This window comes from Sarcophilus harrisii, chromosome 2 (assembly GCF_902635505.1).
Source record: "Sarcophilus harrisii chromosome 2, mSarHar1.11, whole genome shotgun sequence".
Lineage (NCBI taxonomy): Eukaryota > Metazoa > Chordata > Mammalia > Dasyuromorphia > Dasyuridae > Sarcophilus > Sarcophilus harrisii.
In genome coordinates this window covers 103,903,238-104,191,595 of record NC_045427.1, presented here as the reverse complement: position 1 = coordinate 104,191,595, position 288,358 = coordinate 103,903,238, and the positions used below count along the sequence as shown (strand labels likewise).

Sequence of the window (288,358 nt, the reverse complement as noted above, 5' to 3'; positions counted from 1 at the left end):
GCTGCTAGGACACTTTAAGAACCTTTTTGATACCAAGAGATTACTAAGAGTCTTAGAGATAAGCTTTGTGAACCTTAAAAAGATTGGTTAGTTTGAGCTGCCTTGTAGAAAAACAGACTTCTTTTTGATAAATGGATTTCCATTGTGTCTATAGGAAAAAAAATAAAACACATACCCATAAAACCCACAACTAAAATGCCTAACCTTTGCTTAAGAATGCAAACAGACTTTTCCTGAGTTCACAGTAAATCCCTCAGCTGCTAGGAAATGTTGAAAGCAGTGAATATTTAAAGAAAAGATCTCTTCAGGAACTGGCTGCCAATAAAATATTCTTTAAGTCAAAGAGTAATCTTATCCCTAAGCTTCTTAATAATGAAATTCCTGATCAGGTCAGCTGAACTACTCAGATTTTAGAGTTAGGGAAAGGCCAAAGCTTACTGATCTTTTAGTGAAATGTTCTTGTTCATCCTTCTAAAAAACAGTTTTTTTTTTTTCCTTCAGAATTTATCAGGCACTTTTAATGTTTTTAAAACAAACAAACAAAAGACCCTAAAAGTTCTTTAAACCATCTCATTCCATCATATTATATATAAAAATATATTTGGTTCTTAATGAAGAGACAAATATTTCCCATATCAGTAACTATATTAAGAGAGAGAGATTATTCTTTTAAGAACAATTATGTGATGAGGCTAGGGTTGGGTAGCAAAAACAGAGGAAAGAAACATGTTTTTCATATTATTATTATAGTAACAATTTAGAAATTCTTGAGTTTCTGTCTAAATAGTCAAAAAGTAAAAGTCCATACCAGGGACAGGAGTCAATATTCATTTTGGATGTTCACTGAGTGGGAATACATCTAATTCTCTTATTGTACTATTTCAGAGTGTATAATCATTTATTAGGAAGATTGAAACTATTAAAATACTATAGGCTTTTTAAAGGCATGACATAGGGTTGTGTGCACAACTATTTTTTATTAGTAATACCACATAAAATGAAATGTATGTTCATTCTATTCCATTTGCATTTTTAGTTGACAAATTAAGAATTACTATTGGTATACTTTTAAAATTCCACAATTTTTAAATAAAAATGTTTTTATTGTTGCTTTTTGTTTTCTACAGTAGTCATTTCTTCTATACTGCCCCTATATCAGTCCCTCATTTATAACAAAGAAAAATAGCTGAACAACAGCTGTATCTTATATACATAACACATATGACATTCTGAATCCTTAACTCTCTACTAACAAAAGGGAAAGATGTTGCATTATTGATTTTTAATGCCTCCTTGAAGCCAAGTGATACTGTAAACAGAACACTGGGGTTGGAGTCAGACCTGAGTTCAAATGTGACCTCAAATAATTATTAGCTGTGTGACCCTGAGTAAGTAATCTGTCTGCCTCAGTTTCTTCATCTGTAAAATAGGGATAATAATAATAGTACTTACCTCCCAGGGTTGTAGTGAGGATAAAATGATACAATGCTTGTAAAGTGCTTAGCATAGTGCCTGGCACATAATAGTTGTTTAATAAATCCTCCCTCCCTCCATTTTTCCCTTCCTTCTTCCCCTCTTTCCCTCCCTTCCTCCCTTCCTCCCTCCCTCCCTCCTTCCCTTCCTTCCTTCCTTCCTTCCTTCCTTCCTTCCTTCCCTCCCTTCCTCCCTTCCTCCCTCCCTCCCTTTCTTCCTTCCTTCCTTCCTTCCTTCCTTCCTTCCTTCCTTCCTTCCTTCCTTCCTTCCTTCCTTCCTTCCTTCCTTCCTTCTTTCCTTCCCTCCTTCCTTCCCTCCTTCCTTCCCTCTCTCCCTCCTTCCCTCCTTCTTTTGTCTTCCAATTCATCATTACTTTAAGTTTAAGGGTACATTTGAGGGTAGTTTACTTCAGATTTGAGGAACATGTATTCAGAGTTATAGAAGTGTTCCAAGTTAACCCCTAAGGGATTTAACTTTTTTTTTAATAGACAATTTAGGTTTTCAGGTACAAAGTCTGATAATTTGGGTTCTTCATTAATTGACTTGTCAAGAGAAGGGAAATAGATGGAGGTGGTTTAGAACAATTGAAGATGTATGACTCAAGAAATTCTTTTTAAAGGTAAAAAAAAACCCAAAACATGTTTTGATGAGAAAATGAGTTTTACTGAATTAATATAACACGTTTCAATATTTGCATAAGATTCTCTTCATTGATGAAAAAAAAGGATTACTCAATGCTCCATGTCTCTATTGAAGGGCAGACTTGGTAGAGTTGATGGATTTAGCAAGAACTTAGAAGATAATCTTTCTGTTTTTAAGCTTCTAGAAGACACATATTTCTAGATTCTTTTTGAGGGGAGGCTTTTTAGAGGGAGAGAAAGATTTTGGGGGATGGTGACATGTTAAAAGTGTTGACTACATGTTAGCTTCTTCCTAAAGACTTTATCTCCAAGAGCATGGAGCTTTTACCATTAATTTTACCATTTTTATTTTACCAATTTTACCATTACTAATTCCCCATACAAATGAATTTAATGCAAATTCCCAGGATTGAACTCTGGGTTACACAAATTTAAACCGGGTAGGACTAGAGAAAAGGAAAAAGGGGCAGATTAGCATGAAAAGACAGTATATTGAGCATGGAATTAACAGACCTGAATTCAGATCTCATCTGTAACATTTACTGACCTGAGAGTACCAAATCCCTTTTTAGCTTTTTTTTTTTGACCAAATCTGTATGTGAAAGGCCAGGAAGATGCAAGAAGCAATAAACTTGCATCCCGGGCTAATTAGCACAATCACTTGTCCTGACATCATGAGGGTGCTGTCTTGACTTACTCATGGATTGGACTTAAATGAGGCAGAGTGATAAAAACTATTCTTCCAAAATAATTGAAGTCCAGCGGTAAGATTTGCAAAAATCAAGGTGACTGACAATAACCCTGGATACAATAGGTGATCTTAGCCTTTCTAAATTAAGCTCTTTCCTAGGTCTTAGTTTGTCTCTTTCCTCATGGTAAATCCTGGGGAAATAGATATTACATAGATATTAACCATAAAACAAAGGCTATGTAGACCATAAGCCAAGCTGAATTCTCTGACAGATAGCCTCACTCCTGGAGTAGGAAATTCAAAGAAAAAAACCTGAGCCTGAAGGTATTAGCTACTTACCTAGAAATACCTCTATTCTTTGTTCTGAAACTCACAATTTGGAATTATGCTTTTTAAAAAAAAGTGACCTAAGTGTTCATATTCTTTGACATAGACATCTCAATGCAAATACCAAAGTAGTCAAAGACAGAAAAAGTCCCAAATAAATCTAAATATTCATAACAGCACTATTCCAGTGGTAACTAAAGAACTAGAAACAAAGTGACCCACTGGGAAATGTTTATATAAATTGGGTACATGGATGTAGTGAAATATTATTACATTGTTAGAAACCATGAGTTCAGAGAAGTGTGGAAAAACTTACATGAATTGATACAAAGTAAGAAGAACCAGGTAAATGATATGTATAGTTATTATAACAATGTAAATGGAGAGAACAAAAAAGAATGATGATCAAACTTGTCAAATGAGAAAAGTTGAGAAAATGAATGATTTCAGTGCAAAGGCAGAAGAAGAAATGCATATATTATTCGTCATAGTTGGTATGATTGTTAATTTTGCTAAGCTGCCTTTTTTCTTTTGCTTCAAAGGATGATTTCAAGGGATGGTAGGGCAGGGGACAAGGATATTTTCAGAAAGGAGATGATCCTACTGTTTGGGGATCAAGACACTCTCCTGCTCAAGAACCTTCTATAATACCCTGTAGCCTACAAGAAAAAGTTGAAACTCCTTGGTGTAATATTCAAGACCCACTATACACTAGTGTAAAGAGGAAGGGTTCCCCCTCCCAACTCATTGTATCTCATCACTGACTAGGAGTTGTCTTAATAATGTATTAGCATTCTACGATTCCTTTATGAAATGTGAATAACTTTTTCTGATTGAACCAGGCAAGGCAACCATTGCTTAGGCTGAAAATTGGTCATGTCCCAGAGACTTTTAAATAGCTAAGCTTAGAGTTATTGAGATTCACATAAACTAAGGCAGGAAGCAACAATTTTTTTCATCTATTTGGTGGGAAAGAGGGGATCTTTCTGTACTTTTGATTGCTATAGGTAGCTCTTTTTGCTGTTGCTAGATATTCCATTTCTTGTAGCTATTTACTACCTCAAATTATGTCTCTATATCCATGTCTACCTGGAAGTGTGTCTCTGCTTCCTTCTGGGTATGGATTAAGGGCAGGAATTATACTCTTCTTTTTTCTGATGCTGGGCAGTCTAGAACTCTTGAATTAAACCTCTAACTGCTGATTAGGGTTCAAGTCTGTTTTTTCTTTCTTAATACTCTTTTAAAAAACTCTTTCCTAAAAAAGCAATTAAAAAACACAATCAAAACCTCTGTTTGTCTCAGTTTCCTTATCTGTTAAGATGGAGATAAAAATAACAACTATCTTACAAAGTGATTGCAAGGATCAAATGAGTTAATATATAAATTCTTTAAAGATCTTAAAGTGCTATTTAGAAACTACCTGTTATAATATTATGCACATTATCCTCTTTTCCCTTAAGAAAGCTTGCTATCATAGAACACATACAAACACCCTCACATATATGTATATATGTGTATGTATAATTCTTGAATTTGGATTACTCAGAGGTAACCCACAAAACTGATTCTATCCAAGGAATATTCTTTCTCTGGAGAGAAGGGTAAATTCTGTATTTATTGTGCCCTGGAAATAAAAAAGCTTATACTTTCTCTACAGAGAAAACTAGGGTCCAGAAACACTGTGAACTGTCACAGACCACAGAACAAGCCTTTGGTATGGGTTTCTCCAATAATTCTTGATAATTAATTCACTGATCTATTGTTGTTTATTGGGCCAAGAAATTTAGCTCTTTAGAACTTTCATCCAGGCCTCTATGAATTAGGATAGTTTCTTCTGCCCCAAGAAAGACTTTAATGGCTCCTTGTAGGGAAATGAATTTTTTTTCTTTCCTCTTCTCCTCATCACCCTTCCCACCCAACTCCTTGAATGCTAGAAGAAAGACACAAAGTAAAGAAGCTACACAGATTTGTTGACTCCCTTTTATGGGTCAGTAGAGAATGTGGTTCCTTCCAATAGAGTTCATTCTTCTAAGGACTAAACTAATGCCGACCCTTTATTGGAACTCACTCTCTGGGAGGCATTTAAAGGTGACCCTAAACTAACTGATTCATTTTGGAGCAGCTAAATCAGGGAGACTTAGCTCATTTACAAATAATGGGGATGGGCAGGGGAGAAGCATTTATTAATCCATGTGTTAGCCACCACTTTACAAATACTATTTGATCCTTATGAGATAGGTACTATTTTTATCCACATTTTACAATTGAGGAAACTGAGTTCGACAGAGGTTAAGTGACTTGTTCACTTGGGTCACAGGTAGTAAATTTGTGAGAGTAGAATTGAACTTAAATATTTTTGAGTTCAGCCTTAACACTGTCATCGTGTCACCTGGTTACCCATCTGAATATACAGCAGCTATGATTATGGTTCTAAGGTTATTCCAATATATGTTGTTCAATTTATTTTTCTGCCCTTATTTTCTGATAGATGTCTGGGAGTGGGAACACAGACCAAAGAATAGAATCTAATCATTACATTCCCAGATAATAAAAATTCAGAATGAAAACACCTCTTATTCCCACCCCATATCCCTATTTCTCCTATCCTGGGCATAGATCTTCAGTTTTGGACAGTTTTACTCATGAAGTATTAATATGCCCCAATCACATCTGGGCAAGTTTATCTGAGACTGGGGAGAAAGAAAAAAAGAGGAAGGTGTTTAATCAATAAGTATGTCCTCCATGTACAGATCAGAAAAGAGATAAGGATGAGGACCAAGGAAGCATTATAAATCTGAAGGAAGGGGAAATTCTGAGTTGGTTGTAGATTGAAGTCCTTTAAATTCTTTGACAACCCTGGAAATCCAAGATTTCCTTTGAATTAATGGGACTTTCAAATGAATAGTGGGAGTCAGCTGTTGTCCTGGGGTATATTTTATTCACATAACTAAGCCAGGTTCTAAGGGAACATTGCTGGATTGAAATTCCCTACCCTGGTTGTCTGTGTTACCATATCTTATACTGGACTGGTAGTAATTCCTGCATAAGGAAAATCTGGTGTTCTCTGTCTCTCTCTCCCTCTTTGTTTCTTTATCTCTCTCTCTGTCTCTCTCCCTGTCTTTCTCTTTATCTCTTTCTCCTGATGTGGCTACTTCTCCATATAGAAATACTGACCCTGTATTTCTTTCCCCCCTTATACTCCCAATCTTCTAAACTAGAAATGAAATGACTGGGATTTTAATCAATGCTCTGGTAACTCCTTTCCCCCCCCCCCCACCTTTTTTAGGTCTTTCTTTGACCTTGTACCTACCTTTCTAAGAATCATTCCCAGTTATATACTATTGAGATAGACTCAGCAGAGACTGAGCTTTAACTCCTCTCTTTGTTGAGGGTGTTAACACTTGCTGTGTACTGATCACAGCTCAGAGCATAAAAAGAATTAATCTGGACTCATGCCTTGCCCCTTAGGTTCCAGTGGTTATGTGTAAATAAGACTTTTGTGAAGATCTCACATGGGGCATGAAATCAGGACAACTGTGACATTCTGCCCTTATAAGATCAAATCAACCCCTACATGGAGCAGAATGATTTTGTGTAATTCTCTTTCAAGAGCCCTGAGAAGGTTCTGTTACAGCCCATACTTCCAAATTTCCTCTCAACACTAACTAGTGCCAGAAATTTCATTGAATGAAATATTTTAGTTTAAGGCTTTGTTTGACCTGTTAAAATACAAATACCCACTGGAAAGGCAAAGCTTAAAGGTTTCCAAGCATTTACATCTTAATATTAAGGAGTTTATTGGAGTCTTTTCTTTGAAGGTTTTGATCAAAGAGAGTCAGTATTTCTTTATCAAGAACAAGTCATACCAAATGAATTTAATTTCTTTTTTTCTTTTTTTTTTGGATATAGATACAGGGAATATTGATGATATAATTTTCCTAGATCTCAGCAAAGCATTTGAGAAAGTTTTCTTATGTCATTTTTGTGGGTGAGAAGAAGAAAAATGGATTATTCAATAGTATAGTTAGCTAGATTTGAACTGGTTGAATGGATAGAGATAAAAAATGGCCATTATTGATTTGATATCAATATGAAGGACCCAGAAATTTGTATTTTGTGTGTGTCATTTAATTTTTTTTAATGAATGATAAAAGCATTAGATGGCAAGCATATTAAATTTGTAGATCTCACAAAGCTGAGACATTTAGCCATCTTGCTCGATGACAGTGTCAGGATAAAAAAAAAAATCTCTGCAGGCTTTAATTTTGGATCAAGTCTAACAAGTTACAACAATATAGATAAGTGTAAAATCTTGCATGTAGGTTAAAAAAACTGACCTTATAAATAGAAAGTTAAAGGAGGCATAGCTTGATAGAAGTTTGTCTGAAAAAGCCCTAGAGGTTATTTTGGTTTAAGGGAATAGATCATAAAACATACTTCATGCTTTCAGTAGAGGGATGGGAAAATCTAATGGGGCAAAATCAATCGATAACTCTTTATTAAGTGCCTCCTATATGTTGGCACAATGCTAGACATGGAAGATACAAAAACAAAATGAAGCAATCCCTGATCTCAAGAAGCTTATATTCTTCCATCTGGGAAAGAGAAAATACATATATGCATATATATAATAAATACCCATATACACATAGTATATAATTATTTGTATAATAAATATATATAATAAGTATAAATAAAATTTAAAAGAAATATAAAGATATATAAAAATGTTTATATTTCTTATTTCTTTATGAGATGTGAAGAAACTTCTTGGTCAATCTTTATAGAAGGACAGTAGCCATTGATTGGATGAAAGATGAGTCAAGTTTGTGTGTTCTAGAGTTAGGGCAGAAAGAGTTCCATCATTGAGGGAGTTACTTCTCGCAGTTGTAAAAAGAGCTTCCTATGATGGAAGAATCTAGAAGGGATCACTCTTTGCCTATTTCCTTACACTTCTTCAGAGTCAAATGGTAGTGAGGAGATTGTTCTCTCTCCATCCATGGTAGCATTTATGATTGTATGAGGTACACAAGTTGGAGAAAGCAATTGAGAGAAAGTTAGCTCTGATTATAAGGAAAAGAGCAAGTCCAGGAAAATGAGAGTGAGGATACCACGAAAAGAGAAAGGACTTGGATCTTGAGACATTAGAAGCATGAGTTGTCTTGGTCATATGTGTTCCCTAATGTACTCTGTATCACTATCTTTTGTGGATTTCTGGGATACTGGACTCTTAGTTTATGGGAGGGAGGGGTGTAAATTACTATTATTTATGCTATGCCATATATTTGTCTGCTTTAAAATAAAAAATGAAGGCATAAGTGGAGTCTTATAATCTATTGTTTTAGGGATCCTCACAGTATCCTGATTCTGAGGCAGTTATTCCTTTGGGAGTGGGTAGAAGGGAGCCTTAAAAGAAGTACCTACACAAATTTAGGGAGGGAGATATTAACATTTTTGAGGGATAGAGAAAAGCTTCATGTAGATGACAGAATTTAAAACATCAATAAATCATATTTTACATATTATTTTTGAATAGTTTGATATGGCAGCCAAAAAAAGCTAATTCAATCTTAGGCTCCATTAGGAAAGACAACATCCAGGATTGGGGAGATGATACTTCTGCTCTCTTTTACCTTGGTGTAACAAGGTCTAGCACTTTGGGATCAGTTATAAATAGTTTGCTTCAGAGGTTGTACTTTACTAGTCAGTCAGCAAGTATTTTTATATATTTACCATGTGTCAAGCACTATCCTAAGGTATACAAAGAAAGGCAAAAAACATGGACTCTGCCCTAAAGGGACTTACATTCTAATGGGGGGAGAATGTACAAATTACTATATACTTAAAAGATATATGTGTGTTTATGTTCAGATATGTGTGTATATATATGTGTATGTATGTATATATGTATGTATATGTGTATGTTTAAATGAAAGGACTACAGAGGAAGAGTAAAAGTTGAATGATCTGATGTATTTACAAAGGATTTTTGTTTAGGTGCAGATTGAACTAAAACAGGGATAGGGACTATCCAGCCCAAGTACCGTAAGCCTTCAAAACCATTTGGTCCGGCTCTGCCAAGACAACCATAGGCTATGATGAGCAGAAGGCTAGACAGAACAGCCTTTCACTGCTTGAATTTTTTTTAATTAAAAATTTTTGAGGCAAAATTGAGGTTAAGTGATTTGCCCGGGGTCATACTGCTTGAATTTTTAAGTTGATAATTTTGTATGGCCCACTAATGATATTATAAATATCCAAATGCTCCTTGTCAGGAAAAAGTTCCTCATCCCTGAACTGAAAGTCCCTTCCAAATCTAAAACTTGATTCTTGGATGGTAAGAAGGAAGAATAGAAGAATACAAAAGTAGAAGAATGGAAGAAGAGAAGGAAGAAATAGGGTAAAAAAAGCTAATTGAGGAATTACGACATGGTTCTTAGTAGGTTGGATGCTCCAAAAAATACCATCTATTTCACAACTTCACCTAATTCTGGCATTATATGGTATGAAGTCATTAATGACATCAACAAATGAAATCTAATCATGATATGAAGATGAGTCAGTGATGGCAGGGTCTCAATATTCTTCTCTTAGTTCTTTTTATATATGTTCAACAGTAGTAACATGGCTGATATTCAGTTTTTTTGTGATGCAAGAGAGAAGGACCATAGCAGAAAGACTGGAACCTGGAGCTGGGACCAGAAGCACTATTAAAACCCAAACAAAAAGCCCTATGGCCTTGGTGTAGAGTTCTAAGATTTGTGTACTTCATTCAACCTGCTCCATGAAATTGCTAAAACCTCATTTGATCTAACAAGTAACCTGGGAATAGTTGAATATCAGGGCAAGAGCCCCTAAAGACTTGCCCACCACAGCAGTGAGTTGCTGAAGGCTCTTTGTGACATGATGAAGTCTGCTGATTGACTTAGCAAGTTGTCCTACCACAAGAATGCCATCAGCCAGTCTGTCTGTCAAGCACACTTATTGGGTGCCTGCGAGCTATGTGAACTGGTAGAATATCCAGACATTGAAAAAATAGTTCCAAGAGTTAAGGGATAATCAATCTTTTTATCAAATCCTGTCGAATACCTGACACCTGCAAAAAATAGGTGACACCCACCCACCAGAGTCCTTGGCAGCATGCTAATTAAAGGTTGCATTCATCCTTTAGTCCCTCACTGACCTTTGGGGTTGGGGATGTGGAGAGATCATGAACTGTTTCTGATCAAAATGACCCCAATGTTTCTAAGTCTGTTTGCAGAGCAAAAAATCTCTACCAGTAATGACCATCTATTGGAGTCTTTTTCACTAGTCTGACCTGGGTTTGGCTCCTGAACAATCTCTGAGCAGAGAGAACCTGTCCACTGACAATCTCAAACATAAAGGTTTAAATGGTCTTTCTTTCAGTGAATTGCATTTGATAGTTGTGTGGGCACAGCCCATGGCAGAAATCTACACAAATTCATAGGAGATCTGTGGGACCCTGGTGTGTCATAATGTCACTCTGTCTGGATAAGTGACAGCTAGGATGTGGGATTTGGCTATTATTTTTGGTTTAGTTTGTTTCTTGCTCAGAAGAGAGACTATATATAACACTGTGAGAAGCATAATTTCCAAATTGTCAAGGTTGGTGCTGATAGTGAATGATATACTAATATATGTTACACGGAAATGCAGGCTTGCCAGTGCAGGGCTTAAGAAGTAGATGAGCGGATAAATCTTTAGTTACATTATAAGGAAAGAAAAACTGGTCATGTAAATGCAGCCTTAACTTTTTTTCTCCAATGCTGCACAAGTAATTAGGCATTCAGTGATAACCCTCATCTAAGAAAATTTTATTTTAATGAGAGCTATGTGACTAAATATCAAGCGAGTTTCTTGGAAAATGGGGTGAGTGTGGGAGAATATTAGCTGGTAAGATGATTATTTCCTTGGTTCTCAAAAATAAAAATCCGCACTAGGAGATAAAATATATGGATAGATTCTGGAAATATACTCAGAGACTAGAAACTAGAAAATTAAATCAGCAAAAGACCAGTCATTTGGTTTTTATCTCCTTAAATCAAAGATAAAAAAGGGGGTAACACTGTAATGGACATTTTTGTTGTTGTTCAGTCATTTTCAGTTGTGGTCTACTCTCCATGGCTCCATTTTTGGGATTTTCTTGGCAGATACTGGAGTAATTTATCATTTTCTTCTCCAGTTCATTTTGCAGATAAGGAAACAGAGGCAAATAGCATTAAATGGCTTTTTTAGAGTTACACAGCTCATAATTGTCTGAGGTCAGATTTGAACTCAGGAAGATGTTCTTCTTGACTTTAGGCCTAGCATTGTATCCACTATACCATCTCCACTGGAAATCACAATTTTTATAAAATAAAATAAAATATAAAAAATAAAATAAATGAAGTCTTATGAAATAGCTCAGATGGAGTATATGGAGTTTGATTTGAATACAATAGGACCCCTCTCTGTCCTCTCTTGCTACATACCCTAAAATTCCAGAGATGTTATTAGAAATAAAAGTTTGACCTGAGAACACTTTTCTAAACTTAATATTAATAGTGTAGCTGTAGCAACATAAGAAAGTATGGCAGAAAGCATAAGCGAGGTTTGGGTTCAAATCTCGCCTCTGACACTAGTCAGTCAGCCCTTAATCAACAAGCATTTATCAAGTGTCACCTTCAGCTAGGTAGAGTGGAAAGTGCTGTTCAGACAAGGCCAGGAAAAAATGGTCTCTGATTTCAGGAGCTCACATTCTAAAGGAGGAGACAAGGGGAGAAGTTGAATCTTGAAACTAAGAGATGGAAGTGAGGAGGGAAAGTGTTCTCGGAATGGGGAGCAGCTAGTATGGAAGCACAGAGATGGGGAATGAATCTCTGTGTATGAAGATCAATAAACAGGCCAGTGTGGATGGGTCAGAGTGTTAGGGAGAGCTTAGAAAACTAAGATAGGAAGGAGCTCAGGTCTCTGTGTGATTTTCTAGAATGTATTTACTCAATTTTAGATTTTTATTACTTATACTTTTTAATTCTTTCTGTGGATACAGCAAATAAAGGAAAGGGTTAATGAACCAAGAATGAAAGAAGAGGAGTTTTGTGTCCTTCTTGAAAGCAGGAAATGTGATTTATGCTTCTTTGAATCCCTCAGCACTTAGCACATTACCTGGCACATAGAAGGCACCCAGTAAATATTTGTTGATTTACTGACGGACTGACTGAACATTTCTTCAGGGCAATCACACCTTCCAGTCCCCTTTTCTAATGTGTTGATTCAAATTTCATTTTTAATATTATTTGAATTTTGTCTTTGCTTAACTATATATAGTGTAACTAGTCAAAGTCTAGTGGTTTTAAATCCAGAGCTTCAATACTATTTCTTAGGGAAAACAATAAGTACTGGTTATTAAGTGATGAATTTTAGAATTTTTGTTCTGCAGACAATGATTCCCCCAACATTAATTTTTTTGGGTAAAAAGAGGAAAATATACCTATTGCTCCCTCTTCTGGTATTTCAGGAGAAATACTTAGAGTTGTCAAAAGGGGGCATCATTGCTTTTCCAGACACATGAAATGAAGATCTTTGGAAATAACTGGTGATTACAGTGATCCTAAAGAAATCTGGAGTAGAAACTGCAAAAGCCCACAGAGTCCTTTTTAAATGCAAAGAGAACAAGTGAATTATAAAAGAGGGAAGGCCACTTCTGAAAGTGTGAGCCCTCTGTCTCGGGTACCTTAGGTTGCTTTGTGCTAGTTTAAGGAATATGTAAAAATCTTCTAGCAGAACACATACTCTTCAATCCCTATTTGTTTCCTAAAGATACCGTCCCCTTTCTTTGTCCCCATTCTTCTTACATGTCTTTATGATACAGAAGCAGAAAAGTATGCTTTCATTAATGGGAGGTAAGAAGGAAAACCAAGGCCCATGGTAGGTTTTCACGGAAATATCTATAGGTTTGTGGCCACTGAGACCAGATCCAATAGTTTTTTCTGCACAGAATGAATTTTTTTTTGGAAGGGGACATATCTATCTATAAAAGAATGCAGATCAGAAACTAAAGCAGAAATCCTGAGATTTAGGGCTATCATGCTTAACCCATCCAAAGGCTGGAGGTTGTGGTGAGCTAGTAAAAGTAAAAGGCTTATCATGTAGACCAAAGCTTAAACTTTTTCTATTTATGACCTCATTTTGCCTGGAAAATTTTTATACAATACTGTGTATATAGGTATATAAAATAAGTATGTAAATCAAATATTTAATTATCATAAATCATAACTTTACAACTCCAAACATTCCGTTAAGTGGCTCTAGGCTTTGGTGTAGACTATCCTGGATGGGCTGGAAAAAAAAAAAGAGAATATGGAGACTGCCTGATGTCTTATATTTCATTGTCTATCTGGATCAAATACCTAAACTATAGGAAAGAATTGTTGCCTGATTTTTGAAATCACCTAAGTAAGAAACCAAGGAGAAAAGGGTGGAACTCAGGCCACGGATTTGGCAGCAATGGCTAGAGAAGGAAGGAATGAACCATTTGAAGCCTCTGGCATGTAAGGTTGGGGAGTCAGAACTTAGGAGACAGAATGTGAAGAAGAAAGCACCCTGAACCCAGAGGACCCATGGTCAAACCTTAGCTCTGCCACTTATCATGTGGTCAAGTCACTTAATCTCTATGTACCTGAGTTTTTAATCTATATATCTTTCTAGACACATGGTATGAAGATTCTTGGAAATAACTGGCAATTACAGTGATCTATAAATGAAGAGATTGAATTAAATGCCCCTTTTCCAGTTCTAAATGTGTGATGCTTACTATAGAACCTAGTGCATAGTAGATATTTAATGAATGTTTATTGATTGATTGATTGTAGAAAGTGAAATAAAAGAAGCTAAAGTATATAAAGGACTGTAAGCAAACTTTAGATACCTTATGTGCCTTAACTTTATGTCATTTGTCATTGTAAAACTGGTTTCAAAAGCCTCTTCCACAGAAACTTTGGATACTGTTCTTGTATTTTTAAAGAAGAATGGAATCTTGAGGAGTTACAATACTATGAATTCTCTGGCATAAGCACAGGAGATATCTATTCATTAGCATTTTGAATGCCTACTATGTGCCAGGAACTTTTTTAAAAAGGCTTTTATGTTTTCCTGAGGTTGCTTTAAAGTCAAAAGTGTTTTTAGCTAGTAATTTATTTAGCTTGAAAAACAGAGGAAGTCTCACTGGGATGAAAATCCCTAAACCTAACTCTAAGGTAGAAAACGAATAGAAACACTAAAAATTCTCCCCACAAAAAACCAACCACCTCTAGCCTTTCTTTGTGCTGACCTAAACTGCACATGTCCTGAATGGAAAAGCTGCTTTTTTACCCTTCATCCCTCTTCTGGCTTCTTCAGTTGGGTCTACTTGGCCTTTCATTAAAGGCTATGCATATCATATTCAAGTTCAGTTTATTCCTCTGTGAGCATTGTTCTGTGTTTTAGTCATTTTGAGAGCATAGCTCTTAATTTCAATCTGATTTTCCCCTTTCCTCCATGCAAATCGAGAGGAATCCTTAATGCCATTTTTTCTTAGATGGATAGACACTAAAAGAGAATTGAAGGGCCTCCAGCTGTTTGAGTCTCTGTCCTCACGACAATCAAAATTCTCCATCTTTTCTTGTTCTTGGCACTTTCTGATTGAAATAAGATTCCACCATTTATCTGCACCTGCAAGTTTGACAAGAAAGGAAAATTTAAAGGACAAGTGAAAGAATTCTCCGGGGGAAGTCAACAAGTCGACAGCAGTCAGATGTGTATGATTTTTTTCTTTTGCATTACTCCATCACTTAAGCTACAGTAACACATTGGAGTGCAGAGCAGACTTTGCAGAAAGGCTTTATATTATAGTGCAGTGGATAGAAATGCCAAAATTTTTGCAGAGCAGTGGCAAGAACCTCCTTTTGGAGAAAAATGACTAGAAGATGAGCTGATGATCTACTTGGCATTGAGATGAAGTGGATTTTTGAGTCAAAGAGGCCATTGTTAATTATAGATTTGAATTAAGTTAAAGGTCAAACTTACCTGGAGTGAAAAAAGTCTCTAAAGATTTCTGAACATCCTCAGAAAAGTCAGGCTACCTCAAACACATAAGCATTCCCCTCAGGGGCTCAAATCAGTCAATGTTACAGCCCCCTGCATAATTATCGGTTTTATTAGCATATGGGATACTGAAAGGGAATACAGAATCACAATCCAATGAGAACCTTCCCAATGGTTCCAAGCATATGCTCTGCCAGGATATAGCATGAGGAGATCCTAGGGAACTAGGAAGAGTCCCGAAGGAACTGTGGCTGGTGGTGTTCTTTCAGCTCTTGAGATGACAAAACTGACCAGAAAGAGGCAAAAGATTACTTGGCACATCACCCAACAATTGGGTGATGATGCTAGAAACATAACTCCCTAAGACCTAAACTTTTCCAATCACAGAGCTTGAGGAATTCTAGAGATGGAAGTGCCCTTAGAGATAATCTATGTCAAATACTTCATTTTACAGATGAAGAAATCAGGGTTTACAACTTATGCCATAAATCAGGTGTTAAATACTTAGCCTTTGGAGCACGTAGTCCACAACACTGCCTGGCCCAAATTAATATGAAATTGGGAAGTATTTAATTTAAAATTACAATAATACATAGATAATGTTGATATGTGGTTTTTGAGTACAATAGAGGGATGGCCTAATGGCCTTCTGTTTATTTTTCAGTTTAGATACCACTGGCCTAAGTGATCCAACCCCACTCTAATGCCTCATATAGCTGAAAGAATGAACTACTTTCAGCTTGCGCCCCCATCAGATGAACTTCACCTTTCCATAGAGAGAGTGGAGGGAGAGGTAGCTGTAGCCCCTAGATTACAAGTGGAAAAAATGATTTTATTATGCTTTTGGGAGATTCATATTTATAGTTTACCTTTCATGCTTTAAAGCTTATCTTGAAATTATAAAGATTTCCTAGGTAGGAGAAAGTTTGAATTCTTCACAAGAAAACATTCTAATAAATAGAGATAATTTACTCATGGTCATAACACTATTTCTAAAACAAGTAAATCAGAATGGTTTTTTATTCTATAGAATTAGTTTTCAAAGGCAATATACTTTTCAATATGACATTACAATATTATATTCAAAGAGAGAGAAATGATATGAGCAAAATATCTAGTGATCCTTACAAGAGAACTTGGGTCAGTGATAAGACTAGGGAAATCACTTAATTTCTCTGGACCTCAATTTCTTCAAAGGTAAAACAAACAGGTTAAACTAAATGAACTTGTTGCTTATTTGTTTTTTTCCATATCTCTAAACCTATGATCCTATGATCTGGGGCTTGCAAATTAGAAGTCCTAGTACTAAATCACAAACTAACTGAAACACTTGGATCAAAAGATCCCTCTGAGTATATTTTAGGGGGAATTAGGGGGAATTCTCACATTCTGATCACCTGAATGATCATGTTCTCCCACACCTAACCTTCAATCTGCCTTGGAATATCACCCAATATTATGCACTCATAAGGCTAAAAACATGGATAGGGTTCATTTAGGGGTTAATGCAAATCAATACAACTTCTATCAGATCCCAGAGAAAATAAAAATACCACCAGGAACAAATTCTAAGAGGACTATGTCATCTGAGTCATTCCTTGTATGGTTTCCAATAGACAGGAACCAAGAATTACTCCTTTATATTGGTGCTCCTCTCTGCTCATGCAGAAATGTCATTTGAAGTCCTTTTTCCATGTCTGGCTTTGTCTCTTACTTTACTTCCTTTAGCTTTTCTCAACTCCCACAAGATGGCAGTCATTCTTCTCTTCTGTTTTTCAATACTCTAGTTCTTTTGCAACTTTACTTCCAGTAGTTCTCTTCAGTCTCGCGTAGATGGCCCTCTTTCCCTTTCCAAGAGGACCAGCTCTTTAATATGGATTGTAGAAAAAAAGAACATTAATACATGACATCTCAATATAGGACATATTGAACAAAAGGGCCTGAGTGAATATTAACTTGTTCACCTTATCTCAAGATGAGAAGTCAGTAACAGATTTGGAAAAATTGAGTTAAATCAGAAATTCAGGTCATGAACACATTTTTGTTCCTATATTTTTTATGTAAGTTGATGGTTATTTGTTCAAGAGAGTTTCTTAAAAGTCTAATCAAAGCCATGAAGAGCAAAACCTTCTCTCTCTATGAAAAGAGATCCAAAGTCACCTAAGGGATGAGTTAGATCTCACTTGTCTTTTTTCTTCCTTTACTCTTGCAACCAATTAAAATGCTCAGACAATCTCAATGTGTAGATCTTCAAATAAAGAATATGGATAGCACCTTATTTCCTTACCAGTTAATATGTGAGAAACCCTTAGAAGAGAGGAAGCATTCTTTAACATGTTACAGATGGGACTCTTCTTTTTTTATTGAAGTTTTTTATTTTCAAAACATATGCAAGGATAATTTTTTCAACATTGACCTTTGAAAAACCTTGTGCTCCAATTTCCCCCCCCTTTTCCTCACCCCCTTTCCTAGATGGCATGTAATCCAATATATGTTAAACATGATAAAAATATATGTTAAATCTAATATAGGCATGTATGTTTATACAATTATCTTGCTGCACAAGAAAAATCAGATCAAAAAGTAAAAAAAAAAAATGAGAAAGTAAAATTCAAGCAAACTACAACAAAAAGAGTGAAAATGCTGTGTTGTAATTAATCTATCCTCTGTTCCCACAGTCCTTTCTCTGGATGTAGATGGCTCTCATCATCACAAGATCATTGAAACTGGCCTGAGTCATCTCATTGTTGAAAAGAACCATGGATGGGATTCTTCTTGTACCAAAACAAAAAACTGGTAAGTCATCTTTAAAGTCAATCTAATCTGGAGGAGGGGCTATATTGCCATTTTAATGTGGATCCAGATTAGGAGGACTACAATATTCTTTCTGCCTCAAAACTAGATATTAAAAAAAAATCTTTAATATATTTCATTTGGTCTTGTAAGTAAGTCTTGTGCATGAATTTTTTCCTCTCCCCATTCCCCTGAGTGATTTACCACATAATTGTCATTTGGAGGAACCTTGTCAAATATAGGAACTGAAATGGGTGAAGAATACTAATGATTTTCTCATTTTAAAATCCTAGGGTCCCTACAAAGAGACCTCACTCACACTGCTTCAGTGAGTGGCCATAATTCATTCTCCAAGTACCCAGACCATTTATCTAACGTCATTGTCTATACTTTACCCTGGGTCTAAGGACTCATGGAAATACAATATTCTCTAGTTCTTCTTCTTTTCCTCCCTTTTTCCTTCTTCTTCCCTCTATCTCTCCCTCTTCCCCTCTTCCCTTCCTCTCCCTTTCTCTCCTTTCTCTCAGTCAGTCTATACTCCTTCTTCCCCAGCAACTAGCCAGTTATTCAATTTATTAGAAGTTACTTCCTCAAATGTCTATTCTATTGAAGAGGAAAGATTTGGGCACTGTTTTTGGCTATATTTATTGTTCTTATCCTTACTATGAAACTGGGCAAACTTGGGCAAGCCACAACCTCCCCTGTGCTTACTTTAAAATCAAATGAAACAATTGATCTAGATAATCTCTATGTCCAGGGGTGCTCTGGAGCTGATTGCAATAACTTGTGAGAATATCAACATTTACAATTTGGAAATCCAACAAATACTACAAATCAGCCTTTATTGATTTTGTTTTGTTGGTGGGTTGTGAGTTTATTTTTTTGTTGATTGTCTAGTCAACAGAATAATGATAAGAATGTTAATAATGTCTATTAAGCTTAAAAGTAGATTGTGTATTCATTTTCTTTGAAGAACCATTTATTAAAACATCAGGATTCCCTTAGCTATGTTTCTTCCAGCTCAAAGATTCTTGAGTCCTACAATGACAAATAGTGATTATTATAAGTCCATCAAAATTGTGCATCTAGTCTCTGTCAAAGCCAATGCTACTCATTTTCTAGGTAACTGCTGATGCCAATAAGTGGTTCAGTTTGTTGCCATGGAGCAGTTTAATGTCAAGCAATATGAAATCATGATCATGGTCGCATTAACCTGTTCCACCCAGAGACGAGAAATAATCAATCCACAGATGCACTTAGAGAGAAGTAGAATGGGTGAGACAATCTTTGTGGAGATGAGTCACTTTTTCTTTTTCCTTTTGGTTTATCTCTGATTGGAGCGAATATAGGGATGACACAGTTCCTTGGACTCACAGGCTTAAAATTAAATTTCAGTTCAATAGATAATATTTATATTGATTATACCTATTATTATTGACATGTACTGTACATATATTTTTCCTCTAGTCAGTGCTATAGTACATTCTTCCACTCTCAAAGTATCTAATTATTATCTATTTGACTGGCTAAAAAAAAATTTATGTGACTAACCTGACAACTTTCTTGAATTCTAATTATCTACTGAACACTTTTACCAGAATGTCTTGATTGCATGACAAGTTCAACATATTTAGGAGAAATGAGCAAAGCAAGACTTCGTCCTGACTTTCCTGTTTTCATTACTGTACTCAGCATTTTCCTTGTTTGGTTGAGACCCACAACATAGAATTGTGTGTTCTTCTTGGTTCATGATTTATACCCAAACTAGGCAGGGATAAGAATATTGTGGAACTAGATATTAGCAAAATTAGCAAATTCAGTTGAGATTCATCTAAAAGTAGAGAAATTAAGTAGATGGGCTTATGTATAAGCGCAGAAGAAGCCTAATCTCTCTCACTTGCATCTCCTTGTCAAGGAGTAAACTCTGACAAGGTATGGACTTGTTTTATACTGGACAGTTTACTACCTCAGTTATATCATTATTAATGATAAAGTTCACAGTCAGTCTGTTCACTGGAACTACACTCTAAGTCTTAAAATCTTAACCTTCAAAAGGGGGCTACATGTGGATTCCAAAGATTGTAGATAAAAGTGGGATATTAGGCTATTCACAAATAAGACTAGTTTTCTTTCTTAAAGGTCCTGGACCTTTATACTTGAATGAGAAGTACTTACTAAGTCCATAAAGGCAGCATTGTGGCTTATTTCATCTTTGTATTCCCAGCACCAAGAACAAAATACATACCTATATTGAAGGGATTGTGCTAGATATTGGGGTTTCAAAGCAAAAAATGAAAATAGCTCTAAGTTTCAAGGAGCTTATGTTCTATTGGAGGAAATAAAATATTCCCATGTACCCAATAAATATGAAGTGAGTTTTGGGTCATGGGTACTTGAAAATGGGGGGAGGTAAGAGGTGATGAGGGACTCATCTAGAATGGTGTCTGCATGGGTACAAATATGAGAATAATCATAGAGGTAAAAATAACAAGATTTAACAACTACTTGGATGTGAATGAAAGTGCAGAGTTCAAGGTGATACTGAAATTATAAAATTGCATAGCTGGAAGAGAAGTGGTGCCCTCAACAGAAACAGGGAAATTTAGAAGAGTGGTGGGTTTCAGAGGAAAGATATGTGTTCTCTTTTGGACATGTGGAGTTTGAGGTACCTCTGAGAAGTTAATTCAAAATGTCTAATGGACAGTTGGAGGATAGGAGATTTGGATCGGAAGATTTGGAAATCATCTACATAGAGATAATAATTGAACTCAAAAGGTCCCAAGAGGTACCAAGAAAGAATGCAAAGAATTGAAGCCAGCCAGATACAGAGCATTGATTTGGGAATACTTAAGAGTATTTGATACAGATGATGAACAAGAAAAGAATATTAAAAAGGATGACTGGTAGGACAAAGATGACCAAGAGAGAACAGTGTCAGGAAAACCCAAAGACAGGAGATTCTTTGGAAGAGAAGGTAGTTAAGGCAACAAGAGCAATGAGCATTTATTAAGAGATTACTATTTACCAGTCATTATTCTAGTTACTAGAGATACAAATTCAGGCAAAAATTTTGACAGATCTTGCCCCTGTGTGTAGTTTACATTCTAATGGAGAAAGAACATGCAAAAAGGAGCTAAAAAAGGAGAAGTAGGGCAATGAAAGGGATAGGGTCATGATAATCAATCCAGAAAGTCAGAAAATTAGCTAGGAAGGGAATTAAGGCTTACTGGTCTGGGTCCATTCTTGAATATAGACTCTCCAAGAGGAACTGTGCAATGAGAAACAAGAGGACATCATGGAGAGGAGAGGAGATTCCAGCATAAAAAGGTCCAAGGAACAGAAGGAAGTTCCACTGTGTTACATACTGAGAAGGTTGAGAAGGAAAAGGATTGAGAAAAGGCCATTAGATTTTCTAACTTAGGAGGGAATTGTTTCAGTTGAGGGATGAGGTTAGAAGCAAAATTACAATGGGATGAAAAACAAGAGAAACAAGAGGAAAAGAGATAGTGAGTATAGATAGCTTTTTCTAGGAGCTTGGTTATTAAAATAAAGATATAGCATGATGGTTTGATGGGATGGAAGGGTCTAGTTTTTTTTTTTTTTTTTTAAGTGGGAGACTTGAACATGTTTATAGTCATCAGAGAAGGATCCAGTAGATAGGACAATATTGAAGATTAGAGAAACTGTGGAGTTGATTGGAGGGGCAATCTGCTGGAGAAGTTAATAGGGGATGGGATTAAGGGTGTATAGTAAGGTTGACCTTGGTGAGGAGAATGATCACTTCTGTAATTAAATTAAAACTCATTGATAGAAGTCATAGTTCTATAAAGCATGTAAAGCCAGACACTATTATTATTTTCCATTATCTCTTGAAAACATGTTTTGTCCCTTTCCTAATATCTCTTCTTTCAATTTCCCCTGTTTTTATAAGAAAAAGTTTTTATACTTAAAATAGTAACTCATATCTACATAGTGCTTTCTATTTCATAAAATGCCCTTCTTTGCCCAGTGAGATAGATAGAACATGTATTAATATCTTTAATCACCAGTTAAGAAACTGAGGTTGACTTGACCATAAGTCACATAGTTAGTAGTAGCAAAGTTGGAAATCAAATAAAATTCCCCTGACTCCAAGTCCAGCAGCCTATTCATAGTTACTAGAGTGGGAACCTCATGAAGAACAATTAGTAGATAAAAATATTGCAGGGAGAGAGTTTTGCAAACAATTAATAAAGCAGCTTTAGTTACAGGGAGAGGGAGAACATTTTCTCCTGATGATAGAAACTATATTTTGGGCTCCTCCATTCAAAGAAGTTCTCCATCCCCAGGACAATTTTCTCAATTGATCGTATTCTAAGTACTGCTCTGCATGAAGGAAAACATCAAACTTGATTCTGAAGTAAAATCCAGGGATCACTGAATGAAGGAACTTATGATCATCGGATTTAGAACTGAAGTGACTTGTTGAGACCTAAGAAATCAAATAGTTACAGAATTTAACAGCATTTTAGAATTTAAAATGACCTCAGCAATCTAGTCCAACCACATCCAATCCATCTAGTCCAATGCATACCCAACAAAAAATTCCCACTATAATATACCCAAGAAATGACTAAACAGCCTTTGTTAGAAAATCCCTAATGAGGGGGAATTGACTCCTCCAGGAAAGAACCACTCTACTTAGATATGCTTTAATAGTTCTTGACAACTAATCCAATCCCCTTACTTTATAGATGGCTTCAATTAGTTAGAAGCCTTGCTCAAGGTCACATGAAATGACAATATCTAAGTCTGGTGCATTATAGAAGAGTGAATTAGCCGTGGCAGGAAAGGAGGGAGAATTTAGTCAAATGTTTGTAGGGTTTAAGTTAGAGAAAGAAGATAGGCAAGGGAAAGAAACAAGAGAGATGAGGAGACTTTCTAGGAGTGGGCTTCATTAGCAGTGAACATCTATTTTCATAATGGATCATGTCTGCTTGTCATTCTTTCATTTCCACTTAACCAAATTCTATTGTCATTGACAATCTAAAATGTTATGAGGTGCAGCAGAGTGAGAAACAGTACGAAACAGAGCAGCAGTTTGATGGTAGTAAATAGAATAAGATGTTGAGAAAAACAAGGTATTTTTTTTAAAGGGAAACTATGTCAAAAGTCAAATGAAAACAAAATGAATTCTAACGAAATACTGGAATTAGAAAGACCAAGGTAGGAAAGAGAGAAAATCATTTTATTCTCTGGTCAAAATATTGACTTGCTAAGAAAGGAAAAAAAAAATAGTCTAAATGAATGAATGGTCTGAGTTAAGGAAAAGATCAAGAATTCCAAGGGAAATAATAAAAAATGCAAATGAAAGTGGCCTAGCTGTGCCAGACCTAAAACTATATTACAAAACAGTGGTCATCAAAACCATTTGGTACTGGATAAGAAATAGAGTAGTCCATCAGTGGAATAGGTTAGGTTCACAAGACAAAACAGTCAATGACTATAGTAATATAGTGTTTGATAAACCTAAAGACCCCAGCTTTTGCGATAAGAATTCACTATTTGATAAAAACTGCTGGGAAAATTGGAAATTAATATGGAAAAAAACTAGGCGTTGACCCACACTTAAGACTGTATATCAAGATAAGATCAAAATGGGTTCATGATCAAGACATAAAGAGTGATATTAAAAACAAATTAGAAGAACAAAGGATAGTTTACCTCTCAGATCTGTGGAGAAGGAAGGAACTTGTGGCCAAAGAAGAACTGGAGTACATTACTGAACACAGAATAGATAATTTTGATTATATTAAGTTAAAAAGTTTTTCTATAAACAAAACCAAAAAAAAAAAAAAAGAAAGAAAGAAAGAAAGAAAATTACCTTAACATGTATTTGGAAAAAATAAAATACAACTGAAAATTTTTTTAAAAAGAAATTACATGTTTGGATATAATTCAATAATCTACCTTTTGTACTCTTATTCATATGCTGCTGAATAGAGTTGGAGAAAATCATGAAAGCGAGGTATCTCAGTCTATGAATAAAATTGTGTTACATAATGTCAAGTGGGTTCTCACTGTAGAAAGGCAATCCTTTTACACTTCCCTAAGAAGTTTTATATTTTGCTTGTCACAGAGGCCATTCCAAATTTTTTCATCCATCATCAAGTCTTCTGTGGTATCTCCTCCTTCCACTCTGTCAAATGAAGATCTTGCCTCATATTTCACTGAAAAAATTCATTTCCTATCTCATCTCACCCTATTCATATATCTCTCCTAACTGTCTCCTTTACCATCTGTCTCACATGAAGAGGTGGTCCTTCTTCTTACCAAGACAATCATCTGGACATGGCACCTTTAATTCCATTCCCTCTTTTCACCAGCAAATTGTTCCCTTTGCCTTCTCTATTTAATGTCAGGGATCTTTTTGTGTGTGTATGTACCTTTGTCTGTGCTTAGCACAGTGACTGGAACATCGTAACCACTTAATAAAATGCTTGCTGTTTGACTAGCTATAAAGGTGGGTGAAGTGGTGTGTGTGAGTAAAAGTTTGTATTGGTAAAAAGCTCTCTGAAAATGCATGACAATCTTTTAGATTTAATCTACATTATTAACATTTTTCTCCATCACTTTCTTAAATACAGACAATAAAACCTCAAAAAATTTTAATTTTTAGCATTTGTCAATTTCTAAGGTTTAAATGCTTGCTTTGAAAATTTAATATTCTCTTATTTCAACAGGTGCTAGCACGGCCTTATACACAGTTTATCATAAATGTTAATTATTATTGTCAATAGCAGTCAATAAAAAGATGACAACAATTAGAACAAGATTTAAGAAACATAAAGGTCCACAAATTAGGTACAATTTTAGTATGCTTGACTTTTATCTATTACTGTTTAACTTAATCCTGATTTCCTTGGGCTTAATTAGAATGCTATGTTTAACTCAGCTGGAATTATCATGTTTTCAGCCCAATAATTTTCTCCATCACAATCACAAGTTTGAACCTTCAGTGGCATTACAACAAGTCAAAGCCCCTACATCTAATTTTCCATTATAGCCATAAAATAAGGGATTTGGACAAGATGATCTCTACTGTCCCTTCCATTGCTTAATTCTATGTTCCTAAGGGATGACTCAAGTTTTTTAATAGTGAATCATATGATCAGGAATCTATATATAGATCTAAGAGAGATTGAATACTTTGCCATGGTCATGTAACTAGTAAATGTTAGAAATAGGATTGGCAATCAAGCCTTTCTTGACTTTAAGTCCAATATTCCTTCATGGGATCACAGATTTCTAGCTGAAGGAAACCTTAGAGATGATCCAGTCTATTCCCTTCATTTTATAAAAGAGAAAACAAGTAAGTAAATCACTTACCTAAATTCTCCAAGTAAATAGCATATCCGTGATTTGAACCCAGGTTCTCTCTACTACAGCAATATTATTTTTCCCTTCCTTAGTGATTTGACTCAGATTTGGGCTATTCCTGATTTTATATCAAGGGTTTCCTTGTTTAACTGTTACAGACAGGATCAGATGTCTCTTCTGTCTGTTCAATTGGTAGTCTAGTTATTTCTTTAAACAAAAATTAAGGTTTTAAAATAAATATAACTTTTTTAATCCCAGGAGTACCTACTATAAATTGAATGCTAACAAAATGTATATAAATAGAGCTTTTGCTGGGCCCACTTTCATGAAGAGGTAATTAGCAACTTCATTCTGCATATACACCATCTTAAAGACAGTTTGTTCTCCTAAATAGGCTAAACAACTTACCCCTGTTCTATTAGCAGTATTGAGTTGTTTTCTCTGCATAATAACAAAAATTATAATTTGAGTTGAGTCCAAATCGAATGGTGACAAATTCTGAATGGAAAGGACACAAGTGAGAATTATGGGGCTTGGCTAGAAGGTTCTAACTCCTTTTTCTAATGAGTTGAGTGGTCTTAGGCAAACCACTTCAAACTTCAGCCTCTGTTTCCTTATTTGTAAAATAGGGGGCAGCTAAGTGCCTCAGTAAATAAAGGCCTGGAGTCAGCAAGATTCATCTTCCTGAATTTAGATCTAGCTTCAGACACTTAACTCTAGACAAGTAACCGAACCCTGTTCATCTCAGTTTCCTCATCTGTCAAATGAACTAGAAAAAAGAAAATGGCAAACAATTCTAGTATCTTGGCCAAGAAAACCTGAAATGGAGTCATAAAGAATCAGACACAAGTAAAAAATGACTGAGTAACAATGACAACAAAATGTGAATGTCCTAATGATCTCTTTTAGTTTTAAAGTCTCCATACCTCTGAATTACTGGTTTTCCTGTCTTGTTAGTTTGTGTTTGATGTCAGCCACTTTTATATTTTATCATAGATAGATATTTTATAATAGATAACTATATCATAGAATTTATTATAGATAGATATCCTTTTGTTACAACATTAATTACCATGGGCCAATTTCTACATCTAGTAAGGAACATCTCTGGTTATTGCTGTTTATTCTTTGTTCTCAGAGAGGACCATGATATCAGGGAAGTGATGTAGAATATCAACTTTCTTTTCATAGAAATAGTCAACAAGGGTTTATTTAATACTTACTATATGTTAGGTATTATGCTAAACAGTGGGGATATAAAAAAGGCAAACACCTTTTCCCCAAATCTTAAAAAGAATTCCAGCCCACAAGGACTTCACATTCTAATGGGAAAGATTACATATAAGTAGGTTCATACAAAATATGTAGAGAGTAAATAGAGGGGAAGGCACTGGCAGCCGGAGGAACTAAGAAATACTTCCTGCAGAAACTGGGACTTGAGTTAAATCTTGAAGAAACCAAGAGACTGAAATAAGGAGGGTTAACATACCAGAAAGAAGGGTAGGGCAGCAAGTGTAAAGGTATAGAAATGAGAAATTCAATGTGGGGTTGAGAAAAAGCATTCAGGCCGGTGCATCAGGACTTTAGAGTATTTGGAAGGGAGTAAAGTATAAGAAAACAGAGGAGGTAGAAAGGGACCAGGGTAGAAGGAGATTTAAATGCCAAAGAGAGGATTTTTGTACTGGAGGTAACAGGAATTGTTGTTGGTTAGTTTCATCTGACTCTTTCCTGATCCCATTTGGGGTTTTCTTGGCCATTTCCTTTTCCAGCTCATTTTACAGATGAGGAGACGGAGACAAAGAAGGTAAAATGACTTGCTCAGGGTCACACACTAAGTAAATGTCTGAAGTCAGATTTGAACTCGGGAAGATGAATCTTCTTAATTCCAGGCTAGCTATTCCATGCACTAAGGAGAGAACTACCTGGTGAGGAAACAGGTAGGTGACATTAGAATTTGGGGAGGTAAAGGGTGAGGTGGTAGTGAAATATCACTAGATCACTAGAGATCCTGATATCTCTGTTCCAAGAGTTTCTCTAAAGGCTAGAATAACTCACAACAAAAATTTAGCACCTATAGAAAAATCAAACTATTTCAAGGAATGGAACATGCATTAAAAGGATAAAAATATGCAATGCACCTGAAGAGATGAGGAAGCGGTGGGATGGTTGTACCAAAATAGGAATGGGGGTGGGGGAATGTGATATATATTTTTTCTTTTCCATTCTCATTGTTTTTGGGGTTATTGATCTTTGCATCATATAAATATTCTCCATCTTGGGCCTATTCTGCACTTTCTGTGCCAGATGGCTCTCCTCAGGGTTCACTGCTGCTGAATATAAATATAAAAATTGCCACTTTGAAGGCGGAGTCCGATGATGCCCAGGTGTGTGGTTCAAGGATAATTTTGCCCTGTGTAAATCAGTATGTCTGTGTCTTGAGACAAATGTCAATTTATTACACCTAGGTTTTATGCTTTGTCCTGACATTAACAAAATTTTGTGCCAGAAATTCTCTCCTATTTAATCTTGATGGTATTGGGACTATACATAACTCTACTATTAAAACAAGAATGTCTTGCAGATAGGGAGACCATAAATCTAAAGAGTTTTTGCAGTGTGAAATTCAAATGCTTGGTGACAGGTATGAACAGATCCCCTGAAGTCTTCTTAATCTGCCTATAAAGGGACAGATCCAAAGGTTTAATTGTTCTGTTAACACAAATAAAAAACCCAGTTACTGCTCAGCAACCTTTCTGTCTCGTATGCCCTTATCATTTATTTCAGTTAACTGTCCAAACCTGAGAGAGCTAACCTATTGCTATTTTTCCTCTGGGTTTCCTATGATAGGCCTATGATTTGGGGATATCATTTATAGAAGGAATAGCAAAAGATGTGAAAATCCATACCATCTGTTGGTAATACTCTTCCTCTCTCCTTATTCCCATCATCTCCTAATCTTTGGGGTCCTTTTCTACCTTTCTTAAAGTCACCATATTTGATTAAGGTGCTGGGTGACTTTAATATCTGTGTGGATGTCTCTGGAGTCATGGCCCTAGAGCAAAGAGTTAAGGACAACATGCTTACAGCACCTTTGGAGGTGAGGTTTGTCATAGGATTCAGGGCTGGAAGATAAAGCCTAACCTTTTCATTTTGTAGATGAGAAAAATGGAGCAATTTGTCTTAAACTTAAAGTTTTACCAGAAAGTCCATTCTTGGCTCTTAAGTCAGTAGAGTCAAACTCAAATTGAAGCAAGGGCCACTAAACTGAGTATAAGGATCTATGTAGACCGCATATTGACTTAGAAAACTACATATTAACATTGTCTGTATTCTATTGAATTTTTATTTATTTTGTTAAACATTTCCCAATTGTATTTTATTTTGATGGAGGCATTCGGCATTGACATAACTTCTTTGACACTTCTGTCCTAGGAAATTATACTGTTTTGTAGTTGCTATCTCTCCTTTAACAAAGTTCCCTAAATTGCAGCTGACCTGTGGGGAAAGATTGTAGATATAGAACTTGATGGGACCTTTATTATTATTATTATTATTCATTCATTCATTCATTTCAGTCATGTCTGACTCTTGGGTTTTCTTGGCAAAGACAGTAAAGTAGTTTGCCATTTCATCTCTAGTGCAACTCTGCATATTCCATTCCCTCATTTTACAGATCTGATCAATGAAGCCATTGGTTTACTGTTAAATGTTTAGCAACCAATGGTTCAGGGGGGAAGTGTATATAAAGCACACTTGCAGGTTTAATCTGAATTAGTAATATTTTGTTCATCATTTTATTGAGTCTAGATAATCAAGAGCATAATAAATCAAATCATGATTTGTAGTGTTTGTTGATTTTTCAGATATAAGTGCTTTTACACTGAAGATTTCTTTTTTTATTTTTAATTAAATTTTTTCACATTGAAGATTTGACCAATTGTCCTCACAGTAAGAGCTAGTTCCAGCCTCTGACCTGCAAAAAAAAAATGACAAATAGAAATATGTAGGTTCTTTCTTATCATTCCCACTCTTAGAAAATAGTATATCCCTTAAAAGCACATATATATATATATATATATATATATATATATATATATACAAAATTTGAAAGGGACTGAATGAAAATCAACAAAAGAAAAGTATAACAGAGACAGAGTGACAAATTTGTTAGTTGAGGATTAGATGAACTTTTAGGTCCCTAAACATTATATGACTCAATCATTCAGGTTCTCAATCACAGCAAGTAGATACTTTCACAATAAAAAGAAGGAGACTTGGGTATATCTATGTAACATCCAAACAATCTATTTTGTGCTTATATGATATCTATTGGTTAATTCCCATCCCTGACCACCATAGCTGTAACTAGAAATTATTTCAGGGACAACAAAAACTGCTCTAAGGGCAATGGGCATGAATGTAGCCTCAAGTCAACTTTCTCAATCAGGACATTATGGGACTGTTACTGGGGAGGCTATCATGGAATGGATGGTGAAAGAGGAAATGGTTGCTCAGAAGAAGCATCTGGTAGCTTCCTGTTTTAACAAATGCTTTTTGATCATCAAATTCTTTTGTTTTCATAATGCTGAGATACTGAAAATGTTCTCTGTACCTTCTGACTTTGGTTTCCCTAGGGCAAAGACCTGACCACTCCATCTTATTCACAATGATAACCATTCTGCTCACAGTGATAGTTCCCTACTCTGAAGTTCTATGGCACATTCTCTATATTGTTCATTTGGCACTTTCCCCAGTGCCTGGTAGTTAACTTATTATGGCTATATACTCCCTCATCTCCTGAACTAGACTATAAGCACTTTGGGAACTAAGAGCTTATGTTCTTTTACATCCCTTAGAGCACCAATGTTTCTGTACCTAATGGGCATACAGGAAAGCAAAGAAATACAGTGAAAAGAAAACTGGATTGAAAACTAGGAGACAAGTTCTAATTTTTGCTAGAACTAAACAGCTATGTGACTCTGATTTCTCTGACATTCATTTTTCATATAGATGAAATGAGGGATTTGACTAGCTGGTTTCTTTTTAGTCCAAAATTCTATCTTCCACTCTAGTGATTTGCAGTGATCTTTGCTTAGCTCCTGGCAAGGGGAAAAATAGACTGAAATGCTATTCTGAAAACCAAAATCCACGAGATTTCTACTGGACCTCATCCCCTCTCCCAATTTTAAGAGCCGAAGTTGCCAGGAAACCCTAAGAAAAGGATGCCAGGAGTCCTGCCAAAAATCTCAAACCAAACTATGTTTTTAATATTTTATATTTACATCAGAAAAATCCTTGGACTTTTCCATTGAAAGATAAGAGGCTAGAGTCTGCTTTAAACTAACAACCTAAGGGTCTCTCATCGCTAGAGTAAAGTCTTAAAAACATCTCACCAACCACAATATTATTTAGAATTCATTTTGGATACCATGGAACTATCTGGATGAGCAAAGTTGATGCTGTTTTAATTTGCTGTTAGATAATATGGGATAGCTAGATACCCAAGATCACAAGAGGGTGACAGGGGAATGTTGTTGGGAAATCTCAGAGTACAGAACATATCACTAACAAACTCCAAATTTCATCTGTGCCAGAAAGAACATTTATTGGGCTCATTTTGCCTCTTGAAAGAAAGAATGAGCTGGTACCTTTGGGGTCTCAGAAGATTTAAAGAGCATTGTTGTCTATTAGAAAGCAGGGTAAGATTGCACTTCTGTTTAGCTGTAAACATTAGGGAAGTCTATTAGAAATCCGCCAAGTAGAACTTGAATCTTTTTTTTCTTTGATTCAATCGCCCCAAGTCATTAGGCTGTATTAACACCACTTTAAACCATGCACTATAAATAATTAAAAAGTAAAAACATGTGTGGTCACATGATTTGGCCCCAAAGGGCAGTAGTATTTGACAGAATGACAATTACCATAGTGCTGGAGGTTAGTATTTTAAACATGTATCTCCAGTCTTGATGTCTCTCCTGAGCTTCAGGCCGAATTTCTGACTATCAACTGGACATTTCCTAATTGTCCTGGAGGAACTTCAAGCTGATCATATCCAAAATTGGGCTCATCCTTGTCCCTCCCAAAAAGGGAATGTGGTTTAGTGCAGTGTGTGCTCTCTATAGACGCCCATGACTTAGGATCAAATCCCAGTTCTACCACTTATTGATTTTGTGATCTATTTGTGTCCTAGTTTCCTCATCTATAATATAAAGGGATTGGACTAGAATCTTAGCTTTAAATCTATGATGCCTGTGATCTTGTGTCCCAAACTTCATTCTCTTTCTGGTGTCACAATTTCCCCTAGTCACCTAGCATGAAAAAAAATCTTCCTTGATTCATTCTTTTTCTTTGGCTCTCACATTCAATCTATCAGTAAGCAATAATTAAACACTATTATGAGCAATGCACAGTACTAGGCACTAGGGATACAAATTCATCAAGTGAAATACTCCTTACTCAGGAAGTAATTCAAGTGGGGAAGATATCCATAACATTTCTCACATCTTTCCCCTTCTTTCTATTCCTACTATCTAAGGGAATATCTGCTCACCTGTATCTCCTAGAATCCCTGGACTCATAATTTAAGGTTCAACTAACATGTTCTTTCTAGCTTAGTCTTGCTCATATCATTATATATTTATTTATTTATCTATTTACATGTTATAGTCTACTAGTAGAGCATAGATTCTTTGAACTCACAGGCTATTTTTTTGTTTTGTCTTGTATTCCCAGAGTTTAGTATAGTCTTTTGAACATAATAGGTACTTAATAAATGTTTCTGGATTAGATTGGGTTTAATTGCTCACACTAGCTCAAGACCAAATTATTTCCACCACAGACTATGATCTCACCTTTCAGATTCAATCTGAATTTCCCATCACTGTTCATTAATGGGTAAAGGAGAAAACAAACTTTATATCCAAGGCTTGATTCCCTTCCCAACAAATACCAGTTTTACGATGAATACTCATAGTGAATCGTAAAGAAACACATTTATTCAAGTCAACAACAAAACAGAAATCAGAGTAAGTATGCATAGGAGAATATTTGCCAGACAATACCGAGTGAAGGAGTTCTCTCATTGGAAGCAAGATAATTCAGTTCAAGAGATAATTCAGCTCAATCAAGACAGTCTCCCAGATCTCACCCAAGGGGAAACTCCCTGAAATTTCTAGTGTAGCAAGTTGGGGACATAATGGAGACTGCCAACTCTTCTCATGTCAGCTTCTTTCCAGAATCTTATTTTCCCCTTGACAACCTAAAGTGGGATTGGTACCATTCATCTTCTCTCTTGAAGTTGGAAGCCAGAAGTGCCCAAAACTTAAAGAGACTGAAGAGATTGACATTCTTCTTTCTCTTGCTCTCAAAAGTTCTATTCTTTCTCTCTATGAAGAGCATAGGTACCTCATGCAGGTGCAGGTCATTGATCTCCACCAGTGAGGTGAGGGTCTCATACTAATGGATTTTGGATTTGGGTTCCAGATGAATATAATCTCCTCTTCCAGATTTGACTATCTAGCTGAGAGGCCAGCAAATTTAAGAATTTTTACTTCTGGGTAGTACAAAAAGAGTAGCTTAGAATTGTACCTTAAGCCATAGTTTGTAAACACTTGATCTGGTTCCTTGAGGGTTAAGACCTATTAAAAAAGAAGTAACCTCTGTATCATCTGTAGTGCCCTAGTATAGTTCCTTGAAAATAAGAGGAATTTAATAGTTATTTATTGAATTAGAGACGTCAGTACACTACTGTGCATCTTATAGGGAATGGGGAAGAGTGTCACAGAATGATAGGATGTTGGTCTTTTGAGAAAACTTAGACATCATGCAATTAGACTCAATTTACAGATGAAGAAACTGAGTTCAAGAGAGCAGAAATGCTTTGCCCAAGATCCTGCAACTATTAAGTTATAAGATCACGACTTGAATCCATGATGCCTGACCATTCATTAAGAAGTAGTTTCTTAATATAATCAGGGTTCAAATTAGATTTTATACACTTTCCTTAGACTCTATCAAATATTTGAGTATTTTGCATTGAAAGATGAAAGGCTAAGTTCAACTTTAAGCTTAATAGCTAAGAATCTGCCTTAGCTAAGAGTGATAAGGAATTGTGTAATGTATATTGGCTTCAGAATCAGGAAGCTTGGGGATTTAAGATTTGCCCCTCATGTTTCCTGAACTAGGATTTAACTTAAACTCCTGGAGCTTTAAGTAACTAAAACTATCAGTTTTCATTGGAATTCCTGATCTTGGAAATTCCCTTCCTGTCTTCCTTCCTTCCTCTCTTTTTCTTTCCTTCTTCCCCTCTCCTCCCTTCTTTTTCCTTCCTCTTCCTTCCCTTCCCTTCCTTTCCTTTCCCTTTCCTTCCCTTTTCTTCCCTTCCCTTTTCTTTCCTCTTTTCTCCTTTCCTTTTCCTTCCTTCCTTTTCTTCATCTCTCCCTCCCTCCCTTTTCTTCTTCTCTCTCTCCTTTACTTTTCTTTCTTTCTTTTTCTTTCCTTTATCCCTTCCTTCCTTTCCTTCCTCCCTCTCTCTTGTCCTTTTCTTCTTTTTCCTCCTTCCCTCCCTACCTTTCTCTCTTTCTTCCTTCCTTCCCTCCCTACTTCCCTTCTCTCTCTCTCTCCTTTCTTTCCTTCCCTTCCTTCCCTCCTTTTCTTCCTCCCTCTCTTTCTTCCCTTTCTTTCTTCCTTCTTCCCTTCCTTCTTTCTTTCTTTCCTCTATCCCTCCCTTCCTTCCTTCCTTCTTTCTTCTTCTCTGTCTTGTCTAGGTTGGAAGTATATCAGCCACTCATAACTTAACTCCATTATTGATTAGCTAAGGATCTTTGACCTGCTCCATTTCTAACGTGGAATAGTTTAGCCCTCCTTAGGCAGCCTGGTGCTGCCCCACTGAGAGATTGCTATAATGGCTCCAGTCTTATTGGACCCAAATGGCGTAACCTTATTGCAGCTCAGAATTCCCAAGCTCATGAAATCCACCAACCTCAGTCTCCCTGGGGGCTGGGATTATAGATGCCATCATAAATGGTCCTGGCTTCTTCTTAATACTTTTATCTTTTTTTTTTCCCCTTGGGAGTATGGGAATGGGAGGGACACACAATTATCTAATCCTTAAATTCTGAAGCATATATGCTATCTTGAGGTAGTGTTACTGGTGGTTTTGTTTAAGAACAATTCTGCAATAAAATACTCAGGTGTAAAGAAATGAGTCTGTAAGCGATGGATCCTTCTGAGTTTTTTCTTGGCATGTGGGTGTGTGATAGAGACTGTGTGTGTGTGTGTGTGTGTGTGTGTGTGCATGTGTGGGAAAGTGGGGTGGGATGATAAATGGTGTGCTGCCTCTCCTTTAAGAGCCTGTCCCTTTATTCCTGACACTTAAAAAGACACTGTCAAAACGATGTTTTACTGATTTGACTTTCTGTGCAGGAGAACGTGCAACAGTTACCTAGTAAGTGGTTTTAAAGGGAGTCTCACCCACACGTTAGAATAAACTGAGCACAAAGATAACATATCTTTTGTGCTTTTACAGGGCTCGGATGATAACTGTGAAAAATTATCTAGTGAAGGTTAGCAAGCTCTACCTGTGGCCATTTTCTCATGACCTCTGTATGATAAAGTTGACTATCTTGGACCATGATGCATTGTCAAATAATAGGTTTGCTTGTCTGGCCAACAAGAAGTAATTGAGGAGTGTTACAGTTTTACAATCCACGTTTCAATGAATCTGCAGCTTTTGAGTTGTTAGACCTGAACAAAATAGGTCAACATTGAAAGAATAAAGTTTTCTCTCTCTCCTCCACCCCCACCTCTCAACCCCCTTCATTCCTATGACTTTCTTTCTGTGGATATGTTGAAAGATAGGGATGAGATGCTGGCATCAGACACCATCAGAGATATCCTTGAATTCCCAAGCTTAGAATTCTGGGTTTTAGTGAGTGTTCTAGGTTATTTACCTACTGATGGCATATTTGGTGTCCAATCCCTCAATCAATAAATCTTTTTAAAGCATCTTCTCTGTCCCAGGCACTATTCTTCTCATTCTTTAGGCAGAAGGGAAAGCATATCTAGAATTTTATTTTGTTTTTTAAAAAAGTTTAAGTTGAATTGATGTTTTTTTTTAAATCATGAAAATTTCCCACTTTCTCCCCCAACTGAACTGCCTTACTCATAAAGAAAAATAGTTAAGAAAACCAATATCAAGAAATACATCCAATAATAAATTCAATATCCCACATCTATATGGTGACAACAGAAATGTCTATTGTTCCTCATCTATTTTAAGGCCCAGAGTATATCACTAAATCCAGTGAGTTCAGTTGTCTTTTGCTATTTTTTAAATTTATATTTGTAGCATCCTTTTATATCTAGATTCCTTGCCTCTTCCAGGAAAAGTACTCCAGGTTCTAAATACTCTCTAGGTAGGTCCACATTTACCCATTCAAAAACCATGTTGTTGTTTTTAGTCTATGAATCTGACTAAATGTTGTTTAGTCATTTTGACTGACTCTGTGACCTCATTTGGGCTTCTCATGGCAAACATACCGGAGTGGTTTGCCACTTCTTTTTTTAGTTCATTTTACCAATGAAGAATTGAGGCAAATAGGGTTAATTGACTTGTAAAGGGTCATACATTTAATAAATATCTGAGACTAGATTTGAACTCAAGTGCTCCTTACTGTAGTGTCTGTACTCTTTCTACTTTGCCACCTAGCTGTCCCTATAAGTTTGTTTGTTCAGCTGTTTTTCAATCACTTTTGACACTTGATGACCCCATTTGGGGTTTTCTTGACAAAGGTACTGAAGTGGTTTTCTATTTCCTTCTACAGCTCATTTTATAGATGAGGCAAACAGGATTAAGTGACTAGCTTAGGGTCACACAACTAGTGGCTGTAGCCACTCAGATGAATCTTCCTGACTCAGACCCAGCATGCTATCCAAGCCCCAACCAGTGTTTAGTTGTCAAAACATACAATTAGTTCAAAGCAAAGGTATTAAATGAAATAGAACAAGAAGGCAGCAAGAAAACATTTGCCCCATAAACCTGGAGAATACTCTCACAAAAATACACATGCCATCAAGAGGAAGATTAGACACATTTAGGAAACGCTAGAAAGGCACATGCATAGCCAAGATTTTTGTGTAAAAGGTCAAGTTATTCCTCTGCAATCACAGGGCCATCCTTGTCTCCTAGAGACATTATTGCCATGGTTCTGTTGATCCTGTTTCAAGAAAGTGACAGCAAAATAGAACAATATTTTGGTTACATGAAGATAATTGTACTTGGTTTCTTTGCGAGTCTAGAGATTCAGTAAAGATGTCAAGAAAGTCCATAGGGGGATGGCTTTATTTGTTAAAAAAAAAAAAAAAAAAAAAAAGTTTGACCAAATCTGATCAAGGCTGGAAAAAGCCTATTTTTTTAAAAAAAGAATAACTAACATTTATTTAGTACTTTAAGGTTTTGCAAAGCTCTTTACACAGATCTTAATTTGTTCTCACTATAACCCTGTGAGGTAGGGTTAATATTATATCCTCTTTAGGGAGGAGGAAATTGAGATGGAAAGAGGTTAAATTACTTGTCCAAAGTCATGCAGCTAAGCATTTGAGGTTCGATTTGAACTCTTCCATCTTACTGACTCCTGCTTCAGCACTTGATCTGCCGTGCCACCTAACTGCTTAGAAGTACAGACTCAAGGCTTATATGGATGGGATTGAAAATAGCTTAAAATGTTTGAAAGGAAGGGTGGGGGGGAGATGATTAGGTCTCAGAATACATTAAATATCCTCATATGAAAAGAGAGGCAGTTATCAGGAAGGCTTCACTAAAAAAACACATGCTCTGTCAGGCTCTGCCAAACAGATGCCAACTCTGTTACTAAAGTTAGCTCCCTGTGAGCATAGTTGGATAGGCTGCCATCACAGATGTATTTAGAATCCATGCTTCAGACAAATGTAATTCTTACCACTGGGAAGTAAAGCCTTATATAACATCCACCACTACCAAAGTGGAGGAGCTTAGGTGCTGAGAGCAGTCACTTAACCTCTAAAAGTTTCCTCATCTGTAAGAAGGGGATTATAACAGAACCCACCTTAAAGGGTTATTGTGAGGATCATATGAGATAATGTTCCCAAAGCACTTAGCATAGTCCTGTCACTGAGGAGATACTGTATCAAAGTTTATCTCTTTCTCCTTCCCTAGTTCATTGCTGAGTGATGAAAAACCCTCTTCTAAGGGGGGTAGTTCATAGCTCGGGTATAACTATAATATGATGAGGTAGATTTTGAAATCAAATATATCAATAAGAATATATCCCTCAGAGCAATCACCATGCATTATCCCAGTGATCCTGGAAAAGATCAGTCCCCTTGCTTTATGATTAAACTCCAGTTTTGTTTGCTTATCTGTTTGTTTTAATAACTCAATCAAGCATTTGTTAAACACCAACTATTTTGTAGGCATTGTACTAATTCCTGGGAATATAGACAAAAATGAAATAATCTTTACTTTCAAGAAACTGAAATTTAAACGGGATGGACAATATACATATAAAGATATGCATTCACACACGTATAGGTATATGTACACATATATATGTGTGAATATATATATGTATATATACCTATATACAGGTATACTATATATATAGGTATGTATATAGGTATATATATATATATATATATATATATATACCTATACGTGTGTGAATGCATATCTTTATATGTACAGAAAATACATATATATAGATTGAGGAGAGGAGTTCATCAGAAGCTATTATTATTTGCAAAGGCCTTCACACCTTGAATCAATGGGTGACAATTCAGTCGGGTGCTATAGGAAGTTTCTTCCAAATGGATGAGGTCTTTGTCTCCTCCCCCACATTCCCATATCATTCCATTTCAGGTGTTTACTTGCAAGGTGCAATCACTTGAATTTTGAACTAACTTCCAGGTTTTATATAGCTTTCACAGAGTATTAAGTTCATCTTCTAATCAGAACTGACCAGTCTTCCTATCAAACCTAGTTGAACTGTCTTTGATTCAAGGTGGTGTCTAGGTCTCATAAAAAAATTAAGATTTGCTCTCATTTTATAAAGTAATAGATTTTAGCATCTGCTCACTTATTTTGAGTGATGTGGTATAATTGATCAAATACCCTTACTTCTACAAAATGAATATAAGGTAGTTTGGTAAGAGAGGGCATTAAGATGGAGAACAGATTGGATTGCGGAGAAACATATGCCAGCACCCTTATAACAAGAAGGGCCTTGATATATTTTAAATTTGTTCTTGTTTGTTTGGGGTTTTTTTTTTTTTGTCTCATATCATGCTGAGCCTCTGGAATCTTCCAATTAAATTCAGCAAATGCACTGTGATGGGCACTGACCTTGGTGCTGATGGCACAAAGAGAAAAAGTCCCTGTCTTTAAGCAATATGTCAATCTTTTGATGTCATATTTCTTGTGTAAACTGAGCACACAAAAATATGATGACATGTTGTTAGATAACTGGCTTTGGAGTTGGAAGTACAAATATTGCCCAAGTATGTCATATTCTGACTGTGACTGTAGGCTTTCATTGTCCCCAGGAAATTCTCTCAGACTGTAAGTTGGAGAGAAGGTACCCATCACCATCAATAGAAGAAGTTCTTCACAGAGGAATTCTATATATAGATGAAATCATACATTAAGTCATAAAAAAGATGAAGGCAAAAGTGAAAAGTTCTCTTCTTTCTCAATTGCTGTAGAGCTTCCTATCAATTTTTTTCTTCTTTACTTTGTCCAGTTTCTCCATACCTACCATCATATTCATCTCTGAGTGGAAAGTCCTGTGTCTAATGCAAGGAAAACAGTATTTGTTGACTTGAACTGTTGTATTTTACTTTTTACAGCTATTTATATGGGGAAAGAAAGAGGAACAGCTGTTGTGATACTATCTTGCTGTTTGTGTTGCCCACATTCTTCTATTGCTCATCATCACATTTAGTTGCCATAAAAGGTCTTTTGTACTTATTTTTAAACTTTTGTTTTATATTTTTAAATTAACAAGCACTTACTTTAAGTTCTTCCCATTTTCCTACCCCCATAAAATAAAAATTTGTTGTAGCAAATATGCACTGTCAAGTAAAACAAATACCCACATTGGGCATACCTTCAAAATGTATATCTTCTTCTGCAACTTCAGTTATATTTCCTCATCAGTCCTCTGGAATCATTTGTGATCACTGAATTGATCAGACTTGTTAGGTCTTCAAAAGCTATTTGCCTTTATGCTGCTGCTGCTGCTGCTGCTGCTGCTGTATAAATTGTTCTCCTTTCTCTATTCACTTTTCATCAGTTCATACAAATCTTCACAGGTTTCTTGGAAACTTCATTATTTCCTGGGATAGAATTACATTATATTTTTATGCCATAATTTGTTTATTTATTCCTGAATTGATGACCATTCCTTTTAGTAGTTTTCCATGACAAAAAGAGCTGCTATGAATAATTTGTAATATAGACCGTCTTCCTCTTTCTCTGATCTTTTTGTGAGTTATAAGGCTAATAGTGGTATTGCTGGCTTAGAGGTTATGCCTATTTTGGGACCATAATTTTAAATTGTTGTCTAGGATAGCTGGAGCAATTCATAGCCCCACCAACAGTAAATTAATGGGTTTATTTTCTAACATAAACCCTCCAGTATTTGTCACTTTCTTTTTTTTCAATCTTTGCTGAACTAAGGGGGTTTTTGCTAGTTTTTATAAATCAAATCCACTTTTGCCATTATGGAGGAAATACAAAATAATATGCTTCTGATTCTAAGATAATTCCTATAGAAGAGCTCCAGGAAATGTAGGCAATATTATCATCTGGATAAATATAGAGCTTCCCAGGGTGTCTTCTTTGAAGGGGACAACCTGAATTTTGATGAGTTTTTGCTTGTTAAATATTAATCTTGTTACTTAGAGTCACAACTCATATGCAACCTTCATCATTTCTTTCCCTTTTCAGCCGAAACCTGACACAACTGGGTCAAGAAGATCTTAAAACTGGAGTTTTGGGTGATTTTCTGCCCCAGAAGAGAATGTCCAGTTTGAGAATTTATTAGCATAGGCTGCCTGTCATAGTTATGACCACTAGGGGTCAGGCTACCACACTGGTTTAGTAGATTCTCAAATGCTAGAAAATCCAAATGGAAGATTGATGGAGGAATTGGCCAAAAGTCTAATTTACACTAAGAATTTCTGGAACTTAGTAAAATGATACCATTTCAGAAATAGAAACAGGCAAACAAGTAACTGACTAGCTTATCCATGTATTTTTTTTTCCATTACACAGATTATATTATTTCAAGGAGACCATTTCTATGCTATTTCCATTTGTATAAGATCTCTGTCTTAAGACAGATGAATCCATCATTGTAGACTTGAGTGAGCTATATCAACCTCACAGTGTCTGTCTGTGATGTAACAGAGTACTGGATCAGGCCATAAGAGGACTTAATTTGAATGCTGTCTTTCACACTAACTAGTTGTGCAACTTTGGGCTTCAATTTCCTCATCTGTAATAGTGATGATCACCTCTCCCTCATAATGTGAATAGATGTGAGTATAAGATTTGGGAGTGGTGATTAGCTCTAATGCTGAACATTCTAAAGGACAAAGAGATTCTGAATGTGAGAGACATTCAGATCTTTAATGCAGATGCAGTGGAGGTTTAGGAAGACAGCTGGCTCTTTGAATTCTCCAGTGCCTAGCCCAGTGTCTTAGAACAGGTGTTCATTGAATGGGATTAAGTCAAATGGAAAAAAAGGAGAAAAGAAGGCTTGAGGACCACAAATGAATGTTGATAGAGAGTAAAGGAACGAGCATGACAAAATAGTAGAGTAAAATGAGAGGTGCTGTCATAATTTTAAATTAATCTTTTGTTGTTTTATCTTCCAAGTAAAAAATGGATAGTGGAGGCTCCGGAGAATTAATCCTTGATGTTTAACATTGATTTAAATTAAATGTGCATGACCTAGAACAAAAGTTTTTCATTTATATATATTGGATTTCATTTTGGGTACTTCTCAATAATTATACTTTTTGGCTTATCCCTCCACTAGAGTGTCCTGTGAAAACATCAAAATTTGCCTTGTATCTTAGTTATCACAGCAAAAGAAAAAGAGACCTCAGTTCCCATGCAACTAGCACAGATTTTAGATAAATTCACAAGACACACACACATACACACACACACACACACACACACACACACACACACACACACTGAAAAGGACTCATAGTTGATATCATAAATTAAGATAGGTTTTCTCTCTCTAGTATAAGATTTAGAGAATTGTCCTGGGTGTGAATCAAGCAACCCATTCATCAGTAGGGTCTACTTCCCAGGAATTATATAATTTTCCAAATTTATAGATGGTAAGAGGATCTCCCCATACATATTTCTAACAAAGGGAGCAAACAAAGTCTCTAGACAGTCAATCAACTATCCCAACTGTTGAGTTTCATCTCTTCTCAGTTTCTATCTCTTTCTATCCTTCAAGCCACTAGTTTATCTAGTCTATATTTGCTAAATGCTAGGCATTGAGGATACAAACAAAAAATGAAACAATCTCTAAACTAAAATAGCTTATAGTCTATTGAATTCTCTCCAAGGGAGTAGGTAAATGTATGAATGCCCATGAATATTAATCATCACTTAATCACCGAAAGCCAGAAGAAAATCAATAAGGATTTTATACTTTGTCAAGGGAAACATTATCAATCAAAGAATCATAGAACATCAGAGTTGAAAGGGATTTCTGTGGACATAGAGTTAAATCTATACTTTAAAAAGAGTCCCTTTCATTATGTATGTGCAAAATGGTCTTACTACTTCCTAAGGCAGCCTACTTTCATCTCTCATTGGTAACAATTTTTCTTCACATCAAGCCTAATTTTATCTCTGTATTTTTCTCTCACTGTTCATAGGTCTACATTCTGTACCCAAGTAAAGCCAAAAGTCAAAATTTCTTTCATATGACAGTTCTTTCATATGACAATACTCATAGATGCTTGCCATTTCCTACCAAGTCTTTTCTTCTCTAAACTAAACATTCCAAGTTCCTTCATCCTGTCCTCACATGAAACAATCTGTGGTCCTTCATCAGCCTAGTGGTCTTATTCTGAATGCTCTCCTGTTTACCTGTGGTTTACCAGTCCATGAAAAAAGGGATCACTTTAATACAATTTTAAGGACTGAAACCAATGTCTGGTCCTTCCTGATATAGATATATAGTAATAAAAATCAAACAAAGATTTAAAGAAAAAGATGATTGGGGTTTTTAAAGTTCTACTATATTTATCAGAAAAAAAAATTCACTACATTGATTTCCTTAATTTCCCTTCCTCCTTTCACTGCTAAAGTCTTCCCTCTAAGGTTATCTTCCATTTACGCCATATGAATCCTATCTGTACAATTTTTTGCACATTGTTTTCTGAATTGAAAGGTGAACTTCTTGAAGGCAGAGACAGTTTTTGTCTTTCTTTGTATGCTCTGTGTTTAGCAAAGCACCCAGCACAGAGCAAGTTCTTAATGAAGACTTATTTGACTGACATCAATGTCATACAACCCATGGTCCATTTAGTAGTATGAGCCATTCATATAATATTTTGGGATTATTGGGTAAAATGCATTCCTAAATATTGCTTGTTGATACTCCAATGTAGAGCATAATAATAAAGTTTAGCAAAAGCCAAGGAGTAGGATTAAGCTGGCAAATATATCAAAATAAAGAAAATATAGCATAATAATAGAGGAAGAAAATAATTTATAAGTCATAGTTGGGATAGATTGACATCAAATGATGACTCTTTCAAAAAAAAATCCAAAAGATCAGAGGCTGGCAAATCCTGGCACTGATAATAAGCTTCGGTCCTTTGTGCTTCAGTGGAAGGCTGGTTAATGTTGACAATGCTAGGTGCTACAGTTGGGAGATTTTTAGAATCATGTGAACCAGGAAGCTCCTTGTTTTTGTTTTTTTTTTAATTATTGGGCTATTGCCCTTATTTTCCAATTGTATGAGCATTTGTGGCTTCCTCAGAGCTTCTCATTCAGATATGACTCTAGGAAGTCCTGTTTTATTTGAACATTTCTAAGAGAATTTAGATCCCTTGGAAGGAGAATTAGCCTTTGTCTACAACTGGAAACTGGGGAAAGGGTCTGATTTGGTCAAATTAGGAGAGCAAATTGCTACTGATGAAACTTTGATTCATATTAGGTATAGTTGATTCTTCCTTAAGAAAGTAACTCAGGGACATACCCTATAGCTTATTAAAAATTGTAACATCTGGGAGAAAAAAAGAAGAAACTTATCACCCATCTCCAAAAACCATAATAAATCTAACCTCACCTATAAAAATTTTTTGTGACATCTGCCCGCCTCCAATTGATTCTTCCTTTCTTGAACTTCTGTTAATATATTGCTTTTCCTTAATTAAATCGTCTTGTTGTATTGATCACTAATTGTTTCTCCTGTACAAGTCTTCCTTTTGCCAAAATTCTACTCTGATAGCTTATTGTGGCATGGAGGTGTCCCTAGAATCTTGAAAAATATGTCAAAGAAATACAATATCGACTAGATCTTATATGGCTGATAAGTCCCTGAAATGGTAAGCCATTTGAGGGCCAGCCCTGCTAAATTCAGAGAAACAAATAACTAGAAAAGTGGCCACTGCAATGTAAGAACTTGTCTACTAGTGCATCTAGGGACTGGGTATGTGTTGGCTAAGAGAACAATCACACAGGTAAAAAATAAAATAAAAGGGTGTCATGGGCATGTACCTCAGAAGCTGAGCTAGGGTATATACTCCCACTGGTATGTGCTTATTGTACATGAATTTTAAATGTTGAAATTCAATAAAAATTTCTTACATGTTTAGAAGTCAGTGTAGTGGAATGGAAAGAACATTCTAGCTTTATGACTTTGGCTAAGTCATTAAACTCTCCTGCAAAATGATCTGGAGAAGGAAATGGCAAACCACTTCAGTATTTTTGCTGAGAAAGTCCCAAATGTGGTCACAATGTCAGACATAATTGAAAAACAACTCAACAAGTGATGAGGGTTTTTACTAAGATAGCAGCAATGGGGAGAGAGAGAATGGAATAGATTCAAAAGATATTTTGGAAGTCAAATCCACAGGAATGGAGAATTACTTAAGCATGGGGAATAAAGGTCAGGTCAAAGTAAAACATCAAGGTTTTGTTTAAAGCTGTTTGATAAATGTATTCTAGATGAATGAAGTACTGTGGCAAAGAGGAGATTTAGGGTAATATAACCCAAATTCCTTGACCTTTCAGTGCCCCCAGGAAAAAAATTAAGAGCACAAGCTGCAGAGTACTTGTCCACCTGCACTGATAGAGGAATTTTCCTTACTGGGGATTCTCTCTACTGATAAAATCACAAGTCCAGGACAAAAAAGAAAACCTATGTGAGGAAGAGTTTCTTCTGGAAATAGGGGTGGAATGGGGGAGAAATGAGTTTTGAGTCATGCTGAGTTTTGAAGTGTCAGTGGGACAACCAAAGAGAGACACAATATAGAATCATGGACCTAGATATGGAAGGAACTGCAGAGGAAGTCCAGAACAGGTTTACATTTTTCAGGACGCTGAAACTAAGAGAAGTTATGACTCCCCTATGTCACTCAAGTATTAATTGAAAGAACTGGGATTCAAATCTGGAACCAGCATTCTTTCAACACTGTCTCCTTATCCTGCCTCTGCAACTAGACTGCAAATGCCTAGGACAGTGCCTGGGACAATGTTTTACACTCCTCCCCGTTAGAACTTGCAGAAAAGTGCATACAGGAGTCCCTCGGAGAATACTGAGGGAGTGACTGAGTGGTTGAGATTTATAATGCTAACTTTCTGGCTCTCTGCTTTTATTCTCTGCCCTACTTGCTGCAACTGACTTTCTGAGGTTTCACGCTACATCTTCAGCCCACCTGAAATGGATCATCTGAAAATTCACTATTGCTGTCACAGGCTGGGTGACATAATCCAATACAGTTAAATGACAGTTTCTCTCCTGCTGAGAAATTAACACCTTCTCCTTTGTCCTAACTTTCTGGGATCACTTCCAATAGGTCTTGGTCATGAGTTAATTAAATCTGTGTTGACACATACTCAATTTCCAGTGCCTTGCACACACAAGAAACTTGTTGAAATTTTCCCTTTGGGGTTCAGAATTAGTGATCCTTCTCGTCACCCCAGTTTCCAGTGCAGATTTCTGCTGGATGAAAATGAATTGAATTTAAAATGGGAAAATTATGGAATGATACAATGGTAAGTCATAGTCTGTTGTGCCCTCCCAGAAGGCTCCCTAAATTTCAATACTTGTCTTCCAAGAAAAGCTCTGGATTTTCAGGCCTGACATCTTCCAGCAAAATAAGCCTTTCGGAGGTCATGGGAAGCTCTTGGGGGTGGATAGATGTAAATAACAAATAAGGTCAGAATCTTCAGCTCTACAGCAGCTGTTTCAGGAACGTGGTGCTCAAAATCAGAGTCAGAAGATGTAAATCTAGGTCATATAATTGTGAATGCAAATTGGATCGTGCATATGCAAATCATGAAGAGGTTTCCGTTTTTTTTTTTTTTCTCCCTCCTAGAGTTGGGTGGGGTGAAGTGAAATAGATAAATACACAAATCTCACATTTGAGACTTCTCCAAGTCCACTTCATGATTCAAATGTAGAATCCTCTTTGCATATTTACCTGACCAATAGCTTTATATAAATATACACCCCAAAGGGCATGTAGATATAATGCAGGCATCTGAACCTCCCTCAAAGGGGCTCAGAATTTGATCTATTAATATGGTTTCTATTCCCATCAGTGAACAATTTCACAGAAATGGCCTAGCCTCTTCAGCTGGTTAAAATGCAAATGTTACCTGTGAGGAGGCAGATATCAAGCCATTATCAGTTATTAATATCCCTGCAGGAATTAGTTTATCAGATGTTAGCCTTCAGGAAGGCTCTAGGGAAATAGGTATATTTTGGGGGTGCTGAGGAGTAAGGTCTTCAGAGTGGTTCAGTGGACAGTGTTGGGGAATGTGACTTGTGTAATGATACTTTGTCTTTCTCCCCCTTTCCTTTTGCCCTCTCCCCTTGGGATAATTTCTTCCCAAATCAGAAATCAAGAGGAACTCCAGAACCAGTGGTTCAGATGCACTGTGTGAGACCAAATCTGATCGTACAGCCTTTTCATCACAGCTTGCACCCTGCTGATATGTGCTGCAAATTGGGGGCGCTAGCAGCCAGGTCACCACTATCCTCCCAAATACAGTCTCTCAACCTCCAAATGGACCCATATCAGCTCTATGGCTCCTAAATAGCCTTGTGGAATTGTAGTCACTCAGCCCCACAGTGTTCCAAACTCCTGACAGCATGAGGGGAATAAGCATGCCCCGGGAGGAGGGGAATGCTGCAGAAGAGTGTTTATAATTTTGGACAAGACAGGCTCTGCACATATGAATGGAACTCCAAGGGTTTGGTCACTATCATAGGGGTGGAATGGCAGCAGGAAAGAAATTAAATCCATGGTGATGCTGAAAGAGGGAAAGGGAAAGTGGACTTGATCTTTTCAATCTATAGGGATCTTATGAAATGTGTCTAAGTTATGTTATGTTATAATAAGGATTAATCTTCACATAGGATTTATGCAATTGAAAGCTGAGGTAATTCAGATAAATTTGTATAGCACTTAGCACAGTGGCTAGCGTATAGTAGGTGCTTAATAAAAACTTATTCCTTTCTCTCTCCCTTTAAAAATGGTTCTATTTAATTGTATCACACACTCTCTTCCGTGGGCAAAATACCAACATTGAGGGGATGGACTTCAGCTTAAACTATAGGATCATTAAATTGAACCTGGAAAAACCCTCAGAGGTCTGCTAGTCTAACTCTCTCATTTTACAAATTAGAAAATTGAGGTACAGAGTGGTTATGATTTGCCCAAAGTAGCAAGGTAATAATAATGATAATAATAAATAACAATAATAGTTTTCATTAGTCTAGTGATTTAAGGTCAGCAGAATGCTTTACAATTAGTCTGACATTTAATCCTCTCAAAAACCCTTGACGATAGATAAATTATTATCTCCATTCTACAGATAAGGAAACTGAGATGAAGTGTGGTGGTGGTAAAGTGACTTACTCAGGTTCATAAGGCTAGTAAGCATCTGGGGATGGATTTGAATGCAGGTATTCTCCGTGCCAGGTCTAACAACTATATTTGCTGCATCATCTATTCCTCAGACACTTCATCTAAGAATTGGCAGAGCTGAGATTTGAATCTAGATCTTCTTTAAATTTTAATTTTCTCTTTCCCCTACCTCATTATAACTCTATATCTTGCCTTGCCAGAAACCCACAGAAACAGGATTGGGATAATAATGGACTGTGGTGAGAGTATGAAGTAGGGTTTTTTCCTCCTTAAGACACTTCCATGCTGTCTCTTCTATGATTCTCTTTCCCCATTCCTATTCTCAAAATACACTTAACATGCCAGTTATTATGACGGATGTTAAAAGTTCAGGGTTAAACCAACTTCTCAACTTGTGAATAATTTCCATTAAAATTAATTCCTCTGCATGAAGACATCCACATAACTTGGAAGAAAGAAATGCTTTTTAATGATGAAGTTGGCTTGTATTCTTTCAGGTACCAGCTTCTCATAAAACTACATTTATTTTCTGTGATTGGGATGGGAGGCACACTGGTTACCAAATGGAACATTACAAACAGGCAGTCTCTCAACTGTTTGCATATTAAATCCTCTCCCAGGATATTTATGCCTCAAATCTTGGGGCGGGCTTTGTGGCAGAGGACATTTCCAGATGCCTTACCTTTTTTGTTTAAGTCCCCACACTGGACCTTTTGGCAGAAAACCTTTCTGTAACTTGCCCTGTGTAGTCTTTAATGTCCTGCTATATTACACCAGCCATTTCTAATCCTTCTGGCTCCCCAGGGCACAGCAGGAGGGCCCTACACAAACCCACACTCCAATTTTATCCTCTTTCCCCTTTGGGAACTTTTGGGTCCTCCTCGGCTTGGAATGAAAGCCACTTTTGGACTTGTGACCCACATGTTGGATCCCATAGGTCTAAAGTCCTTGTCCCAATATATGAGGCAGGAAGAAACCCTTGCTGCCTCCCCCCTTTTCACAAGAAAACACTAGGGGGACTTTGTACAGGTTCCCTCAGCCCCATCTCCTTGGATGAGCACGTCAGGCCAGATTCTGTAGCTAAACATAAATGAACTGTTATTAATGATGGTCATAATGTTTTCTAGCAGTTAGCTGGCTGTGATTCTAAGATTTTTTTTCCACTGTGTTTTGAAGGGTTAGGTTATTTAAACTTACCATCAAATAGAATCAAATCAAAGTGAGCTAATTTTTCTTAAACACTAATCATTTTAAGGCTATTGAACTAAATATAGAGGCAGTTCATTAAATCATTAAAACAGCCTGCAATAATACTCACAAAGTCATTACAGTACTATTCCCTAGCCAGAGAGGTAGTGTTGCCTTAAGCACAGTTTAATCAAATTAGATGGTGGGCTATGTCATGGGGTTTCTCCTATTGATATTCATTAAAAATACATGATTTATCACTAATCTCTGTAAGGTAGATCCCACTCTTCCAAATGAATTTTATAAATGTCAAGGGGAGGAAAACAGAATGGTGCATTGTTATAATAATTTAAGTGTGGTGTGATCACATTTACATTTTATATACGATGCAATTTAGGAACAGATAATAGTTTTAATAGGGCTAAACTTTTTCCCTTAGTTAAAGTTAGAACAGAAAGAAAGAACCCTGAGGATTAGCTATTATATTTTTTCCACTGATAGGGTTCCAGCATCCAAGTTTTCTTTGTGCTTTGCCAAGGCATTTAGCATTGTCAGTATATAGGCTTCTCAGTATTGCTAGTATACTATTCATCTAAAAAGCCCATGTTCTGCTCTGCTGACATGAGATACCTGTCATTCTAGCCTGTCCCCATGTTAAGTGATTAGTGATCCATGGGCTGATCCATGGGCAAGGTCCACCTTAGTCATTGTCTCCATTTCTCCATTTTCTTGGATGTTTCTGGGGTAGCAAAGAACTGGCTCTGTCACTAACCAGCACAGGACATAAGATCAGTCATTTAAACTTTCTGGACCTCAATTTCCTCAACTAAAATAAAGGTAACCTATGTATACATAAAAAGCAGTGGGGTAGAAAGTCTGGCTTTGGGCCCAAGAAGATTGGGTACAAGTCTAGCCTTTGATATACACCTAATACATATGAGCTGTGTCTCATAATTCTTAGTGTCCCAGGCAAGTTTCTAAGACTATAAAGAGCAAATCAATTGCTGTCTGTCTTATTGGAGGGAATTTTCTCACTTTCTTTAGTCAGAGCTCCCTGTGCCAATGGAATAACATTTGTTAGGACAAATAAATACATATTATGTACAAATAGATACATATACCTAGATTATATATACACGTATACATATGTATAAGATACATACATACAAATATATGTGGCTGTTATAGTGATGTGAAGATCAAATAAAATACACTATGTAAAGTACCATTAGCATAAAATACAAACTCCTTGGCCTTCCACCTTTATTTTACATTATCCCCTTTCATCCTCCTGCTAAACTACACATTACCCTAATTTTATGCTCCATTCTGCTGTCTCCCTGTGTGTTCCCTGTTATAAGAATGTGCTGTCTCCCCATTTCCCTTTACTGAAATCTTTTCTTTCCATCAAATCACAGTTCGCTTCCTTTACAAGGTACTCCCTTGAAAGTCTTCAAGCAAAGGCTGGACAACTATTTGTTAGAAATTCCTTGGGGGTATGGTTTAGGCCAGAAGGTCCATTCCAATTCTCGGCTTCTATGAAGTCTTCCCTACTATTTCCAGATGAAACTGTTCTCTCTTTTCTTGAATTTTCTTAGCACACAGTAGAAGCATATAGGAACATAGTGACCACATAATTAACTCTCTTACTTAAAGGCTTTCAATGGCTTCCTTTTGTTCTATAATAAAATATAAATGTCTCTGCCTGACATTTAAGCACTTCTGCCTTTTGCTTCCAATTTCTTTTTTGAAACTTATTTCATATTGCCAGAGTCAGAACTAATGCAGAGCAAGTATTTACCTCTCCACCCCAAGCACCAAAATTTGGAAGGATCTTTGCTTTTTTCTCCATTAGGAGTCACAGACACTTCCACAACTGGTACTAATTATAAAAACATCAGACAACAAGGGTATCCTTTTTTCCCCTCCAAACTACTGTACTGTGATTGGACTGTCTTTTGTTTATCCCTAACTTTTGCTCTGATTATCTTTAGAATTTCTTTACTCCTGTTTTTATGATTATATTTTTAAAAAATCTTATTTATATGGTTTTTGTTGTTATTGTTGTTTTGAGGGAATTCATCTCAGTCACTAAACACTTATGATCTTGGGTAAATAACTTAATCTCATTGGGCCTTGCTTGCCTCATCATATAAAAGAAGGAAATTGGACTGGACGGCCTCTGAGGTTCCTTCCAACCTATAGGAATTCCAATAAGGAATTCCAATAGACTATAGGGTCTATGGACTGAAGTTACGGCAGAGACAATCCCACATTGCAGGCAACTCCCCTAAATTTTCTGTTTCAAAGTTTAGAGCCTTCCCCACCATCCTCTTCAGCCTAATGAGGGAAGCTATGAAATCAGAGAAAATTAGTACCATTATGGAGGATTTTGCCTTCACTTATAGCAAGCCTGAGGCAAGGTTCAGCTTTCTATCTCAAAAATAATTTCTTTAAGCTATTCATCTGCCAGAGTCCAAGGCCACCTGCAGGAAAGATATCACCAAAAGTCTCCATATCAATGATCTGTTCAAGGCACCTCAACAAGAAGGGGTTTTTTACTATAGAAACCTGAAGGTGATAAAGAAAAGGATTATGAGAGAATCAACAACATAAGGAAGAAAGTGCTGCCAAATCCAAAGGCATCTATATATTATTGATTCTGTATCTACAACAAACGTCTTTCCCTCTCTCAGAATCCTTTTTCTTCAAGACTCAGCTTAGGTGCCCCTTCTGTAAAATATTCTTTAATTCCGTCCAGCTGAAAAAGTATTCTCCCTATGCAAGTTTTCTGAAATTTTGTCGAGATTTTCCTTCCCATATTCCATCTTGTCATACTCCACATTTGTGTTTATCATATTTTGCCTCCCTTGATCACCAGTAGAATGAATATACCTCTTATGGACAGAGGTGGTTGTATTTTATCTCCATACACAGAATACTTTCTTCTATAAAGCAGACATTTAATAAACATTGAATTTATTTTAACTAGATCTTATGGTTTTAGAATCTGGATCACTTTAGTTGCATCTTTCCCTTGTTCTCTTATTCTAATTTGTATGTGCATCTGTGTATACATAATATCCTTCCTATTAGAATATGAGAGCTTTGAGAAACACAGTAAGTCAGCTTTCATCTATTTCTCTACCTCCTAGAACCTTGCCTTAAATGGAACATGCTCTACGTACTTCTTGATCCAGCAGTGACAACACCGGGTCTGTATCCCAAAGAGATCATAAAAGAGGGAAAAGAATCCATAAATACAAAAATGTTTGTAGCAGCTCTTTTTGTGGTGACAAGACATTGAAAATTGATTGGATACCCATCAGTTAGGGAAAGGCTGAAAAAGTTGTGATATATGAATGTAATGGACTATTATTCTATAAGAAATATTGAGCAAACTGATTTAAGAAAATCCTAGAAATATTTATATTAACTAATGCTGAATGAAGTGAGCAGTCCCAGAACATTATACATAATAATAGCAAGATTGAGTGGTGACCAATTATGATAGACTTAGCTTCTCAGCAATCCAGTGATCTAAGATAATTCCAATAAACTTGGGTTGGAAAATGCTATCTGTTTCTAGAGAAAGAATTATGGAGACTGAATGTGAATCAAAGGATTCAATTTTTTTCTTTTGTTGTTGCTGGTTTTTTTCTCTTTTTTGTGGTTTTTCTCTTTTGTTCTGATTTTTCTTTCACAGCATGATTAATTTAGAAATATGTTTAAAATGATTGCACATGTATACCCTATATCATATTGCTTGCTATGTTGGGAATGGGGGAGGTAATAGTGGGAGAGGTAAAAAATGTGGCACTTAAAATCTTACAAAGATGAATGTTAAAAGCTATCTTTACTTGTAATTGAAGAAAAATAAAATATTAATAAGTAAAAAAAATGTAACATGCATATTATGAATGTTTTTAAATTGAATTTGGCTTTCTTTCCAGAAGCCTTTCTCCATTTTACCATTCTCCTTTTTCTCCTCAATTCTTCTCTGCCCTCCCAGTTCCCTTAAATGGATTCCCACAATCATTTAATAATTATTCCCTCTTTCCTATACCAGGACAAAATAGTTTCTCAGATCTTTACATTGCATTTGCCACCTATTCTTGCCTTCAATAGGGAAAAGGGAGGGGGTGAAAGTGATTTAAATACTGATGCAAAAGAGTAAAGGGAATACCAGAATCAAAGCTAACAAAGCTGGCAGAGGTAACCATTCAGTCCAGGGAGACAGGGAGAGTGTAATGAAACACAGAAGTGAGCAACAGGTCCAAAAACGTGTATTTTGAGAAAAGGAAATAGGTAGAACAGCATCTCTACTTGTATACTTGATCCTATCTTCTTCTATCTTCTTTGGCAAGTTGTCCCATAAATTGTTCTTCTTCTTGTCCATCTTTAGCTAAAGTGTGTTTCTTTCCCTACTACCTACAAGTAAATCCATTTAGGGTTCCTTCATCCTTAAAATATATAAATAAATCATTTGACCTGATTATGTCCTTAAATTCTCTTCCCCTTCATAGTATTTAAAAAAAATTTTAAAACCATCTACACTTATTGCTTCTATTTCATTCCTTCATATATCTTATTAGCTTCTGACCTTATCATTTAACTGAAATTGTTCTCTCCAGAGGCACCAATGAGATCTTCATTGTTGAGCCTAATGCCCCTTTCTCAGTCCTCATTCTTCTTGACTATGTTTTTTTTGGAACATCTGACATTGTTCATCATTTTCCTTTCTATATACCCTTTCTTTTTCTTTTTTTAGTTTTTGTTTCAGTGCTCTCTCCTTGTTGTTTTCCTATAGCTCTAACTACAATTCAGTCTCCTCTGCTGGATTCTGCATGTCCCATCCCCTAACTATGTGGTTCCTTTTGTTTCCCTTTATTTACATCCTTTTCAGGGACTTCATCAACTGTTATAGGTTCAATTATGATTTCAAGAAATATATATATAGCCTGAGTTTCTCTGCTGAATTTCAGTCTTATATCACCAAATATCTATTGGATGTTTCTAGTATGTTATCTCACAGGCATTTCAGAATTAACATGTACAAAACAGAATAAATTCACTTTCCCACAAAACTCATCCCTCTACTAAATCCATAAATTGTCACCATCCTTCCAGTCATCCAGATTCTTAACCTTGGTGTCATCCTTGACTCTTCCCTTTCTCTTACCTCCCATATTCAAAGTTTGCCAAGTCTTGCATTTTCTATTTCCACAACATCTCTTAATCCATCCCTATCTCCATCTGCTGTAGACATAACTTTTTGCCTGGACTCTTACAATAACTTCTTAATTAATTTCCTTACATTTAAGCTAGCCTCCATTTCCAATCTAGCCTCCATTTAGCAGCCAAATTTACATTAATGGTCTGGTTATGTTACTATCTTGTTCAAAAAACTTCAATAGCTCTTTACAAATTCCTTACTTTGGCACCTATGGCCCTACAAAACATGATTCCTTCCTACCATACCACTATATTCCTATTACACTCTGCTTCTCACCAACGACTACCACTATAAAGTCTGCATTCGTGTTATGTTGGCCTACTGGCTGTTACCCATGCTTGATATCCCAGTTTCTCCTCTACATCTTTAAACATAACTTCTGTGCCTGTCTCCCATGCCTAGAATATAATCTCTTTACCTTTGTCTTTAGAACTCTGGGGTTCAGCCCAAACATCACCTTCTATTTGTATCTGCTAGGTGTTTGCATCTCTCAAAAATTGTTTACTTTGTGTATTTTGTATTGATATATTTGTGTACGTATGATTTTCCTCCAGGTTAATATAAGTTCTTATGGCTGACTAGGAAAAAATATTTGTGACAAATTCTCAAGAGAAGGTTTGGATATTCACAATATGTAGACAAATAACAGAAACACATATGAACTATAGTTATTCACCAATAGATATATGGTTCAAGGATTTGACCAAACAATTTTCAAAAGAAAAATTATAACCTATTAACAAATCATATGAGGAAATATTCCAAATCAGACACACACACACAAACAAGAGAAAGGCAAATCAAAACAACTCTGAGGTCTCATCTCACATCTAGCAATTTGAAAAACAATTATTATAAGAATACTGTTTATATATTGCTTTAAGGTTCACAAAGTGTTTTACAGCTATTATCTCATATTATCTTTCCAACAATATTGCTATATTTTTGTTTTTACAGATGAGGAAACTGAGTCAGATTAAATGTTTTCTTAGGGTCATACAGCTAGAAGGTGTTTAAGAAAAAGTGAAAAAGATGAAAAATAGAAATTGTGTCCAGGTATGTGTGTGACAAAACAGGCACACTAATATCTTGCTGAAAGAGGTGTGCATTAGTGCAACAATTCTGGAAGGCCATTTGGAACTATTTAAATAAGGTGGCCAAAATATCTATACCCTTTGACCCGGATATGCCACTGCTAGGCATATACCTTACAAAGATTATTGACAAAATATTTATAGCATCACTTTTTGTATTAGCAAAGAACTAGAAACAACGTAGGTTTAGATCTATTGGAGGAACGTTTAAACACATGATAATATATAGATGTAATAAACTATTACTGTGCTCTAAGACAAGGCTTCTTAAACTTTTTCCACTCATGAACCCTTTTTGCCCAAGAAATTTTTACATGACCCCAGGATATAAGTATATAAAATAGGTATACAAATCAAACATTTACTGATAATTAATCATAATTTCAGGACCCCCACATTCAGTTTCATGATCCCATAAGGGGTTGCAGCCTACAATTTAAGAAGCTTTGTTTTAAGAAACATGAAAGAAGCATGGAAAGACATGATGCAAGAGAAGTGAGCAAAGCAAAGATAATATATGCAATGACTACAACAATGTAAATAGAAAGAGCAACAATCAAATAACAATAAAAATGCAAAATTATAAATAACAAAGTTGGCTCTCAAAAAGAAATATGAGAACATACCTCTCTCTACTCCTTTGCAGAGGTTGGAGAAGGGAAGGTTCATAGATGTAGAACATTGCATATAAGGTCAGATTTTTTTTTCAATGTATTAATCAGTTTTCTCAAATCTTTTCTCTTCTTTCTCCCTTAAAAAAAAGAGATAGAACCCTGGAAGGCAGCAGGCAGAGACATATAGGAATATGGAGGGGGTAGGGATGGGAAATCTAGGTAATGTAAAAACAGAGGTGGGATTTCAAATTTGAACAAATAGGGTGGTCTTTGGAAGAATATTAGGACTTTCCTGATATCTGTGTAATTATACTATATGTATGAGATCAGTCCTGGGTATAGTATAGGGAATACAATAATCCTTAAACCAACATTACCTTTTCCCCTTTCTCTGTTTTACTAATAAAATAGTTCTCTATGTTTCAGACATTCCTTTCTAGGGCTCTGGCTATGAGAAATCAACATTTTGACCTATTCTGTAAGTAATTGGGATTTTCCTCTTTTAAGCTGGAAATTAATGCTTGAAATGCAGATCTATTGTTTAGGTTAACACTCTAATTCTGCCTTTAGAACATCTCTGGAGGAAGAAAGACATTTTAAAGTCATTTTCGATATGAAAGTGTGCCTCCTCTTATAAGACACATGAGATGTCTCTGTACACTTTAGACTCCTATTAAATGCCTTTCAGAATGCAACTTGCAGCCAAACCAGTCCAAAATAGCAGACAGAGGGAGGCACATGATTTTACAAGATATGAGGCTTTCAGCATCTCGGTCACTTAACCTAATCGCAGAAGAGAAAACAGCCAAAATTAAATCCTAGTGTTTCTGTCTTTTATTTTACTTTATAATATGGCAGAATAATGGATTGCCTGACCTTTGCTGAAAAGGAGATCACTAACTTTATTTTTGGCTCAGTGGGAAACTATCAGAAGTTTTTTCAAAGCCAAGTTCAAGATACAATAGGAAGGCTGGCTATTAGCCACGGAATCTAGGGTTTTAAAGCCTATAAAATAACAGCAACCAGGACAAAGCTGTACTTAATTATTGGCAGTAACTGGCTTTGCTTTTCAAAATAATAAATGAGGGTCCCAGCAAAGTCCCCTGTTAAGTAGCTAAATGTGTAATCCACCTGGGATATTGTTTTAAAATTCATTTCATCTTCAGTGATTTGATGAGAGGATGAGCTGGGCTGGTCATTTCTCTTGTGTGATGCTGGAGCGCACCTAAGGGCAGGGAACATTTATTTTGATGATTAATACCTGCAAGTTTCATGGCCTAATGAGAAGTCGTAGATATATTTGAAATGAAATTGCCATTTCCCACTCTCCAACCCCCACCATGCCCTTCATTCATCAGGTAAACACTTTGATTACTTGCTTTCGAAGTTTGCACCCAACAGGACTGATGTTACCCAATGAGACCATGAAAACATTACTCTTGTATAGATGCAGATGGAACTGCCAAAGAGCTGCCTAGAGACTGACTTCAGATGGTCAGTGTTGTGTGTGCATTGTTTAACTTATCTACACTTCTCTAGGATGAATAATAGGAACTGGGGAAATAAAATAGATGAAGTGAGATATTCTTCCTTCTGCTCCCAGGATACCCCTTTATGCTCACAGAAAACCCTGGTGACAGATTTGTTGCCACTCGAATTAAGCCTGCCATGATTTCATCATTGTTGGCTGTTTGCAAAAGGGAATCAGAAGGACTGGATTTGGAGTTTCAGGATCTGGGGTAGAGTCCTCACTGTCACTCATAAATGAGATAAACCTCCTGAGCTTCTATTTTCTCATTTGTAAAATGGGCAAGTGTGATGTACTTAATAGACCTTGGATTGGGAAGATCTAAGTTCAAGCTCTGCCTCTACCATTCTAGACGTGATCCTAGGCAAGTCACTTGAACTCCAAGTAGCCAGGACAATTCTGTAAGTCTATAAATTGCAGAGCAGGTGTGGACCTACATAAGAAGAGGAAGCTTCCTCATTGGGCGTTTCCTATACCAATGGAAGCATAGATATGATCCAAAACGGAAGGGTTAGGGAGAATGGAAATAACAAAACTTGTTCCCTCTCACAGGGGTCTTGTGAAGATTGAATGCAATTGTGAATGTAAGGTAATTTTTGTAAGCTGCAACATGTTCTATAAAATTACTTGTCAGAAATTTGAGGGCTATCACCCTCTTCTGAATGAATCAGAAGTTATTTTCCTATTGTCTTCTATTGTCTTGCTTATAGAGTAAGAAAGTGTTCCTTAAGTCTGAATTTAATAATAATAATATTCTGGGTTTATATTTTCTTCAAAATTCATATTTACTATTCTGTTTTTAGTTCTTAACTAACAACACTGTGAATTAGGTAGAGTGTCAATTGATAGATGAGCAGAATTGAGAATGAGAGGTGGTTTTTAATTTTCCTCAAATTCCTCCTGTTGCATTTTCTTTCTTGCTCTGTCTCCAGTGGAGATGGAGAATAGTAGCTCCCCACTACCCTTCTTAGGCTCAAAGGCTATTTTTAGTCAACAAGTATTTACTAGGGACTCACTTTATGCCCAGATGGGACTAGGCACTGTTTTCAAGGGCCCTCCTAAGCTTTCTTTATACCAGGATAAATAATAACTATAGCATAACCTTAAATGACCCCACTACAAAATAAAACCTTAGGCTATCTTGGCTGAAAAAAAATAATGATAATTTGGTGATCTACAGCATTTACTGCCACCTAGGGAAGCTGTGGACATTTAAAAACTGGAAAACAATAGAAGTATCCTGACTGGCAAAGTGCCTCTGTGTGTGTGTGACTTCTAATAAAGGCACAAATTTTTACTACTCTGTTTCAGTGCTCCAGAGGAGCTGTTATGGTCAATTATGCCACTGTTAAAAAGAAGTCTATCTTTTTATTGACACAATGTAGTCTCTATCCTGTTTGAAGGAGCCATTAGCCTCCATGTGGTCATAAGTTGGTTTTCCCCAAATGTCCCTTAGATTATATGCTCACCAGGTTGTAATTAACCTTAGAATAATATGAGCTATTAAAAAAAAAGACACACATTTTAGTATCATCAAAGGTCCTAATCTGGTATTAATCCTGGACCTTTGACTGCAGTTTTCCATTAAGTTTGGGACATGCCAGGCTTCCACAGGGGGAGAGTCATAAATACATGTTATTGATAGCATCCACCAAACTGCCAAGTTCTAGTGGTAGCTTCATAATCACTCTCTGATAACTTCCCTGAGCCATCACCCATCTCTTTATCTCTTGCTAATCCTTTTTTGTTCTCCCCCCCCCTTTTTTCTTTACAGAAAGGCAGACAGAAGGGGGGACAATTTTAATAAAATAAATATTTACTGAGTATAAAGTGCTGTCCTAGGTGCTGAAAGTCAATTCCAGCCTTCAAGGAGCTTACCTAAGAAGGCAGATCATTTGAAGACACTAAATTTAAAAAATGTTGAATTTAGAGGGGGCTGACAGTAGTTGAAATCCTTCAGCAATATAGAAAGAGTAAAGTTTAGTGCCTAGTTTGCAAAAAAACCCAAAGTTAATATAGGAAGTTAGATAGATGGATGAGTTTCTCCATTTCACCCATACCATCATTTCTCCCCAATCTACTGAGGACACTATTCATGTCCTGCTTGTCCAGGGTACAAGAATTACTAATTATAAATTTGCAATTGAATAAGGAAGACAAATTAATATAAATAAGTATAACATCCAGTTGTTTAAAGTGAGTATAGAAAACTCTCAGATAATTTTTATGCCTCATCCCTATAACTAAAAAACCCAATGTTTTGTTCACAGAAGATTAAAAAAAACTTTTTTTTTATATCAAGGAAAGAGGAGGATCAAATAAAGGGCTGGTCTGCTGCTCAAGATAGATGGAATAATGATAATAGATTAGGCAAAGAAAGATGGGGCCACCACTCTTACTTTGCTTTGTTTTCTTTGCCAGGGAGAGTAATTTCTGAGAGTAAAAAAAGAATGAATAAAAATCATTAATAAAGACTTGATTCCCAAGATAAATAGGGACATAATAAGAAAATATCTGGCTGCTCTTGGTGAGCTCAAGTCAATAGGTTCAGATATTCTGCTTCTCAGTTTGTTGAAAGAAAAGATAGATATGATTTCTGAGCCATCTTTAGTCATCTTTGAAAAATCATTGAGAACAAGAGATATCATAGGGCTGAAAGAGCTCAAATGATTTTGATTTTTTAAAATGAGAAGAGAATGAAGTCTTCAAACTATCTTAAATCCAATCAGCTTGTTTTCTGTTCTGGTAAACATCTATAATATTTTATTAAATGGCTAAATAGTGAACATATAGAAAAGGAAGCAGTGGTCACAAAAAGCTAGCACAACTTCATCAAAAACAAGTTATTTGAGACAAACTTTGTTTCTTTTTTGACAGGATTATAAGGTTATTGGACTAGTAAAGAAGAGAAATCATTTATATATAGTTTACCAGAATTTTAGGAAAGCATTTGATGTGTCTCATGCTATTCTTGAAAAGGTATACAAAGATGTGAGCTACACAATAATGTACTTAGGTAGGTATATTTTGAATTGGCTAAATGGCCAGATCCAAAAATTAGTCATTACTGTTTTGATGTCAATATGGGAAAAGATATCTAATGGAATTCCTTAGGAATATGTTCTGTTTGTTCTTGCTTCAGCAGCATATATACTAAAGTTGGAATGATACAGAGAAGATTAGCATGGCCCCTGCTCAGAGATGACATGCAAATTTGTGAAGGAATATTTGCTATCTAATATTTTTTCCAAGTGACTTGGACAAAGGCATAGACATCACATTTATCAAATTTATAAATGACATTAACTTACCAAATTTTCAGATGACATTTAGTTAGGATACAGAACATTTTAATAGGCTGAAATGTTTGATGATAATAAGATAAAATTTAACAGGGGGAAATAAGGGTAAGTATACACTGTGTATATTTGTGGGAGATTGTGCCTCAAGCTTATAATAATAATAATAATAGCTGACATTTGTATAGGGTTTACTATGTGCCAGTCTTTGTAATAAGCATTTTACAATCTTTATCTCATTTGATTCTCACAATAATCCTTGGAAATGGATGCTATTATTATTTCCATTTTTACAGATAAGGAAACAGGCAAATAAAGGTTAGGTGGATTGCTCAAGGTTACACAGCTACTAAGTGTCTAAGACCAGATTTGAACTCAAGTTTTTTAGACTCCATTGCTAGCACTGGATTCACTGCACCATGTAGCTGCTTATAGGGGAAGAATAGAAAGTTTTATTGTTCTGTCCTTAAGATATTATTTTAGTAGAAGTTTTTGTTTTGAAAAAAATTAATCTACTTGGCTTCAAAGGGTCATCTACATGAGATCTGTATGGAAAAGCTACACAATACTGTTCAATTGAAAAATATCCAGAAGTTTTAATTTGTAGTAAGCTCAGGACAAATCAGCAGAGTAATAAGGGAGGGAAAAAAGTGAATGTGCTTTTTGGTTGTAATTAGAGAGATAGCAAGACTAGATGATAATAATTTCACTATAACCTGCCTTGGTTGGATCACAATTAGAGTACTGTTTTGGTTTGTGTGTATACATTGTTAAATTAATAAGGGATAAGAATATACAAATAGCTATGGTAGAGAACTGTATATACATCTCTAAAAGAGAAACAAAATATATGTAGTCTAAGGGGGAAAGTCATTATGATCCATCATCCTGACATATTCTGCCTGGAAAAGATTGCTTTTTGGGGGTTTAGACTCTTTTCATTTTGGGCTACATAGTTTAGGAAGGAAATTGACAAGTTAGGAAATATCCATAGGAAGCTGACTCTAAATGGAGAAGAATCTTGCATTCATGCCATATGAAGATCTGTTGAAAAAAAAAAACTGAAGATTTTCAGTCTGGAGGGGAAAAGGGGGATTTAGGATGGGGATACCAGGGCAACTATTGTTTATAGTTGATCAGACTCAGGTGATATATGGGGTAGTTCTACAGAACTTTGTTCCTTTCTTTTTCATTCTTATAAGAAGTGACTTGCTGAGTAGGGATGGGGGAAGGAAAATATTCAGAAATGAAAATTATATAAAACAAGCTAAATAATTTTTAAATCAAAAAATATATAATATGAAAGTATTATGGTTCAAGCAATAAATATGATTTACTAGATATCAGAGGTGAAATTAGGATTTGTCTTGGAACCAAAGGGTAGAACCAGGAGCAACAGGTAGAAGTTGAGAAGCAGATTTCATTTTAATATGGAGGGAAAGTTCCCAACCATTAAAACTATGAAGATGGGAATAGTCTGCCTTAATATGTAGGGGAGATGATAGTGGAAAGGATTTCATTAGGCTTTCCATTTTGTCTATGGTTCAAAGGCATGAGAATGGGAATGATCTTGATTATGGTGAAAAGCATGTATTGAGAAATAATACAAAATACATTGGCCAGGACTAGATTATGGAGGGTTTTAAAAGCCATGAAATAGAGCTTGGACATTATGTGGTGGATGAGATTACTCAGCTAGGTGAGTCATGTGATGCTCTGGCAATAATGGACAAATTGAGGGCACTTAGTTATGCTGAACAAATAGCTGAAAATAGGACTATCAGACCTAATGGTGAGGGGAAGCAAGGGGAGGGGAAGAGGGAGAGGGTCTGTTCTCTTTACTCCTCATAGCTTTCTAAGTCATTATGATTTTAATTTCCATCCTATTCTGTGACTTAGTGACAGCATCTTCTTTGTTGTTCCTTCGCACAACACTTCATCTTCTGACTTTGGGCTTTTTAACTGGTGATCCCTCATGCCTGGAACTCTCTCTTTTCTCTTCTTTATCTATAGATTTCCTGGCTTTTTTCAAGTCTCAGCTAAAGTTCTGGAAGAAACCTTTCTCAGTTCTTTTTAACTTTAGTGCCTTCCTCTAACATTCTCTCTGGTTTATTCCATTTATATCTTGTTTGTACATATTTATTCTCATATTATCTCTATGAGTTTCTTGAGATCAGGGACTAGAGTTTTTGTTTATTTTGCCTTTCTTTGTATCCTTGATACAACTACAGTTCCTGGCACATATTAGGGGAATACTAAATACTTGTTGACTGACTTTCTGTATCAAAGCATCAAAGAAATTCCCCTAAACAGAGGAATAGAATGTTAGACTTGCTGTATTTAAGGGGGTTATTGTGAGCTTTTGCAGAGTTAATGGCCTCCTAATAAGATCTAATAAAATACATTTCTCCATGGATTCAAACCTCTTTCAGAATTCAATCATATTTCTTGGAGATTTCCAATGTCTTTGGATAGAGAAGAAACAAGGAAGAAGAGCAACAATGAACCCACAAGGGAAGGAGTAGTTATAAAAAAAGAAATTGAAAAGGAGGAAAAGATAGATGTGACTGAAATACTGGAGGAGAGAAGAGAGCCAAGCCTGTATCTTCTGAAAAGTTATAGAAGGGACTGAAAATATAGATGATCTGACCTACAGCTATTGGTGCCAATTGTGAGTTCCCTTGGGCTGAAATGGACATGAGTGACATTCTGATCTATATCTTTCCATATCTCTAGGAATCCCTTGTAGCTTTTAAAGGGTATTCCTAGGTTTTAAACAGGGCAAAAACTACCAACAAAGAAAGTTTAGTCGGCCTTCTTCAATCTGATAAGATAGCCATGTTGGGGAAAGGGGAGGTGTTTCAATATCTGAAAAGCACACAAACACAAGGGGATCAGGGACTGTAAGGAAAGGCATCAGATAGTGGATGCTTCCAGTTCTTCTCCTAAAAAAGAGAGGTCACAGCACAGTAGCATACCTGAACTCCAAACCTTTCCAGAGAGCCTTTATAGTTCCTCACTTAACCCTTGGGGAATATGTCAGACAGAACAGAGTTGACCCTTGCCCAGGGTCATTTGGATCTGTGTCTAGGAAGGACAATGGTGTCCTGTTAGTCATAGATGATAAACACTTTGGCCAGAGAGTTTTCATGTCCACCTGACCATTTGGTATTTATAAGCCTTCTGTCTTGTCATTCATGGAGGGGAATTTCCTTTCATTACTTGCAAACTCTAACTATGGATTTAATCAGTGAAAGATTCTGGCATATTAAGAACATATTTCCATGACTTTAATTGCGAAAAGTAAAATGCCACATACATTGGTTTCTAAAATATTCATCGCTTCAATGTGGTGAAACTTTTATGTTATGTGGAATTGGAGTTACCAGGAATAAACTAATGCACTTTTATACCTATAAAACACCTTCCTGCTAATAAACGTATTTTTCTCTCACTCATCAAAATTGGGATTACAAATATCTAAATCTAATGCATAATATCACATCACCCTAAATATATTTATCTTCTAAAAATATTTTCCTTCATACAGGAAGGAATATTTCAGATAATATAATGGGCCAAGCATGTATGAATTAGATTGGTTAAAAAGTCAAGACAATAAGCAATTACTAAGTGCTAACTATGTGATAGGCAGTACAGAGGTAGCCAGGAGGTTCATTGAATAGAATGCACTCAGGAAAATATGAGTTCAAAACCAGCCCTAGACCCTTGGTATCTTTGTGATCCTGGAGAAGTCACTTAACCTATTTGCCTTAATCCATTGGAGAAGGAAATGACAAAACAACTTCAGTATCTTTGCCAAAAAAAAAAAAATAGACTGAACAGAGTCGCAAAGAATTGGACAGAACTAAATAAATGACTGTACAAATGTTCTAGACTGTGCTAAACTCTGAGCAAACACATACATTACCCTTAAGGAGCTTAGATTCTAATTGGGTAGATAATGCATAAAAGAGGAGCTTAAAGTGAGGAAGATAGGGTAGAAAGAAGTACTCTCTTAGGGGCATGGTGGTTAAGTTCAGAGGATGAGGGGTGACTGGTCTGGGTCTTTTAGGTTCTGGGAATAACTCATCAGTGGGAAAGAAGCCCAGAGAAGCAGAGTGAGAAGATAGCTAAGATATGGGATCATAGAGCAGAGACATTGGATTCTTCTAAGAATCAAATGAGGTGATGTATGTAGAGTGCTTTGCACACCTTAAAATGCTATATAAAAACCAGTTGTCATTATTGTGCATGGAATATCCTTTTTTTTTTGTCTACTGAATAACTAATCATTCTTTAATCACTGCAACCTTTCCTGATTTCTTGTACTGAAAATCTCAAAGTTGTAAGAGAACTCAGTCCAAACATGATCAAGAATAAATTCTCTAATATCCTCAATAAGTGGTCATTCAGTCTTTGCTTGAAGACGTTCAGTGAAAGAGAACCCATTATCTAACTACATAACTTATTCCACTTTTGAATAGCTCTCTCCCATAGATCAACCCAAAATTTGTCTCTTCAACCTTTGATTCTTTGTTCTGTCTTCTGAAATCAACAAGAAAAAAGTCTAATCTTTTTTTTTTGAGGGCTAGCCCTTCAAATACTTGAAAATAACTATAAATGTCTTGTCTTCATCAGGCTAAACATCCAGTTCTTTTCTTTTAAAAAATGTTTTTATTTGTATTTATTATGTGTGAATTTGACAAACATGAATATTTCCATTTACAAAGACTAGAAAAAGATGATTGTATTTGATACAGTGAATTTCTATTACATACAGTTTTAGAATTAGAATACAGTACACTCTATTTACACAGTTTTTTAAAAACATATGTTAGATTTAACATTTTTTTTCAACATAAGTCTTCTTGGCTGTAGCTCCTTCTGAATCTTCTTCTGTTCTCTTTTGAGTATTTTAAAAGAAACTATTCCATTGATTTTCTTCACCTTTCTTCTTTTAAAAGAAATATACCCAAAGCAGCTAGGTGGTGCAGTGAATAGAGTACCAGCCCTGAAGTCAGGATGATTTGAGTTCAACTCTGATCTCAGACACTTAACACTTCCTAGCTGTGTGACCCTGGGCAAGTCACTTAACCCCAATTGCCTCAGCAAACATATATATATATATCCTTAAGTAATATATATACCCTCTACATCCTGGTTATCTTCCCCTCACCAAAACCATCTCTAATAATAAGTAAACATAGTAAAGCAAAACAAATAAAAAATTGGCCATGTCTGAAAATTATGTTTTCTTCTGCCATTCTTATCCATTATCACTCAGCTAAAAGTGAGCAAGCATGAATCATCATAGTCTTCTGGAATAATGGTTGGTAATTGCATTGACCTTACTTTTGAGACAACAAATATTTTCCTTTCTCCTTAGTTCACTCGGCATTAGTACATCCAAGTCACTGTAGATTTCTCTGAATCCTTAGATTTTTTTTAAGATACAGTAAGATTCCACATCTCTGCCAATAATACAGTAAAATAAAGTGCCTGTTTTTTCCAGAACAGGACTTTTTCCAGAAGTCCTTCACAATTATAATTTTCCTTTCCTTTCATCTTTGATAATGCAAGTGTCATGAGATAGAATCTCAGTTATTTTAATTTATATTTATCTAATTTGTAGCAATTTAGAATATGTGTGGGTATGTGTGTGTGTGTTTTAATATAACAGTGTGAGCCTGCTTTGCTTCTTTAACAAAATGCTTTTTCACATCCTTTGACCACTGACATATTGGGGAATAGCTCTTGTTCTTATGTATCTAAATCATTGTTACATTCTTATAAGTTTGAATCATTGAATCACATAAAATTTAGATATCAGAACTATGTTAGAAAAATTAACAGGAATAAAAAATTATAATTGCATATTGAGCATTGAACAGCCATAGAAAATGTGGAAGGCGCAAAAGAGTCCAGAAAAGCCCTTAAGCAGACAAAGAACACCACAATAGCTTAGTTTAAAAACTTCACTCAGAAAACAGTTGAGTTTGGGATCACCAGTGCGTCAACAGCTTGACATATTATTGAATCATTAGCTGTCTCAAAGGGTCCCACATAGTCTTTTCCAGACTTAGAATATCACTCTTTACTTTGGATTTCCTTTGGCAGCTGATGCTACAGCAGATGGAATAGTGGACCTGCAAGGAGGAAGACTTGAGTTCAAATCCAACCTCAAATATGTACTTGCTGTGTGACCCAGGACAAGGCACTTAACTTCTATTTGCCTAACTTTCTTGAATTACATAATGGGGAAAACAATAGAACCTCCCTCATAGGTTGTTGTGAAGATCAAATGAGATAATTACTTAGTACACACTAGGTGCAATATAAATGCTTTTTCCATTTGTAAGATAAATACACTTTGGAACTGCTGGTTAGGTAACCCATCTCCCATCCAACCTGCACTATCCAAATTACTTCTGATAATGAGAAATAGGGAGCAAAGTCTGTCTTGTGCTTTTCCATGGTGTGCTGTTAGTCCATTTTCCCCCCAGCAGTCACAGAGACCATGTGAGTGATGCTCTTCTTTCTACATGAGCTTCAGAAACTCCCTCTTTTTCTCTAAGAGCTCAGATCCATGAACTCTTAGATTTAGGACTGCTCTCAAGATCAACCAAAGTATGACAGTATCCAAAAATGTCCCTTCTCTGATAGAAAGCTAGAATCTGATTATGCTAATTAGGAAATGTCCTCTTTCTCCTGGTAGACTCATCCATTGGCTCTCATCTGTTTAATTATCATCTCTCTATATATGACTCCTACTTCTATACATTCAGCCTCAGTCTCTCTCCTGAACTTCAATCTTATATCACCAATTGCCTATTAGACGTTTCAAATCTCTCAGAGGTACCTGAATGCTACATTCATTATCTTTTTCTCTAACAACTCCTTTCTTTCAAATTCAAGGGGAAAAAAGTAATTTATATGATAACTTTATTATATATTTAAAAGGAATAGCTGGTTGTACATTATAGATTTGCAGCTTCATGTGTAATACTCTTTTTTATTATACTATGTTATGGAAATACTTGTATTATTTCACAAATTAAAAGTAAAAAAGATCCAACTTAGTCACCATTTTTTGCGTGCTCTCCTAATTCTTCCAACTATTACTGTCCTCCTTCCTGGACTACTTTTCATTTAATCATTTTGTAGGAATTTATATTTATTAACTTTATATGAGATATATCTATGTAATATTTATTGTTTCTATCATTAGAAAATAAACTCCTTGGGAGGGGGATTATTTCATTCTTTGAAATGTATTCTCAGGATTCAGCATAGTACTAGCACAGAGTAGGTAAATATTTATTGATCAATTGATTTCCAGAAATAGTTGGTGAACTCTCCTCTTTTTAGCATGAGTGAAAATAGGGAACTCCTGTGAACTCTTTGAGTATTTTCTAAGATGCTAGACCTCTACCCCAGCTCCTTCCAATTTTTGAATTGGGAAAGTCCCTGTGCTTTCTTCTCCTTTTTTGAGATCTTGAGGATAAGATAAAAAAAAGTGCAAGAAGATCTATGAAGATTTATAAAATCATTTATATAGTGAATGTTGTGGAATATTATTGTTCTGTAAGAAATGACCAGCAGGATGAATAATACAGAGAGGCTTGGAAAGACTTATATGAACTGATGCTGAGTGAAATGAGCAGAACCAGGAGATCATTATACATTTCAGCAACAATACTGTATGAGGATGTATTGTGATGGGAGTGGATTTCTTCGACAAAGAAAAGATCTAATTCAGTTCTAATTGATCAATGATGGACAGAATCAGCTACACCCAGAGAAGGAATACTGGGAAATGAGTGTAAACTGTTTGCATTTTTGTTTTTCTTCCCGAGTTATTTTTACCTTCTGAATCCAATTCTTTCTGTGCAACAAGAGAATTATTCGGTTCTGCACACATATATTGTATCTAGGATATACTGCGACCTATTTAACATGTATAGGTGTGCTTGCCATCTGGGGGAGGGGGTGGAGGAAGGGAGGGGAAAAGCCAGAACAGAAGTGAGTGCAAGGGATAATGTTATAAAAAAATTACCCAGGCATGGGTTCTGTCAATAAAAAATTATAATTTTTAAAAATCATTTATATAGGCATTTGTGAAGGAATACTTCTTCCAAGCAGAATCATAAGGTCAAAGATTTAGAGTTAGAAAGACCCTTAGTGGCCATTGAATAATCCATATAATTTGATATATGAAGAACTGAAACTAAAAGAGGATAAATGATTTGCCCAATTAGGTCACATTGCTAGTAAGTGTCTGAGGTGGGATTTCCTGAGTCTGAAGTGAACATTTATTCACAATGTGAGGATGTTTCCTTCTTTTCCAGTATCCCAGACAATCTTTGAGGCAGTCCATTATTAAAATTTAATCAGGAATTGTCTTTTGTCCTTTTAAGGAAGTATCAAAGTCCACATTCTGCACATTCTGATCAACTCAGCTCCCTGTGTGTGTGTTTGTGTGTACATACCCCACTACTAAACTCTAAGGATCATGAGAGCAGGGAATAAATCTTAGCTAAACATTGTAACCATCCTGCCATAGTGCTCTGCAAACAGTAGGTACTCAAAAATGCTTGCTGATTTGAACTACTCTATTTTTTGATTTCCCATTTTAGCTATTAAATGCTTTTCAGGAAGATGAAATAGAAGGCTCTTGGCAGGTTGCACTGAAGGTACTGCATGTTCTGCTGCATGGTGCCAAGCAAATCATTATGCCTTTCTATGTTTATTGATGCTAAATAATCAAACTTGTTTTTTTTTTTAATTAAAACACCACCTCAAACCTTGCTTTTGTGCTCATTGTGAGGGATTGCTGGGAGCTTTTCTGTGAAACTTCCCCTGCTCACCTAACCCACCATGGTCTTTATATCCACTGAACTTTCATATTATTTAATGGAAACAATTTTAGTGTGCCACTGTCTTTCAGGAAAGATATAGGGGAAAGAGTATTTTGCTTAAGGGTGACATTACTGAACTTGTCTATATATACTACTTCAATACTCAAATGGATTTGTGATCTCAAAGATGCGGTTATTCTTGCCATTGGTGCAGATTGCATTCTAGCCTTATAATTCCATGCACCTCTTCCTACATGTTCACTTTGATGGGTCCTCTCAATGAGCTTGGGGCCTTCCTTGACTTCTCTTGACAATGTGAGGATGCTAGAGCAATGTGATGGCTGTTGATTAGTTATCCTTTGCTCTTGACATATAAACAGCACATCTCTTTTCATCATACATTTATTTGATGGCATCTTTTGCACCACTTATCCCTTGTAATTCCTTGTTTGGAATTGCTGCTGCCTGCTGATAATTACCATACACCTCTACATTGCCCTTGGAGTGAGCTTCAACTTTTGATTCTTCAGAGATAATAGTGTTCTATGGCTTTCATCCATACAATATTATCTGAAAAAAAAATTTCCCCTTCCACCTGTGTTTTCATAAGTATAAGAAAGTCCTGGTGAGGAAGCTCTTTACTAATGCATATAGGCAACTACTCTGTAATTTATAGTCTCAGAATGTTGCCTGGGGCACTGAGAGGTTAAACCACTTGTCCAAGGTCAAAGACCACCCTTACACTAAGTTCCTCCTGACTCTAGGCAATCTCTCTAGGCATTATACCATGCTTCCTCATGGGAAGGATATTCTACTAAAAATAATGACCCATGTTTCAAACTATTGTAAATTATATGGAATAATAATGAAATTTTATATTGGGAAGTACTTTTAACTTATTAAAATGCTTTCATACTTATTTCATTTTATCCACACAAAAACTTCAGAGGAAGTTGGAGCAACTATCATTATTCTCTCTGTCTCTGTCTCTTTCTCTCTTCTTTTATGTGAGCAAATCAAGGTGCAGAGATATTAAGCAGATTTATCCAAGCTAGTTGGGGCACAGCCAGGACCCATGACCAGACCCTAAATCTGCTAATTCTGTCTACTGTGATGGCTAAAGATCCCCTAAAACTCTTTCACTCTCTTCACACACACACATACACCATGAGTATTAGCAAAGGGTAATTTTATTTATCCAAGAAAGGTGGTTGACCTTTTTGGCAGTCAGACCTAATTGTATTCCCTCCTCTTTCTGGGAAGACCATTTAGCACAGTACCTGGCACAAAGTATTTTCTTAATAAATATTTGTTGACTTGGCCTTTTTAATACTAATAGTCTCAAAAGAATCAGGTGGAATAACTAATAGATGCAAAAATGCATTGCCCCTGGCAGTCTCTCTCTCTCTCTCTCTCTCTCTCTCTCTCTCTCTCTCTCTCTCTGTCTCTCTCTCTGTCTCTCTCTCTTTCTCTTTGTTTCTCTCTCTGTCTCTGTCTCTCCCTTTCTTTCTCCCCTTCCTCTGTCTCTGTCTCTCTGTGTCTCTGTTTCTGTCTGTCTGTCTGTCTCTCCCCCTCTGTCGCTCTGTTTCTCTCTCTGTCTCTGTCTCTTTCTGTCTCTCCCTTTCTCCCCTTTCTCTCTCTCTCTCTCTCTCTCTCTCTCTCTCTCTCTCTCTCCCCCAAAGGAATTCTATTTATTCTTTCATGCAATCTTATCTAGCTTGCTCACAACTGGTATATTCAAGAGGTATCTGGGATCTGCTGGTGCATTTGAAAAATGATCCAGCTGCATTCACCCTCCTGATTACAAAACAGACTTTTTCTCTATTACTCCAGTGTGTCCTGTGTCCTGTACAGAGCTAGGTTTGCCTGGACCTTCCATATATATTGCTTTATCCTTTAAGCACCAGAATAAATTGTGAATATCAGAGCACATTGGCACATGTATTCTGTGTATGCTACCTCTACATACCATTGATGATTTGTATATTTATCAATAAAACCTTGTCAAATTGGCTTTAAGAGGTATGCTGTATTTCTATTCCCCGAGAGCTGGAATTGGACTAATTTAGCTAGTAAAAGCCAAACTAGCAAAATAAAGAGAAAAGGGATTTTGGCACATCTTCCACAATTGAAGTTAAGATGGGGATAGAGGGTGAGAAGGGAGGAAGCAGGTTAAGATGCTTTTATAAGGGTTCACTGACATTCCATTCATAGTACCTGCTTTTACATAAAACAATGGCTCTGAACCAATGTTTCATTTTCTGCTTCTCACATATAAGAAATTAATTACTTTGATTTGCAGAAAGTGCAGAGACAACTAGCTCTGGATTATTAAGGCAGTCTGTGATAAATTTATTCAACACAGAAAAGAAAAACCACTTATGGTGAAATCAAAATGGATCTGTCTTAATTAAGGCCTTTCCAGAGACAACTGCACCTGGACTGAAACATTTTTTTCCAAAGGGCTCATCTCATAAGGCTGTCGGCATAAACTATAGACCCAGGAAGATGAAAGTAAAGTATTCCTGTTGGGTGATAGTATTCTAACTAATCGCCTTCTTTTGTAAATGGAAGAATTCCATTTTTCCACTTTAAAAACAAGAGTAAGAACCCGTTTTCTAGCTACCCACTCAAAGACATTGGAGCTAATCACAGAAGATAATGGTTACCTCTGACCAAAGACATAGCCCCAGGCAGTTGATGGCTTCATTCCCATGAAGTGTCGATAGAGTCCAAATCTTCAGGATGGTTGTGACATATTCTATTTATGTAACTCTCTTCAAGTACAGCATCCTATAATTTTTATCCACTTGGTGTAGTTGCTGCTGCTGGTGATTCATATCTCTGCTAGAACCATGCCGGGCAGAATTGACCCTTTGCAGGCAGTCCTTCATGACAGTGAATAGGAAAATAGAAGGGTGGAGAAAAAAGAAAGAAAGAAAAAGGGGAGGTAAGAGGTAACACTGGCGAGACAGGGAGTTGAACAGAGCCATACTCTTTTGATAATCATAACATCATACACCATACTGTGTACACAGCAACAACCCCAAAATAATTTCACCACCAACATGGAATGTTTTTTTTTTTCTTCATTGCTCTATTCGCTGGGAAATTAATACATCTAGACATCCTCATTATCATACTCATCATAACTCACATCTACAGAGTGTTTTATTTTTTAGAGCTTGATATGTATTATACCCTCTATGTAAGGGACAATGGTTGAAAAAATCAAACTTGTTTCAAAGCTCAGTAGACTGATAACCTTGCTTATAGGCAGATTCTTAATATTTGAGTAGTTTTATTAGTTGTGGGTTTAAAAAAAAACTTTCCATGCTGAGTCTTTGGTTCTAAAAGTCTCCAGTGACTGATATTTCTCTATTATATGTGAATTTATTAATTTATTAGAGGCAAATATGGTGTAATGGAATCAGAAAACCTGCCACTTTATTAGCCAGGTACCCCTGGGCCAGAGTGACCTTTGGCCTTTAACCATGATATATTCTTTGAACGTGTATTTAACTACATATATATATAGTTATACACACACACATATGTTTTTAATAGATTTAGATCTGGAAGGTATCTAAAGTGCCGTCTGGTCCAATCCTATCATTTTACAGATAAGAAAACTGAGAATCAATGAGATTAAATGGTTTGTTCAAAGTTATACAGGTAATGGCCATAAGAAGTAGCATTTTAACCCAGGTCCTCCCACTCCAGAGTTAGTGTTTTGATGGTGTTGTTTTTCCTATGATATCTTTCTGCTTTCTCTCTGAAAGTCCTTCACATGTGTATTTGCAATGGAGCTGTTGGTCTTAAATTGTAAGCAACTCACAAGTTCTCTATTCTTTCTACCATATACAGCTGGTATGATAACACTGACAACAGCAGTGAATGCTGAGACATATCTAGAAACTAGAAGAGTAAATAGGACCAAAGATGGAGTAAGAAGGGACCTGAAAAGCCATATTTTCCATCCTCTCATTCTGTAGATTAATAAATTGAGACCCAAAGAAGTTAAGATATGCTTCTAAAAGGTTTTCAGCACACTCTCCTGAGTCACCTCCTCCTTACTGAATCATTTTGTTTCCATCTTTACTGAATTTTAAATTAGATCTTTTCCAGTAATTTTGAGTGTCACCTACGTTCTCTGTCCTGTACTTTTCCTCTCCTTTCTTTATTCTATTTTGCACAATAATCTTATCAGCTTCTCTGGATGCAATTATTATCACTATGTAGATGGTTCTCAGATATATTTATCCAACTCTGACTTCTCTTTAAACCTCCAGTCTTACATATCAAATTAACTATTGCATATCTCTAACTGGATGTTCAGTAAGCATCTTAAGCTCAACATATTCAAACTGAAATCATTATTTCCCTCAAAAAAAAAACCCTCTCCTTTCTAACTTCCCTATTATTGTCTAAGGTACCACATACTCCCAATCACTCAAGCTCACAACCTAGGTATGGTCCTTGACTTCCCAATCTCTCTCACCTCCCATATTCAATTAGTTGTTAAGTCCTGTCATTTCTGCCATTGTGACATCTCTCCTATATGTCCCCTTTTTTTTTCTCTGATGCTGCTCCCAAACTGATGCAATTCCTCAACACTTCAAGCCTAGATTATTGAAATAGACTTCTGGTTGGTTTTCCTGCTTCAAGTCTCTCCACTCTAGTCTATCTTCCATTCAGCTGTCAAATTGGTCTTCCTAAATTGCAGGTCTAATCATACATCTCAATCTCTAATCACACATCTCAATCCCATTTAAAACAAACAAACAAACAAAAAATCAACTCCCATTACCTCCAGAATCAAAAATAAAATCTTCCCTTTGGCTTCCAAAGTCCTTCATGGCTTAGCTCCTTCCTATATCTTTAGTTTTCTTAACCTTATTCCCCCTCACATATATTCTGTGATTCAATGTGTCTGTTTTTCTTACAGCTCCTCCAAAGCAATACTCCATCTTCTAACTGTGGGCTTTTTCACATGTTTTCCTGTGTCTTGAGTTTTTTCTCTCTTCTGATTTTCTTTAATCTTAGTGCCTTCTGAAATTATCTCCAGTTTATCCTGTTTATATCTTCTTCATACAGTTATTTGTATGTTGCCTCCCCCATTAAACTGTAAGTTCCTTAAACTCAGAAACTATTTTTTTCCTTGTTTGTTTTTGAGGATTTCTTGGGCTTCTTTGTATCCCCAGTACTTAGCACAGTGCCTACCATGCAGGAGACACTTATTAAATGCTTGCTGATTTTGACTTGTCCTTGGGTCACATAGATAATAAGTGACTTGAATTTGAATTAAGTTCTTCTGATTCTAAGTTTAATACCCTTTGCACTGTACCATTCTGACACTAAGGCAAGAAACAAAAAGGCAGCACGATTATTTCCAACTTCTCCTAGAATGAAGAAGTCAGTCACCCAAATGGGCACAATTTTCCCTCCTATATGATCTGAAATCCTTTGTATTTGTACAGTGCTTCATGCTTCTTCAAAGAGGTTCCATGTATATCATATTTCTTCTTCATTGAAGTCTTATCAAAGTGGTTAAAACAGATGTTGTGATCTCTATATCACAGATGAAGAAACAAACATGGAGAAGATGGTGAGTAACCTAGTGGGTCAGTGACAGAACCAATACCAAAGACAGAACCAAATCTGGATCTTCTTCTCAGCCTTCTTTAATGCTCTTTCCCTCCTAATAATAATTGATATATATGGAAGCATTTTAAGATGCTTTCTCTCTCCTCATCACAGTTTCACATTTCCTTTCAAGTTTCAGGTAAAATCTCTCTTTCTACAAGTCTTACCAGTCTTCCTTAATTCTAGTATTTTCACTCTGAGATTGTTTCCAACTTACTGTGATTCTATCTTCATCATACATAGTTGTTTTCACTTTATCTCCCCCATTCCATCGGGAGTTCCCTGGAGACAGGGAATATTTTTGCCTTTCTTTGTGCCATAGCACAAATCATAATGTTTGGCACATAGTATGTGCTTAATAAATTCTTGTTGACTTGACTTAAGGTTCTTCAAACATTTAATGTGAATTGTCTCATTCGAATGAGCACAGGACTTATTAAGCACCTACAGTATGCCAGGCTCTATCCAAATTCTGGAAATTTATAGAAGCACAAAAGTGACATAGTACCTGCCCTCAAGGAGTTTATATTTTATTAAATGTTTTCAATAGATATAGTGGAGTGATGACCAAGTAAAAGTTTTTTTGGAGGAGAGTCATAGAAATCATGAATGGTGAGTAACATAGAATGGTCCCATTGTCAGTCATCATCTCCTCTCCAGAAGCAATGATAGTATTGATTTAATTTTATAGATAGAAAATGACTCTGATAGAAGCTAAGTGATGTGCTTTTGGTCACATAGCTAGTAAATGTCTGAGGTGAGATTTGAATTCAGGTCTTTTTGACTCTTGCCCTAGTGCTTCATCTACTAGAACACACTGTTTCTTACCTTGCTGTCTTTAGCTTTCCAACTCCTGATTTGCTAGCTGCTACATTGTCTCCAAATTGAAGGTTTCCTATTACTTCTAACAAAACTAATTCACTACCAAAACATGTGCAAAATTCATTTTCACAAGGTCATTTTAACTTGGTTTTCTCCCTTTCTTAAAGATCTTTTGGGCTTTGGTCCAAGATTCCATCATGTTTGCAATTCCCTTTGCATTTTGAACCAGAATTTTAAACCATCTTCATTTTTAGAACTGATTTCTTCAGTTCTTTATATCACGGTCAATAGGCCATGATGTAGAGAAGTAGAGTATTGGGGACTTGGAGGGTTGAGGAGATAAATAGTAAAAATAGCCCAGAAACTTAGTTTATCAGCAGAGTTAGCGCATTTAAAAATATTTATCTGAATAAGAACATTCTGACAATTTTTAGTAGTGCTTAGATTTAGTGCCCATAGATGACAGTAAGATTAATACTACATCATGCCTGCTAGTCACCTTTCTAAAATGAATGCCCCTCCTGTAATCTGAGTGTACTTGATCAATGATAATGGCAGTGAATAACATGCAGTGGTTATCCAGTAAATAAAAACACATCTCCAACACACTTATCCAAATTTATATTTATTTTTATCCAGAAAAACATTTTCATTTGTTTCATTTGGTAAATAACATATTTTAATATGTCTTCAGATACATTAGTAAAATTATTCATGATGGTGTTGTTGGTAGCAGTAGTGACAATGAATATGACAGCAGTGGTGGTGGTAATGGTGACGATGATAAAATTTTGGAATCTTCCATCTACTATGGAAGAGTTTGGATAAAATCTTTGTGGATAGTGTACTGGTCTTGAAGTCAGAAACCTCAGGAACCAATTACCTATAGGTAATTGGCATATCATTAACTTCTAACAGTTCCTAATCTTTTCATGTCATAAACCTCAAGCTATCTGGCAAAATCCCTTCTCAGAATAATTTTTAAAGTATGTATTTATTTATTTTCTATGTTCTTTTTTTAAAATTTTGAGTTCTGAATTCTTTCCCTCCCTCAAATCCATCCCCAGCCATTGTAAAGGCAAAAATTGCTATCATGTATAAATTTGAAATCATGAAAAACATATTTCCCTATTAGCCATGTTGCAAAAAGAGCAAGAAAAATAAACAATAATGTTTTGAAGGCATAAAATGAAATACAAGATATATGAAGGAAATTAATTTATTGAAAAACAATTATCAGAATATTTTTTAAGAAACAATTTTATTGTCTCCTGACTGAGAATCTTGTCTTTAACTTGTTTCCCCTTCTATAAAATGGGGACAATAATGTTTGGAGGATTAATTTCAAAGGGTTGCCATGAGTCTCAAATGAGATAATGAAGGGAAAAGCATTTTGAAAACCTTAGAATTGTTCTTAAGTGTCAGTTATTATGATATTATCTGGAACTAAAATTTATCATTTTTGCAAAAAAACTGTTTACTTTATGAAAACACAGGAACTTAGCTATGTCTAGTTTGTGTGTGTGTGTGTGTTCTGATCCTTGGGTCCAAGTCCTCCTTGTATCAATAAAAGTGTTTGGAGTACTGCCTTTTCCTGACCTTCCCAGAAACCTAAGAAAGGAATAAATCCCTCCTTCCAGTCTGTTTTATTCCCAGGCCAAATAAAGCAGAAAACTTGGGTTTAAGATGGGTAAATTTCTTTCACACTAGGCCAGATGAGATAATCTTAATGTAGCTCTATCAGCCTCAACTATTGGTTTCTTGGCTGCTCAACTGTTTTATATCTCACTCAAAGTAGCATGGACCCCAAATTTCCATACCAAAGAGTAATAGGCTTTTATTGGAAACTTTTATCTTTTCAACAGTGGTACTTGTCTCATATTCTGCACCAGAATGGTGAGAAAATCGGCCATATGAGGAGAAAACACCATGAAGACAGAAATTTAAAACTGACATGCTGATAACACTGAGTCAATTGGAATATTTTCCCCCTGCCTCTTTAATTACCAAATACATTGAGAAGGAAAAGTGTTTTATATAAAAAGATCATCTTCCTCCTAATAACACAGACCGAAACCCACAAAGATATAGATACACTTTAGTCAGTCTCTGAGGTATGCAGTTAGAAAAAATGGTCTTTTCCTTCCCCTTCTCTTTTTTTATTTAGTTCAAAAGAAGTGTCTCCCAAGATGGATGAAAATACTCCCCCTCCAAAATTATTTTGAGAGGTATATGTATATAAAAGAGATGAAATACATAAAAGGTTGATTTTGATCAGAAAATACATGGATTTTTGAATATTGTCAACATTTTTATGAAAAACTTAAAGGTCAAAAAATGTGTACAATCAATACTTTTTAAAACAACAACAATAAATGATAATAAATAAAGCACTGTCCTAAGCTCTTTACAAATAAAAACTTATTGGTTCCTCACAATAGCTCTGGGAGGTAAATACTCCCCATTTTACAGATAAACAATAAATTAAATGAACAATGTTTATCAAACAATAAATCATATTTACCATTCCAAACAAATTCCAAAGTTGTTATCACCTCTTTTCTCCTACTCAACCTATATTCCAAGGATCTTTCTCTGGAATTATTTATTTCATGCTTTTTGATTTTTATTTGCCCCACATGATAGTACTAGGAAGCATACATCAAGTTGTTTGAAATTGTATAATGCTAATTTATATTTTATACTGTTCTTCCTTTTGGAGGGAAGTAATGCAAATATCCTTATTCTAAGGTTTAAGACAAAGAAATAAAATCCCAGAGAGATTGTAACTTGCTCAGGATCACATAGCTAACAAGTGATGAAGTGGACTGGAGTCCAGAAAACCTAAATTCAAATCCAGCTTCAGATACTTACTATGAAACTTCCCTATCCCACCACCAGCCCTGAGGAAATAAATCATTTAACATATATATATATATCAGTTTCCCCATGTGAAATAGAGATCATAATAGCACCTACATTATAGAATTGTTATGAAGATCAAATGAGATAATATTTACAAAGTTAAGTCGTATAGTTTTAATTGTTCAGTCATTTTTCAGTTGTGACCTCATTTGGGGTTTTCTTGGCAATGAGACTGGAGTGGTTTGCCATGTCCTTCTCCAGTTCATTTTACAGACAGGAAAACTGAGTTGAAGAGGGTTAGGTGGCTTGCTTGGGATCACACTGTTACTACGAGTCTGAGGCCAGATTTGAACTCAAGAAGATATATCTTCCTGACTCTGAGACTGGCACTTTATTCACTAAGCAGCCTAGCTGCCCTAAGTAGCTTAGGGCCGGGCACATAAATGCTTCTTCCCTTTCCCCTCAACTCCTTTTAATTCTTAGTAAATTTCAGAAACAATTTTTGAGCCTGGTCTTCTAAATCTAGAGCTCCTTCTATTGAGTTCACTAAATCTCAGGAGTTAGCTGCTATCTGTGACTCTATGACTAGTCCATAATTTTTTTTCTGCTAATGTAAAAATATTTCTTAAAAATGAAATATAATTATTTGAAGGATAAAAGATTGGATCTAAAAGGTAGGACTTTTTCTAAAATAACTAGTTAACATCTAGAAGAGAAGTTAGCACAAAAAAAAATAAAAAGGAGAAAACCATACTTAGACCAAATATACACAGAGTAGATCTGTGCTGGAGGTAACACAATCATGGGATACATTGAAGGAATTATTTATAAGGGAGTTGAAGGGAGGTAAGATACCAAAAGTGTGCCAAAAATTTCAGAGCTTGATTTTAAAAGGGGGGAGAATAATGGGAGAATATCAATAATTAGCAACTTACACCTACAGGTGTTTATATTCCCATCTATATAAAATTTTAAGAGAATTATCTATACATACATATTGAACACATGCTGGTAAAAATATTTGTAGAAATTGGGCTTTGGCAAGTTGATATTCCACAGTGGTTCTAATTCTTAGTTTTACACAATTGACTGAAAAATGTAAAGAACAAAAGATTTACTATGTTTATTATTTTAAATGTATTTGATTCAGTAGAATGATACTCTATCTTAAAGATTCTCTTTTAACAAGATATCTCCCAGACACATATCAAAATTATTCAAGATTTATTGGAAGTTATAACAACAAGGATAATCTTATTTGAAGACCCTTTAATGATAAATATTAAGCAAAACATAAAAGAGGGAGATGTATATTCAACTGAAAGTATTTACTATTGTGATGGAAGGGATTTAACTTAGAGTACAAATTTAAGAGAGAATCTTTTGGATGATGAGATCCTCTAAAGAAGTACTCTTGTTTGTGGATGACCTTGTATTAATTCTATCATTCACCACTGAGTCTCCTGGAAAGATACAAAAATACTCAAATGAATATGGTCTGACTATCCATGTAAAAAAACAAGTGAATGAAAAATTTATGTTGCCTGGATTATGATATATGCTTAGAAGGACAATCTATAAAAATTGTCCATCAGTATATCTTGTGCACATGTATGTGTATGTATATATACACATAATATACATATATGTGTATCCCATATATATTTACACACATGCAATATACATACAGCATATAATAAATATGCATATACATACAAACAACATGAATGGACAATGAGTTTGGCTCAAAATTAAACAAGAACAGAATATCAAATTGAGTTTCTTTCAAGAAATCGCAAAGGTTTTTTAGTAGCTACAAACTTCTCCCAGAAACAAAGCACAATCTTTCAATATCAATATTCTACTAGTGTTGGAGTATGGGTTAAGATGTGAAACAGTATAATTAATATCACTGAGAGATCATTGGAGAAACATAGGTGGATGTGAACCACTGAAATGTAGCAAATAAGGAAATTTAACAAAGATTTAGAGGAAGGGCTATAATTAGGGAAATATATCATCAGAAAAGAAGACATGTAGTGAAAAAGAAGGATGACAAGTCATATTCTCATGACATCAGAAAAAAGTGAAGAAAGCCTCCAGGAAGGAAGGAAGGTAGAACTCTTCAGCAAATTTATTGGAGCACATGGACAAGAGTCCAAAGTAGGCAGACATAAAGGGACAGCAATCCACATCACTAATATTTAATTCAATGAGATGATAGATCCATTTGAATTAAGTATCTTTCATTGAACTAGGTGAGGGAAAAGCTATTTCTTGAATTACTGGCCGCTAAACAGTTTAGAATATTTTGAGTAAAAAAATCTCCCATGAATCCCATGATCCCAACAAATCATTTGTATCATGTAACTTCTTGGAGCTTATGGGAGAAAGGAAATAAATATCTTCCCCCTCTTCATACCATTCCTCAAAAAGTACAGAATATCCTACTGAAAGGGCAAACAGGAATTCTCTGAAGTCTTCCTCCTGTACGTTTTTGTAACCTCATTGTCTCGTCCACAAAGACTGTGCAATGGGAGCCTAAATTCTGGTATGATGAACAAGTTGGAATGATGTAACAATGGACTGTATGTCTGTCATTCAGGACCAGCAGCTAAGTTTAGAAAGGCTCATTACTGGAAGGTTCACCAGTAAGGTATGGAATTTTTTGCCTCTAGCAGCTCATTAAATTATCTGCTAAGATGAGAAGACTACAATCTGAATTGATGGAGGGAGTGTTTACTCTGATGAAATCACTTATAAAATAAAACTCAAATCCACTTTCTACAGGAGGCCTTTCCTAGTTCCTCTTTCCTGCCCCACTAACTTTCTGAGATTACCTTCCATTTACACCAAATATAACTTGTATCTAGTCTTGGCCATATCCTCTCATCTAACAAAATGTGATATACTTGAGATATGTTTTTACCTTTCTTTTCATTTTTAGTGCTCAATTCAGTATTTGGCAAATAGTATTTGCTTAATAGATGCTTCTCGACTGTCTGAGAGAGTAAAGTAATAGTTTGAAACCTAATCAGTTTAGACCCCAGTGATTTAAAGTTTGGGGTTAATGGATAAAATTTAAGCAATCATAAGCAATAATGTTACTTTTTTCTAAATTTTGGACGTAATGTTAAAATAGCATCTCTCTCTCTCTGTCTCTCTCTGTCTCTCTCTCTCTCTCTGTCTCTCTCTGTCTCTGTCTCTCTCTCTCTCTTTCACACACACACACGGTAATGGCAATCACTTGTATACAATAAGCATTTAATAAAGTTTGTTAAATGAATGAATGAAGCAATAAGCTAAACACGGATTGTAGAATATATTTCTGTTATGCGACTGTCATACTTGTCCTGCCCAATGGTTGATTGCATATTGGAGATAGAAGGAACCATGGAAACTCAAGATTTTAAAACCCCATTTATTTACACAAGATCATATACTCCAGACCTGAAAGGGAATTTAGAAATCTGCCTAGTCTCATTTTGCAGATCAGGAAACTGAGATCCAAAGAGATTGTTCAAGATCACCCAGGTAATACATGGAAGAGACAATATTTGAATTCAGGTCATCTAACTTGGTGGAGCAGTGGAAAGGACATTGGGTCTGGAGTCAGGAAAGGAAGTCCTGAATGGGAATCCTATCCCATTCATTTACTAACCATGGGACCTTGCACAAGTCAAGTCAGTTATCCCAGATTCAGAGTTGGACTTAATGACCTTTAAGGGTCTTTTCCATCTCTAACTCTCTGATCTGCAGTGCCTCCCACAGTTCATATGTTCACAATAATAAGTTTTAGGTGATCCTTAAACCTGGTTTAAATTGGCTAAGTTCAGTCTATGAGTTCATCTTTACCTTTTTAGTTGATATTTGGTGAACTGAATGGTTTGGTTAAAAATAACAATAACAAAACCCCACAATCACCATAGGTTGTTTCCTAGGAAAATGGTTGCAGTGAACATGGGTTCTCTTCAGATCATTCCCAAAAAGTGGCTGACAGTCCTGTGTTGAAACTAGACAAGATTTTTTTCTTTTACATTCTGGCACCATGAGACTACTCATTCTACATTCCTCTTTTCATCTATATATTTGTATATATGAATATATATCACACACAATACATATATAGTCATATAGACAACACTTCAGATGCTAGGAAATGAGTGACCTAGAAAGCAAAATGACAGATGAAATGAGGGATGGATCTCTAGGAACACAGCCACACGGAGCTGGATCATGTCAGAAACAATATTCAGATCTTAAAATAAAGGGCTGTTAACATGAGCTGGTTTGCTTCAATTCATCAAAGTAAAATCTACATAGATGTTTTTATTTAAAGGAAAAACAAAGATATTTCTGATTGACCAGGAAAGAGTTAGCGCAGGATAAAGGAAAGAGTTGGCACTATTTATCTTAGAAACAGGAAAAATGTGAAATACTTTGGCAGGGAATTTCCAAATGGCAAAGTCCAGGTAGAAGTGATCCCCCCCAACCCCTTTATTTCTTATCCCCTTATTCCTTCTATCCCCCACCCTTAAAAGATAGTAGAAAATCCTGAAAGGAAGGAGTTTAGGGCTATAAATTTAGATGAAATGAAAATTAATACAATGGCATTTTTTAGCTAATGAAGTTGTAGAGGCTAGTGAAGGTAGTGAATGAGTGGCTGGTTTCAAAAGTATTTGTATAACTTTATAGCCACAAAAGACATTCATAGGTATTTAAAATAAGATGATAATAGCCTACTAGTGAAAGGTTAGAGAATTAATAAGGTGTTGGATTGTTTTTTGTTTTTTTTCAGAGTCACTGATGGAGTTTTTGTCTAGATAGGCAAAGTAAAGAATGGAGATACTTCAGAATAAAAGCAAAAATATAAAATATTATCATCAGAAAAAAGTAACTCTTTCAGACCTAAATTATCGAAACAATTTTTCAATCTTCCTTCAGAGCATAATGGAAGAACGGAGAAGATTGGGGAGAATCTTTCTGTCTCTTTGTGACCCTATTCTGGGCTTTCTTGTCAAAGGTAATGGAGTGATTTACCATTTCTTTCATCATCTCATTTTTAGATGAACTGAGGAAAACAGGGTTAAATGATTTGCCTTTGATCACACAACTACTATAAATGTCTGGGGCCAGATTTGAACTCATGAATATGAGTCTTCTTGATTCTCAGTCTAGTGGTCCATCCATTACACCACATGATTATTTATTAAAGTGAATTTACTTCACTTTATTTACTTTATGAAATGAAGTAGAACAATGATTTGGTCTACAATGAAGAAATTCTCTTGTTCTCAAAGAGGGGGCTTTCTGAAGTTTTGGTAGAGTAGCAAAGTTGTTTTTAGAGCACGGAGAGCTCTGAGTCTTGAGGATCAATTTTAGAAGTTATTTGTGATTTGCTTTATTCCATAATAACTCTTCATTATTCCCAGAGGACAGGAATGCCTAAGAAGTATATTCCAAGGGATAGCTTGGAGGATATAGTGACAAGAGAAGAGAAACTTTGCATTTCTTTCTGGACTTGTTTTCTTGCCAAACTGTGCACAGAAATAGAAGAAAAGTAAATTTTTAAAAGAAGCAGCTATGGATGGATCCACTAAGTTTCATTTATAATGTCATTGCAGATTTTTGTTGCTCTGGCTGTGGAAAAGACATGGCAGAGTAATTGCTATATCTCCTTTGTGACAGATGCATTATTGTGTAATTCAAAAATAATGTAATTTCCATAACTTCACGGACAAATCCATATTAATGATCCCATAATGTGTATTTACAGTAATGCAATGCTAGGAAATTAGTTTTGGCAAAGTGTAGCATAAGCATACTCCCTGGGATCCTTATCTGGGTTCGTGTTTGCAAAATGATCCAGAATCTTCATTTTAACATGTCAGGGACTGTGTATTAGCATTATACACTCCCTTCCCACTCCTTTTCTTACTTGATTTGGGACACCTTTTGAAGTCAAAGGTAACTGTGTACAAAGAATTGGGGAAGGGGGGGTGAACATTGGAGGTAGGATTGAAAATGCATTCATTTCAATTCTACTGTAAGTAATAGTGGTATTAAATTTAATGAGTTAGTGAAAGTCTTATCATATCACTCTTTATCATTATTCAATAAACTCTAGTGACTCCCTATTGCCTCCAGGATCAAATATAAAATTCCCCGTTTGGTTTTTAAAGCCCTTCATAACCCAGCCCTTCCTACCTTTTCAGTCTTCTCTCACCTTAGTTCTTTCCAAGTACTGTAAAAGCCAATGTTCCTCGAATAAGACACTTCACTTCCCATGAATGCAAATTTCCAAGCATTTTCTTTGGCTGTTGCCCATATCTGAAATACTCTCCTTCCTTATTTCTGACTCCTGGCTTCCCTGGCTTCCTTTAAGTCTCAGCTAAAATTCCACCATTTGCAAGAAGCTTTTCCCAGTATAACATATAAAAAGTTCTAGAGTCATAGTTTCTGGGTAATTAATCAATTATAATTAATCATCTGGCATACATAATTAATAAAAAGGGTCAGTGATACTCTCTTTTTTTTTTTTTTTTTTTTTTTTAATTTAATAGCCTTTTATTTACAGGATATATACATGGGTAACTTTACAGCATTAACAATTGCCAAACCTCTTGTTCCAATTTTTCACCTCTTACCCCCCCACCCCCTCCCCTAAATGGCAGGATGACCAGTAGATGTTAAATATATTAAAATATAACTTAGATACATAATAAGTATACATGACCAAAACATTATTTTGCTGTACAAAAAGAATCAGACTCTGAATTATTGTACAATTAGCTTGTGAAGGAAATCAAAAATGCAGGTGTGCATAAATATAGGGATTGGGAATTCAATGTAATGGTTTTTAGTCATCTCCCAGAGTTCTTTTTCTGGGTATAGCTGGTTCAGTTCATTACTGCTCCATTAGAAATGATTTGGTTGATCTTGTTGCTGAGGATGGCCAGGTCCATCAGAACTGGTCATCATCTAGTATTGTTGTTGAAGTATATAATGATCTCCTGGTCCTGCTCATTAGTGACACTCTCAAATGTCAAAGATCATCCCTCATGGAACCCACTCAATACTTATAAGTCCTTGGAAGACTGGGTGTTCCCAAGAATGGTAATTGACTCTGATTGGTTAACAATTAATGAAAAAAAATGAATATTATAATAGTCACAACTATTCTAATGAAGAGCCTAGAGATGTGACTTTTATTATGTCATTTACTTCCAAATCACCCTCATCCTTGGGCAATCTAGACAAGGTCAGGAATTTTCCCCAAAATTTGTTATTTAGTATATTTCTCTCACTAGTCCTCCTTAATGTTAGTGTCAACCTTCTGAGATTACATCTCAATTACCCTGTAAATATCTTTTTTGTACATTGTTGTTTGCACATTATCTTTCCTATTAAATCATGAACTTCTTGAAGGCTGGCTGGACAAATTTTTGCTTTTCTGTGTATCTCCAGCACTTAGCAAAGCTCCTAGGACAAAGTAGGAACTTAATATATGTTTCTTCTGTTCCTGTTCTCTTTCCTTCCTGTTTGTAACTTATTTTACTGCACCATGTTGACTTTCATGATTTTCTCTAATCTGATATGATAATCATTTTATCTATATTTTGAATCTATCCTATAATAGATACTATATAAAACATACTAGAAATACAATCTCTGACTTCTTGGAGTTAAAAAATCCAAAATAAATGTAAGGAAAGACATATATTATCATAAAAGTAGGAGCATGCTAATAAATGTTTTAACTATTGAGTTTCCAGAAGAAAAAAACATGCAGAGCATACTTTGATATTCTATCACTTTTAGTCTAAAGTTACAATAAACAAAATGATAAATCAGACACTGATTTGTTGATTTCTGACATTTAAATGCAGGAAGTAGCACAAACCGTAGGTAGAGTACTGGGTCTGAAGTCAAGAAGACTCATCTTCCTGAGTTCAAATCTAGCTTCAGAACCTTACTAGCTATGTGATCCTGGGCAGGTCACTTTACCCTGTTTGCCTCAGTTTCCAAATCTGAAAATGAACTGGAGAAGGAAATGGCAAACCACTCCAGCATCTTTGCCAATAAATCCCCAAAGGGAGTCATAAAGAGTCAGACAGGACTAAAATAACTGATAAACAAATGCTTGCTTTGAAAATGAATAATCAGAGCACATTCAAGGCAACTCCAAAAGAACCTCTACTAAAAATTAAGACATTGTGTTCTTCAGCATTTTCCACCCTAGTCTTATTTTTTATTTTGTGGAAAAATGAATCTGGTTAATTTGGACCCAGAGAGATCAGTATTGCATAGTGGAAACAAACAGTGGACTGTATGTAAATCAAAAGATCCACCTTTGAGATTTTAAGCAAAGCATTTAACAATCTCTGTACCTCAGTATCCTCAAATTGAGGGAGTTGAATTATATGCTCTCTAAAGTCCTTTCTACATCAAAAATTTTATGATTCAGGGGTTCACAGGCTTACTTGGAACTTCTTTTCCTCGTCTGTGTTCATTCTCTACTTTGAAAAGAGCAGAATTTTTTTTTATTATTCATTAATCAAGGATTTATTACTTGTATAATTCAGGCTGGTCTGGGCATGTCAATTTCTTGCAAAAATTATCGACCAGAAATTATATTACTATGGATGGAACCCCCATGTGTATCACCTGAAAGACCAGGTAGGTTAGACTTCACTATTTTCTCCCAGGAAAGAGGTTTGGAGGATTTCTGCCAATGGCTACAGCATTCACCCAGTTCCATTAACTACTAATAGTAAGAATTGCTTTCACACAGAAATATTTACTTCAGGGGGTATAATTATAAATATACAAATTTGTTCCCTCCCCAATGCTAGAGGTTTAATCCCCCTCTACTTCTGTAACACCTCAGACTCTAAGGAGGGAAAAATAATTAGGCTCATAGTTTAGCTCATAGTCCCAATTCTAAGTCTAAAACTGCCTTGGGCTTGAGCTCCAGGCAAGCTGGTTTCTGCAGGCTTCCCTAATAAATTGGATTATTGCACTATTCTCTCTGTAATCTTAGCTCAGAGGTCATTATGGCTTGAACTCCCATTCCTATGGAAACCTAAAATTGAGGACAAACAACACAGAACACAAATAATCCTCCTCATGTAGGGCTCCTTTCACAGAGCTGTATAAAGAGGGGTAACTGAGGAAGGAGAGTCCTCTCCCTCTGGCTAGTTCAGTTCATAGTGTCCAGGTTAGACCCGGCAGATAAAGATTTTTGAAAAAAAATCCACAGTAGAACTAGAGCATAGCCAGACAATAAACAGAAGATTATCAGTTCAATATCATCAATTTTGAAGATAGAAGAATCAATCAAAGGAAGATACTTCTACCCATGTCATAGTGGATGAGGAGAATACCATATTATTTAAACTGGGCTTGCCCAGTCCAGCTCAAATTACATTTACCTATAGGAACGGGAGAATGCTAAAAGGCAGAGGTGAGGAGGGATTGCATCTAGGCATGCAATAATGCAAGCCATGAAGATGGGAGATGGACCATTATATATTAAGAACGCATATGAAGACAGTTTGGTTGAACTGAGTACATGAAGGGGAGCAATATATAAGCCTGGAAAGTAGTTGAGGGCTAAACTGTGAAAACTTTAAAAGACCAACAGAAGACATTATATTTGATTTTAGGGTCCACTTAGAGAGCCACTGGATGTTAATAAGTAGAGGAATGCATGATTAGACAAAATGCAATGCACCTAAGGCACATAATACAATAGGTAGTATATTATATACATAATATATAATATATATAATACTCTAATACATATTATATAATATGTACATATCATGTATATAATATAATATATAATATGTATAATAATATAATTTGAAGTATTTAATAAATTTTTTTATTAATACAATATTCTAAACTTGTAACATTATTTCAAGGAAGACTTCCAGTGATTCCTATTATTTCCAGATAAGTTGTGACTTCTTGTCTACAAGTTTTTCATATACTGACATGGTGTTGTATACATGAGATGCTTTAATATCTGTCTTACTGTTGCCCATCCTTCGTTAGGAAGAAGAATGACATCATGGGTAATGTCTTGACTTGTGCATGAATTGGACTGATGTCAGAGTTGCACAAAGTCATCAACCTCACTCTTAAGGACTTGGCAAACTCTCACTCCAGAGGTGCTGAATCCTTACATATGTGTTCCAAGGCCCAATGTCACTGAGGTTAATAAATGTAGAACCAGGAATAAAGTCAGAGAAACAATGGCAATAATCTAATTTCTAGTAGTTCTCCTTTTGGGGCCATGAGAAAGACGGCTAATTGAACAAAGAAAAGAATTTAAATGAATAATAATTCATGTTTTCCTCACAAAGAGGGAGTAATGTTAAGGGAGGTAATGGTAGTATTTATCATTCCTACTTAAGTGAGGCTCAAAGAAGGTGACTGTTGAATGGGTAATTGGAGCTTAGGTTAAGAAAGTTTTGGGCATATTATAAAATGATTGTATACTTTGGCATTAAAGTCCCTTTTTTCTTGTTACTGGAATATTCCCCCTATCTTTCAACATCCTTCTCAATTCACTCTACACAGAAGCCTTCTCCCTGATCAGCCACCTACCCTCAACTGGCTTCCAGTCACCATTTTTTTTTTCTCCACCCATAGTTTGAGCTAGAGCTCAAATTCTGGTTTCTGATTCCAGCCCAGAACTCTTTCTATTATATCACACTAAAAACAAGACAGAACATCCCCTCTTCTTCCAGCAGAACCATTATTTCTTCCCTCCGCTTGGTCCTGGGCAAATATATTCTGAAAATAGGGCACTTAAGAATATAGATGTCTATTGTGTAAAATCAGTGAAAACTCCACTAATTAGGAATTGATGATAATTGAGAACAGGGACTAGACTTGAAGTTCACCTTTGATAAGTAAAACCTTTGTTCCATAGAAAGAGTACACCCATAATATGTACTAGATGAGAAGGGGGTGTGTGGCTATGTTTAAAAGAATTAAGAAAACAAAATCTTTCTAAGTACCCTCAAGCACTTCAGAAGCACTCATTTACATACAAACAATGGATTTGCTAATTATAAATCATTCTTATCTATTCAATTGACAGGTCCCTTAAGGCAATACTTGGTTAGCTCTTTGGAGTTCTTGTATGTACTTCAAAGTAATGCAACTGTAATATAATTGTATTTTTAAAAAAATTCTGTTGCACACTTTTCACTAATTCAGACTGACCTTTCCCCTAATTAATCTGAATTAATGAGGCTTTACTCTACTACACATTTCATCTTCATTTTATACCCGTTAATCTTGTTCTGTTCCCAAGTAGAGCCTTAATTTAAATTGAATTTTGGAAAACTGAGACTAGCATAGACAATGGGATTAATAAGAAAACATTAGCTTTTTCTTTTTTAGTTCTTACATTTGAGATTTGATAAAAGCAAGAAAATATCATCCTTTTATTTTACCACAGAAATAGCACTTAAAAAGCAATCATAGGAAAGTATGTGAATATCCAGACAAAACAAGCAAGGCTTGAGAGTCACAATATATTTAAAAATAACTCTACTGGAAACTATAGAAAATCTATCCACTGGTTCATTCATTCATTAAATATTTATTGAGCATCTACTAGGTTCAGAACCCTATCATAGATATTTAGGGAGGCTTAGAAACAAGGGGAAAAAAAAAAAAAAAAAAATATATATATATATATATATATATATATATATATATATAAAACCTCTCCTTGTCCTCTAGGAGTTTATAATCTAACTAAGGAAATGAGACCTTTGACAGGAAAAAATGCTGTCCTCTGGCTGCTTTCCCAACTCCCACTAGGACAGAGAAATAAATAGGTAGTACCCATAGAGACTTGTCCCCTCAAGGTTCTACAGGTAACTGACAGGTTCGGATTTTCAATGTTGCAACTCATGAGCCCCCACCCAGTACTCCCCAATATCAATAAACCAAGTGACATAAATTAGTTTTTAGAAAGGGGAATTCATTAAGTGGACTTAGCAAGAACAATTGTTACAGAAACTTCCTCAAGTTAGGGGCATTCTCTCTCCTTTGCAACCACAAGGATCTTGGGAAGAATGGACTCAAGCTCAGAAAGAGAATAAATTCCTGGTTAGTGGAAGTCCTTTTCTCTCTTTGTGGAGTTCCCATGACCCAGTTTCCTGCACAGTTCTGGGGACTAGTACTCATGTAGAGTTCTGAAGCTGCTGGTGTGTCTAGTTTGTCCTCAGCATGTCTCTCAGTTCCCGCTGCATGCTCTACTATTAGGTATTATATCTAGGAATATTACTAATACTGCTATTGACTCCAAGAATGCCAAATCTCCATATCTTCATATATTTTAAAGTTCACAGTCTCAGGAAGTCAATGGGGAGAGAATGGGAGAGATATTCCATCTTAATTCTCTCACTGTACAAGGACAATTTCCTCTACCATCATTTGTCTCATCTCAGTTAGACTCTCATTCTGAAAATGTTACTTCTGATCTAGTTTACTGTAATATGCAGAGGCTGAGAGGTAGGACTAATTCTAATCCCAATGTTTTCTTGTTTGTAATTTGTTTACACCAAGTGTCCCAAGCATTTCACTCCTTTTCAAATTGATTAAAGAATTGTTTGTGCCTTTTTTTTTTTTTTTTTTTTATACACTTGATGCTTGATTGATTGAGTTGAAAAATCTGGGCAATTATTTGGAGTAGATATACAAAACCCCACCATTAACAATGCAAAGTCATGTTGGTTGTTTCAAAATAAATAGAATTGGTGATTTATTCTGAAGAAATTTGGAAAAGATTTAAGTGGGTAGAGATAACCAAGGACAATAAAGGGGGAAGGTGAGACCCTCACAGACCTTCTCCAGGAGAAAGGGATTTGGATTAGACAATATAAATGATTAGACAACTAAATGATTGCAAATCAAGAATGTCCCTATATGCATTAAACTCAAGATATGTTCAGCAAATGTTTACTATTGTAATGCTGGAGAAACTGAGGCAAGAGATTAGAGGTTTTTAATATTTTAATAATGGAAAATTTGGGCTCTTTTCTCAAAGCATCCAGCAATGAGCAAGTAATTCCAGAGACTTTTATAGGGCTCCAGCGATCAGGGAAACAAGGGCAAAGGGGGGGTAGAGTATCGGGTGAATGAAAATTCCAGGAAAAATCATAAATTCTGTAAATTGGGAGTTAAGAAGGTAATCAAGAAGGAGACGGAAGTCTGGGCCAGGAAAGATAGAGGGTACTATTTAGGTATTTGAGATAAACCATCTAGAGTTTTATGACTCTTTGGAATGCCAGAGTGGCCAGAGGTCCACAGCCCTAATTATCTTAGTCCTAATGGCCAGGAAGGGGGAGTTGCCACCAGGTAAACTGAGGCAGAAAAATTCAGGGAAACAGGCAGGGAAACTGAGGTATTACAATTCAGAGAAACTGACGCAGGGAAACTGAGATATAATATTATGAGCCCTGACCTGTACTACATGCTAAAGACATGCAAAATATGATGTCTCACCCTAAGGATTTTGCAGTTATGTGCAAATAACAAGGAGCACCAAGGGAAGTGGTACAGTAGACAGAATACGGAGCCTAAAATCATTAATATCTGAGTTCAAATCTGATCTCAGGCACTATCTGTATTATGCTTATCAAGTCATTTTATTTTTCTGAATTGTAAATGGGTATATATTGAAGAAGGAAATGCAAAATAACTCTAGTACTAATCTTTGCCAAGAAAACCCCATGAACAAGGTCAGGGGGTCTCATATCTATTTGCCTGAGTTCCTCATCTGTAAAATGGGTACACATTGTAAAAGGAAATACCAAATGACTCCAGTATCTTTGCCAATGGGATCCCAAAGAGTCATATCCATCTAAACATGTTGTTTTATAAACAACAGCAACAGAGAGGATAAGACAGACATACATAATGCTCTATATCACTCTTATATACTTACCATGTTGTACCTTGTGTTTTTGTTATTTAGGTGCATGTCATAACCTACCTACTAGATTTAAACTTTTCAAGGGAGGAACCATGTTTAATTTAGCTTTGTATTTTTCTCACGTCAATTATAGTACTTTGAACATAATAGGTACTTAATAAAAGTTTGTTGAATATAATTTATTGATAACAATAACAACATATTTAGACAGTAATAACTTTATGTAATGCTTTAAAATTTAAAAATCACTCTACATCCAAATATCTAATTTGAGCTTCATGGGAATCCTGTGAGGTAGGTACAATAGTTTTCCTTATTCCCATTTTACAGATGGAGAAATTTTGAGTAACATTCATGGTTACACATAGCCAGTAAGGTCAGTGCTAAAATTTGAATACTAGTTTTACTAGTTCCAAGTCCAGCACTTTAGATAGTATCCAATAAAGTATCAAATAAAGTGCTGAATTAAATATAGTGTAAAAAGGTTTGCACTAAGAATGAAGAGATTTGAATTCTTATTATTGACCTTCCATTAACTAGCTTTGTGAACTGAAGCAAATCATTTAATTTCTCTAGCCTCTATTTTGTCATCCATAAAATGAGGACATTGGAGTAAGGATCTATCTCTAGGGTCCAAAATGTATAATGCTGGCAACAAATGCTGTAAATAATCATAAAGGAGATATATCTGTATTCATTGTCATTATCAGAGAAGGTTTCATTGGAGATGAAACTTGAGGTGGGTCTTAAGAAAAGGGTAGAATTGCAAGGCAGAGAGTGGAAGGACATCTATGGTCATATACCGATCTCTCTCCATTTCCACAAACTTCTTAGACAAAACCACAAAATCCCAGAGCATTTTCCCCAGTCCACATAAGGACTTCTCAATCTTTTAAATATGCTCCAAATTAGTTTGTCTTGGCTGCACTTAGACTGAAATTCTGTTCTTTCCTTCAAAACTGTTGGCCATTGTTTTCAGACAGGTGCTGATTTGATGGCACACATCTTGGGGAAAAGTTTTCCTTTTGTTATTGATTGAGCAACAGTGTCAAAAACTGACCAAGGAGTTTAGGAGGGGGTAGTGTAGTGGGGATGATCACTTTAGTTCTTTCTCTATTGGGAACTTTCCAATTCAGTGGCTCAAATGTAGCAGGAGTAAAAGCATTTTAATTTTAGCATATTAGCTTTCATATCATTCAGAAATCTCCTAGGGTGCTTTTCAAACGGGAAGGAGCTTTACTTATAAACTGTGAAAATATAGCTAATCTCAGGGGAAGCTCATTTCTGTGCCGTAGTTGACTGGTGGGAAAGGAGAAAGAGGAAGAGGAAGAGAAAGAAAGTACTACCCTGATTAAAAATTAAACATTTGGATTCTATAAAGCAGAAGATAGAGGCATTCTTTAAATTTTGTTTGAAAATAGAGCTTCTGGAAAAATATGGGAGGCTGGGGACAGAAAGAGCTTCAAAACAAATGCAACAGGCAAACCAGGTCTATTGGGCAGGCTGCTACTAGCTTCAGAAATAGTGGTGCCATCAGTTTTACATCAGGTAGTTATTGGATCTAGAAATTGTTCCTTTTTTCTATATATGATTAATTTAACATTATCCTCCTGTCCCTATAAATATTTTATTTTCAAATCAAACAGGGCTACTTGATGTTTCTTGTATATTTCTTTAAACATTATATTGCCTATCATATCTTTTCATAGGTTGTTCCTCCAAGTTTGTAGTATTTTCTTTTCTCATCTTTGCCTCTTGTAATTTTTAGCTTTTTTTGAGATTCAGCTCAAATACAGTCTTTCCCAAGACCTTTCCTGATTCTCTAAGTTGTAAGTTCTTTCCTCTTGAAAAATGTTTTGGTAGCATAATTGTGGAGATGTGTATAGAAGAATTGCACATGTTTGACATATGTTGGATTGCTTGCTGTTGAGGAGAGGAGGTGGGGGGAAGAGGTTGGAGAAAAAAATTTAGAACACAAGGTTTTGCAAGGGTAAATGTTGAAAAACTATCTTTGCATGTATTTAAAAAAATAAAAAGCTATTATTTAAAAAAAATAAAGTTGCCCCCAAAAAGCAAAAGAAAAATGTTAGAGTAAATGAGGAGGGGAGGGAAGAGTTGGTCCCTGATAGCTGACTGATAAAATCATAGAAGGAAGAGATATTAAAATGTTAAGTGAGTGCAAAGATGTTATCCATTTATCAGGTGTGAAGGTCTCTCTATTTGAATTAGAATTTGCTAGTGGCTGCTGAAGATTAGCCTTGTTCCTCCCCATCTATTCCCTCTCCAACCCTCAAGCAAGCCAGACAAGAAACAGATACAGGGAATGAGACACCTGAATGTCAAAAGAAAAGCTTTCTATGGAAGAAGAATCACACTCCTGAGAAGGAAATCACTTAGCTTCTTTGAGTGGGAGATGTTGCTTTTTTTACCTCTGTTGCCATCAGTCATTACTATCTTGCCTTGTAGCTACTTACCCAACAATATACACTATACTTGCTGAAAAGAAAGGATCATTGGGGAGAACTCTGAGAAACAGGCCTGCTGGCAGCAGAGAAGAGAGCCAACTATAGATTCAAGAGAGAATTAACCCTGGTCATTGAAAATTGAACTTTTAAAGAACCACCCTAGAGAAGCCAACAGAGATTCTGTGCCCTTTGGAGAGTAGGTGTGAGGACATAAGAAAAGGATCTATAAGGCTGGAGGTACTAGTTACTCTGACCATATGTGTTCCCTATATATGTGCTTCACCACCATATATTCTATATATGTGGTCTATTTGTGGGAGAGTATACTTACAAGGTTTACGAGGGGAAATTTTTGCAGCCATTGTTCTGAAGAAACTAGAGGTTAGTCATGTCTTTGTACTATATTTAACATATTATTACCTTGCCTCTCAGGAACATATTCTTTTTTTTGTGTGTGATTTTGTCAGCTAGGTTTGGGGATAGTCAGGAAGTAACATCATTCCCCCTAGATACAGCTTTTTTATTTATATCTATCTATCTATCTATCTATCCATCTGTCTGTCTATCTATGTATACATTACCCTCTCAATTCTAAATATAGATATAATATATATTTCTTGAAAAGAAGGACTGCTTCCTTTTTATTGTTCTATCTCTAGTAACTACTACAAAGCTTGCCACATAGGAGGTGATTAATAAATGCTTGTTGCTTTAAATTTGCTGGCCAAATACAATATAATCCAATAAATATTTATTAAATGTTTACTATGTACAAATATACTATGCTAGGAAGTGAAGATATAATTATATCTATACCAACACACAAATTTCAATATAGGATTTGATAACTTTGATAATGAATATAGAGCACTAACACATAGGGAATTAGGAAAGGCTTCCTATAATTAGATATTACCCATGATAGAATAAGATATACACTAATGTGCTGTTAGTAGAGCTGTGAACTAGTCAGAGCATTCTGGAAAGCAATTTGGAACTATGCCCAAAAAGCTATTAAACTGTGCATACCTTCTGACCCAACTTTGCTATTACTAGGTTTATATCCCAAAGAGATCAAAGAAAGAGGAAAGGGAGTCATATGTGAAGAAATATTTATAGCACCTATTTTTGAGATGGCAAATAATTGGAAAGTGAGAGGATACTCATCAACTGGGGAATGGTTGAACAAGTTATAGTATATAAAATATGCTAGAATGCTGTTGTGCCATAAGAAATGATGAAGGGATAGCTTTAGAAAAACTTTTGAAGACTTATATGAACTAAAGCAAAGTCAAATGAACAGAACCAGAAAAACAATTTATACCTTAACAGAAATATTATAAAGATACTCAATTTTGAAAGACTAAGTGATGAAAACAGAGAACAACTATAATTGCAAAGAATTCATGATGAAACATATCTATTGCCAGATCAAATACTGATGGACTCAGAGTGCAGATTGAGGCATATTTTGGCCTCTTCCTCCCGGCCTCCCTCTCTCCCTCCCACCTCTCTCCTTCTCTTCCTCCCTCCCTTCTCTTTTTCTCTCTCTCTTTCTTTCTTCTTCCTTCCTTCCTTTCTTTTTCTTTCTTCTCCTTCTCCTTCATTCCTTTCTTTCTTCCTTTCTCCCGTCTTCCCTTCCTGTCTTCTTTCTTTCTTTTATTCATTCATTGTTTCTTTCTATCCCCATCTAATAAGGATATGTATTTTATATGACTATACATATTTCAAATGTATTTTGTTTTTCTTGACTGGGTAGGGGAAATGGAGGGGAAGGAGAGAGAATGTGGAAGTGAAAACAGAATAAAATTGAATTTTTAAAATATGAATTGAGTGCTCCAAATAATAATAATATGAAAAATGCAACAACAATAACAACCTCACATCCAACAAACTGGCAGAGATGACAAGACTATTGAGTCAATGTTGGAGAAGTTGTGTAAAGATAGGCACATTATTATATTGTGGGTGGAGCTATGATTTAATACAAGATGAAATAAAGCAATTTGGAATTGTGTAAAGACTAAAATGTACAAAAAATTTTTTTTAAGTGGCACATGGAATAATCCTTGTGAAGGATAGGACTTTTAAGAAGCAGACTCAGGATTATATAAATCTGCATACAAAAGAAAAGTATAACAGTAAAACCCTTTAGTCAATTAGTCATTATTCAAATATTTATTATATGTTTACTGTAGACCAAAAGTTGGTATTAGGGATACAGAGATAAAAATGAACAAAACAGCTACTGCCTTCAGGATGATTATATTCCACTGAAGAAAACCACAAATATGTATAGATAGATAAAAATAAAGTAAATACAAACTAATGGGGTGGATGGGAGGAAATGACACCAGGAGCTGGGGGATCAGGAAGGACCTCATGTAACATGTAGTATTTGGGCTGATCTTTGAAGGAAATGAGAGAATCTAAAAGGAGAAGGTACCTTCCAGGCATTTAGAGGGGGAAGGAGGTAGGTATGGATTTTGCCAGCTTCTTTGCAAAGAAATGAGATGGATCAAGAAATTGATAGTTTGAATTGATGAAGAAATCTCTCTTCTTTTTTAAAAGTGTTTCTTGATGTAAGTAGGCATTGGTTACTCTTAAACTACTCTTGCTCATCTTTTCCTAAACTAACAGGGTAACAGTTTTTGTTTGTTGAGGGACCACCTCAAGGATAGTGTTGAGTATAAAACTGGAATTTGACTATTGCTGGTTGATAGATGACTAGATGAGTGAATTTATAGCTTCTACTTTCTCATTAAGTTGACCAGCCTCTTACATTTTCTATTGACTAGTTGACCCACCCATGTAGTTTATCTGATAATATCATTACTTTTCAAATAGCTTTCATAAACACAAGTTATATCATCATTTGAGGTACTTTAGAGCTCACATTAACAAAAGGGACATTCTCAGTGGCCAAGAGTTCAGATTTCTTTGGTAGTTCCAAAGGGACCCTGTGGCCCAGTTGCCTCCTGGGTACTTTCTCCATGTAGTAGTGAAGAGATATCCAGGTTCCAGTGAGGTTGACAAAGTACAAAGTGGTAGGAAGAGGAAACCTAACGAATGTTTAATTTTTTCCTCACTTCATTCATCCTTCTCCATCTGACATGGCAGGTGTGCTGAGCAAGAATGGTGTGTGAATCGATTTGGAGACAATCAGTGACACGACAGCGAGCTGAGGCCGCGCACCGAGCCATCGATCGCCTCCAAATCAATTTGCACACCGCTCCCGCTCAGGTCACCTGCCATTTCAGACAGGGAAGGGAACAGTGAAGTGAGAAGGAAATTACGTGGGGGTAGACTGGGGCGCCTCTTTCAGGAACGTGGAGGTCAGTCTCCAGCCACCTTCCCGTCTCCATCCTTCAAAGAAGGACGTAGCAAGCCGACCTCAGAACCAGCTCTGTTTTGCTCACAGCTGGCAGGTACCTTGAATTGCCCTGGAGGGAAAGGAAGCTTGAGGACTGCAGTGAAATGGGGCCACTTTGAAAATCCATCAGCCTTAACTCACCTCTGGGGTTTGGGCTGTGACTGTCATATCCTAAGAGCTATTTCAGAAAACCCAAATTGCCAGCAGTAATAATGTGTTCCGCCCCGGGACTGGCTTTCATTTGTGTCTCTCAATGCACTTCACAATTAATTCTCACCAACCCCTGCCTTCCACAAGCTGGGAGGCCCTAAGGGAGGCACATGGCAAGGCCTAGAATCTTTGTCAATCCCCAGTGAGAAGGAAAGGACCTTCTCCATTGGGAAGCCAAGAAGCCAAGTCCTATGTCTTCTCCAAATAAGCCAATGATATGATTCTCTCTCTCTCTCTCTCTCTCTCTCTCTCTCTCTCTCTCTCTCTCTCTCTCTCCTTCTTTTTCTTTCTTTCTTTCTCCTCCTCCTTCCCTCTCTTCCTCCCTCCCTTCCTCCCTCTCTTCCTTCCTCCCTCCCTTCCTTCCTTCCTTCCTTCCTTCCTTCCTTCCTTCCTTCCTTCCTTTCTTCCTTCCTTCCACTCTTCCTGCACATATATGGAATAGGGAAGACGTTGAGGAGTTTGACTAATAATATCCTGGAGCTTTGGCATCCTACATTGGATTAAAAAGCAAAGTTAAGATGACACTCTACCTTCCAAAACCTTTATATAGTGATTGGTCTGACTTTCAGACTCCACATGTCTCCAATTCCCATATCTGAAGCTATTTAATTCCTTATGCAGAAGCTTAAACTAGTTCTTTATGGTGTAGGACTAATCTAACTCCTAAGGCAGAGGTCCCTTCTGATTCCTAAGCTCTTGGTACCATATGCCTTCCTCCAAGCCAGTCCCGATCCCATTATCTTGCATTTATTTTGTTTACAATTTATACATGTTTGATGTTTCTTCAATGGAATGTAATCTTCTTGAGGGCAGGTCTCATGGATACATAACTCAGAATCTACCAACTTTATTGTTGGTTCCGCTGTGACTCAAAGCTCTCAGTCTATGAATTGGGCAATTTTCTTGTTCTTGTTCTTTGTGATCAAGCCCTCACCTTGTACCTCTTCAAGTATCAACATAAAAGAGGCAGAGGCATGAGGGAGATCTAATTATGTCTCCAATGAAATATCAGAGAGAATAGAATGATGGTAGTAATAGAAAAGACTAGTTCCCCAAAAAAGGCAGATTTCATTAGATATAATCTTTTGAACAAAGACCCCTGAAAGGGTATTTTTTTGGTCTCAGATCTTCATTAGGGGATCTCTGGCTTCTTGTTTCTACCTCAGGTCCTTGGATTTTTTACTTCTTAGCCTTGGGTTTATGTTCAACTGTACCTCCCCAGGTGGAGATTTTCTTTTCCTTTTCTTTTTTTCAGGTAGAGATTTTCTTTCAGCTCTAGAGATTTCTCTATTCACCAGTGTGCAGATCAGGTATAGTAACTCAGTTCTAATAGGTGGGTCCTTCTTTGGTCATAGGACATTTAGAGTTAGAAGAGATCTTAAAGGCTATTAAATCCAACACCCTCATTTTGTGGTTGAGCAAACTAAAGCCTACTCATAAAGGTAAAGAGATTTGTCTCAGGTCACAGTAGTACTAAGTAGCAAGATTGAGATTTGAACCCAGGGCCTCTGACTTAAAATCCAGTGTCCATTTCACTATCCCGTTTCCTTTTTCAATGTGATATGTTTACCTTCACTTGTGAGCAAGCCATCTCTAAATCTTACTTTGCTTTCAACTCTTCCTAAAACCTAGAGACCTAAGTCCCATCTATATGTTAGTGTCAGAGCTTCCATTATCTGTTGCCTGATATTTATGGTGATTTAGTTGCCCTGGTGCTTAGTATCAAAGTCCTTGGCAAAGTATCACATATCAGCCTGCCAAGACAGCTCCAACAGCTTCCCATCTCTCTGACAGTGACCACTAGTCAAAATGGACTTTTGCCTCTAATCTGCAAACAAATTCCTCTGACTCTTTCCTAGCTACCCAAGCTTCCTTTTATTGCCAAAATCTGGTACCCTTCACATCCCCTGCCCTGTTTCAGCAGTTACATCTAGTGTCCTGTTCTTGACAGTTCTTGATCTATCCTGTTTTCTGTCCCCAGGGTGCTGATACTGATCTTTGATGTGCTAGATCTATAGGCACTAGACATCTGAAAGGTTGGTTATGCAATAAACATTTATTAAACACTTACTACTACTGTACTAAGGACTAGGAATACAAGCAGTCCCACTAAATACCTTTGTAAATGCTGTCCAGCTTGGAAAGGTAGAGATGATCAGACCTATTGCTATCCATGCCAGGTCACAGAGATTCAGAGATTAGATTATTCCTCCCAAATTGTTGGGTTTTGATTCTCAATATGTCAGGCTATTAGGTAAACTTAATAGAGAAGAATGGATTGTTTTTATCCTCTTTTGTTTTCAGATTAGGAAAAGTTGTATGTGTTTTTGTGTGTGTTTAATGCAGTTTTGTTGTTATTGAATTGTTTCAATTGTGTACAACACTTTGTGACTCCTTTTGAGGTTTCCTTTGTAAAGATGCTAGAGTGGTTTACCACTTCCTTTGCCAGCTTCTTTTATTCTTGGGGATACTGAGGCAAATGGAGTTAAGTGACTTGCCCTGGTAGTAAATATCTGAGTTTAGATTTGAACTCAAGAAGATGAGTCTTGCTAGTTCCAAGCCTAATCATCTGTCCACTGAAGCTATTCCCCAAACCATTAGACAAATTTGTGTGGTCCACTCCATAATTTGACTATTAAAGAGAATCCAATCAAATTCACAAAGAATAGTTGTAGGAAGAAAAAAAGAGGAAAGGCTCCAGTCAGTCCTGTGATCTGCCTCCTTCTACACACGGATACACACACACTCTCTCTCTCTCTCTCTCTCTCTCTTTCCATCTCTGTGTAAAAAGCAAAATTTTCTTCATTCAAATGGTAGAAGGCTAAATGGATGAACTTAATGGTATGTATGAGGTATTTTGCACAAAGGAGGTATTTAAGGAATATTTCATAGAATCAAGAATTTCAAGGTTGGAAAGGATTTCAGCAGCTATTTAGTCATCCTCTTATTGATCACTTGATAGGCTTCATGGAAATTTTGGGGACCATTTTTTAGAATCAGTCTACCCAAAGTTACAATATAGGGTGATGGTGGGCTTCATCTGAGCACCAAAATTTAGAGGGTGCTATTGAGCATGTGTGCTCCATCAGCAGATAAACACAACTGAACTTAGTATTCAACAATTTGTTAAGGTAGGAAACTATCAGATGTTTTGACTCTTCTAAGATATAAAATCCCAAGTGATTTGGCCCATTTCCATTCAACTTCCTTGTTTTTTGCGCTGGTCTCCCCAGTAGGATATTGTAAAGTCTATCTTTCCCTATATACCCTTTCTCCAATCAAGAGGTGGTGAGGAAAATCTGAATGAGGCCCCCTCTATTTCCAAATAAATGTATCTTAAAAAGTTGAATGTGACGTTCATACTCTTTGTTCCAGGCATATTTTTTATGCTTTTCTCTAGGATCAGAATTGCAAGTTACAAACTCTGAGCCTGTCTCATTCCATATGGAAGAAGAAAAATGTTTTAAAAAGAAGACTGGGAGAATAAAAGAAAGGATGTACCTGGGTGCCCTAACTCTGCTTTTGATTTCTAAGACAAACTAAAATAAAATTGAGCCCTTTCTCTGCTTACTCTCATAGATTAACATTTCTGAGGTGAAAATTCTCCATAAATGCCAAATTCAGAATAATAATAATAGATGGCATTTACATAGCACTTTAAGGTTTGCAAAGCGCTTTACAAATATTATCTTGAGGGTTTGGAACACAAAGTAATGAGGAACAATAAAGATTTGCTCCACTTCAAGGCTCATATTCCTAGTCACTTTTTTTAGATCCAGGTTTATATGGGTTAACATGTATGTTCAATGAAGAATGAGAGAATAGGTTGGAGAAGACTTCTTTTTACCAAAGGTGCAGATTGGAGAAGAGCAGAGAGAATCCTGAGAGTAAGAAGGAAGCAGCTGCAAGAAATCAAACTAGAACTCAGGTATCCTGAGTCAAAGCTCTTTAATAACAGTTGATGTTTACATACATTGTTTCATTTACTCCTCACAACAAACCCTGTGAGGTAGATACTACAGGTATTGTTGGTCTTATTTCACAGATAAGGAGATTGACATTCTGATACTTAACAATGTTCATATGATTGGTATGAGGCAGGATTCAAATGTCCCTCTCTGTCCCAAGCTTGTTTATTGAAAATATTCTTTTCAACAAATATTTGTTTAATAAATATTTGTATTAGACGATCCCACTCTCGTCTCCTAGTTCAACTTCACAAAAATTGTCTTTACTTATCTTATTAGAAGTGATTATATCATTTTTATATGTCCATCTTTATTGATTGTATCAAATCATTGTTACCTATTATGATATATTAATTCATTCAATATGCATTTATTAAACACCCAGAATTCTGCTAGGCATTGGGACTTAGACAAATCCAAAGATGTGACTCCTATTTGTAGGAAAATTAAAATGCTAACTTCCAAGGGGCACAAACATTTCACTAAAAACTAAAATATGTTAAAATAATAAAACAGCAAAAACAACTCAGAGATAAAGGCTCTTTTTGGTTTTGTTTTTTAAATTTCCAAGGCTGGTCAACAGGTGAGTCTTTGAGGTCGCAATGCGGCCACGGGAGGTGCAGTACCGAGTTTCAGCCTCACGATGGCGGCAGCTGCCTTCGGACGCTGGGCTGCCGCTGATGACTGCGGCCGGCCAGCCGGGAGACAAAGGCTCCCCCGGCCCCTCCCCGGCCCGCGCGGAACCCCGGGCAGCCCAGCGCGCGATGTGGAAGCGCGAGCGGAGGAGTGCACGCGGAGCCGGGCTCATGCAGACCGTGGGCAGGAAATGGGGCTCGAGGACCGTTGCCCAGCGATATCTCTTCCTTCTTCAAGGCGGGGGTGTCCCCCACAATGAGTAGAAAACAACCTTGAATCGCCGGGAAACTCGGGGAACTCCCTCTTAGTGAAGTACAAGGAAAATGGGGCACCGAAGTTTAAAAGTTTAAAACTGTCTTCCTGCATCTCACGCAATTTCTCTTAGCTCTCTCTGTGCCCCTCGGAGAAATTCAGTCAGCGCCCTGAATTTGGGGCAAAAATCTTTTTCTTTCTTAAAAAATGATACTGATTCCTCATTCTTTGCCCCCAGCCACCGAGGTACATTTATGGTGGACAATTCTTGGTTGCATGAACCCCTCCGGAACTGCAAGGAGCTATGAGGTTTTTAACGGAGACCTAGTGCTTGGCAAGCTGACCTGATTCTCCCCTAAGCCTCTCTTCCTTCCCTGTAGGGATTCTCTCTTCTCCATATCTCTAGGGAGCTACCAATCTCTTTTAATGGCCCCGGCCATCTCTTAACAGTTGAGTATGTAGCCATATTATTGTAAAACTAATGATTATTATGGCTCAGGATTCACTAAGGGCAGCATACCATAATGGAAAGCTTCACTACCAGAAGATCTGGTTTCAAGGCTTGGCTTTGCTACTTAGTATCCTTTGTCATCCTGAGTATGACACAATGTGTATTTTATGTATATTTGTGTATATGTACAAATAAACCCATGGATACATAGATACACGTGCATATACTTATATATAAATACATAGATGTGTATATCTATTCATATTTATATCTATATATCTTTTCTAGGCTCTCAGTTTGAAATCCATAAATGGAGTGGAGATTGGGATCCCAACAGCTCCAAAACTATGACACTTATGAGAATTCCCAGCCAATCTGAATAAAATTAATGCTTAACATTTGGCCGTTGTTTTTGAGGAGGTGGACACTGAACAGGGAGAGGAAGGAAAAGAATGGTATCAGCTGGTTTGTTTTTAAACAATGTTAGAAAAGATCTGCTGTCTCCATCATCTTCTCACTGGAACTGGAAGTGGGGGAGAATGTGAAATGAAGAAAAGTTATTCTCCTGCTGCTGGTCTGTGTGGCAGCAGTTTAGTGGGAGAATTTTCATCATAATGATCATTTTTTAGAGTAGGGCTTCTTAAACTTTTTCCACTTGTGACCCCTTTTTGCCAGAGAAATTTTACATGATCCCTAGGAATGTGAAATATGTATATAAATGAAATATTTACTGATAATAAATCATAATTTTTGACTCTCACATTTGGTTACAAATCTCCATATGAGGTCTGCAACCACTGTTTAAGAAGTTGAGCTTTAGAGAATGGATCTTAGTTAACTCTATTCTGCCTTTTGACAAAGTTAGGGAACTGGGTATGCATTCAGTGGCTTTGCAGGTTGATTTTTTTTTTTATGTGATCAGTTTCATCATTAAAATTTACTAAATGCTTTTGAACATAAATCTTATGTATGCTACTCTTTAAGAGTAAATTAAACATAGGACCGGAGGTTCTAAAGGAGCTAATAGAATGTTTGAAGTGATTGTGTGTGTGTGTGTGTGTGTGTGTGTGTATGACTTTCTGTTCCCAGCTGCTCATTGTAGACAGAGGACTTAGATTTGAAACCTGGATATCATAACTCTTCAGATGGTGCAACAGATAGAACATTGGGCGGCTTCTTGTGTTTGAAACCAGTGTCAGTCACTCATTAGCTGTTTGTCTCAGGGAATGTCACTTAATCCTGTTTGCCTCAGTTTCCTGTATAATGAGCTGGAGAAGAAAATAGTAAACAACTCCAGTATCTTTGCCTAGAGAACCTCAAATAGGCTTACAAAGTCATACATGATTGAAAGAACTGAACTCTTTAGCTGCCTATATAACCAATATACTTTAACATCCCAGAGCTTCTCAGTTCCCTCATCTGTAAAATGAGGAGGTTGGACTAGGTGATCTCTAAAGACCCTTCCAACTATAAATCCTATGATTCTGCATCAAGGATCATGTCCCGACTACTATGGGCATGAGGTAAATATTTAACCAAATACTAAGTCAGTTAAAAGGCGGAGATGAACAAGATGAAGACCAGGATAATGATAGGGACTAATAGGGAAATCCCCTTTTCATTTAACAGAATTCTTTGGGTGTTAGATCCAATCTTTCATTCACCATCATAACTATTGAGTTAACAACCACTTCTCTACACCAACACTAGCATGATTCTTACCCTATTTTAGGTTAGTGAGGATTACTGAACAACAACTAGCTGAAGCAGAAAAAGATAGGGATTGGGAAGAGGTTTAACCCTTCCCCAAACTTAAGACAAACTCTTTTTCCCCTTCCTTTCTTTCTTACAACTTGCTCTGTGCTACTTTGCCTTTAACGTATGATAACAATTCTGTTATATTTCTGTGCATCATGGTCAGAAAAAAGCTTTATCACCAGGAAATACCATATTCTTTTATCTTTGTTTGGAGGTAGAGGAAAGGGCCTCAGGATGAATGGGTGACTTTCAGTTTAGGGAGCTCCCACTGTGGAAACACTCTCTATCAATGAGATGCAGCTCCACAGCTTGTCTGTAATTTAAAGTCTTGGAGAATTGCTTGTAGCTGTTAGAGATTAAGTGACTAGCCCATGGTCATACAGCTACTATTAGTGTCAGAGGTGGGACCTAAACTCAGCTCTTGACTTCAAAGCATCTGCCTCTCTATATTCTAGATAATTAAAATTAAGGTAGGTCTTTTTATCTTGGGTGGAGTGGAAAAGGAAGATCCTTGAAAGCTCTTTAAAGATTGGTATACCCTTTAACCTCCTAAAGCATTTAGAAACAGAACGGTGTAGAATGAGGCCGATTGTAGAGTCCTAACACAATGCTTCCCACATAGTAGGGATTCAGTAATATTTGTTGAATGAATGAATAAATGATGAGGAAGGGATATGGGCACTTTCCCCCCATCTTTTACATGTAAACTAAGAGATGTTCTCAACCACAACAAATAAAGGAAAAGGGGAAAAATAGTTAAACACACCTAGAGCTCCATCCAAACAAAAGAAGAAAGAGACTAAACAAGCCCAAGGTTTTCTATTTCTCCCTGAGCCAAGTAATCCCTTTGATTACATCTAATACCTGCCAAAACCCAGATGGTATGCCCACCCATCTCCCAGTGTGATAATGCCACATTGCGAAATCTACCCATTAATATTAATTGTCAGCTAGAGAATCTGTCTGAACTACTAAAGCTTGAGATTGCCTTGAGAAAGCAGGGCCTGATTTAGCAGGGATTTTAAGATAATTCTCATTCTTTCATTCTGTATCTCACATATGTAGAATGTTAAATAATCGCCCTAGAATGCTTTTCTAATTTCTGCAGATGTCTGCCTCTCACAATCCCAGTCTTAAACCACTGCTTGCTTGGGGTCTACACCTGCTGACCAAAATACATTACCTTAAACTGCTATGGGCTTGACAGCTACATGTAGTCAGCCCCACCGTACAAAACAGAGAGAGAATTTTAACTCCATGGCACTACTTGAATTGGATGGGCCCCAACATGTGACCAGTGATCTCCTTTTTATTTCTGCCACTTTACAAATACCCTCTCAGGAACTGATTTGGTAATCCCTAAAACAAACAAACATTTTTTTTTCTTTTCCCAGTTATTATATATGCATGCCTTTTTCTCTGGGCTTGAAAATATAAACAGAAGGAAAAGTCTATTTAACCCAAAGTTCAAGAGATCTGTGTGAGTAGATGGAGAAATCTTTTAAGGTGCTGCAATGAGCTGATAACTTGACTGTGATAGGCTGTGATAAAATATTCATTAACCAACCAAATGACAGGATGCTCCAATTAGACTTTATACTTTCCTCTTTCATCTATTGACATAAATACTACAATCACAGAATTTGAGTTAGAAGAGTCTTCAGTGGCCATTTAGTCCAATCTAGAAGTGAAAAAAATTCCTACAATACTATATCCAACAAGTGACCATCAAGTTTCTGCTTGAAAACTTTCAAAGAGAAGAAACTCATCACCTCTTACAACAGCCCATTTCACTTTTGAACAATTCTAATTGTTAAGAATTTTAAAAATTGTTTTAGTTTTTTGATATCAAGCCTAAATGTACATCTTTGAATCTTCTACTAATTGTGCCCTCTGGGACCAAAAAAACCCCAAATTAATCTTTTCTCCTTATGACAGCTTTTCCAATACTTGAAGACAGTTATCGTGTTCTCCTAGAATCATTTTTCTCCAAACTAAATAGAGTTCCTTGAACAGATTCTTAGATGTGACGTATACAAACTCTTTTTACCATTATAGTGACTCTTTTCTAGATGTTCTCTAACTTGTCAGTGTCTTTCTTAACTGTATCCAAAACTTCTAGATGAAGTCTGATGAACAAAGAATACCGTGGGGCTATTTCCTCCTTATTCCTACAAATTCTGTCCCTCCTAATACATCCCAAGATCATATTAGCTTTTCTGGCTGCCATATCACTCTGCTGACTCATGCTGAGCTTGAAGTTCAGTAAAACTTTGTCTTTTTATTTTTAATAGAACAACTGTTAGTTAATCAAATCTCATTTGTTTTATACTTGTGAAGCTGATTATTTTTTTGCATCCAAGTACAAGATATTACATTTATTCATCTTGAATTTCATCATCTTAGATTTAACCTAAATGCTATCCTGATTCTTTTGGATCCTGAGTCTTTTATCCAATGTGTTAACCATGCTTCCCAGCTTGCCATCTGCAAATATGATAAGTATACCATCAAGTCACTGATAAAAATGTAAAACAGCATAGGGCTAAGCACAAGTCCCTGGGGGTACTCCACTGGAGATCTTATGCCATAGTGACATAATTAACAACTGCTCTTTGAATGTGGCCATCTAATAGGTTCTGAAACTATCTGATCATATTATCATCTAATCCATATCTCACTACATTCTCCAGAAGAATAGTATGGGATACAATATCAAAAACCAATTTGCTAAGACCTAAGCACACTATATCAGTAGCCCTCTTCTCATCTAATTGTTCAGTAATCATGTAAAAAAAAGAGAGAGAGAAAATAAGGCTATCCTGCCATGACCTGTTCTTGATAAAACCATCATGGCTCTTTGTAATCATTATTTCCATTTTTAAATGTTAAACAAGTATCTCTTTAGTAGTATACTCTAGAATTTTCCCAAGAATTGAAGTCAAATTGAAGTCATTGACCTATAGTTTCTATCTGTTCTCTTCTGAAAATGGAAATATTTGCCCACCTGAAATCTTGTGGTAATTTCTCCATTTTTTGTGATCTTCTTCTTCCTTCTCCTTTCTCCTACAAGGTTCTCCTCTTTCTTTTTCTTCATTATTATTATTATTGTCACTCATGGGCCTCATGCCATTGCTTACTGACATGGAGTCTTTGGCCCATTATGTATTTCTCCTGGGCCAATTTGATCCTTTTTTAGACATTCTGATAGTATCTTGTTCCTAGGAGTTCGCCATTTTGATGTCAGATTTAGATATTCCATCTGTTTCCTACTGAAGCTCAGAACACCCAAATTTAATACATCTACTAGTCTTAGTTTATCTAGATACAGTGACTACAGGGATGCTCCACCCCACCTGCTATCCATGATTATCAATGATCAGGACTCAGCATTCACATCTGCAAGTTTTTTCAGATGTAAGGATATAGCTCATCTGGGACGGGTGACTTGAATTTATAAAAGGCAAACTAGGTATTCACTCTTTTCTTACTTATCTTGGGCATTAATTTCCTCATAGTTGTTTTTCTCTCATTTCCTGTGTTGAGATTATTCTTCCTAGTAGAGAAACCAAGTTAAATAAGAATTCAGTAGTCATTCCTTCTTTGATTCAGTTATTTCCATCCCATTTACCTTAAACCAGGTATCTTATCCTTCCTTTAATTTTCTTTCTCCCACATCTAACTTTTTAAAAAGACCTTTTTGTTGCTATTGCTATTCTCATCCTGAGTTTTAGCATTTCAAATTCTGTTTTTACATGACCATAACACACACTCATATTCATCCCCAATTTCCTGCCCTTGCTTCTATCTCTTGCATGTTTCTTTTTTAAAAATTTATGCTGGTTAGTGAGTTCCCTGTGCATTGGTCTCTTAAGACAAATCCCATTTTTCCTTTCTATTGGAATTATTTGCCTCCAAAATTTCATTCTTGAGCATTTTCCATTCCTCCTGAGTTGAATTCCTTTGAAGCATTTCTATCCATGATATCCTACTTACCTTTCCTTTCAATCTTTTGAAATCTGTTTCTCCAAAATCTAGGGTATATGTCAGACTGTGTCTGTCTCTCCCTCTCCCACCGACTTTAGGATGGATTGTCCACTTCCCCAGAGTTCCCATGATTCCCACATCAGCACAGAACTCCTTCTCATTTGTGAGAATCAGATCTGGAACAGAATTTCCTGTTGTTGAGAACTCCACTTTTTAAATAATAACATTGTTATCAAGGTGGCAAAGAATTGGAATCTGGGGGGAATGCCCATCAATTGGAGAATAGCTGAACCAATTATGGTATATGGATGTGATAGAACATTATTGTGCTGTAAGAAATGATGAAGGGGATGGTTTCAGAGAAACCTGGGAAGACTTGTATAAACTAATGCAAAGTGAAGTGGTCAGAACCAGGAGAACAATGTAAACACTAATAGCGATATTTTAAAGGTAATCAACTCTGAAAGATTTGGTAACCCTGATCATTACAATGATCCACCACAGCTCCAAAGTAGTCATGACAAAAAATGCTATGTACCTCCAGATAAAGAACTGATGGACTCACAGTGCAGACTGAATAATATTTTTCCTTTGTTTAGCTTTTTGTTCTCTAACAAAAATGCCCAGAATCTTTGCCTTTGTAGGGGAACCATTCAACCAAGAAAGATTAAAAACTATGTATAACTGAATAGGAAAGTTCTGAGAGAGTTGTTTGAGGATCAAAGAGATAAAATAATTTGCCTATAGTTATGCAGCTATTAAGTGTCAGTTGATCCTGGATGCTCTTGATGCCAAGTCCAGTGCTCCATCTGCTCTACCATGCTGTCGTTCTCTTGGCTGTTGTTATTGATTGTGAAAAATAAAGTTTGGGACTTGAGGTGTAATTGATAACTGAACTAGAAATTATAGAAATTTGGTTGTCTTCTCCAGGCTGCATAACTGGTAAATCTTTTGGAAATATGGGGATTAATCTAATGACCAATGGCTTTAGCCTTCTAACTATAGAAAATTATTCCAAAAACCAGTCCATATACCTATGTTGTAGGGTTTTTTAAAACCATAAAAAGACAGTAGATTATTTGTTATGATGTTATGGGAAGCAATCTCTGTGGCAATTTACTTGTTGTTTCTGCTCTGGCAAAGAGCAAGCTCCAGGCATTGACCAAAGCTGCTGAATTGGGTGCAGAAAAGCCAATGCAAATGAAAACAGAAAACATTTTGTGCTTTTTTTGGGCACATAAATGAATGTTTACTTCAAAGTCTTGACAGTTCTTTTATTAGCAAATATTAATTTCAACAGAAAAAAAAAACAGAAGCCCTGACTAGAGCATGATGTCTAAATAGACATTCAGACAATTTTAAAAACACCTATTGGTATGTAAAGCAACATTTCTCATGAAAGGGAGTTAATGCACAAGTGGCAGAAGCCAGTTTATAAAACTAAAATATTTTGATCATTTATTTTTATTTTTATTATTATTATTTTCACAAAATATCCAAAAGAGCAATTAAATGGTAATTGGTACCAATTTCTGTCCAAAAGTTTAATTTAATTTTCTATTGAATGGAAATTTTGGAGAAAAAAGGGTAGGGAATGAAATGGATACTGGTTTTTGTATTGAGGTTTGACATGAATGTCAAATGTAGATCTCAAAAATGAATAAAGGTTTATGTTATCTAGAAAAAAAAAGCAACGCAACAAAAATCCTACCCACTGGAGATTTTTCATCATAAAATCTGCCCTTACATTTATCATCATTGGGTTCTTTGTGATAAATTCAATAGATCCAGGCTCAAATAGTTACCAAGAACTTAGGATTACAGTTCCTTGTCTCCTCCTCTTACCTGAAAAGCTGTTTTCTGCTGCCTTCTGATTGAAGGAAGATGTTGGAGAGGGTACCAGAAAAGGAAAATTAGTCTACTTAAAATGAAGGTGAAGGAAAGCAACTTCCCTTGCTAGACTTTCTGTTTATCTTGGAAGGACTAAAATTCACTTGAAAATGGCAAAGTTTTACACACAAAAAGGCGAGGAGGGAAGGCACTCTTTGAAAAAGTAGAAAATATTTAGCCAAGTTTATTTTTCCTACATGCTTATTTTCAAATGACCAAAATCCAGTTATTTGAAAGTTTGTTGAAAGAATTTTCTCCTAAGGTCATACCCTAACATTCCAAGCCTCAGCCCTAGGCAAGTTTTTATGACTGATTTATGTGGCTTTGAAAAATAGGCTCATAATGGAAACTGTGGTATAGTGCTAACTATAACAGGGAAGCATTGTGCAAACACATTCAAGCATTGATGTGATCCTATTCTTACTGTTTTTTTTTTAAACATACAACACAACAAGAATACTGCCCCTCCCAAAACCCAGTGAGTCAAAAAATGAGGTGGAAATTGATATAAACACCCTTTTATTATAGTTCATTTTTAAAAGAACAGTGCTATTTCAAAGCCTTAAGTGATACCATGAGTATAACTCTGTTTCATACGCCTTGTGATAGGTTCTCTGTTGAGATTTGGGTTTGTGTTTTTATTTAAGCTCCAGGATACTGACTAAAAAGATTTTAACCTTTTTTCCCCCTCAAAGCACATTTTCAATTACTTTTTATTCTGTATCCCTTCAAAATAAGGATCAGCTCAAGTTTTTCCAGACATTTGAAGTATTCTTTGTGAGAACCATGGATGTTAAGTTCACCAACACAAATATAAAGTGCTTTAGCTTTACATTAGTAGTTAGGGAATGAAGTGCCCCTGAGATAAGAAGACTGATTAACAAAAAGAAAAAAGAAAATTAAAAAGAGGGTAGTGCATATTAAAGCTGTATTATTTGGAGGTCTGTGAGTATAATTTGGGCTTCATAACAAGGTCAGACTTATTTAATTCTCCCAGTGGAGGTCATTCTAAGACCTGACTATGGTAATCTCTGTTCTCACCCATCTGTCTGCTCTGGGAGTTCAGTTCTTTGAATAGGTGGTTGTATGTATGGTATGGAAAAGAGAAGAGAGAAAGAAGGAAGGAAGGAAAGAAGGAAGGAAGGGAAGGAAGGAAGGAAGGAAGGAAGAAAGAAAGAAAGAAAGAAAGAAAGAAAGAAAGAAAGAAAGAAAGAAAGAAAGAAAGAAAGAAAGAAAGAGAAAGAAAGAAAGAAAGAAAGAAAGAAAGAAAGAAAGAAAAAGAAAGAAAGAAAGAAAGAAAGAAAGAAAGAAAGAGAGAAAGAAAGAAAGAGAAAGAAAGAAAGAAAGAAAGAAAGAAAGAAAGAAAAAGAAAGAAAGAAAGAAAGAAAGAAAGAAAGAAAGAAAGAAAGAAAATAGAGAGGGAGGGAAGAAGGAAGAAAGAAAGGAAGAAATGAAACAAAAGGAAGGAAGAATGGGAGGAAAGAAGAAGGAAAGAAAGAGGAAAGGAAGGAAGTAAGGAAGAGAGGGAGGGAAAAATGTCAAATAGACTTCAGGTTTTATAATCTCCTGAAATATTTGTTTATAGTCATCATTATGCAAAGAATAGAACCCACACTGCCCTTAAGCTGCCACCTTGAAGTGCTGAGGGCCTCTTTACTTATATCACTTCTGAGCAGTATGCAAAAACATAAAATAAAATTTGTATTCTTTTAACTTGAGGCATCAGGAAATGGGTTTTTTCTTTGCACAAGTCAAGTGAAAGAAAATCTTTTAAAACAACCCATTTCCCTTCCAAATGGAAAGAAAAATTAATTGACTTTATATTTGATGGCAGGGCCTTTGAATTTTCTTACCGTGTAGCGAGAATTCTTTAAAAAATAATTGATGGGGCAAAATAAATGCATAACATGATAGTCCATTAGCCACTGCCTTCTTTTATTTATCTCATACAGAACATTTTCTGGATTTCTCTTTTATTGTAAAGAGGAAATCTAGTTTATTGAGCTGAATCACAGATTATTAATGAATAAACCACTTGATGCCTGTAAAGCACTTTGAGGGTGAAAAGCCCCAATGAAATGGCAAATATTATTATTTTTATTGCAAGCTAACTGGAGAAAAGTAGGCTAATGAATGCTCATAGAGCTCAAAAGTACTCATCTTATTACAATTGCCACATACTGAACTATTAAACTTGTTTTCTGAGATGGAGATGCATTTAATTTTAAAGTTGGTACTTTTTAATTTTAGCAAAAGATGAAAACCCCAGTTTATGGCTCTGTGACTTGAACAAGGATAACTCAGTGGATTAATCGGTCTTTATGTTTAAATAGAAGTTGCCTAAAAGGTATAATAGAGTTGAAAGTATAAACTGGCAAAAAGAGCAATACTTATTTTCTGAGTTAAGTCGACCCCAATCATATAGCTATTTACAAACAATCTTTCCCTTTCACTAATATCATATCTACATTCACAGTGTATGAATTTTAAAATGGAAAAGCCATCATAAACAGATGAGATGAAGCACAGAGAATTAGATAGAAAGTCTTTCTGTATTGTAACTCCTTCCATTTAACTTTGACACTTTGGGTTATATGATATATAAGACTTTTTAAATATTTTGCTATTTATTTCAAGCTCTAACGCTAACACAATGGAATAATTTAATGAAAGATTTTCAAAATGAATGCTGATTTTCCTGGCATTTAAGTCAGACCATTAGAGTCCAATACTGATCTTTGATAATCTGTGTATATAGGTGTTCCTATGTTTCTTGCAAAATCAGTTTCTACACAGGTGTGGTATGTCAGTCAACAAGCTTTTATTAAGCATTTACTATGTGTGAGACACTGCAATACACACACACACACACACACACACACACACACACATATATACATGTAATTACATAATTGTGATCTGAAAATTAAATTAAAAATCAAATCTTTTTATAGGAAATTGTACAATAATGATAAACTTTATGAAGAAATTCTATTTTCATTTCCATAAAGTCCTTTTTTTTTTTTTTTTTGCTATTTACTGTGTGTTTTTATCTGAGTGGTTCCACTTAAGATTTTCTTTATTTTCTTCTTCACTGAAAAAAAGCTCAAGACATCCTTCAGTTCTAGGAAAGCTGAATAACTGATTTTGGATGAAGTCTAAGGTGAGTTGGAGAGAACATTTAAAGACGTTTCCTTCTTCCCTCCTCCCTCCCATTCTAGTCATTTAAAGATGATACCCTGGTGATTCATTTCCAGTACTGTAGAACAAAATCTCTCCTGTTTGACAAGATTCAGCCTGCAGTGATTTTAGCAGCCAAGATCCAAGTTTCTTAAATTAAGGCCTTCAGAATGGAATATTAGTAGACCTGTATTAAAACAATGCTGGCAGCCCCCATGATGATACAGGATAATTTTCTAATTAGCAAAAGGCTATTTGAAATATCATATGGTGTCCCATTTTTCATACTGTTATCTTCCCTGCTCTGTAGGACTATCAAAGTGAAACAAAAATCTACAAAACCATGAAAGAAATTTTGTTTTATTCTCCCAGAGGTTGGAAATTATTGTAATCATGAAGGAAGGAACCAAATTTTAAAGGATTTCTTGATTTACTTCCAAATCTACATCACTCTTCCCTCTACTTCAATAGGAGCCTCTTGCAAGGAAGCAACGAACTATCGATGTTAATTTTTGCTACCTTATTGACTATTGATCTGTTTCCTATTTAAGATAACGGCTGTATATGTCTGTTGCATATAAGCAATGATACACATAGAGAGGAGCTACAAGAGCCAGAGCTGCATTAGCACAGAGGTCATAAATGTGCTGAGCCCTTCTAAGAGAAACCCTATTCACTCCAGAACATGTCCCTTGTTAACGATGTAGTAACTTCAATCAAAAACGGCCTCAATTTCTATTTATTTTGTACTCTTCTCTCTGTAGTCCTTGTCAGTGCCTAGTAAGAATTGCACCCATATTGGATGCTCAGTGATTGTGGATTTATAATTTCCCCTGGGTTTTGTTTTGTAAATCTCAGCATGTTTGAATTAGAGATAGAGGGATTAAGCTTTTAACTAAAGATGTTTAGTCATTTTTTAGTAGTGTCCAACTTTTCATGACCCCATTTGGGGATTTCTTGGTGAAGATACTGGAGTGGCTGTATTTTTCTTTTCCAGCTCACGTGACAGATCAGGAAACGGAGGCAAACCGGGTTTAAAATGACTTATTCAAGGTCATATAACTAGTAAGTGTCTGAGGCTAGATTTGAAGTCAGGGAGACTCATTTATGTTCCTGAGTTTCTCAGGAACACGAATTTCCCTGACTCCAGACCTAGTTCTCTATGCACTGTACCACCTAGTTGCCCTTCTATGGACACATCATTTATTTATTTGACATAACATTTATATGATTTATATAAGATTTACCACCAATCAACAAACATTTATTGCCAAACCCTTTTAAATCTAATGCTTCCCCTCTATTAATTAGTTCCAATTTATTCTGGATATATTTTCACTGTGTGTTTCTCTTTGCATCTTTCCCTTATCTATGTATTATATATCCATATGCTATGTTACATGCACCATAGGTACTATTCACTATGCTCAACTATATATTTAATTATTAATATGTTGTTTTCCTTAATAAATTGTGACCTCTTCAGGATAGGTGCTCTGTTTTGTCTTTGTGTGTGTGTGTGTGTGTGTGTGTGTGTGTGTGTCACTTTGTAAAGTGTCTGGAACACAGTAGGCATTAATAAATGTTTATTGATTGATGGTGTGACTGATTAAATGGCTACTGTGTACCAGACATGATGAGAGTCACTGAGTATGCAGAGAAAAAGCAAAAAATAAAAATAAAGCAACAAAAAAGAAAAGAAATGGTCTGTATCCTGAGGGAGTTTTTAGTGAAAGATGTTAAAACCAGTTACAGAAGAAAAGTCTTATTGCATCTAGAATGTGGAGAGGAGTGATTACAAATAGATTTTGATAATATCATCATCTGTATATGTGGATAAAAATCACTGGACAGGGACTCATCTTCAAAGATGGACCTCCTCCGAACTTATGTACAAAAAATATATTAAGGTTCAAATAAATAAATTGGTCCATTTGCAAATTGGCCAGTTCCTTTGAAAATTGGCAAATAGAAATTTTGAAAGGATAAAAAAAAACTTAATTCATTTAAAAAGCCAGGTTTATTTTTTGAGCAAAAAAATGTATTTTTTCAACATAGTGCCATAGAGTTACAATAATTTAGAGTCAAAATCAAGGTCTGAAAATGCCACTCTCTGAAACTGAAAATAATATGAAACAGTGTGAAATGAATGAGCAAGTTGTAAAAATAAGCTACTATATGAGATGGTTTGTAAAATATATTTTTTGACAAGACAAGGGGTTTTCCAAATTTCATTTAAGGACTGGGAATTAGAGAATGTTTAGTGGATTAAAAACCATGCGTTAAGATAAAATAAACTTAATTCTAGAGCTACCAAATTATAGTTAATAACAATTTTGGACTCCTTTTTAAATCTAGTTTGGATTTTGAGGAGGATTAGATCTCTTATTTCAGTGTTATAGTGAACTACTATGTAGGCCAGTGCTATTTTTTGTGTTAGAGAGTAGCTTAAAGCCATTAAGATGTCCAAAATCACTGAACCAATAATATGTCAGAAAGAAGATTTGAATCCAGCTCTCTGTACCCCAAAGATCAAATTAATCCCCTCTACTCTCTTTGGAGATGCCTTACTTTCCACCTAGAACAATACTAATAACTTAAGATTTATGTAAGCATTTTTCCCCACCATGAAACAACCTTGTGAAGTTTGGTAGTGTAAGGATCAATATCCCCATCCTACAGATGGGGAAAAGTGAGGCTTCAAAAGATTAAAGGGCTTGCCCATAGTTAAAGAATGTTGTAAACAGGTAAACAGGCTCTCTTTCACAGAAATTTTTAATAAAAGTGTTATTTCTCCATATCCCATTAACTTTTAAATCATTTTCAATAAAGGGAGATTTTAATATTTAATTGTTTTAAAACTCCCATTTGGATCCAATAATAACATGTAGGTTTTTAAAAATATCAACTTCATTTTTTAAAGCCCTGAATTTAACTTCTCTTTTTCAGTTGAACAGGGCTGGTTTTCCCATTTTAGGCTAGCATATTTGCAAGTGGGCCAGTTTCTCCATATTCAAATATAATGAAATTTTATTTATATATTATACATTTATAACTTTAACATATTCAAACATAATGGACTTCTGTGGTTTAAACTATTTTCCCCCATAGGAAGATACAATCTTTTCTTCTGATACACAGCATCTTTATTGTGTTTGTGAAATTGGGGTAGCTCTAGTATGAGTTTTAAACAAATAGGGGCTGCTGATAGCAGATAGTGCTGCACAAAATGTAACAAAGATGCCCAACAATTCACAAAAATAAAGTCTATATGTAGAATCATGATAAAGAATTTCTATGCCATCTCTTTATCTTGTTCCCACCCTGGAGTCGCAGCAATTTCCATAATTCTTTACTCTATTGGGGTATCTCTCTCCTTATTAGGGTATCCTCACTTTTGGTGGGTATAGGACAAGAATGGACTGAAAACATTCCCCCTCTTTAGCCCTGGCTTTGTGGTTTCTGTTAAACTTAATGCTTTGTCTCAGTCTTAGCATGGACTTTGCAGGATAGACAAAGTGAGAGGTTTTAGACTTTAGAAAGTGGGCTACATACATACACATACAAACACACACATACATTTGGTGTGTATATTTCATATGATAGCATATAATTTCTTTTGTGCAATTAGCCTCATCTCCCTTCATAGGATGATGAAAAGTTACCCTGACTCTTCTTTGCCTCAGGGAGTACAAGCTCTTTATAAAACTGTGATTTGAAAGGTGGTCATTCTTTCATTTCTTTGGTTCTTTTCCATCACTAACTCCTGCCTAGTCATTTCTGACCCTTAGATGACAAAGCTTTGATGTGCCCCAGAAGGCATTTTATAATTTTTCCTCACAGAATGGAGAAGGGTAGAGTTCCAAATCTAGTCTGGCTGGACAGTCAGCATCTGAAATCTAGAAGGACCTAATGACAAAGTAAAACTGATCCACCCATTTTCTTTCCAAAATCATAAGGTTAAAGTATTTATTTGCTGTATAATGTATTGTTTCATTTTGACTACAGGGAACTGATTTCTATTCTCTCCCCCCTCCCCATCCAACCACAAAGTACTCTTCCTAGGGGTCTCTGATAAAATTTGACACCTGAAAGAAACTTGAGGATTTGGGGTTTTATTATATCTTGATTTCATCGGCTCAACCCAGGGCCTTGTAGTCCTAATTGCTAGAGGAACATGGACCTGTACAGTTCATGGGAAAAACACTAGTACTCACATTTTCTGATATAACATATGTAGGTAATTAAAGAAAAATAATTGCATGTTTAAGAAGGTGGACATGGTACTCACCAAGCAGTTGTTGAACTATAAAAATGCATTTAAGAACAGTTTCTTTTTTTTAATCATTCTGGAATGTTGTTTATGTTATTATGAAAAAAAACGAGGTGAGAAAATATATTCGGCAATTTTTGGTTTTCCCCCATTTGAGCAGATGGCGATTCGTAGTTCAAAATTTGTAGCTCCAGTTATTTCACATTTTTATTAATCAGTACAATATGTTTTTAAAACAACAAACTGCACTTAGGAAAATCAGTGTAAGCTCCCCACTTTGTGCCTGACTGAATCCGAGAGCAGTTTGAGAATTTGTGATTTTGTTACCATTGTGGGGAAATGGGGCATTCTAGTTCAGTACCTTAAACAATAACACATCCATTGGCTATAATTATTTTCATTCTAGTTTTCAAAATATTTCTAATTTGGGGTGGCTGGGCTGAATGTACAACAGACAGGAAAGCAATGGAGACTGGAAAGCTGGGAGAATCTGTTCACGATGTTTGCTTTCTTGGTAGAACAAAAAGCGCATTTTGTTAAAGACAAATATTTTTGTAATTTTAAAAACATTTTATGTGAAGTGTAGATTGGACTTTTAATATAAGAAAAGAAAAGAAATGCTCAGCCATTCTATTTTAGGAAGCTTTGGCTTCTTAGAATGAAAACTGTTAGAACTGCATATATTGGAATGCTCTCACAACCGTTCTGTTCCTATGCTTTACTCCAAAACCTGTTAAATTACATGAATGTAGAAATCAAGGAGCTTTTTTATTTATTATTATTATTAATTGACACTCAATTTTAGCTGGCATGTGCTGGCAGGTCCTTTCTGATAAACCTTAGACAGCACAAGACACTGCTTCCATCAGAAAGTTTGGAAAATGTTGTAAAGCTCTCTAGAATCTAAGAGAGAGTGTAATATCTAAGTGATAAACATCTTATATTCAGTGTAATTCACAGTTTCTTTCATTCCTTTACTATCTATAGATCTAAATCAAAACAAATTCCTCCAGTGGGGGGAGGGGGGAAGAGGAATTATGTTCAAGTATCCTTTCCATCAGAGAGCTATTGAATATTTTATCATATCTATTTCTATACATTTATCTATACATCTTTGGGTCCCAGCTGGAAAAATTTTAAGGTGATAGTAAGAAATGAAAGAATTCTATGTAATTCTGCATCTCCATTGGAATTCCTAGGAGGCATAAAGTTAGCCATTGTAAATGAAATAAACTTTGTTTTGGCAATTAAGGAATACACAGGGATATTAAGTCAAAGAACAATATGTGTGAACTATTACATTTTGCTGGAGGTTATTAAAAATGTATTTCAAATTACTGGAGTGGCAGGAAAAATAACAAATAATAACTTAAAAACGGTTATATTTTCTTTGCTCAATAGAAGACATATTGAGTTCCACGCAATATGATTTCCAAATAGAATACTGGTGTTTTGAAACATCAAAATATTCACTTTATTTCGGGTCAGAGGTTTAACCACCCTGCATTTTTTTTTTAATTCTTCTCTGAGGAGAGCTCAGTGAGAACCATTTGACATTGTATTTTTAAAAACCTAATTGTTATGGATTTCAAATCTCAGTCATTAGTAAATGACGAATTTTTGGGTTTGCTACTCAGCTCAGGTTTGCACCCTGAGTTGAAGCATCGGGATTTAGACATCAGCTCCCTATAATTCCCGTCCGGGGCCCGCTTCCCCATCCCCAAAGTCCAAAGCCCCAAACTCACCTCCTCCCCCCAGACTCTGCCAAAGGTGGAATGAGTCAGGGAGTGTAGACTTTTGGCTTGAGAAGGGGAATCGCTAGTGTCTGAATAACGTCTCGCGACCCATAGGGTTAATTCCCTAAGGCTGTCATATTGCATAAACAGATCCTCCTTTAATAAAATTAATTAGGTTCTGAGCTTTATAGGGTGATGACCACTGACCCTTTACATGCCTATTGTTCGCAAAGCCAGGCGGAGGAAAAATAGAGGCTGTCCTGTCTATAGGGAGAAGAGACAAAACCCCAAAAGCTCAGCGGGATGATGGAGTGGATGAAGGAGAAGCGAGGTTTTGTTGGCTTTAAGCATAGAACTTTAAAAAAATGCCACTTGGGCTTTTGCTCTTGTTGTTATTATTATTTTCATTATGCGTGCCACGAAATGTAGGCAGTGCCCAAGTGGATGGAATGGCAGGAACGAACGAGGATCAGCGTCAGCCTGCGAAACGCTGGCGAGCTCGGGAGAAGAGGGGCAGCGGTAGAAGCGGGGAGGGGGCACGCAGCAAGATCCGAAGGAAACCCCCCCCCAAAAAAATATCCCTCCCAGACCCTCTTCAAAACACACACAACCTCCCCCGTCCTCCTCGTCCTCTCAGTCCTCCCCGTCCTCCCCGCCCCCCTTCCCAAAGACCAGCCTAGCCATTCAGGGACCAAGTTGCTGCTGAGCTGCAAGTTGGCCCTGGGAACTCTGCAAAGGGGGCTGGGCGAGGGCGGGGGCTCTTCTACAGGGGGCGGTGGGGAGGTCTCGGAGAAGGGGGCTACGTGACCGTATCTCAGGCTTCTCGTGTCAAAGGAAATCAGAGGCATGACCAGCGGCAGCAAACCCCGAGCGATTATTTTTGTTGGATTTTTTTTTTAAAGGAAAGGAAAGAAAGGAAAGGAAAAAGAAAAGAAAAGAAAAAGAATCGTAGACAGGATGTGTCCAATTACAGGGGATTCAGAGAGGCAGAGAGAGGGGGGTGGGGGTGGGGCAAGGTTTGGAGAGGGTGGGGGGTGGGAAGAGGCATTGCAAAATGCGAGAAATCCAGCTTCTGCGAGAAGAGGAAAATAGGAAAATGAAGCAGAACTAGAAAAATGACAAAGTGTTGAGTGCTGATTTATTGCAGAAGCCTCTGGTCATTTCCATATATTGAAATGCGCCCAAGCGGCCAGTCAGTCAATTTCTTTTGAGCGGCTGCTACTGCCCATGGGCTGCCCACGTGATTCCCCCTCACTCAGCTTCTTTACCACCCAGCCCCCTGATAAAGACGTGAGGGGTGGGGGGTTGGAGAGAAGAGAGGGAGAGAGCCACGGAGAACATATCAATGCACAGTAATGGGTGCTTTAGAAAATGAAATATTTTTATATGATCCCTGGGAAAGAATGAATGGAGTGGGATCCTGGAGGGAGGGTGGGAAAGGTGGGTTTCAAGAAGCTCAGTCAAGGGTGTTAACACCCAGTTACCTCTCCCCATTTCGCATCTAGGTCTCTTTCTACCCACCTACCCCCACTTCCTCCTCTCCCGCCCTTAAGAGAGTGGGAAAAGGGGAGCAGGGAAATGTATCTATCTACATATGCATAATGGGAATGGGTTCAAAGATGTAACACATTCAAGTCAGATTTGATTTTTGTGTCTTTGATATTTTCAGTTGCTTTAGTAGTTTTCTCTTAAAGAAAGACGCACACATACACACAAGTCCTAGATAAAAGCCAGTGAGTTGTTAAAAATGAATTTGCAGCATTAGAGCTGTTAGCATCATTCAGGAAGCAGCAAGCTTGATAATTTCCAGGTGTTGGGGAAAGCCGTGGTCCAGGAGCTCCTACATAGCTTATAAATTCCTGTTAGGAGAGAGAGAGAGAGAGAAAAAAAAAATCTTTGGAGGTGAATGAAATATCAAATCACAAGACTCCTATGTAGATTTATGATTGCATAAGAAGCTTGATCATTTCCATATACTGAAATGCGCTGTCCTTCTGAGCCTACCCAGCCCTTCTAGCAGAGAAGGTGCTCCATTCTGCCTTGATCAATGTTGACTATGAAGCAAGAAAGAGGGAGAGAGAGGGTGGGGGGGGGGAGAGAAGCAGGCTGGCACCAGATGGAGCAGGGTCTCGGGAAAGGTCAAGGTTAGCCCAGGCTGCTATTGAATCGGTAGCAGCCTCACAGATAGATCTCTGCCTCCGAGGCACCCACTGGGGCTTCTCAAAATCAAATCTAATAGAAAAGGCAGTCACAGAATGAAATCGCTTCATCTGAATGCTAAAATTGTTATTAGGCTACATTAGAGAGATATCAGGCACGTGGTTACCCAAAAAGGGAGCATGGCTAGCAGTTTGTGTCTGAAAGAAAAGCTATGAATATGTTGATAACATCAGTAATGGTGCAAGTATAATAGATATCTTTCTTTTTGTATGAGAATCAGATTAACATATTCAATGAACATATTTTTCCCTCTTCAGAGGAACTACCTCAAGATTTGGTTTGCACAGAACAATTTGAAGAATTATGTGCCTGTGAAAAAAAATCTGTTGAATCAGAGATGGTGACATTTATTGATCTAGAAGTTTGGGCTTTACTAGAGGTGGCATTGGTGTTTATACTGGATCTTTCTACCCGAGGTGATTATTTTCATCATGAATTGTTACTCATGGCTAGGGAAGCTCTTTAAACCTCTCTTCCTGGATTTGCTAAACACGGAAACTGTGACAGGCCTTCCTCCTTTTCCCTCTCTTCTTCCTCCTCTTCTTTCTTCCTTTTTTCTTCTGCTCCCTTTAAAAAACATAGTTATTTCCAAAGAAAAATTTCACTTCACAAGCCAATATCGGTGCAAATAAGGGTATCCCCTGCTAAGGACGATGACTCTTAATTGATAAAGTGACATCAACCAGTCTTTCCCTTAAGCCCAAAGTCAGCCTCTCCCCATAATTATCCTAATGCAGCACCCATTAAGAGTTTTTTAACCTACAGCACAGTTATATCTTAAAGAAGGATTTGGTCTTGTAAAATAAATGCTGGCTACACTAGATTAAACATGATGACTGCACTCCAAGGGTTAATAAATTTAGAATTAACAGATCATCCCAGCTTGATACAGCTACTATGGATGATTTAATATGCAGTCCAAGCAGGTTGACAGTCAGCTCACAGATGCAGATAAGATCAAAGTCTCTTGATTCAATAGATTGAATGGTTGTACTGAGTGTCTAGAAGGTGAGTGACAGAGCATATATGGCAGGGGTTCTGGAACAGAAGAGCTTCCATTCTCAAACTGCTCTGTAGTGCTCAGGTTTTCTTTCTGTAGCACTTAACCTTCTATAGCAATAAAACTCAGTGTAGGTGGGGGGGGGGGGAAATCCCTCTAATATACTTACATAAGTTTTGAGTTGTAAAAAGATCGATCCCTTAATATTATTATCTATTTCTAATTAGTTCTGCCCAGTTAACGTCATCACCCCCTAGCTCTCTTGTCCCTCTATAAGACTGAAGAATCTTGGGATAGCATCTCAGGTCAGGCTTCTACATCCAGTGTGGAGGATTCCTAGGTTATTTGGAGGAAGGCAGGTTTATTGCAGAAATTATATGGCTAATTTCCTCAGTTCTCTGCTTTGTTTTTAGCTGTGAAGAGCTGAATATAAAATACCCATGGAAACAAGATTTAGAGCTAAATCAAAAGTCAACCTTCAGTACTCAGCCACTCTGAAATATTTGCCAGATGAGAAACCTTGCATTTCTGAGACTAATGTAAAACTGGGGTTAAAAAAAAAAAGAGAAGAGGGAAAGGGGGTAGAGAAAGTGGAGAAGGACCACAAAGTTTTTAAAGGGTTTGCTTTGATGCTCTCCTCTGCAGCTCCCATTTTCCAGTGGTTTAATTTTCCTTTGCTTTTTGTCAACTGCAGTATTTAAACACGAAGATGGGGGGAAACAATTTTAATAGAAGTATATGAGATTTGGAGTGATAGACAAGTTTATAACAGTTTTTATTATTTGATCAAGAGCAAGAGCTCCTCCTAAACCCATTAGAATCTGTCATGTGAATACATATTCAGGCAATTTAAAAAATGCATATTATGTATTCAATAGACCATCACAGGTCTGAATTGTATCATGTTCTTCTGTTCTGTAGGGCCCCCACAGTCTTAATATGAAAATCTGTAATAAAGTTACTATAGAGCTATAGCAATCAATTTTCCAATGTTCATAACTCAGTTGTTTCATTTACTTATTTTATTTTTTTTTAATACCAAAGTGTCCAGTCCACAGTATGAGCTAATGGACCACAAAATTTCCTTTTAAAAAACAAAGCCACTGAAGACTGTCCTTGGAATTGTTAACATATTAACTTTTTACTGCCTGATGGAAGCTTTCAGTATTGGTGGGAGATGTCTTATTGGTTATTGATTATCATTTGGTAATCTTTTAAAACGTAAAAAATAAATCACTACCAAATGGCAACATGAATTTTGAGGTGGATGTTTTTGAAGCATTAAATTTTTGGCTAAAGACCATATTTAAATTTTAACTTTCCGACCTTTGGAAAAGGAAGATCTAATATCACCTTCTTTGAATAGGAATAGTGGGCACTTGTTTAACATATTAGCCAGAGCTAAATGCTTCAGGATTTTACCATCCTTTTCCTGGACAACTTGTGATTGCAGCAGGGGGCACCACAAACATACGAATTACGGGGAAGTAAGAGGCTCCAGCTCTCATGTTTCCTTCCTACTTGAAGGCATAACCACTGAAACCAGTTATCTCTCAGTAATTTGCATATTTATGGTGCCTCCTGCAGTTTCCTGTGATTGCTTTACAGTCAGGAAAGGTAACAGAAAAATATATATCCTCCTTTAAAAAATGAAAAAGGATCATATATGAACAGTTCTTCCAGTACAAGACTCTAATCCTTGAAAAGTCCATGGTATGAAATTTATTTATTATTACCCCACACACAACTTTTTTTTTTTATTTTAGAATTTGAAGGAAATATTTTGAAAGTTACAAGACTAAGGAGCTGAAGCCCTTAATTCCCTGAAAACTGATCATTTGAAGAAAAACAAAATAATTAGCACAGGCTTATTCACTGAATGTATACACATTTGAAAAAGAGAAAATCTCTAAAAGAATGAGCAAAAGACCCAGGCAACCAGATCCTTTAAAAGCATGGTTCCATGGTACATATATTTTTTTAGCCCCAGTCATAAGCAAGGTACAAATGTGCAGTGCAGCTTTGGATATAAAAGTTAATTGGGTCTCAGAAGAGAATAGTTTCATTTTTATTGGCTCCAAGTTCCACAGATACCTTTGATACACCTTTTCTTTTAGTCCTTTTGGACCTCCTTTGTGAAAATTGTACATTGTCCAGACATTGAAAAGCATTTGGTTCTGGAAGATAGATATGTGAGCATTTAACTCTTGTTTAAATGACTTCTCATTTAAATGACCAATATACTGGAAAAAAAAATCCTCTCCTCTTTCCCCCAGCTTTCTAGCCTTAACTTTCCTTACTGCCAAGCTATAGTTTATGTGATATTTTATCAGGGATTTTTAGATTAATGAGCAATTTTATATACTATGTAGTAGAAACACCTAAATATAGGGATACTGTGTAAATTTAGGCTTCAATTCTGGGTCCTTCATTTTGGGGAAGAGAGGGAGGGAGGAATCATCAGAACCTCATTCTGATTTGATCATACTTTGCTAGCTAAATTCCTTAGCTCTTAAAAAGACAATGTATAGAAGGCAAAGAACAACACTACTTTCATATAATCATCAGCAAACATTCTGCCTCATATTGCCCTTTTACAAAGCACTGTCCTCTCTGTATAATACTTTTCCTATTGGAAACAAAAGTCCAAGAATAATTTTTTGTTGCAATTAAGACTTTCGGTAATAAAGACACCATGTAGTAAAAATGTATGCTATCAATAACATGTAGGGACATAAATGCCCAAACTGTTCACAGAAGGATTCTCTTACCACACATTAGTCACCATAGCCATCTTCTTCCGTATGCAGTACCTTTCAGTAGAACATGAGGCAGTATATCTGTTTATTATTCTGGCTATGGGAAGTCTCATTAAAATAATTATTGCCACCATCCTATTCATTTCAGCGCTAGTTTGCACAGAAAAATTGTAGGCATTAATATTGTATTGAAAAATATTACACCATAAGGTTAATATATTTTTCCACTGTTGCTGCTTTAAAACCTTTTTCTTCCTTTTAAATTAAGAAAAGATAGCACCCTACATCATGAAGAATTTTACATTCATCAGTCTCCATGGTCTGAAGCCTTTAACCTTTGTAATTCTTGAAGATTGGAGGTGATGAACTAAGACTCTGCACCATGAAAAATGTATTCACCTTCTATTTGTTTTTCTATTATATTAAATGTACTTAATGGTGAAATATCGAAAAATGCAAGTCTAGGCACACGATTTTGAGACGTTTCACAAAATATAATTTTGAAAGACATAAGTACACAAATGTGACAATCAGTGGGGGAAAATGCACTTTGCAATCCTTCAGGCAGAGTTAAAACTAATATAAAAAGTATCTCCTGTGTTAGGTGTGACTTGGGGCTGCTTTTCACTTTGATATATGCAGGCTTTTAAAAGAAACTATTGAAAATTCATGTCCCCACCAAGAACGGTTGACTTCTTGTAAATATATATATATATATATATATTTTTTTTAAATGAGTATATTTTTTCTATTCTGGAGCTTGCAAACAGTAAACTCTAACCATGTACAGGTTTTTGCAAAGCAGGTTTTTTTTTTTTTTTTTTTTAATGAATAAGATCCCCAGTCTTCTATTGTAGATGCTTTTTTTTTAAATAACAGAATTTTGTCTAATAGCGAAATAGATACTGTAAATCAGTTTCTCCTGCATTTTCTTTTATTAAGTCAAGCTCTGAGTTCAAGATACAATATCCACATTGCCAGGGGACTAAGAAAAAAAATTGCACAAATTATTTCTCCACCCCCTGAGATCCTGGCGTACATTTTACTTCTCTCTGAGCCAGTCCACCAAAGTTCTAAATCTAAAGTCCATTGGGCTCTTGCTCAATATAAATTCTGATTAGAAAGAACTAAATTAGATCTCAATATTTTTTAAGAATGCAGTGTTGGTTGGGCCTAGAATTAATCTCTCCCTATATCCTAGTTACTGGATCTGTTCTGTGTACCTGGGACTTGCTTCTACTGCATTGCAAATTTTGAGGCGTTTTAGAAATGCTATCAGCAGGGATTTTTAAAAAATACAATATATAAGACTCAGAAGATGCTAAAGAGGCTCATTCAAGTAGGCCATTCAACATATTTATTTTTCTTCCATTCAACATATTTATTTTTGAAGACTTACCATACGCAAAATACTATGCTAAGTGCTCTGGTGCAGAGCAAAAATTTAGGAATTGTGAGGTGGTTTTAAGATACTGGCTTTTATATGAAATAAACTCAGAGTCATAAAATGCCTTCTTTCCACCTTAAGTATACCGGAGGACAATATGTGATGTGTACATTAGACAGCAGGGTAAATGCATGTAACATAGTTCTGAACTAACCTCTGAGTAAAGAATGGGATTTATTTTTTAAAATATAACAAAATGGCATACAACTATGTGACAAAGACTTTCGATAAATCATTGAAAGTGACTGTAGCCATGTGTGGTTGTGTGGTCATGGTATATGTGTGTGAAAATACTGCATGTATGTTTTCAAACCTGCACAAATATGTGCATATGCCCCAAGTTCTCTGAACATCAACTCCTTGAAGGTAGATATTATATCTTGTATTTGCTCAGTATATCATTGTTTGCCACCAGATAAAGAACTTCCAAAATAAGAAATAATAGCAATATTTTGCACACAAGAAGCACTTAATAAATGTTTGTTGAATTGGATTGTTGGAATACTGAGACTAAGGTTTTTCATTTTAGTGAAACACAAGTGCTGGATTTTTTTAAGCAAAAAAAGAAAAGGAAGGAGGAAGGAAGGAAGGAAGGATAGAAGGGAGGGATGGAGGGAGGGAAAGATGAAGAGAAGGAAAGAAGGGACATTGCACAAAGCTAACTTTGGAGGAAAAAAATTTTTTTTCTTCTTAACATCCTACATTTCCTATCGGTTACCAACTTCTCAGAGGAGGTGTTAGACTATTTGTATTTCTTAGTTTAGAATCTGGAACCTAACAACTGGTTTATTGTTTTGTTTTGTTTTTTGAAAAAGGCCAGTAAAGGCTGAAATTGAAACTTGGCTTACTTTTCTAGCCAAGGGGGCCCAGGAAACCTGAAAATTAGAGAAGACTCAACCAGTTGAGAGAGAGGCTGATTTTAAATGTTGCAGCTCTACATAGCCTTCTTCAGAGATTAATGATATTTATGAATATTATTATATTAATGATAAGATGATAGGGCTCTTGGTGAACCTGGGAAATTCTTACCTTTTTTGAGGTAAGAGAAATGAGCAGATATGAAATCAAAGGACTGTGTGAACCTTAGCAGATTATAGTACTTTAATTCCTGATTTTCTTCTTTCACTCATCTGATTCCTGAAGGACTTAGTCTAAAATAGTTACAGAGTGGGCATATGACTGAATCCCTCTATTAGGGGATTACCTCCACTCTCTACCCCCAGTCAAAACAAAGGGGAAACTATCCTTTTGTTTTAAAGTAAAGGGGAATTTAGGAATACAAAATGGCTGCTGTCCAGCCTTCAAACAAGAGCTCAGGGGCCTTGGAGCTTGCCAAGAGGTTTGCTAGCTCTGGGGGATAACAAGGAGCTTACTTAGTCAATGAAACACCCATATAATAAAAACCTTATTTTATTCACCTATTTCAACCTGCCTAAGTGAGTTTTTCCGAAGCCACTTAAAACAACAACGGGGTTGACAAATCAATGTTTCAGCTTTCTCTTCTTGCCCCATCATTCATTCTCTCTTAGTCTTTCCACTGCTACTACTGTCTGCCCTCTGGTGGATATGCTAATCCATGAAAACAGCCAATTGCTAAACTAATAGTAGAAAATGCCAGATCCGTATCTCATTGACTTGTCAGTGAAATCACTAACGAACATAGGGTATGCATATGTGTACACAAGTCAGAGTCCCCCTAAATATTAACTTCCTAAATATAATAAACATGAAATTTATGGAGAACCCTTGAAGAACTTCATTTTGGTTCTCTATAGAATTACATCTACATCTCCATGTCTTAAATGTTCCAATGTAGACTAACCATTATATTGTTGTTGTTGTTTTTCCTGGACTATCCTGAACCATGCTAGCTTATAATTCCAAGGTGAGAGGCAAATTCCTATGACTAAAATGAGAGATGAAGCAATAAACAAATTGGAAACATGAAACTTGGATGCAGGACATCTGAATTAGAATCTCAGCTCCAATCCTAGGACAAAAGCATTTTATGACCTTCGTTACTTAATCTCTCTGAGCCTCAGTTTCTTCAGCAATGGGGATAATATCTTTACATGATTTTTGTTAGGAAAGTATCTTAAATATAAATTATAAATTTAGATATAAATTATTAAAATGGTTATTATTGCTCTCTTCATTATTAGGTTACCAGCATCACCATAAAATTGATGGATCAAGTCAGTTATGTGAGACTTCTGTAAGAAGTACAACTTGCTTTTTTTTTTCTCTTATTAACCCTGTGTGTATGTGCTTGCTGCACTCCCTTGCATATAGTCACGGTTTTAAAGTTTTTATATATACACTCAGAGATAATAAAAACTTGTAACATACCAAAGAGTACCAGTCTAAATAAAGGCCTAACTGCCTATAAAATTTCCTTTTAGACAGTTAAGTCATAGCTAGAAGTTGGCAGCAAGACCATCTGAAAACACTAAAAATCATTTCTGTGATGTTCTCTATGGCCAAAAAAAGAAAGAGTAAAAAAAAAAAAAAAAAAAAGCTGAAGCTTCCTCAGCTGAGTTAGTTTGCTTTTTGTAAAGCAACTTCACATCTGGACTGATAACTTGTATTCCAAGTTTCAGCCCAATGCCATTTAAACAGCCCAAGCTATAAACCTTTTAAACTTGGGGTTTTATAATAGAAACACTGACAGACCCTTAACTATAGTGCCTCCATAGTAATGAAAGCACAACTATTTCATTATAGCAGTGTCTGGCAGTGCCGCTATAATTAAGAGTCTGTCAGCGTTTCCATTATAAACCCAAATTTTAAGAGCTTTTTAACTCACATTGTTTTAAATCACATTGGGCTGAAACTTGCTGTACAAAATGTCAGACCAGATGTGTGTGTGTTACTTTTTGCTTTATTTACCCAAAATGACAAATAGGTGAAGCTTGGTTTTTTAAATGCTGGACTAATAAAAACATAGATTTAAAAATAATTCCCTAGCTGAAAATAAGTGATTTATTTGGGGGAGGAATGGGGTGAGAATGGGGGGAGGGATTAGATCTGAAAATTATTCATGCTTTGATGTTAGTATTTTTCCTGTTAGTTATGATGGTGTTTCCCCCCCCCCCAAAGTTATTCAGAAGAGCAGGTTTTCACAGAGAAGCAAAGCTGTTTTAAAAAATGAATCCACACTCTTGACGCTAGCTTATTGGGATGATACTGTATCATGTGGCATTCTGGAAGTTGATAGAAATACCTTTTGTGATATTGTAATTGTTTAGTTTTAGCCATAGATGGGTGGACAGGTGTGTCCAAGCTCATTACTCTTAGATTTTATATTTAAGAGTACATCCATTCATATTTGTAGACTGCCTGAGCAAAGTACTGATGATTTCTGGGGAAAATGATGCAGTTTAGTGTTCAGGTTAGTTAGGATGATACTGATGTCGTGGTATTCTACAAAAGTTATAATAGTGTGTGTCCAATTTATCTAATGGATCGAGCAAACAGATGGACTGACATTTTTCTACTGACGCGGCAGTCCAATATAAAATTAGGGTAACTAGGTTCAAGTGCTAGGAACAAGTGCTAATCTCTAAATAATATGTACCCTTTCTATTTGTATAACATTTTCCTGTATTCAGAGGACTTTGATCCTTATATCAATCCTATGAGATAAACAAGGCAGTTGTTTTCATTATCATATCATTTTACTGAGAAAGTAAAGTGACTTGGCCACAGTCACACAGAAATAGCAAGTGTATATATATATTTTAAAATCATGCTTCTTTGAGAGTCCTTACAAGAAAATTAGAAACACAATGCAAAAACAACCAACCAAAAAAAAAAAAAAACCAAAAAAGTATCCCAAGCAGATTATGTTTTCGGTCCTCAGAGGGGTACTGAGGTGAAATGGTCTAGATCATGCTTTTTCATATATTTCATACACCCTTCTCCCACCCCAACACGACTTAGGGGACAGTTTGAAGCTATGATTCAATCTCCTTCAGCTTTTCCCTTTGCTGTTTGTTTAACATCTCCATTCATTTTTGTGATCTGCACTGTCCTTTAAAGACATAAGAAAAGCTATGTTAAGTTGTTACAAGGAAGTCCTCACCCGGGTCTGGTTTGCTCAGTATCAGGGACCTAAATCATGACAATCAGAATTGCAGACTCCAAGGCATAATGTGAGGGAGAAGACAACATAGCCCAGAGTTGAAGAAAGGTAGATTTCAGGAAGAGCAGCATGGGAGGGCTGCAGCCCTTCTTCGTTTTCCTTTGTCATGTTTCAGTTCCTTTCAACACGAGGGTGTTCTCACCCTGTCCCAGCCCTATTTATCTTCCCCCCCCCCCCTCCTGTCTTAAATTTCATTTGCATTTACATTAATAACTCCATCTCTCCCCTTTCTTACCCCCCAAATCCTATACATAAACTCTTCCAGGAACCTCAAAAAGTGTTCCCAAGGTAGAATAAAAATAAAGGTGAAGCATCTTTTTAAAGAAGATGATTTCAAGTTTTGTTATCTCCTAGATATGGGGAGGTGAAGGAGGGGGAAGGGAGAGAGGCAAGGACTGATTGTTTCAATGTATGTATTTATTTTTTAGTCAATAAAGATTCCCCCCCCAAGTCAGACAATGAATATTTTATTTTAGTCTTATAATTTCCATCGAGACAGACCTTTTAACCCTTTCGCTCCAGCTGAGCTCCAGTCCCCAGCGCCAGGCAGTCCTTCCCACTAGGACCAGGGAACTGTATTAAGCTCACTTTCAGGAGCTGTTTGTTGACCACATTCACGTTCTGAGCCCTGAAGCTAAAAGCACTTTACACCATAAAATAAAAGCACTGTCTTTTTTTCTAAAAGGTTACGTCTGGAGGCCACGATGCTCATACTTCATACAGAAAACTACTGAAAGGACTATGAAATCCTCTATGATTTACGCTCTCTCACTGCATTAGGGTATAGATCTACTCAGCTCTAAAAATACGATGGAGTTTCTAACCGACGTGAATATATGTGCATTATTTCAGAAAGTCTGTTAGAAAACTTGTCAACACATTATAAAGCATAAACCAGAACTTGGCTATTAAATACGGAGATCAGAGGCAGAATATATACTGCAGGAAGTCCTGGGAAAAGTCTCCCCCATTGGAGGTGGGGAGGGGGGGGGGGGGAGGAAGGGCTATTAGCAAAGAGTTTATACACAGTATATACCGAAGATTTAGAAAGAGCCCACGGACCATAATTACAACATAAATGGAATCAGCAAAGGCTTTACAACCCTAAACGCAGTTAACTGGACTGCCAGAAAATAATTTTAATATTGTCATAATTTATTGCTCTCCAAAAGCCACTTTAAGAAGGGTAAATATACTTATTGTGTATCCAAGTGTGCTTTTTAAACTGCTTTTTCAATCCCCCTTTTACAAAACACCTGCATCATTCATCTATGCTTACATTAAAAAAAAAAATCTCTTAAAAGACCTTTTAAAAAAAACCACCCCCCACAAAATGTCCCCTTACCCCCCACCCTTGAAAGGTTAAATGAACTTCACGTGAAGTGGGGGGAGGAGGCAGCGGGGATGGTAAAGAAGGGGAATGCAGCACTCGTGGGGCATGGATCAGATGCCAATACAGTCATGATAATAATCCAGACGGCATGAAATATGGCTTTAAGGGGAGGGAGGGGAGAGTTTCCATTTAATTCCGGGCATTTTATGATGGTGAAATTAAATATATGTTAATGGTGGAAACGTTACTGGTTGCCTCTCCACTGACACACACGAAAAGCAGCTGCAAAAAATTGGCTTTTTAATGTATGTTTTAAGATGTGGTTTAGGAAGTAACCTCCTGGAATCTCAAACAAGTGCAGTAATAAAGCAGACCTACTTGTAACTAAGTGCTTAATTTCCTATGATTTTTTTTAAGAAAATCAATAAAATGTTGCCAGTTATTTATTGGAAATAACCACAGATAGATGCCCTGATATGTGCTGGCTTTGGAGAGCATACAATTGTGTAATGAATTGTAATTCAGAAGACTGTTAAATGTGAACCACAGAACCTTTCAGAGGTAATAAAGTCATTACTTTTTACACTACATCCAGCCCTGAAAAGCTTTATATACACCATTATGGATAAATCATATATATTTCCACGATACACAGATACCTACTTATATACCTTCTGTATATATGGACTTTTATGGACAGATGGTACAATATTCAAATATGAAAATCCTGGGTTCTAAAAAAAGAGACAGTTTGCTTTTGTTACCTAAAATGGTTTTTATTGTATTTATTGCATTTATTTAAAAGGAACACTCAGTTGCATTTCACCCCCCCCCTTTTTTCCCCCTTCAACGCATTCCCCTTCTTCCGCCACCCCTCACTCAAGCAATGACATTCATTTGCTAGCTCAAAGGCTGTTTTATAAAGAACAAGACAAAAATAGATAGTAGTGTAAGATAGATGCTGACCTGCTCTGAAGAACCCATGAAAAAGAGGAAAATCATATCAGGTACATGCTACAGAGCTTTACTGCAAATGATTCTTCCTGCTTCTTAACAGGATTTGAGGAATATTCCCCCCTCTCAGAGTAGAGGGAAATATACACGCACACACACACACATGCACGCACAACAAACCGCACACAGACAATCCCCACTCCTCCCATTCCACAACTCTCCTATTACTGAAGATCAAAAACCTTTTCTTCGCTCCGAGGCTTCACGAAGCCACCTCGGAATAGGAAGTCAATCATTTTGAATAGGTTTAAAACTTTAGGAAGATGACACCCGCATAAACAGCAGCATGCAAGCAGACGAGACTGAAAGGTACAGATGCGCGCGCGTGCGTGCATATTGTGTGTGTGTGTGTGTGTGTGTGTGTATGTGTGTATGCGCGCGCGCGTGTGTGTGTGTGTGTGTGTGTGTGTGCGCGCGCGTCCTTGCGCGCGGGCGCGCAGCTCAGCCAGGGGGTGGTAGAAGCTGGAGAAGCACCAGATTTAGGAAAGATTGGAAAAAAAAAGTCCACAAAGCATTTCACTTTACATGGCCCATCCCCCTTAGGATTTAGGAATGTAATGGTTAGAAGAAAATAGGGGCCTTGCTGTGAGCCTTGAGGGAAGGGGAGGAAAAGCTCCTCATTCATTCAGTGTACACACCTCCCTTCCCCTGCAGCTTTCCCTTCAGTTGGCTCCCACCTTCCCCTAACTCCTCACCCAATACAGGTCCTCGGCCTGTTGTTGATTCACTCCATTACTCCCTCTTCTTCCCCCCTCCCACTTCCTTTTTTTGGGGGGGTGGAGGGTGGGAGGCAGAGGAACGTCTGGCTGCTGGGTGCCATTGCAAGGGAGAGGAGAGGTGAGACGACTTTGCAGACACGTTTCAGAATAAACTTTCCAATCGTAGGGGGTGCTGTTGCTGTACATTTTACGTAAAACTGAAAGTATCCCACGCCAGAGAGAAGCACGCTTTTTGACAGCGGTGGCGGCAGCAGCCGCCGCCGCCAGCAGCAGTCTATGAGTGTGTGTGTGTGAGTGTGTGTGAGTGTGTGTGTGTGTGTGTGTGTGTGTGTGTGTGTCCGCGCGCTCACGCACGCTCACGCGCATTAAAGAGACAGGGGCTCATTTCCAACAAGTATCTCCTAATTTCTAAGTTTCAGCAAGAGGAAAAAAAATGTAAAAAAGGAGAAAGGAAAGATATTTGAGCTGTAGGGGGATGCGGTGGGGGCGGGGGAGGAATGTAAGCTTATGGGAAGGGGGCTGAGTTCCTGCAAGGTTGGCAACCACTTTTCTTTTCTTCCCTGCTGCTTTTGTGAGCAAACTGTGAGATTCCTATTATCCATTTTCTGTCCCTTTCTCTTTTCTCTCCCTGGGTAACGTCATTAATATAGCTTTGCGTGTTAAAATATTTCTTAGAGTCACGGCTTAGCTTCTCTTTTCTCGTGCTACATTCATTCATTCGTTCATTCATTCATTCTCTGACTTTCTCCCTTCTTCCTCTTTCCCACTTTCAGTTATTAAGTGAGGAAGACTTCCTTTCCTTCTCTCCCGATCCATCCCCACAACAGACCCATTTCCCCCCACTCCTTTCTGTTGCTCTAGATGGGTCATCCTTCATTAAAAAAAAAATGAAGGCAACCGTTTTGGGGGAGTAGCTGGCACTCACAGGAACACACATACAAAGCCCCCCTCCTCCTTCGCTTCTTTCCTCCTCCCTCCCCCCCCCCACCCCCAGCTGGTACCTTACAACCTTGCAACTCGCTGGCTGCTCTCCTGGGCATGGGTGCTCAATATTAAAGGGTAAGTTTCGGCGCGGCCGAAGCTATTGCCGTTACCGCTGCATCTCCCGCTTCCAAGCTGCTTATCTCTCCTTCCTGAACGATTTTGCTCTCCTGGACTCTTCCTCACTCTTGTCAGTAACGGCGCTGAGTCTCAAGAGTTGTGTTTCTGTCTTTATTTATTTATTTACCCTTGTCTCCTTCTTCCTTCTCGGGCCGCGGCACCTCGCTTTGCTCAGATTCGTGCTTTGCAGTTTCATTAAGACATTGTCCCTTCTTGCCCTCAGACTTCCTTAGCTACCTATTCTGCCTGCCTTTGGGGTGCAGTGGGGCATGGGGGTAAGTAGGGAGATGCTGAGTTGGAGCTTGGGCTCCCCCTTTCCCCTCACCTCACTCTCTAGCTGCTCCCCGAAACTCCTTCTAGTATCTCCTAGTCCTGCTTCTCTCCTTTACACACAGAATTGCTCCTTTCCTCTCTCCCCAACCTGGGAGCCGGAGGCTCCTGAAAGCTTCTGCCTTTCTGCTACGGTACACAAACTTCTTTTACAATTAATTCTTTACCACTCTCCGCAACACCCCCTCCCCAACCTTGGTACTTCTCTCCTTGGGTTGTAACTTCAGAGTTTAGTTATAAACTTCTGGTTTTTCTTTTCATGTTGTATTTTTTTGGGGGGGGTGGGGAGGGAGAGGGAGAAAAGTTTCAAAAGTGCAGATTGATGTCGGCTTTCACTTCTGCTCCAGGATGCATGCACGCCGGGCTGTGTGTGAGGCTAGCTGGGGAGGGGGGAAGTGGGTGTGTATAAGGAGGGGGTATCTACCTGGTTCCCCCCTCCCGCCTTTTTTTTTTTTTTTTTTTTTTTTTTTTGCTCCTCTGTGAGTTCCCTTCGTCCCTTTCTACGTACATCTTTAGCTTATTATTTAAGCACTTCTATCTCTTGTTTTAACCTTTCATTTTAGAGGGTGGCTGAGACACGGGGAGGACGTTCCCCTCCCCCCAAACATACACCTCTCCCTTCCCCCTCCCCCTTTCTTTTCTTTCCTCCTGGCCATGCCGTCTCCTCCTGTACTCGGCTGCGGCCACTTGTGAGCTCAATGCCCCCGCGCCTCCCCTGCCCCCCTCTCAGCACTACCTCCTCCCTTCCCACCCCCCCATTAGGCAGCTTGTGTCTGGCGTCTGGAGAGCCCCCCCCCACCTCCCCCTCCCAGCACTGTCCATTGGCTTGTCCTGGTCTCTTTTTCATGTCCAGCCCCTGATGTGTGTCCATTGGTGTTAGCCTACCCTTCCCTCCTCCCCTTCTCTCCTGCTCGCCCTGCCCATGTTTTGTATGTCTCTGTCCATCCAGGCTCCTGACGTTCAAGTTCGCAGGGACGTCACGTCCGCACTTGAACTTGCAGCTCAGGGGGGCTTTTGCCATTTTTTTCATCTCTCTCTCTCCCTCTCTCTCTCTCCCTCTCTCTCTCCCTCTATCTCTCCTCTCTCTCTCTCTCTTTTTTTTTTTGCCCAAAAAAAAAAGCCATGACGGCTCTCCCACAATTCATCTTCCCTGCGCCATCTTTGTATTATTTCTAATTTATTTTGGATGTCAAAAGGCACTGATGAAGATATTTTCTCTGGAGTCTCCTTCTTTCTAACCCGGCTCTCCCGATGTGAACCGAGCTGTAGTTCACCAGCCGCCGCCGCCGCCGCCGCCTCCTACTCCACAACCCACCATGTCTCGCCGCAAGCAAGGCAAGCCCCAGCACTTAAGCAAACGGGAATTCTCGCGTAAGTAATCTAATAATAATAATAATAATAATAAATAATAATAATAATGATGATGATGATGGTGATGATAGTGATGGAGTGCGAAAGAGAAGATGGGAAATGAAGGGTGCGTGTGCATGCGTTTCATTTTATTTTTAAGAAAGAGAAAAAAGAAAACATTTAAGTGAGGGGTAAAGAAATTAAAAGGGGGAAACCCACAGCACCTCAAACCGCAACCGTATATGCACTTTTGGAGAAGCGGGCAGCTTTCTTTTCGTTATTTTCCTTCCCCCTGCTCTCTTTTCTCCTTCTTTTCCTTTATTTCTCTTTGCGAAAAAGAAACGCTATGATTCTTCTCCCCTTATTTGCAAAATAATTAATGATAATAATGAGAGTAACTCCCAGACAACCCGGGGGAACAGGAGAAGGGGCGAGGGATTTCTTTCTCCAACCGCCGGAAAGAAAAAAAAAAAAAGTCAAAGGCTTTTTAAAAAAAATCCTGGGAAGAAAGAGGTGAGACTGGACATCGGACGCCGGCTCCCATGGTCAAGTGTGGACCAGAGGAGAAAGTAATAGCAATAATGCTAATGAATGGAAAAGTGGGACTTTTAGGGAGGGGGGAAGTCCCCCCTTCCCTCCTCCCCATAAGCCTTGTAGAGAAAAAGAAAGAGGTGGAGGAGAGGGGCGGTGAGAGGGAGACGAAGGGTTTGCGTTTGCAACGTGCGGGTAAAAGTGGCCGGTCCTTGCCTCCTTTTGTTTCCGCTCCGAGGTGGGTGTCTGTCCCGCTGTCTTTTGTGCCTCGCTCCCTCCCTCCTTCTATCCCTCCCTCCTCCTCCTCCTCCTCGTCCTCCTCCTCGTCCTCCTCCTCCTCAGCCGCCGCCGCCGCTGCTGCCGCTAAAGGGCAGCAGGGGCAAGGGGGAGGGGGAGGGCTGGGGGAAGGGAGGGTGGGGGAGATGTGGCTCTGCTGCCTGGACTGGTTGGCTTGGGTTGCTGCTGCCGCTGCCGCTGCCGCCGCCGCCGCTGCCACTACCGTCGCCGCGGCCACCGCCACCGCCGCTGCTGCGTATGCAGCCGCAGCTCGTGCTTGCTTAGTTCTTTGGTGCTTTTCTTTCTCTAGGGTCAAGTAACGTGCCCCTTCCCCTTCCCCGCCCCCTCCGTTCCTCCTGCCGCAAAAGACAGAAAACGCGCTTGGCAAATTGCAAGATGATTTTTATTTTTCTTCCCCAAAACAGAGAAGCTAAAAACCTCAGTAGCTCTAGTCTGAACCGAGATTTTCCAACGTACAGTCCGCTCTCCCTCTTCCCCCCCTCCAAAAAAGAGAGAGAGAAAATACGCACGCACTGAGTACAAGGGGCAAAAAAAAAATCAAGCCAAGCAACAAACCAACCACAAACCCCCAAACCCCTTCTCTTGCAAACTTAGTCTTCAGGCTGCACAGAGAGGGAGCGAGGAATTCCCTCCTCTTACTATTTTTTGGAAGATTTTCAAAAAAAGTGGAAGTGGATTTTGATTGGGAAAAATCTCGTGTCTGAATGTTTACAAGCACCGCGTGTGCGGGAGCCTCCTGCCAACAAACAGATACAGGACCCAAGCTAACCAAACCAGACCGAAAAGGAGAAAAAGCAGCAGCAGGTCCAGTTTCTTTCTTTCTCCCAACCCCAGCTCAAACAATAACAGTATGAAAAGTAACATAAAATCAGATGCCCTGGAATCAGAGTAGGAAAAAGCAACAACTTAGTCTCTTACCTTCTCTAACTCCCCTCCCCCCAATACATATAAATGATTGGAATTTACAGCATCCATCATTAGCCTTTGGAAAAGGTAGATTTTAAAATTATTTTGCAAAACAAGGAGGAACAATGCACACTTCCACTTCCTTCCCCCTCCCTGTACCCCTTTTAGTTCCCCCCTTTCCTCTGTTGGAATAGATAGGGGGAGGTTTCAAAATGAGCTTTCCTTCTACTTTGCTTTGTAACTATAAAACTCCCCGGCACCTCAAAGACAAAGTGGGGGGCGGGGAAGAAGGGGGATACGTTTGATTCCGAAGAACAAGTTTGCGCTGAGGCTTGTGCAGTGCTTTAGATCTACAGGACTCCGGGATAATTCTCCCATATATTCCGGTTGTCTATTTTCTCCCCCCTAGACTGAATAATCTTGGGTTAGAGATATGAAGGGATGTAGGTTGAGTGTGTGTGTGTGTGTGTGTGTGTGTGTGTGTGTGTTTGTGTAGTGGTCAGAATAGCTATATTTGACTGTAACTACAGCCCAGGCGCTTGTCTTGGCCTGGGGCAAAGTTTGACTGCTAGAGAAAAAGTATAAGGGGTAGAAAAGCCAGTCTTAATGCCACCCCCCCAATCATTTAAAAATTGTTTATTAATGTTAATGACTCTATTCTAGATGTCTTTTTAAAAAGGGAGGTTGGCTCAGAAACTTGTCACACTTTTGAAGATCCTTTGCCTTCTCTCTACCCACCCCCACCCCAAACATGTTGCAGGATCCCTCCCTTTCCCCACCCCCTTGTATCCCTCCCTCCTTCGTTCCCCCATTCCCATCCCCCACTATCCCCTAGCCACGCCGGATCCCGAACAGACCGGGTGCGCAGCGATTTGAAGTTACTATACTTTCAGGTACCCAAGGCGGGAGGGTAGCTTTTTTTTCTTTCTTTTTTTAAGAGCAAAAAATATATACATATATGTGTGTATAAAATACACGCAAACATATATATATGTATATTTAAATCATGAGGTTGGGATGAAAATGAAGGTGAGGTTTTTATCGGAGGGTAGCCTCTTGTTTCCCAGACTAACCTCCCATTGAGTTTTCAAACAGCATCACCCCTTTCCCCATCAATCTTCCACCCCCACCCCTCCCCATCCCCGTGCATGTTACAGGGGTTGATCAGTCAGTCATGAGGGTACAGGGGATTCTCTTATGTTAACTTTTTTTCTAAATATATGGGGGCAATAAAGGGGGATAGATGTGGGGAGCTAGCGACTATTCCGACCCCCAGCTGTATTCCCCCCCCAACTAAACCTGAATGTTCTATTCGGTCGCTAGGAGGCAGAGCAAGATCAAGAAAGCTCAGCGAACTTGAACCTGACCACTACCAAACCGCCTTCCCCCAACCCTTCCCCCCCACCCCTCCCTTGAATTCTCAACGTTTTCCTTGGCGGGGGAGGAATGGATGTATATGTTGGGGGGAGGGAGGGGGAGAGCGTGCGGCTGCGAACCGGAAAATTCCCCTCTCCCTTTTTCCTCTTATTTCTTTGTTCTTAATTTTGGCTTTCAAAAATAAGACGATTTTTACTAGAACCTTTGCAAATTACGCATAGAGAGAGATATAGATAAAAAATATAAGCATTGCACAGTGAAGAGTAGAATTTTTTTTTTTTTTTTTTTGGAAGTGGAGATGATAGGAGAGAGGAAAGGGAAAAACCTAGCTTTAGAGAGCGCGCTTTTCCTCTGCTTTCCTCCCTAAGGCTGAAAGCGACGGAACGATTTCCTCCGAAGGAGAACCGGGGTTTGGCAAGTTTGCACTTGGTGTCTAGCTAGATTTCGCCATCTCCTTCTCCCAGTCCCTTGGCTGGGAGCATTCACTCTCTCGGCCGGGGAGCTCGCCTTGCCTGGCCCTGCTGCTGCTGTTGTAAGAGATGCATACGCTCCCCTCTTCGAATGCATACCCTCCTCCCCCGAGTTCCTACCTCCCAGCCTGGGGATCATAACAACAATAGTAATAGTCATCATCATCACAACAGTAATGCCACCAGCGTGATTAATAATGAATAACCAGACTACCAACGCGCGCGCACACGCACCAAATTGCAGAAGGAAATTCATTGCAAAGCTCCCCCAAAGCGGATCAGTAAAAGAAGTGTGAGTGAGCGTGCATGTTGTAAATATAATTTTTTCGTGACTTGAGGCAAGGGGAGGAAGTTAGAGTATATGTGTATTTATATATATACACATATTTTAATGACTTTCTTTGCTCCAGCTTCTTCCTAACCTCCGTCCTCTTTTCACAGACTAACAGCCAAGATGTATATAGCTCTAGCCCCTTGCGTTTTCGAGCTGAATGGTGCTGGGCTGGAAACGGGGTGTTAAGGCAGTAGCAGCCCCAAATACACCCATTCTCCGTGCGCTCCTCCCCCCTTCCCCCTTTCAAGCGAACGGAAAAGAGACGGAGAAGCATTTGCACGTGTTCTCAGCGAGCGCTGCTCGGGAGCCAGCCGCTTTGCACGCTGCTCGCATTGTGCCTAGCAGACAGTCAGTTACCCTTCCAACTTCACTTAACGTAGAGTGTCTCTCCAGCTGTCCCCTCTTCCATTTTGCCCACCTTTAGCCCCTTCTGTCCCCTACCTCAGTCTGCTTCCTTTTCTTTTGCCTTTCTTTTTTGGACTTTACCTTTCTTTAAAAAGCCAATATTTCCAGCCTCCGTTTTTCCCCCCTTACCCTGACAATCAGAGATGCACTTGGAAAGCAAACTTGAAGAAGGCATGTCTCCCCCCCACCTCTTTCCAACCACCAGTCCTCGGCTTTTCCCCTCCCCCACTCTTCCGCCTCTCTCATCCCCCCCTCAGCTTCCCTCCTCATTTCCCTATTTTTCTTTTCTTCTCTTTTTACTCTTCTCAAATGAAAGAGAAGAGAGATACCGGCTGAATCAGTTGTAAGAGCATTTAGATATCTCTTGTCTGTCTTGCTATGTGAATATTGAAACATTTTATTTTCCACTTCTCATTTCACGTGAAGGGAGAATTGGTTGTTAATTTTATTTCTTGCTATCTCTTCAGAGCTCATCCAGAACTCCCTCCCCCTCCTCAGATCCAAGTTTATGGGGGTGGGGTAGGGTGAAGGAGGGTAGGAAAATGGAGTGGGGGGGAGGGTGTAAAATGGCTGAGATTAGGAATGTTTTTAGGGGAAGAGAAATTTGCATTAAAATACAGAGAAATTATCTGATGCCCAGAAAGGAAATGTTGATTGCCACTGAGAAAAGATGTCAATGCAAATCAGTGGCTAAACCAAGATAATCGTATTTTCCTATTTCCTTTGTGCAACACTCTGTCTGATTTTTTAATAATAACAGCAATAATAAAAACACGTTTTGCTATTTCTCTATATCTATAGTCAAATGTTTTGCAAGGAACACGGTGTTAAACGTATTTCATACATTAGGATATAATTCTTGTTAATTAGCAATAATTTACGTTAAGAGCATAGAAAATGTTGAGGTTACAGGTTTTATATCTGTACATTTGATCATCTTGTTATTTTCAAGAACTTTGCCTCCTATAAAATTAATTAGGTGAAATGTGGAGGTGTAATCAGCAACCTCTGAATTACCACTTCATTTCCTGGTTTTGATTGTAAATCAGCTCAGTCACTACATTTAGAAGACTTTAACCAAGTCTGTTTTTGTGTAGTATTACTTATAACTATTTGAAATCTATAAGAATATTTTATTTTACTGCCAAATAGAATCTCCAATTTCAGAAGTCAATCAGGGCCTGGGAATTAAAAAAAAAAAAATCTTGAATGGAATATTTTTGGCCAAGATTCCAGGTACTACTGATTTTAATATGTAAATATTTTACAGCGTTTTTTTTCTTCTGCTTTTAGAGTTTATAACTTGTAATTAATATTTAACAAAAAGATACATTTATCTATATTAAAATAATAATTCCTTTATTTATACCGGAAGAATCTTGGAGAATGATTTTCCTATTTAATTAAATCACTTTTTTCAAAATTCAAACAACTGTTCTCAAATAAAATAACAGAAAGTTACAAATCAAAAAGCCCTTATGTTTATTTTTCTGTTCTAAAACAGTGTACAGGTCTATTGTGTGTTTATATTTTTGTCAGTAAGTTGAGAAAAGAAACTTGAATGCTAAAATTGTTGTCTTTATTAACAGTAATATAACCTTCATATTCCTGTGGTTGACCTTATGTTAAATTAGGAGTAGGACTGGAGGCTTGAAATTATGGAATCTATCACTGTGTCCTACTTGGAGCTCAGGTGCACTTAGGTAGTGCTCTCTCAATATTATTTTACCCAGCACATCTGGGAGCTACTCCAGATCTTCCCCCTCAATATTCAGTCTAGGTAGGGTTGAAATAAATTTAACCTGAGTTCACTGGATTTTTGCACTTTATCAAAATCTGTTCCAATATTCTACAGTGAAATTAAAATCTATTTTTTGATTCTCTGTGGCTTTAAGTTCATTAAATGTGAAATTGGCAGCTTGCTAAAGAAGGTCAGACTGATTAACTGTTTGAGAGTTGTACATATTCTGCTCCCTTTCATTAACTGACAGTGTTTGGGATGGGTTTTGCATTTTGTAATGCAGTTTGTTTTTGTTGTAAAGTAAGCATTGTGTTTCATGAGCAGAAACATAGCAACCCTTTTCTCTCCCTTGCAAGGTTAAAATGATAGAAGCTATTCTACTAGGTGCCAAGATATTTCAGGGCAAAGTTTAAAAAGGGGGGGGGGGAGGTGAGCAGTAAGCATGTCTTTCATGCCTACCTTGTTATACCATCCACTGGTGATTGTGTGCAGAAATAGCTCCATAATGAAGCATTTTGGAGCTCATTCAGAAAATTAGTCAACTTGGACAACATTAGAAGTATTTCAAGTTTAAAGAAAGGACTTCTCAGCGTTGTTATGAAATGTGGCATTCAGTTGACCATACTGATTTTTCTATCATGAGGGCCACCAAGCACAAACACGTTTAGAATATTTTAGGCATTCCTTTCTTCAGAATGGAAGGAGGGAAAAAAGACTAGTTGGCTTATTTCCTTAAGTAGTCAAAAGTATCCTATTTAGCTAATGTGTCTAAGAAGAATTACCAGTGAATTTGCTTTAAAAAAAAATTGTGGCATAGTTTAAAGTGAGGGCCTGGCAGTGTGAATTGTGCTGTATTATGATTATTTATTTAGATGATTTTGCAGGTAAATGTTATCTTTCTTAAGACCACCTTGTAAATGTAGCACTTTTTGTTATTTGAGGTACCAGACTTGCATTTTATGGAAATGTATCTAGCTAGATATAATTAGGTGTGTTTGCTTTCATTCACACAAAGGTGTGTGTTACTAACCAATTTTGTACTTGGGAAGTTTAGAAATCAAATCACTGATTTAGGGGAAAAGAAACACATTTACTTTTTGTCCATAACAATGTTACTATATAATATATATATGTGTGTGTGTGTGTGTGTGTATATATATATATATATATATATATATATATATATACACATTTTTTTTTTTTGGTGGATGCTTATAGTAATTCTTACCCCACCACATTAACCATTCATTTAAAAATCCCATTTGGTTTAAACTTCTAAACCAGGCAAGTTTGTACTACATGTTTTCTGTAGTCCTGAATGTTAGGCAGTTTCCTTAAAAATATAAGGAGCGGCCTCTTCGATAAATTCCTTTTCTTGTGGATATCAACATTCTCATAAATTTTATATGCTATCTTTTTTTTTTCTTTTAAAACCTAGAGACATTTAACATAATGCAGAGGGATTAGATTTAGAAGAATTGATTTCCTCCCCTTTTCTTCTGTTTTCTAATACCTGTGCTTTATGTTTTCCAAACTGCAGCCGAACCTCTTGAAGCCATTCTTACGGATGATGAACCAGACCACGGCACGTTGGGAGCGCCAGAAGGGGACCATGACCTTCTCACCTGTGGGCAATGCCAGATGAACTTCCCATTGGGGGACATTCTCATTTTTATTGAGCACAAACGGAAACAATGCAATGGCAGTCTCTGCTTAGAGAAAGCTGTGGATAAGCCACCCTCACCTTCACCAGTCGAGATGAAAAAGGCGTCCAATCCTGTGGAGGTTGGCATCCAGGTCACGCCAGAAGATGACGATTGTTTATCAACGTCATCTAGAGGAATTTGCCCCAAACAGGAACATATAGCAGGTAAATCAGAAGCAAGGAGAAAAGCTGTTTGCATGTTTTCTTTCTATCTGCAATAGGGGCTATAACTAAGCACTAAGGAGTGGTGGAGTGTTTTATCTATCTCTCCATGTAACTGTCCACAGTAGTCCTGTAATGTCGATCCTGTTGCTAACATTCAGAAGACAGAAAAATAAATATCTTCCATACCACCAAGTAAGATATAGAATACACACACACACACACACACACACATACACACACTTACCACCTACCCCTTCCTGCCCTCTGGGTCTGCTCTGACTACCATTCCTTCCCCCCCCCCCTTTTTATTCATTTTGTAAGGGATGGTTCCTCCTCTTGTTCTTGATATATCAAGCCTAATTTCTAGTGTCCACCATTTTCCATTTTGATATCATGTTTAGGATAAAGTAATCACGTGGGCTTTTATGGGTCATCCAATGATCTTAGTGCTTTAAAATCTTTTGTAAGAATACCCAAGGGGAGAGACTAGTACTAGGCTTTTCTAAATTGGAGATGGTTTGGCAGGATGGTTGGAGGGGTAGGGAAAGAGTTAACAGAGCTCCGGGGCTACCCTTGGATCCATATTGGCTGTCAGCAGTATGGGGCTGTAATTAAACACAGCCCGGTGGCAGGGATGACACCGCGACCTTGACTTTAAGATGCCATTTTCCACTGGCCAGGCCAGAGTAGAGAGGGCACTTTCTGAAGCGCACAGACATGCTTATTCGAAAAGTTTAAGGGCATGTTGGAAATTTCAAAAGGTTGGTTTGACAGAAAAGGCTGCTCTCTGCAGCCTGCCTCCTCAGCTAAATGATAAATGCTTCTCTGTACTCTCTCTTGTCTCTGATGTGGTTTTGACAGATGTATCTTGATTTTGTTTGTGGTTTACACAACCACATGTCACCCTTACAAATGTCCAGCCCAGAGTTCCACTGTTCTAATATGATATAAAAATTCCATAAAAAAATACATGTATAGATTCAGTAGTGCCCTTTTCTTTAGCTAATTTTAACTACAAGGCACCTGGATATGTTGAGTTTCTAAGGAGTTGAGAAAGGAAGAGGGAATTAAATATAGGACAGATTAAATTTCTCATCTAGGTGAGAAAGGAGCCCCCTTATGGGTAGATTCCTAATCTGTTAAGATGCTCCTTAAAACATTTTTATGGAACTCCAGTGGTTTAACATATAAACCAAGTGACTGGATGATCTAGCAAGATAGAAATGTAATTTCCACCAATAGAGCCTTCCCCTCCATCTTTCCCCATAGGCAAAGGGAAGAAAAGAAGGGTTGGCTGTTTGAGAGAAGGCAGTGCATGTAATCATTTGATACACTGGAGCTTGTCTCTCTGACTTGGTTTGGCCACAGAGTTGAACCATAATAGTTCAGTGGGCCTTAGGGGATTAAATGTCATATTTCTCTCTTCCCCCTGGAATCTAATCATTAAAATCAAACTTGGCATTTGTATTTTTTTTCTTTTTTTATAATGCTCACAGTAATAACATTCAGATTCCTCCTCCTCTCCCCCCCTTCAGTTAAGTGAAGGCTCTGCTACCAGTAAAGCTGGATTTGGAAAGTTGGGTGTTTTTGTTTTTGTTTTTTTTTTTTCATCCAACTTATGTGACATATAGGTTAAAGTAGTTTTTTTTTTTTTTTTTCCTTAGCGTAGTACGTGGCAGTGACCATTTCCATGTGCTGTCTGTGATTTGAAGGAAAATGAACAGAAGTGTAAGGCATGATTAATGAAGCAGGAGCTAGTGGAAAGGGATTTGTAGTCTTTGGAGATCCAAAGCCATGCTAAATCACCAAATATGGAGTAACACTTGCGTGATGTAACATCGTATTTACATATTGAACTGCTCTGTTTAAAAGACAAAACACAGTATCTGTCAAGCAAGAATTAAAACCACACTACTCACCATGCTCCCAAATAAGTTGTTCAGATTTAGACCCCGCTCTAAAATTCTAGGATTGTGTTTCTTGGAATGATACAGGAACTAGGAGAAAGTGCTATAGTTTAGAATTGTACTGGTATATGTGTGAGTCTGAGAAATGGGATTGTGAATAATGAGACAAATGGGAATAGTGTGGTTTTTATTTTGGTGGTTGTCATAAAGGTTCTAGTAAGTAAGTTATTATTATCATCATTGCTAAAGATAAGTTACAATATCTATGAAGTAGACAAGAGAGGGAGGAAAAAGTGCTAGATGTTTACATTTTTACAGATGATGTTTAAAAAAATGAATCTAATGCTAATAGATTTCATAAGCAGAGACAATATCTTGGATATTATATAGATACATAATTGAGATGATCCAAGTGGAGATAAAGCTTTCATGCACTGATAATTTGCAAGTCTGTGATTCTTTTCTTTGTATTTAATAACCTTTCCCCACCCCGGCATCACTGAACATAAACAGTTTGGGCAGATCTCAAAGCAGTTGTCAGTAGCTAGAATCATGGCTTCTAATAACTGAGATTAATGAATGAGTAGTGTCCTATGGTGAAATTAGCATTCCAGTCCATTGAGGACAATATGGCTCTAGGTACGTGGGGTGCCCCTGAAGCAAAGTTTGGGAAGACAGTTATACACTTTCAAATACATTTCTCTAAAGCACATGATTTCGTAGCTTCTTTGCATTTCATGGTCAGGAAAGAATGGATCCTAGTAATCATTCACATGATATTTAAATATGCCATTTGAATAGAGAGGAAAAGCAATACTATCCTATTAGGAAAGGAACCCGAAAAATTGCTAGAAGAATGTGTTTGGTAACCACATAAAAAGGTAGTCAGCTAAATGGGTTTTATTAGTGTTCTAAGTTGAATTTGGATACAAGTGAATGCTGTGTGCTATTTTATAGATAGTAAGCTGAAATATAAGACTAAAAGACCGTCTTACTGAAGAAAATAAAGCTTGAGGTTCAGAATAAGGCAAAGTCGATTTAAACCTGCAGCAAAATAATGCACATTTTAACTGTGCAGGAGTCTTTCAAAATAAATGTTTTCTAGGGAGAATGATTGTAGTTGTCAGATAAATGGATGAGCATAACACCAGCATATAAATGTATATGTGTTAATTCATAAATATATTATATATTGTTAAATTGAATTTTCTCAAATGCATTGAGTAATTATTTAAAATTTGTTGTATTTACCTATTATCATAGCAGAAATGTCAGGAGTTGAACAGAAAATTAATGTTATGTTGAGTAGGCCTGTTGAGGCAGCTTTCATCAATAGGTATGCCAAATATTTACCACCAGGTACCAGCAGCTTTGAATTTGTAGCTAGGTCTAGAAGGGTTTGTTTTTTCAGTGTCATATTTTACAATGGAGGGTAATATTAACTAAAGTACCTAGAGATCACTGAATATAAAACGCTGTTCACTTATTGAAAAGACTAAAAAATATTTACAGTCCCATGGTGTCAGATTTGGGGTTTGGAATTTGTTGAGTATAGAAAAATCTATAAACTGGGGATAGTTTTGTGAAGAGGGAGGAATGAGGTAAAAGGAGACTGGCTATAGGCATCCAATTGGACTATTATATCATTTTCTATTTATTAATGGCCATATATTTGTACTTGTGAATTTTTTTTTAATTGCTTAAGATAGCACAAATCAAATCTATGTAAAGAAATATAAATCCCACACCTTTATCCAGTTGGAAATAATAATAACTCCCAAATAAAATAAAATAAAAGAGCTTATTATTTAAAAGGTAAAGCAAATATTAAAGGCTTACATTTTTTGGAATTCACAAAATGAATTCTTTTGTACCTTTTTGAATTTTTGCTAGCTCAAACTGAACTGAGAGATGTATCTGTGCATTTATGGTATAATTATAAATGAGACTCTAAATTACAGTAGCCTATTATCTCTATCTTCATTGTTTCTTATTTGGTTCTGGATGGAAATTATTGACACATATGAAGTAGTTTGTATTGCATCTAAAAAAAAACAGCCAATATAGTACTCTGTTACTGAAAATTCCAGTTGAATCCACTATCACAAACTAATGAATATTTTCCCTCTTAAATATCTACCAGTCCCTATCAAAAAATAATTCTGGCAAACCAGTTATCAATTTGTGAGGCTACTATCCAAAGGCTCCTGGTCATGAGCCTGTGAGTTCTACATACAAGCTGTATTTGTAAATAAGACAGAGAAAGGTTGTGAACCTGCAGCTTGGGTGTTTTGTCAAAGTACAATGTCAGAGAAACTCTTTCTAAGACAAATTGTAAATAGAACTGTCACAGTGATTGCATGATTGAGCTGCAGAAGTGTCTTACAATTGTTGGCATTGTCAGAAGACTTTTGAAAGCTTAATTAAACACAGTGGCCTGTATGGCTGCTAAATTTACTTTGGGAAAGGGGGAAAAATGCTAAAATGTAGGCGATCCAAAAGTTCTTCAGATGTTACCCTTTTGGTGACACATAAAAGATGCATTGTTCATTTTCCTAGTAGCCTTTTATAAATAATAGTTTTGAGAATTGGGCCACGTGATATGAAGATCATCCTGTGTATGATGTGGGGATTGTGTTAGTTTTTCTATCTCCTGCTGTTACAGATAGTTAATGTAAAAATGGCCTTTTATTGGAAACACAAATATGTATTCACTTGAAGAACAGGAGCAGAGGGGGAGAAAGTTTCCTTCTCATTCTATGTGTCTTTTCTGTGAAAGCATCAAAAAAAAAAAAAAAAGAAAGAAAGAAAGAAAGAAAAGAAAAGAAAAAAAAAACTGTAATTTAAAAAATCACGCCATCCATCCTCGATTGCCTTGCAAGTTGTGCCTTTTACTTTAAGAGATCTGAAATAGATTTCCCACACCTTTCTCCTTGGGAATGGGACATTCGATTGTGGAGCTGGACATTTGCTACAATGGAACTGGGTTCAAAACGTGATTCTGCAAATGTGGGCTAGGACAGTAGGCTATCAACTCAGGGTAGGTGCAAAATGATGATACGTTTTTGAGCCCTTGAATATCGTTCCTTTCCCATGTAGCCTTAGTTCAGAGTTTCACTCTGAACTCTGAGGATTAAATTTGGAGATTTGGAATAAACAAGAAACAAATTAATAGGAAAGCATGTAAATCTATGTCAAGATTTCTATACTTTCTGAATGGAAATTGCTGATAGAAAGAACTAGGTTAATGCTGACAGTCCCTACTTGTGTGAAAGTGAAATTCAGAAACTCTGGATTACCTTTGGAAAAAAAAATATTAAGTTGAACCTAGGTAGAAATCATAGCTAGGGAGATTCACAGGATTTCGTCACTCAGCATAAATTTAATCTACATTTGTTGGTCTGTTCACACCCTTTGTTACACAAAGAAATCATTTGACAAAATTCACCCCAAGCGCAAGTCTGTTTTTATATACAGTAGTACCAGCTCTCTGCAATAGAAAGCACTTAGCATCAAGCTGGACATAACCTGGCATCTTGCCACACTTTAAGCATGAGATCTAATCACTAAGGATCTTTAGTACCTTTCTACTTGTTCGGATTTCATTTGGGTCGTGGCTATGTCAGCAGTGTTGTTATTACAAGGATTTAAAAATATTTGAAACTTAGTTGATATTTTTCAGCAGAGTTTTAAATTAAGAAGATTTTTATTTTATGTGGCAGTTTGGGGAGGGGAACTCATTATTAAAAGTTCATTAAAATATGCCTACACATAGAATTTAATCAATGATGACTAGTATTTCTATTTGCATTACAATAAAAAAAATCACGGTATGCTTTCTTGGCGTTTGTTGGGGAGTATGAAATCCTTATTTTTTTTTTCCTCTTCAATATAAGCATATTTAATTTGCATCCATCTATCTTTCCTTACAAGGTCTATGGAGCAGTGGTCAATTTCACCAAATTTACTTTTGTAATTTGCCGGGTAGTGTCTTAGACAATGGCCTAATTAATTTCATCACAAATCATATTACTGCCACAGGAATCATTTTCTGTCACAAACTTAATTTCTAGGAAATGCAACCTGACGAATACGAGCTTTAAGCTCTCAACATGTGCTCCTGGAGACCAAAGGCAGATTTGAAATAAAAATATGTCAGTATGCATGATGCCAAACTCAATTTGAAGCCAGTAAACATCATACTGTATTTCTAATCAGCTTTAGGATGTAACATATTCTATATTGGGTTCCCTGGAATTTGTTTCCTAGCCTTTACTGGCCAGCTGCACTCACTGTGCATTTTTAAAACATTTCAGAGAAGGCTTTTGCTGTTCTTAGCAGGGTTAGTAACTTGGTGTCTGTTGCTTAGCTCATTCGTCATTCTGAGATGGCATTGAGTTAGGTTGGCAAGGGAAAGATTTGAGGTGTGGGGTGTGGTGAGGTCACTTCTGATCCCAGCAGGGAATTGGTGTTCTTCATTTGCCTTTACAATAGGAGTACAGTTACTGTACCTTGGAGCGGCTCTCAGGTGCGAGCTCAGATGGGCGCATGTAAATGTCCTGTCAGTTGCAACACAGGAATATTAATGTTTCTTCCACCACCACACTATAATAAAGCTGTACACAGCAAGCTTAATATGCAGCTAGTCTGGGGAATTGTATAAAACTTAGATAGCCTAGTGTGAATGACAGCAATGTAAAAATGTTCAGTGTGCCACACTCTCAGTTCTAGTCTCCTTTGATCTAAGGCAAAATGAAAACATCATCTTTTTTCCCCTCTTAGAATAGTCTCCGTACACCTTCCCTCCCCCCACCATTTTTTTGTGTGTGTGTGCTAGGATGATGAAATGGAACATTATTTGTCACACATGATTCATTCCATTCATTTGATTATTTTAAATTGTATATGAGTCCCCCTTCTCTTTTCCTCTTAAATGTATCTGATTTGAACAAAGGAAATACAATAAATATTTGTGGTGAATTACAACATTCTCTTTTCCCCCATTTAAAAATCAAACAAACAAACAAACACAAAAATCCATACAGGACAAATCCAGTACTGATCTGGGGCTTTTCTGATTCATTTGTGCCTCCTTACAAACTCACAACTGGAACTCCATTAAAATATCTTACCATTATATTTTTTGAGCCCACTGTTTGAGGTTTTAAAGAGGATTTCATAATGTGTTCATTTAACAGAATCAACAGCTGTCAGAACCAGTTGTGGTAAATCCACAAAATGTACAAAGAAAAATACACACATTTCCTGAAACAAAACACTTGGAAAAAAAAATTAGCTGCCAAGAACTGATGGATTAGAAGTTTGCAGACAGGGAACCAAAGTGTTTCATCTCTTTACTCACCCTAGAGACTGAGCTGAACCTATCTGATGCAATGATGCTGGAAGTTTTACCTGAACAGGTTGCTGCTATAAGTCAGGACAAATCTACAACTGATATGTACATATAAACTAGTTGAAGCTTGACCTCTGTCTCTTTGTTTCTTTCTGTCTGTCTCCCCCCCCCCCCCCCCATCTCTCTCTTCTCTCTTCCTCCCTTTTCTCTCCTCTCTTTTCTTCCCTTTTCTCTCCTCTCTCTTCCTCCTTTTTCTCTCCTCTCTCTTCCTCCCTTTTCTCTCCTCTCCTTTCCCCGCTTTCCTTTTTCCTTCCCTTTTAGATAGGCTGATAAAATAACAGATTCCTAGATGGATAAACAGCAAATTATATTCACATAAAGGTGAGATGATCAGGTTTGAGCTTCCTGTGAAAGTCAGTGGTGAGAAGGAACCTTTATCAAACCTCTCTTCAGGTAGGCGTTGGCAGAATGTTATTCAAACCTGAATCAAGCTCAGTCATTGAATTCCCAGTGGAAACCTCGAGCATGTATGTTGATGAAGGGGATACCTAGGGACCTTTGGTCAGTCACAATGAGTTTTTGTTTGTATCCTCAGTGTTCTTAACATCCATGATGAACAATTACACCTACAATTTGATTTTAGTTTTAGATAGAGTCCAGTCTGCTGATTAAAAACTCCCATTAAATATAAAGAATGGAATTATTGTAGAGCTCGAGAATACGATTAAAAAAAAAACACATAGATGGTTGTTGTGGTTTGCTTTCCTTTTTTTTTCTTTTTAAACTTCCTAAAAACACAAATTAGATTCCCATCAAGCACCAGGATATTTTAATTCATTTCCATCAATGGCTCATATTCTTGATAAGTAACGATATCAAAAGCTACCCCCAAATCACATCTGTTAATTTTTAGAGAGAAGGAGTAGCCTGGACCAGCTCTTAATACCCACCCACAGCTGGATTGTCAAACCCGACACTATCAGGTCTGTATGCCTTTGGGGTTTCTCCCTGGGCAAAAAAAAAAATAAATAAATAGAGACATGCATGAATTTTTGCACGATATAAGACACATTCTATTGCTATTGTTGAGATTTATGTGATGGATATACATTTGGGGGGCTCTGTCAGAGTAATCTGTTTGTAGTTGAATAAGTCCCCCCTCCCATTCACCTAATTCACAGTTGGGAAAATTAATAAAAAAACATTAACAATAAGAAATTTTAAAGCTCTTGAGTTTCTCCTTCTCCTGCACCCCTATCTCACCCCAAGATAAAAACTGTTCTTTATCATTCAAAAGAAAACATTGACTACTGAAGAACGATATAAAGTCCGAATTTTTTTATAATAAACCATAACCTTCCCATGTTATGTTTTTATTATGTTAAGGGAAAAATCAATAAGGAAAATTTTAATTCTGATAAAGATACTCTTGGATCTTTGAAAACAACTGCTGTCCTTTTAACTAAAACATTTGAGGCGCTTCAAAGACTATGTATTTCTTCTGATCTTGGAGCTGTGTGACTGGTAGGAGGAGAGAAAAAAAAATCTTATTCTACATACAAGTGGATTGCTTAACAAGTCAGCACAGACACATACTTGTTTGTACAATAGAGATAAAAATTCCTGTATAAAAATAATGCAGTTGCTGACAGCAGGCATTGTGACTGGGTCTGTCTCTTTTGTGCTGGTCCAAAGCCTTGGTCCATCCTTCTCTTCTCTCTACTCAGGGCAGTCTGTCTCTGTTGCTTGCTGAATACTGGCAATAAGTTAATTGCTGTGTGTGTGTGTGTGTGTGTGTGTGTGTGTGTGTGTGTTAAAACTATAGTATTTTTAAAGAAGTATGTTGAGTTCTATGTGCATCCACTGCATTCTGCTTTCTGAGGTGTGATTGCATGTTGGAATGAGGTACAGAAAGTTCTAATAGGGGGAAATGACTTGAAGGCAGTTAGAGAAAATTTGGCCTTCAAGTTCTATTTGCTTTGTAGCACAGTCCTGGTTCCCAAACTTTTGTTTTTAATCTAATTCTGATTTACACTGTCACATCCTATATCAACCTTCACTGAACTCTCCTCACGTAAACTAACATTAGTGTCAAATGGAATTGGTCAAGATTGTAGACCTCTGGCTCATGCAGGTGTTTGTTGATGTGGGTTTCATGCAGTACTGAGTTCTTTCTAATAAATGACAAAATATGAAGTTAGGGAACAGAAGACACTGAAGAAAGAATCCCAAAGAATCAGAGCTAGTATGTCATATATTTCCCTCTCTTCTCCTGAGATATAATGAAGGTAAGATCAATTATAGGAAAGAGCTTGGGGGAGGGTGTTAGGGGAGTTAGTAAGGAGGGAGGGAGAGAGAGAGAGATTTGAATATTTTTCAATGGGCATTCACCTTGAAGGCAAAACCTAATCACCAAAGCAAAAAAGTCCTTTCTCTCCAACAGCTGAACAGTAAGCACTGACATGTGGTGCTTTCTAAGCCTATTATTTTGATTCTCGATAGTACCAGAAGCAATGATACTACTTTAGCATATTCATATATGGTACTTTTTACCTGGATTGGGATTTTTTTTCCAGTCTCAGGCAGAGGGAGCTTCAGTGTAAATTCCAAAAGGCTAAATCCTGAAAACATTACAACTAAAGGAGATGATTCTTCCCTGGATTGGGAATTGGAGGCATGAAAATCCCAGTTCCCACGACACTGACTAATAACTGGGGGGGGGGGGGGGAAACAACTTTCTGACTGTCAGCTGATGTCTGCATGATCCATTTGTCCCATATGAAATGCTGCAAGTGCAATATAAGGAAAACCACAGGAAGATAAATAGCAAAAGACATAATTTTCATGCCACAGCAGCAGACCATAGTTCTCCTTTGCATCTAAGTTAATATATATTCTTCTCATTAAACAACAACAACGACGACAACAACAACAAAACAAAAAACAATCACTAGGAACTTTCAAAATTAAAGGGACTCCACTCAGATGAAAATGCTGTTTTTAAATTAGGTCTGATGTTGATACAGGAGCTGCAACTCGAGGGTAAAAAGGCTTTTTTTGGGAGGGTGGTGGAAATCTTGTTAATCTGTTCTCTTAGAGTATTGCACAGGACTGCCTATGAGCAAGTCTGTGCTGTTTTTGATAAATTACCATGTTTAGAGATAGGCTTGGCTCTTAAGGGCTTAGTTTTATGAACAAAGTCCATAACGAGGTTTTCTGCCTCTGTTTGTCTCCCAGCGCCTTTGGCTTGACTGCGAGCCCTGTGTTTAGTTTAAGCTCAGTCTGGAAGATATAACAATTTTGCATTAAAAAAATGAGGGAATCATAGGAAGAAAAACCCTTTGCTTTTTGGATGAATCTTACTGATAATTTACTAAAGCTCATTTGAATTTTAAGCACTTCTTTAATCTTCAAAGGCTAAATTGCTTTATGAATATGCATGGTGTGGGCAGACTTCAGTTCATTACCTAGTTGTAAATTCTAATGACCATTAGGTCCTTGCAGTAATTGCGAATTGTTTTGCATTTTTGATTGGCCTATTAACATGTACATTCGGTGCACATCAGGCCGGCCTGTCAGGCTGCTGAAGGAGAAAAAAAAGGTGAAAATTGTTTATAGCACCAAGATTCTTAGATTTTCAATCTTGCAAAATTGATGATGTAAAAAAATTAAAGCAGTGTTTTTTCTTCTCAAGATTGAAAGTTCACCAAGAGATTTGACATATTTAATTTACATGATGACTTTGCACTCCTTCATTAATGCAATTTGCATATGAAGCTGTTGTTAATCACTTTTGATCATGTTTTGTGTATTAGCTGCCTCAGTGGCTCTACTCCCTCAGATGCTCCAGTAGAAAGGAGCAAAATGATGCATCTCTTTGCCAAGTTTCCTTTAGTGAATTGAGGAATTAGAAGTCTAACCTTGAGTAATTACATATGTTTTATCCGTTTTCTTTTAACATTAAGTACAGTTTGTGGATATGTAGGGTGGAAATTATTCCCATTTGGTGGAAAAGAGAGTACTTTAAAAATTAGATATATAAAGTGATATCCAGACAGATATATTTGCCTTGAATATCTGCTGTTTTTTTTTTTTTTTTAATTTCATTTAAGTAAGTTGTTGGGCCTTGGGAGGAGAGTTTCATTGTTACCAGTTTGCTAAGCAGGAAGACTGGCATTTTGCAGGATATTAAGGAAGCAGACTCCTCCCACTGAAGAGTACGGTACAAAGGGAACATACCTTCTTAAACAATGGTTTGCCTAGGAGTTTCTGCTCTCAGTATGGCTGGCCTTTTAAGTAAGTGTCTCTGGCATGCATGGGCTGAGCTTTTTCTTCTAGATTAAGTTTTCTCATGGCCTCTGTTATGTCTGTTTCCAGCTGTTTTGGCTGTGTCCTCACCTAGTCACCAAAAAACAGTTTCTTGGTCTGGATCTCCGTCTCCTCTGCTCCTCACCCAAAACACACATGTATCAGGCTTTAGTTGTATAAGCCGGGTACTAATGGTTTCCGATTTTTGGAGAGCCTGTGATTTTGGTGTTTGTCTTCCACTGTTGGATAACCTGCTCTGTATAATTGATGCTCATCTTTGGTTTATGAGTTTATCACTGGTTAACAAGCTGAATCAGAACGCCAAGACGAGCTTTCTGATTAAAAGGAATGTTTAATGAAAGAAAACAAATCGGGATGGAAACTGAACAGTGTGCAAAGAACACTGGTACGGTTTTAACCTCCGAGGGACCCTCCTGCTGCCCTTCCATGACTTCTATCCATACCATGCTAAAAGCATGCTTCAGCTCAAAGTTGTTAATATTCAGCTGGGAAACAGTATCCAGAACACAAATAAATTATTAAGTGCATGAACTTTTTAGGCAGTAAGATGAACTGATGGGGTCCATCTGTGAGATCCAGGGGCTTTTTATTTGTGTGTGTCGAGCGATTCTGCCCTCTCCCACTTCACAGCCTTTGGTCTCCGGCCAACTGCATGCATAATTGATTCCACACGCACTATCCTTTTCTTGGTGTAATTGCTTTACTAAGATATGATGAAATCTAATGGATAATTTACTATTTGAAAATGGGCAAAAACCGGTGCCCCCCCCCATTCATACTTTGATGTTGGGGGTGGGCAATAGGAGGTATTCAAATGACCTGGCATTTTAAAAAAAAGAATGAAAGATGGGAACTTAAGTTATGAACAGTGAGTGCCTCAGTGGTTTGGGCTACAGAAAAGAGGGTCTTTGTGGCATATGGAATCCAGTGTGTGTAAATCTCTCTCTCTCTCTCTCTCTCTCTCTCTCTCTGTCTCTCTCTCTCTCTCTCTCTCTCTCTCTCTCTCTCTCTCTCTCCTCTTCTTTTTCCCTACTCCCCCTGTTTCCCACACCCTCCCTACAAAAAAACTGTACAGGAAAGGGATCCTAACAAGGTAAAAAGTAAACACTTTAGTCATCATAAGCCTCCTTATTCCATCTACTCAGGAGTTCGGCCATGTAGGTTTATTTAACTTTCAGGAATGTAAACATGACACAATTCTGAAAACAGCCAGAAAGATTTACATTATTAGAGTTAAAAAACATGTAGCATAGAGGGACTGCTCCATACTCCCAAATATAATAACACTGACATGGAAATAGGATGGCAAGTCAGAACCGGCTGGAAACTGGTTCTGTTTCTGCTTCTGTGGAGGACAAATCTAATTCTAACAGATTTGTATATAATGGAGAAACTATATGAAAACAATTTCACAAGAAATAAATGCAAAAGCATTAGAATTTCTTCATGTGACCCCTAAATTTTGTTTGTGAGACAATCAATTTCATTGGTTCTAATTGCAAAAAAACCATACTACTTTCTGTGAGTCCTTTGAAAATGAATTTGGAGAGGCTTTGTAGACATTAAAACATTGTTTTAATACAAACCAGTTCATGCTTTAAATGCACCTTAAAAAAATTTGTAGTGTTTTCAAAGTACTAGAGGGGGCTGGGGGGCAGTATGATGGTGGTGGGAGGTGGAGTGCACATGAAGTAAATCCATCTAACTTTAGCAAACAGTTTTCAAGTAAAGTCATAATAATGAGCAACACATGATCTGAAATTTGATCAGCAAACATATACTTATGCCAAGGAATTTTTTTTCTTTTCTTTTTTTTTTTTTTTTTTTTTGCCATTCACATACCAAGATTCTGTAAATCAGTAAACCACGGCAGTAACTCTTGAAAGGACAAGACCAAATCATAATATGCTCCTAGAATGTCATTTTAGAGTGGCACAATCAAGCTATTTTATTGAAAACAAACCAAACTCTATTCCCTTCCCCCCCTCCAAAAAAATACTGTATAGAACTTCAAATGAGAGAACAGCATAAAAAAATAAGAAAATTAAAACCTGATGAGCAAACCTTAAAAACTATTAATACACCACCAGTGAAGTAGACTGGATTTTTTTTTTTTTTTTGTACCTTGTAATGCAAAATTAGGCAAATAATTAGTAGTGGAACAAGATTCCAAAAATTTGAACAACTTCTGTGATTACTGGGGTACGCTGAAAGGAAATGCAAATTTTTTTCTGTTCTTAATTAAATTCAATTGTGCAGTAGATTCCCCCCTCCTTTCGGGGGAGAAGGGGGAGGGAGCTCTGGGGGCGAAGGGAGAGGATGTGTGGGGTGGAGGCAGGTTGGAATGGTACACAGCTGTCTGGCTGAAACAAAGGCCATGTATTCCTTTCCTTCAGTTCAGATGACACAGATGATGATAGGCCCTGAATCTTGAACCCTAAACTCAGGCAAATTTTCTTCCTATTGACTTAAGGTGGGGGTTTGGGGGCAGGAGTTATGTACTCTAGGAGGAGAACATAGTTTGAGTTCTCCATAACAGGATGGGCAAGACCTAGAATCCTGTGGGAGGGAACTGTTCCTTTACAACAGGGAATGCTGGGTTAGCCATGACTTAACAGATTCTGAGTCTTAAGAATCTACTCATCAGTTTGCTGTGGTAATGATTTTATCCAGAACTCCAAATGCTAGACCAAAAGCAACTCCCATTTTTGATAGTTTATGACTCTGATTGGTCATAGAGTAACCAAAGAGTATGCATATAAGTACTTCCCCTGGCTGAGTTTCCTCTCCAGTGTAATAATAAAAGGTCTAGCCAATGCATTTGCTTATGAATCTATTTTTGTTTTATTAATATTATTTTTATGCATTTTATTATTATTTTTAGGAGGGACTGTGCTCTCATTTGACTGTTAGTAGTTATAATTAATACATTCCGAACCAGTTGTAAAAAGTGTACTTGCATTTAACTGCAAGTCAATATAAATTAATGGATATCATTTAAAAAAAAAACTTCATTTTTACAGTATTTTTTTCAGAGCACAAATCAAGAGGAGACCTGCGATTATTTATTTTCTGGGTGGGTATAATAGTTAGAGGGTAGCAATAGTTGTATAGGTCTGGGGGAAATAGAGAGGGTCAGAGGTTAGGGACAAAAAAAAAAAGGAAGGAAAGGGTAGAAGAAATAAACATTAACTGGTGTATTCCCTTTTGAAAAAAAATTTTTGGAGGGGTGCTTTTAATCCAAATGTGGCTCTCCCAAGAGGGGCTTAAGTAAAGTAGTCAAGCATCTCCCACTCTAGAAGGTGGTAAAGAAAAAAGAGGTTAGTGGCCACAGGAGAGGAGTACAAAGGGAAAATTGTACATTGGGAGCATTACTGTCTAAAGTCTTAGTGTGGCCAGACTGGTTTAGCAGACAGAATGATAGATTGCTTTGTCAAGGGTCCCAGGGTGTGCCCTGAACTTGAAGCACTTTGTTTATCTTGAATAGAAAGGGAAAATCACAGACATAATCGATGTCTAGTTTTTAGGAGCTCGAAAGAGGTAGGAGAACAGAGACACTCGGGGAGGGGAAGAGGGAAAGTTGGGGGAGGTGCAGGCCCTGGTTGTGGCTGTCCATTAACAGATGAACTTGGCTGAGGTCCAGACTTTTGATGAGAGAGTGTCAGAGCCCAAGAGCAGTCAAGCCTTTTCAATAATTTTTTTTTTTATACCTGCTGACTGTACATCAAATGCTCCCAGGTCTTTTGGCTAAAGGCAAGGGGGAAAAAAAAGACAGTTCAATGTTTTTCCTCTGAGCCAGTCGAGACCAGTTTTTTGGCTCCACAGACGGGTTCTAACATCTTTCCTGGCTTGCTATTGGGAAAAAAGGGTTGTGATAATGCCAGGAACCTGAGGGCCCAGGACCGAAAGGGGTTTGGTGTGTTTTGAGAGAGAAATTAAACCAGGGGGAAAGAGAGAGAGAGAGAGAGAGAGAGAGAGAGAGAGAGAGAGAGAGAGAAACAGAGAAAAACAGAGACAGAGACAGACAGAGACAGAGAGACTTTGGAAATGGCAGAATTGAAATTTATTGTTGAAAAGCATCTGTGAAATAATCTGCGCGTGGCTGGTAAAGGTAATATGCAAGAAAAATGGAATAAAGGTCAGGTGAGGGGAAAAAAAGGGCAAAGTCATTTGTGACATGGGATTTCCTTGAGGAGGGTCCATCACTACTAATTCTTATGTTTGGGACTGATGGGTTATGTTTAAGATTATTTTATCTCCCTTTTGGTCTATTTCTTTTTTTTTTTTTTTATTGTGACATTATGCATTTACTTATGAGTGTTGGCAGGCAGGAGTCATCAGCCCAAGAACTTCTGACATTTTTTGCTCTTTTAATGTGGCAGCCTAGCCTGGCTGCCACGAACGGTGATTTAATTGAATTTGACTGTAGCTCATTTGAGGGAGGTGTTTCCTAGTCCCCACCAAGAAGATTTACGAAGATAGTGCCGGTACTAAAACTAAAGCTTTCCAAGTGTGGTCTGCAGGCCATTCCCTTGTTCAAATGGACCTTATGCAGGTGCAGTATATGTCCACATTTTTTTTTTCTTTGTGAAGGATATTTACAGACATTTTAAAGCACCAAAGGAAGCATTGTTAGAAAATAAAGCCACGATGATTATTTTTCCAAGACAAAGACCCATATGATTGAAATTTTGTTGTTGTTGTTGTTCCAGTGTAATGGAAGCATTTGATAAACGAATGAATAAATTTGATGACCACTTTTTTTTTAAGATAGTTCTGGGATTGTCCCCATTAACTATCTATCTTGTATAAGGTATTAATGATACTTCATAACTAATTATTTGTGGTCGAGGGAGGCAGTCATCATGGTCTCTTGACCATAAATTAAGTCCAGAGATAATCCACAGAACTTGCTTAACCATTGGATTCAACCTCCTTTCCCACTAAAGCCTTTTTTAAAAAAATCTGAGCTGCTAAGCTGTGAAAAAAAAAATGAAATGTGATGAATGTATTTTATTGCCTCTCCTTTCCCTTTAACCCTCTATGATAGAGATGCTTCAATGTAATGAAATGGCCCAGTGAGAGAAGGAGGGAGGATCAGGGGACCCAGAATAACCCCAAAGCTAGATAATCAGGAACTGATTATATTTTTCTACAAGGACAGCAATGTCAACCAGTGTTCTCATATTATTTCTGATTTGCCAGGTGAGTAGGGTCGGGCTGAGAAGGGGGAATGGCAGCATCCCTAACTGCTTCATACAGGCTTTCTAAACTATAGGAAGAGGTTTCTCACCTCTCACTACTAAGGAATGATACCTTATAAAGAGATATTCTATGATCCAGGCTCTTTGGTAGCTTTTGCATTCAAAGGAAACTTCTGCTTCTTTCTATGTGGTAAGAAAAACATAGTAGGCATTTAATAAATGCTTATAAATGGATTAATAAATGAGTGTAAATCTGAATAGGTTATTGCTTAAATAGCCCCTGAAGAACTTGGTCTGCAGCTAGTTTTAGGCAGTGAAAGGCAAGAGGAGGAAGAAAGATTTTCTGGGTCTTTCCAGGGAGCCTGGGAATTTTAATGTACCTCTCTCGGGGTGAAGCTGTGTTGTTGCTGCTGCTGCTACTACTGCTTTCCCTCTTGATTTTTCAGTTATAAAGTTGAAGTTTTTTTGTTTGTTGGGAAAGGACTAGGATCGAACCTGTCAGTTGACAAATATAAATCGTTCCTGTTTTAGTTTGGGCAAGAGGAGAATGTTCATAGGTATTTATCAGTTAGCTGTCACAGGGATTATTCTTTGAAGTGATGGTAGTAAAGGTTGTCCCTCTAACTAATTCCTCCTCTCCTGCTGGGCAAGTCATAATTTAGGTAGGTCCTGGACATTTGATTGTGTCAATAATACAATTTTGAACAAGAAAAAAAATTTTCTGGGCAGGTAAATTCTCCACTTTGGAATAGTGCTGTCAGTATTTGAATTCTATTGTTTCTTTGTCAATTATTTCAGTGATCACATCTTTGGGGAGAGAGGAGGCTTAAAACATTCTGAAAAGTTTCACAGATTTAGGTCTGAAAGGGAGGTTAGACGTCATCACGTCTCAAAAGGGCTTTTTGTCCAGGGTCACATAACTAGTAGGTGTGTGAGGTGGAATGCAAACCCAAGTTTTCCTGTCTTCCAGGTCTAGCACTCCATCCACTTGGAGAATGGGCAAGTTCCAAAGAATTGGCATATTTCAAGTCCAATGAGACATTAAGAAGCAAAGTCTACGATATAGAGTAGGAGAAAGTTAGCACTTTCATTTGCAGTGGGTTACATCCAGATCCTTATTATCTGCTTGTGCAATACCCATTTTGTAGATAATAGGGGAAAACTTTTAAACTTCAGGTTGATCTCCCCTTTTTATTCAGCAGACTTCTAGGTACACAATCTATGTGTACTTGGATCATGCAGGAACAATACATTATAATGTGTACACTATAAAGTGTATTCCAGAATCAAGTAGACATATTATTTTGGGTTATTGAGGGATTTGTATTATCCTAACCATTTGGCCACTCTGTTCATACTAATAAGGAACATTTATTTTACACCTGCTATGTTTGAGGCACTGTCCTTCCGAACTCCTAAAAAGAGCTGACTTTGTGAATATATTTTGGGAGGGGCAATGATTAGTGTTTTGATAATTGTAAATTGCTGTTCTATGAATGAAGAGAAAGTTTCCAGCCCATTTCTAAATCAGTCATTAGCCTATTGTAGGGCACTTAAATGCCCGTCTAAGGGAGGGGGCTTTCTGGGTATCCTTTCAGGTAACAGAGTGAAGAAGAGCTCTAGTTTTAAACAGGTGTTTATCTTGATCAAGGTCTGCTTGTTACATTGCCATGGTGGTCTTCATTCCATGTCTTCTAGCTATTCAACAGCTCTTTCTGCTGTTGATTTCTGTGGTTTCAGTGAATCCTTCATTCAGAAATGAAATTAATGGTCCCCAATCATTCCAGACAAGAAGTTTCTCTTGGGTTGTTCTCACCTGCAGACGAGTTTAAGTTTAAAAATAAATGAAAATAAAATAAATAAATAAATGGAATAATAAACGGACTACAATAAGATCTTCATTTTGGAGCTGCTTTATATGTTTATCAAACACACACCACACACACACACACACACGCACGCACGCATGCACGCACTCAACGCACGCATGCACACACGCACACATTTTTGGTCTGGGTGTTTGGTCTGGATTGTAATGAACTTCCAGTGTAGAAGCTCCCTGATATACTCTAGTGACTCATCTATACTAATTTAAGAAATGGGTAATCTAAGAGGTCAAGAGATTTGACCATAGTTAATCAGTAAGTTCTTATGAAGCATTTTCTCTGCATCTAAAGATACGAAGAAAGGCAAAAGATATCCCTAAGTTCAAGAGATTTTATTCTATTGGAGGACACAACGTATAAATAAATAGGTACACACAATAATACATATATAACATTACATGTATGTTATATATTACATATATGTATATTGGTGTTTGTATATATATTTATAACATGTAGAAGAGCTTTGCTGAGCAAGATTAACTTGAAGGGAAGATTAACTTGAGGCTTAAAATTTTTCCCCTAAGAGATCCACAAAGTAGATAATCCATATTTGAATATAAAACATTTTAACTGGAAATGCTAGCTCTATCCTGGTTTATATGGTGGACTTCACTTCTTTGTGTTTTGTTTGAATTGAAATGCACTGACTCCCTGGGCTAGGTGCCCATTCTCCAAGTAAACTTGGAAATCAGGAAGATGGGTTTGCTCCCTGCTTCAGATGCTTGGTGGTTATGTGACCGTGGACAAAATGTGAAGAATATGAAGAGGGGAGTAGTGTTTAAAAAAAAACAAAAAAAAAAACCTGTCAGGATAAGAAGAATTTAATTGGAAAAAGATTTTTATGTCTGATCGTGGTGACAGTAGGAAACCATTCAATTAGTTGCTAATGTGTGTTAGAAGTAGATCTTGAATTCCCATCCTTATTCTAACGCCAGCCTTCTCTCCTAAACCACTATACTAATCTGCCTCCTGTATATACACATTCATACACACACAGAACAATTAAAAAAAATACCATCACCTGTACTTTGAGAATGGGGATGAATCACTGATTCCAAAGGGTGTGTGTGTGTGTGTGCATGTGTATGTGTTTTGTTCTGACTTAGGTAAGGTAAGCACAAAGTTAATGCCTCAAGAGGCAAGCCTGGAACCTTTTAGGTCAAGTATCTGATCTAAGGATGCTACAATAAATACTGGTTAGTAGTAGAAGTGATAGAGATTTAACAATACTCTAAGTGGGAAGATTTCAAAGCAGCAGTGGACTGGTTAAGAGACTGCTGGATGAGCTGTGTAGAATTTGTGCATCAACCTGATTGAAATGTCGACTAAAAATCAATGCTGTTGACTAGTGATAATTTACAAGGTGTCTGGTGTTAAGTAGCCGTCCCTGGCTCCCCCCTTAGGAATGAGCTGGACAAGCAGAGATGAGTGCAGGAAGGTGTGTGAGTGTGTGAGTGTGTGACACAGTGAATCAGATGCGTTACAGGTCAGGCCCTTTACTTGTTTCATCATGACTTTTACACGGTTGTCATGTAATTTATGACTGCTTTCACATTGTCACACATTTTCATTGCATTGTCTTTAACACACTCCTGACACAAACAGGCTGGCTTTACAGGCTCTGTATTGTTTCATAATCCAAGAGGAGGCCTATAAAACGTCAAATTACACTATCTGCCCGCTGATCTAAATGCGCCACAGATTAAAATCAGAGCTCATTTGTCCCTGATGCAAATTATTAAGTTCTAATTATAAATATCCATTTAATTACCCCATACATTTTTATTTTGCAGACCCTTTTAAGCACTGCTGGCTGAGACACCCAGTAGATATGTAGGAGACAAATCTGGGGGGGATTATTGTATGTTTCCAAAATGGTACAGGATAAACATACGTTGTTTTATTTTATTTATCAGTTGGCTAGATACATAGCAACTCTGGCACTGATAATTCTGCAGTTTTTAAGATATCTTTTAAAGAAGAAAATAGCTTAAACTTATTGGGGAAGGAAAGGATATAATAAATAGTTAACATCAGTAGATTACCCATTGAAATACACCATGCTAAAAAGGTAAGGATTATACAAAAACTTGAATTTCATCAGGTGCAAACGTTATAAGAGCAGAGGATTGGGTATTCCAACCTTAGCTGTTTAATTCTGAGAGTTATAGACAATACTGTGATAGGATGGTTACCAAATTACAATGTAAAAAAAAGAAATTAACTATATATAGTATTTTTTTCTTGCTCTCTGACTTTCCCTCTACCATTCTTAGCTATAATCAGCTTGCAATATCAGATAAAGTTATCTTCCCTAATATGTAAAACCGTTCAAATCGGGAGCTCTCTGATAAAATAATTTTAATTACCAAATAAAATAAAGGTCTGAGCAGAGTCACGTGACCTTCCAAGAAGGTAGTAGAAATTTTACTGAGACTGGATGGAATTGGAAGACAAAATCTTTTGCACTCTGAAGATTTTTCTGCAATCAGAAAGCAAAGAGAATCAGGGTAGTTTTTTTTTGTTTGTTTGTTTTTTTAATAAGGGTTAATGTGTATTCTTCCAGGCCTTAGAAGGGCCTCTTGCAAATGGTTTGAACTAAGCCTTAGAGGATGCCTGGGATTCTAAGAGGTGGAGGCCAGATAAAGAGAAAAAGGTCTGCATTCAAATCCTAGCTTTGTGATCCTGAATAAGTCATTTCTCATTTCCACAGATAACTGTTTAAAAACTATAAATTGCAGAGCACTTGCTAATCCAAATTTGTATGAATGAGAGGGAAAAAAAAACCTTTAAGTGTCACTGCTAAGCATTATGTCTGTGACGGGAATATTACATATATAAGAGACAACTGCAGCCCTCAAAGAAAAAGTAACAGAACTTTGTTTTTAATGCTAATTATGGTATAATGGAAGATAATTGTCTTGGTAGTTAGGAGACCTGAGTTGCAGAAGGGTGATGGTAAATATTTAACAACCAGCTTTGTGGAGGAGAGGATATACCTATGGCACACTTTTCAATTTAATCTTTGTAACTAAAATTTTCTCCGTCATTTTCTTAAGACTGGACAACCAGAATAACAATAAATAAAGCTCTGATTTGTAGCTATTGCGAATTGTCAAGATGTAAATGCTCACACTAAAGATTTAACAACCAGCTCCTTTTTGTTGTTAAAGGCTGGTTCTCATTCATAATCTGACTCAAGACCTCTAACTGGCTATGTTCAGTCATTTAACTCCACTTTTTCAATTTGTAAATTACTTGGTTTGGCAAAATCATCCGATGCTACAATTCTATAAACTCTAGAGGGATCTTCTCTATCTCCCTTCCTTTCCCTTCTCCTACACTTTTTTTTTTTTGTGTTTAAGTGGATTTAATATCTAGTGTAAGTGAGAAAGCCTTTGATAAAGAGCTAGTAATTTCTATTTGTGATTTCAGTGGGAAAATTTTAATAATTTGAAAAGCCTCTCCCCACCTTCTCTCCCTTTTTACAAAGGGATAATCACTCAAAAGATATATAACAAGAATAGATGTTATAAAAATTTTCCTCTAGAACCCATCAGAGCAAATTTCCTTCTAAACCTCCTGCGTCCCTAAGGAGAGTGGGTTCGAACTTAAAGCAGTTTCTGCATAGCATTCACCCCACCAAGTTCACTTTTGAATACTCCTTATGAATCATTGTTTCTCCCTCTTTTTCATTGTATTGGATCAAACAGGTTGCTCATGATTTCATTAACCATTTGGCTTCCAGCAAATCCTGGCATTTCTCTCTCTCTTTTTTTTTTTTCAGTGTTTGAAGAAAATAGTATTCTCATTGTAGAATCTTAGAATTTAAGAATTAGAAAATATCTTAATGCACCAAGTACCTTGAAGGACTTTGAAGAAATCACTTTTCCTCCCAGTCTTCTTTATCTATAAAGAAGAGCTAAATCTAGATCACAGGATCTTATAAAGCCCTTTACAAAATTTAAAGTACTATATAAATACTAGTTATTGTTATTACTGCATTTCATATTGCATCTTATGGACACAGCATCAGAGGCCAGGAAAGATAAAGTAAAATTCCTTAGTGATATAGCCATTTTATGGACAGATCCAAGATTAAAATTTAGATCTCCTGACTTGAGAACCATTGCTTTTTATCATGATATCTTGTTATATTTAAAACTTGTAGCATATATATTTTCTGTAAGTCTTCCCCTTATTAGAACTGAAGCTGTCTGTACTCACATCTGTTTGAAAAAGAAACCAGTTGAATTTAGCCAGTTAGCAACCAGTTGTTTGAATTTTGCCTGTTAACTGAGTTCAATGATTTTTTTTTCTTTTCAAAATGGGATGTGTATGTCTGTGTGTAAAGAGAGAGCCCAAATATATTGAATATATTTAAAATGTAGACAAGAATTCTTGCTTGTTAAGGCCATCAAGTAAAATAGCTTCTCCTTTAGTTATTACAGAAGATAAAATAAAGGGAGGCAGTTCCTTCTTATTTACAACATAGGTATAAGGCTGGATTAGAACAGAGCAAATAGCTTTCTGAGTTATCCTATTCTCAGGTCTAATTGTGTCTGCTTGAAATTGTCATGGATTGCCATTGGCTTATATTGTAAATGCTCTATTGATATCAGTATCTTTATATCTCCTTTTCCAAACAGTCCAAAGCAGTTATTTATTTGTTTTGAAGTTCTCTAGAGCTAGTCTTGAATTGGGCTTCCAAATGGCACCATCGGGAGCATGTCATCTTTCTTCAGTCATCATCCTCCCAAAGAGGAATCTTATCTGAGGCTCTTATTGTCCCACGTGTGTGGAAGACAGTAGAAAATAAGCTAGCCGTGTCCTTTCTGGAACTCAGGGTCCCTCTATCTCTTGTCTTTATAAAAAAAGTGATTTGTTAAATTTCTGCAGTAGTCTTTTAATTCCTATTACTATTGTGGTGCTGTGAATTGCGAGGCTTTTTTATTCCAACCTTTTTTCTAGTTCTATTAGGGCACTGATAATCAGCTGTTTCAGGTTTAGTTTCCTATCCTATCTCTGGAAAGAAAGAAAGAAAGAAAGAAAGAAAGAAAGAAAGAAAGAAAGAAAGAAAGACCGAAAAGAAAAAGAAAAAAGTTTGAAATAACACAAAATCAACCCAAAGAGAGATAATAGACAGGCCGTCTTAAGCCACAACCACTTTAATTCCTTCTTAGTTATTACCTGAACAGAAAAACAAGATAGCATTCATACCAAAGAGATGGAAAACAAAATATGTATTCAGACATGAAACTTATGATTTCAGAGACCAACATTCTCTTCCCCCCCACTTCCCTACCCGCTCACCCCCCCCACCCATTTTATTGTATTGTGCAAATGTATCAGCCATTGTATTGTTAATGTATGGTAGGATGCTCCCGCTAGGACAGTCTTGGCTCACTAATGGGGTCAGCTGTGTCACAATGTGATATATGGATTATGTTTACCGTGGCATATTTTGTTTGCGAGCTGGGCTGTGAGATTGGAGCAGATGATAAATGAAGATACCCTCCAGTTTTCACACTAGTTCCTGTGGTCCCGAGTCTACAGAACAATAAAGCGCCGCTGATAATGGAGAGGTATTTATGGGGACATAATTGACTTTAAAGTTTTAGATCGCGGCTGAAGTTTAAGATGTGAGAGTCCATTACATTAATGTCTCTGCTTTAAGCTCTTATTTGACCCAGATAAATTATTTAGGATTTGTTGCAAAAACCTTGGTAAATTTATGAACCTTCTATTCAGTTAAGCCATTTGCAGTGGAGTCTCCTTTGACTAAAGTCTTCTACATTGGGGTGGTATATATATGTAGGTAGGGGTGTGTGTGTGTGTATGTGTGTGTGTGCCTTGCCATTGGATGAGTTCATTTTTGGAAAGAGCTTTTAGCAGCTGTTTCTTAGCCCCTCATCTGGGGCAGAAAAAAATACTTTATTGCTACTGCTTTAGTTAGTTGAATGAGCTAGAAGATATAGAATGATCAGAGGGAATCCATAACTTGATCTTTGAGTCTCTCCTAACTCTCTTGGCTCTTGAATCAGTTTCTGTTTTCCTAGGTACATTATTTGCCCAGCTCACAGTTAAGGGGGTCCCCATTACAGACAGTGACTTTAACACAGTCCTCAGCAAGAAGAAGAAGAAGAAGATGTAGATGCTTAATTGCCCATTGATGAATCAGCAGCACTGGATTGCTTGTGAGAGGGCTTCTTCCCCACCTCACCCCGTGTCCAAGAGATGATGTACTCCATAACCATTCCTTTCCAGTGTCCTTCTGCTCGCCTCTGTGCCTGCTTCTATCTCCTGTGACCTGCCTCTGTATCTGGTTAAATGGACTACAGTAATCTGTACACAGTTACTTCTTACTTATTTTATCTCCTGAAAGATATTAAGTCCAACAAGCTTTTTACCCACTGAGTCTATAGAGAAAACGGCCAGGCAATTTTTGTTTCAATCTGTCTCTTTGGAGCACTAGTTCCAGAGACTGATCAATAGGTTTTATTGTAGACCTCACTGTCTCTAAAAGCGTTGTGACCTTATCCTGTCTAAAAATAGTATTTGCTCTTGCTGCCTGCAGAACCTTGACCTGTGAAAACCCATTTGGAACATAACTGACATGTCTAGTCAGCTGTATATCCAAGACATGCTCTGTGAATGAATTCCTGTCCAGGAGGACACATATTCCAAGAAAGAAGTACCTGTTCTGAACACTGGGGGTGCACCTGGATAGAATAGAAGGAGGTTATGACGAAGATGAGTAGGGAATGCATCACAGAGCTCAGCTGAGGGCTGAGGTTCAATAAATTATTCCAAAGACACCAACGTGTGTATTGCACCAAAGCTGTGAGCTCATCGTTGGGGAATGGCTAGGTGTGGTAAATCACACCACAGGTAAAGATCTGTTATTCATTTATGACTGAGGATCCCAAGAGGTTTGGGGAGGTGAATAATAAGAATAAGTGAGTTACTTATGAAATCACATAGGCAGTTTGTGTGTCCCAGGCTAGACTTGAACACAAAGCATCCTTAGCCCAATTTTGGATCTTTACCTACTATCCATGCTGTTTCTTGAATGGGTATATAGATGTATATTTACATATTGATGTATATGTAATAACCATGATACATGAATGTATTTACGTACACACGCATCTAGGTGTGTATGTAGGTATATAGATACATATCAATGAGCTGATTAAGAAGTGTCTATTAAGTCTCTATTATGTTTCAGGTACTATGCTAGACTTCTGGGGTTCAAATACAATAAATGAAACAATCCCTTCTCTCCAAGAGCTTACATTCTAATAGGGGAGACGAGGATTTGTAAAGATAGAGATTGGGAAGATATAGATAAGAAAATTCAAACTTGAAATCTAGGACTAAAAACACTAACTAGAGAAAGGAAGGTTTTCTCCTCATTCCAACTTCCCCACAGATAAGATGATTTTCTTTGATGCTTACATTTGCAGTAGGGCTTGAGAACTCTCCAGCTGAGCTCCAGTGGTGGAAGAATAATGCTATAGGACTCAGGTGGGAAGAAACATTCTTCTTCCCTCACTTTCCCCCTCAACCCCCTCCACCCCAGGTAAAAGTTGCTCCCTGGCTGGCAGTTAGGAAAATGGCCCATCTCAGTAGGATGTTGCACATTCGCCAAAAGTTCAGCATGATATTTTAGAAGCTTAGGATGTTCAGAGGGATAGGAGGAGGGGGAAGAGGGAAGAGGAGAACATGAACATGCTTAGAAGTTTCCTGTTTGGAATAGTTATTGCATGCCTGGAAACCTGATTATGCTGTGTATTTTGCACTATGAGATTTAAAGTCTACTGAAAAAGAAGCTTTCTAGTGCGTTTGTGATTTATTTATTTTTTTTTTTTAAGCATCCACGAAAGTTCCAAGAGAGGCTTAAATCAAGCTTCATGGCTCACTGAAGGCTCTGTTCTGCAGCCTCTTCAGTGACTTGTGTTGGTTGGTACCAAGAAGTCATGGAGTTCTCCATTCCCCTTGGATGTTGAAGATGAACTCCATTGGTTGCCCTTCAAGGGTTAGTTACTGGAGAAAGATGATTTTTCATGGAGAAAACTGACTCAATATCTTAAGAAATTGGGATGGTGGGATGTCATTGAACAGCTAAGGGTAAATTGATCTCCCTTACCAGGGAGCATCCACTGAAAGATCTAAAAGAAAGAAGGCATTTCAAAGAAAGAACATTTGGCCCTCTCCTTTGACAAAAGCCAGAACTATTGTCACTTAGCTTGAAAGAGTTTGGCTAATCACATAAGAGCTAAGGTGGGCACGGATGTGTCTCCTGCCTTGGAGCTGAGACCAGCCACACTGATCAGTTCCCAGGCTAAGGTCCCCCTCTCTTTGGTTACACAAAATGTCGGCTCTTGCTCTCTTAATGCATAGGCTATTATTAGCAAGTGTCACTCAGTTATCTGAGAGTGGCGCTTTTAGCTGCCATCTAAGTGCCTGACACTTGGGTTTACAGCAGATTAAATTAAATTTTAGGCTGGTTTGGCTTCCCTGAAAGTAGACAATAGGAGCAGCTGTTGTGGAAATGTAACCTGGCACCCAGAAATACCGGGTGCCACGACCAAGGTGTTCTGTGTGTTTGGGGGCTCTCTGAAGGTGCAGGTGATTATTTGGAGATTAGGGGCTGGGCAGCCCTTCTTAGTGGGGCCTAGGGCTGGGTATGGGGAGGGCTGGGCTCATTGTCTTGCCCTCAGGGCCGTGGCCCAACCTCCCTCATCCTTCTAGGAGGGTTTGTTCTTGAACAGTTTTACTAGGCTTGGCTGATAAAGGGTGTGTGCAAAAAGCAGGGGGTAGTTCTTCCTCACTTGACTGTGATTTGTGCCCATATTGATGTCACTTTCAGAGAGAAGGCTCAGCATATATGAAAATATTAATGGAAACCCAATAGGGAAGTCGATCTTGGTTTTCCTGCCCATTGTGATGGGTGCTGAGTATCTCAGACACTTACTGTGGCCTGGCTCTCATGTTCTAGTTCTCGGAGCACGGGAGGACACCTCACAATTCAGATATTTCTCTTTTTAATGCAAATATTTTTACTCTCCTTAATACTTGTAGTACTTTTGCCTGGGAATTTATGGCAAATCCTACTTACTATACTAGAGTAAATCTGATGAACTCACCTTCAGTTCCTTGAGATTGCAAAGTCCATGAAGATAATTTTAAATTCTTCTAACTAGAAGTTAAATGTGAGCTTTGTTTTAGCAATCCACATTTTAACATAATGAAATATTAAAAAATAATAACAAAATAGCTTGTGACACTGGATTTTTTTTTTTTTTTTTTTGCTTTTTCTTGCTCTAGAATTTATACTCACTGATTAGTAATGCAGTATGCAAATAATTCAGTTTACATATCCAAATACTGTTTTGCATCATTCACACCTCATGTCTTAGGGAAAAAAAAAGTGAAATGTTTTTTCAAAATAAACAAAACCTGAGGAAGAGTATATTGTATGGGCTAGAATTAAGAAGGCAATAATTTGAGAATTAGAAAAATGTGGATAATCTTGAAGCAAGCATTTCCCTGGGTATATGTTTGTGGGTTTGTTTGTTTTTTTTTTTTTTTAAATAATACAACAACAACAAAAATCAGCCATTGTGACATGTTTTAGAGTAGCATCTCCTGCATTCAGAAATGATTCACATTGTTTTTCTGAGAAACAGAAATCATATATCTTACTATATATATGTGCGTGTGTATGTGTGTGTGTGTGTGTGTAACTGTGAATGAAAACTTGAGTCATGTTATTTGGATAAAGTACCATAGTTAATTGTTCTACTAATACATTGAAGAAACTAGACTTGGAAAAAGTTGGAGCATATTTTTTTAACTCTTTCATATCAAGAGAAAGTTACTCAAATACAATCCAACAACTTCTAAGTTGTATACCAGTGACTTGCAGTCCTGAGAAGGCAAAAGCTTTCTTGGCAGTCTATAGAATTTCTTTTTTTAGTCATTCTCTATTATTCAGGCAAATGTACGATTTGATCCCTTGTCATTGTTGAGTGAATGAATAATCAAACTCCTGTGCCCACTAGAATACCAGGATCAGTGGCTTCTGGCCTCATGTCTCACAGCAAAATGAGCCTTAAAAAGTTTAAAAAGGTTCAACTGTTTGGAACTTAGCTTTTATATGTAGTTATATTGTTACCTAACAGTGGTTGCATGGAACGTCGAATTTTTCAGGTGGAATTTCCCACTGAATGAATGAAGGAAGGAAGGAAAGAAAGAGAGAGAACCTTGTATTCTCTCCGGCATGAGTGCAATCTTATTTTTCTATGATGCTCCACACGCATTTCTACCTACAGGTTATAGACACATTTTTGGCATTGTGTAAAGTAAGCGTTCCAACATGTTTTTAATCTTCAGCTTTCATGTCGTTAAAAAATCTGATGTACTGGCTTTCAGCTGCATGAAAACATTTCAGGGCATAGTACCTGATAGGTGTTATGATTTTTGTTTTATATCTCTCTATAAGGAGGCTGTAGCAACATAAAAAATATTCAAACATACACACACAGAGCAAAATTCTTGAAAGACTGTTTATTACTATACATTCCTTACATACTGCTTGATCACCACAATTTTACCTGTTTATCACACTTGTCTTTTTCTATTGCATCTATATCAGAGAATGTATGTATGAGGGAATTTTCCTATTTTCTCAGTTTCCTTATCTGTAAAATGGGGATAATAATAGCACCTACCTCCCAGGGTTGTTGTGAGGATCAAATTTGATAATAATTGTAAGGTGCTTAACATGGTTCCCAGCACATAAATGCTAGCTATTATTAGCTTTTATTATTATCTGGAGTGGGGCAGAATAAATTCCTTTTCTTAGCACTACCACTGACTGAGTGCCTCTTTACTCTTTTGTGTTGGAATGGAAAAACAATGAAATCCTAACTCACTTACTTTTACTTTCTCCTAGTTGAGGATAAACTCTTTGAGGGCAGGGATGCTTTCTATTCTTCCAATTTGTATCCTCAGAGGCACAATGATTTAGTTTGAATATTTGAATTGAGGTCAAGGATGACTGGAGGTGGGAGGGACTTGGGGAGAGGAAGGGGACTGAGATTATTAGACAGATGACATCTGTTAATTAAATTATTTTATTTATTTATATAATTTATAAATTAAATCCTCCCCTCCCATAGTACATTTTTTTAAGGAGAGTATATTTGGATGCATACGTTGTTTCAGGTTCTGATGTGAAGGACAGTATTAGCCCTAAGAAGTTTGATGGAACTTTGCCATCATGAGCAAATCCATCTCCCAGACTTTTGCATGTTTTGGAGAAGCACTGCATTAATTCTATATGTCCAGTTTTGAAGTTAGCAATATCTCTCTGTGTACAGGTATATCTTTTCTTTCCTAAAAATATTCATTAATCATCTAGTACACCCACATAAGCATAGAATTTTGAGCTGGAAGCAACAGTAGTGACCATTTAGCACAACCCCTTCATTTTTTGTATACAGTGACAAATAGGTCCAGTGAAGTTAGACAATTAGTTCAAAAGACATTGTCAGGTCAATCAATTAATAAGTATTTATTAAATATTTGCTATGTGTCTTGCTACATTTTAGGGCTGTAAACACAAAAATGAAAACTTAAATCTTGCTAGGACTCTTGACTTTCAGTACAATGTACTTTCCAGCCCACCATATTGCTTTAGCTTCCTTCATCTATGTAGGAAGTCTTTGGAACAGCACTGGTAACTGTATTGATAAAACTGATTAAATTCACTCCCTTCCGCTCTTATATATTCATTTAGGATGATTTCAGAGTCAGGAGTCTTGTTGTTTGAATGCTTGTTGCTCTTGTAACAACATTAAGAATATAAGATCATAGTTGTAGAACTAGAAAGGATCAAAGAGATCATTTAACCCACCCCTCTCATTTTAAAGATGAGGAAACTGAGATACAGAAAATTTAAATGACCTGCTTCTATTTCTTGCTTTCTTTTTTACTTTCTCCCTTTCAGACTAACTTTTCATACTCTGATAGCCTTCCAAGATAGAAATTTCAGTATTCTAGTACTGGGACATAAGGTACTTTAGAATTTTATATATATATGTATACATATATAATGCACATATACATATGTGTGTATACATGTATATATATAGATATATAGTCTTTTTTCATTTAGAGTCAGAAATTGGTGGTATTTGTCAGCTTAAAAGAGGAACAGAATCATAGACTGCAGCCTGAGAGAGGCCTTGATAAATCACAAATCTATCCCATTCCTTCAGGCACAGTTACACTCTCAGGCAGATGAGAATCTGTCCTATTTTAGAAGAAAATCCTTGGTGTCAGGAAATCCCCCCTTTTATCTAACTTAAATCCCTTATGCTGTAGTTTAAACCGATTTTCTCTTTCCCACCAGGAGAGATTGAGACCAGCTCATCATCAACCTCTGTGTAAAACTATTCATAATTTTAAATTGTCCCTTATTCTTTCTTTGCTCTTGTCAGGATAATCCTAGGATCTTAAGCCAGATGTCATAGCTCTTACCTTTTACCAGAAGCAGCAGAGTTCAGTAGAAAGAATGCTGAATTTGAGATCATGGGACAATTTATTGCCTGTTTGACCTTGGACAGGCTGCTGAACTCAGAGAACCTTTGGTTTCTTCACCTGCAAAACCAGAGGGTTGGACTAAATGACCTCAGAGGTCCCTTCTAGCCTGAGAACTGTGATCCCACTTATTATCCTTTTATTCCTCCAAGTATTCCACATCTCAAGTGCTCCAGGTATTTTTCTCTATTTTCCACTTCTTTTAATGATACATAGTAGAGTACAATGGCAAGATGACCACTCTTCCCATAGCATAACTTTTGCTCTCCATTTATGCACAACCAATATCTTGTTAATTTTTTAATCTGATGCTGTTGCTGATGCTCTCTGCTCACAACCTGCCCCTGGATCTCACTTTGCAACCATAACATCAAATAATGAGTTTGTTATTGTTTTTTACAAGTCCTTCACTGGTGGACTCTGTTTTGTATTCCTCAGATACATTAGGGTATGTTTGTTCCTACTGAATTCAAGCCACCACCCCCTTAAAGAATTATTTTTACCACTTGATCATTTTGAATGCTGATCCTATCTCTAGCCAAGGTGCAGCCTCCCCTTTGGCCCCCAGCCCAGTGACATCTTCTTGTAAGCTGAGAAATCAAGTGAATGAACCTCTTCTTTATTACTATTTAGTAAGTTAGCTTGAGGGAAGAGGTCTGTCCATAAATTTTTGCTGACATAAAGGAAACAAATTTCTTTTAGCTATGAAGACCAGGTTCATTATAAACCAGAATATTCATTTTTCATCTTTCAGTGAAATCTGTATCATAATAAAAATTGGGAATGATACATACTTAATAGTAAGACAGAAAAAATAAACAGTTCCAAACAAACAGAAACAAAGTCTCATCCCATGCAATAAGTACATCTTTTTTGTGTGCAAGGGTGAAGAGAGGTAACCAAGAGTGTGTAGGTTGATATGAAAAGCATTACAGGCATGGGAAAGCATTTCAGATTATTGAAATGTGCCATGAGTAATCTCTTGCACGTAGCCACAGGGCCAAGTTTTCAAACTCCATCCTCCTGTTTGTGCTTGGGTACAACTGAGGCAAGCAGGAAGGAGCATGGAAGTGGAGGGGGCAAAGAGGCGAAAAAGCCAGAGAATTGGAAACTATGCCTATTGGCACTGAACTCAGTGTTCGGAGCTTGTTCACTGCTTGTTTATGTCAAGGAAGAAGGTCCCTGGGATTTCTCCCTTAGGGCCACCCTTCCCTCTTCCCTCTCCCTCTCCTTCTCCCTGCTTTGGTCACCTTGCCCTCTGGCTCATTTTTACTCACTTCCTTTTCTGTGTTACCAGGAATGAAGCAGAAATCCCCATGTCCATGACCTCACAGTCAGCTAAGTAGCTTGGGAATGTCTCTTTCCAGTCTTCCAAGTCAAGTGATGCTTTTGGGAATAAAAGAAAGAAAGGAAACTTGAGTGAGAAAAAGAAGTCAGCAGGAAACCAGAGATGGGATGTTTCAGACCTGTTCTTGCCTATCAGCAGTCCCCCTTTATCCAATGCAAATACACACACACACACACACACACACACACCCCACACACTGCCTAAAAGCCCTGGAAATCTCAACTTTAAGCAATAAACAAGAATCAGATATTTAAGTTCAGAAGTGTTTATGACCCACTTAACCATGTAATTAATTCTGTAATTCCAGATCTCTATAACTTAGCACAGAGATGGAAATTATTTTTCTAAATAATTCAGATCTTTTTCTTATCTAAGGCCAACATGGAGTTTTTTGGATACTAGATAATACCTTCAAAATTTTTTATTACTGTTGTTCTTTTTTTAATATTTAGAAACTCAGTTCTGGACTTTGTATAAGAAATGTATGTATTGTAGATTCAAGTATATTATCTTCCTAACTACATTCTAAAGCTTATTAAAGGCAGGGACCCAATCTTTTTCTTTTCTGTTGCCCCCTCTATTGCCTGATAGTGTCCAACACTTCAATTTCACCTTTTAAATATCTGTTTATGATTAGGGTGTGAGCTTTGAATCATATCCCTGGCTTCGAGGCACCCACAGTCTGGGTATGTATGTCTTCAGAATAGACATTGTCACAAAGCTAGACTAAGGGGTGATCCACCTTGCTCCCTCAGCAGGAACTCCTTCTTCCCAAAGAAGCAGCAAACTACTGGGAGCGTCTTGCTTTTAACTAGGAAAGAGGGTGTGAATGGAAGGGGAGGGGAGGAAAGGGAGAAAAGGAAAGATCCTCAGGGATCAGCAGACAGAGAAGCAGGGGATCCCCAGGGGTTGTGTGGGAAGCTAGAGGAATCATCAGCTGAGCTGTGTAAACAGCACAGAGCTCCTGTCTCACAAAAGGGAGTGGATTTCAAAAGAAGGGGTTTTTACCTTCCTTTGGAAAGCTCTGACTGGCTCTCTGTAGGTTAGGTTTAAAAGGTGTTTCTCTCTCTCTCTTTTTGTATGAATCCTTTGATACTTGAGTAGGGAAATCCTCTCTTATCAGCAAAATTCACTGACTCTTACACTGTTTCTTTTTTGGCTGCACAGTGGACGGGGAGAGAAAGAGAGAGAGAGAGAGAGAGAGAGAGACAGACAGACGAGGGTTATTTGTACAACTTGGAGCTCTGTTATAAGGAGAAAGCACCTGTGTTTAATTCTATTAGATAGCCCAGTCTGTGCTTCCTGCCAGGGTCAGATCATGTCCCTGACAGCTGGGCACTACCTAAAAAAACAATCTGAGGGTTATACCGGAATGTTGGTGGACTTCTGTCAGATCCCTGGGCTGGGGTTGACTGATTTTCTCACTTTGAGATGTCTGTCTCCTTTCCAGTTCTTTCTACCCATACCTGAACTCTTAGAGTGGAGAAAAACTTACTTGGACCATGGCTGTGGGGACATTTGGGAGGCAACATAACACATATAGCAGAAAAGAGCATTTGCTTTAGAATCAAGAGTTCCTGTGTTCACATCTCATCTCTTGGCCTAGTTACATAAGATTGAGGGAGTTATCTTCTGAGGTCTAGCCTGGGAATGTCTCTTTCCACTCTTCCAAGTCAGGTTTTGCATTTGGAAGTAGAAGAAAAGAAATCTGAGTGAGAAAAAGAAGTCAGCAGGAAAGCAGGGATGGGTTGCTTTATTACAAATGAGACTGAGATTAAGAGTTGAAATTACTTGTATAAGGCCCTATACAAGTTGGTGACAGAACTGGGCCCAAAGTACGGTTTCTGGACCTACAGATGTTTTTTAATCTTATTGTTAGGCAGAGATCTCCATGGAAGAATTAATTATCTGAAGATCATTTAAATGAAAACCCAGTTTTAGTTTTGGCTTCCCCTGTGTGATGGAGGTGAGTGATTAATTATGGAGATGATAATTTTGAGGCTCATGTGTGGGTCAGTCTCCTAAAACAATGACAATTCCAAGCAGTTTGTGGGGTACTGAGGAAAAGGAGAAATGGCAAATTGGGGGAAAAACAGGAAGTGAGAAGCCACAGCTTTTCAAAGATATTTAAGAAAAAAGGGAGGTGGGTTTAAACTTGGGAGGTGTTGAGAGAAGACTCCATCCTAATCCACTTTGAGGGGTTCTTGCTGGTTACAGGTTAATGTCTTTCATTCGTAGCACTTCACAAAGACCAATGACTTAAGTTATGTAGGACTGTTTAGTGATCAGGACCAGGAATAGTAGGAAGGAGCACACCAATGAAATGATAGATCTGTGAAATGTTGATTACAAAAGGAGCTTAAGTAGTCAGCACTTCTGGTTAAGATTAAAAAATGATCTCTGGAATGAATAGGGAGGTTGATTGTTCATTCTCTGCCCTATTATAGCAGAAGTTAATCTAGAACTATTAAAGTAACATGAGAAGTAAGAGAAGGTGGATTTTAAATGCAAGTGGTTATTTTATTTAGCTATTGGTTTTTTTATTTGGGCTAGCCCTATGCTGTTATCCTCTCAGAGCTTGCCAAGGGGCTCATCCAAGGAATGTCATGTCACATCCAACAGCTACTGGTCCACAAGTTATTCCTAGGCTACCCCAATTCCATAGCTTTAGGGAAAAAACAAACTATGGAATGGTGAAAAATAGGAGGAAGCCTCACATCTAAGCAATTGCCAGTTGCTTCTGACAGCAGGATCTTGAAGACTACCTGTCCAATTTGTGCATCCATCTTTCACAGAGTAGACTATTATCAGCATGATGAAGATTTGTGAAAGGAATAGGTAAAGAAAGAAATCTTATAGACTTTGCTTCCTGTGTATTGGGGGGGGGGGTCAGATTCTTCATTGAAAGGCTTCGTTTCCTTCCCCCCCCCCAAACATTGGGTGCAGAACAGTAGTCTCTATTCTCTATTTAGTAATTTTTCTGTTTATCTCTTTGACTTAGCTAGAAGACAAATATTGATTTCCTGGCTGTTGCTATGAGGTTTGGTCATCAAGGTATCAGATGACAGAGAAAAGTAATAGTGGTAGTAGTAATAGTAGCAGCAGCAACTGCCACAGTAATAGCAATAGTAGAACCAACTGCTGCAACAATAGTAACAGCAGCAGCAACAATAGCAGTAGCAACAGTGCTGCTACAACTACTATTATTGTAGCATTTATATGGCACTTTAAAGTTTGCAAAGTACTTTATGTATACAACCTTGTAAGACAGAGTTATTATTATCCTCATTTTACAAATGAAGAAATTCTTTTTTCGTTTTTCAAATGAAGCTCTGAGAGAGTTTGTCACTTGCTCATATAACTGTTAGATGTCTGGACAGGACTCACACTCAGGTCTTCCTAACACCAATTACAGTACTTTATCCAACGTTTCACCTAGCTGCCCCATGTATATTTCAATTTTTCATTCTTCTACCCCAAATAGAGTAGCCCTGAATTTTGCATAGCAAATTATGTTAAGCAAAATTCATATTGTCCTCAGTGTCAGCACAATGTAATGCAATGGGAGGTAACAAATTCACCTACCCCACCCCTCATTAAAAATGACTTATCTTTGAAAGCCAGAAGAACTTATCTACAATTGACTTGAAGTGACATGGTGACCTACTATTCAAGATCTAGGAATACAGAAGCCAAAAGGTACTACTAGGTTCTCCTTCAGTTTCTCTGTAGTAATAGACTAAGTCTTTTTTGATACAACAAAAAACTGTTGGTTGGAGGATATAAGTTCAAATTCTTTTGTCAAGTGCTTATTACTTGGGTGACTTTGGGCTAGTTATTTAACTACCTTTGAATCCTTCACCTGTAAAAAGAAGGGATTGAATTAAATGGTCTGGGGGATCCTTCTGGATTAATAGTAGCATAGACATTTAGTACTGAGGCAAGGTTTCAAGATTAATTCAGATTTTTTCACTTTAGAGGAAATTATTTCAGAGAGGATGAATCTCACTCAAGTTTGCATTATTAATTAGTAGCAGGATCAAGACTAGAACCCAGGTTTCTTAACTCCTAATCCAATTCTTTCCTAACTTTCCATGCTGCTGCTCATCAGGAATAGAAATCATGTATGCCTACATAGATACATATGCATATATATATATATATATATATACATTTATATGGAAAATCATATATGTATGTATACACTATATATAGGAAGATATACAATATATGCACATACATCCACATACAAACTTTCTTTTCTTTTGAAAACTATTGGAGGAAAAAAAATTAAAAAAAACAAACAAACTATGGGAGGAAAGTTGTTTTGCTGCCCTGTTTTAGAAGTCTGGGTTTTTCAAGTCATGGATTATGTTGAGACATGGCTCTATTATTTATTAATTGTATGATCTTAAATAATAATGGACCTGGCTCTATTATTTATTAATTGTATGATCTTGAATAATAATAACTAATATTTATAGACTCAAGAGTGTGCCAGGCACTATACTAATAAATACTTTACAATCATCTCATCTGATCATCACAATGATCAGATTGATCAGTCACTCAATGAAGTAGATGCTGTTATTAGCCCCATTTAATAGATGAGGACACACAACTAGTTAGTATGTGTCTGAAAATCCAGTACTCTGCCACTCCACCTTTAATGAGTCATAGTCAGTTCTCTTATCTGTGGGGGGAAAAAAGGTGGGGTGGATTATATGGTCTTTGAAATCCCTTTTAGCTCTAAATCTATGGTCTGGGACTTTAAAGACCTTTCCTCGAACTCAGAATCCCAAAGGTCTAGCAGTTGTTTCTACATTTGACTCATTTTGGGAGTCACCAAAATACTTAAACTTCCTGAGAACAGGTGCATGGCTTTTGGCCCAGACAGTCCCAACTTTTCGCCAGTCTCCCCAACCCCCCTTCATAAAGTCTTCTCTAGCAAAGCAGATACAACTTACAGGGTATGCCTACTTGCATGTTAGTGTATCAAGGATAAGCACAGGATGCTCTTTTTTCTTTTTTAACAAAGTGATTTTTTTTTCTCACTTGTCTTACTGTTATCCCTTCCTTTCACCCTTAATAAAAACACAGTGTTTTAGGGGAAAAGATTAAAGACTCTTTTTCACCCCAGCAATATCTAACATTGTATACTACTTCCGTGTCTACTGCATTTTCAACTTATTACAGTTTTTCTATGACTTGGAAAATAGGTTGACTGAGTGATGATTGTTTTCGTGAAATGGTGCAACATGTAAAGAAATGGTTGTCATTAATAGTGCAGTTATGTAGATTGTAGCTTTTTAAGCCTTCAGTTTCAAATCAGATTAGAGCTCTGTTAACTTAAAATAGCCAAGAAGGAAAAAAAAAATAAGGGGAAAAAAAGAACTGTCGGAATCAGAGGAAAATATTAGCATTATGAAACATGTTAACAAGTAGCCATTAGCACTTTATGTCTGCATGAATAGCATCTTTAAGTGTTTTATTGGTAACAAAATAGACTGGAGTCACATAGAATGACATTAGTTTTCAAATTGGCAAGTTCTTGTAATTCAAACTTCTTATTGTTAACACCCACTGTGGAGTGGTTATTCACCATGTCAAAATGTGCCCAGGGGTGGGAAGGTAGCCTGGGTTCATTGCTTTCAGGTAGGAAGGATCCGCTCTCCTAAAAAGGAATGAGGAGAACATCTACAGCAGGGGTTCTTAACTTTTTTTGTGTCATAGATCCCTTTGGCAGTCTGGTGAAGTCTTTGACTGCCTACCTTTATAATTGAAGGAAATGCTCAATTTAAGTTAGAGATGGGTGAATATAAAGATGTCATTCTCCCCCCCCCCAAATTCATGGATTCTCTGAAATCCCATTTGAATAATTCCTGGTCATAGATCATGGGAAGAAGATTTGAATGGAAACAGTCTTCTGAAGGAGCTGTACTCTCACCTTTCATAGTATTAGGGGGGTGGGAGTTGATTGATATCTTTGTTGATCTGGGCATGTGAGTGTTTAGTCGACAAAGCTGAAGGAGGAGCACTGAGGGAAGATGAGTTCCTCTGAAATGCTAGTAGTGAAAGTAGAATGTCGGTGACTTCGGTGAAGCAGTAATGGTTCACAGAAGGAAAGAGTCTTAGAATTGTGGCCTTTAAAGACTATGTAAATAAAGGATGCCAGTACCATTGTACTTCTATTCTAGAGTTAACTTTACCTCTGCTGAAGTCTATATGTGGGTCTTAACTGGAGACATCTTGGGGTCTCTTGTTGGGAGCAGTATGTACATGGTCTTAGCTGCATGTCTCACTTTTCTTCTCCTTCAATTATCTAAAAGAGAGGTTGACTTTTTCAAAGAGGGTTTATCTAATGATAAAGGGAAAGAATGTAAAATGAAATTAAGCATGCATTTATAATTGAATAAAAATGATCAAATTATAGAGTACAGGTTTGAAGATCTACTTAACTTAGCTATAACTGGTCAGTACAGTTTCCTGAACTCATTATTACTGCTTCCCTTTCAGTAGCTTGCTGGTTTGTTCCTGACAATTGACTCATAGTCATGGTGCCTTTCAGAAGACCCCATTATAATTCTCTCCTGTCCTTGCCATTTCATCTTGCTTTTCTTTTACATTTAATTTTTATTTTATTCTTTTTCTCGACTACATGTAAACAGTAATTTTTAACTTTAAAAAAAAAAAGTTGTCTTCTAAATTCTCTCCTTTCGATCTTCCTTTTCTCCCTTCTTGAGAAGACAATTTCCTCAGTTGCTTTTCAGTACTAATGGCCCTATTGATCTCTCCCCATTGACTGAGTTGGATTAGACTGATATCCACTGGGTCCAATTACATATTTCACACTCATAACAACTACCAAAGATTGTCTACCCAGTTCTTCTTAAAGATCTTTAACAAAAATGACTTCACTTATTGTATCCTCAGTGATAGACAAAATTCTGACCATTGGTAAAGGGAAAGATCATTTGGTCAGTAAAACTACTGTGTTCTGGGAATACAAAGAAAAAAAAAAAGCAGTCACTTCCCTCAGCAAGCTTGCATTTTTTCAAGAAAAGATTTCTTCCCAGCTTACTCTTTCCTTTTCAAAACAACCTAGCTTCTGTGTTTAAACTCCTTTCTCAGGTTTCTATTCTTCAAGTATTACCTGAGGGGAAAATAACCTGTCAACATTTGGCCCAAGCCATACAAGTAGAATTAGAGTGTCCTATAGTAAGGCAGTCTAATGAATCTGACACCTCACAGAAAATTTAGAGGCCCAGGGGCTAAGCCTGGTCCTGCTACTGGGAAGCTACTGAATCTCTTAGTTTAATTCTAGAATGAGAGTTCACTATCCTAAAGAACCTTTCTAATGCTAAGTTCCTAGGTCTCTATGAATAGTGGTAATCAATAGGAAAAGAACTGCAAGACTTAAATTGTACTTTATAAAGATATATATATATGAGAGATGATTTAGACCACAGTTCTCCAAAGAGCATTGCAATATAAAATTGTGGAATCTCAGAGTTGAAAGGCACCTCATATATACATATGTGTAATATATACATATGTTATGTTATTTTAATAAATTATGTGTTAACATAACTGTGTATGTGTATATATTTATATATGTATATATTCCATTTAATGCTTTGCTTTATTGATGTTTTATTTTTATATTATTCCCACCCTGTAAGAGATCTCTTGTAACAAAGTTAAACTGATAGCACAGTGCCCTTATCTGGAAGTTCATAATTTTTTACATATGTAGCACCTCCCCCACATCACTATTAAAAAAATGAACAGAAATGTAGTTTATTTTCCTCTCATCTCCCATGGCCAGTTGGTGGAGAGGGAAAGATTTCTTGTAACAAATATACATAGTCAAAGCAAAACGAATTCCCTCAGTGGCTGCTTACTAAATACACACACACACACACACACACACACACACACAAACACACACACACACACATATATATATCCCATTCTACACACTGAATCCCATCACTTCTCTGTCATGGATAGCATATTTCATCATGAGTTCTCAGTAATCATGAACAGTGATTTTTTTGATCATGGTCCTTTTGGTTCTTATCCAACTTTCAGTTGAAGATCATCCAATGATGGAGAATTCACTAGTGTCAGAAGCTGCTTATTTTATATTTTGATCTGCTTTTTTATTTTCCCTCTTACACTAAAGAGAAATATGCCTCTTTGTAATGTGTAGCTCCTGGTCCTAGTTATCCCTTCTGGGATCAAGCAGAACAGTCCTATGTACATGTAGACAAAGCTCTCCTTTAGGCTTTTCCTCTACAGTCTAAACATCCTCAATTCCATCAGACAAGTCTTATTTTGCATGGTTTCAAGCATCCTCACCATTCCTGATCCACCTTCCTTTGAAGCTGTTAAAGTTTGTCAATATTATGGAAATTGTGGCATCCAGAAATAAGCTCAACAATTTGTTGCCATCTGATCAGGGCAGGTTGATATGAGAATTCCAGTGTTCCTCATTCCAAGCATTATGCTTCTCCCTTCAAAGTAGCCTACAGGTGATGGGTCCACTTTCCTGTGAGGAAGAAGGACAGACAGACCTTTTACCAAAGTTGGATTTCCTTGTCAAAGACAAGTAAGAACCTCTTTCCTGTGGAATCACCAGGAAGGACTGAAATAACATTTAAGAGTATGAGATTAATACATTCCCTTCAAGTAGCTGAGGACAGTGGTTTTCTTTTATGTGCATCAAGCCTCTTTCCATTTTTCCTCTCTTTTCTACACTTCTCTAACCCTGACAAACATGAAAGGAAATCCTTCCAGATTCATGGAGGGCCCCGAGGATGGTGTACAGAAAAGTCCAGGCAGTACACTCAAAGCTGCTGCCACACTGTCAAAGGAGACCCTCAGAGAAACTCAGGTGGCTTCTTGCCAGCCACATCAGACAATTTTTCTGAGTCCCATGCCATGACCAGACTGAGCTGCTCTGGTTTATTACCCTCCTCCCCCTCTTTGTCCTTGTTATTCCTGCTCCTGCCATTGTCAAAACCTCTTTTACACACAGATTTCACATTGTCCCCCTCCTCTTAAAAAGTGGAGGTCCTTTAAAAAACAAAAAACAAAACCCAAGGTGGTCCTGTGGAGATGTTACATAACCTTACAGTTGCGTTCCTTTAAAAAATGTGTGTTATGGATGTTTGTCTCACAGCAACTGGAAACTCTCCTTGTTTGTGTAAATGTCAGATTCTATGTAGTTATTGACTGCTCTGTTGGGCCTTCGGGCTGCACTACTGTAGGGAAGGTGGCCCGGAGCGTCATACTGCATGATGAAGCCTTTCTCCAGCTTCTCTTGGTAATCAGGGCTTTTCTGCATTCGAGGACCAGTGTGGATATGAGCTGGGGTTCCTTCTACTTTTTATTTATGTAACTTTTTTGTGTGTGTAGGGGGAGAAGGGTGTGCTGGGGGGAAGGAGCTATGTGTAGACAGCCCTCGGGCAATCAGCATTTTAGGTTGGTTCTTCGAGATGAATAACTACTTAGCTGTTGCTCAGCCACTTTTGTTTGTGAAATAAAGGGCAGTAAGCACCATGACATGAGAGAATTTCAGGTTTATTGTGATTTCTTTTTTGTGTTTGCATCTGTCCTACTCAGTTAGGAGCATTATCCATAACCCTATAGGAACCAACACCGAAGACCATATGATTTTAAAGCTTTAGAAATCTGTGTGTGTAATATGTCTTTTGTGAATTTTTTTTCTTGTTCATTTGCTTTAGAAACTGTAATAATAATCCATAGTAATTATCCCATAGTATGCTGTCCTTTGTTACGGGAGCACTGGATTAGTTTAGAAAACGTGTCCTGTATACAGTTTCAACAGCTTGATTTTGCTCTTCTTGATTCACCCCCTCCTCTTCCCTCTGCCTCTCCACACCCTTCCCCCCACCCTTTTTTTTTTTTTTTTTTTTTTTTTTGTCTCATGCGATTAGGAAGACAATTTCCACATTTTTGCCATATGTTTTAGAGAGGCCCAGGACTAACAAGGCAGTAGCAGACTTAGGACCCCTAGCTGTTCAGGTGGTGAGCTGGGCTTGTGGAACAGAAACATATTATGCAGATAACTAGGCTGTTGAAACAGCTGCATTTGGAAATATTTTTTTCCCTTGCCCACTCTCCTTCCTTTCCTAGATCTTGAGAGGCTCCTAAATTTATTTCAAAATGCAGAATCTTATTCCATGTTTTAACTTTTCTTAACCAAAAAGCAATCTTGGTACTGGGATCGTTGTTATCCAAGTAAGCACTTTGCACACTCTTATAGGCAGGGAAAGCCGTTTCTTTATTTTTCTTTTTTGGTTTTCTTTTATTCTCTCTCTCTCTCTCTCTCTCTCTCTCTCTCTCTCTCTCTCTCTCTGTGTGTGTGTGTGTGTGTGTGTGTGTGTGTACATGTGCCTTACTTTTGCATTCGGCTGTGCTGAAAGAGCATTTAATCCTTGCCCTTCTGTCTGTTGAGATATTATGTTTTTTTAATAGTGCTTGTTTATGACTAAGGTCAAAGACAGTATTTCAGAACAAAAATTAGAGTTAGTTCATAATTGAGTACATATGTATGTAACTGTTTATTTTTATAGTTTGCTAATTTATTTTTAAACAGCTCAGTTGAGCCAACATGTTTATAGCTCCGTTCATCACATGCCTTACCAGTCAGGGTGTTAAAAGGCACATGCTTTTCAAGAGTTCGGATCCCAAGTTAAATTAGATAATACCATCAGGTAGCAATTTAATTACATTAATTGAATGTTTAGCCTGAAAGGTAGTTTTGCAGAGGCTATAATGAAATAACATTTATAAGTACACATGTATAAATCTCAGTGTTATAGACATTATTTGGGGTTGCTGACAGAAAAATGGAAATATATCAAGGGTTTGGAAGGAGAAATGGGAAATACTCTCATCAGCACTAAAAGCTGTCTTGGCAGTTTAGGAAGATGTTGGTCATGACCATTTCATTATGGAGCTGCCTTCCTCATTAGCACCTTACATGTCCATAAACCAAAGGGACTTCAGTGGAATTCCTGGCCAGGACTTTTCTCTGAGACAGAATGTCTTCCATGGCCTAATCATGAGGATTCTCCAGAGCTGGATGCAAACAAGTAAAATAGCTGGCTACCCTGGAGAAACTGGGCCATGAAAACTGGCCCAAGATTTCCCAAACTGACCCTCTAGCTTGGCTTCACTGTATGGAAAGATAATGGCACCCCAAACCCCAGTGGGGGTATCTCCAGACCAGAAGGGGAGGTTCTCCAAATCGAAGAAGGCAAAAACAGAAAGTAGTTTTTTGCCTTGGTGGTCTAGTGACATATTTGAACCTCAAAGCCCAGACTATCTGAACCTAGGTTTTCTGAGCTAACTTGAAAAAACCTTGCCCTTATCCAGATTGTATACCACAAAGATGCTGAGGCATTTGGCTAGGATTTCAAGGTATTTGGGACTCAGGTGTTGTTCCATCCTCCTCTGTGATTTAGTGTGGCAAGTGTCAAAAGGCAGGCTATGAAAAGGGATTTTGAAGGTACACTAACAACAGCTCCCCTGGGTTTGAGTAATGTAGTGTCTCCTTACACCATCTGGTTTTACCTGGGTTTCAAAATATAACTCCAGTCCTCTGCTCCCTCCTCCAACCCTCAAATCAAACTTCACTCCTCCCCTACTGCATATCTCAAATAAATCAGGTGAATCTGTTATTGCTCCTGGGTGTTTACTTGTATACAAATATCACTCAAGTTGTTTTGGCCACCATTATTTTCCGGTGGTTCCCCCCATCACAGCTGTTTCCACTAACATCTGTAATTGGCCTTTCCCTTAGTAGTCAGTCATGAATCACTTAGTTTAAAATTACAGAGGCATATGTGTGATGTGGGGAGTTAAACAGTCACACATCCTCAGATGATGTACTCCTGATCAAACAGGGGCTGGTCTACCGCCGCTTCTGGGAAGCAATGGTAGGAGGGACGTAAATTAGCAGAGGTGCACTCAGTGGGAGCAGGAAAACAACTACTTCACTGGCGTATTGATGGAGACTTCAGGGTGTGTGTGTGGGGGGAACAGAGGGGTTGACGGGATAAAGAAGGGTGGGTTAGCACCCATGAAAAGAGCAGAAAGGTTTTCATTTGCTGATGTGGATAAAAATGTTTGTCCAGCTGAAAGCAGTCCCACTCGCTTGATTACCTGATGAGTGATTTCCCCCAAGCTGACAGCTGCTCCGACAGATTTCACCTGCAAGTCCCGACAGAGCGGGGCGTTCTTTTAGGCCTGTTATTACTACCACAGAGGCAAACTTATAAGAATAAGGTTTGGAGATAAAACTTGGAAGTTGTTGACACATATCCATGCCTTGTATCTCCCTCTATCTTTTTCCAACTACATCCAAATTCTGTGAAATGGAGAGTGGACGGGAGCTTTCCAACCCAAATACCCATTAGGATAGTTAACAGCAACAGTAATTATCATCCATGTAAAGTCTTCCATCATGGCATGAGGATGACCCTGGGTTCTTGAACAGTACGCCAGCAGAGCACAAGTTCTAACAGGTTCCACTGTGCTGGGATGGCTTTGAGTAATGGACTTGGCAAGCACCTGTATGTATGTCTGTCATCCAAAGACTGGACTGGCTAAGTTGGAAGAAGCTCACCACCTGGATGGCTTCGGGGTGATGAATTTTTCAGCCATGGCAGCTCTCAAAGACTGGCTAGCTAGGCTGTGGTTGAGTGCTGTTGCATGGGTGGAGGGAGTGTCCACATGAGTGAGTGAGCTGGGATTCTTGAAACATTGACATATTATAGTAATAATTACAATACCGGCAGCACTGCTTAGGAGTTTGTAGCATTTTTTTTTCACAATATCCATCATGTCTTTTTGTTTCTTGCCTTTGAGATGGGAATAGTAACGCCTACTTTGCCTATCAAGAGAGATGGTATAACTGAACACCAAAAGAAGCCAAGTGGATTGCCTGAAGTCAAACTTTACTTAGGAATGGTGCCAGAATTAGAGACCTAAATCATCTGGGTAGGGGTTCATTGGTCTCTTCTCTCCATCACTCACGTTGTCATGTTGGTAGAGCAGGATCAGTAAGCCTGTGATGGAGCTCACTGGCAAGAGTGGGAAATTTAAAGTTTAGGACAAGTTAGGGTGAAAAGGATTCCCTTAGAATAAGTAGGTGTAAAATACTAATGGCTTTCTGCCTACTGAAAACAAGCTACTTGAAAATAGACCTCTATACTTTTGATTGTTTAAGAGTTTATTATCATAGTTGCTAAGTACCAACGGAAACATGATGACTTCAAGGAGTTTCCCCTTCCCCTCGTAAATATTCTAGGTGAGCTGTAGTAATTATTCCTTATGGACATGAGTAATAATAATCATATTTGGTATTGTTTACTCACTGTGGGGATATAATGGAAAGAGCACTGAGTTTAGGATCAGAGGACTTGGATTTAAATTCTGTTCCTTGTTATTATTATCATTATTATTATTATTATTTACCAGTGTGAACTTGGACAAATCATTTACTCTTTCAAGACCTCAGGTCCTTCATGTGTAAAATGAGGGGGTTGAATCAGATGATCTCTGAAGTTCCTTCTAGTTGTAGACTATGTGGAATGAGGATCTGAGTTAGAAAAAAAAGTAAGGGTGTATATACAATTGCTTGCTGTCTTGAGTGGGAGGAAGAGAAAGGAAGAGAAATCTTACAAAAATGAAAATTGAAAACTATATTTATATATCATTGGAAAAAAAGCAAAATACTATTAAGGACCAGAAAATTAAAAAAAAAAAATAAGACACAGAGAAGAGCTTCTCCAGAAAGTCTTCCTCCTCCTCTTTCTTCCCTCCAAAGAGCAGTATTTTCATTCGATTGATGCTTTGGACAGTTTTTTTTTCTCTCTTGTTTTAAGTCAGCTGGGAGAATGTATTTCAAAGAGCATATTAGCATTCAATTGAGCAAAAGGAAAGTATCACAGAGATAGTCTCAGATAGATAAGAATACTAAGATGGAAGGTGAGAAGCTCTTAGAACATGCTAACATTAAGAGTGATAGACCCTCCTCAGCTTTTATGACTGGATGCCGAGCTAGATGCAGGAGGAAGGGGATGCAGGAATAAGGGACAGCCAAGACCGTTAGGAGGTGATACATCCTGGTTCCTCCATGTATTTGTGCTAGGAGCTTATATTGTTTTCTGGAGGAAAAAACTGTTTAGAATTAATACAGGGCATTTTTTTTCTTGCTAACAAGATTGGTTGAGAGTTCTCACAGGAATTTCTATTATGTGTAGGGATCCCTGCTAGGCAAATCTAAGCCAAAAAGGCAACCAGGACCAAGGGGCACGAAGGTAGTTTATTTTGAATAATATCTTTAAGGACTCTCTGAATATGCTGTCCAGAAATATAAGTGCTTCCAGCAAACAGTGTGAAAAATATCAGTTTTTGTTGTTTTTATTGGATGGTCCCTACAATTAGTATGAGTGTGAATGCTTTCATTTTTTTAAAAAAGATAATCATCAACAGAATAACTTTCTAGGGATTTCATTGAATAATAATGATTTTTAAAAACATTCTAAAGATACTGCCTTTTCCATTTGGACATTGAGTTGAACTTGCCTCTGGAGTCTTCCAATTGTTTCCCAAATCTTGTGACTCTCCCTTAGTCATTTGCTAATTGTTTGACCCTGATCAAGCCACTTAACCTCGTTATTTATAAGATGAAGGCTTGATACTCGGTATACTATAAAGTGTTTTCCACTTTTAAATCTACAATCTTAGGCTCCTATGTCTCCCATGATCTTTAGTCTATCTCCTACTTCAGGTACTTACTAATTGGACAAATCACCTAACCTCCCTCTGCCTGTTTGTTCATCTGTAAAAATGAGGATAATTAAAGAACGTATTTCTCAGGGTTGTTGTGAGGATCAAATGTAAATTTGTAAATCATTTTGTCACTCTTAAAAGGCTATATAAATGTTCACTATTATTATTAATTATTATTAAACTATTACCATTGCTATTAATGTGGTAATATTACTAATATATTATTACTATATAGCTACACTATTATTATCACTATTGCTCCAACGGTGTCCTGGAAGGCTTGGTCATACTCCCAAAGGGAACAGGATTTGGGGGGTGGTGATGGAAGGATTCTGCCTGATTACAGAAAGGAGAACCACAATCATGAGTATCTGATTGGGTTTTTTCAGTTGCCTACAGTCATCTCATAGTGCTTAATAAATGCATGTTGATCCATTGATTGAATAGAGTTCTGGATTGAAAAAATGCCTCGATAGCCTGCTGATTTTCTCTAAAATCTTGTGATCTTTTTGTTATAATTCACTTGTGATTCCCAAGGCAAATCAACCTTTCTGAGCTGTGATTTCTTCAACTAGATTGTGAGGTTGGGCCCAAAAGGCTCCTTTCACCTCTAACTCTATGATCCTATGTTCTCATATCTACTAAGTAGCATTTGGAATGTTTATTCACTAAAGACATTGCCCTGGAATCTGTCTAGTTGACCTGCGAAATGGGATGGAAGTTTGTGGTTTGCCCTTAGAATAAAATAAAAGATCTGAAAATAAGCCTTAACAGTGTCCTGGATTACCTGGTTTTACCCTAAGTCCACTGTTCTACCCCACTGTTGTCAGCTTCCCTACAGGGAAAGTTGGTCAATGGGTCATAGACAATTTTTTTTTCCTACTAGATGATATCTTTAATAAGATAAAACCAAAGAATCTAGAAAAGCAGCTTCCTCACCATTTTGCCATGGATTTTCATTATGAATCTAATGCCAATATTCCCTTAGATTGGGACTTCTTGACCTCTGTTATGTCATTGATCACCATGGGCAGTCCAGTGAAGCTTGTAAGATCCCTTCTCAGAATAATATTTTTAAATGCATAAAATAAAACACAGGATTAAAAAGGAAAATTATATTGTGATAGTTATCAAATTTTTAAAAATGCTAAATTCATAAACTTAAGGTTAAGAATCCTGATTTAGATTTCAATTTCAGAAGAAGGCAAGACTAAGCAAACTTTACCCTACCCTTCCTCCATTCTTGGGGAGTGAACAAGAAGACTCAAACAATTCTGAGTTCCAATTTAGTAGAATTGGAGAACTATAGAAGGGACTTTAAGATTATTCAGTTTAACCCTATCATTTTTAAGTTGCAAAATTCAGAGGCTTTAAGTGATATTAAAATGTAAGTTTCTTGAAGGTAAGGACTCTTTTGTAGGAGGGACAACTAGCATAGTATTTGACTCATAGGAAGTGTTTAATGAATATTTGTTGAATTGAATCTGTCATACAAGGCAGATCCTGGAGCTGAACTGGTTAGTCTAGTGCACTAAGTTGAGGTGGCCTGTGTACTATCTTGTCTTTTTCCACCTTGGTCATAAAAAAAAGAGATTTTATATGAGCAAATCCATTAGAACCAATAACTCAGAGAAAGATTTCTTGTTTAGGAATACCTCAGATTTTGTCAGAAGAAAACATGGAATAAAGTATGAGTAATAACTTTTAATATGAATAGAATACTAGAACTAGGGGAGGAGTTAGAATAAGGAGTGACTTGGACCCATAAAAATCCCTATCAGTGTCTGAAGAACAGGTGGTTACAGCTTTGGATTATTAAGGAAAAGGCTTTTTCTACAGGACTGATAATTCCTCCATAAAACTATCTTACCTTTGCTATTTGATTAGGTTCTTCCCCGCCCCCCCAACTTGCTTTACTTTCTTTTTATTCTTAACTACTTCTAGCTTTCTGTCTTGGTTTTATTCTTTGTAACTCAGTAAATCTGGCTTGTATCACTGTGCTTAGCTGAGTTTCACAAGCCAGGCCAATAAACTTCAAGAACATCTATTCATTTAGAAAGAACTGATATCTGATTGTTGCTTTGATAAGCGCCTGTACAAATATTTATAGGATTCTGATAGTCTTCTGAATTACATTATTACAATATACAGAGCTGTCAGATTTCCAGGATTTCTGGTGAGTATGAATTTCTTTGGAATTAGAGACCTTTTCCAACACCCATCCTCCCTTTACACTCACAGTCCTTGTAGCCTTGAGATTTTGCCCAATGGGATGACCTGAGTTGTTCAGGAAAAAAATTAAAAAAAATATAACTGTCTTTTCTTGCCTGTCACTAATAAAGAAACTAAAATGAAGGAGACCATGATGGTCTCTTACAAAGCCAGAGAATCCTAGGAAAAACTCTAAAGGCATCTTCAGCACTCACTCCCTACCCCCATGGTAAGTGACTCATGCATGGATATTGATAATAAATTTGGTACTTATGAGAGTTTCTGTTCCTAGCTAACTGTGGTCGAGCTTCCAATTCAGAACTTATAAAATAGATCAATTAGAGTAATTGTTCATATTATGAAAGGGTTCTTCCTCCCAAGATCTGGCTGAAGTTTTCCTTGAGCATTTAAGTGTTTGTTTACAGATCATTAACCACTTCAAGCCAACCTGTTAGGAGCTGGAGGCCCTTTGGAGATCAATCAAAAATGAAGAAAAATAATATTGGAAATGAATCAGTGAGATGAGAGACTTGGATGCAATTTTTCCAGGTGTCTTTCCTTTGTAGGAATGGAGATATTTGTTGGGTTGGTTCTCTGCCGAATGGGAGTGATTTTAATGGGTTTTATAGGTATGAAACAGGGAAGGACCTAATTTTATTCCCACATTTTATAGATGAGGAAACTGAGGTCCTCAGAGGTAAAGTAACTTGCTAAAGAAGGCAGCCAATGTCTCTGAGACTAAGGATCTGGGTTCAAACTCTGTCTCTGACAACTCCCTTGTCACTTCGGACAAGGCACATGACCTCTCCTTGGTCTTCTGTAAAATGAAGGGCTTCAACTAGTTGACAGAACCCCCAGACACAGACCTGGGACTCAAACCACAGTCTTTGGATTTCAGAGCTACTACTTCTTTCCCTCTGTCCATCCCCACCAAATTGCCTCCTCCTTAAAATAGTAGAAAAGCTTAAAATGGATAGGTAGGGAGATAGGATTGTTATCCCCATTTGACAGCTGAGGCACATAAGGGACTTATCCAAGGTCACACATCTTTTTGAGTTGGGGCACACAACCTGGGTTAAAACCCGGATCCTAAGTCTCAAATCGGAAGTCAGCTGTTGAGGATCTTTCAACTCCAGCAGCTGCTTTACTGCCCCGAGCTAATGCCATTAATATTTAGGAACCTCAACTCTGTGTGTGTTTGTGTCTTTCTGTTTCTTTGTCTCTGTCTCTCTTATGTCTGTTAACTTTCTCTGTCTCTCTTTTGAGTCTGTCTTTATCTCTCTATCTTTCTCTGTGTCTCTTTTGGGTCTGTCTTTCTGTCTCTGCCTGTTCTTCTGCCTGTCTCTGTCTTTCTGTTTCTTTTTGTATGTCTCTTGTCCTTCTGTCTCTGTCTCTGTCTCTGTCACTCTCTCGGGTCTGTCTTTCTGTCTCTTTCTCTGTCTCTGTCTTTTTGTCTGTCTGTCTCTGTTTCTATCTCTGTCTCTCTCTTGGGTCTGCTTTCTCTATCTCTCTACCTCTCTCTTGGGTCTGTCTTTCTGTCTCTGTCTTTCTCTATGTATGTCTTTGTCTCTCTCTGTCTCTGTCTCACTCTCTTGAGTCTGTCTTTTTTGTCTCTGTCTCTGTCTTTCTGCCTGTCTTCTATCTCTGTCTCTGTTTCTCTGTCTCTCTCTCTCAGGTCTGTCTTTCTCTCTATCTCTCCATCTCTGTGTCTCCGTCTCTCTCTTGGATCTGTCTTTCCATCTCTGTCTTTCTGCCTGTCTCTATCTTTCTCTGTCTGTCTCTTTTTTTGTCCATCTCCATCTCTGTCTTTCTATTTGTTTGACTCTTTCTGTGTCTGTTTGTTTCTGTCACTCTTTTAGGTCTTTCTATATCTCTCCATCTCTCTCTTGAATCTGTCTTTCTGCCTGTCTCTCTCTTTTTTTTTTCTATCTCTCTTTTCGTCTGTTTCTGTCTCTGTCTGTCTCTGAATCTCTGTGTGTGTGTCTCTCTCTGTTTCTCTCCCTCCGTCCCCCTTCTCATCCCTGATCTAATGGCACTAGAACTGTCTACAAAGTGGGCAGGTGGGGGCAGATGTTCAATCTTTGATCCCTTTAATTACTTTTATTCTTTATCCCCACCCTAAGAGACTTCCTTCTTCTCTTGGAGCCATCTTTGAGTTGTGATAGTTAACATGTCTCCCCTGCAGATCCATCGGGCCTCCTGCCTCCTCACAAGAGCTGGCATTCCTCCGGTGAACTACTTGCAGGAATGCCTTCGTTTTTGGCCTCCTGTCCCGAGGGGAGGCCCCTAATTTTGGCCACATGAACCGATGCCTGCTGCAGCTGGGCTCAGAGAACAATGACCAGAGAAGGTGGTTTAAGATTTTCTCCTGTCACCTTCCCCCTCCCCACTCTTCCTCAATCCAGGGGCCTCCTTCTCCCAGTCCCTTCTTATTGCATCAACTCCCCAGGATGCCACGGGGTCACTCAGAAGCCACCCCCATTATAATTTCCTGATGTCTTGAGTTTTTTCCATTTTTTTCTTTTTCTGAATGGGGTGGAGAAGCAGGACTCCAAGAGCCCCAAACACCGAAGGCCCAGGGCATGGCCCTGGCATGAATAGCCCTGGCGAGCAGCCCCAGGCAAGCCTAGGCAGAGGACAGAAACTAGGAGAGAGAGAGCACAGGAAGACTGCAACAGAAGGCTGGCCAGACAGAATTGAGCCCTAAAGTAAACAAGTCTTCTCAGATCAGGAGCTGGCAGCGCAGAGGCTTCCTGTCCTCGCAGGGCGCTGGCAAGAAATGACTGGGCTGGAAGGCACTGGTTTCTGGGGATCTGGAGGACACACTGGACAGGCACTGAAGAACCTGGGTGCTGATGAGCTTCCAGCTGCCCTTTGCTTTGTGTCTTAACTCATCCCTAAATCATTCCTTCATTCTTCCCCCTGGCAGAGGGGAATCTCCCTTGTCAGAAAAGGAGGGAAAGAATGTAGGGTGAGGAAAGCAGGTGGGGACAGGGCAACTGTGAAAGCAGGTTTTCTTGTCCCTCACTGCAAGTCTCCCTCTCCCTCCCTCCTCCTCCTGCTCCTCTTCTTCCTCCTTCTTCTCTGTCTCTTTCTCTCTTTCTCTATCTCTGTCTCTGTTTTTGTCTGTCTCTGTCTCAGTCTCTGTATCTCTATCTTTGTATGTTTCTGTTTGTCTATTTCTGTCTCTCTGTGTGTTTTCTGTCTGTCTCTGTGTCCCAATCTCTGTCTCTCTCTGTATATCTCTGTCTCTCTCTGCCTGTTTTTCTATTTCTATCTGTCTCTGTGTGTCTCTCTGTTTCTCAGTCTCTGTCTCTCTGTCTTTGTCTTTCTCTCTATTTCTGATGGTATCTAGCTCTGTTACTGTTTCTGTGTATCTCTGTCTTTCTGTAGTCTATCTCTCTCTGCCTGTCTTTCCACTTCTGTCTGTCTGTCTCTCTGATTCTGTCTCTCTGTTTCTCAGTCTCTATCTCTGTATGTGTCTATTTCTTTCTCTGTCTTTCTATTTCTGTCTGTCAGTTTCTGTCTCTGTCTTTTTTCTGTCTGTTTCTCTGTGTGTGTCTCTTTCTGTGTCTTTGTCTGTCTCTCTGTGGCCCAATCTCTTTCTCTTTTCCTATTGTGGAAAAAATAAAATTGTGGAGAGAAGTCTGTTCCTCCCCCATCCCTTTCCTAGGTTTTACTCTGTAGGACTCTTAGAGTTCTGCTACTCCACCCCATTCAGGAAAAAAAAGGGAAAAAATCCCCAAGACATAAGGAAATGTTGATGGGAGCTCTTAGATCTCTTTGTAGTCGATGGAATAACCATTCCCTAGTTATTCCCAGCCAGTTAAATCTTGCCAGCAGCTCAAATGGGGATAGAAAAAGAAGGGAGGTGTTATGGGGCAGATGCATTTAGGGTGAGAGAATTAGTTTCCCTTGCTGCTAATTTATATCTATTTCACTCCTGATCCCTGGTCTCCCCACCATGACAGTCCTTGGCAAAACTGAAGTAAGGAAACTTGTGTCTTGAGCATCCTTCTTCTATGGCTTGACCTTTCCTCCTGTCAGCCCTTTCCCCACCAGAAGGCACATTCCTTCTTCTTCCTGTGACCTAGGAAAAGATGCAATAGACCCATATACCTATTTGCTGACAGATTATACTTTTTGGAGGCAACTCTCAAATCTTAGTGGCCAGATGAACTTTCCCATTTTCAAGAAAAGGAGGGGAAAGTCAACCTTGTTTCCATAAGACATTACTAGAGGGAGTGCTGATTACCTGAAAGGAAAGAAGTAAGCAAATATAGCTCCTCCTTCAATCCTGTCAATTTCTCCTTTTTTTGTGTCTGCTCAGAGGATACATCTGAGGACTTTGCAGCCGGAGCTTGGAGCAGGAGCTTGGACAATAGCAATCTGATGAGTTTGCATTTCCCCCTGATGTCTCTGATCTAAAAGGCGAAGTCCAGGTCCATGCTGTGGACTTCTCCACCACTCCCCACCCCATGCTGAAAATGCCTAACAGGGAGAACCAATTCATTTTGTAGTTTTACATAAGATTGCATTGTAAAGATCATGATGAGACGGCTAAGTACCATGGTGACCTGGGGCTCAAGATTTGGAGTGCCCTGGGTTAATAATGCATTTATTTTTTCTTTGAGGAAGATGCATACTTTAATGCTAGTTACATGAGACAGTATGTTGTACTTAAGAAAAGGGAAACCTGACTTGGAATCCAGCCTCTGCCACTTGTCTAACTGTGTGACCATGGGCTAATTGCTTAACATCTCTGAAACCAAATTTCCTCACTTGCAAAATGAAGATAATTATATAGCTCAGGGTTGTTAACAAAGAACAAACAAGATAATGTATTTGGAAAAACTTAAAATTCTTTATAGATCTCAAGATGAGATCTAATATTTGTTATTAGGTAATTATTTGATCTAATTAGAAATTCAATAATTAGCAGATCTTATTTTAGATCTATAAATTATTAGATTATTAATTAGATGTAACCTATTACTAGAGATATTATTAACTGCCCTAAAGGCAGCTAGGTGACACAGTAAATAAGAATATAGGACTTGGAGTCAGGACTATTTGACTATTTGTATGACTCTGGGCAAGTAACTTATCCTTGTTTGCCTCAGTTTCCTTATCCGTAAAATGACCTGGAGAAGAAAATGACAAACTACTCCAGTATCTTTATTAAAAAAAAAAAAAACCCTCCAAATGGGGTCATGAAGAATTATATAGACTGAAGTGATTAAACAACAAATTAGGTACTCTGTATACTTCCTTTTTAGATTATTTTGATAATTATATTTCAGTATGATCTATTTATTTGTAACATTATGTACTTTATTTTATGTATAAAAATATTCTGAGAAGGTATCCTTAGGCTTTGCGGGGTTCATAAGACAAAAAAGGTTAAGAATCCCTGATTTATGGAACTGACCTTGGTGAGTGCAACTCCCCAGTGAGGAGTATAACTTTTGTTGAGGGCTTTCAGTGGACTTTTAAAACTATGGTGCGTTTGACTGCCTTTTGCAATATAAGTCAGAACTCAATCGGACTTTTCATTCTCTGGTCAGACACCTTTCTTATAGCCCCATTGGCTTCAGATATCTGAGGTTGTACAGTTGTTCAGATGGGATTAGTCAAAAATAGCAGGGAAACACTAGGAAAATGGCAGAAAGAGCCTTCTTCTGAGTTCATGTTGATGATGAAAATCAGAGTTTGGGAATAGGTTTTTCTATTGTCTTAAAGGCGCATACTCTCATTCCATAAGCTTGGAGGGGCCTGTCTGCTCTTGGAATTTTCACCTTGAAGTAAGACTAATGTAGTTCTATTCATTGCCCATCAGAGATGTCATACTTGGATAACCAATCTGAGTTTTGAAGGCTTTAGTAGCCATTTAGAAAAAAATTGGTGGGGGGAAACAGCAGAAACCTTGGGCCCACAAATACCTTTAAAAGGTCTGATAATGCCTGTTCTCTCCAAGGAATGACTTAACCCTTTCTGCCAACGTGCATTCCTCTCCCCCATCTTTTCTCTATCTTCTGCTTCTCAATTTAGGGAACTCAAAATTCCTTTTGAAACTGTTTATTTATTAGAAAAATAATCTCTGTACCAGAGGTGATCAGGTTACTTTTGGGGTATTTAGTTATCACACTTCTTTTCACTTAAGGCTCTACCCAGAAAACTAGGAAATAGATTATCTTAAATAGTTTTGTTTTTCCTAATTGTAGATTTACATCTCCAAAGAATTTTTAATACTGACCACTATAATTTCCCTACACTATAGGCCATATACCCCTATGAATCCCCAACCGAGCCCATTGCTGGGAGATGAGAAATCATTATGCCATGTGTTGTGTTGACTTATTTGATCTCGTGTGGTACTCTTCCATTGCTACTGGGGTCACCATATATTTACTCCTCTCTCCTGAAAAGAATTTTCATGATCTTTTGTTATAAACTCTCGTAGCAAAATCCTCTTCCCAATCTGGTGTCCTCTCTTCCCAAAGTATCCAAATTATCATCTTTTTAGTAAATAGACTATGTAATCACACTGAAGGCACAAAGGGAATGGACAAAGTTGTGATAAAAGTAACAAAAATCATTCCTTTAGAGAAGGAATTCCTAACCTGGAATATATAAACTTTTTTTTTCTTTCTTTCCTTTTTTCAAAACCTTATTTTAATAACTATATTTCAATAGCTTTGGATTCCTTTGTAATCTCATTTTTAAATTTTCTACACTTAGAAATATTGTTTTGAGAAAGGATCCATAGGCTTCACCAGACAGTCAGAGATCCATAAGTTAAGAAGGTTTTTTTATATGTTTTTTTTTTCCTTGCTAATGACCAAGATCCACTGACCCTAGTAAATGTACTCAATTAAGGTGACCTATTCCTCGTCCTATTTCTGTTGACCTTTCAATCCTCCCCAGCAAAGAAAGGAATATTTTCTCCAAAGGACCACAGGCTACTATAATTCTCTGGGGGGTTGTTGGATTACTTTGACTGTACTTTGTTCCATTTTCATGGGGCACTAGGGCAAGTTATATAAATTAAGCAAGAATAGGGCAAGAAATAGAGGATCCCCAATGACACAAGACAAAACCACTGGGACCTTTTGCCAAGAACATTGGTAAACACTGGCTCCTACTTCTTCTGGTTAGGACAAAACTGACTTCAATTAGGACAATATGCGGGACTGGATCAACCATTTTTTGGTACTGCCATATTGAATGGGACAAAAAAGAGAAGAGAAATCAAAATAGCAATAATGATGATGAGCAACATTTACATAGCACTTTGAAGTTTGCAGAGTGCTTTATGTATGCTATCTGCAAGAGAAATTCAGGCTGAAAGTCAAGGAAGAATTTTCTAGTGTTCAGGATGTAGCTTACTTAAATGAAGGCTCAGTGATTCATGGAATGTCTTTGTTAGAGGTTTTAAAGTTGGAATTGATATTGACCTGTCCAGAGTAAACAGGTTCTGGTCTTTATGCTATGGAGCTGAGAAGAAAAAGCATTCAGAATCATAATTTTTATCTTTAGACATGGAAAAGACCTCAAAAGTTTTCACATACCATATTCTAGTCCAAGGGTGTTCAATGGAGTTAAAACCCAGATTTCAAATCCATTTAGGTGACTCAGTTAGTTTGTTGATACCTGACTGAATAGAGGTGTTTTGCCTACCTATCTTATCCCCCTTAAAAAAAAAAAAAGATGAACTTAAAAAAAAAAAAAGTCCATTTGCAGGTGATTATTCATATCACATGAGAGTTCTTCCCATTTACAGAAAGATTCCCTGTAGGGTTCCTTTACACTGTATGCTTTTTCAACACATTTTGGTGTTTACATGGAGAGAGGGAGAAATGGGGATTGGAGATTGATGGAGTCTTGCAAGAGTAGAGTTCAGTTCAAAATAGAAGATAGAACATCTCTGAAATGCTAAAGTCAGTGACTGAGAAAATAGGTCTAATCTTAAAAAATTCTCCTTTTCAATGATGTATCTGTTGTACAAATAGAGGAAGACTCAAGAAAAAGCAAAGATATTAGTTTGAGACCTTACTTGCTCACACAAAAAGAGCTTGCAGTGGAATCCAGAGGGTGGAATGCCACCAGATGGCTATTTATTTATTTATTTCCTGTGAGAGGATCCCATTTAATATCCCTGGAATTCAAGTTTACATGACCAGGGCTTCCATCCAGGACTTCTATAAATAACTTTGGCCCCTGCTGACTGCCTTAAGAAGCTGGCCCCTCTGCCTGTTGCCTAGTAAGTTGGAAAGATTTCAGCAATAGAGGGATAAGGGGACAGCTTTGATAAAGTATATAGGAGAGGTTGATTGAAAATGTTCTGGAATGGTATTAACAAGTGGTACCAACGTACATCTGAAGTCATTGTACAAGGATTCACAATGGTCTCTGTACACTGAAGCTTGCTTCTGAAAAAGGGGGCCACCAGATAGATTCATGTAAACTCAAAAGAATGTAAGTTTATCCAGAGAGAACCAATTTGGGACAATTGTTTTAGACTCAAAAATAATGGGTAAAAAGACATTGTTATTATTATTATTATTATTTTAGATTTCTGTTCCAATAACAAGACCTTAGATCTAGATTTAAAAATTTTTATTTTATTTTTGTTCGCTGGAAAAAAATTCTTTCCTTCTCATCTACCTATTGAAAAGAAAAAGGAAATTCTTTATAACAAATATGCATATTTAAGCAAAACAGATTCATGAATTGGCTGTATCTAAAAATATTTATTTTCTCATTCTGTATCCCTCATTCATCATTTCTCTGCCAGGAGGTAGGTAGGCTTTATTATCAGTTCTCTGGAATTGTGGTTGGTCATTGAATTGATCAGAGTTCCTAAATCTTTGAAAATTGTTTGCCTTTACAATGTTGTTACTCCTTCTACTTATTTTCCTCTGCATCCATTCACAGAAGTCTTGTCAGATTTCTCTGAAACCATCTTTTTCATCATTTCTGAGTACAATAGTATTTCATTACATTCATCTGCCATAATTCATTCAGTTTATTCCCCAATTGATGGATAGTCACTTATTTTCCAGTTCTTTGCCACCTCAAAAAGAGCTGCTATAAATATTTTTTGTACTTATGGATCCTTTTCCCTTTTACTTTCATCTCCGGTGTATGAGACTAGTAGTGTTATTGATGAATCAAAAAGTATGTCCGGTTTAGTAATTGGTGTATAGAAGAACATAAATTTAGAGCTGAGGAGACCTTAGATGTTATCTAGTTATGGGTTCTCCAAAGCCATCTGGTCTAACCCCCAACCTTGACTTGCCTGTGGTTGCACAAGGTTTTTCTGTAGCATTCATTCTGGCTTGTCTTTGTAACTCAGTATGGATCTTTGAGCCAAGTTTGAAACCTTTTTATCCTTTTATTTAGCCTTTACCACCACTCTGGGTGAGGAGTTCCATAAGTTTGTGATCCATTGCATAAAATCTCGCTTGCTTTTATTTGTCCTAAATTTATCTCTTTCAAGCTTTAGGAGGATGCACAGATGAATATCTGTATTCTGGGACTTGCTATGAGAATCCATGGGAAGAACCTTCACCTATGATTTTATAGAATATGATCATCTTTCAGGCATCTACAGAGTCTTATTTTATTTAATCTTTTACAAACAGCACCCCCTGACTTCTCTATCATTTTGGAGGCACCATTTCCAGTTCTAAAGAGTTATTTAAAACATTCTTTCACTTTAGAAACTTAGGGGGAAATACTGAAGGTGAGTTTCTGCTGGAGGCTGCCCTGTGTTTGAAGGCTAATCTTTCCTCATTCCCTTTTCCTGAAAATTGAGGTATCCAAGCTTCTTCACACCTTCCCATTGTAAAATTGCCCAATAGGGTTGGAAAACTGCTTGTTGGGGGGGCTAAACTAGCTAACTCCTAAGGCTTATCTCCCTGGTACTCACAGGTGAATAGATTCCCAGTTGTAAAACCCTTTCAAATTTGAGGTTGTAATAAAACAATAACTAATGGTCCTAAAACAAAGTCTTCCAGCTACTCCAACAGCTCGGAGCCTCCAGACCTTTCCCTGCTAGGCCCAAAGCCAGCCCAAATCTGGCTTAGATTGCTGGCATTCAGTCCCTGCCCCTGTCCCACCCTTGGCCTAGGGCAAGGCTTCCAATTGTTTGCATGGGGATAGACTTTATCTCTCCCGGAGTCTATATCTGAGTCAGTTGTGGACTCCAGAGACCATCCCTAGTGACAAGGTGGGGGAAGCTGGACTCAGGAGTTAATTAGTAATGACATAAGGGCACATGTGCCCGTCTAGGATTTGGTCTGTGCACACATTTGTTAGTACAGAGTGGAACATGCTATGTGTTAATACTCCTAAGAAAAAGAGGGAGGAAAATATTCTGTTTACAGGTAATCAAAAGAAAAGTAGCTTTTTTAGTTAAGGGGGAAGATAGGCTTGGCATCCAAAGGAGTAGCAGGTCTCCTCTTTAAAACCTGTTTTTTCAGGCTTCTTTCTACTCGTAGGAAATTAGGAGCGTTTAGCCAAGAATCTGTGTCTTAACAGGAGCACGTGGGAGATTGCTTTGATGGAGGTTGGATAATTCATTCTGCAATGCAGCCTTTTTGGATTATGATTTATTTCTTCAGGCTTCTACCTCCAATACTTTCTACCTGCTCCCACCCTATTCCAACTGTTTCTCCTTCTAGGAACCTTGTGAGAACTTTACCTGGATTGCCCAAATCTACTTACCAGAACGGAGCTGATAAAATCATTCACACTGAGGTGGAAATAACCTGAGATTTTTTTTTTCCTACTCTGAGATTCCGCAAAGTATAAAGCGGGTACTTTTCTGAGGGGATATTTGCATTTTAACAGGCAACAAAATCCTTTTTGTTCTTAATTGTGAAATTTCAGACATCAGGGAACAGTTGAAGGTCTCTCTCTCTCTCTCTCTCTCTCTCTCTCTGTCTCTGTGTGTGTGTGTGTGTGTGTTTTATGATTTTGTGTAGGCAACTACCCATGCAGGCAACCACCTATTCTACATAAGTATGATACCAGACCAGCTGCAGGCCCAGGTGTGTAGGAATGAGAAGAGGTAAATTAGGAGAATGATGACTCTTCCTCTGCCCCATCATCTCCCCTGAGGTAGCTCTCCATCATTTCCAACTATCTCCCACATACTTAGACTTTTTCTTAAGTAAGGACTACCATCATGGGATGTTAGAGTTCAGCCCCTCAAGTTACAGGTGAGAAAATGTGTTTCAGAAGTTTGCTGGATTAGAACCCCGAATTTCTGAGTTTCTGCCATTGTTCTTTTCATTCTGCCATGACTGAGTATTGGCTCCTCCTTTTCCCCCTTGAGCTGTTAAGCAAATACTGTTTGGAGATGGGAGGAGATCAGTTTATCAGCAGCACCATTTCTTAATTCTTTGCTTTCTCTTTCTTCAATCTCGGTACTTTCTCTCCTTTTGAGATCTCTTTCTTTACAGTTCCTCTTTCTCTTTTGTGATGCTTACTTCCCCCTTTGTTTCCCTTCCTCATCTTCTTCCTCTTGCTCCCGTGCCGTTATTTCATTTTTGTCCTTGAGACATCTGCAAGGTCTTTTTATGGTGACTCCTTCATCTACAATCTTTTTTTCCCCCCTAATCATATTTCTACTTTCTCCCTCATTGAGCTTGATGTCTTGTCCCGAGTTTTTTCAGCTCAGGCTTGAGTGAGTGGAATAGTTGCTACCTAACATCACCTAGATCTCAGTCTTTAATTAATATGCTTTCAGGCAAAGCCTTGAGGTCTCAACTGCAAAGTTGCCACATAGATCCTAAATCTATTAGACATTTATTGCAAATATACTCTTCTAGCAAAACAGGGATAGTCCAAGAAAGTACAAATTTAGGGTCAGTGGGCTGGAGGCTCCTTATATAGCTGGTTCCTAGAGAAAAGTTCAGCTTTATAATGTCTAAGAAAATAAATACTTATCTAGAGAGAGTTTTTATTTATATTTTTTATTTGGTGGGGGGAGCAACTATTTCTTAACCTTTTGGAATTAGAGAGCTCTCTGATTGGCTTTGCTATAAATGGAGAAATGAAGAGGTTCCAGGGTGTTGAACTGAATGGATTTACTTGACCCAGACTTCAGAGCTGAGATATCTAGAATGGCTAGAGGCGCTGGTAAGTGGTGAAATGGGAGATCCCAGAAGCCTTCATTTGGCCAACCTTTTAGGGCTCCTCATGTGCAAGGCTGATCTTCTGTCTTTGACCTCTTATCCAAAGATATCAGAAAGGCACCATAGAATCAACTCCATGGTTCCTCTAGCCCAGGATTCTCTAATCTTCTCCCAAAGCACCAATTAGCATATTGTAAGAGAACAGAGTAGTTGTTCTTTATATGTCTTTTTATAGGACTGCTAGATATCTTCAACAATGGGTTATAACCATTATAATCACAATTATCTCTTTAGTAGGTAATACATTTTATGGGCAAGATATAGGAATGTGTGAGTTGGAAACATTTGAAAGTCAGCTAATACAGAGACCTGTGTTTGTGTTTTAGTATTTTTAAAAGTCAAAGGAATGGAGGAAAATGAAGAAAAATTAATCAGCCCCATTCATTAGGTGAAGTGGATCCCGATAAAAAGCTTTTGTGCTTATGTGAGTGTTCAGTGAATAATTTGTTTTAAAGGTCTTTATTTTATCCTTTTCTTTTTCTTTCATTTTGAGTCCCATGAATAGTCTGAATTTTATAAGTTAGGGTATATTTCCTTTCTGAGCTCCATAAACTTCATTTATTCAACAGTTCTTGAATTTCTGTGTATATAGCATTATATTAAGCACCCTCTTCATGTTTGCACCCTGAAAGCAAGAATTCTTTGTAGCTTAGTATAGGACACATTCTCATAATTTCTGTAAGGATGGAATGAGGAGATCTTCTAAGGAAAGTATCATTGTAGTCTTGCTGTGAGTCATTGAGTATATTAGCTCAAACAACATAGTCATTTCCTTTTCCTTTCCTCCTTTCTCTGTAGTAAAGAACTGTCAGGTTCTGTATTTCCTGAGAAGATAACTTGTTAACATGCTTCATCAAGGATTATCTAGTTCTCAAATAATGTTCATGAATAGGGAAAAGAATTGATGGGATATGCACATTAACAGGAGTATCCATCATGTGGGTAAAGTATCTGCTAGGTTACCTGTATGATGTAATAGACAGATAGTTGGCCACTTAGTACTTAGGAAGGCTTGGATTCAAATATTCCCCCTGAAATAGATTAATAGATGAAATAGATATAACCCTAAGCAAATCACTCATACTCAGTATTTTCAGGCGATTCAAATACTATGCTTTTCCGGACAGTAACCAATCTGCTTTGATCCACTGGATTTCTTCATCAGGAGTTTCTTACATTGATTGAATTACAATTGAATTGATTGAAAAAAAAAAAGGCAAAAATAAAAAGTTATGACTTTTATTATGACTCTTCTCTTCTTTTTCCCTCTTAAACCTCCCCAGATTCACTGTTTGTTAGAATTAACCATAACCCTTTCACTATGTTAGGTAACAATTATCTAGGACATCTAGAAGATACTTACTCTGACTTTCATGAGTCAAGGAATATGGGGCTAGAGTATGAGTCCATTTCAGTAATTCTGGTATTATATTGTTCCATTTTTATTTGTTGGTTGTTCAAGTTCTGTTTTGGAAGCTTGGGCTTCTGGATTTTGGAGGGGCTTCTGGTGTAAGTTAAGATGACTGTAAAATGTAAAACTGTATTGTATAAAACCTTTTTGTTCCATGTGTTATGAATATGGATTTTGTGAAAAAAATTTCTATGCTAGTAATATTTCCTTCCTAAATCATCATACATAAAATCTCATTATCAAAATGGTTATTATATGTCATAATTTGGAGGATATAAAAACAGGCTTAGTTTTCTCTGTTTTGTCACTAATACCTTTGGTTCCATACCTTAAGATCTCTATGTCAGTCAATAGACATTTAAGTAAGAGCTTATTATGTGTTGGGTACTTTGCTAACTAAATCTGAAAAGAGTACTAGGAAAGGCAAAGCCAGTTCCAGTTCTCAAGGAGCACATCCATTAAAGAAGACAACTTGCAAACAGTTATGTGTGTGTGTGTATTATATGTATAATATTTTTATGTGTATATACAAATACATATCCACATATATATATAATATGCAGGATGTATAAACAGGTAGGATCTGTCAATATATTTCAAACTCAGGGGCCAAATTAACTTAGGAAATGCTGATTTAATGCAATTACTGTCTCCCTTCTTCCTTCCCCCTCCATTTTATAAATCAGGAAACTAAGAAATTGACTAATCTAAGGTCATAGTTGAGCAAAAAAGAGCCAAGACTAGAATCTAATCTCTTGATAACCAGTCCAGCACTAATGCCACAGCAGTTTCCCAGCTACCAGTTGTGCCAAATTTTTATTGGTTCATAAAACTTTTACAACTGGTGAAAGATTTAGAAATGGGCTGCTTCTTTGGGCCCATCTTGCCCTGTAGAATCACTTAGGTAAACCTATAACCAGAGGAACATTAGAGATTAATCAGCAATCATTTATTAAGTACCAATTATGTGCGGGTCACTGCTTAGTGTCCACCAAAAACCATCTCAGTTTCCCTTAATAGAATATCATGGATCTATTCCTCATGCATTTATCAAAGGCTTTCTGGACCCTGTGCATGTATACAACTAGAGACCAGACTGGAAGTCAGAGTATCAAGAATTCAAATTCTGACTGCCATTTGACTGTCCATATAACCATGATTCTGTGTTTCAATTTCTTAATCTTAAAATGAGAAATTGGACTAAATTATCCTTAAAAATCTTTCTAGCCTGAAATTTGTTGTAGGAGTCTGCTTTTTACCTCTGTGACCTTGACTGAGAGATTTCACACCTCCATACCATTCTTTATCTATAGAAAGCAGATTAGATCCGAAACAATGACTTCTAAAGGCCCTCTCAGTTACAGGTCCTATGATCCTGTAACCAAGAATCCTCACACCTTAGAACCTCTTGATTTAAAAATGGCTGTTTCTTCTTTTCTGCTTTCTCCCCTTGTCCTCCTCCTTCTGCCTCTGGTTCCCTCCTTCTCCTAACCTTCTCCTTCCATATTGAATTAGAGCATAATTTATGCTCCAATGGAAAAGAAGAAAATATTTTATGAATCTAAGCTATAATTTCAATTCAATAAACATTTGTTAGGCTCCTACTATGTGCATAATTACCTTGTAGGTGCTGGGGATATAAAGTAAAAAATGAAATTTTTTCCTGCCCTCTGAGAGTTTATATTCTAACAGACTGAATTTGGAAACTGAGTTCCAGAGAGCTGCCTCTGTTGGTGTTAATCTGCAGTTAACATTACATACTAATAAAGATTCTTCTTTCTATCAAGGAATTCAATCAGATACCAGTCAGTCAGTCAGTCAAGAAACATTTAACAAATGCCTATTATGTGCTGGTTCTACCAAGAAAGATTTAAGACAATTGCTGGTCTCAGGGGACTTAACAGTCTGATGGACCAGACAACATGCTTACAAGCTATGTACAAACGAGCTACATACAGAATAGGTTGGAGATTTATTGGAGGGGGGAGCCAAAAATACATATTTACTGACTTATTCTTCACCAAAGATTTAATGCAATTATAGGACTGGGCTTGGAATTAGGAAGACTCATCTTCCTGATTTCAAATCCAGCTTTAGATACTAGCTGTTTGCCTTAGTTTCCTCACCTGTAAAATGAACTGGAGAAGGAAATGTCAAAGATTCTAGTCTCTTTGCCAAGAAAACTTCAAATGGGGTGCTGAAAAGCTAGACACTACTGAAGGACAGCAAGTATTTTATAAAATATGTAAAATATGTAGTTAGTATTTGTGGCTGATTACCTGATTATCTCTTTGGAGAAAAGTGCTAATATTATCATCACTCCCATTGTACAGATGATGGAATTGAGGCAGAGATATGTTGAGTTATTTCTCCAGGAAATGCCTTAGATCAGATTTGAGCTCAGTCTTCTCGACTCCATGCTTAGTGTTCCATCCATTACACATCTAGCAACCAGTAAAATAGAAGCTCTTTAGCAGCAAGGATGATTTTGTTTTTGTGTTCCCCGGTGACTAGAAGATGGTAGGCACCTAACAGATATTTGTTTAATTTAGGGCTAAGGTTTAGAGAGGCACAGGAAGAGAGAATGGAGAGAATGGTAGAGGTAAGATTGTACAAAAAATGAATTTTGGGGAATCTGAATTTCTCAGTTTGGCAAGAGTAGGAAGTTCATTGTTAGAGTGAGAACAAAGGTAGTAGATAAAGGAGTATGGGGTCCTATTGTGATAAAACTTGAATGGATATTTTAATCCTGTTTCTGGTAGAGTGCCCTAGAAGATTTTGTTCAAGGAAGTAACTTGATCAAATTAGTGTTTTAAGGAAGACTGGAAATCTTATGAGTTTGTGGGATTATCTCAGTTGTCTTCTTCATAATTTTATTTATTTTTTTTTTCATTGTGTATCGTAACACCCACTCCAGAGGGCAGATTTAGTTAACTGTTGTACTTCCTTCCCCACTCGGAATGTAACCAAACAAATAGCTTAAGAATCTTGCACATGCATCTGTTATTAGTGTTAATAGGGACTTTTAAGTGGTTCATTTTAATTTAGACCATGCTGAATGGGGTGGAGAATTAGATTGGGAAGGAATGACACTTGGGAATCACACTATTCCAGTTTCCACATCTGCCCCCTGTGCCTTTTTCTAGATTCTCCCATGGAGTGGTAGGAAATTGGTAAGAGCACGGAGGGTTTTCCCGATGATTCCTTCCATCCTGACATATAAAGAAATAAGTCAAAGACCAAATGCTTTTTAGTAGCATTTCTTTCACTCTGTGGAACCAAATTATCCATCTGAAGGTTTGGGATTTAGGGGAGAAGAGAGGTATGGGAAGGGTTGGAGTCTAAAAAGGTAGATGACAAGAAAGGGGAGTGGCATAAAGTCTCAAGAGGTTTCCTGGTAAATGTATAGAGCCTAGGTTGAAAATGGAGAGTAGAAACTATTATTTGATGAGAATGCATGTCTTGAGTGAGAAGAACTTCTTTCTGTTTGGATTTGAAATTGTCAGAACATCCATTCAGTCTCCTTTGCAGAACTTCCTCCTGTAGCTAATGTTTTGTTTAGGGACAAGTGTTGGTCAAACAAGCTTTTGTTTGTGGTCAGTCACTTGGCACACAACAAAACTCCTTGTCCAGGACAATGAGGAAGCTATTTTAGTGGCAGGACAAGGGCAGCTGTGCATTCACTGAAAAAGGATATTTTATTTCGAGGGGACCCAAAGACTTCATTAAAAAAAAAAATCCAAAGTACTGTTCTTGTGGTCAGTCAGGCAACAAGTATTTTAAAAACGCTTACTTACTCTGACAGATATGGGTGCAAGTCTTGCTAAGGAACCTCTCAATGTCCCTAGCAACTCTCTATAGTTGATAAATTACAAATGTCAGGAGGAGTTTCCACACTGGGAGCTCCCATGTGATTTCATAGCATACTTTAACCCCTTTCCTTTATTCTAAAGCTCTTGCTAATCTGATGCCCCAGTTCTATTAGATTAGATTGTAAAATCTTTAAAGCCAAAGCAAGGATGATGTCATTTTTCATCTTTGTATCACCTGAGGCTAACAGAGATACAAATATATGTTGAGTTTGAATTAAATGTTTCCCATATAACTTCAGAACTATTAAAGACAATGGTTGTATTGGAGGCGCCTGAGACTTCCTCCAGCAGTCTCTTTCCCACATGTTACTCCTTGGCTAGTAGCATTTTATGTATCAAGTTTTAGATATAAATAAAATACTCTTTAGGTGACTATCTGTGGATGCTTGAATTTCTTTTCTAGTTGGGTTTGAGACCCTCACCTTATCCTGCCCCCAAACACTATCTGCTAAAACCAAAACCAAAAGCAAAGACATCCCCCAAATCCAAAAAGTTTCACCAAATTCTGTTGCAGTGGCTTAAGTGTTTTTCTTTCACCAAGGAAGTAAACTATTTATGGTGATAATACAGTTTAAAATGAATTGCATAAGTGATACTGACTTCTGTGTCAGCAAAAAATGAAGCAAAAACTGATCATAGATGACATTATCTAAATGACATTACATACGTGTGTCCTTTCTTTCACATTTCCTGTAATCCTGTTACGGCATTGTCCCATTACCTCAAGTACTGTCATCTTTAAATGCTGTCAAACCTTAACTGGATTGCCAAGGACATAGGAGAGGAATTGGGGAGAACACAATGGCATTTCCAACACACCAGCTATACAGCTATCTCTCTCCTCAGTTCAGCTGTTATATTCTGGGAGAAATCACTTGGGTAAAGTGATGACTCAGGTGTCTTTTACATGCTTTGATGAAATAGCCAGCTCCTCTTCATGTTCTGAGCTAAAAGAAACAGCTTTTTATTTTATTTTTAAGGCAACTGTTTTCAAGAGTAATTTTAATGTGTTTAAATTTTTGAGTACGGTAAGAATGTTTTAGTAAGGGTTGGTTCCCTCTGTCCACCTTCACCTAAAAGTAATATTTGGTATATATAAAGATCAAATAACTTCATGTTTAATTAATCCTCACAAGCATTGTGGGGGAATACCATCTTAAAGAAGGAGACATTGAGTTAGAATGAGTTATCAGGGAGCAGGAACTTGAATCTTCTTAACTGAATGGTCTCCATTTATGCCATGAGACCACACTTCTTCCTTACACATTTAAGCCAAATTCTTCCCCAGATTTCTCATAAAAGGGTCATAAATTTAGTGTCTCCACCTTTCAGCAGCTTCCTTAGATAGAGTGGTTGATGGGGAAATTACTGCATTAAAATTAAGCCTTCTGCTTTTTGCAGTGCCCAGTGCTCATAAATAAGGGAGTGAGAAATGGTTACTTTGAAAGCTCTATTAAGAAGCTGTTTTTTTGTTGCCAAACATAGAATAAGGGAAAGTTTGGGGGAAATAGACGGACATTTTTTTCTCCCCTTCTTTGCTTTTGGGTATGTGACTGTAATTCCATTCCCCCTCCCTCTGCCCTCCCTACCACCTAATCTGATTTCGTATTCATCTCTTAACATATAATGTTGATTAGTATGTTCTATTATTTATAGCTCTCCAGAAGGATTTTCTCAAATAGCAGTAGTGTCCCATGGGAAGATAATCTCCATTTGAGAAGACAACTTCCTAATTTCCATACAGATGACGAAAAGGGGGCTGCCCAGTGCAGTTCTTACTCCTCTTGCTATTTTTCTTCCTACACTTTAAATTGATGGCATTCTATACCTTAGATACCTAAAAAGCACTGACTTTTTTTTTTTTTTTTTTTGGTGCAACATGTAATACACTGACATTAATATTAAGGAACTAGCTAATTGACTTGCAAAATATAGGTTAGGGAGTTTTATGGGATATCAAATTATATGACTCTCTAACTAAAGACAAAATACTATATTAAATAGAGCATAATGGGACAGCATTACACAGATAAAATGTTGGAACTTCACACTTCAGGGGACAGTTCTTTCTTTAGCCTTCCTCCCTTGTGACTAGGAGCAATGACACATAATGGATTCCATGCAGAATAACGCTCTGTTTATAGAACTATGTAATGTCTGAACAGCTGAGGCAGACTAAGGGAAGGGCTTTGCCCTAACTATTAATTTCCTAGGTCATATGAATTAAGGAGATTAGGAATTATTATTAATTTTCTTTCTAAAACATTGTTTTATGATCATTACTTTGCGGTTTGAAAGTAAAGGGGAGAGTTACCTTTAAGTTATGAAGGATGAACAACCAAAATGTAGATCTGAACATCAGGTTATTTGAAAGACCCTCAGAAAGTGTCTGAGAAGAATTTGCTATTTAACCAATGGTGTACTTAAGAAGATTAGATAGTATGCTATTTCCTTAATGCCCACAAACTAGAATCCCAGGATAATGTGGCAGCTTCTCAGGAAAGTAATGGGCTCAGTGGCTTGATGGTCAATTTTCTGTGCTAACAGAGTTGACTTGTATTTGATTCTTAAAAAAAAAAAAAGAAGAAGAAAGAAAAGCCAGAACACGTGTAAATTTCTCATTTCCATATGTTTCTGAATTCTTCCCATTCATAGTTTCTTAGGGTGTAATATCATTTCATCATATTCAGGAACCACAATTTATTTAACCATTCCTTCATTAATGAATCTATACTTTGTTTCTAGATCTTTGCAATTACAAAAATGCTACAATGAATATTTTGTTCAATATTGTATATTGTATATTTCTAATTTTTTTATCTCCTTGGGTTAAAGGAGGTGTCTATTAGTAATATCTTTAGATTGGAGGGCTTGGCTGAATTATGTCAATTACAAGGCTAGAATATATTATAGAAGGGAAAAAAGTCCTTTTAAAATACATTATTTAATTTAAACTCTAATGATTTTGGAGTAAACTATTTATGACTTATAGGGAAGGAATAATCACAAAATGTCCTGGGAATAATGCAGCCATCTTTCTTCTTAGTCCTTATATAGTTGGGTTTTTAAAAATAAAATATAGAGATGTGTGTGCGTGTGTGTGTGTGCGTGTGTGTATATATATGTGTCTCCATGAGTTATCCATAGTATTCTATACCTGTCCTTCTCTCCCTACTTATGAACAGTCATGATAGACTTTCTCATAGTGTGAGAGAGTACATTTTGCCATTGTACAAGTACAGTTAGGTGCAATAATGGCAGTCCATGTTATGTTAGGAAACTTAGGACTGTGATTAGTAGTTAATAAGCAGGAGAGATCAGATAAAGTCTATGGAGGTGAACCACATCATATCCACATAGTGGTAAGACTTTGAAAAATAATTGTTGCTAACACCCATCAGTGGAGCTCACCCTTCCATGCTACATAGATTGACCAGTTCAGACCTCAGAGTTGTTTTATACCTGAGGAAACTGAGTCCTAGAGATATTAAATGACTTGCCCATAATCCTATTGGGAAAAAAAAGTCAAAGATACGGTTTAAAACTAGTTTCTCTGATTCTTAAATCCAGCACCTATTCCACTGAAGCATAACCAAAACATATTTATTTCACAATAACAGGGAAGAATATATCATAATTCCTTCAGTATCCACTAAATCAAGGAATAAGAATTTTTGGCAATGAACATTATTAAATTTCCATGCAGACCATTTTCTAGTTTTGCATGTGAATGGAGGGAAATAAACAAGGCAGAGGGAAAAATGCAGATAAGGTACCTCCACAGTCTTCCACATCCCAACCTCACCTTAATTTTGTAGAACCGTTAGTCTCTGAGGAAGCTCTTCCCAATTCCTTTCCTTGTTAGTATGTTCACTGTCCTTGACTTAGCTTGCATGGACTACCTATGAATATGCTATGACATCCAGTAGAAGATACTCAAGGGTAGGGACTCTCATTTTTGTTGAAAGCAAAAGGAAAAGGCAACAGCAGATGATATGATCAATAGATAGAGTCATGAAAACAACAAACATGAATTTGGACAGACTTTGAGAAATAGTGGATGATATAGAGGGTCTGACATGCTATGGTTTATAGGTAATAGAGTTGGATACCATGGTACCTGGTTCAGCATTTTCTACATTGATGTCATTTAAATGTTTGTTGAGTCTAATTGAATTGGAAAGACAACAGTTTAATTACAGAAGAATAAGGGAGACTTAGAGATGTGAAATTGCTGTGTAACTCTAGGTAGGTTTCTTAATTTCTTTATATTTTAGCTCATATGACACTGAAACAATAAAAACAATTGGTTAAAATATGGGGACTTGTTTTTAAATATCTGATATCTTTTGTTTTTATATTATCTTCATTTCTGAAACTTCTTCCTCTCTTAACTGAAGAATATTAAAAAGGAGGGAAAAAAGAAGCTTAATAAAACCAAGGCAGTCTAGTTTTGTGGAAATATTACTGACTTTGGAGTCATAGGACCTGAGTTCAAATCTCATTTCTGATGCTACCTTATTATATCTGATAATGTCTTACCAAATCACTTTTCTTTTATAGGTCTTGGGTTTCTGCTCTGTAAAATAAAGGGTTAACCTACACTGTTCCTACTAACTCTAAATCAATGTCTCTTTTATTTAGTTGAGTTTGATAGTATTTATCATTTACAGTATTTTATATTTAATACAGTATTATTATTATATAGTATTCCATATTTAAGATCCTTTACTGTAAAGAAAGGAGGAAGGTACACTTTTTTCAAGTATTCTCTGGGGCCAAGCTTCCCTATTAATAAAATTACACAATGTTCAATTTCATTTTCAAAAATTTCTTTCAATTTTGTAATCCTCCATGTTGTATTCCTTACCCCACTTTGCATCAATTTATATAAGCCATTCCATGTTTCTCTGAATTCTTCCCATTCATAGTTTCTTAGGATATAATATCATTTCATCATATTCATGCACCACAATTTATTTTACCATTCCTTCATTAACGAACTTATACTTTGTTTCTAGTTCTTTGCAACTACAAAAATGCTACAATGAATATTTTGTTCAATATTGTATATTTGTTGTATATTTCTATTTTTTTTTAACCTCCTTGGGTCAAAGGAGGTGTCTACTAGTAAGGTCTTTAGGTTGGAAGGCATGATCATTTTAGTTCCTTTTCTAAACCAAATTCCCAATTGATTTCTTGAGTGTCCAGACCAATTCAGTTCTGCAAGGAGTATATTAGTGTGTCTGTCTTTCTAATCCCCTCCAATATTTTCTATTTCCAACTTGTTTTACTTTTGATATCCAGGTTGATAGAACATTTTCCTTCTAAGAGTTTAATTGTATCACTGGGGTATTGGAAATAATTGAGTTAGCTCCGCTTCCTGTTTCTCAACTATGTATTTTTCCATATGGATTTATAATATAGATTATCCTGTGGACTTTAAGAAGATCAGGATATAGATACCCACCTATTTTGGGTGAGTGCTGTGTCCTTAATATATTATTCTGTAATATACCTAACTGTATTTGTACACAGAGAAACTATGCTCTCTCACACTATGAGAAAGTCTTATCATGTCTGTATATAGGTATCTATAAGAAATAGGATTCCTTGCAGGCCACCTAGTGGGAAAATCTTTAGGGACTCCATGTCGTCTGAATCAGACACCTGGAGTCAGTGGCAAATAGTGTCCATTCAATTTTGCCAGTCCTAAAGTTTACTTCTTTTTTGGTGCCTCTCATGTATCCACGGACTTCTTCCATTCCATTTGATTTTGTTTGGTTTCATATAATCCATGAATGATGACTCCCATACTTTTGAGTTCTATTTGTTCCAGCCCAGAAATTATTGATTTAGAAGCCCTCTGGCTACCAGGTCTCATATACTTTCCATGTATAAAGAGCCCTTCCTAAAATTTTAGGAGTGTTAACACTCCATATTAAAAATGGCAGAGTCAAACAACAACAACAACAAAAAATAGCTTGTTTGGCACTGTAATTTTTTTCCTCATGTGAGTGACACGTCTTACTTTTTATCTTTTTTAAAAAGTATATATTTCAGATAGCAATGTATTTAATCCTAATATTCATTAGGTACAGCAATAGATTTCTCTTTGGTTTTGATTTTCTAATAAACTCCAAGCAGGACTGATGTTGAAAACACAGCTTCTTAGAACTTGTTTCCCTGGGTAAACTACTCAAGAGAGTAAACTGCCTGACTTCTGAGGACTTAAAAAAGGAATGGGGTTGGGTCTGGGAACCTCAGCACTGTATACATTTCTGACTGACCTTTAACCTTCCCCTCCTATCTCCCTCCTCCTTTACTTCCCCCAACCCAAGAAAAACATGTGGTCTATGCTGGAAGTTCAGGCTTGACCTCAGCCATACCAGGTGCAACTCAGCTGTCCAGTATTAAAAATGGGAAATAGAAAAAAAGAAGAAGAAAAGGCTGGAGGGGTGGGGTGATAGTGCAGGAGAGTTTCTGTTCCACAATTGATGCTTTTTAAATAACAAGGACATGGTTTATCTGTAAGAAAAAAAAAATTATTTCCCTTTCTGGTGAAGGTTGCTGTTCTCAATACCACAGGATGCTGAAATTTGGGCCTGAATGTACAAAAGGTACACATGAGAAGAGAAAATTTTGAGATAAAAGAATGATAGAAGAGGGGATGGAAAGAGAAAGCCTCACTCAGGACAGCACCTGCCAGTAGTCACTATTCTTGGGGAGACTAGGGCTGGTGTACCTCTTATGTTCTGAGCTGCAGTCGACTAGCCAGTTCTGTATCTGAACTAAGTTTGGCATTAATGGGATGAGACCTTAGGAGAGGGGCCAACAAACAGGCTGCATAAGGAGGAGTGAACCCACCCAGAGTGGAAATGAAACAGGTAAACAGGTCAGAACTCTCGTGTTGATGAGTAATAGCATCAGGCTTGTGAGTAGCTCCTGTACTTCCAGGCTTTCTCCCTCCTTCCCTCCCTCCCCTCCTCCTTCTCTTTTCTTCTCTTCTCTTCTCTTCTCTTCTCTTCTCTCTCTCTCTCTCTCTCTTTCTCTCTCTCTCTCTCTCTCTCTCTCTCAATATATTCCTCTCTCTGTCTGTCTCTGTCTCTAGAAAGATGTATTTCTCTTTATCACTTCTTTTTTCCTTTTTTTGAGGGGAGGTAATGGAAAGGGAGGCAGAGATTAAAGATTAAAGTCAAGGAAAAGAAGAGGAAAAGAAGTGAGATAAAGGGAAAAGAGAGTTGTGATTAGAGCTATTTATAACATTCAATAAATGCAGATTTCATCCCCCGTTGTTTAATGTAAGAAAACAGTTATGAGAGTATAGTCACCTTCCTTGTAACTTCCTGCTGAAGCTGGCTGTAGTGACTGCATTTTCTGACACTGTAAGAGTCTGGGTAACCCTACCAGCTCATGGAAGGTCAGTCCAACAACTGTCACAGAGAAAGCATCAAAAGCATGAGCTGTCGATAGTGACCTGCATTTGCAGAAAATCTGAGGGCTTTCTAATTAACGGAGGAGCTCTAAATTAGAGTAAAGCTGCTCGACAAGCCCCCTCATACACCGTAAGTGTCACAGAGAAGAGAATCATTACATCTAACAAGCTTCTGATTTTAACAGGAGCTATGAGACTAAATCAGCTGGTAATGGCTTGGTTTAGAAGTGGGGGGTGAAACCCTAGTGCTCCCTGGCAAAAGAATGCCCCTGCCCTGAATTCTCCTCCTTTGTTCCCAGTTGAAACCTGATTTGTTAGGCCTTTGCTTTCCTTGAGTATGCCAGCCCATTTTGTTCTTCTGTTCCCCAGGACAAACATCTCCTTGAGTTATTTGTGACAGTCCCCTAAACAGGACAAGATTCAGTACATTCCAGAGTGAGTATGGAGGGGACAGACACACATCCAGAGAACGACTTCAAGTGTTGTCCAGAAAAGGCATAATTAATGAGCAATTCTTTTCTTCCTCTCTTCCTTCCTTCCTTCCTTCCTTCTGACTTCTCTTATGTGTGTTGCTGTTCTATGAGGTAACCATGCCCTTATAATTATTCATGCCAAATTAAAAAAAATATATATATATATATATATATATATATCATTGTTCCTAATTCTTCTTAAAATTTTCACAAAGTAATCACCTCCTGAAGTGCAGGTTTTCTCTTAGCGGCTTTATCAGTAAATCACATTTTGACCATTTATCAGTAAAAGTTAGATTTAAGCATCTTTACTGTAATGTTTGAAAGATGAACATTTGTTTCAGTGGGTACTGTGCCAATCAATAATCTTCCGGCTTGACTCGACTATCAATTATTGCTGCAATTATTTGTCTAGTTGGATATTTAAAATGTCATCAGAAAGAGATGATTACATATTCCAGAAAGCAAGGCACTGTATAATCAGCTGAACTGAATCCAGTTAAATGTAGTGTGGTACTAACCTGTCCTTCAAAGCTGAATTCTTCAGCCACAACTGAAACAACAGCCTTCTGCCCCGTTTTAAGGAAACCGATCTTAACCTTGGAATACAGTATGTTATTGGGGTCAGGTAATACTCAATTATGGGAAACTTTCCAAGTCTGAAAATGGAATTGGTCTTCCAGATACAAGAGAAGTGCATTTTGGTTATCTCATTCAATTTCATCTGCAAATCTATAAATAAGAAATCCCCCTATTCTTCTTGTTTCCTGTGGATTTAAATGCCAAATCTTGATTCACTGCAGTGTTGTTAAATGCCCCTTTCCCACTCTCCATGCCTGATACACAGGAACTAATCAGTGTCAGTAAAAATTACAACAGTTTTGAAGCCAGGAAGAGGTACTATTTCTCACTTTTCACATTTCTCAGGATGTTCTCAGTCCAGCTTCATCCATCACTAGCATACACAGATTCTTCTTTCTGTTTCCCCTCCATCTCTCACATCTCTTCTCTCTCAAAGTTTTCTGGCCCCCAAACCCAATAACTCCAAACCTGAGATCTCTTGAAATTAGAACTTATGAGCCAGTTTCCTATTTACGTTTATTCCTCTAAGCATGGATTATTGAAAAATAATTGAATAATTTGTTTGACTTAAAAGTGGACAGCCAAGTTCTTACTAGAAACTATAAAAGAGCTATTTTAGACCCAATTCTGGTATTTATCTTTGGGACTGGGGTGCTCCAGAGACCCGGAGAAGTAGTCATTCTGGGAGTTTTGCTACATTTGAAACTTTTCTCTGTGAACCTTTAGATTGAGCTCTCACTTAAACCTCCTCAGATAATATTTCCAGAGAATTAATTAATTTGTGATTCTCAGATCAGTAGGTGCTCCACAGCTGGCCAATGACCGGAGACAATAGTCCTGCCTAATAGGATATAAAATTGCCCCATCACAAATAAAAAAAAGAGCATGAATTTAAAATAAATGCATTTTAAAATAGCAGATCACGTTGGGTATGTCATGAGATCTGGTAAAGAGGAGAACCAAATGATGTATACTAGATTAGGTCCTAATGAAATGGAGAAGCATATTGTCTTGGCTACCTTCCTGGTGTCGAAGGCATTGAATCTTCAGCAGAAAAAGAGATTCAGAAATTTCTTGACTTTTTTTTTTTTAATAATAGCCTTTTATTTTTCAAAATACATCCAAAGATAGTTTTCAACATTCACCTTTGCAAAACCTTGTGTTCCATATTTTTTTTTTCCCCTCCCTCTTCTCCCTCCCCTAGACAAGTAATCCTATGTAGGTTAAACATGTGCAAATCTTCTAAACATATTTTTGCATTTATCATGCTGCACAATGGTTTGACTCTTTTTGAGGTATTCTTCCTTTAGGTTGCATAGTAGAGGTTATTATTTTTCCTCCTCCTCCTTTATTCCCCCTTCCTCGAATATATTTGTTGTAGAATAGAGAACAGTATCAAGAAATGGACATGGGGGTAAAAGGGTGTTAAAGTCTATAAACTACTTCTCAGAATAATGTTTTATTGTTTTTATGTAGAATAAAAAGAAATATGAAATTTCAGTTTGAGGAAGGGTAGGGGAATGATGTCATTTCCTCCCCCCTCTCTCCCCACCCCCTTCCTGCATCCAAGTTTGTGGATCTCTTTGGAGAATTTCTGGACTTCAGGTTAAGGAGCCTTGACCTAAAGGCACCTTAATTAATAGTGAGCTGGGCTGGGTTATGGATGACCTCAGTTTCACTCACTTCCTTCTCCCTAATCAATGCTGAGAGCTGCTCAGAAGTTGAACATTGTTCAGCTGAACTCCTGGTTCAAGGACTGCCAGGTCATAGCGATGCATTAGATGTACTCCAAACTCCTGAGGTGGGCTGGGAGACATTAGTCCTAGCACTGAGTAATACCAATCACATGACCACAATGTCCTATTTTAGGGTAGAGAATGATCTGGCAGAGAAAAGGCTTTAGATCTTCAGCAGAAAAAGAGTCAGAAATGTCTTGAATCTCTCCTTTTAAGGAGACTCTCCTTTTAAGATACAATGTATGTTAGCATGCTTCCTTCCCAACCTCTCTCTCCACCCCCACCAATTTCCCCAATTCATGTTGTAGAATAGACAAATGGGCATGGGGGTAAAAAGGTGGGCTTTCCACCTAAAACAGACATATTTTCCAGCTTTGCCACTCAACCATCTTTTCCAGTCTCCCTACCTTTAAAACAGAAGGTAGCAAATGAGGTCATTGCATGTTTCATTCCTGGGGTTGCAGGCTCTATTTGCCAGGTACTGGTGAAACTTGTAATTAGATGTGGGTTCCTTCCAATTGCTCGTCCCACATCTACATTGGAACCGGCGGGATGAGCTCATCTAGCATTTTCTGTGCTCAAAAGCCGCTCTGCACTGGGTGATCCTGGTGTTTCTCACCCTTGGGTGGCAAAACTTGAGCAAATTCCATGGGTCTAATTGTTGAAGCCCTTGGGGATGGGATGGGAAAACTAGTCCTAAATATGCACATTGGAACGAATGACCCAATTCTGATCCTTCTCTTGGGATAAAGAAGATAGAGGTTAGAGAGTAAGAAGAGGGGCAGCCTAAAATTATGGGAGAGGAAAAGGATTAGGGCTGGGTAATTGAGAACAATTTGTCAGGAAAAGTGTAAGAAAATTTGACATAGATTGTAACTCCTCTAACTGTATAATTACTCTGTTTGAAAAGTGAATTATTAACCTGATTGTCCGTAACAACCATTGAGTAAATATACAATTACAGATTGCTGAAATAGGTACAGCGAACATGATAGTCCAGCAGCCACTTTCAAGGGCCTTTAATCAAATGCTGGTTCAAGGCTTAGCAGGAGACTTCTTGGCTAGTGAATCATTTACTTGATCATCTTAGCCGGTTCATAAAGGGAAGAGAAGGGAAGGTTTCCCCCGAGTTACACCTGGCTTTCTTGGGCTCAGAAATCTCTTGAGATTATAGCTAGGAAATACATACATGTGCTCAAATTCAACTTCTTTTTTTGCTTTTGCTTGTGCAAATGACTCTCCTGGTCTAGAGAGCAGCCTCTTCTAGCCCTTGCCTCCTAAAATACTCTAATCTCCTCTATAAGGCCTCTTTGCTAGTCATTAATACTCTCTCCCTTTTGGAAATCACTTTTTGTCACCTTGTGTTTATTTACTATTTGCTTGCCTATATATTGTATCTCCCCAGTAGGATGGAAGCTCATTCGGATCAGAGATTTTTGATGCTGTCTTTGTATGGCAACATAGTACATTGCTGTCTGGAGTTTTCTCAGCAGAAATACTGAAGTGGTTAGTCATTTCCTTCAACTCATTTAACAGATGGGGAAACTGAGGCAAAAGAATTCACGGTCTTGCCCACAGTCAGGAAGTGAATTGAATTCACAGAATTGAAACTTCTTGACTCCAGACCCAGCATTCTACCCACTGGGCCATGTGGCTGCCTGCTTATAGTAAATGATTAATGTTTGTTGAGGAGCAACTAGGTGGTGCAGTGGATAGAGCACCAGCCCTGAAGCCAGAAGGACCTGAGTTCAAATGTGATCTTGGACACTTAACGCTTCACAGCTGTGTGACCCTGGGCAAGTCACTTAACCCCAATTGCCTCTGCAAATATATATATATATATATATATATATATATATATATATATATTTGTTGAATTTCATCTCTTGAAATAAAGAATGGAAGAAGTTCAACAGGAAGTGTTGAGTGGTTGGTGACTGGATCTGGGCTGCTAGTTGTAGGGGACATGAGAAAAATAAAATGTACTAGTCTTCATTACAGTCTCTCTGAAGAGGCAGGAGACACTCACAGCAAATGCACTTCTAAGTGAATGCTGCTACCTACCACAGTCAAGTGTGAGTTTGAGGATGCAGTGTAGGCAATTGGGCCCTTAAGCCCCAGGATTGGGCTGCAGTCTGCCTCAGTTTCCCCCAGGCCCGGTAAAGGGAGCTGTAACCTTCACAGGGCCTCCTCCAGGGGAAGTCCTGCTGGGGCCTTCTTGGAGGAGCTGAGTGTGCTGAGTGCCGCAGGCCAGAAATGCAAAGTGTGATTTAACAAAAGCCGCTTTTGAGGGAGAAACCTAACAGGGAGTTGTCCTAACCTGTCAACTTCAGATTTTTTTCCTCCTCCCTAGAAATCAAAAGGGGTGTGTGGGAGGGGGGGGTACGGGTGGGAGGGGGGTGGACAGGAGCATTTCATTTTCAGATTTTGTAAGAAAATAAAATCAAATCAAAAGGAGCTGTCCCACGCTGAGACCTCACATGCCAGGTTTGAGCCTGAGGCACATTCTTGTGGCCGTGTAATAAGCCTTTTTCAAATGGTGACAGACCCTTGACTCTTTGGCGAGAATAACATTGATAAAAGACATTTTATTGCATTAGAGCTGGGGCAGGAGTACAGGACTGTTCTTGCCTGGTCGGCCTCTTTGAAACAGTGTCTGCCTATGGTCCTGTCCATATTGCACACTGTCTGACAGACGGGGGTGGGGGTGGAGGTAGGTGAGGGGTACCTTGTGACAGGGTTGGGCTTTCTGGAGGCTGGGGGAGGGGACAGCTTCCAGCTCCTACTGGACTTGAGAGATTTGGGGTTTTTTCTTACCGGTGGCTATAGGTCAAAACTCAAGACTGGAGAAACAAGGGACAGGGGTGGTAGGTAGGAGGCTCGGGGTCACCTAGCCTAAACCTTGGAGAAGGGAGAGGGAGAACCATTACCTTTAGGTAATAACAAAGCAAGTCAAGCTGATTAGTTAATAATAATGATGATAATGGTGGTGGTGGCAATGTTAACTCACATTTGTATAGCACCGCGTTAGTCTTTGGAGAAAAGAGCAATGAAATAGGTGCTATTTGTAAATGTGGGGCTTTGTGGACGATGAAGACCTCCAAAGGACCTCAATTTCCTCATTTTATAGATGAGAAACCGAGGTACTGAGTGCTCAAGGTCTCATAATTATAAACCACAGATCTAGTATTATATTCAAGAGCTCTGAGTTTAAATACAGTGTTATTTCCATTATAACCAAATATATATTATGTATATATACTTCATTTATATACACACCTATACCTCATACATGTGTACACACATGTGTAACACATACACACATATATCAGAGACCTTAGGGGGTCTCTGATAACTGTAAATACCTTCTATTGAAGGAGGAGTAGCATAACTTCTGAGTTAGTCTCTTTGGGCCTAAAGCCTTGCAGGGAGGACTGGGGCAGGTTGGTCACCCTTGTGATTTTGCAGCTGCCACTTGTGGTACCCATCTTCCCCCACCTGGCTCTTCCGATGCCATGGGAAAATCTAGCTGGTGTCATCTGCGTATATCCCCTACTCTCAAGGTCCCTGGCCTGACTACCTACTTTACCAAGTAGGCTGACACCAACAAAACAGAGTTAGAGAGTTAGATATAGCTTAATACAGTCTTGGAAATAATCACTGACCCCTACACACTTAAAATAAATGGAATATATTCTACTAAATTTTTTGGTTTGGTTTTGAAAGAGAGTCACTCGTGGGTGGGTGGTGGGGGAATTATATTTTGTACTTCTAATTTTAAAGATTGGGAGACAGGCATAGATGTGGGAAGCAATGGTGGGGAAGTAAAAGTTTTTGCTGGAAGAGGTAGGGGACCAGTGAACAAAGATTTAGCCAAATAAAATTTTTGGAGTTCTGGGATTTTTTTTCCCATCCAAACTGGCCAATCCTACCAAAAGCAGCTCAAGCACTATTACAGACAGTAATAATATTTCATCTGTAGTTGCCTCAAGATGGCACTCTTTTTAATCAAGAATGATGTTTTACTCCTCCTTTTGATAACTCTGGAAAGCAACATGGCCCCAGGCTTGGAGGTTGGGGTGTGGAGGAGGGAGTTGCCTTTTGGTGGTCAAGACTGTTCCCAGGCTTAAAAGCATGGACTATGAGATAGCTAGTAAGTAGTTGCCTCCCCAGGATTTGAAAAGCTTGTGAATAGATTCTTTTCTTAAAGGAAGAAAATGTTTTGGGGCAGGGCTACTTATCAAAGTGCTTCCAGCATCCTTCTTGGTATACTTCCCTAGTACTAGTTGCTTAGGGGGGAAAAAGTATGATTTTTGTCTCTAAAGTGGTAGTAAGGACAAGCACTCTAGACACAACATGTTCCTTTTATGGCTACTTCCTTTAAAGGCTTAAATTCACCTTCACGATTCCCAAGCAGGGAATTTAGATGATTTTAAATAGTTTTCAACTCTGGAGAACCAAGGTAAGTGTAAAAATTCAGATTGTCAGGATTCTGTGATCATGGTTCTCCTAGGTGGGCTCTTGACATCTATGGTTTAAAACAAAACAAAACAAAACAAACAGAAGGAAAAAAAAAGTATTTTTGAAGTCTTGATCCAGTAGAAAGAACAATGAACAGAGTTAGGGCTCTTAGCTTGGACTGGGCTAGGAACCTTGTTGTATGACCTCAGGTATGACATTTAACTCCTGGAATCCTCTGTAAAAACAGACACATGGATGCCTCCTTTTAACTGTCTCGCAGAATTACTGTCATTAAAGATAAAGTGAGAAGAGATGCATGGTGCTTTGAAAGTTTTTTTTTTAAATTAAAAGCACTCAAATACAAAAATATAACAACAGTTATTTCAATATTCGAGGCTAGCCCTTTACTACTTCTTTTGGCACAAGTTGACTTCTGATCATAGTTATCAGGTTTCCTTTGACTGCATAGACCTGACTAAAACTGTTGGTTTGGCCAGCAGTGAAAGAAGTCCTACTAAACCTGTTAAAGCCTGTTCCTCCTGTCCCCATTTTTGATGAAGTATTACACAGGTCAGTCTTGCAAGATAAATTCAGAAAGGCTTTGGATCTGTATGGTTTGCCTGGGCCCCACCCACACTTAGTTTCACTCCCTCCCTTCCCTTTCCACCTCCAGCTCTCACCCATTTCACTGAGTAACAAAAAACTAACACCCCTAAACTTACTCTGTACCCCACAAATTCCCATAAAATATAAAAATATAAAAATTTTTGAAGTTCCAAAGTCTGGTTTCCTTTAAACTTTTTCTAACTTTTTTTTTTTTTTTTTTTTTAAGTCTCTGGAAGTTCAGATCAGTATAGCTGATTTAGAGGAATAAGTTATGTTTATGGGGAAAGTCATAGATAAAAAGGCTTGGTGTGACTTCAGAATACTTTGGGTGTTAACGAATTCTGTTAGTCTTGATATATAAGTGCTCTGTCTTCACTGACTAGTCTTATCAGAATCAAACATTTTTTAGGGGAGCAGAAAGAACATTTATTTAAGCCCATCCTCACAATATATACATATAACACACATCTACACACACACACACACACACACACACATATAATTTTATGATTGTTAAAAACATTTGTTTTCCCAGCTAAGGCTTTTAGAAGCTAAGCCCTGCTTTCCATTTTTACATCTCACAGCAAATATAATTTCCAAGACCTTTCCAGTAGCTAAGCCATCAGTTTCTTCCAGAGGGAGAAAGTGTCATAGGAAACATTTGCACAAGAATAAGAGATAGTGAAGAAAGAAAAAGTAGGTTTTTGTATAGTGACTTAAAGTGAGATTTGCCTCCGCTTTGCAGGTGATACCTACATTAAGAAAACCTGGTACAGTATACCTAAACCTGCTTATGGAACAGATAAATTAAGGGATGATTATTCACATTACAAAAAGATTGTTAACGTTTCAAAAGGATTCACCACAGGGTTCCTTTAAATAGTGAGCTCCCCTAGTGAATTTAAAGTGTTTGTTTACAGATCATTAACTACTTGACAGAGAGGTTGGGGAGGAAGAAAAACTTAAAAAGCTGAAGTGTTAGAAGCTGCCTGCCAATTGAAAATATATCTGAAAGCAAGATAAAGTGTCTGAAATATGAGAGAAAAGAGGATTCTATTTACAGAAATTCAATTTACGCAATTTTCCTGGTTGGAAAATTCCTTGAAGGCAGGGACCTGGTCTTTCTCCCATCCCATATATCCTGTGGACGGGCAACACAGATAAATTATCTCCTTCCAATTGTTCATTCTCAGTAGTCAGTAGCATCAAGTGCCAAACTTGAAGTCAGGAAGATTTATTCTCAGACACTAGCTGGGTGACTCGAGAGACACTGTTTTTGCCTCAGTTTCCTCACCCTTCTAATGAATAAGGAAATGGCAAACCACGCCAGGATCTTTGCCAAGAAAATCCCAAATGGGCTCAAGGACATGCACAGACAACAGTAACGCAGCAGTAGTCACAGCTTGGCAATGGGCTGGCTAAGCTCTCGGGAAGGAAAGGGCTAGGAAGTAGAGGGATGTCGTACACGAGAAATCAGGACAGAGCTGAGGGTGGCAAGAGGCAGGTTTTTTTCTTGTTTTTTTGTTTTTTTTTTTTTAATTATAGGTCATCAGAAGCAAAAACTTTTGGTCATAAAAATTTTGTGGACTAGTAAAAATTTGCCATAGACCAGAGTGGTTCTGAAATATTGTATTATACTTTGGAACTTCCTGCAACTTCTTGGGCAGTGCTACATGCCCAGTAAGCGTTCACTGTATACCTGTTGAGTTAATAATTTTTTGAAAATGTTGGTCTGTCACAGGCAGGGCGCATTATTCGTGGTGGAAGCAGAGTAAGGGACACTTTCTGGCAGCCAGCGTTTTCCTTGCTAATTTAGGTACATCAGTGAATAAGCAATTTCTATCGTGGTATCTGGTGGTGACCACTTAAAATTAGAGCTAGGGACCAATCATTTCTCCTGTTCTGGTGTGACCTTGTTGGGTCCCTGCTGTTCCTGCTAACATCAGTGAGAGCTGTATATCTGGCTCAAGGCCATGCTTTTGCCACTGGCCTTTTGGCACTTGAAGTAAAAACCTTTCCCCTTGACATTCAGCCTGGAATTGTCTTCTTCCTGGTTCACTCTGACCTTCATTCTGAATTGGCCCAGTTCTTACCTATAGGTTCATTACAGTACTTGTGTCCAAGGTAGTTAAAATCTATCCCTAGTCTTCTCCCCCTTCTTCCCATATAATCTCATGCAGGAGCAAACAGAGAGAGGGAGGGAGGGAGGGAAAGAGGAAGAGAGACAGAGAGACAGACCAGAGAGATGGAGGGAGAGGGAGAGACAGACAGACAGAAACAGAGAGAGACAGAGAGAGAGACACAGAGAGATAGAGACAGAGACAAAGAGAGGGAGACAGACATATATAGAGAGACAGACAGACAAAGGAGAGAGAGAGACACACAGAGAGAGAGAGAGACTTGACAGAGAAAGAGAGAGACAAGAGACACAGAGACTTTGAGCTCCTTATGCCCAAGAATATGTGTGGAACCCTTGGGCCAACTCACATTTTTTCTGTACTTGAAAAGGATCTCCATAAAATGAAAGTGTAGAAGAAATGCTCAGCTCCCAATTTTGCTTAATGATTTCATGGGTTCCCTCCCCAAATGTCAGATAACATCACAGGGACTCCCCATCTGTAGGGTACCTCACTTTTCCCTAGCTTGCCTGCCTAGGATCCCAGAAGAAACCAGAGACATTGCATCTTGAGGAAGTTAAATTGTCTAAAGAAAGAGAAGTGGAAAGGCAGACAAATATCAGGGGAAAAAAACACCCAAAAATTTAAATGCAAAGAATCTTAAAACTTGAATGTTAGAGGTCAGCACCCACTCTAGGCTTTTATACTAAGCACTGGGCACATAAGGAAGGGCACAAGTTCCTGCCCTCAAGAAGGTCACATTTTAATGAGGGAAAACTGGCAAATAAACTAAATCCAGAGTAAATGTCAGCTAACTCTCAGAGAAAAGGGAAAGGGGCTTGAGTCTCAAAGGAAGCCAGGAAAGAGAACATTCCAGGTATGGGAGGACACCAGAGTTGACAGGTGATGGAGAATGGGCAAGAATAAGGTATTAAGAAGTCTGGAAGGAGAGAAAAGGAGAAGGTTAAAAGCCAGAGGATTTCCTATTTGATCTTTGAGACATTAGAGAGCTGCCAGGCTTTATTGGGAAAGGGAGAGTGATGTCCTGCAGCTAAGTAGTAACTGGATCAGGACTAACCCCCAGATTTGTTCTTGCCTGCTCTTCTTCCCAGAAGATGGTTAAAGTTACTGGAAGAAAACTCAGAGAATGAGGAATGGGGAGTTGGTGGGTGGGGGGATTGCTTTGGGACAGACTGGGAATCAAGACATCTTAGCCCTCCCCGTCTCCTCGCCCCCACCCCAAGCCCCTTACCAAGTCTAAACAAGATCTTGGTCAAAAGCAGACCCTGTAAAAGCCCTTTTATCCTCCTCCTGTTTCCTCTTGCCCCTAAGACTTTGAAGACTAAAGAATGGGACACAGGGAGGTGGGAGGGAGAAGGGCCTAGTTGATGATGGAGAAGGCAGAACCGTAGAGGGAAATCTTCCTGTTTTCTTGCATAGTCGTTCCATGAAAATGTGTCAACAAGTACAAGCCCAACTCAAGCTGGCAATGATACATCTGAAATAGATTATTTAAGCAAGGGAGGCCGTACTACAGAGGAGAATGTGGCTATCAACACTTGTTTGGCTGACTCAGAGGAACAAAATACAGTGAAATCTGCCTAAAGGGGACCACCCACCATTCACACCAAAGCTGAGAACTGAATGGGACCTGAGAGAGCATTTAGGCCAGCACCCTCATTAGACAGATGAAGAAACGGGCCAGAGTGGTGAAGTGCTGGAGGCAATAAATGGTAGGGCCAGGATCCATCAAAAAGTTTTTCTTTAATTTTAGTTTGTTTTTGGTGGGATTTCTTTTTTTTGGGGGGGGGGAGGTAAGGAGAAGGGAAAGTATAATATCTCCTCTGATAGGAACTCATCAGTTTTTAAATAATTAATAGAAGCGTGTTCTATTTTAGGAAAACAAAGTATGTGAAAAATTATTTGGAAAGTAGATATAGGTTTGGCTATAATAACTTTGTACCAAAAAGGGTCCTTAAAAATCTTCATCTTTGTGGCACAATTTCAGTGATTCAAATTGTAAAATTTCAGTTTACTTACCGAGCTGTATAAAGCAGGGTAAACTTATAACTTAAACATCTGTTCCAAGAAAATGTGAACTTTTGGGCAGGCAACTTTCTAAAGAAGCTTCCTCTTCCCTTTCCCCTTTCCAGCTTTGAGGATATATTCAGAGTGAGAATCTTAAAAGTATAATAAAAAAGTAAATATAGGTTGGCTATGCTAACTTTATACCAAAAAGGATCCTTAGAAATCTTCATCTTTGTGGCACAATTTCAGCGATTCAATTTATAAAATTTCAGTTTACCTAGGTTTCCAGGTAAACTTATAACTTAAACATCTGTCCTAAGAAAATGTGTACTTTTGAGCAGGTATCTACTCTTGTAACTCTTACCATTGGAATCCGCTGTGTCCAATGCAGAGAGAAAATGTAAATTTAAATTGTTCTGTTTGGGGAGGCTTGGGATATTTTTTTTTAAACCTCCTTTACTATAAAAAATGTCAGAATTGTAGATCACGAGAAGAAACAGTTTTTTTTTTTAAGTTGAAAAAAAATTTTTTTTAACATTCCTCATGAATGTAAATTTGTACTATTTAACTATTTGGTGTAAATTCTTGTCATTTATACAAAAAAAGAAGCTTTCTTTTCCTTTTCTCCCTTCCAGCTTTTAGGATAAATTCAGAGTGAGGTTTTTAAAAGTATATGAAAAAAAAGTTAAACGAGCTCACAATCAAGTGAAAATGCTTTGGGCCAGAGCCAAAGATTATTATTGAAGTGGACTTTTTGTCTTTCAGCACCCTAAATTTAACCAGCTGGATTTTTTTTTTAAAGCACTATCCTATTAAACCTTTTGAAGGATTTGTCTTTTAGTGAGAAAAATCTGCATTTCAACATAAAGATGGAAAACAATGTCTTTGGCTTATTGTTCTCCAGAAAAGCAAGCTTTTTTTTTTTTTTTTAATTGTCTGTTTTGCTTATGGTAAAGACACAGATTGCAGCGAATTCTGTTTAGGCATGACAGATTGGTGACATGCATTTTGATGGCTAGGGTATGAAAAATGTCATCTCTGTCTCCAATATACTGAACAGCTATGATGAAGACTCTTTAAGAGGGAGCATCAGTAACACTACTCTTTCAATAACCAAGGGTCTGGGAGGATGGAATCAGTCAAACGAAAAGAGGAGTTTTAGAATGAGTGACTGATGTAATTAAAGTTACCAGTTAAGATATGGAGGAGCAAAAGACTTAGGAGCAAGTTTTAAGAGTGAAATATTGGAAAAGGGGATCTTTTGAATTCTTCCTTCTGTTTTTGCACAATAGACAATTTGAAGAGCATCTCAACTCAGCAAAACTATAGGCAATTAAAAAAAAAAAAAACAATGAATGAAGAAATGCTCATATAGTTCTCATTCCTAGAACAAAAGAAAATGAGATTTTGAATATCCGCAGGTTAATTAAGAAGTCTGTTAGAGATGATAAAGCTGGCATATTTTCAGTTTAGATTGACATTGTTCAAGAAGCAGACATAACTAATGTTTGCTCAATAATGCTAAGATATGTTACAGAATCTCTGAATGAATTGCTGGTATCTTCTGAAAGCGAAGTCAAGTATAGAAGTAGCTAACTTGAAGGGAATTAGCCTGGCAGACTGTTCCAATTAAAAAAAAAAAAAATTGAACCGCCCATCCAAGCTTTGGGTACAGTCATTCATATGATTGGAATGTGGTGACATTAGATGAAATGGGACTGACAGAAGAGGTTCATTAACTCAGTGATCAGTTAGGCTACATCTTAAGAAACTCTTATAGGATTCAGCCTTATAAAGTGACTTACACTCCTAAGAGAGGTGGGAAGGAATCTTGGAGGTCACATTTAGGCAAAGTTCCCACTTACCTCTCTGTAACATCTCTCTGGCTCTCCTTAAATATTAGTATTGATGGGGAGTTTATTATCTTTTGGGGGAAAGTAGTTTTCTAAATAAAAAAATTTGGAGAAAGATATGTTAAGAGCTGTTTAAATCCATTATTTGGAAAATTTGATGGAAATTGTTTCTAAGGGTTATTCTCCTTTAAATGTTTGGGGCTTAGAGATGAATTATAAGATTAGGAATAGCATGCTGGAAGCCATGATTTCTGCTTAATAATTTCTTAATGTTTACAGATCAGCTTCTCTACCTGTAGGATATCTTTTGATATAGTGGTCAATATCATGAACTTTAAAAATAGATGCAGAGACAATCAGCCCAGTGTATACAGACAGAGGCAAGAAATTTTAGCCTCAAGAGAGTTTAAAACTCCATCTCGTGCCTTGAAGTGCCAAAGACATTGATTTCATGCTTAAAATTTTCCATACATGAAGTAGGAGGAATTGACCTGTCAACAAGCACTTGTTAATTGCTTAATGTGTGCCAGACACAGTGGGTAAGGAAGGAAAGAAGGAGAGAAAAGAGAAGGAAGAAGGAAGAAAGGATTTTCTTTCTCAAGGAGCTTATATTCCATTTGAGAAGACCCTATATACTTATGTAAAGGTGTCTATTCTGATGGCACAGTGGACAAATCCGACCTCAGATACTGGCTGTGTGATCCTAGTCAGTGACTTGACCTGCCTTAGTGTGCTCAACTGTAAAATGGGAATAATGATAGCTTCTACTTGCTGGGATTATGGAAATCAAATGAGATAATTGGGAAGCACCTAACACAATCCCTAGCATGTTATATAGATACTTGCTATTATTATTTGTATTCAGAATATAGATATGCAGAATGAATTTAAGGTACTTAAATACCAGGTCATTAGGGAGAGAGAACACTAGCCGTTGGGAGATTTAAAAAAGGTAGCTTCTAAAGGAGGATTCTCTGTTGTGGAGATGACAGGCAAGTCCATACCATTCAAGGTGTAAAGATGCAGAGAGGAGGAAGTGCTATAAATGAAAAATAGAGAAACATAAATGGATAACCAATGAAAGTACAGAATAATTTCAGATGAAAAATTTGGAATAAATATTTGTAAAGTTAGCTTAGAAATATTTGTTTCCATCTTAAAGCGCAATTGAAAATGAAATTTTCATTTTTACTGTAGATAGCACTTAATGAAACCTGAATGTTAAAGATTAATCAACTGATCAATAAACATTAAGTACCTACTATATACCAGGCACTCTGCAAATAAGTAAGAATAAAGAGGCAAAAGGCAGCCTCTGCCTTCAAATTTACAATTCAAGGAGGAAATGTCATGAAAACAAATATGCAAACAAGCTATATCTAGGATAAACAGGAAATAATTGATAGAGAGAAGGAATTAGAATCAAGAGGAATTGGGAAAGGCTTCCTATAAAAGGTAGGATTTTAATTGGAAGCCAGAAAAGACATGATATTCCTATTAAAGCCAAAAACACCTTTACAAGCTAAAAAACAGAAAGCAGGTGGTAGGATACACAGTTGCAACCTGATATCAGGATGATTCAAGAGTTTCTGTTCTGAAATGGCATAAGTTGGGGGAGAGGGGAACAGTTATTAAAGACAGTAAAAAGGAGATTAGCTAGGAAGGGGACAGGCAGAGTATCTCACTTGAAAGCTAGAAAACAGAATTATTTCATATACATTTCCAACCACCTAGTACTCCACGAGTATTTTCAAACATTGTGGTTCAAGCAGTGTTTATTTACCTGGTTGTATCAAATGATTTAGTTATCACCTTATTCTGACTGTGTGTGGTTTGTGGGTGAAAAATTGTCTATAGCATAAGGGTTTTCAAATGCAGGCTAAAGGAAGAACAGATAGACTAAATTCAAAAAATATTTTTAAAGGACCCTTCTATAAGTAAATTGTAAGGATAAAGGAGAAAAAATGAAATTGCTTCTTCTCCCTATTGAAAAGTTTACATTTTTCTTCACATCATAGTAGGGGGAAAGGGTAGAGAGTACTAATATTATCATGAGGTTATAGAAGAAAACCCTGGAAGATCCACATCTAACATTTTTCCTTTGGAGAACTATTAGAATTTGTCCTAACCTCAGGTACATATATTAGAGGTCTTGCACCTACGTATTCTTTTACTATTCCTCCAACCAAAACCTTATAGGAGATGGGTCAAGACAAGAGAAAACTGTGCCTAGAGTTGAGTGGTTTCAGCTCAACCATGACAGAATAGCAAGTTCCTATATCCTATACCTCTTCTTCCATTCCCTATGTCCATCTCCAAAAGAAACAAAACAAAACTTAATTATGGCCACATCGTATTCATGAAACTTCTAGGAGCTGGATGAGTTTCTAGAGATCATCTTTAGACCTGGCTTTCCAAACGTGGGCTCTGTGAACTTATCAGATTGCTGAAGGTGGGGTAGAGTTTTAAACTAACCACTCCCATCTGGACAAAATCAGACATTTTACAGGTGAGAGTACTAAGGTTCAGAATGAAGTAGCAAGGAACAGAAAGCTTAGGATTCAAGCACATTATCTGACTCCAAATAGGGGCTATTTTCATGGTGTCAAGCTGCCTTCTTGATTTGCTTCTGTCCTCTCCAGGTCTGGAGGGGGATAGTAACTAATCACCCCGAACCTGAAGAGGGGCGATCTGCTGTGTGAGCTTCATGCTTAGAAACATTAATTGTGATATTATACTTTGCCTAAACTATGATGAAATAATTGAAGGCATCATAGCAAGAAGTTAAACCCTAGGGAGGCTATTAACAATTTAGCATTTCCAGTTCATGTGGGAATGTCGATTCCACTTACCAAACAGAATGTTATGGACACGTTTAGTCGAAGAGGCTGCAGAGTTGGCTGGGATCTCAGCCACCTTTCCCTTGACCCTCTTCTCTTAGGAAATTAAACAAAGACAGTCTGATATCCTATGGTAGTGCCCTAAATCAGCTTATTAGAAAGATTCTGGGCCTCTTTAACTGGGTAATCATAGCAGGGGAACAGGAAAAAGAAGGGTGAGGGAGAGTAGAGGTTTCTGAAACCTACAGCTGTTTGCTCGAATGAGCAAAACAGCACCTTCTCAGAGTTCAGGAAACCTTTTCTAGGGGCTGGCAGAGAAATGCCACTGGAGTTGGATGACCCAGAAGGTAGGCAGGTGTTTCCCTAGGGAAGGCATCTTTCATTCTGGTCCCTTTGAAAAGGCAGAAACCCCTGAAATGGACACCTTAGTAAGAGTGAAAAGTCCAGCTGTGCTTAAGTAGACAGGTGACCTTGGCACAGTTATTGAATTTAGACATTCACAAATTTACTTTGGAGTCAGGAAATAGTTGTCCCAAACCCTATTCCCCCATTTTACAGTCAGATAATTTGTTTATTGGCTTTCGAGGAAATAAAAATAATAAAAAAAGACAATGTGTTGCTTTAGGGCATTGATTCTGGCCACAGATTAGAATCCAAATTAGGGTCACTGAATGTTTATTAAAATTTTTAAGAGTCTTTTAAAAGGGAGAGAGAGAATGAGAGAGAGAGAGAGAGAGAGAGAGAGAGAGAGAGAATGATTAGCTCCTTTCCTCTAATACATTCTATTTTTTTCCTGTGGCTCGAGAAAGTCAAAACCAGAGCAAGTTTGGGGAAGGTTGAGAAGTTAGGAGTCCCCAACCAAGTGGAACTGTCCAGGGATGTAAACTTAAGTTATTGTAATAGTAACCCAAAAACATGCATAAATAGGAAGAACAAAGTGCTCTTCTGTCATTCTCAGTAAAAATATTAGGTGCCATGATAAAATTGCTAAATGCCAGGGAAGATGGGTGCCCGGAATTTGTCAAGCCCTGACAACCTTCCCTGTAAAAATAAGTTGGCTGGACTAATGAGCTCTAGGATCCCAATTCCAGCTCCAAAAAAGTCCTGTGATTTTTAGACTCAGTGAATACCAGATTGATGTAAATAATAAGCTACATTTCCTTCTCCCCACCAAACTCTCTTGGGATTGTATAAAAATGGAGTGCAACAATATACCATTATATGATTCAATAGTTTTTTTTTTTTTTTTTTTTTTTAAAGACTGGACACAGATGCCTTTTTTTTTTTTTTTTTTTTTTTTTTTTTGGTATAGGGAACTCCCAGTGAGGAAATTCCTCTACCAATTCATATTGGCTTCATTGCCACAAACTACACACACACACACACACACACACACACATACTACATGTATAGTATGTATACATATACACATACATAAATATGGGTACACACATATATATATACACACATATATACATACACTACATATATATATATATATATATATATATATATATATATATGTATACACTCATAGCCCTTTACTGCTTGGTAGATAATTTTGAGTCGCCATAGTCAAAATATTGATCACATTGTAATCAAAGAAATACTGAGCATTTCTGAACTTACTTTTACTGGTCATTGAATAATACTAGATGTTTCATCTTTGTAGGAATATCCCTTTGTAGGAAAAAGGCAGAAGGATATAATGAGAGAAGCAGTGACTTTAGAGTCAGAATTTGAATTTGAATCCAACTTCTATTTGTCAATTAGTAAACACTTATTAAATGCCTACTATGTGCCAGGCACTGCACTAAATACTCTGTCTTATTTGTGTATCCTCATATAAGATATTGATAAAATATCAGCTTTGGTTTCCTTCTCTGTAAATGAGGAGTTTAGACTACATAATATCTAAGATCCCCATGAACTACCTCAATCTAATTTTAAGGGCGCAACCTATATTCAGGAATCCATTTCTATTAGTCCAATCTTAAAGCTCCCTAATTGGAGACCACGGAAATTACTCTGTGGTCAATTGTAATATGCACTGAGGAATTGTTTCAATCTAGCTTGCTTGTAAAAGGTAGTCAGATGCCAGTCGGTCAAAAAGTTGACCTCTCTTAAGAAAACTAAGTGGGTTAACAAATCTCTTCATCAAGATTAAGAAGATCACACTAATATGTTCTTGTAGATTTCTAATGCAATACATTGGATACTTAATCCCATGGATTTACAAGTCAGGAAAACTGGGATTAGATTATATCTAGCTGTTTTTTTAATTTGAGGATCACAGAGTTATTTTAAAATATGTAGATTTCCTAAGACAGGTATTTCAGAAATGGCAGCATTTTTTTTTTAATCTAAAATGAAAATAAGTGCTAAAATGTCCTTGGATTCCTTGTTGAAAAATTCCATTAGTAAATCTTTAATTCAGCATATCTCAATCAGCAATTCTTTTGACATAAAATAAGACATACCTTTTTGCTTTTTTTTCCCAGTTAGAGAGTGAGAAAGAATTCTCTGTGTATATGTGTGTATTTATGTTATATATATATATATATATCTGTGTGTGTGTGTCACACACACACACACACACACACACAGATAGATAGTCTTCTTATATTCAAGTCTCAACAACAGTCTCCTGTTAACGTCCTGGTAACAAAAGATTTATGTGGTCTGTGCAGAAGCTTACCGAGCAACACGCTATTGTAACAGGCCCAGTTCCTAATGAAAGAAAACCTTGTCCTGTCTGCCCTGGCTGTACTTGGCAGGGCGGTCTTTATAAGGAGAACAGGATGTATTTTACACTTGAGACCTGCCATCTCAAAGCATAACAACAACACTTTTAAGTGTTCTTAATATTAAGCTAACGGAAAACACATACTATTTACTCAAAGTCTGTTTTCTTTCTTTCCCTCTCTTCCCTCTCTCAACCCACCCAATCATAACAAAAGCTGAAGCTACAAAGGAAAGTTTAGTATCATCCACGACTATTCTCCATTCTTTCTCATATTTGACCATCCAAATGGCTGATTAGCTGACAGTGAATTTAGCAAAACTAGTAACTTTCCAGATGACCTCTATAATCCTTAGCGTTACATAAGTCAAACCTTTCAAAATTTCTCAGAAAAATCTCAATGTCCAAGCAGGAAATGCCTACTACAATGGCTAGATTTGTATTTATTGGTGTTGGATGCTACTGTCCATCAGCAGGGTGTAATGGAGCAGTGTTTAGGAGTTGGCTCTGCAGAAAGAAACTGAATGGCTTAAGCGGTCATTGCTCCTAGATGCTGCGATTATTGGAATGTCCTTTGCTCTGTCATTTCATGTATAAATCCTTATAGGGAGGAGAGAGAAGAGAAATGAGGGTGTGCATCTGGCCAAGATTCAGTCAAATTTGCCCTACTTCTAGGAAATCCCTCTTTTCCAATAGTGTGAGACAGGAGACATTCAGGAGGAGCTCACTTGGTGGAAACCTAAAGTATATATGCCCTAATTCAAAGTCCTTGAGTTATTCATCTTTCCCTTTTGAATGGGGACCCACCTTGATTGCTGCATGAAATGAGGGTTGAGGGGAGTTGGGAGGGGGGATGGATTGAGGACAGTGGAATTTCCTGTTTAAAAAAATTTTTTTAAAGACCAAACTACCCTTTAACCATCTCTAAGTATCATGGTTAGGGTGGTTGTTTTGATTTGTTTTGGCTTGGCCTTTCTGCAACTAGTAAAGAGAAATGTATGCATGTAAACCAGCCTTGCAGATAAGTTCCTAAATTTTCCAATCTACTTATTATCCCCCCTTCCCAGATGCCTGATTATACATCAATCTTACATTTCAAAGGTATACTTTTATACCAATTCCCTTGACTTCTACCTGAAAGAATAAAAACAATTTAAACAAGTGAAAGAAATCTATAAACAATTCAATCTTTAAAAAAAAAGTTGCTGTCTTTGGTTGGGCCAGTTGACTATCTGCAAGGCTGTTCTACCAATGTTAATAGAATGCAATGAAATGTGATGTGTGATATGAAGCTCGAGTATTTTATTTTGGGTTTCTTCCACAGATAAACTTCTGCACTGGAGGGGACTCTCTTCCCCTCGTTCTGCACATGGAGCTCTTATTCCCACACCCGGGATGAGTGCAGAATACGCCCCACAGGGTATTTGTAAGTTCAGCGTTATTTCTTCTACAAATGTCCATGTGTGTCAAGATGAGAATTTCTGGAAATCACTCTTGCTTTTTAAGTCCTAAAGGAAGGCACTTCCAAAATAGATTGGCACCCACATGCATATTATTCCATTACTCACTTGGCATCCCAACAACCACTCTGCTCAGCACCGGAATGGGTTCCCCCCACCCACCCTGATTTTTTTTCTTTCTTTCCTAAGTAGAGCTGACGGCTACTTTTCCCTGCTGGCCTCCTCCCCAGCTTCTTGTCTGGCTCCAGGGCCAGTGACTGGTGGACATGCCTGTGGGCTCACAGGGTGTATTATGTGGCTAGAGGTCAACTCTTGTTGCCTCATAAGAAATTTGAACTCACTCCATGGCCAACAAATTTTAGCAAGCCCAAATGGGACACAGACACACTAGATATTCTCATGCTAAAGAGAAATGGATGCCCTTTAATTATTTTATTGAATCAAATGAAATGAAGCCAATTTTATATATGTATTCTATTTGTTAATTTTTTTTCCCCTCCCAGACCTAGAACTATATTGACTATGTCCTGGCCATCAGACTAAATTCAGCCTTCTCCCCAACTCCTTCTGGGTAAAGAAACAATGTCAATTTTTATGTTAGAGGACTTTTCATAAAACTTAGGACAGAATTATAAAATTTTAAGAGCTGTAGGTTCGGGAAAAATGAATTTGAAAGAACACGCTTTAGAAGTTAAAGCAATTTGCTTATGTGAGTAGGAATAAATGGAATGAGTCATAGCAAAAACCAGGAAAATCCCCCCTCAAACACAAAAGCAGACCTAAAAGAAAAGCCTGACCGTGTGTTCTCTAATCTTTACCTAAGGAAAGTATTTTCATTATGAAAACAAACAAAACATATCTTGCTGGTAGAATGGGGAAAAGGAAAAGATCATAGGAAAGGAATGAAAGAGAAAGGAAGGGAAAAATCCAGAAGAAGGAAATATTCCTAAGTGGGAAGAAGGCTGGATTCATTAGCTCTAGAATGGTGTCTACAGGGCCTCCACCCCATGGCAAATTCAAAGTCAGTTGTTTATTAATTTTTTTTTAACTGCTAGGTAATCCCAGGTAACAAAGAGTGATTGTCTAAATTTCATAAGTCTTCCAGTCCTGAGGGCTGGGTGGTGGTGCAGGGGTTAAAGTACCTTGTCTGTTCCATAACACCCCTTTCTTTCCCCTTCCCCCATTCCAGACCATGGATTAGGTCACAGATAGCAAGGAATTTAGGGGTTGGACTGATTTTCGAGTCTCTACATGACAGTCTGTGGGCTCTCAGAGATACCTTCTAATTTTACTTGGGGGCTCCGAGTTCATCCTGGGCTCTCAGAAGGATTCAAGTACATAGGTCATTGATTTCAAGCTGGAAGGGATCTTAGAGATAATTTAGACCACCACCCCTTCCAACTTTACAGAAGAGTAAACTGAGGCCCAGAGATTTTAAGTGGCTTGCTCAAATTTTATATGCCAGAGTTTAGATTGGAAACCAGGTTTTTTGGCTCAAAACCCAATGCTCTTGGTAGTTATATATGCCACTTTTAGAAAAGAAAGAGAAAAATCTTTTAAAGATATAACAGTGATGGTTGTAATTGAAGTTAGATTGATAAAGGGAAATAGAGAATATTTTTCTCTCTCTCTATGTCTTTTGCTCCCCATGACTTTTCTGTGGGTACTGGGTTTGGTTTAGAAGGTGGGAACTCAGAAGCCTGAGATTAAAAACTATCTTCCTAATAAGAGGGTTGGTGCTGATGTCCACAATCACCACCTAACTTTCCCATATAAAGCCAGACTTGTTGGGGGGCAGCAGACTAAGAGATATGTACGGATTGAGATGATTGAGTTTCTCAGAGGGAGCTCTCTAGGAACACCAGTCTCCACCCTGTTCAGTTCTCAAGGGCTAAAGACCCATTTCTCTTTTGCCTCCTTCCAGTCACCCCCAGCTTTTTCCAATTAAACTTTCAAATGTCTGGGTGGGGGGTTAGAACAGAATAGGGGCTTTAGACTGGAAGTTAATGTTGGGTAGGAAGTATAATAGGTCAGTACCTTTAGAAATCAAGTGTTTAGATAAATTGGAAATGATGTTTCTTCTTTTTGTTGTTTCTTAAAAATCAAGAGGTATGAGTCATTAGCTGACTTTAACCCTTTGACTGCTGGGCCTCCTAGAGCTTTTGGGTCAGGCCAGACAAGGATGTAGACACACACATTATTACTCCAAACCCCCCCAAAATGATCAGCCTTGAACGGAGAAGTTGATTTTCATCAGAGTAAATGAAGAATATTATTATATTTTACACGTCAGTAAATCAATGTAGCTCTAATTTTGCCACGCAGGAAATCAATTCTGGTCTTTCTAAACCGTGGAAGATGTTATGAACAAAGTAATTTTGCAAATTAAGGCAAGTAACACATTTATTGATGACTGTAGTTTAGGAATTTAGAATTGGTGAGCACCGTAATGTAATGTGCTGCACTGGCATGAGCTGAGTGAAATACAGATTATATGGCAAAACTGTAATGCATCATTTGCTATTAGTGGACTGGTAATAATTACCAGTTTCAAAGCAGCTCTTTCCATGTAATCTTTAGTCTCAATCGTAACAGCCCTTCTCATTGACATTATGATTACACTAGCTGCCCTCATGATCTAGAATATTTAGTTGATGGGAATACTAAAATGTGATAGTGAAAACTGTATGTTGTATGCTCATTATAAGATAAAATGCCATTTTCTCTGACCTAATGTATGAGAGAGAGAAGGGAGGGGAGCATTACGTTGTTAACATACTGCAGCCCGATCACATAGCTTGCTCTGCATTGTTTTTCCTTTCCTTTCCTTTCCTTTCCTTTCCTTTCCTTTCCTTTCCTTTTTCCTTTCCTTTCCTTTTTCCTTTCCTTTCCTTTTTCCTTTCCTTTCCTTTTTCCTTTCCTTTCCTTTTTCCTTTCCTTTCCTTTTTCCTTTCCTTTCCTTTTTCCTTTCCTTTCCTTTCCTTTCCTTTCCTTTCCTTTCCTTTCCTTTCCTTTCCTTTCCTTTCCTTTCCTTTCCTTTCCTTTCCTTTCCTTTCCTTTCCTTTCCTTTCCTTTCCTTTCCTTTCCTTTCCTTTCCTTTCCTTTCCTTTCCTTTCCTTTCCTTTCCTTTCCTTTCCTTTCCTTTCCTTTCCTTTCCTTTCCTTTCCTTTCCTTTCCTTTCCTTTCCTTTCCTTTCCTTTCCTTTCCTTTCCTTTCCTTTCCTTTCCTTTCCTTTCCTTTCCTTTCCTTTCCTTTCCTTTCCTTTCCTTTCCTTTCCTTTCCTTTCCTTTCCTTTCCTTTCCTTTCCTTTCCTTTCCTTTCCTTTCCTTTCCTTTCCTTTCCTTTCCTTTCCTTTCCTTTCCTTTCCTTTCCTTTCCTTTCCTTTCCTTTCCTTTCCTTTCCTTTCCTTTCCTTTCCTTTCCTTTCCTTTCCTTTCCTTTCCTTTCCTTTCCTTTCCTTTCCTTTCCTTTCCTTTCCTTTCCTTTCCTTTCCTTTCCTTTCCTTTCCTTTCCTAAGTAGAATGAAGTTTTCACATTTAAGCTTTTTTTTTTTTTTTTTTTAAAGCACATAAATGAACATCCTTAAGTCGCTCTGTTTCCCAGGGATTTAGATATTTATTATAGAGGCTGTATTAAGACACATGCAAAACCATTATATTGCATTTTTCATTTCAATCTTGATTTTAGCAGAGGAATGTGAGGTTAAATATTATTTTAAGGCTTTTGAAGGGATGAAAGTGTTAAGTGACTGCTTACAGGCAGTTAAAATTTCCTTTTTTACTTCCTCAATTCAGATTGTCAGGCTATGTGATAATTAAAAAAAAAGAGGCAAAGGATAAAGTCATATTGGGTCACTTAAGCTAAAACTAGATAGGTTTTTTTGCCTGTCTGGTTCCCAAATCATTGTTCAACAACAACAACAACAACAACAAATTTATGAAAATAATCTCAGTGATGCCTTTTATTTCCCTTTGAAGAGAGAAGGCAAACAAAAAACAGGCAGATAATGTGACCCTAATGTCAGCATTTCTTTCAAAATCTCTCTGCCTTTTTTTTTTTTCCCACATTAGGCAAATGTTTGAAACCTAATTTTGGTATCTTATCATCTAATCTTGTTAAAGAGATTTGCCCAGAAGTGGGATATATTGAGTGAGATTATAAATGCATTGTAAAGTAAATTACAAGGTCAAGGCCAGAAGTCCATTATGTAGTCAAGCAAGTCTAGCAAGCCTGACTTGTTTTGGAGTACTGGTGTCTCTGGCTCCTGAGCAGAACTCACTAGCTTTTATTTCTGAATCACTAAATGGAGGGAATCATCAAACTGATTAATTCCTCATTCTCCCTCTTTCCCCTATGATGTTATTTCCATTTATCAGAACTTATTGAAAAATACTAACTGGGAATTTGATATGGAAATATACTAGCCACTTGTTCAAGGAGACGAAAGGTATATTTTCTTCCATTATAATTTATACAACCTTTTTTTTTTCTTGGAAGTCTTCAGTAAGGTATCTCTTTCCCTTATTCCTACCATCCTGCCATCTATGTTTGTGCCCTTTGAATGTCACAATTGGTAGGCTTGACCATCCAGTGATTTGGTGGCTCCCTTGGAGCATTTTTGGTTACCTCTCAAAGTAAACGATGGTGAAATCAATTTGGCTAGCTGTTTCCCAAAGTGGCATTTACCATTCTCCGGCTCTTTTCAGCGAGAGAGAAATAATGTGACTAAAATAGGGCTTCTATCCAGGCTGCTTGGCTACTGGCCAGAGAGTTGACTAGCTGAACTGTTTCTTTCTCAACTGGAGCTGAATCTCAGCTGAGGGCACGCGATGTTGTATAATTTAGTTCACGTTGTTAGCCACTCAAAATAATGAGGAGGAGGAGGATAGTGTAGCATTTCTCAGCTTGCTGCCTATGGTGGTGCAGGCTGCTGTAAACTCAGTGTTCCTTCATCTTGGGACTGGTATGTATTCCTTCATATACATACCCACGTGCTATGCTTTGGAAAATTTTGACATCTTGTCAGCTCTCATTTGTTTTTGTGAAGTGCCCCTTACCCATACATCCTAAGAATGGGTGTGGTGTGATATTTACTATTGTATACTGAAGATTTTATGAGATCCCCTTGAGAAAATAACCATAGGTACCCTGAGGGTACTGAAAAATTATACTTGGAAATTACTGGTCTATACTTAAGTGCTCACATTACCTACAGGGGGCATTATGACCATATTTTAATTTAAACAATATCAGAAATTTGCTTATTTTGAAATTGTAAAATGAAAAAGAACATTTCTTTTTTTTAAAGACAGTATTTTAATTTAAATAATATCAGAAATTTGCTTATTTTGAAATTGTAAAATGAAAAAAAACATTTCTAGAGCACAGTGAATTGACCTGTTCTGTCTTCATTGAATCTTAGAAATAAATGATTATCTCTTTAGAGAGCTCATTGCTTCAGGAGACAGAATTGCTGAAGTGTAGAGGGAGGAGGGTAATTTGGGTCCTTATTGATCATCAGGTCCAACCCAATCACTTACTGGTGAAGGAAACAGAGGCCTAGAGGGGCAGCCTGTAGTGTAGAGAGAGTTGGACTTGGAGTCAGGAAGACCTGAGTGCAAATCCCACCTCAGACACTTACTAGCTGTATGACCCCGGGCAAATAATTTAACTTCTCTGGACCTCAGTTTCCTTATCTGTAAAAGTGATAGACTTGGGCTCCATGCTTTCTAAGGTCACTTCCAGCTCTGAAATCTATGATTCTAAGATCTTAAGCAATACCAACTAATTAGCAGAATGCATCCAGGGTATAATGTTAAGAATATTCTCCAAAGGTAGTGATTACCTAAAGGGCCCAGTCCCCTCACCTTTCCTACTTCTTAGTTTGGGCTTTCCAACCTCCCAGACAACCAGAGTGTAAAAGAGGGAGAGATGGAGGAGTTGAGGTCTGGGGAGGAGGGACAGAGTAGGAATGCAAGAGAAATCATCGATTGCTAATCCACGACTTCATGATTAAACTTTTATGTTCCTGTTGTATTATTTTGCAGGTAAAGATGAGCCCAGCAGCTACACATGTACAACTTGCAAACAGCCATTCACCAGTGCATGGTTTCTCTTGCAACACGCACAGAACACTCACGGATTAAGAATCTACTTAGAAAGCGAACACGGAAGCCCCCTGACCCCGCGGGTTGGTATCCCTTCAGGACTAGGTGCAGAGTGTTCCCAGCCACCACTTCATGGGATTCATATTGCAGACAGTAACCCCTTTAACCTGCTAAGAATACCAGGATCGGTATCGAGAGAGGCTTCGGGTCTCGGCGAAGGGCGCTTTCCACCCACCCCCCCTTTGTTTAGTCCTCCACCGAGACATCATTTGGATCCCCATCGCATAGAGCGCCTAGGGGCAGAAGAAATGGCCCTGGCCACCCATCACCCGAGTGCCTTTGACAGGGTGTTGCGGTTGAATCCTATGGCTATGGAGCCTCCCGCTATGGATTTCTCTAGGAGACTTAGAGAGTTGGCAGGGAACACGTCTAGCCCACCGCTGTCCCCAAGCCGGCCCAGCCCTATGCAAAGGTTACTGCAGCCATTCCAGCCAGGTAGCAAGCCGCCCTTTCTAGCTACGCCCCCCCTCCCTCCTCTACAGTCTGCCCCTCCTCCCTCCCAGGCCCCAGTCAAGTCCAAGTCCTGCGAATTCTGTGGGAAGACGTTCAAATTCCAGAGCAACCTGGTAGTGCACCGGCGGAGCCACACGGGCGAGAAGCCCTACAAGTGCAACCTCTGCGACCACGCGTGCACCCAGGCCAGCAAGCTCAAGCGCCACATGAAGACCCACATGCACAAGTCGTCCCCCATGACGGTCAAGTCCGACGACGGCCTGTCCACTGCCAGCTCCCCGGAGCCCGGGACCAGCGACCTGGTGGGCAGCGCCAGCAGCGCCCTCAAGTCGGTGGTGGCCAAGTTCAAGAGCGAGAACGACCCCAACATGATCCCGGAGAACGGGGACGAGGAGGAAGAGGAGGACGACGAGGAAGAGGAAGAAGAGGAGGAAGAGGAGGAGGAGGACCTGACGGAGAGCGAGAGGGTGGACTACGGCTTCGGCCTCAGCCTGGAGGCGGCCCGCCACCACGAGAACAACTCCCGGGCTGGCGAGGAGAACCGTTCCATCCCCGACGTGATGCAGGGCATGGTACTGAGCTCCATGCAGCACTTCAGCGAAGCCTTCCACCAGGTCCTGGGCGAGAAGCATAAGCGAGGCCACCTGTCTGAGGCCGAGGTGCACAGGGACACTTGCGACGAAGACTCAGTCGCGGGCGAATCCGACCGCATAGACGATGGCACCGTCAACGGACGCGGCTGCTCCCCGGGAGAGTCGGCGTCTGGGGGCCTGTCCAAAAAGCTGCTCCTGGGCAGCCCCAGCTCGCTGAGCCCTTTCTCCAAGCGCATTAAGCTCGAGAAGGAGTTCGACCTGCCCGCCACCGCGATGCCCAACACCGAAAACGTTTACTCCCAGTGGCTCGCCGGCTACGCGGCGTCCCGGCAGCTCAAAGACCCCTTCCTCAACTTCGGAGACTCCAGACAATCGCCTTTTGCCTCGTCCTCAGAGCACTCGTCGGAGAACGGCAGCTTGCGCTTCTCCACGCCGCCCGGGGAGATGGACGGAGGCATTTCGGGCCGCAGCGGCACGGGAAGCGGTGGGAGCACTCCGCATATTAGTGGCCCGGGCCCTGGCAGGCCCAGCTCAAAAGAGGGCAGACGCAGCGACACTTGTGAGTACTGTGGGAAAGTCTTCAAGAACTGTAGCAATCTCACTGTCCACAGGAGAAGCCACACGGGCGAAAGGCCTTATAAATGCGAGCTGTGCAACTATGCCTGTGCGCAGAGTAGCAAACTCACCAGGCACATGAAAACGCATGGCCAGGTGGGGAAGGACGTTTACAAATGTGAAATTTGTAAGATGCCTTTTAGCGTGTACAGTACCCTGGAGAAACACATGAAAAAATGGCACAGTGATCGAGTGTTGAATAATGATATAAAAACTGAATAGAGGTATATTCATACCCTGCCCCCCACTCCCCTACCCAAACCCACCCCTCTTTTTGCCCCCTTTGCCCCACCACCTGCAATCCCCCCTCCCATCTCCAGTAGAATTTTTTCTAGTCCCTTGTGATTTAAAACAAACAAAAAATAACGGAAGCTAAGAATATACAGAAAAGTGCTTGTCACCAGCACACCTGTTTTTTTTTTTCCTTTTTTTTTTCCTTTTTTTTCCCTTTTTTTTTCCTTTATGTTCTCACCGTTTGAATGCATGATCTCTATCGGGGCAATACTATTGCATTTTACGCAAACTTTGAGCCTTTCTCTTGTGCAATAATTTACATGTTGTGTATGTTTTTTTTTTATTTTTTTATTTTGACTTAGACAGCATGTATGGTATGTTATGGCTATTTTAAATTGTCCCTGATTAGTTGCTGAGCAAACATGTTGCTGTTTCCAGTTCCGTTCTAAGAGAGAGAGAAAAAAAAGAGAGAGAGAGAGAGAGAGAGAGAGAGAGAAAAACCATGCTGCATAACTTCTGTAATACATATCATGTACAGTTTTGTTTTATAATGTGTGGAGGAAAAGACAGTCTTTGGATTAACCCTCTATGGACAGGATGTGATAGCACTGAAAAAAAAATGCTGTATTAGCTAGATGTCTGTCTCTAAAGGGTTAAATGTATCAATTGAATAGGGAAAAAAAGGCCTTGAATGGATAAATTAAGGAAAAAAAAGATAAACGCAAATTTGTACTATCATTTGGTTTTAAAAATATGAGTGCCTTGAATCTATTGAAACCATGTTGATGGTTCTTCCTACTTGTTATAAACTTGTAGCTTAATTCAACATTGGGTAAGGTGATAAATCTTTAGAACCTAGCAAATGAATTCTATATTGTATTTCTCACAACAATGGCTACCTAAAAATATGACCCAATATGTCCTAGTTAATCATCATTCTCCCTTTAGTTTAATTTAAATAAAAACAGAACAAAACAAAACTGATTATAGCAGTATAAAAGCTATTTTGCTCCTGGTGAGAGCTTAAAAGAAATGGGATTTTTGCCCAAAGTTTTATTTTTTTTAATCAATGATTAAATTGAATGTGAAACGTGCAAAGGCCCTGGAACATGATTAAATACACTAGTAAGGAAATTCATTTTATGAAGATATTTACTTTTAATAATATCTTTTATTGATTCTGGCACCAAAACAAATAAATCCAGATCCACTTGATTGTCAAGCTGACAATCAGATTATAAACTTTAAGACCTTGTGTACCCATATATATATAAAAAGAGGCTGGCAATAAGATTTTACAGAGTGTAACAGAAAAACAAAAAATAATTGTGATCATTAGCACAATGTGGTACTGTTTGCCATTTTAAACTAGAACAGGTGTATAAGCTAATATTGATACAATGATGATTAACTATGAACTCTTAAGACTTGCTTTTAAATGTGACATTCTAAAATAAAGAGAGAAAGAATTTTAAGAGTAGCAGTATGTATGTCTGTGCTCCCTAAAAGTTGTACTTCATTTCTTTTTCATACACTGTGTGCTATTTGTGTTAACATGGAACAGGATTCATTTTTTTTTTTTTTTTTTATTAAGCTAGCATCCGCCCCAGTTGGTGTTCAAATAGCACTTGACTCTGCCTGTGATGTGCCTGTATCTTTTCTCTAATCAGAGATACAGAGGTTGAGTATAAAAATAAGACTGCTCAGTTAGGACAATTAAGTGCACTGTACAATTTTCCCAGTTTACAGGTCTATACTTAAGGGAAAAGTTGCAAGAATGCTGAAAAAAAAAATTGAACACAATCTCATTGATGAGCATTAAAAACAAAACAAAAAAAACAAAAAAAAAACAAAAAAAAAAAACTTTGCCAGCCATTTACTTGACTAATGAGCTTACTTACTTGGACGCAACATTGCAGCGCTGTGAATGGAAACAGAAAACACTTAACATAGAAATGAATGATTGCTTTCGCTTCTACAGTGCAAGGATTTTTGTACAAAACTTTTTTAAATATAAATGTTAAGAAATTTTTTTAAAAAACACTTCATTATGTTTAGGGGGGAACTGCATTTAGGGTTCCATTGTCTTGGTGGTGTTACAAGACTTGTTATCCATTTAAAAATGGTAGTGGAAATTTTATGCCTTGGATATACACCGCTCTTCAGGTTGTATAAAGCATACATTGGGGAAAGGTTTAAGATTATATAGTACTTAAATATAGGAAAATGCACACTCATGTTGATTCCTATGCTAAAACACATTTATGGTCTTTTTTCTGTATTTCTAGAATGGTATTTGAATTAAATGTTCACCTAGTGTTAGGCACTATAGTATTTATATTGAAGCTTGTATTTTTAATTGTTGCTTGTTCTCTTAAAAGGTATCAATGTACCTTTTTTGGTAGTGGAAAAAAAAAACACAGGCTGCCACAGTATATTTTTTTAATTTGGCAGGATAATATAGTGCAAATTATTTGTATGTTTCAAAAAAAAGACAAAAAAGTGTGACATTACACAGATAAGAAGCCATCTAATGGCTGTTTGGCGAAAACCTGTTAGAATGTCACATGGATGGCTGTCACAGAGGGTTGTACATATCTTTTTTTTGTTCTTTTTTCCTGCTGCCATACTGTATGCAGTACTGCAAGCTAATAACGTTGGTTTGTTATGTAGTGTGCTTCTTGTCCCTCTCCTATCACCCTACATTCCAGCATTTTAACTTCATATGCAGTAAAAGAAAGAAAGAAAAAAAAAAGGAAAAAAAAAACAATGTTTTGCAGTTTTTTTCATTGCCAAAAACTAAATGGTGCTTTATATTTAGATTGGAAAGAATTTCATATGCAAAGCATATTAAAGAGAAAGCCCGCTTTAGTCAATACTTTTTTGTAAATGGCAATGCAGAATATTTTGTTATTGGCCTTTTCTATTCCTGTAATGAAAGCTGTTTGTCGTAACTTGAAATTTTATCTTTTACTATGGGAGTCACTATTTATTATTGCTTATGTGCCCTGTTCAAAACAGAGGCACTTAATTTGATCTTTTATTTTTCTTTGTTTTTATTTTTTTTTTATTTGGATGACCAAAGGTCATTACAACCTGGCTTTTTATTGTATTTGTTTTCTGGTCTTTGTTAAGTTCTATTGGAAAAACCACTGTCTGTGTTTTTTTGGCAGTTGTCTGCATTAACCTGTTCATACACCCATTTTGTCCCTTTATTGAAAAAATAAAAAAAAATTAAAGTACACAATGTAAGCTTCTTGTGTCCTCATTTGACACACTCTGTAAATTACTTTCAGGAAAATAACAGGTTTTAAGAGAAGGCCAGTCAGTCTTTTTCAGGATTCTTTCTGTGGGCATTTTGACGTGTGTGTTGTATCCTAAAGAAACATAGAAGTGCCATATTAGAATAGACATTTCAATCCAGGGAAATAGTTTTAAAGCTTTACAATTCTAGAATAATTTTCCAGAGCATAGAAGATGTATTTTTCTGTGTGAATATTGAAGCTTCCCCCCCACCCTGCTGTAGCAATGGAGCCATTCAGGAATAAACTTACATCTTCCCCTGTAATGGCATTGTCCACATGGCAGTCCTTTGGGAATCTTTTTTTTTTTTTTTTTTTTTTTTTTTGGTCTTGTCTGTGAAAGGGACTTTTCCTCCTGCCCCATCTGGAGCACATGGGACAAAAGAAAAGAATCAGTCCTCCAGTTTCCTTGCTAGCCCCTCTGTCAAACCAAAACTAACTTCCTTCTCCCCTCCCCTTTTCCCACCACCTTCACCCAAGACCCTAAGGATGGCAACAGGTGAACTCCAGATTTTCAGCCTGTGCTGCCCACTGTTTTGTCAGCAGCCACCAAGGGTGTGGGGACGTGCACAGGCTCTGATTTTACAAGATGCACGGTGTGTTGCACTGTGGATCTGAGATCAGACGAACCGGCCCTAAAACTCTACAGACCTGTTTATGGTGTTTCACTGGCTGACAGCAAATGGAAGGTGGGAACTCCCCTTCGCTTATCTTTTGAACAACTGGCAGGTTTATGAAATATTGTGCATATATTTGTCTTTAAAATCTGGAATCGTTAAGCTCTTTTTTTTTTTAACCCCTTCTTAGAGGTCTGTGCATGTTGTCAGTATTTTTTTATTTTTATTTTTTTTTTTTACAAATACTGCATGTTGCAGCATCTTTTTGCTTTATTAAAACACATTTCCTTCCGTGATACTGTGTCTCGCTGTTCCTAGTGTAACTGGATGAATATGACATTGTTTTTTTATTTTTGTACAACCAAAGCCAGAGCTGTTGTTCTGTTGTCTTGTGGTGGTGGTCATCGTTGCCCGGTTAGCCAGCCCATCGAGCCTTTTCATAAGTGGCACTCTTCCTATGGATGTAGTAATATTGATCTTAGGGAAGAAAATCTTATTAGGACAGAGGGAGATGATTTTTCCCCTAGCTTGTTTAAGAGATGCATCTCTCCCTTTGAGGGGTAAGGCTAAAGAGTTTGGGGGTAAGGAATGGGAAGGGGAATAGTAGGCAAGATGTACAGTTGGTTATTAGTGTGGAAGAGACTGGATGATGAAAAGGGGGGAGGGTGAGAGAACAGATGAATTCAAAACTGTCAGAAAACCAGGGCTCAGGGAGGACGTTGGTACTTTAGAGAAGGCAGTATTAGACATTAACACAGTGCTGGGACCAGGCAGAAATCATAACCAGTTCTTTGCTTTTTGGGGACTACATGACTTCAGCTCTACCACTATTAGAGGTCCATAAAGTCTGTATATTCCTGTTACTCTTTTAATAGGAAATTGCGACTGCAGCTAAACAGATTTTTATATATAGTACTCATTTTAATTTCTTCATGTATAATGTGATAGTGTAATTAGGTCTGCATTCTGATATATAGTATTGAATTAATATAATATCACATGTGTATATTTATAATTCAAATTCAGAATTTCTACATCATGGTGGTGGTGGTGATGAAAATGATGATTCACCCTCTGATGAATGAGAAATTGTGTTTGATTTAAGCCTTTACAAGGCTAAATAAATCTAGTGGGAGGCCTGACAGCTTCTTCAGTTCACCTAGTCTCCTGACTTGCTTAAGCCCTCTTTTAAGAGATTATTTCTGAAGCTGCCTCAATAATATATGCATCAAGGATTAGTTAACAAGAACATAACAACAAGAACATATAGGTTAGATTCCAAGTGCTAAGCAAATATCTTAATGCAAACTGTACATTTCCTATCAATGTAATGAATTCATGGTGTTTAAAATCAGAAACCATTTAAAGGTGTTTTTAAAGAATTCTGAAAGATTTCAATATCCCTGTAGGAATTTACAGGGCAATGTGTCCCTCTAAACCTGACCTTCCAACATCTTCTCTCCAAAATGAACAGGAATATTATGAGGATGGCAGTAGAAGAGCTTTTGTTAAAAATTCCATTGCCTACTGATTTTAGTACAGTGGTTTGTTTTGTTGTTGTTGTTGGTTTTTTTTTTTTTTTTTTTAGGGCATACTTTTCATTCCGCTTCAAAAGATATGTGATATCCTCTGAATTTTAAGGTTAAAAAAGGGACTGAAAACAACATGGTGCCCTTTCACCTCAGAGGTTCTACACTTAACAGACTTGTAAGAAGTGATATGAGTATACGGCCTTTAAGTTATCTTGGCAATCTCAAGAAATGTGAAATTTTTGAGTTTATCCCAGTAGAATGAATGTGTGTCATTGTGTAGCTATTTTTCCCCCAAATGTGTGTTATACTTATATAAAGCTTGAAGTGAGAAAAGTAAGGGAAGTAGGACCATTTGGAAATAGTCTAAAATAGAGAGGCAAGGAGGTAGAATGGCTTTGCTTATCCATAGACAAAAGTCTGCTAAGAAGAGCCAGAATTTTTCAGGCCTTCCTGGAAGGAACTTAGATGGCTTCATCCTGCCTTACTTCAAGCACTGGATAGACAGAGAGTAAGTGAGGGAAATGGATTATTTCATTTGTCTTCAAACACCATCCATGTAATTAAAAGTTATTTTTGGATAAGTCTGCTGTAACTATTGTATCCATTATGATTCTATTAAATGCCATTGTTGCTGAGTCTCAAGTATTCGAGAGTGGGCTGATACCTTTAAAAGTTAGTGGGAATTTTGCCAGTGTTGAGAAGATTGATAGTATTCTCCAAACTGGCTCCCCCCCTCCCCACCCCACTTTAAAACATAAGGTATTTAGTAAATTTTTGTTAGTGACTTTTGAGACAGAGATACCCCCAATTAAAGAAGAAATGGGTCTGTTTCTCAAGAAATAGACTGGGCCACAGGACTTGAATTTGGGATTATGTGCCTACATCACAGAGTTTACTCTGGCTACCAATTGTATACTTGGATTATTGGGTGTGCTTGCTTGATGTTATCAGCACTCATTAGCCTGTTGTTTCATTTGCTAAAAACACATGGTTGTTGAATCAGCCTTTAGGGGGATGGATTTCTGTCTGTGTTTCACAGTGTTATCCATGGTCCTAGGATGCAATGGATTTCTACTTTCCTAATGGGGAGAGCAAAAGTGCAGAGCTCTGGGGCTGTTGTATGGAAGTGTGTAAATTTGCCCAAGCACAACTCAATGGCGAATCCAACTATCTTTTTTGTTGTTGTTGTTTTGTTTTATTTTATTTTTTTCATTCTGTAAAAATGACAAAAGAGTTTCCTGTGGGAAGTATAAAAAGAAACGTGCAAAGTATGTCTTTCACAGGAAAAGCAGAAACGGATGAAAAATAGGGATTTCCGTAAAATGTTTTCATTTGAAGTAGGGCCTTAATATTGGACAGGGAACGTGTTGCTACTAAATAAACTTGTAAAGAGTTAAGTGCTCAACCTAAAACTGTACTTTGATTTCCAGTGAGGGCTGTAAAATACTGGTCAAGGGGGGGAGAGAAGTGACAAAAGTGGTTTGTTTGGGACATCCTTGTCTTAAAGAGAGGCAAATGCCAGTGTCTGGGCAGCGGGACCTGGGAATCCTACTTAAAAAGAGGTATTACTGTGGGATTCTCAACATTCTCTGGTCCTAGTTGGACTCAGCAGGCCCAGGTCTGGTCCCTGAGGTTCAGCGAGGGGGATACACAAGAGCAGCTGAGTGCTAGACCCTGGGCCTCCAGCACCAAGTCAGGGGAGAAGAGGCCCCAAGCCCCTGCCTCGGGTCACCATGGCAACAGGGCCTGGAATACCACAGTGGTGGTCTTCCTCAGCACATCCGGACTCCCAGTCCTGCAGCTTCAATGTACACAGGAGGGGAAGAAAACCAGGAAGAAAATAACCATCCCTTTCTTCCCTTCCCCTTTCTCTTCAACAATGCTTCTTTTTCCCCTCCTCTCCCTCCCCCCACCAAAATTGAACCGCGCTTTTCCAAAGAAACCACAGGCAGGTTTGGGGGTAACCTTTTGGGGTTCTGGTTTTCTCTGCAGAGATTCGTCCGACTCTTGTAAATCTTTGGCTGCTTTGACGTTGAACTTGATGACATTCCATGTTTTTGTTGTGCTGCTTTACATTGATTTTTATTTTTGTTTTTTTGTTTTGTTTTTCCCCCCTTTACTCTCCTTTCCTTTTCCCCTTCCCCTCCAATCAAAAAAAAAAAAAAGAAAAAAAAAGAAAAGATTGGGGTACATATATGACTTGTCTTGTTACCTGCATTTTTTTTTCCACTGGAGGTGGGTGGGGAGGGAAGGGGAAAGGATGTTCCCTTGCAGACATACGAGTCCTGAAAAGTTTATTAGGACTATGAAGTGGTATAAAAGGGAGAGCCTCAGCCCCGGGTGGGCAAGAGTGGGTGGGGAAATCTACCTTTGTGGGGGAAACAACCAGAGACCAGAGTGTCAGGGCTTGGGTTTGAAATCAGAGCCTGAGACTCCGGCAGCTCAGGTTTGTGGCTGATTCAGGTTAATTGGTAAAAAATAAAAAAGAAAGAAAAAAGACAAAAAAAGAAAAAAAAAAAAAGGCTAGGAAGAGAATGAAATATTGCTGGGCCAAGTTACACCTGTATTTTTTTTCCCCCTCTCTGTCCCCATCCTCTTTCTAGGTTCTTCACACACCCCCATTCGGCGTAGTGCCCAGAGAGCTCAAGATGTGTGGCAGTTTTCGGATGGAAGCTCGAGAGCCCTTAAATTCTGAGAAAATTTGATGCCCTTTCCCCCCACCCAAGGCAGGGTGGGATGTCCTGCCGCCCAGCCGACATCAGAGCGTGGTCCGTCATCCTGCTAGTTTGTGATGTTTTCTGACAGTAGCCTCCAAGAAGCCGTCGTGTGAAGACAGAGTCCTGCGGAGTCCTCCCCGTCTGGGCCTGCAGCGCCATTTTATTTATATTTTTTAATAAAAAAACAAAAAAACAAAAAAACAAAAAACATAAACAAACAAACAAACAAACAAAAAAACCCAGACCAGAATCGCATTGGAACAGTGAATCAGTCCCATGTTATAGGGCCTACCAGCCGTCACTGTCTTTGGGTGACGGCCAAGCCCTCTTGAAACCAGCCAATTTAATTACCTGTACTGTGGAAAAAGAGCATGAGCCCCCCAACCCATTGTTTCTATACATTCTACGTTGTCTTTTAAAACTTGTGCTTAACATTGACACAATAAATGTTGGAGCTTTAGGTTCTGCTTGCTTGTTTTTTAATTTTTAATGCTTCAGAGACAATGCAGCTGGTTATGACTTTGTATTACCGTATCCATTTGCTACAGATTACCCCTGGGTAGGTTGGGGGAGTGGGAGTCTGCAGTGGGGGTGGAGGTGAGGAAGGTAAAAAAAGGTTAACATCCACAAAATGGCATAAATTTTCAAGGAGAATCAAAATGCAAAGCTCTAGGACTAAATCATAGGGATATCATAATTAATGTAGTAATAGTGTTGCTGTTTATTAATGCTGAAGTGTGGTTTTCCTAAGTGTCTGACTTATAATTTGCATACCATTAAATAATACATAATGTGGCATATTACATTTCTGGTTTTCAAATCTACGCTTTCGGTGGCACTATATAGGGTCTTGAATTTGTCTTTTTATCTAATGAAAAAAACTCACATCTCTGGGTTAAGACTATGGCCCAGCCAAGAGAAAGTAATAAACATCTTTAGTTGCTTATCACATAGCTTCACTTTGGGCCCTCAAACTCATAGTAAATATAATTTACATTAAAAAAAAAACCAACAACAAAACAACCACTACCCTGTGCTAATTTGGGGTTTTGTTTTCCTGGAAGGAAAGGTGGACAATAAGAAAAGAAGAAATTCTATTTCCCAATCAGAGTGCTAAAGCTTCTATTTCCCTAAAAGTTGTATCATGAATCAATCATAAATATATTCCAATTAATTTACAAAAGCCATTACATAAGGGAGAAAAGAGAGGGGACAGGCAGGATGGTTTCCACTGCCTGGATCTCCAGGTGAGGATTAAAAATAATAAGATATATCAATAAATAATAGAATCACACGTTCTCTATTTTGACTGTAGGGGTGTTGTGTATGTGTGGGAAAATGAATCATTCACTCAGCCTTTGGCCAGATTATTCAGATTAGTAAAATTATTTGTGGGAATAATATCAGGAGTTTTTCTTACTTAATCATCATAAATAAGAAATTATATTTGTAAAGTTCTTCCTATATATTACCTCATTCTGTCTCCAGAACAGCCATCTGAAGTAGATAAGGTAGGGCAGATGACTCCATTTGACAGAAAGGTAAATAGACAAACTTGGACTAGGACTTTTTCACACTCATATAGAAAGTGATAGAATGATGGAACCATGATTGGAACCTAGGCCTTCTTTTTCACAATGTAGTACATTTACCATTATACTATCACATTTCTCTAGGGAATGTATTATATGCATATATGTTTGCTTGTGAATATGTATAAACACATATATTGAATATATGTATAGATATAAATATGCACAGATATATACATGTATATACATGTGCACATATATCCATACACACATGCTCAAAGTTACTTATTTCATACCCAGGAGTATAGGTGCATATTTTTATACATATGTATACTATATGTGTATATACACATCTATATGCTATATAGTACCTATATGTACTATATATATGCATATATATGTTGCATAAATGTGCATACATACTTCTGGGTATTAGAAATGATTCAATGTATTTATTTTTCTCTATAAAAAGCACAGGAAATGATATCTCAGGAGAGAGCCCAGGGCAAGGTCTTTCTCCCCTGTCTCACCAGTAGTTGGTTTTCCCATGACAGATGAATATCCTTGATTAAACAAGGGGTCTCGGCAGGTTATCCTCAAGGGCAACATATTCAGGTCTATTGAGCCAAAAGAGGAAGGGAATTTTGGACATAAAGACCATTTCACAGCAATGCTCCAGTTTCAGATCGCCTCCAGATCTTTGAAGATCAGGACTGAGGGCTCTCTGCCCTATACACCCACAATCCATCTCTGCTCTTACATCCCTATGTAGAGTGAATGGTTTTTTTAAAGGGAGGACCAAAGCAACCCAGAGCAACCAGTCTCTAGTTGTTAAGATAAGTTCAGCTCTATTGTTGAACTTGGGATTTATTATGCTTACTTGCATGATTTGTGCATTTCTTCTCATTTTCAACAGTTTATAAATCGATTGTTTTTTTCTGGAACCTTTGCTTGGATAAAGGGTGTATATACATCTTTATATTTATTTTTCTTTTTGGAAGAAAACCAAACATTGATCATAGAAAAAAAAAAACAAGCAAATTTCAAACATCTTCAAATTCATTTAGAAGATGGGTTGTTAAGCAAAAGTAAAACAATTTAAAATTTAACTTAAATTTAAAACTCATTTAGCATTTATGCCTTAAGAACCTGCTTATCTATAGGGATCTGACTCTCAAAATTCTAGTAATTCTCCCGTGTTCAAACTACCTTGAAGCAGGTCAGGAAAAAGGGAAGGATTAAGAAAAGTAAGTCAAGAATTAATAATAGTACAACTGAAAGGGAATTTGGAGTGCACCTCATCCAATGCTCTTTTTTGATAGACCAGGAAACAGATTCCCTAAGAAGTTAAATGAAAGTCAGTGGCAGAGTTTTCCTGAAAAGAGAGATTTCATATTATAGGTGGATTAATATATATTATTAGGCATTTATCAAGCTATTTGTAAAACAAAATGGTATCCCAGATGTTGAGTTGGATTTCATTTGATCCTCACAATAACTTGGAGAAGGTGGTGTTAGGATATTGTTTTTTTTGTTGTTGTTCTTTGTTTGTTTTTTTAACAGATGAAGAAATTGTGGCTCAAATTTGTATAAAAACATACAACTATTTGACTGCAGAGCTAGGACTTTAAAAATAGAAGATAGAATTATAGTTTTTGGAGAGCTTGCTTAGTCTTTCTTCCTATAGTTATGTTCTGAGACTCTTGCCCTGGTGAGGAGCCAATTAGATATCCATCTAGGTGGCTACCGCTTATGAAAATAATTTTTTGGGAAGAGATAAAATCTGGATCTGCAATTTCCTCATTCAAAAGAACTCTGGGTGTTAAAAATGTCTCCACTGATTCATTCAGTAACTCCATTGTTACTTTTAGTTTTAGAGATTTTCCTAGGAAAACAGAGAGATCAGGGAACTTTCTCATGGTCACACAGCTAGTAGGTATCAGGTACAGGTACAGGTACAGGACAGACAGATTCAAGTCTTCCTGATGTCTCAGATACTTCTCCATAAACATAATACTCTGTATTTATAGCATTATATATGTAGATAAGGCATTATTTGATACTCACAATAATCCTGAAAGTTAGATATTATTTCTGTTTAATAGATCAGGAAACTCAGGTTCAGAGAAATATAAATTGCACAAAGACACATGGATATTTAATGACGAAGCCAGGCCTCAAATCCCATGAAATTCCAAATCCAATGCTTGATACACCACTCTAGAGCTGCTTCATACAAGATCACTAGAATTGTAAAAATAAAATCTGCTGCCTAAAAAGGAAATGTCTTCAATGAGAAGAATAAACCTGCATAAACTTTGCATGCATTGTCAATTAAATTATCCAATATGGGGGACCACCATAAAATCTTGGTGTAATTAGTACCGTCCTCTTCCTCCACCTTTTTTATTTATTTATTTATTTATTATTTTTGAATATGTGTGTATTTAAAGGAACATTTATTCAGGACAGAATATATTGCTATATGTTTAGCCATTCAGAGAGCATTAGAGCAGAAAAAAATGTTTTAAATGATTTTAAGTCTTTTCAGTTTCTAACACCGTGTGGTAATTAGTGGGGGAGCCATAAAAGAGGGAAGAAGAAGAATTGAGATCAGTGGTTACTAACATTCACATCATAGCTTCTTAAAATAAGACTTGTTCCTCATAGAAATATGAGTATTTTCCATTTAAAAATGAGCCAGCTGCATCCCAGAAAGTAAGGGCAGATAAAGGATTAGAATGTAAATATTTCTTTGTCTCTTATTTTGATCTTTTACTTAGTGCATGGCCCTAACTTGCCTTGGGATTAAGCCTGCTGGAGTCAGACTTTGGGGATTTTTAGTCCAGTCTGAAGTTCAGGAACAACAAAGGTTGTAGGCCACTTCCATATTTTCCCACCTCCACAGTCAGTCCAGAGTGGATACTTGATAAACAAAGAATCAGTGTTATGTCACTTTTTCACTGACCACTAGGTAGAACAGATGCTATTCAGTTACATGTACAGTATATTAGGTTGAGGTGGAAAACTCCAGTGAAAACAAGTAGAGGCAAGTATTAACCTTAAATGGAGATGCATTCTCTTATCTTTGAATACAAACAGATAGCAGTCAGGTATGTAGTTAATAATAATAATGATTTTAATAATTCCATATACAGCACTACACAATTTAAACAATATCTTCACATATATTTCCATTTGATCTTCACAAGCATTCTGTGCCTTCATAAAATTCTTAGTCTAATATCCTGATGGGAAGCTGATTCTTGTAGGTGATCCTGCTGAAAAAGATTCATGTATCCTAACTACAGACTTTCTGCTGTCCAAGAATTAGCCTAGCTAAGTACTAAGAAGATCCACACCAGTAGGCTAACTGGACACATATAAAATAATGAAAAATACAAAATGGCTCTCACCTCTCTCTATCTTTTCTTTTGTTTCTATAGGGATGGTGTTAGAATGACAGGAAAGGGGGCTGTGGGTTGTGGGAATCAGATTTTAGGTTATCTATAACCATTACTTTAACTATTGGCATTAAAAATGTGAGATCCTATCCAATGACCAGTGAGTCTACTACATTCTACCAAAGGAAACATAACTATATAAAATTTGACATTTATGATATAAATAAAATTACAATTATAGAGAAGTTGTAACTAAGTGGAAGGATGGCTCGCAGGTTCTCTTGGAGGAGTATAAAGGAGTTGGAGAATTTGATTTTATCACATGTCTAAAGACAACAAAAAACATCATTTTGGGAGTATTTGGCACATGAAAAATACTATGAGGATACCTAGAGCTCACATATCAAAACTTCTGAAGCAGATATAGAGAAGGTAGAGAAGTTGAACAAGAACTCAATGAGACCCTAACGATTTATCATCATATACTTTAGTACCTAGTAATTTCAATGGAAAAATGGACATATGGCAGGATATGAAAAAAATATTTAAGAAAACACAGTTAAGTATCAAGAAATCAAAGAAGACAAAAGCTTGTAGATATTCTGGGACATGGCAAGCAGCAGAGAGCAACGTATCATGTCAGGAAAAAGCTAGTTACTGATCTGGAAGTCATTTCTAAATTACCTGTCTACATGATTTGGAGCACTAATCTTTTTAGAGCAAAAGATCAAAATGAGCAATTAAGAAGAAAAGATAAATTTGAGCAGACAATAACATGCATTTAAAACAGTTCCTACCTAACCTATTAAAAAACTGTCACTGAAAATAGGAAAGGGATAAATGAACAAACACAAGCATAGAAAATTTTGTACTTACTTCACAGGATCATGGGTTTAGAGCCAGAAGGAACCTTAGAGTTTAATTTATGTAGCTTTTTATTTTAGTCTAGGAAGCTGAGGACCAAAGGGGCTAAGTGACTTGTTTAAAGTAATTAGGTATATAACACGACATAATCACAATTTGAATCCAGGTATTTTGACTTGAAAACAAAGGTTATTTCTACTATGTCATGGAACCTTCTTATCAACATACACATTATCTTCCCCTCTTGCAGTAAGATATTAGCTTCTTGAGGGAAGATATTCTTTGCTTTTGTTTTATTTGTATCTTCAACACCTACTATTTTGCCTGTAGATTTTCAACAAATGTTTATTTAAATTAATTGAACTGCACTATCATTATAGATCATTATCATCATAGAAGTTTAAGTGAAATAAATCACTACCATGATGAAAATAAATTTGCCTCAGACAGCCGATAGTTGATCTCTTCTCCATGTGGAAAGATATAACATCCAAGATCAACATTAATGTAGATATAAATTAATTTGAAAAATCTTGTATGGTCAAAGATTCTGAGCAGTATTGTGAAGAAAGAAAAGCAAGTAAGGGATAAATGAATTGTTGAATGATCAGTTTAAGACTTGATTAAACTCAAGTAAAATTAAGAACATTTCACAATGAAATCAGAAGGATGACAAACTAAAGATAGAAAGAATATGATAAGATTTCTATAACAAAACATTTTCTTTAATAATGATAGTGTATCTAACACATATAAATTTTAACTTCTCATTGTCCGGTATGCTATGTGAGGAGGAAAAGGAAGTAAGAATAAAGGAAATGAAGCCAGGAAAAATGACTGGACAGAACTAATTATGGGTAAATATTTCCATCATAGGTAAATTCTGTGATGGAAGGGACAAAATTTTGAGGGCTTTGAAGGCCTGATGCATGGTGTGGTAGAGCATTGAATTTGGAGAAATAACAACTGAATTCAAATTCCAATCCTGTCCCCTCAATACTATGTGACCTAAAAGCAAATCCTGTAATGTCTCTTGGCCACACTTTCATTATTTATAGAATAAGGAACTTAGCCTAGATGACCTTTAACTTCCTTTCTAGTTCTAGATTTATGGTCTTGATAATTGAAAGAAGGAAAGATAGACATAGACAGGGAGGAAAATGTTAGAAGCTATTACTATTGAAAGAAAGTGATTAGAAGGACACTAGTAACTATTCATCCATATGCTTATTTTTTGGATGGAGAATCTATGAAACTGATCCATTAATATACATATCAGTGTATACACATTTGTATACATACATGTATATGTTTGTATATGGGGTGTTCATGGGGATTAACACCTCTGGTGGAGGACTTATCAAGCCTTTATCAGGGTTGCTCATCTATCTTTGGTATTCACTTATCATCCAACTGTCACTTGTGGTTTCAAGAAGCTGTAGCATGCACAGTGACCAAAGCCCAGTAAAACTGTCCTGGCAGACAGGCTAAAACAGGTAAATGACACACCTCAAACCCATCAGTGATTAGGAGGATGTCTATCCAAAGCATGTAAAGACTTCCTCTGGTGAAATGGATAGATGAGAACAATTTATTCCAATGATCTTGAAGTCAGCTGAAACAAGTGCTTTGGAGTATGTAGTGCTTGGTTAGACATTAAAGACCCTAAGATCATCCAAAGCATCCCAGATCATCACCAGTCATTTTGACTTCTGTTTTGCCATTGGACTTTCATAACTCTGAAAGAGAGACAGTGCATTTAAATTCTCATTTAAATCCAATTAACAAGCAAGCCATTACCTGTGATGTTACTTGTCCTCTTTGAACATAATAGATGAACAATAACAATGTGAGTATATCTATACCTATATCTATCTATCTATCTATGACAAAAAATGTAGATGGAAAGTGAGTTACGACTAGAACTAAGTAGGTGGAATAGAATCAGATAAATTGAATTTGGCAAATCATATAGTATTTCTCATGATACCTAGCTTTTCTCTGTAACAAAATTCATCTTACCACCAGTATTTTTCCAGTAATTTTCAAGGCTATGAATTGTGGGTTACCACAATTTCCAAAGGATCAATAATTGTTACCCCAGAGACTAACAGAGAAACACATAGTAGGCATAACTAGATTGTACCTTATTACCCTAAGTGATGGGAAAGGAGTTGGGCTGACATAAAGTGAAAAATGATTTATGAAAACCTAGAGTAAAACCCCTAACACTTTAGAGGACTTGGACAAGAACCACACACAAAAAAAGTTTATCTCTGTACCATTGGTGGGATTGTCCAAGTTGGTGAAATTATAGGCACATTTTTTAGTCACCAGATTGTGTAGCTGGCATCTAATCTGATCCTATTCATCAATCAAAAGGGCTGGACCCTGAGAATCCCATGCTATCTCAGGTGGTTATTCATCTTACTCCTCTTTAGTTTGAGGGCCGTACTCTCTATGGTCCTCAAAGAGTGGACAGCATTTTTTTTTCTTCTAAATATTTTGACATTTATCATGCTGCACAAGAAAAAAATCAGACCCAAAAGGAAAAATAATGAGAGAAAAAACAAACAACAGCAACAAAAAAAAAAAAAAAAAAAAAAAAAGAAAAGAAAAGAAAAGAAAAGAAAATACCATGTTGTGATTCACATTCAGGACCCTCTCTCTGAATCTCTTTCCATCACAAGTCTATTGGAATTGGCCTGAATCACCCCACTGATGAAAAAAGCCAAGCCCTTTGCAGTTGATCATCACATAGTCTTGTTGCTGTGTACAATGTTCTTTTGATTCTATTCACTTCACTTAGCATCAGTTCATGTAAATCTCTCCAGACTTTTCTGAAATCATCCTGCTGGTTGTCTCTTATAGAACAATAATATTCAATTACATTCATATGCCCAAAATTTATTCAGCCACTCCTTAACTCATGGGCATCTACTCAGTTTCTAGTTTCTTGGAGTGGACAACTTTTTATCCCTTATGTCTATCTTCCTCCAGGTAGCTGAACTCATCTCATCAATCTAAAAGGTATGGTTAATATAGATTTACCAAATCAGAAGAATTCTGAACTTCTGCTTCCTGAAATGCTCTTATTTGTCCTTGAATCTGCTATATTTCACTTATCCCTAGCTTTGATATAAAGCCATTTATATAAACTTTATTAACTGTTTACAGTGGTTTTTACTTTCACTGCATAAAACCAAATAAAAGAATGTCAAAATCAGATAAAATACCTGCCCCATATGGGTGTGCTTATAGCTTTTCCTAAAACTAGACAACTCTCAAATAGTAGTTGGGATCTAATAGTTGGAAACCTAAGAATTCTAGGCTAGAGTTCCAGGATATATGACTTAATTCAACATACTACCTCAGAGTAGCTGATGATTCCCATGTTGGCCTTATCAAAACCTCTCTCCACTGGAGGGATTAGTAAACCTTCAAAAGATAACCATTGATAACCATTACCTACTCTACAATTTCAGTCGGGAATTTTTTTGCACCATTGGATTCTTTCCAGGTGTTGTTTTAGACAATCTGGGTTAAGTGACTTGCTTAAGATCTCACAGCTAAGTGTCAGAGGCTGGATTTGAATCCAGGTCCTTCTGACTCAGGGTAAGAGTGCTATCCAGTGGAGCAGCTAGCTGCCCTCTCTTGCCAGATCTTAAAACTTATTCACTCCTATTCATATTTGATGTTGTGTCATTATCAAGAACTTCTATTTTTTTCTCCACAGACAATGCAGCACTTGTGGAAAAAGGAAAATAGATTAAAAACCAGACCCCAGTAGGGAAAGCCATTGGAAAAGAGTATGCTGGGAAATGTTTAAGGGGTTTAGATGGTGTATTTATGCCTGACACATTTTTAAGTTTAATGTATATTACTAACATTTTCTCCATCATTTAAGTCTAGACTATCAATAAAACAATAAATCAAGTTCTGATTTGTGGTATTTGCCAATTTCCAAGGCCTAAATTCACATTGTAAATTTATAATTGTATTTCCTAAGCCAGAATGTGCTGGTTTCAGCACACCTCTGCCTGGGGCCATTCTGGTCTAGTCTCTAACTTGGAAGTCAAATTTCCCATGGCTAAAAGCAATGTTACTTCTTCATCAGTCTCTTCAAATCTTACTTGAGATTGGAGAAAGGATAAAAGAGGAAAAGGGGATCCTATACAAGGAAAAATTGAAGTATTGAATGTAAGATCAATTAAAAATTGTAAACTCTGGACTGGAACTCACAGATTTCCTAATCAAGTGTTGTTAGTGGGTTTTCCCCCCCCTCACAATTCTGGATTATTTGGAATAAATTTTTCTTATCAATATGTTTTCTTATCAAAGATATAGAAGCTGCTGAAAAAAATTACAGAATAATTTAAGAAAGAAAGGGATTTTTAAAAAGTCAGTCTGGGTGGTGGTGCTGGCCTGCAGTAGGCAAATATACAGAGGAGGAATGATTTAAACAGGTTTAGATTTTCATTCTTTTGGGAGCATTTATTTAACCTGTTCTGTATGTCATTTTCTTCTAAGCCATTTTCCCCAAGCCAGAGGGCATTTAGGTCAATACCTGGGAGGGGCTTTGCTTCACTTTATGGTTCAGAGGTGGAAATGAATTTGGGGATCAAGAATCCGCCAGGTGATGGCCTTTTAAACAGGTTAAAATGAAAAGGGCATTTAAAAAAGAGCTACTCATCAAAACAAGCTAGCTCAAATAACTTAGACGGATCTAACATCCTGTTCCATTCTCTAGACAGGATTTAAAAAAACACAGAAGAAAAACACCCACTTTATTTTAATTCCAACTTCACATCACATCCTGTTAGGTGATCCAAATAGCCAATTGCATTACTGGGATCCTGTCACATAGCATATCTAGTTTTGTGTTCAAAGGGAGCAGAATAGTCATCAACTGCAAGGAAGGCTGAATTGAAATGGTGTTATTACTTTGGTTTGGGGAGATTATTCCTTTTAAAACGTTACAGATATTGTATCTTCTTTTTGACTGCAGGAAGAAACATTGTTCATTTTCCTTTCTGTTTAGGGGTTCTGTTCTCTTTAGAGATGTATATGCATTTATTTGCAACTTTTATAGGATCTACTATGTTGTTACTTTATTACAATTTCCTTCTCTTTTTTCTCTCTTTCTCCCCTCCCTTTCTCTTCCTTCTTTCCTTCCCTCCTTCCTTCCTTCCTTCCTTCCCTCCTTCCTTCCTTCTTTCCTTCCTTCCTTCCCTCCTTCCTTCCTTCCTTCCCTCCTTCCTTCCTTCCTTCCTTCCTTCCTTCCCTCCTTCCTTCCTTCCTTCCCTCCTTCCTTCCCTCCTTCCTTCTCCCTTCCTTCCTTCCTTCCTTCCTTCCTTCCTTCCTTCCTTCCTTCCTTCCTTCCTTCCCTCTGCATTATTTATTTTTCCTCCCTCTGTCCCTCTCTGACTCTCTCTGTGTATCTCTGTGTGTCTCTGTTTCTGTCTCTTTCCCTTTCCCTTACTCTTCCTTCTTTCGCCCTCCATCTCTCTCTTTTTCCCTTCCCTTCCTTTCTCCCAATCCTTTGATTTAAATTTACTTCTTTGAGTGGACAGGGGCTGACTCTGAATGTCTCAAGACTTGATAGGACTGCAGTTGCTGTTCAGAGCTGAGCAGACAAGGTAGAGACTGACACAGGAGCAAGACAGCGTGAAGCCCAGCAGAGGAAAAGCAAATCAAATATCCCTGTTGAGGATGGTCTGATCGGAAGTAATTTGCCTGATTTTTTTCCCCAGTGATAGTTCCTTGAATTTCCTCAGACAGTAATGCAAACAGTCAACCCCTGCTGGATTTTCTGTCCTTCTGCTCCTTTCTCCCTGCTGATTCGCCTTTTCCTTTTCAGAATGTAGCAGGCAAACCCAAAGCTGCACAGAGATTTTTCTGCTCCAGTATTTACAGAAAGCTGTTCAGGCCCATTTTCAGAGTCACTAATTTTGCCTATTGCTTGTCTTAGCACACAAAGGGAGAAGGCCATAATGCAGACCTTCCTCTTCAAGAGACTAACTGAAAGCTCTTCCCTAACAGGAATGGAAATAGTTTTCTCTTAAAGCCTTTCCCAAATACAGCTTTTCCCTGGTGTTTGTCTATAACCCCAGAGTCAATCTTTCAGCCTTTGTACAAGCATTCAAATTTTGAAATTTCTTAAGAATAACTTTTCTGAGGTTCATGTGTCAGGGGTAATTATAACCCTTTCTACTCTCTCTTCCCTCCCTCTCAATCCCATGCTTGCATCATTTCTTAGACAATTGAATAGCGATGGTTTTGGAGTCAGCCAATATGGGGAGCCAGAGGAACTGAATTCTAAATTTCTGCCCATTCTTAACAGTGACAGTACTGAGCCAGAAAGGAGTCAGGTTTATAAGAAGCATAATATCATCTAGCTCTGGCCTGGAGGACTTAAGAACTGAGTTTGCATTATGGCTCAACCATTTATCAGCAGTGTCACTCTGAGGAGAATCAGTAGAATGTGAGTCCTAGTTTTCTAAAATGGGTATAATATTTCTCAGACTGGCTAACATGAGAAGTAAAGATAATGATGAATGTTGGAGGGGATGTGGGAAAACTGGGACACTAATGCATTGTTGGTGGAATTGTGAACTGATCCAACCATTCTGGAGAGCAATTTGGAACTATGCTCAAAGGACTATTAAACTGATGAGAGTGAACCCTGAAACTGTCCCCCTTGACTTTTGGGGGGAAGTCATAGAGGTGAACTCTGAAACTCTGACAGAGACCCACCCTTCTGGGCAGTTAAGTGGTTTCATTAAGATTAGCTCAGGACCACTCCCAGTAGCTGGAACTCTGAATTATTGAGTGGCTTGAAACACCCAAGATAAGTACTTTCTTTTCAACTGGAAATCTAGGCCTGGGGGCATTGACAATAGAAGCCCTAGTCTCAGACTTTTTATAAAATGACCATTTTGAACTCCAGATATTTGCAGAAGTCTGAAATAGGAATTATGCTTTGCCAATGAAGTTCTCTTCTTGGCAAAGCTGCCTGCCAGGACTCCTGCCTGCTGTGAAGAGACCCTCTTCTCAGTAATAACCTTTTGTTATTTCTCTGCCAGGACCTCTTCCTAGCAAAGCTGATTTCTCAGTGCCAATAAACTTCCCTTTTGTATGTTGGACCCTAGGGCATTCCCACCCCAATTCTCACAACTCTCTGCACTGCCATTAACCTCATCAAAACTGTGCATACCCTTTGCTTCCAGCAGTGTTTCTACTGGGCTTATAACCCAAAGAGATCTTAAAGAAGGGAAAGGGACCTACATGTGCAAAAATATTTGTGGCAGCTCTTTTTTGTTGTGACAAGAAACTGGATACTGAGTGGATGTCCATCAATTGGAGAATGGCTGAATAAATTATGGTATATGAATGTTATAGAATATTATTGTTCTATAAGAAACCATCAGTAGGATGATTTCAGGGAGTCCTGGAGAGACTTAAAGAAACTGATGCTAAGTGAAATAAGCAGAACCAGGAGATCATTGTACATGGCAACAACAAGATTATATGATGATGATCAATTCTGATGGATGTGGCTCTCTTCAACAATAAGATGATTCAAGTTAGTTTCAATGATCTTATGATGATGAGAGTCATCTACACCCAGAGAGAGGACTATGGGAACTGAGTGTGGATCACAACATAGCATTTTCACTTCTTTTGTTGTTTGCTTGATTTTTATCTTTTTTCTCATTTTTCTTCCTTTTTTGATCAGATTTCTTGTGCAGCAAGATAATTGTATAAATATGTATGCCTATATTCAATTTACACATATTTTTACCATGTTTAACATATATTGGATTACTTGCCATCTAGGAGATGGAAGTGGGAGAAGAAGGGGGGGGTTGCAATACAAAGTTTTTCAAGGGTCAATGTTGAAAAATTATCTTTGCACATGTTTTGAAAATAAAAAGCTTCAATAAAAAAATAAAATGGGTATATTAAATTACTCTCACAGCCTAACTCTGGGTTGTTGAGACAAAAAACTGTATACATTCTTAAATACTATTGTTATACCACAGTTCTCTTTTATTGTCCTGACTCAGTTTCCCTAATTATCCTGACTCAGTCTTGCCTCGGTTTCCCTGCTTCTCAGTTCTTTATCAGAATGTTTGATAGAATTTGATAGATTTGATAGAATATCAGAATGCCTCTCCCCATCCCAAGTTATTAGAATATCAGATATTGTCTTACCAAGATGCCTCTCCCCTTGTTGGGGTGCCTCCCCCTGATTATGTCATCTCATCTCCAGAGGCTCACCTCACCTTGTCAGAATCCCATTCCAGCTCTCAGTACCCTGACTCCACCCCTGCCTCAGTCTACCCTCTGCGTCTGTGTATATTATGTAATTGAGAACTCTGCTGGATTCTTGGAGACAATAGTCTCATTCAGCCCTGGGACCAAATCATGGATCCACTTTGATCCCAATATATCTCTCCATTTAATAAATTATTAAATACTCTCTAATCTCTATCTTGCTCAGTTTGTGTTATTATTATTTCCTTTCTTTATTAATTCTGACCACAAAATGAAATTAATGACTACAACCTTTCACCTACTTCCTAAGAGTATAAGATAGTTTATGAGGATGCGTCTACTTGACATGAAGAAATTCTGAGTTCACTGCCATACTAGATAGAGGGAACCTGGAAACAAAATAATGGTGAATGAAAGATGGCGAGTTTAGGGAAAGCAAATAATGCCTTATTTTCCATCTTGAGGTTTGAATTTGTTTTTCACAAATTTACTTTTCCTTATAACTTCATGGCTCAGGAAAATAAAACAAAACCAACATGCCAACAAATTCAAAACAACCTCTAAGCAATAGTATCAAGAAATTAAAGTTCTCATAACATTTAAGAAGATCCCAGCCTTTCCAGTGATTAAACTCTGTATTGCCCCAGGGTGGATTTTATCTTGGCTGCGCTTTATTTTAAGATTGTTAGTTCTATTTTTTGAGAAAAGACACTGACAGTATCTAGCTCTACTCCTAAGAGATGATGTAAGGCTAGATTCTTTCTTATTTCCTTTATCATTTCTTTGAGGGTTATGAATAAAGAACCTTTTCCTCCATTATATTAGGAGCTTAGAAGCTTCCATAGAAGTGAGTGAAAGATGGGTGGGAAACTGGAGAACAGGACTTATTTAAAAATATTTGCCAATTTAGAAAGTTACTTAATCACTAGATTGACAAAAGGTAGGGCTGGGCAGGAAATTCGATGAACAACAAAGTTTTAGGCTTTTGTAAGAGGAGGAAGAGAACAAAGAATATTATCTTATTTTAGACAATTGTGCAGGTTGGGCATTTTGGAATGGCAATAGTGATAGCATGGTAGGGCAATAAGAATCACCAATCACAATCCTTTTGGTAATATGGCACACACCAAGCTTTACCATCTGCCCCATTGCAGCATTCTAAGCACTTTGGACCTTGCCATCTTCTCTGCAATTGCCTTCTAAGCAGTGCCTTTCCATCTACCTTATAATGATATCCTCCTACATGTACTATGTTCCCCACTTAGAATGTGAGCTTCTTGAGAACAGGAACTGCCTTCATTTTCTGTTTCTATACTCAGCCCATAGCCCTATACTTGACACACAGTCGAACTAAATAAGCAATCATTTATGAATTCAAGATAGGAATCTGAATTTGATTCTCCTACTCATTTTGTGACTTTGAATAAGTTTCTTAAACATTTCTCTACATTAGTTTTCTCATTTATAAAAAGGATCTAATAAATAAACCAAGTGACAGAGTGGATGGAGTGCTGAACCTGGATATAGGAAGATTCATCAAATTGAGAGTAAATCTAGTCTCAGACATTTACTACCTGTGTGACCCTAGATAAGTCAATTAACTATATTTGCCTCAGTTTTCTTATCTGTAAAATGAGCTGGAGAAGAAAGTAGCAATCACTTCATTATCTTTGCCCAGAAAACCTCAAATGACCAGACTGCAATAATCAATCTACTTGTTGAGGTGTATGAGAATTAAGGGTTGAGAGATCTTCTAACAGCAATGGGATACCCCTTGGCCAGTGGCAGGTTTTGTGAAAGAATTTGCAAACTAATGAATACAGGCTCTAGGTTTGTAGTGAGAACAGATTTATATATGCTTAAGAAAACATATGCTAAGAAGATAGCTTTCTTAGTGGGCAAGATCCTGTTAGGACTTCTGTAAAGGTTTATACTGAAAAAGACCCAGCAAGCTAAGTCCAGAAGAACATTAGCAAAGATTCAGGGTTCAGAGTCTTTTTTTATTAGCCTTCTGAGGTTTGAGACTGAGGAGATTAAGGGCTAATTTTTGATTCAATTGAGGGCGAGATTATGCCCTAGGCCAATATCTCTAATTGAATGAGATTGCCTATCTGGGAGTAACCCTCATGAATGGACAGAAGGGTGAGCCCTTCCCAGAGGCCAGGAGGATTTGAGAGTCTGGAGCACCCTTCCCCCAAAGGTTCCTTTCTGACCCTTTCCCCAAAAAGGGGCACATCAGGGCCCCCCAAAGATTAAAGGGGACATAGTTTACAACAGTTTACATCATACTCAATAGTGTAGGAACAAATGTAGAAATCTATGAAAATATGAAAGATATGAAAATATTTTGCCAATGGTGAAGCTCTATGCAAATGTAAGAGAGTAACAAAATGAAGGGATTGCTGATGGGCAGCTTTCTATTGGTATACATACCATGTCAAGATATCTCAAGAAAGGTTCCCAGAACAATGACTGAATGTCTGGTAAAGAACATCAAGATATGGGTTAGAGTAAGGCCTACTTGGTGACTGAGATTAAAAGGAAGAGCTATCTCTATGGATGAGCTTATAAATCCATTGAATTTAGTTTCAAAACAAAGGGAAATAATTTATGTTCATTTAAGTGACTAAAAAGCCAATGTAACTCAATCTGACCATCATCTATTAAATACCTTCAATGTTCATGCCACTGAAAATGAATTCTTATTCACCATGTGTAAGTAGACCTTCTATGAGATGTTTTGAAAAAAAAAGTATTCTGATTCTACTTAGTAGAATTTGTTGCCAGTGTTATTTTCTAGAGTATTTCATTTCCTAACACTACCTGCTTTAGTCAGAATGGGATCATAAGATTCTAAACCTGGAGTCATAGCAGCTAAACCTGAAGGAACCTCAGTGGTCATGTAGTTACTTCATTTTACAGATGATGAAATTGAGACTCAAAGTATTAAAGTAATTTATCAAAAGTCATACTGAAAGTAAATGCAATACAGGAGATTTGACTCTATGTCCATCTGATTCCAATCAGCACTCTTTCCACACTGCCTTTTGAATTTAGTTATATGAGTTGTAACTGAGATGCCCAATGAAACATTTTTTTGGTCTATATTAAGTTTCATTCATTCATTCATTTCTTCATTCAACTATATTAACTGAGTACCTATTATGCAAGTTATTGGGCTAGGTATTTCACTTATTCATTCATTAATTTAATCAATATTAACTCAGCACCCATTATGTACAAACTATTGGGCTAGGTACTTCATTCATTCATTCAATAGCTATTAACTAAGCATACATTACTTTTAAGTTATTGGGCTAGGTATAGTGAGCAATACAAGAAGGCACAAAATAAAGTCCCTGCCCTCTAGGAATTATGTCATCAACAGAGAATTAAGTCAATTAGAATCCCACTGAGCAGGTAAGATTGGTAAAGACATTTGGCATTTTCAAGACTTCCTAATAAATAATTCACTTTACCTGTGTAGATAAAAGAACCAAGCAATCAGCTTTAGAGGTCCAGAGTGAGTTACTGACTTAGTGTGAACGATAAGTTGTCTTTTGTGCACTGACAGCTGGTTTGCACATTGAATAGGACAATAGCAACTAGCCAAGGTTTTTCAGGCATTTTCCTCCTCTTTCTTCCATATCTATCCAAGGATGAGTTTTTTGAGGCCATGGGTGAAATGAAAAGAACATAGTAGCTAAAAGTCAGAAGACTTAGATTTTTACTTGTGGCTCTGCCTTGTGCAGAGGCCCATGGGTCTTAGTTTTCTTCTCTGGAAAATGCGGGCTTTGAATTTAATGCTCTCTAAATTTTCATCTGACTAAAAAATTCTGTTCTAAGTGTCCCTTTTGTCTACAGGAACATAACAAGTTTATATACTTGCTTGGAGATAGTCAATCACAGGCAGTATATGGAAACTAACAAAAGAGTAATTTGGATGTTTTTTTTGTTTTTGTTTTTGGTTTTTTTTTAAACAAATCAAGGGCTCTTATTCTTTTTTGTGTGTGTCATGGACTTTGAAAGTTTGGTGAAAAAAAAGAAAATTTGGTGAAGCATTTGGACACATTCTTTTTTTTTTTTTTTTTTTTTTTTTTTTGCTGAGGCAATTGAGGTTAAGTAACTTACCCAGGGTCACACAGTTAGGAAGTGTTAAGCATCTGAGGCTAGATTTGAAATCAGGTCCTCTTGACTTCAGGGCTGGTGTTCAATCCACTGCACCAACTAGCAGCTCCCTGGACACATTCTTGAATAATGTTTTTAATTTCACAAAATAAAATACATGGGACTACAAAGAAAACAGATTATATTGAAATACAGCTTTCAAAATAAAATAAAGCAATTCAGATACCCTACATTAAGAACCCTTTTTATATAAATCAATATATTAAAGGAATTCACTGTCTCTAAAAAAATCTTCAGGGCCTGAAATTGGGCTAGAGATTTACTGTTCATTAGCATGCTATATTTCATTTTTTTCATCAATCAAAATGTTAAACCTTTGGTAAATCTGACAAAGAGTTCATCACCCCTAGTCTACAGATCTTAAGGCTGGGCGGGTATGGAGGGAGAAGAGTAATATTGCCCTCCTCTCTATCCCAAAGTAGAAGAGCAATTTCTGGTACTCTCTCCCCTTAACTACCTTCCACCTTAACATACCTCTCTTTTCATTTATTCTGTATAAACTCATTTATATACATCCCCCATTAGAATGTAATCTCTTTGAAAGTAGAGATTGTTTAATTATTTGCCTTTGTATTCTCAGCTTTTCAGCACCTAGTATAGAGTAGGCACTTAATTGTTTGTGGATTAATGCATTATCAACCATTGTCAATGGTGGAATCAAGTTGGGAAAAAAAAAAAAAACCCAGTGATTTTTGAAATAATAGTTTATAGGGACTCGGGACCCCCAGTGAATTTAGGTCTTGTGAAAAGAATTTAGACATTTACTTCTTTCCATTCAAGTATTTTCAAGAAGTCTGTTGAACACTATTTTTTGGTTCGGTTTACTTTAGGAATCTGCCAGGTTAATAGAAGTCTCACTTAGTGTCATTCTGCAGTAGCTTAAAATGAAGTTCAGGAAGAGAGCATGCTTTGAAAGCAGAACCCAGCACAATGAAGCTAAGAATTCACTACTTCACCAATGCCAGATCAGTCTTTGTCTTTTTGCCCTTCCTTTTCCCTCTTTTCACAGTACAGAGCTGATCTGATGATGTTCTGTTATATCTGACACCAAGCATCCAATTCAGAGAATCAATAGCCCATCCGAGCTACAAATGATCTCACTTAATGATCATCTAATCAATCAAGTCAAAAAGTATTTTTCACATTCCTACTATGTGCCTGGCACTTTCCTAGAAATAGGAATGTAAACAAAAAAAATGAAACTAGCTCTACTCTCAAAGAGCTTACCTATCACAGTCTGATTCCCCTTTTTTTATGGACTAGAAACCTGAGAACTAGATAACATGAGTGAAGTCCCAAAGGTTAATGAGATAGTGGTAGAAGGAGAATGAGAACCAGGTCCTATGACTGCTGTTTAATGCTCTTTTTGCTAAATTGTTTTACCTTCTCTTCTTGGTTTATAATGGCAATTGTTACCTGCTGCATCTTCACTTCTGCTGAGTTTCTCCTAATCTTTTGTTCTTGGCTTTTTGTTGGGCATGCCAATGCCATACTATGGAATCTGTAGGAAATTCTGTGTATCTTTTGGACAAACTCTTATATGATCCATCAATGGTGTGCCTAAAGGATTGCTAATTGGAGGTAATTGCCATTTACATTGACTTTTGCTGTGGATACGTTTTAAAAAAAAATTCATTTGTTAAAATTATGGCTTTTTTATTTTCAAAACATATGCATGGATAATTTTTCAACATTGAACTTGCAAATCCTTGTGTTCCAAATTTTTCCTTCCCTTTTCTCCACCTTCTCCCCTAGATGGCAAGCAATCCAATATATGTTAAACCTGTTAAATCCAATATATGTGTACATATTTCTACAATAATTATGCCGCAAAAAAAAAAAAATCAAAAAGGAAAAAAAATGAGAAAGAAAATAAAATGCAAGCAAACAACAAAAAGAGTGAAAATACTATACTGTGATCTACATGCAATTCTCACAGATCTTTCTCTGTGTGTAGATGGTTCTCTTCATCACAAGGTCATTGGAATTGGCCTCAATCATCTCATTGTTGAAAAGAGTGTGGACACATTTTTGAATTAGTGATTATATATTTCTTTACTCTTTGACTATTCAGTTGTTTAGCCTCTTCACTATAAACTTAGCAATAGTCAAAAACAAGCATTCTAATATATAAGGAAGAAAAAAGAGGTTAAAATTTGAACTTCTGTTATAAAATTTTGGGGTTTTTAAGTATATAAATAATTTAGCAAGGTAGTAACAGCATCGTTCTACTTCTTTTCCCATATCTCCTTCTAAACCTCTGTTTAATGCTGTGGAGTTTTTTTTTTAAATTAATGCTCTTTTCTTTCTTACATTTTTGCATCTCTATTAACTTCCCACTAATGTATCCCCCCCCCCTAATTCTCCATCTTATAACATAGAAAGAAAAGCATATCATCATATTGACTATATCTGGAAATAGTTATCTAATTCTGTACTTTTCAGCTGCTTATGATAAGAAGCATCTTCATCATCAGTCTTCTGAAGTCCTTATTTGTCTGCACATTGATTAGAGTTATAAAATCTTTATTTTATTGTGGCCTTAGATTCTCAACTTATTCTATATTATTAGTTCATGCAAATCTTTCCAGGTTTCTTGAAATTCTTTATATTTAGCATTCCTTATAGCATAATAATATCCTTATTACATTTCTGTGCCACTTTTTATTCAGCCATAGTCTAAGTGATGGACACCCTACTTTGTTTCTGATTATTTGCTATCACAAAGAATGTGCTTCTATATATTTTTGCACCTGTGAATTCCTTCTTTTTATTTTTGAGCTCTTTGAAATTTATACCTTGTAGCCATAACAACAGGTCAAACAAAAAGTAGTTACTTTTTAGGTGTTGTTTCAAAAAAGTTAAATCAATTCACAGTTCTATCTATAGTGCATTCATATACATTATTTCTCCAAGTCCTTCCAACATGTGCCATTTTTAATTTGTCCTCATCTTTGCCAATATAGCTGGTGTGAGGTAACACCTTAGGGTTTAAAATTATTATTATTATTATTATTACTGACCTGGTACATCCTTTCAAGTGTTAGTTAATAAGGTTCATCAACTGTTTACTCTTGAATGGGGTAGATTTTCTTAACTTTTTGTTTTATATGCAACATTAGCTAGTCCTCTGCAGAAACATTAGGCATTAGTTGTATTAGACATTAGTTGAATGGAGTATATTATTGAGCATTATCTATTAGAGATAAGCTTTATGGATTCTATGTGCATATAATATCAAAACCTTTCACAATCTATCTCTTACCTTTCTAGGCTTATTTCACATCACTCTTTTTCATGTATTTTTATATTCCCAAAATTTTACATTCCGTTTCCAATCTTCATGCTTTTGTATATTATTTCCCTTCTGCCTGGAATGTACTCCTTCAATTTTACCTTTCAGAATCTTTATTTTTCTTTCAGGATCAGTTCAGGGGCTAATTTCTCTGAGAAATTCTCCAGGATTTCCCTTATACTTCTCCTCTCCTCTCTTCTCCTTTCTTCTCCTCTCCAGTTTTCTCCTGTCCTGTCCTCTCCTGTCCTCTTCTCTCCTTTCCTGTCCTCTCCTGTCTTCTCCTCTCCTCCCTCTCCTGTCTTCTCTCCTTTCCTCTACTCTCCTTTTTTCCTATTCTTCTCTTCTCTCTTCTCCTATCCTGTCCTGTCCTCTCCTCTCCTTTCCTTTCCTCTTCTCTTCTCTTCTTCCTCAACTGGACTGTTTTGTATATGTATTTTTCTAATGCCCAGCATATGCATTAGCCACAGTAGGTACTTAATAAATATTTATTAAATTGAAATGAATTATATTTCTTCACTATAAATGCATTTATAGTATGCTTTCACCTTGGAAGGATTATTTATATTTTTAAAGTTACATATGCCCTCATCTTTCTTGCCTTATTTTTCTGCTCTGAAGAGTGAATGGTTGTGGAGGAACTCTATGATGAAATGTTTCTTGTATTCAATATTGGATTATTTTCCAGAACTTTCTCTAAATGAGTCTTTTCCATTTTGGCACTCTTACTCTCTTCCTCAACAAGGTGAAGGGTAATGTTGCTTTATTTTTTCCCCTTCCTAGTTACAGAGAGGTAGGGAGAAAAAAAACAATCAAGACTCAGTTGATTCTTTCCTAGCCTGAAGAGTTGATAGTGTCTACAAAATAGTTATTGGATGGCCAATAATGGGATAAATCTCCCTTATCTTCTACTGGAAACCAGATTTAATTTTGACCCTAAAGACCTAATTGAAAATATAGGAGATTAATAAGCCTCAGGATTTAGCTTGTCAGCTAACAACAGACAGGGCAGGAGCTCTTAGGTTCTCAGATCTAGGATACTAGGAGTATACGTGTGGCAGAGAGAAGGGCATGAGAAAAATTAAATGGAAGCAAAATAAACAAGACCAGAGGCAGCCCCTTCCTTTGCCATGGGTAAATGGGGATTATTATTGTTATTATCATTATTTATTAGTATTACCAATAAAACAACAATTGGAAAGCCCCAAAGTTTAAGTTATTATGGCTAGTGTCTATGGCTGCCAGATGGAAACATGGCAGGAACTTTATCTAATTCAAGTGCTGATAAACCAAGAATATTATTTTTTTTCTAGAGGTAGAAAAGTTTTAACTGCAGAGGACCTGGAGTGAGACCTCGAAGGACGTCAGCCCTACACTGGCAACGACACTTGGTCGTTAACTAACACAGGCAGGGATCAAATGCAGTGACCTAGAGGGAAATGGCTGAGGCAACAATCCCCAGAAGCAATACCCTGAGCAGCACAGGTCCCACTTCAGCCGCTGCCAGGGAGGAACATTCCACTCACCACAACACTGTGTTGATTCAAACAATTCCTCCAGGGTGTCTGGAGATTGGAAAATCTCAATCTAGGGAGAGAATTTTTAAATTTTAGTAAGGAAGAGTTTTAATGTCTTCTGATCTTCAAAAGACACATTTGGTCTATTTATTGGGAACAATGGGATGATTAGAGAGAAGTTAAGAATTAGTTCATTTAGTAAAATAATATATATCTGAATCTAACATACACCTGCTCAGAGTTAGGAAGAGTGAAGTACAAGGTGAAATAGACACATAGTTCTATCTTCTCTCTTCCTGATTGGACTAAATGGTTTCTAAGCTTTCCCTTTAGCGCTAACTCTCATGACCCTATTGTCTTATGATCCATTCTTGCCCCTACAATCTCTTCCTTTTGAACCAAATTGAGAAACTTTCTAGCATGGGCATTCTTGGTTGTTATTGTTTTTTTTGTTGTTGTTGTTTTTTTTTTTGATGGGCCAAGCTTACAGTTTTCAGAGTGCTATGACAAGATGGTTGCAAAAATAAAAAGCGAGTGAAAGCTTAGTCACAATATTTCTATAGCTGGCAATCAAAAGATTATATTATATGCTACCAGTGAAATCATAGTAGGGAAATTATGCATTTTCTGGAATACCTTATTCCCTTTTGTGTATTAAACATTACTTTAATATTCTGGTGACAATGTTTTATAATTAATCTAAATGTAAGAGAATGAACACACTAGAGATTATAGTTCAGCACATGGAGGTAAAAAAACGATTTTTCTTTTCTTCTCCAACCAGATGAGTATTCCCTTTACTTAGCTAGGCTTTGGGTATCACTAAGGGCTAATATCCCACCACATTCTCCACTGAATGCAAACATTTTGTATACTTAAGAGAGTAAAACCCTGTTACTTATAAGGGTGTTAATGTTAACACAGAAGAAAAGTGTTTTAAAAATTGCATTAGTTCACAGACTTATATTGAACTCATGAGGGGAAATCTAGCCCCAGAGAGATAAAAACTAAACAGCTGAGCTATAAACCAATACGATAACATCCTTATTATAAGATGCAAATTGAGGGACCCAATTCACTAAAACACATGTTACTGGTATTTAATTTTACTTGTGGGAATATATCAGAAGTTGGCCTATGCCTTTTGCACAATGTACTTAAAAAGAGGGTGAGTAACTTTAGCTATTATAAAAAGCCAGCAGAAGCACAGGGCAAGCTAGGATTGAGAGATAATTACCAGGATCCAATTTAAGTGTCAGGATACACAGCTTTCTTAACTTGCTTGGACTTGGAGACAGCATTCAAGTGTGGAATGTGAGTGGGACTGTGGCAGAAAGGTGGAATAAACTGTGACCCTCCCTTTCCTGAGACAATAGGGCCTGGGAATGAGTGCCCCTCCTTGGCTGACTGGGGTGGTTTGGGAAGCTCTTTTGGGCCATGGGCCAGAAGGAAAAGGGTCCACGCCCCATTACCATAAACTACTCTTCATTCAGGGTTAACTATGATTTGTGATCCTGGGGTTTCAATATTGAAAAGAAGCACTTCCCCAGTAAAAAGAGACAGCTTATTTCTTCCTTTCATGGTTAAGATATGTAACAATTTATGCCCATTTTGTATTCTTAACTTTTAGAACTTGAATTCTCACCCAAGATGAAAGTTCTGATATCTAAAAACCCTCTCACAAAACTCCTGATGACAAAGTAGAGAGAAATGCTTAGCAACTTCCACTTGGGTTACCCTGGTTAAAAAGCATGTCTCTTTGTCCCTTATTATCCTTATCACTTATATTACACTATGGCAAACCCCACTTTAGATTGTGAATTTTCATGGATATAATGTACTTTGGTTTACAAAGAAAAATTATTCCCACAGTAAAATTCTTTGGTAAAAACTTCATTGCTAATTACTAATAATTAGAAATCATCCATGTTTTGTCTGATGAGAAGAATCATAAGAAAAGTCACTAGCTACTTTGGGACAAAATGGAAGAAGGGAAGGTATTAGGTGAAGACTAGGTGGGAGAGCAGAGAGAAAACCTTTGGCAAAGGAGACTAGAGCTGGAACAGAGTAAGTCCCAAATGCTAAAATAGCCCTGTTTAACCCTTTGGCAATTCTTGGGATGATCCCTCCAGCAGCCTGAATCAGCTTCTCTTCAGGAGCTGGAAGATCCGGATCTGTTCAACGCTACCTCCCAATCATTGTAAGATGAATTCTATCTGATTTACTGTCAAGGGCCAGTTTAATAGATTTAGTGGAACTTCTTGGGAAGGGACAAACCAAGAGACAAAGTTTTCCATGACCCAAGGAGAGAGAAAACATGTAAATGCATATGCTTAGTTGAAAAACACTTTAGTATGAATAAGTTTCGAGTAAACAGCAATCAATAAGCATACACTAGAGTCTTCTCTATTTTAAAAAAGGGATCACTAGACGTCTAAAAGCTTCTACAAGAAACTTACCTCATTCTCCTGATTATAGTGGGACTCTCCCACCTCCACCCACCAAAATATATATTCTATTTATGTATATTTTGTCTCTCTCTTTTTTCTGTGAAAGAATTAGGGTTATGTGACTTGCTCAGGGCCATACAGCTAGTGTTAAGTAATTGAAGTCGGAATTGAACTCAGGTACTCCTGACTTTAATGCGGGCACTCTATTCACTAAGATATCTGGCTGCTCCTTTGTGTATATTTTAAAATGACTTACCTGAATACCATTTTTTTTCTCACAGTGGAATGGAAACTTCTCAAGGGCAGGTAACATATTGTTTTAATCAAGAATCATAGATGTAGAGGCTGGAAGGTTATTAAGTATAATCTAGTCATTTTTATAGATAAAGAATCAGTCTCAGAGAGATAAAGCAATTTGCTCACTGTCACTAGTCAGCTAGTCTTTGTATCTATCTACAGGGCCAGTACAGGGCCTTGAATATTTATTCCCTTATTGTATGTTTGTTGAATGAATGAATGAGTGGGTGGTGGTGGTAATGGAGGAATTACCTAAGCTAAGATCAAAAAGAGAAATAGAAGACCTCTCAATTTTATCCAGTATCTTCTTTACTTATCCTCAATTGAAAATCTTTACTACAAGTATTGATTAATGAATTTTTGTTATGACTTTATATTCATTATGGACTATGAAGAATTAAAATCCTTAGGAATAATTAGCCACTACATTTATTTTATATTCCCAAATAGATTGTAAACTCATCAAGGGTAAAGACTTTATTGTTATATATTTTTTGTGAGTAACTAACATTGCCTCATCTTCTTCAGTGTTAGATCTTTAGTAAATATTTGTTGATGATTTAGCTGGTTTGAATAAACTTCTATGTTGGTACTCGTATACTTGGACAGGCAAGAGGGTCAGAAAATTTTCTTGTAGTTGAATAGTTTCAAAAAACATCTACATTTTTCTATCATGGGGTATTTTCAAAGAAATCATAGAATTTTAAAGCAGAAAGGGATCCTCTAATCCAATCCATTATCTTCATTTTCAGATAATTGGGGTTCAGTGAATCACATAAGTAATATATGGCAAAGCCTAAGCTGAAATCAGGTTCTCTGATTTCAAATCCAAGGCACTTTCCACTTGAAAATGTTTGTAACTTACTTTCCAATTAGTTGCCTTGAATTAAAAATGTGTATATTATTACCATTGTTATAGAGTGTCATCACAAATTTAGTTTGCTTTCCTCTTGATTTTGCAAGACTATGTCTGTTCATTTGTTTCATTCCTGAGCTGTTGTAAGTAACTGGGTTGATCTTAATTTCCAGGGACTAAAAAGAACATATTTTCATAGAGAAATGCTCAGGTTTTAGTCTCTGGTTTTAGAAGCACAGAAACAGCTTTAATCCTACTTCACACCAGCAAAAAAAAAAAAAAAAAAAAAAAAAAGGGTTTTTTTGGTTAACTTTGGGCTTTATTCACTATAAAAAAGACAGCTTAAATAGGGTGAAAGCCCAGTACTACTTTAGCTATATTTACATTAGTCTATTTTGAAAATTAATTTTGCAGGTATATCAAGTCACTGGTTATCTGATTGTGTCAGATTTGTCAGAAAGGGTGTCCTTTACCCTTGGATTTGACCACTATTCCTTCTGGAATTCAAGTTTCCAGCCTGACTTTTTAAATTTAATATGTAGACCAGAAGTATCTCTGATTCTTTCAACCTATCATAAGATATTTCCTTTGTGACTATTTTATGCTTTCATCCAAATGATCAGAAACCCCTATAATGCTTTTAAATTAATTAAGGATTTTATTCACACATAATTTACTTCTGATTAATTGATTTGAACAATATATTTGGCCTGTCTGTGATTAATTAGAGTGGGGAGTGGTGGAAAAAATTCTCACTCTTACATTTAAAATGTTGGGTTTTCTACCTAATTTTTCTTGAGCTTTTTTTTTTTTTTTCTTAATTTTTAAAGAAATGTTTAAATGATTTTTCTTTTTAGAATCAGTGCAAAGGGGGTAAAATCCTAAAATATTGTTTCCCTCTACTTTTGGGAAAACTATTGATTTTTTAAAAACTGAATAATCACTGCAGTGGTATCTGATGAATTTAGCTACTATGGCAGCATTCATGTTAGAAGTAGACTTTGCCCCATATGGGACTAAAAAGTTTTTGGATTATGTGTTGGAAGTCTGAGATGAAATCTTTAGAATACTCAAATGTGGGTGAATACAATTCCTCTCTTACTGAGAAAATTAATACTGAAGAAATCAAATAGTAATGCAAGCTAAATCACATCTCTGGGGGTATTTCTCCCTACCTGTACAACAGGTCAATTTAACTTCTTTTTGGTATCCTTTGGATTCTTCTCATAAACAGTGTGGAATAATGTCCTCTGGTTTTCTCAGCAGTCCCGTCAGATAGACTCAGGGTCCAGGGGGAACATTTCACTTGGTATCAAAGAAAAAGGCACCCCCCAAAATGAGGACATTAGGAAGAAGGGGAGAGAAAGAGAGGAGAGAATAGATGGAGTTTGGCGGGTGAAGAGTGGTATTTTCTATAAAATGGAAAAGGAAAAAGAGGATGGGCTGCCTTTTGGAAAAGTGCCAAAGAACTCTCTGCCTGAGGGGTCAACACACCTTGGTAGAACTTGCTTCTGGTATGGAGCCAAGTGCTCAGAGGAGAGGGGCCCATCTTTGGGTGTGGATAGTTTTGGCGCCTGTGGAACTTCAGGGCCCCTTCTGCCCCTCCCCCTCAAATGTTCCTGCAGCTAAAGTTGTCCCTAATCGCTGGTTGAACCTAATTGCCAGTCAGTCATAAAAGGCCAATTTCTTTATTTTCTGACATTAGACCTCAAGCACCCATAGGAGAGAATCTTGACCACAGACCTGCAAAATTGTCTGGACTTAGTTCATTGATGTACTTTGTCCCCAGAGTGGGAAAAATAGCTGAGAAATTGGCTTTAGATTTACATTCCTCTTCATGCTCAAAGTTGAAACAATTGTTTTCTAGGTAAATTGCACCCCAATGGTAATTCATTTTAGTGGAAGATTTTCTATGTGAGAGGAAATTGAGGGTAGGGGCAGTAGGGAAACATGAATGCTCTGATTGTTCCTCCCTCTCTAATTATATCCCCACCTTTGGATAATTCCTGAGTACTCAGAAGGAGGGAATGATGAGGCCCCTCAAAGTTAGAGGTACATCCTCAAACCAGGAAACATACTTTTCCCTCCTTCTACCCTTAGGACTCTTTATTTTGAGTTTGTAAAATTTACTCATATAACTCTTAAAAGTTTAGATATTAAGGAGATCACTGTACACAGCAACTACAAGATGATTTGATGATCAATTCTGATGGACATGGCTCTTTTCAACAGCGAGGTGATTCAGACCAGTTTCAGTAGTCTTGTGATGAAGAGAGCCATCTGCATGCAGAGAGAGGGCTGTGGGGACTGAGTGGATTACCACATAGTAGTTCACTTTTTTTGTTGTTGTTGCTGCTTGATTGCATTTGTTTTCTTTCTCATTTTTTTTCCTTTTTGATCTGATTTTTCGTGTGCAGCATGATAATTGTGGAGATAGGTATAGAAGAATTGCATGTTTATATATATTGGATTACTTGCCATCTAGGGGAGGGTATGTGGGGGAAGGAAAGGAGAAAAAAAACTGGAACAAGGTTTTGCAAAGGTGAATGTTCAAAATTTTCTTTATATATGTTTTGAAAATAAAAATCTTTAATTTAAAAAAAGGTTTTGACATGTTCTAATTGTAAATTAAGGAAAGCGAATAATCTTGTTTTCAAACATTTATTTTACTTAGGTCAGAGAAGATTAAAAAAAAATCTTTACTGTTCCTGATTTCATTTGGTGATTTGTGCTTTACTAGGATCCTCCTCCTCTTCTTTCTTATCTCTGTCTCTGTCTATCTCTGTCTCTGTCTCTGTCTCTTTCTCTCTTAAGTTACAAGATGGTATAATTATTGCCCTTGCCTTAGATCTTTCTGTTTGTCAAGCACTGAAGGTTAAAGTCTGTAGATAGAAAGGAATTGGAATGCAAGGTGTGGACAGCTGAGATAAAATAAAGTGCCTAGAAGTGTTTTGTCTGGTCTCCATCATTCTTTAAGGTTTGAAGGTCAAGAATTGGTCTAAAAAAGAAAGGAACTGCAGAACCCCCTAATTTATAGTTCAAGACTAAAGACTATGTTCCCAGGCCAGAGGAGGTAATTGAGTGAACACAGGGCTCTGCACACAGTAGGTATTCAATAAATTTTGTTGTTTAAGAATAATAAGCAGAGATCTGAAATTCTCTCTTTATCACTGAAGAATAGGAGATTTCTTCCCAACTGGTTCTTCTTGGATTGTAGAAGAGAAGTAGGAGTAAGAAGGTGGAAAACTTGCAAAATAATCTGATAGAATTGGGTTCTCTGAGAGGCTTTTAAAGGGAGCTTACATATATCTTTTGGAAAGGGGAAAACCAGTGATTTTGAATAATAATGATTAAAAAATATTTTTAGAGTATTGCCATGATCTCATTTTGCCCTCAAGCTATTCCAGGTGGTAACATCTCCATTTGCAGATGGTGATAGTAGTAGTAACAGGAGCAACAACTGTTTAATTTTATGCACTATTTTAGGGTCTGTAGAACACTTTCCATACATTATTTAAATCGAACTAATGAGTAAACTGTGGGACAAAGAAGTTAACTGACAATGAAAAAAATTATGAAGCAGTTCAGGATTGAGACTTTCTATCAGCCTAGTATTCTTTCCTTTCCATGGGGGTCTAATAGATTTAGACCCCTGCTTTACTGTGTTAGCATTTGGAATGATAGTGATCAGAGGCAGAGCATCTCAGGCATTCAGGGGTGCTAAGCAGCTGGATCAGAAGAATTAGGATTA

General features: G+C 37.4%; 1 protein-coding gene and 1 non-coding gene across 6 annotated transcripts; both read left to right on the top strand.

Moving 5' to 3' along the window:
• The first annotated feature begins 60,337 nt into the window (after positions 1–60,337).
• LOC111718662 lies at positions 60,338–60,440 on the top strand. Its single transcript, XR_002769186.1, has one exon. It is a non-coding gene; the product is annotated as a U6 spliceosomal RNA (small nuclear RNA).
• A 76,935-nt stretch (positions 60,441–137,375) lies between these two features.
• Positions 137,376–258,387, top strand: BCL11A (BAF chromatin remodeling complex subunit BCL11A). Of its 5 annotated transcripts, none has more exons than XM_003758255.4 (5): positions 137,376–138,280; positions 145,861–146,190; positions 241,563–241,664; positions 247,745–249,469; positions 257,814–258,387. In XM_003758255.4, exons 1-5 carry the CDS (start codon positions 138,226–138,228, stop codon positions 257,903–257,905), a joined length of 2,304 nt encoding a protein of 767 aa, XP_003758303.3. In that variant the 5' UTR covers positions 137,376–138,225; the 3' UTR covers positions 257,906–258,387. The 5 variants fall into 5 exon arrangements, with proteins under 5 accessions (XP_003758303.3, XP_031806371.1, XP_023350705.1 ...); XM_031950510.1 differs by having other exon boundaries at positions 137,377–138,280; positions 247,745–249,749; positions 257,814–257,947; XM_012540195.3 differs by having other exon boundaries at positions 137,698–138,280; positions 247,745–247,887.
• Positions 258,388–288,358: the final 29,971 nt, after the last annotated feature.

Bases quoted from the DNA above. Each gene is read 5' to 3' on its own strand.
- BCL11A (XM_031950510.1), top strand. From the start codon at position 138,226: ATGTCTCGCCGCAAGCAAGGCAAGCCCCAGCACTTAAGCAAACGGGAA. The intron at 138,281-145,860 runs GTAAGTAATCTA...TCCAAACTGCAG, and splicing joins AAGCAAACGGGAATTCTCGC to CCGAACCTCTTGAAGCCATT. The intron at 146,191-241,562 runs GTAAATCAGAAG...TTTCTTCCACAG, and splicing joins CAAACAGGAACATATAGCAG to ATAAACTTCTGCACTGGAGG.